General features: G+C 43.8%; 2 protein-coding genes across 12 annotated transcripts; one reads left to right on the top strand and one right to left on the bottom strand.

Annotated features, from left to right (window-relative positions):
• Positions 1-20,223: 20,223 nt before the first annotated feature.
• On the top strand, positions 20,224-153,688 carry LOC124134449 (F-BAR and double SH3 domains protein 2-like). 11 transcript variants are annotated; one of them, XR_007217967.1, is made up of 24 exons: positions 20,224-20,337; positions 20,438-20,535; positions 57,432-57,477; positions 104,488-104,573; positions 104,922-104,936; positions 112,771-112,915; positions 114,151-114,287; positions 114,983-115,046; positions 115,387-115,515; positions 117,550-117,558; positions 121,717-121,839; positions 122,283-122,378; positions 126,637-126,783; positions 128,604-128,708; positions 128,823-128,874; positions 130,486-130,598; positions 134,109-134,345; positions 135,314-135,602; positions 136,002-136,195; positions 137,999-138,104; positions 140,559-140,626; positions 142,970-143,013; positions 143,987-144,006; positions 145,387-145,457. XR_007217967.1 is itself a non-coding variant. In XM_048381075.1 (24 exons), exons 1-23 carry the CDS (start codon positions 20,317-20,319, stop codon positions 143,996-143,998), a joined length of 2,292 nt encoding a protein of 763 aa, XP_048237032.1. In that variant the 5' UTR covers positions 20,224-20,316; the 3' UTR covers positions 143,999-144,006; positions 145,387-145,524. The 11 variants fall into 11 exon arrangements, 10 of the variants coding, with proteins under 10 accessions (XP_048237032.1, XP_048237028.1, XP_048237035.1 ...); XM_048381075.1 differs by lacking the exon at positions 140,559-140,626 and adding an exon at positions 138,806-138,829 and having other exon boundaries at positions 145,387-145,524; XM_048381071.1 differs by lacking the exons at positions 140,559-140,626; positions 143,987-144,006 and adding an exon at positions 138,806-138,829 and having other exon boundaries at positions 145,387-153,688.
• Positions 153,689-154,383: 695 nt separating this feature from the next.
• Positions 154,384-225,082, bottom strand: LOC124134448 (transforming growth factor-beta-induced protein ig-h3-like). The gene is made up of 14 exons (XM_046499265.2): positions 224,577-225,082; positions 189,063-189,173; positions 185,907-186,008; positions 183,971-184,035; positions 177,775-177,940; positions 177,215-177,371; positions 175,838-175,915; positions 170,473-170,692; positions 169,383-169,592; positions 165,984-166,121; positions 164,517-164,689; positions 161,899-162,035; positions 160,755-160,908; positions 154,384-155,551 (listed from the first exon to the last, which is right to left on the bottom strand). The coding sequence occupies exons 2-14, from the start codon at positions 189,155-189,157 to the stop codon at positions 155,312-155,314; spliced, it is 1,935 nt and encodes a 644-aa protein (XP_046355221.1). The 5' UTR covers positions 189,158-189,173; positions 224,577-225,082; the 3' UTR covers positions 154,384-155,311.
• Positions 225,083-251,997: the final 26,915 nt, after the last annotated feature.

The following is a 251,997-nucleotide window of genomic DNA, read 5'->3' as shown; positions in this document are numbered from 1 at the left end:
TTGTGGTTCACCGCGGCACTCAGCAATATTCCAGCTATATAACGTGGTCTGTAAATAATCGAGTCTGGACCAGACAATCCAGCGACTGACCCCATGAGCAGCAATATACGCATTTTGGATACGATCACATATATCAACCAAGTCAGCGAGCCTGATCACGTGATCCCGTCAATTACCTCTTACCACAACCATGAGTTACTGAAGACCACTTCTAACCCCGATCTTCACGAGGGTGTACAGTGTATGTAGTTTAAAATGTATAAACTATATGTATCTAGTTTTACACAAGCTACAGTTCGTTGGCGAGGTTTGGAGATCACGCTCCGGATATAACAATCTCAAATGAACCAGTAGTTCGGTTTATCCGAAGTTGTAATGATGCGCAATTCCTGACCATTACACGTCAGTTGGTCACATCCGACGTTTCCCCGCACTGACTAGCGGAACAGAACCACATTAAATCATCCTTATATATATCGACATTCCTCCCGGGAGCTAGGCAATAGTGTAGCCCCCGCTGACTGGACTGAAGCCATCCCAAGACTACATTATTTCAATGCAAACTCATAACTCTCGGCTAGGCATAAAGCATGTCTAAATATCATGTATTGCGCCACATGAGAAAAAGAGTTTAGCGCCTTGTAGTTCCATCCTGGGTGCTCGTTGTCTCTGAATGTATGAGTGAGTGGTGTTTAACGCTGCCTTGAACATTGTTTCAGTTATTTCACGCTGTGACAGCTTGATGTAAGTGGAAAGCCAGAAGTGATGCAGGCATGAGACGTTGCCACTTTATACCACGAGCACGGATATGGTGCTGAAGATAAAAACATGGCGAATCTGGGATTCGAACCCATGATCATAGGTGTCTGATACAGCCAACTGCGGCACAACAGAGCTTAACATATTGTACCCATAAGGGGAATCGATCCCGGGCCTTCGGTGTGCGCAGGAGCAAACGCTTTAACCACTCGGCTACCTCACCGACCTCAATTCTGCAAACCCATCTTAGGGCCACGGCTGTGGTGAGTCTTATTCTTAATAAACATGTCATTGTATCCCAATTCGGTAGATTATTTACAGACCGCCGCCGTAAAGCGGGAATAGTGACCGGTGCGGCGTTAAACAAGAACCAATAAGCATTAACGCGGGGATATACACTGGCATACAGCCACCAGAAGTATTACCAGTGTTTCAGATGATAGGAATTTAGAAATTAGTGGCACCATGATTCAAAAATTGCCCTGGAAGTTGGCGAATACGAATAATAATGGCTGTTTGAAATCTTGCAGTCATTGGGAGTATCTGGTGAGCATACGCAGGTCACTATGTACCAATAAGGGACCGGCAACGACCAAATCAATACAACCACACTGTGCAGAATGAGTGATGTTTAATGCCCCTGTCAGCAATGGTCCATGGATATCACATCAACCTGCATATAATTGGGTCTGGGACAGACCATCAGGGTACGATGACTCGCAATAACAGCGTCTCACCAACCGATTCCCCTTTTAGCCAATTCCTGCCACCTGCGTGAGGCACTGGGGACTTGCTTTGGCCATCTAGAAAGACAAAGCCAATGCATTAAGAAGCTGTCGACAGAAAACTAAAACACCTGGATCATTGCAATGAGGCTGTATGATGCATGTCTAAGTAATAACTGTTTGTTTCGCTCACTCACCTCCACATGGTTCAGAACATCGGGAGGAGCTATTGTTGTTCGCCTGGCTGTTGGTTTGCCTGCTATCTTGACTTTCCCGGTGGCCGTAACTTTCTGTTGATTCTTTTGGAAGCTTCACTGAGTGAGTTGGGTTTAACGCCTCTTTAACAGTATTCCAGTTATATCACGGCGTCTCAGCTTAATGTGGGAGGAAAGCTCGAAGTGATGCAGGTCTTAGACGTTTACCACTTCGGTGAAACCCACGAGCACGGGTATGCCGCTGACAAACCAAGAAACGTAATCGGGGCGAACCGGGATTCGAACCCAAAATCATAGGTTTCTGGCGTGCCCAAGGGACGCAACTCTGCACAGCGAATCGCGGCGCCTTAGACGACTGGGCCACCCGTGCCCCCTTGGAAGCTTCAGTCTTCACTTACAATGAGTATGAGAATGTGAATGTATGTGGCAGAGACGCCAAGAGGCGGTGGTCCGGGTAACACATTGGGAAACATAAACTTGGTAGTATGAAAACTAAGGAAATGAGGGACATAAGGCTTTAATTATAATCACACCAAAGGATCCGTGTTGCATCGTAGAATACAACGCTACCTCAAGTGCCACATGATGCAGCCGACGATGTGGGAGAGAGTTTTGAATGTGTTCTACCCCCAAGAATTCTTGGCGGGACAAACTTCATGAACCAGAGACTATCTTGTATGTCAATCTGTTGTCGGTGTTCAAACTTCAGGAGCAAGAATACCTGGTGTGACAATCTGTTATCGGTGTTCAACCTTCAGAAACCGGAATACCTTATTTGACAATCTGTTATCGGTGTTCAATCTTCAAAAGCCAGAATACCTTGTTTGACAATGTAATATTGGTGTTCAACCTTCAGATAAACGAGAAACATGACATTTCACGGGACACACGGACTATTCTATGTATTATAAACATTGTGTGTAGTCTTCAAAAGTAACAACAAATATTTGAGGTCAATAAAAATCTTTCTATCATACTTTTGGATATGATTGTATACATAAACAAATATAAAAAATTGTTGTTTTTTAAATCTACGAGACCGCTGTTGGAAGCGAAAGAATACAGGCAGGTCAAGTTACAAAAAAGCGCTTTGCGAAACTAACAGTTTCGATTGACGAGTTTTAAAGAATTTTAAAGTTTTTAACAAAACATTTTCAAGAGAATAACACACGGCAAGACGAGAAATTAAGTCAATAAATGACTTGTCATTATTGTGCCTTGTCAATGTGGAATTAACGTAAAAAGGAAATTAACAGTTTGAATAGAGACTAGACAGTGACGATTCAGGGGAGCTAATTTGTGGGGAGGTAACTCTTGTACGACAATAGTTCCGTCAATGTTTTATGTTCACTGCAGTGCAGCTTCAAAAATCTCAGTCTTTCACACTGAAGTATATAAAAATGAAAATACCCTGTGTGGTAGTCTCTTGTCCTTGTGTCAGTGTCACTGTCTGTTACTTGTGTTTGCGTCCCTTGGGCACGCCAGAAACCTATGATTGTGGGTTCGAATCCCGGTTCACCCCGATTATGTTTCTAGGTTTGTCAGCACCATACCCGTGCTCGTGGGTTTCACGGAAGTGGTAAACGTCTAAGACCTGCATCAGTTCGAGCTTTCCTCCCACATTAAGCTGACACGCCGCGATATAACTGAAACTCACTCACCCACTCACTACTTGTGTTTGCCCTTCAAGAACCAGAATACCCAGAGTACTCCCGACCCTGAGACTGATCGTAAACTCAAGCGCAACCCGCTAATGGCACGTAAACCGGTTGAAACCTGGACGTACAACTGTAGATAGTGCATGGGAACTCAAGTGGCCACAATTATCTCAAACATGTTCCAGGCAGGAACATAAAAAACGATATTTATTACTTCAAAATTGTATGCAGGAACCACATGAACGGCCTGGGTTGTCGCGCTATCGAAAGATGCATATCTAAATGAGCCCATTCCAAGGCAGGAAGTGAAACTTTTCTGAACATATGATATACACACACTTACTACCTATACAACTCGTTTATTAAGAACACGGCTTTAAGAGATCTAAGTCACGGCAACGTGCTGTGCAGAGTTGCGCCCCTTAACAATGACAGGACCCGGAGATAATGTTTTCGAATTCAAGATTCACAGGGAATATGATTCTAGGTCTGTCAGCACAATACTATGGTGGCCGAGTGGGGACATCGCTTTCTCGCTTTCTATTACGGCCGATAGAGCGATAAAGCGATAACACGAGGCGAGAAAGCGATATTCATATCGCTTTCTCGTCTCGTACTATCGCTTTCTCGTCTCGTACTATCGCTTTCTCGTCTCGTGCGATCGCTTTCTCGTCTCGTGTTATCGCTTTCTCGTCTCGTACTATCGATTTCTCGTCTCGTACAATCGCTTTCTCGTCTCGTACTATCGCTTTCTCGTCTCGTACTATCGCTTTCTCGTCTCGTACTATCGGTTTCTCGTCTCGTGCTATTGCTTTTTCGTCTCGTGTTATCGCTTTCTCGTCTCGTGCTATCGCTTTATCGCTTAATCGCAGCCATAATTAAAGCGAGAAAGCGATGTCCCTCTCGGTCACCATACAATACCCGTGCTCGTGGGTTTCACCAAAGTGGCACACTTGTACAACCTGCGTCACTTTTGGCTAACCTCCAAATAAAACTATAACGTCATTAAATAACCGAAATACTAGTGTAAGCGGCGTACGCGTTAAACCAAACTCACTCACACACTGAAATACTGAGATTTGTTTATAGTTCCGCCAGCGCTGCAGCAGGACCTAATTTAACGAAACATGTTTTCCTCAATGCGCCTGTTATTTCTGCGATCGCGCATTAAGTAAGGGGAACCAATTCAAACCTGAAGTGCCGGGTATTTTAGTCAGGGAGTCATACCTGACATAACTAGGCCTGCATGTTTGAGAGGCATGTAACTTGTGCGCGGGGCTGGGTGTGGTGGGGAGCGGAAATGTAATGAGCGTGTTTTGATGTGAGTGATTAGTGAGTGAAACTTGGCTCCGTCTGCCAGGGAGACTGGTGCCAGATGGATTACGCCGACATGCACAAAAACTACCAAAGAGTTTTTTCAGCTGAAATCGTCACCTTGGTAACGTGAGAAGCCGCAACTGCGCATTTCCTCCTAACGCATTACACATATGCAACACCTTCAACCGGTGTCGAAAAGATAAAGTATTTCTCCAGTTAATAATCTAAATATTTCATCTCGAAAACAGATAACGAGTTTCTGTTGAGATATGTGATAACAAGCAGAAGCGTTAATTATGGCGTTCCCATTGATGGATGTAAATAACGATGATACATTGTGTATATAGAAATATCAGATATATGCCAATTCAATGTATGTCAATATGTAAACTCACACTTCAAAAGGGATCTTGTATATTTACGGGAGCCTAATAATACGAAGTCTATTTCGAAATCCTAATAGAATTTCACGCTCTAGAACTGCTATCAGCGGTAATGACATAACGTAACGCTATACTCGTCGTGGGGGAGGGCGGATGAGTTTTCAGGGGGAAGGAGGATCTTGGTGCATATAGAGGGCAATACTATAGACGCAGCATTAACTGTCTGACTGACAGTCGGTAGCATGTGGATACTACACCGTGTACGGGAACGACTACTACCACGACCTCTAGATGGTTAAACTACTATGCTACAAAGGAGATTGTTCCGAGGTAAGATGTACATGTTTTTATTATACAAGCATATTGGTACTGGCCGACCAGGTAGACCACACACCTGGAGGCAATTAGAAGGTCAAAGACCTGCGCCCTCACCTGTGTAGGTGAAGATCATACAACGGTTCAATTTGGTTGTTTTGATGTTTTAAAGCTGTTTTGAAAATGTGCTTATAATATGATAACAATGTATGTCATTGAAGTCAATGTTCTTACCACATTGGTACTTTACTAGTTATCCAGATGGCTGATTGATCTGGGATGTTGTGTTGGTGGTATTGAAATATCAGGCTTAATGGATTCCAGTTATCAATGCGAAGTGGTGTCATAAGAAATTCACCTTTTAGGAAAAAAAGCGTTTACGTTAGAAAAACCCCATTCAAATTGGTATGATTTATTGGTTCGGCAGACAAGCCGTGAGGTGTTGACGTGCAGGGGAAAACATACAAATATAAATCTTGAAAAGTTTAACATGTTAAACTGATTGAACTTCTGGTTTGTTTTTCTACTTTATTCGCCAGTGCATGGTGTATGCGTGTAATGGGTATTAGCTGTACTGACTCAAGACCAAACGGAGTATTGGAAACGCTGAATTAATATTTACAGCAAGAATGCGTCTGGAACCGTTGGTTCCGCGGATAAACCAGTTTCAGCACTCGCTGGGAGACAGAGGGAGTGTTTACGTAGGGGGTTATTTACTAGTAGATACAAAAGCTGTTTTATTTCTGTAACTTAATCAAACAAAGCTTCAACACATGCGGCGTCTTACATGACCGTTATTGACACAAACTCCTCAACACGGCTTGGCTCCCTGTAGCATTAGCTTCTTCAAACTTCCTAATACCTTATGTAATTATCTGACATTACCTGTAATTATTTTGCATTACCTGTAATTATATTGCATTACCTGCGTTTGTTACCTATAAGCCCCATCCCTACCCCATGTAACTAAGACCCTGGCCCCCCGTCTCCCTTTCCGCACGTGGCTGGTGGCGGGTGGAAGTGGTTCATGGAACAGACAGATGTGCGCGTGACGTTCTCTGCAACAGCGCGTGCTGCTTTCACTCTTCCTAAGGCATAACCTGACAATGTTCATTTACGTTTCGGTGTGGGTTTGATTGCCTCGAAAATAAATGGGAGAAACTTTACGGGAATTAGAGAATTATCTTTGAACTGCAGGAAACAACATTCCCTAAGAATGCTATACATGATGTAGTGTTGATAAACTTTCAAGGATATGGCTGTATCGTAGTTTCACGGACTTGTGTAATACGTACTTTCGTCCGTGCTGGTATATACACTACAGCGAAGTATACATGAAGACACGCACTGTGAAACCTCGTTAATCCGGCTGACCTGTCAATCCAGTCACCCCGTCAGGCGGACAAACACTTACAAGTACAGGGCATTACTCCATACAAGTGATTCGTTTAACCGGACGATATCATGCTTCTACCGTCCGGATTAACGGGTTCCTACGGGGTGAAGTTCGAGCAAAATACCAATGGACTCGTGTTTGCAAATTCGTGCAATTAATATTGTTTTCTTGTATATGTTTCTGTTAGTTTTGGGGAAATACATGCGTGTTTATCAACAGTATATTGCGTAGACGAAGAGGGTTACAAATGTTTATGCCATGTGTTTATCTGTACAGCGTAATTAGACGGGCGCCATAGTTAGTGGCCGTTTCAAAACGTTAATGTTCTGGAGTTTGTGAAAGTGTGTTATGGGCAACTCACTGGTTGAACGAAGATTGTCAAGTCAATATTTCTATATAATAATATCTTGAGGTATAACCCGTTCTTATTCTATAATAGAGCACCATTTCTACACAATTTGAGTCAGAAATATTATACAGTAATACATGATAAATGTATTAAAGGCTATGGCCGATGTCTAGAGATGGGGTCAGTGTTATAAACTTATCATAAGGCTCGAGGCCGATTATAGATCCATTTTAACATCTCGTTACAATCTTGTTTGAGTATATCTTAAAGCTAAAACGTTGAACGTATTCAAACAAATGTATGAATATCTTTCAGCAACAGTTTCCACGTGTGTCTCGTTAATCCTTTGAAAAATGGCCAAACGTTTCGTCAGAAATGAAAATGAATCACGCTTCTGGTTACTGAATTATTTTTCATATATATGGTACTAGCAAGGATCACGAGGGTAGCGTCATTCCTTCACATTGTATTATATTCTGTCTTATTCGGGTTCTGGTTTTGGCTGTTTTTTCTCAAATCTTTATTAGACACTTTAGCTATCGTTCCTGGTCAGAAGATATATCATTAAGTTATTGTCACAACTTATACACTCGGCGCTTTGGTGAAAGGAAATGAAAGTTAATATTGTATGACGTAATTAACGTAGGTGGACGATATAAATACGCATTACGTGTGCGTATTGTGATCATTAGGTAGTTTGAGCTCAACTGTTTGCGCTCCTAAACTTCACGAAGACTCCTCAAACGTATGTCAATTTTATCTTTCGAAAAAACTTGTAGTTTTGTTTAGGTCCATAACATGATTTATTCAACAACAAAAAAGCTACCAGCAGAGTTAGAATAAAAAACACTAACAAGTTAATAAGCATAACGACGCTTGTTGAATAAATGAGTTTTTGGTAATTAAGCTTGTAATTGGCTTATTGAATGTGAGACATGTTTGGAATGTTTGAGATGCTGGCGCGAGACAGACGCCGTGATCTGCTCTCATCAACAGCTGGGGCACGCGCTACGAGACACAGCGCACCTGTCAGCGAAGACGAGTCTTATCATGAAAAAATGTTGATCATTAAATATATGAGATATACAGCTTGTCGGCGGACTTCTCTCTGTCCCTAGTTTACGTTGATGTATTGACAAGTTGATAAAAATATAATATAGCTTGCACCCACACTCAATTACGCTCTTAACAGAATTAGGCCAACGTGAGAAGCGTGCTTCCGCCTCCAGAGAACTGACGTCGACAAACTGTACTGTCCTTGTGTGTTGAGGACGACATGATCAGCAACCATCTTCATCCGCTCGCCCTGCGACGAATATGCTGTCATATGTGGATCTGATTTTTATGGAACTCGGATATCATGAAATTTGAGTTTGCTATATTTTTTATTAATTACGCCATTTTCTTTTCAGTGAAGATAGAGAAAAGTTTCATATTTGCGGTTTGGACCTATTTTCAGTTCTAGCAGAAATAGTGTTACTTTTAGGCTTCACGGTCATGTTGATGTATGGCACGTATATTGAGCCTTGAGTGAGTGAGTGAGTTGGGTTCAACACCGTTTTTAACACCTGGTATACCAGTTTTATCACAGCGTGCCAGCTTAATGTAGGAGGAAAGCCCGAAGTGATGCAGGTCTCAGACGTTTTCCACTTTGGTGAAACCCACGAACACGGGTATGGTGCTGACAAACCTAGAAACATAATCGGGCGAACCGCGACTCTAACCCACAATCATAGGTTCCTGGCCTGCCCAAGGGACGCAACTCTGCACAGCGTATTGCGGCGCCGTAGAAATTTGGCCACCCGTGTCCCCTCTTGAAACTTGAATCAACACGAGAGAGATTCCCTTTGACGGGCATTTCACTAATGTTAAATGAAATCCTCACATAACTTGAAAATCACCACCGCACACCAACCACCATACTCTCATTACTTGGTGAACTCTGTTACCATGGAGTTAGCCTGTCTACCAGACCCTAGTGAATGAATTAAGAAACGAATCCAACTCAAGTCTAGAATGATTAGGCAAGTCTAGATTGCATCAGCTCTGGAATTAACCATTATTCTGTTCTCCATTTTGATCTTACTTTTTATTTTGTAGATATGTATTTTTAAATAAGATAATATTTCTGGGACGTAAACAGCTAGTTTACTCGATTCTATTCTAGCATCTAGCATTCATTGTTATGAACTAAACAAACAAAACTATTTAAGTCTTTCTTTCCGCCAGAGAACAATAAATAATGACATACATTTAGATAAGACATTCAACACGTTAGGAGTTTATTTACAGCGCGGTGCCGCCCACTTTCTTCCTTCCTACCACCACGTGTTTACGCCACGTGTTTACGCCATGTGTTTACTCTTCACTCATACCATCCTGTCTCCTATCTCGGTCACTGGTGCCTGAGACTGATATGGACCAAACAAAGTGTCCCGGAAATAATGCGATGACATCATCGCCGATCCTTCCTGTTCTAGTGTCTCTGATTTCACTGTGGGCGTGGCACTATTTACAGACACGTGTTTTCCATGCTGGCCATATTACCTTCTGGCTCTGCCATTCCGCTCCAACAACAGGTAGTCTACATTCCTATTCACTTCAAAGGCCATGAGCAATCTGTTATCAGAGTCAAAACCTCGAATATCGCCTTCCGAATAATTCCGGGGTAGAATTGCGCGGAGGTGGCATGAGAATAGGACGCTGTAATCGGGTAGTCATTATATTCCTTATCTCCGTGGTAAAGAGGCTGGGAGAACGTGCAGCGGCGGTGGATGGGTGGGTTTGCCGTGGTTCGAGTGGGTATTGGGAACATGTGTTTGGCCGAGGGTGTAACTGACAAGGCGTCAGTGTTAAATATATATACAGACCCAGACTGGCAAGAATGTAAGGAAAGGTGGAAATGGTGTAGGGGATTGAATGGGGAGATATATCTGGCGATGCCCAGAAGCTTGACACATCACACTCGTCATCTAGCTACCAGCAAATAAGGGTCTATCTGCTGCCTAATTTACAACATACATGTATGGATTCACAATGTCATTTAGAAAGTGGTCAAATGTAACAAATGTTATATACTGAACCGCAAAAGAAACGTCACCCCAAGTAACATTGCATGAAAAGTTGTCATTTAAATATCTGGTTAATTTTTGTCAAAGTTTCTAAAATTTAACATTACCTTGTCCGGAAAAATGAAATTTGATGATAAAAAAACAAAGCAGATGACAGTAAAACCGATCGCCCAAACGCATCACGGCAACGACCATGATAACCCGATGCACGTGAGTTCCGTGCAAATTGAAATGCACATGCGTTTCCCCATTTCTTGCCCCATAAAAATCCACACAGATCGGATAACATTCATTCGTTATTGAATGGATACCACATACCAAGATTGGCAAGAAATCAGCGACACTAAGCTCTTGGACGATTGCAAGCTGGACAAACCGTCCGGCAAGTAGCCAATGCATTTCAAGTCCACATAAGGACCATATACAGGCTCCAGCAACGGTGCCAGACCACCAACACTACAGATGATCGACCATGTAGTGGAAGACCAAGGGTCACCGCCCGACGTCAGGATCGTCAGATTGTGGGACAGCATCTTCAAGATCGCTTTGTTGCTGCTGCCGAAACTGTTGGACAGACCATGGGGACACACCAGCGACACATTAGTGCGGTCACCGTGCGTCGACGATTAACGAGCAGACACCTCCACTGTCACAGGCCACACCGAGGACCCATTCTGACGTCACGTCATCGCCGGGACCGTCTTCAGTGGGCAACACAGCACCAGCATTGGTGCCACCAGCACTGGAGAAGAGTCCTCTTCGCAGACGAGAGCCGTAACTGTATCTCAACAGCAGAGGGCAGAGAGAGAGAGAGAGAGAGAGAGAGAGAGAGAGAGAGAGAGAGAGCCTGGCGACGCCATGTGGAACGTTATTCGGATGCTTGTGTTGTTGAGAGAGACTCGTGGGGTGGTCCGAACATCATGGTGTGGGGTGAAATTGGTCTTGCACAGAGGGTCGGCCCTGTGGTCTTCCAGAACACCGGTCCAGGGAGAGGCAATGGTGTCACAGCAGCTAGGTACATTGAACTAGTCTTGAGACCACACACCATACCTCATTTTGAACGTCGCCGCAACCACCTGTTTCAGCGATGATGATAACGCCCGTGCCCCCCCCCCCCTATCCCCCCCCCCCCCCCCCCCCTGCGAGAGCAACAAGAGACTTCCTCCAGCAGAATGGCATCAGAACCATGCAGTGGCCTGCCCTCAGTCCCGATTTAAATCCCATTGAGCACCAGTGGGACGAGATTCAAAGACGTTTGAATGACGTCCGACCAAGAGTCAGGCGTTCTTCAGAGTATGGGCTCAAGTGCCTATGGTCTTCACCAACCGCTTCACCCATTCCATGTATCGACATTGTGCGGCAGTCACCAATGCACATGGCGGACACACGAGATAGAGTCTAGTGTTGTGTTTCACTTTAAGAACATTTGACACTTTAACTTCAACCTTGATGATCAGTTTTCCCAAGTTCCATCTTTTTAATATGTCTCAAAGTTTACAGTGTTTGGACAAATAAGGTTTCTCATATATCTATCCATGGTGACGTTTCTTTTGCGGTTCAGCATATATACCAATTATGATGCTGATGATAACCCTTATAAAACAGATACAAGTTATAATTAAAAAGGTCACGAAATGGCAGATTTTCAGTGGCATTACTCAGTGACGTATGGGGATGTTGGCTACTTCACGATCTTGTTGCAGCTACACCGACATTTGTCTGTGTTGAGATAACAGCCCAGGGTGTGTTCTTTCCGCCGATACCAATCTGTGACATTGGTCTTGAAGTATAAGGGGAGAATTTTTTTACAAAACTTCAAATGTCCATTAAGTCCTTATTTTGTTGGTTTTGATTTATTATAGTGACCACATAGAATACAGCTTTCCATATACATCACACATGGTTTCCAAAAGGGGTCTCGTGACCAGCCCCAAATGCATAATGGTCGGAAATTGAGTTTGAACCCAGTTTTCACCATACTTGTAGTGAGTGAGTGAGTGAGTGAGTGAGTGATTTTGGTTTTACGCCGCTTGTAGCAATATTCCAGAAATATCACAGCGGGGGACACCAGAAATGGGCTTCACACATTGTACCCATGTCGAGAATCGAACCCGGGTCCTCGGCGTAACGAGCAAACGCTTTAACCACTAGGCTACCCGACCGCCCCACCATACTTGTAACATTAACGATAGGCACCACACTTAATGTTCCCACAGCAAGCTGGTATACCGTGATATAACTGAAAATATTGTTCAAAATGGTGTTAAACCCAGCTCACTCACTCACCTACTGACTCCGGTCTCTGCTATGAAGCAGAGAAGTGTCCATGTTGACACTAGAACCGTTTCACACCCAGCATTCTCCTGGCCGTACATAGACAACGCTGAAACATCCACAGCAGCTGCTCAATATATACTGACCGCTTAAAGAAACGCGAACCATAGAAACCTTTATATGTAAGTTAAGAAGAGATGTTTCCAATGTGTACCACTTAATGACAAAACTAACAATCAGTCAAGTGTTACCACAGTGTCCTTTTTCTTATCACGATATGCTGCACGAGATTTCCAAACTTTACACGTTAATCCTGCACGAGACAAATGGCGCATCTGGAGTCATGGATCGGTGACGTCACATGTGATACGTTCATGAGCGTCGGTTGACACAACATACCAATATGTTCGTTTGTGCATCGAAATAATTAATATCTTGAATATGAGTAGTTCTTCATAGTATTAACCACCATGTATGGTATTCGCGTTTCTTTTGGGGGTGAGTATATTTGCATTATCCCAGGTACATAACGGCGGTCTTGATCATACAAACCAGTGATTGATCTTGCCGCCGTCGGGGTATGTTGGCGTATCATCACTGAGCCTGACGACTCCATCCATTTAGTCACCTCATACCAGAAGCATAGATTGCTTGGGACTTTGACATGAGGACATTTATCAAGAAAGTAAACTTTCATCTCTTTTTATAACTCTCCAACTGGACGGCTTGGCATTCAGACCATAAACCTTCCATGTGTGAAATTCTTAATTTGTTAACCTGAAACGAGGCGGGTTATTTGTAGGTTACAAGTGATGGACCTGGGAGTTCTTGAGTAGACACAGCTTCAGATGGAGAGATCACCCAGGGCAGCATCATGTATCGGCCATATGTTGCACACAGGAAAAACCCAAACACGTTTACGTGTAGAATAACATAAGTAAATATATCATGAATAGAAATATCACATGGTGTGTCACGGGAGTTTCCTGACATAGATCAGACTGTCGGGGCCGAGTATTTAGAGGGATATAGGACATGGGAGTTTCTTTCTACACGTACATTATTTAGTCGTACCGTCGCTCTCTACCATTCTTAGTTTCAGGAAGTGAACTCGACCAGAATCGATTTGTTTCAGACAGTTCCATATGATATTCAGCCAAGTTATTTTAGGGCGGACAATTTTATTTTAAGAGGTCTGTATGTGTGTGTGTGTGTGTGTGTGTGTGTGTGTGTGTGTGTATTATTGTGTGTGTGTGTGTGTGTGTGTGTGTGTGTGTGTGTGTGTGTGTGTGTGTGTGTGTGTGTGTGTGTGTGTGTGTGTGTGTGTGTGTGTGTGTGACCATATGGAACGAATGTTAAAGTTTTCTCACTGTTCACTAAAACAGTTCAGATTAGGTGGTTTTAAGACGGAACATTGAAAATAGCAGCATGATAAGACCCTTTTTACAACCCAGCTTGTGGTATAGCCCAGTGTGCAGTATGGCGGACATGTTTGTACTTACAGGTGCACGAGGAATGTACTTTTCAATTACTAACATTTTGGATGATGACATGAATAGCATAATGTTTTATGTAAACTGACGAAGAAACGTTACCAAACTCAAATTTGGACACGCTAGGTCCACACCCCGAATAGTGTCATAAAGTGGTTGAGAATCAATCGCCCAAACGCAACCAAAACAGTTTGCTGAGTAATGAACGTGCTACCGTACCCAGATCAAGGGAACTTGAGTTTGAAGTGAAACGTGTACTGCACTTAAAAGCATGTCAACCTACAAAGATATGGGTATAGAAACAGGATGTACTGTTCATGCATACCCAAACGGTTGGACAGCAGCATGCTCAAATTTACGCCACAACAGAAAGATGTGTTTGTTTGTTGTTTAACGCCGCACTCGGCAATATTCCAGTTATATGACCGCGATCTGTAAATAATCGAGTCTGGACCAGACACTCCAGAGATTGACATCATGAGCATCGATCCACGTAACTGGGATACAATTACATGCAACAACCAAGTCAGCGATCCTGACCACCCGACCCCGTTAGTCGCCTTTTACGACAAGCATAGACCTATTCTCCTACAAAGCAACGCTGGTAGAACAGAAACTGGCAAAGAGTCATGTTCACATGGGAGCACATTCAAGCTTTTCCTGGCAAATGTTAGAATTTGTGTTAACCTCCGACAAGGAGAACATTGTTGCATTCAAGATGTCGAACCGTTTGGAGGCGGCAGTATCTAGCCCTGTCAATGCGGCATAATCAGTCCTGTCAATTCAGCATATGTTGCCATGGTGATTTGGGAAGGAAACATATCTGGACAGTGTGACACTGACCAGTATCTCTACCCTGTTGTCCTACCTGGCGACAGAACAGGATAGACCCTGCTTCGACAAGACAACAGAACAGGATAGACCCTGTCTCGACAAGACAACACAAGGCCCTCATATAAACATAAGTTCAAAATTCTCATTCATGGCATAACTTGTAAAAATGTTGATTAATAATTCATTTCATTTGACAATACAAGTATATTTATGTTTTTCCAAGTAAGTGTAAATGATGCTTAATGGGCACTTCACATCAGACAACAACTGTTTCAGTCATATCACAGCTGGGCAAGCGGAGTGAATAACCTTGTCAAAGGATACGACACAGTGACTTGCATGATATGGCGTCTTGAAATGGAAGATTTGAAGTGATTTTTAATAGATAAGTGTTACAGACATACTTTCTATCATGTTCATGTCTCGGTGCCAAAGATTATGGCTTTGCTCACGAAATATTCTGTATTTGTGAGGATGGCCATATTGCGGTCGAGACTTGTTTTTGAGGATGAGACATATTTTCAAGAATAAGGTCCCCCTGTGGAGGTCCCCAGTAACTCATGCTAGTCTCCCCGTGGAGGTCCCCTGTACCTGATGCTAGTCTCCCTGTGGTGGTCCCCTGTACCTGATGCTAGTCTCCCTGTGGAGGTCCCCAGTAACTCATGCTAGTCTCCCTGTGGAGGTCCCCAGTACCTGATGCTAGTCTCCCTGTGGAGGTCCCCAGTACCTGATGCTAGTCTCCCTGTGGAGGTCCCCTGTACCTGATGCTAGTCTCCCTGTGGAGGTCCCCAGTACCTGATGCTAGTCTCCCTGTGGAGGTCCCCTGTACCTGATGCTAGTCTCCCTGTGGAGGTCCCCTGTACCTGATGCTAGTCTCCCTGTGAAGGTCCCCTGTATCTGATGCTAGTCTCCCTGTGGAGGTCCCCAGTACCTGATGCTAGTCTCCCTGTGGAGGTCCCCAGTACCTGATGCTAGTCTCCCTGTGGAGGTCCCCTGTACCTGATGCTAGTCTCCCTGTGGAGGTCCCCAGTACCTGATGCTAGTCTCCCTGTGGAGGTCCCCTGTACCTGATGCTAGTCTCCCTGTGGAGGTCCCCAGTACCTGATGCAAGTCTCCCTGTGGTCCCCAGGACCTGATGCAAGTCTCCCTGTGGGAATCCCCAGTACCTTTATGCTAGTCTCCCTGTGGAGGTCCGCAGTACCTGATGCTAGTCTCCCTGTGGAGGTCCCCTGTACCTGATGCTAGTCTCCCTGTGGAGGTACCCAGTACCTGATGCTAGTCTCCCTCTGGTGGTCCCCTATACCTGATGCTAGTCTCCCTTTGGAGGTCCCCTGTACCTGATGCTAGTCTCCCTGTGGAGGTCCCCTGTACCTGATGCTAGTCTCCCTGTGGTCCCCAGTACCTTTATGCTAGTCTCCCTGTGGAGGTCCCCAGTACCTGATGCTAGTCTCCCTCTGGAGGTCCCCTGTACCTGATGCTAGTCTCCCTGTGAAGGTCCCCTGTACCTGATGCTAGTCTCCCTTTGGAGGTCCCCAGTACCTGATGCTAGTCTCCCTGTGAAGGTCCCCAGTACCTGATGCTAGTCTCCCTGTGGAGGTCCCCAGTACCTTTATGCTAGTCTCCCTGTGGAGGTCCCCAGTACCTTTATGCTAGTCTCCCTGTGAAGGTCCCCTGTACCTGATGCTAGTCTCCCTGTGGAGGTCCCCAGTACCTGATGCTAGTCTCCCTGTGGAGGTCCCCTGTACCTGAGGCTAGTCTCCCTGTGGAGGTCCCCAGTACCTTTATGCTAGTCTCCCTGTGGAGGTCCCCAGTACCTTTATGCTAGTCTCCCTGTGAAGGTCCCCTGTACCTGATGCTAGTCTCCCTGTGGGGGTCCCCAGTATCTGATGCTAGTCTCCCTGTGGTCCCCAGTACCTGATGCTAGTCTCCCTGTGAAGGTCCCCAGTACCTGATGCTAGTCTCCCTGTGGGGGTCCCCAGTACCTGATGCTAGTCTCCCTGTGGGGGTCCCCTGTACCTGATGCTAGTCTCCTTGTGGAGGTCCCCAGTACCTGATGCTAGTCTCCCTGTGGGGATCCCCAGTATCTGATGCTAGTCTCCCTGTGGTCCCCAGTACCTGATGCTAGTCTCCCTGTGAAGGTCCCCAGTACCTGATGCTAGTCTCCCTGTGGGGGTCCCCAGTACCTGATGCTAGTCTCCCTGTGGGGGTCCCCTGTACCTGATGCTAGTCTCCTTGTGGGGGTCCCCAGTACCTGATGCTAGTCTCCCTGTGGGGGTCCCCTGTACCTGATGCTAGTCTCCTTGTGGAGGTCCCCTGTACCTGATGCTAGTCTCCCTGTGGGGGTCCCCAGTACCTGATGCTAGTCTCCCTGTGGGGGTCCCTAGTACCTGATGCTAGTCTCCTTGTGGAGGTCCCCAGTACCTGATGCTAGTCTCCCTGTGGAGGTCCCCAGTACCTGATGCTAGTCTCCCTGTGGGGGTCCCCAGTACCTGATGCTAGTCTCCCTGTGGGGATCCCCAGTACCTGATACTAGTCTCCCTCTGTTGGTCCCCTGTACCTGATGCTAGTCTCCCTGTGGGGATCCCCAGTACCTGATGCTAGTCTCCCTGTGGGGGTCCCCTGTACCTGATGCTAGTCTCCCTGTGGAGGTACCCAGTACCTGATGCTAGTCTCCCTCTGGTGGTCCCCTATACCTGATGCTAGTCTCCCTTTGGAGGTCCCCTGTACCTGATGCTAGTCTCCCTGTGGGGATCCCCTGTACCTGATGCTAGTCTCCCTGTGGTCCCCAGTACCTGATGCTAGTCTCCCTGTGGAGGTCCCCAGTACCTGATGCTAGTCTCCCTGTGGGGGTCCCCAGTACCTGATGCTAGTCTCCCTGTGGTCCCCAGTACCTGATGCTAGTCTCCCTGTGGAGGTCCCCAGTAACTCATGCTAGTCTCCCTGTGGGTGGTCCCCTGTACCTGATGCTAGTCTCCCTGTGGAGGTCCCCTGTATCTGATGCTAGTCTCCCTGTGGTCCCCAGTACCTGATGCTAGTCTCCCTGTGGGGGTCCCCAGTACCTGATGCTAGTCTCCCTGTGGGGGTCCCCAGTACCTGATGCTAGTCTCCCTGTGGGGGTCCCCTGTATCTGATGCTAGTCTCCCTGTGGTCCCCAGTACCTGATGCTAGTCTCCCTGTGGGGGTCCCCAGTACCTGATGCTAGTCTCCCTGTGGGGGTCCCCAGTATCTGATGCTAGTCTCCTTGTGGTCCCCAGTACCTTATGCTAGTCTCCCTGTGAAGGTCCCCTGTACCTGATGCTGGTCTCCCTGTGGGGGTCCCCAGTACCTGATGCTAGTCTCCCTGTGGGGATCCCCAGTACCTGATGCTAGTCTCCCTGTGGTCCCCAGTACCCAATGTTTGTCTCCCTGTGGAGGTCGCTGGTCAGAATAGAACTTCCGCGTAAACATCTATTCATTCTTGAAGACGGTGTCCGAATCATAACTTTGACAAATATAGATTGAAAAGAACCATAATCTGACTTGTGCACTGACGGTGCGTGAAGATAATTTAACACTAACAGCCAGTCAAATTGGACATTACCAAGGGGTCCAGTCACGTGACAGTCCGACCGCTGAACTAATGGTCTGGCTTCATCACGTGACTGTGTTTCCAGTTACGGTTCTTGAAAAGGTCAGGTGATCCATCCACCAGTCAGACTAACATCTAGTCTGTGAAATCTTATATTACCTATGCTGATTTCATGTGGAATAAAGCTAGCTAGAGCTGGCTAGACTTGCTTTTGTATACGTTTCTAGATTGCTTTTTTTAAAATAAAATAAATATAATTCACAGTCATGGTGCAGGACTACACCAGTCTGTGTTTGCTATATCAGGATCAGTGGCTGGACAGTAAGCTGTATATTCATTCTGCAATGACAGGGGAAATATACACCCGGACCGCCCCTTCCTCTCTGACACCACCGCCACGACATAACCATAACCCGTATCGTGGGCGGATCCAGAAAGGGGTGGGGGTGGGTGGGGTGGGGGTCCAGGGGATCCAGACACCCCACCACCGCCACCCCCTGCCATTTTGAAAACCGAATGTAGTATATTGTAGGCAATTAAATTGACTTAGATAAGATTTTTATATTTTGGACCCCTCCCTTTTAAAAACTCTGGATCTGCCCTTGCGTGTGGTGCTGCAGTGGCCCCGGTAAAGAACGGGAATGTCTGGGGATGTAAATTATAATTTTAGCTGCGAAAAATCAAAATTGGTTATTTATTCCCGCGTGTGTTTTATCGCTAAGTAAGGGCATCATTTATTGAAATGACATAAATAGTTTCCTAATACCGACGAACATGTTTACAAAAAGATGCAGAGATTCGAATAATCGAACAGTAATGTGTTGTGGCCTAACGTGTTTCAGCGCGAATGGAGGTTTAAAAGTATACGAAGGCTGCGTGCTCATTGTACTTGGACCGCCTCCGTGGTTTAGTGGTAGAGGGTCCGCCCGGTGAGCGGAATGTCCGGGGTTCGATCCCCGGCCGCGTCATACCAAAAGACGTTTAAAGATGGTACTTGTTGTTACCCTGTCTGGCGTTATAAGGGGGTTAAACAAGGACTGGTCGGCTCGGAGTCAGTATACTGTGTCTGAGTGGGGTATTCATGTAAAACTGCGGCACGGTTTCTCAATGTGCAAGCACTATAAATCGGCATCAGTCCGGACTAGTACAAGCAGCCACACACACATGTGCATGCACGTCGCTATATAAGTGCAATAATCTTGGACGCGACGTTAAACCCCATTTCACCTCACCTACAAGTGAAACAATGCTGACGTTAATTCTAATAAATTTTTAACTCGACCCGTGAAGATCCCGGTTAGAACAGGTCTTCAGCAAAAGGCGACCATGCTTGTCGTAAAGGGCGATTAACGGGACAGGGTGGTCAGGCTCGCTGACTTGGTTGATGCATGTCATCGTATCCCCATTGCGTGGATCAGTGCTCATGTCAATCACTGGATTGTCTGATCCAGATTAAATTATTTTACAGACCGCCGTCATATAGCTGGAATATTGCTGAGTGCGACGTTAAACAACAAACAAATAAACAAAGCATGTTGAACTCCATTATGAACTCTTTTCTACGGATTTCGAAATTCATCAAAATAGTTCGTTGGCTACATTTACACACGTTTAGCAAATCCCATGTATATTTAACGGCTTCTTTGCTGAAGAAGTGATACGTTGACACATACGTGTGTTAGGGGTGCGAGTATTTATTGTAGAATATATGATATCAACGAATTATTTGTATTAAATTCCCTTGAACCGCCGAAGGTAGCTCCAATGAAAGACATTATACGGACGCTTCACGTAATGCCTTTCAGATTGTACACATGTACAGGAAGTAGGTACTAATTACCTCCCTCGGCAATGCTGTATTCTTACCGGGGGAGGAGAACAGAATAGCCCTCAGTGAATGGCGGATACCGCAACGATATGTCTTGAGTGATCGGCTTTACGTTATGAGTGAAAACGAAAATGCTACCTCCACCGCGAAAGGTCAGACTTGTCATTGGAAGCTTTATTTTTCCTATCAATGACACATCTCGTCGAACTTTCTAAAGAGAATTTTAATGCGTTTGCTCTAATTTTATTTCAGGTCAAACCAACCGTTGCCTTGAAACACATTCACTCTGAACAAGTGGCCAAACTCCAAGCTAAACACCAACAAGAATGTGATCTACTGGAAGATATAAGGTAAGTTATGCTTGCTAGTACGTACAGTGTCTGTGATTACAGAGATAGCAACTTGTCATACAGGACGGACCTTATCAACAAGAGATGAAGAGGGGCTCAACCCGTCTCACGCCCCCTATATGACAGTCGGGGCGCGAACGAGAGACAGTACCCTGTATCGGACAGTCCGACAAGATCATATCGGATCTTTAAAAGCTTGAGTAGTTCACCTATCCCAAATAAACGCCACAGTCGTTACTCCCAGGGCAGTTTGAGGCTTAAATACTGTTTGTTTAAGAGCGAGAACAAGCACTTTGATCTTCGCCCGAGTTTGTGAATTGGTACTGTAAACACTGCCACGCGACAAGCTGAGAATTAACCAACAGAGTGGTACGTCTATGCGTTACCTCACGCTTGTAGTCAACTTTGTAACCCATTTAGACCACTTGACCTGGCCTTACTGTGAAGAGGAATACCATTGAAATGGTGCTTCTTTATTCAAGCGAGGCGTGACAGATGCGATCGCAATCCTTGGAAGCAATGTGATTGAGTTGTCTATGGTCCTTAATTGCATTGTGTTTATTGGGAGTGTGATTTGACAGTTGACAGCTACCTTGTAACAGGAGGTGACATATTGCTGTCCCTATGACACAGTATACAATGTTGCTGTTTCTGTAAAGAAACATGATTTATTTCCCTTGTGAATAACTGAAACATGATATTTTTACCAGATGTATGTTGTGTTGCCAGATTATATCCACATATATTTTAACAGTGCGTTGAGCACACTATGGGTGGAAGATGTGGTATACAAGTGCAAATATTATTATTAATTAGTTCTTATTTGATTTAGCTTTGTCTTTTTGTTGTTTGTTGTTTAACGTCACACTCGCCAATATTCCATCCTACCTATGTAACCACCATGTTAAATTTGTTCTCAGTATTAACCATTAATATATTTCTATTGATCTAATTGTTATGATAAAATATGTTGGATAATTTTGTTTGAAATATAACTTTGTATTCATGACTCAATGGTATATTTATCAACTGGTGCTGATGCAACGTTAAATTTTAAAACACTCGCCATTTATTGTGATTCCCTCTATAAGGCTAAGCCAGCCAATAGCTATTTGACAAACACTACTTCAAGCAAGACACTAGAAGGAATACGGAATAGAAGACTATTAAAATCTTTTGACATGTAAAGATTTTAAACCTTAAAACATGCACCACATGACAGTATTGTTATCTGCATCAGGTGACGACAGCTGCAGGCTGTGTTGCGCCTGTGTTGCCCCTGTTTATTTTTATGTGGAGGAAAATTATTTTGAAAAGATCACAATGCTAGGAATAGTGGTGATCAAGGATAAACCAGCTGCACCTTTAGTTCCTCGGGCGGTGCCTCAATATCCCTGGCAGTGCTGCTAGTTCCTTGTAGGTCAATGTGGCTCATGTATAATCAATGTATCCTAGGAAGATATTTGTAACTTATTGATAAAGTGTTGGGCAATAGTCGAGAACGTAGATTCACAGTAAGGCTCATCTCAACCAGAAACCATTGATTCTCTAATGAGATGCACTGTTTTCCAGTTTGGTAGTGTAATGGGATGTTGTGCTTGTTTCCTACGGAGGCTGCACTAGATGTATGACATGTTTGGGTATCTATTGATATATTTCTTCCAGTGTTTATCTTACATGTCTTATGTTAATATAAATTTTGTGAAAATACTTGAGGAAAAGGTTTGTGCATAATCATGAAAAGCTGATGTGCAGTCATTTGAATTGAGCCAATTATCAATTACTTCGCTAGCTAGTGACAGCTATTGATAAGGAAGCATATTGATTTTGATGTATATGTAGTGGAACGACTGTATGAATGTTCAAAAAGCAGTTTGAATGAAAGCACAAATTGCTTAGAAATGAAATTCCCTTTAGCTGTACAATCTAAAATTAGATCCTCAGCTATTTGCAAACACTCTTGAACTTTGTTTGACTCATATTACAAAACCCGGAAATAGACAAAAAGGAGTACCTGGATTTATGAGTTTGGCCTCATTTACTGATGAAGTAAAGCAGGTGCCCCCTTCCGTACCAACTGAGAGTACACTGATGTATACAATGCTTGTTGGGGAGATTGGAATGATACTAGAATATATACACTGCTTGTTTGGGAGATTGGAATGATACTAGAATATATACACTGTTGGGGAGATTGGAGTGATACTAGACTATACACACTGCTTGTTGGGGAGATTGGAGTATTACCAGAATATATACACTGCTTGTTGGGGAGATTGGAATGATACTAGAATATATACACTGCTTGTTGGGGAGATTGGAGTGATACTAGACTATATACACTGCTTGTTGGGGAGATTTGAGGGCGACTAGAATAAGTACACTGCTTGTTGGGGAGATTGGAGTGATACTAGAATATATACACTGCTTGTTGGGGAGATTGGAGTGATACTAGAATATATACACTGCTTGTTGGGGAGATTGGAGTGATACTAGACTATAAACACTGCTTGTTGGGGAGATTGGAGTAATACTAGAATATATACACTGCTTGTTGGGGAGATTTGAATGATACTAGAATATATACACTGATTGTTGGGGAGATTGGAGTAATACTAGAATATATACACTGCTTGTTGGGGAGATTGGAATGATACTAGAATATATACACTGCTTGTTGGGGAGATTGGAGTGATACTAGAATATATACACTGCTTGTTGGGTAGATTGGAGGGCGACTAGAATAAGTACACTGCTTGTTGGGGAGATTTGAGTGATACTCGAATATATACACTGCTTGTTGGGGAGATTGGAGTGATACTAGAATATATACACTGCTTGTTGGGGAGATTGGAGTGATACTAGAATAAGTACACTGCTTGTTGGGGAGATTGGATTGATACTAGAATATATACACTGCTTGTTGGGGAGATTGGAGTGATACTAGAATATATACACTGCTTGTTGGGGAGATTGGAATGATACTAGAATATATACACTGATTGTTGGGGAGATTGGAGTGATACTAGACTATAAACACTGCTTGTTGGGGAGATTGGAGTAATACTAGACTATGTACACTGCTTGTTGGGGAGATTGGAGTGATACTAGAATATATACACTGCTTGTTGGGGAGATTGGAGTGATACTAGACTATATACACTGCTTGTTGGGGAGATTGGAGTAATACTAGAATATATACACTGCTTGTTGGGGAGATTGGAATGATACTAGAATATATACACTGCTTGTTGGGGAGATTGGAGTGATACTAGAATATATACACTGCTTGTTGGGGAGATTGGAGGGCGACTAGAATAAGTACACTGCTTGTTGGGGAGATTTGAGTGATACTAGAATATATACACTGCTTGTTGGGGAGATTGTAGGCCGACTAGAATATATACACTGCTTGTTGGGGAGATTGGAGTGATACTAGAATATATACACTGATTGTTGGGGAGATTGGAGTGATACAAGAATATATACACTGATTGTTGGGGAGATTGGAGTAATACTAGAATATATACACTGCTCTTTGGGATATACACTGTTGGGGAGATTGGAATGATACTAGAAAATATACACTGTTGGGAGATTGGAGTGATATGAGAAAATATACACTGTTGGGGAGATTGGAGTGATATGAGAGTATATACACTGTTTGTTGGGGAGATTGGAGTGATATGATAATATATATTCTGTTTGTTGGAGAGATTGGAGTGGTATGAGAATATATACACTGTTGGGGATATTGGAGTGATATGAGAACATATACACTGTTTGTTTGGGAGATTGGAGTGATACTAGAATATATACACTGACTATAAGTGTTGGACAAGTGTACGAATAACCCATACTCCCTGAAATAAAACTGTATATAAATTTAGATAAACATAATTCTTGAGGGAAGCCTTGAGTATTAAGGACCCCTCAAGTCCCTTGTTTTGAGGCCAAGAGCTGAAACAGGCATGGATATCAAGGTTGCTAGAGCTGTGAAGGACAGGGGGTGAATGTTCTGTTTAATGTATGCTCTGGTTTCAGTGATGCACAAAGATATACACTGGCTACACTTAATGTTACACATGTTTCAATTATTTAAGGATATGCAAAGTCTATATGTGTGAATGTCTCTGTGACTGACTTCCACCTACTCTGTACCTACTTAAGGTAGCTATCGGAGGGAGTGAGTCATGCTGGCGGAATGGACAGGCTCATCTCTAGTTATGTTTCCTAACGTGTACACAAGATTAATCCAGGTGTTCGGTGGGGGGTCTTAAGGTATACATAGACAAAGCTATTGTAGGACATACAGGCTGTAACTGTGCCCGGTATAACACAGGTAGAACACCACAGCAGGAGGGGGAGGAGGGCCAGTACTGATGGATGTTCGTCTTGTTATAGATAAGCTTGTGGATGGTACTAGTAGGCACAGCCCAATAATGACCTAGTGGATGCCTTGCAACTTGGTGGATAGAGTGGGACCCAGTGGTAGCCCAGTTTGGACCCAGTGATGGCCCTGGAAAGCCCAGTTTGGACTCCAGCAATGATCCAGTGATTGCTTAATGACCCAATTTTGGCCCAGTGATGGCCATGTGATGGCCCAGTTTAGGCCCAGTTCTAACCAAATGTGGCCTCATCATGTTATTTATTTGTTCTCGAGTCAACACGATTCAAGCTCTATATCACAGCAGCAATCACACAACCCATATCAACCAGTGGTTGATGGCTTGAACAAAGGTCTGTGTCTGGAATCAGCTGATGGGGTTAGGGTGTATTCAAACAGCTGATGGGGTTAGGGTGTATTCAAACAGCTGATGGGGTTAGGGTGTATTCAAACAGCTGATGAGGTAAGGGTGTTTTCAAACAGCTGATGGGGTAAGGATGTATTGAAACAGCTGATGGGGTTTGGGGATATTCATTCAACTGATGAGGTTAGGGTGTATTCAACACCTGATGAGGTTTCGGGTGCATTAAAACTGCTGATGGGGTTAGGGTGTATTGAAACAGCTGATGGGGTTTAGGGATATTCATTCAGCTGATGTGGTTAGGGTCTATTCAAACAGCTGATGGGGTTTGGGGATATTCATTCAGCTGATGAGGTTAGGGATTATTTGAACTGCTGATGGGGTTAGTATGTATTCAAACTGCTGATGAGGTTAGGGTGTATTGAAACAGCTGATGGGGTTAGGGTGTATTGAAACAGCTGCTGGGGTTTGGGGATATTCATTCAGCTGATGAGGTAAGGGTGTATTCAAACAGCTGATGAGGTTAGGGTGTATTGAAACTGCTGATGGGTTTAGGGTGTATTGAAACAGCTGATGAGGTTAGGGTGTATTCAAACAGCTGATGGGGTTAGGGTGTATTCAAACAGCTGATGAGGTAAGGGTGTTTTCAAACAGCTGATGGGGTAAGGATGTATTGAAACAGCTGATGGGGTTTGGGGATATTCATTCAACTGATGAGGTTAGGGTGTATTCAACACCTGATGAGGTTTCGGGTGCATTAAAACTGCTGATGGGGTTAGGGTGTATTGAAACAGCTGATGGGGTTTAGGGATATTCATTCAGCTGATGAGGTTAGGGTCTATTCAAACAGCTGATGGGGTTTGGGGATATTCATTCAGCTGATGAGGTTAGGGATTATTTGAACTGCTGATGGGGTTAGTATGTATTCAAACTGCTGATGAGGTTAGGGTGTATTGAAACAGCTGATGGGGTTAGGGTGTATTGAAACAGCTGCTGGGGTTTGGGGATATTCATTCAGCTGATGAGGTAAGGGTGTATTCAAACAGCTGATGAGGTTAGGGTGTATTGAAACTGCTGATGGGTTTAGGGTGTATTGAAACAGCTGATGAGGTTAGGGTGTATTCAGACAGCTGATGGGGTTAGGGTGTATTGAAACTGCTGATGGGGGTTAGGGTGTATTGAAACTGCTGATGGGGTTAGGGTGTATTCAGACAGCTGATGGGGTTAGGGTGTATTCATACAGCTGATGGGGTTAGGGTGTATTCAAACTGCTGATGAGGTTGGGGTGTATTGAAACAGCTGATGGGGTTTGGGGATATTCATTCAGCTAATGAGGTTAGGATGTATTCAAACAGCTGATGAGGTTAGGGTGTATTGAAACTGCTGATGGGGTTAGGATGTATTGAAACAGCTGATGGGGATGGGGGATATTCATTCAGCTGATGAGGTTAGGGTGTATTCAAACAGCTGATGAGGTTAGGGTGTATTGAAACTGCTGATGGGTTTAGGGTGTATTGAAACAGCTGATGGGGTTACGGTGTATTCAGACAGCTGATGGGGTTAGGGTGTATTCAGACAGCTGATGGGGTTAGGGTGTATTCAAACTGCTGATGGGTTTAGGGTGTATTGAAACAGCTGATGGGGTTACGGTGTATTCAGACAGCTGATGGGGTTAGGGTGTATTCAGACAGCTGATGGGGTTAGGGTGTATTGCAACTGAGAATGGTTAAAGGTGTTTTGGTGAAGACAGCAGGAACTGTGTTGCATGTGCCTACCTCCTGACATTTAGTAAAGTTGGTTTCTTTCATAGGACCTAATCATTTGGTAGGCTTGCCTGAAGGTAATGTCTATAGGAGCCCAGGGTTTGGGTCTGCAACACGACCAGGAACAGTACCTACATCTGGAACACGACCAGGAACAGTGCCTATATCTGGAACACGACCAGGAACAGTGCCTATATCTGGAACACGACCAGGAACAGTACCTATGTCTGCAACACGACCAGGAACAGTACCTATGTCTGGAACACGACCAGGAACAGTACCTATGTCTGCAACACGACCAGGAACAGTACCTATGTCTGCAACACGACCAGGAACAGTACCAGGAACAGTACCTATGTCTGGAACACATCCAAGAACACGACCAGGAACAGTACCAGGAACAGTACCTATGCGTGGTTTACCCAGCTGCAGAGGTGGAGTGGCACGGGCTGATTGGCTGTGTTAGGCAACACGGGACAGTGGAAGCTGCTGTTGCTGGGAATGTCCACCAGTAATTGACTTGACCCAGATTAGTGCAACTCAGGCTAGCTGATTGATTTTGGCTTACACCTAAGATTGTGGCTGTATTCCTGGAACATCAAACATAGTGGCGCTGGTTGTGTGCCAGGCATCGCGATCCTGTACAGGGATGTGGGGCTGCTGGGGTGGGGAGTGAAAGAGTGAGTTGGGTTTGACACTGCATCAAATAGTAGTGTTGCTGGGGTGTGGAGTGAGTGAGTTAGTTGGGTTTGACACTGCATCAAACAGTAGTAGTGTTGCTGGGGTGTGGAGTGAGTGAGTTGGGTTTGACACTGCATCAAACAGTAGTAGTGTTGTTGGGGTGTGGAGTGAGTGAGTGAGTTGGGTTTGACACTGCATCAAACAGTGGTAGTGTTGCTGGGGTGTGGAGTGAGTGAGTGAGTTGGGTTTGACACTGCATCAAACAGTAGTAGTGTTGCTGGGGTGTGGAGTGAGTGAGTGAGTTGGGTTTGACACTGCATCAAACAGTAGTAGTGTTGCTGGGGTGTGGAGTGAGTGAGTTAGTTGGGTTTGACACTGCATCAAACAGTAGAAGTGTTGCTGGGGTGTGGAGTGAGTGAGTGAGTTGGGTTTGACACTGCATCAAACAGTGGTAGTGTTGTTGGGGTGTGGAGTGAGTGAGTGAGTTGGGTTTGACACTGCATCAAACAGTGGTAGTGTTGCTGGGGTGTGGAGTGAGTGAGTGAGTTGGGTTTGACACTGCATCAAACAGTAGTAGTGTTGCTGGGGTGTGGAGTGAGTGAGTGAGTTGGGTTTGACACTGCATCAAACAGTAGTAGTGTTGCTGGGGTGTGGAGTGAGTGAGTGAGTTGGGTTTGACACTGCATCAAACAGTGGTAGTGTTGTTGGGGTGTGGAGTGAGTGAGTGAGTTGGGTTTGACACTGCATCAAACAGTGGTAGTGTTGCTGGGGTGTGGAGTGAGTGAGTGAGTTGGGTTTGACACTGCATCAAACAGTGGTAGTGTTGCTGGGGTGTTGAGTGAGTGAGTGAGTTGGGTTTGACACTGCATCAAACAGTGGTAGTGTTGCTGGGGTGTGGAGTGAGTGAGTGAGTTGGGTTTGACACTGCATCAAACAGTGGTAGTGTTGCTGGGGTGTGGAGTGAGTGAGTGAGTTGGGTTTGACACTGCATCAAACAGTGGTAGTGTTGCTGGGGTGTGGAGTGAGTGAGTGAGTTGGGTTTGACACTGCATCAAACAGTAGTAGTGTTGCTGGGGTGTTGAGTGAGTGAGTGAGTGAGTGAGTTGGGTTTGACACTGCATCAAACAGTAGTAGTGTTGTTGGGGTGTGGAGTGAGTGAGTGAGTTGGGTTTGACACTGCACCAAACAGTAGTAGTGTTGTTGGGGTGTGGAGTGAGTGAGTGAGGTAGGTTTGACACTGCATCAAACAGTAGTAGTGTTGTTGGGGTTCCACGTATCACTAATCTGTATTTGGATGTGGGATTTCAGTATTTGTTGTATTGTAATGGGAGGACGTACGTTGAAAGTCTCCAGCACTGGCAAGATGCTCACAGACAAATTATTACCAGGTCGAATCTGGATTGGGAGACCATGGCGAACAGATCCCTGCACGGCTACGACAGTCCACACTGCACAGCGAGTTGTGGCGGGCTACGACAGTCAACACTGCACAGCGAGTTGTGGCGGGCTACGACAGTCAACACTGCACAGCGAGTTGTGGCGGGCTACGACAGTCAACACTGCACAGCGAGTTGTGGCGGGCTACGACAGTCCACACTGCACAGCGAGTTGTGGCGGGCTACGACAGTCCACACTGCACAGCGAGTTGTGGCGGGCTACGACAGTCAACACTGCACAGCGAGTTGTGGCAGGCTACGACAGTCAACACTGCACAGCGAGTTGTGGCAGGCTACGACAGTCAACACTGCACAGCGAGTTGTGGCAGGCTACGACAGTCAACACTGCACAGCGAGTTGTGGCGGGCTACGACAGTCAACACTGCACAGCGAGTTGTGTTGCTGTATGTGGTGCCGTAAAGCGCTTGCCTTTGGTTGTCATGGAAACTTTCATAAATGTTAAGGAATGAGGGAATAAAAACTGGAAAAGCTTCTATATTACAGATGTAAAATAAACTTTTATTTAACATTAAAAAACAGCAGCCTCTACTATTTCAGGCAGAATTATTCAAGTTGCTTGTGTCTTATGTCAAGTAATGTATTTCTGCGTCAGTATTCCAGACACTAGAGAATCATGACATTTCTTCCCAGATTAATGGTATTACTTCATTATTTCTAATTTGGTGTACGTGATGAGTGTAGACCTTGATCTGTCATCTGATGATCGTAGTCTGGCGGTATTTCCACCGGGATTGTACAGTTGAGCAGTGTTTGGTCAATCTGTCTAGTTCCAGATTTGTCTTGTTTCCTTCACTACAGGTCTATCTGATACACTGTGCGCCCAACACAATTGCTGCAAAGGCTTCTAAAAGCTTTTGTTGTTATATATGTTATCTCAGCCTGGCAGAAATATGTTTATTGTGATTATTCACGGATAAAAATGCTGTTATCATTTAGTTGACCCATCGGAAGGCAATCTGCTGGAATATTCCTGTCGGCAGTGGTAGATGTTTGCGTTGCTGATGATGCTGTTCTCCTTGTTATCTGCCTCACACTGCAGGTTGTTGTGGTAGATGAAGCTAGCGACACAGAGATCTACCCACACCTGTAGACTAACATCTAGTCTAGGAAATGAACATATTTTACAAAAAAAACAGTTGTTGAATTAGTTATAAAATCTAATAAAGGAGCCCATTTTTTCTCATTTTCAGATACTGATACTGCAGTAATCTAGACTTGCCAAACATTATAGACTTGCATGGGCTGTATTGGAAATATTTGTTTCAGGGTCTGTATGACCGACTACCACACCTGCTCAGAGGCTGATATTCCGTCCCAAGTCTGAAGCATATGTCAGTCAAAATTCCCCAATGGGAAATGAAAAGTTCCTATTCATGTAAATATAATTATAATGAATGTGATGGCGTGGTCGAGGTGACTTGTATTCCTCTGATGACAGCCCCCAAAAGGGAAGAAGTTTAATTGTACATCATTGCAGTGAATGCAGTGTTAAAATGCAGTGCTGAGATGTGAACTCCTTAACCTCTCAAAATAATAGCTATAAAAAATCCCATTTGGAACAAAGTTACCATTTACCCCAAATTTGCCTGGCAGTCGTAGATAAATCCCTGGGACATTCATAACGCTGGCTGCCGGGGGATGCAACACTGGGGCCCAAGTGGGACATGTTCCTTTGCAAGCTCCTCACAGCAATAGTCTGAGCTCTCTATTATACTTTCACTGCCACCAGTCAAAGCTCCCCACTGTGCTACGTGGCCTACAGCCATGCAAGGAGTTGAACTCACAATGTCATGTTTAGAAACAAGTGATGACACTATTGACGCCAGCTAAATTATTGACTGTGGATGTCAATTTAAATTTATATTTCATTTCAACCATCGTGTGCATTCCTTGTTTGAAAGCAACCCTGTGCATCCCTTGTTCCAAAGCCACTCTGTGAATCCCTTGTTCCAAAGCCATTCTGTGAATCCCTGGTTCCAAAGCCACTCTGTGAATCCCTGGTTCCTAAGACACTCTGTGAATCCCTGGTTCCAAAGCCACTCTGTGAGTCCCTTGTTCCAAAGCCGATCTGTGCATCCCTGGTTCCAAAGCCAATCCGTGGATCCCTGGTTCCAAAGCCACTCTGTGAATCCCTTGTTCCAAAGCCACCCTGTGAATCCCTGGTTCCAAAGCAACTCTGTAAAACCCTGGTTCCAAAGCCATTCTGTGAATCCTTTGTTCCAAAGCCACTCTGTCAATCCCTGGTTCCAAAGCCACCCTGTGAATCCCTGGTTCCAAAGCCACTCTGTAAAACCCTGGTTCCAAAGCCACTCTGTGCATCCCTGGTTCCAAAAACGCTCTGTGCATCCCTAGTTCCAAAGCCACTCTGTGAATCCCTTTTTCCAAGACAACTCTGTAAAACCCTGGTTCCAAAGCCACTCTGTGCATCCCTGGTTCCAAAGCCACTCTGTGAATCCCTGGTTCCAAAGCCACAATGTCAATCCCTGGCTCCAAAGCCACAATGTCAATCCCTGGCTCCAAAGCCACAATGTCAATCCCTGGCTCCAAAGCCACAATGTCAATCCCTGGCTCCAAAGCCACAATGTCAATCCCTGGCTCCAAAGCCACAATGTCAATCCCTGGCTCCAAAGCCACAATGTCAATCCCTGGCTCCAAAGCCCCAATGTCAATCCCTGGCTCCAAAGCCACAATGTCAATCCCTGGCTCCAAAGCCACAATGTCAATCCCTGGCTCCAAAGCCCCAATGTCAATCCCTTGTTTCAAAGTGACTGGCTCCTTCAGAGCTCAGTGATATCAATCTCAAATAAATTATGCTGTAAGAAGCTACTCTGATAGGGGCAGGGGGGGGGGGGAGGAGGTGATAAGGGGGAGCCCAAGGCATCGACTGTCATCTTGAACACTGACATCAATGTAGGATCAAAGTTTATGTGAGTGCAGATCCTGCCCCGGGCCCTGAACTCGGATGTGTGTCAGCTGTTGCGAGGGATATGTGACACTGCTGTTGAGAAAAATATGTTTTGTTGCACTTAACAAGATAAATGAATAATGGTGCAATGTTTACCAGACCATGGTATTGCAGGTCTAAATTCAGTTGTAAATATTCTATACTGACATATCGGGGGAGAGTAAAAGTAGGTATGGTGTAGGTATTTGAGCAACAATAATTGCACTGAAGACTATGTACAGAATGCTGTGTGTTACGGTTCATATAACCCTATTCAGCATACAGGGCTGTGAGAGTGTGGGTGTCAGTGTAGTACTACAGTGTATGTACAGAATGTACAGTGTATGTATGTGTTACAGCTGATATACTCTATGTGCTACAGTGTATGTATGTGTTACAGCTGATATACTCTATGTGCTACAGTGTATGTATGTGTTACAGCTGATATTCTCTATGTGCTACAGCTGATATACTGTGCTACAGCTGATATACTCTATGTGCTACAGTGAATGTATGTGTTACAGCTGATATACTCTATGTGCTACAGTGTATGTATGTGTTACAGCTGATATACTCTATGTACTAAGTGTATGTATGTGTTACAGCTGATATACTCTATGTGCTACAGTGTATGTATGTGTTACAGCTGATATACTCTATGTACTAAGTAAATGTATGTGTTACAGCTGATATACACTATGTGCTACAGTGTATGTATGTGTTACAGCTGATATACTCTATGTGCTACAGTGTATGTATGTGTTACAGCTGATATACTCTATGTGCTACAGTGTATGTATGTGTTACAGCTGATATACTCTATGTGCTACAGTGAATGTATGTGTTACAGCTGATATACTCTATGTGCTACAGTGAATGTATGTGTTACAGCTGATATACTCTATGTGCTACAGTGTATGTATGTGTTACAGCTGATATACTCTATGTACTAAGTGAATGTATGTGTTACAGCTGATATACTCTATGTGCTACAGTGTATGTATGTGTTACAGCTGATATACTCTATGTGCTACAGTGAATGTATGTGTTACAGCTGATATACTCTATGTGCTACAGTGTATGTATGTGTTACAGCTGATATACTCTATGTGCTACAGTGAATGTATGTGTTACAGCTGATATACTCTATGTGCTACAGTGTATGTGTGTGTTACAGCTGATATACTCTATGTGCTACAGTGTATGTATGTGTTACAGCTGATATACTCTATGTACTAAGTGAATGTATGTGTTACAGCTGATATACACTATGTGCTACAGTGTATGTATGTGTTACAGCTGATATACACTATGTGCTACAGTGTATGTATGTGTTACAGCTGATATACTCTATGTACTAAGTGAATGTATGTGTTACAGCTGATATACACTATGTGCTACAGTGTATGTATGTGTTACAGCTGATATACTCTATGTGCTACAGTGTATGTGTTACAGCTGATATACTCTATGTGCAACAGTGAATGTATGTGTTACAGCTGATATACCCCAGCTAGTACAACAGTTTTACTGCTGCTTAATAAAAAAGGCAGTAAGACAGTAGTTTTTGCTGCTAATTGAGACCCGTAAAGATCCAGGGTAGAATAGGCCTTCAGCAACCCATGCTTGCTGTAAGAGGCGACTATGCTTGTCGTAAGAGGTGACTATCGGGATCGGGTGGTCAGGCTCGCTGACTTGGATTATGCATGTCATCGTATCCCAGTTGCGTAGACCGATGCTCATGATGTCAATCACTGGATTGTCTGGTCCAGATTCAATTTTTTACATTATTTGCTGAGTGCGGCGTTAAACAACAAAGAAAAGAAAGAAAAAGACAGCTAATTGAAAGTTTGGCAACATTTGTTATAAACCTGCACTCTGCCATGTTATGTATACAGGTCACAAATGACCCACATACCTGGCTCTACTTACTTCTAATGATTTGTTTTGACACCTGATTACCTACATGGAAACTGTGTGACTGGGATGTAGGCTGGGGGCTGGATGAGTGGGATAGTGATATGTTTACATTGTGATACAGAATGTAGATGTGTTGTCAAGAAGGAATTAGAGGAGATAGAGGTAGGGCTTATTTAGCGTATCGGTATGTCTCGCTATTGTTTTACTGCAATATCAGCATGCCCCACTCTCATGTTGCCTACTTTGTATCACAGTATATTTCACAGTGATGGACATGAATATTTACATATGTATCAGCTTTCTTTAGTCTGGCAAAGGGTGTGTTCTTGGTGTTATCCATTGTTTAGATGAGTCGGTGTTGCTGAAATAGTTGTTTGTGTTGCAACATAGTGCTCTACAGGAGTGGAAAGGGTATTGCATCATCATCATCATCATCATCATCATCATCAGCAGCAGCAGCAGCATCAGGACTGTAGTCTTGTCATCTGTGGCATGTTGGTTTACTTGTGAAACCAACCAACTTGTGATTGATTGTGAGGTTCAACCAGTGCTGTTGGTGTATCTGTCTACTTTATGGTGTAACAGGAGTGAGAGATGTTGGTGTATCTGTCTACTTTATGCTGTAACAGGAGTGAGAGATGTTGGTGTATCTGTCTACTTTATGCTGTAACAGGAGTGAGAGATGTTGAATGGTGTTTTTGGCTGAAGTCAGAAATATTTCCAGGTGTTGTTTTACGCGACTGGCAAAAATATTTCAGTAATATCACTGTGGCCTATGAATCAAAATCTGGGAGAGAGGGATGGTCAATGCTTAGTGTTGTAACCTGGTATAGCAATATATATTATACTGTAACCTGGTTCTGTTACTGTGAGTTGCCATGGTAACTGTTGATGCCAGGTTTGGCCCAAAAATGGTTTTGTTTCCATGACACAATTTACCATCATGTCCTTGCAGAGAAACTGAAAATCAAAACAATATAATTATTTAAGAATCCAAAAAATATTTTATGTAGGGATACATTGGAACTTATATGATATTTCTTTACCTTCCCATATCCGTCCTTGTCAGGCTGTTTGAAGCACAAGTACTTTGTTTTGAATTGTACTGGCAATGCGGGTTACCTGGTCCGAGCTGTGATCTACGCTGGCGTAGTATGATAAGTGTAAGGTGGTGAGACTGACTGACAGGTGGCTATTAATAGACGTTATACAGAGCAGTGATCAGCTGCTGGGTCTGAATGGTGTATCGGGCTGATCAACCAGACACTATTGAAGTGATACAATGTTTTGTCTGGGTGTACAAACACCTAACTACCATTTCGGACCACCCAGACATAATCTGGTAGTACTGGGATCTCCCAGCTAAAAGCCCACAGTTAGCAATATTCAGAAGCATTAGAACTTCATTGTTGAACAATTCCAGAAACTGGAAATGGACTTATTTACAATCAAAGAATAGAGTGAGTGAGTGAATGAGTTTGATTTTATGCCACATGCCTGTTCCCACCAATGAAGCTCGACATGGACCCATATGGACCCACTAGAGCCATATTTAAAAAGCTTTTTATAGCCATTTTTGTTAAATATATATGAAATTTGGTACAGTTGTAGTTAGTGGGGATTAACTTACATGTTCCAATTTTTGCGATTGTTTTAGATTTGACCTTGTTTTGACCACACGCTTCAAGTTTCACAACTGTAGTTTTCCTGGTGTAGGGTTTGAATGCTGTCAACTTGACCCTTGACCCTGACTCAACGGGAAGAGAGTGAGTGAGCGTCTCTTGCTGCAGACAGCAATGTTATGGTTGTAGCCTTCTGTCTAAGCATCATAAGTCATGAAGTGTTTAACACATGGTGTTTTGATTACATTTTATTTCAACACAGAGTAAATTATTTTTCAACCAATCAAAAGAAAGTTTGGATTGGCACCCTACATTAGGCATTAATGGGTTATATATCAGAACATCCCTCTAGTTTTAGGTCAAAGTAACAGGTGTAGACTACAGTAGTAGGCAGCATGTGAAACAATAGATGTTTGTTTGTTGTTTAACACCGCACTCAGCAATATTCCAGCTACATGACGTCGGTCTGTAAATAATCGAGTCTGTACCTACCAACCCAGTGATTGACATCATGAGCATCGATCTAAGCAACTGGGATACGATGACATGCATCAACCATGTCAACTAAATCTGACCAGCCGAACCCGCTAGTTGCCCCTCATGACAAGCATAGTCGCCTTTTACGTGAAGCATGGGTTGCTGAAGACCTATTCAACCCAGGATCTTCATGGGTCCAACGAGATGTGAATATGTTGTAGGTGCCGGCCTAAGATGTGTGAGATCTGGAGAATGCTGACAACTGAATGTACAGCATTATGTCAATAACGTCTCAGTTTGAAATTTTCTGTTGACTTGAGGCTGTGTAATGATTTTGCTCAAAATATCTCTTGATGTCATAGTTAAAAGGGGTTTGAATATATCATTATTGAACACAATATTGTTTTGTTTCATTTTTCAAAATTGTGGACGTCATCTGTGAAATAAATCAATGGAATGACTGACCTAATTATTGACATCCTGGATGCAGGAGACCGATTACATGTCTTATGGGCCATCAGCAATGCCACGATTGATCAGAGATAAAAATCTAACGCTCAATAGAAAACTAGCAGTGACAGTGACAATTAAGCTGATTTACTGGAATTGATTTATCAAAAGCTTGCTTATCGCTAATCAGGCAAAGAATATGAATAATATATAGGCAATGTTGGGATGATGTGGACCACAGCGCTGTGGTGGTGCAGTGTTGACAGATGTGCGTCACAGCGAGCGTATATATACGTTCCGCCACCTGTCACCTGTAGACACACCTACATCTCATTGACTGCCGCTGTGGACAAAGCATGTCTACACTGTTCAAACCTTCATGGTGGGAATAGCTGAGTTTATATCTTACTTTCAAGTGCATATTTACACCTCACAGGAACAGTTTGAGCAAGCACCTGTTTGGGAATTGGCCATGCAGTTTACCACGCATCCCTCTTACAGTCAGTCATTTAATATAAATGCATTGGCATCAATATTATATTAATCATACTGGCCCTGGATGAGCATATGCAATGTTATGGAGCAGCAGTGTGACATTGTGACTGTTAATATCACTTGCTGTCAGTGGTTATATATATGTATATATATAATTGTATATCTTCTTTGTAACAAATGAACACTATCTGTGAAATAATGTAGACATCAATGACAGGTATAAACGATGTAGACGTACGTTTCAGTACCAAATGGCCCTCGCGGACCAGGAGTATACACCTCAATGTTACAATAATCTTTGCCACTTAAAGTTTGGCCCAAGCGCTAGGTAACAGGGTGCCAGACAACTTCATGGATCAGGACTGTTCCTTTGATCCTTTCTCAAATTCTCTGAAGTGGTGATTTAGTCTGTGAATGTTGACATTATCTGGTCTGATTGACAGTACATACATGCCTCGTATAGACCAATGTACTGATCTGTATATACACCCCCTCTCTCTCTCTCTCTCTCGCTCTCTCTCTCTCTCTCTCTCTCTCTCTCTCTCTCTCTCTCTCTCTCTGTGTGTCTAACTTTCTCTCTCCGTTTCTCTTTCCTCTCTTTCTCTCTCCATTTCTTTCATTTACTGTTTCTCTGTGTTTGTGTCTCTCCGTTTCTCTCTCTCTCCGTTTCTTTCTCTGTTCCTTTCTCTGTGCGTGTGTGCCTCTTTCTCCTACTTTCTCTCTCCATTTCTTTCTATGTGTGTGTATGTCTTTCTCTTTTTCTCTCTCTCCGCGTCTTTTCTCTCTCTCTCCCCGTTTCTTCTTACCATGGTTACTTGATTTAACAACAAAACGACATGTATTTACATTAATATGTACATAAACACTTATAAATACTTGTTTGATAGATTGAATGTTTATTGCAGAACTCAGCATTGCCATGTTTAAATTTCAGCACTAAAAGAAACATTCCAGAAGTTTGGTATATGGTGTCTGATACAAAAGAACGCCAACAGTTTTGTCATATTTCTCACAGCATCACAGACATATGAGACTGTATGAGTGTTGCACGCTCTAACTCACTCGTCATGCAGATGAGGAAATACTGGGTTTTCTAATGATAATAAAATTTCAATTTTTGGAAACTTTTGTGTGGGTTCACAACAAGTTGTTGATCTCCTTTTGAAGAATTTGTTATTCCATGAATATTCAAGTACCTGAGTGTATATTACAGCAATTTTGCGGCTATTCACAGCAATCTATAAATATTCAAGATAACATTTACTTCCTGAAGGCCAAATAAAGCTGTTTGTTTAAACAAGAATTAACCAGGAATAATCGAGAGACATTCTGATGTTTTCAATAAAGTTTGTTCAGTTATATTCATGAATGTTCTTGGTTGATATGCACAAATTAGAATTTAATTGTGCAAGTGGGTATGCAAATCTGTGAATTAATTCAACTTCACCATATCTTGAATAATCATGCTTAGATCTCAAAGGATAACAATGAACTAGGAAGAATATTCAAGTAATTAACATACCGGTAGCGATGAATTGTACTGGATTCGACTTTGCTGCATGCTTTTCTATGACATATTTTGGTTATTTGCATATGTGCAGCATGAACTGTGCAGCATGAACTGTGCTTCATGAAGCAGTCCAATTTTACCTGTTTACTGGCCCGAAAATCAGTGTCATAAAGTGCATGTATAACCTAATATAATTGAGAGGGTAGTCGAGCATTTACTTGCATAAACTTCATGTAATTTTATTGTTTTCAATTCCTTTTTTACTTAAATATAGGACAGTTATTTTCTTCAATAGAAAAATGCATTTTGTTATGTTTTTGTAAGAAATTTTACACCATTTTGCATGTATTATGTAACATAACCTTTTGGACAAACTGATATAAATAAATAGAGGTAATCACGCGAGTGTGTTTGGGGATGGTAAATATCCTGCATTAGGAATAAACATCGTATTTAGCAAGCCTTGGCGAGCTAAATACATAGTGTTTATTCCTTATGCAGGATATTTACCATCCTCAAACACACAAGGGTGATAACCTCTTTATCATATAATGTCATTCTATAATTCTGTGCTTGAAAATCGCTTTCCCTCTCTCACAATTATTACCTAAACATTGCATGTTTTCCTGGAATGCGCACATTAATATTTATTACGTCACAGGGTAAGTGATGTGTCAGTCGGACAGTGACAGTAGCCAATATAGTTCCAACAGAAATCTGTTTCTTATACAATGGCGAAGCAACATATACGCAAAACAACAATTGTTTTTACTTGCATTTCGCGGCAATCCATCGGTCTGTCCGCTAGAGTAACTGCCCTTTGTCAAAGGGAAGCTACTCTTACCCTAGTCGGCCACGTTCAGACGTTGTTCACAGTGGGTCTGTCCTGTCATAACGTTAAGAAGTGCAATCGGATGTACACACAGCGACAAAACGAAACAAGGTAACAATTCAAACATATTTCGGCCAAATCCAACTATTTTAATTTGTGGAAAAGGTTTCAAGCCGCAAAGGTCTACAAGCACAGATATGGCTACTGATCCTGCTTGGCTAGGCCTAGTGCTCTCGCAAAATTGTTTCGAAATTTATATCTCCAAAGTTGCCAAAACTTATAAAATGCCTTAGCTACGTCACAGTTAGAGACTGATTTTCAGTATATTAGACTGTTCTTTTGATACTGATAGCAATTATCTCTGTAGTTTATCCAGATTGCCGATGGTTAATTCTGACTCGATTGCTGAATGACAAGGGCGACGCCATGTTTGTTTATAAACACTGAAAGTAGTCCCTACTTGACCTTTGATACATGCATCTCTATCCGCATATGACCCCAACAGATATAGTTTTTATCCGTAGGCTTTATCCTGCTGAGAAACCTACCTATTATATGATAAATAAATTTTATTGATTTAGTTATTTGAATATTTTTTCTGTACTGGAAATGTAGAATACAGTGATGGGGGTGCCTGACAAGTCCTCTTTAAAGGTGCTGCCGAAGTGCTTTTAGTGCCAGTGACTGTATAGTAAAGTGATGTGGTGCCTGACCAGTCCTCTTTAAAGGTGCTGGCAAAGTGCTTTTAGTGCCAGTGACTGTATAGTAAAGTGATGGGGTGCCTGACCAGTCCTCTTTAAAGGTGCTGCCGAAGTGCTTTTAGTGCCAGTGACTGTATAGTAAAGTGATGGGGTGCCTGACCAGTCCTCTTTAAAGGTGCTGGCAAAGTGCTTTTAGTGCCAGTGACTGTATAGTAAAGTGATGGGGTGCCTGACCAGTCCTCTTTAAAGGTGCTGGCAAAGTGCTTTTAGTGCTAGTGACTGTATAGTAAAGTGATGGGGTGCCTGACCAGTCCTCTTTAAAGGTGCTGGCAAAGTGCTTTTAGTGCCAGTGACTGTATAGTAAAGTGATGGGGTGCCTGACCAGTCCTCTTTCAAGGTGCTGCCGAAGTGCTCTTAGTGCCAGTGACTGTATAGTAAAGTGATGGAGTGCCTGACCAGTCCTCTTTAAAGGTGCTGCTGAAGTGCTTTTATTGCTATGTATAGTAAAGTGATGGGGTGCCTGACCAGTCCTCTTTCAAGGTGCTGCCGAAGTGCTTTTAGTGCCAGTGACTGTATAGTAAAGTGATGGGTTGCCTGACCAGTCCTCTTAAAAGGTGCTGCCGAAGTGCTTTAAGTGCCAGTGACTGTATAGTAAAGTGAGTGGGTGCCTGACCAGTCCTCTTTAAAGGTGCTGCCGAAGTGCTTTTATTGCTATGTATAGTAAAGTGATGGGGTGCCTGACCAGTCCTCTTTAAAGGTGTTGGCAAAGTGCTTTTATTGCTATGTATAGTAAAGTGATGGGGTGCCTGACCAGTCCTCTTTCAAGGTGCTGCCGAAGTGCTTTTAGTGCCAGTGACTGTATAGTAAAGTGATAGGGTGCCTGACCAGTCCTCTTTAAAGGTGCTGCCGAAGTGCTTTTAGTGCCAGTGACTGTATAGTAAAGTGATGGGGTGCCTGACCAGTCCTCTTTCAAGGTGCTGCCGAAGTGCTTTTAGTGCCAGTGACTGTATAGGAAAGTGATGGGGTGCCTGACCAGTCCCCTTTCAAGGTGCTGGCAAAGTGCTTTTAGTACTAGCGACTGTATAGTGAAGTGAGTGGGTGCCTGACCAGTCCTCTTTCAAGGTGCTGGCAAAGTGCTTTTATTGCTATGTATAGTAAAGTGAGTGGGTGCCTGACCAGTCCTCTTTAAAGGTGCTGCCGAAGTGCTTTTAGTGCCAGTGACTGTATAGGAAAGTGATGGGGTGCCTGACCAGTCCTCTTTCAAGGTGCTGCCGAAGTGCTTTTAGTGCTAGTGACTGTATAGTAAAGTGATGGGGTGCCTGACCAGTCCTCTTTAAAGGTGTTGGCAAAGTGCTTTTATTGCTATGTATAGTAAAGTGATGGGGTGCCTGACCAGTCCTCTTTCAAGGTGCTGCCGAAGTGCTTTTAGTGCCAGTGACTATATAGTAAAGTGATGGGGTGCCTGACCAGTCCTCTTTAAAGGTGCTGCCAAAGTGCTTTTAGTGCCAGTGACTGTATAGTAAAGTGATGGGGTGCCTGACCAGTCCTCTTTCAAGGTGCTGCCGAAGTGCTTTTAGTGCCAGTGACTGTATAGTAAAGTGATGGGGTGCCTGACCAGTCCTCTTTCAAGGTGCTGCCGAGGTGCTAGTGACTGTATAGTAAAGTGATGGGGTGCCTGACCAGTCCTCTTTAAAGGTGCTGGCAAAGTGCTTTTATTGCTATTTATAGTAAAGTGATGACCAGTGCTCATGACATTCCTGGAAGACTGCAGCTATAATTAGAACCAGTTATTTGAATGCTGCTGACAACCAAGGAGGCAGACTCTGCTGCCATGGTGACACAACACACATTTGCCCACTGTCACCGTGGAGATATTACTTGTGACCAGTTGCAGGGGTTATGCAAGAATTAACTACATCCCTATTCTAGTTTGAATTAAATGTTATTGGAACCACAGAACTGATTTTCTGGGGCCTAAAATAATACACCTGGTAATATAGTTGCGTATTTTTTCTGACATATTGGGTTGCAATAAATCATTTTAATTATGAATAATGTACATATATGTACCATCAATAATTACTTAATATTTGATAGGCAAGTTTAATAGATGTATATTCCTTGATTGATGAAAGGAATAGATGGTAGAATCAAAACATGAGGATTGGATGGCAGAAGGATTAGATTACAGAAGGATAAATGTAGGATTGGATGGTATAGGTATAGATTGGGAATACATCATGATTGGATGGTATAGGTATAGATTGGGAATACATCATGATTGGATGGTATAGGTATAGATTGGGAATACATCATGATTGGATGGTATAGGTATAGATTGGGAATACATCATGATTGGATGGTATAGGTATAGATTGGGAATACATTGAATGAACATGAAACAAGTGCTTGAATTCAGACCAAATATCAGTGGCACCAAACTACCTACCAGAATGACGTGCCCGACCTCCACACATTTTTTTAGACCTTTTCAAGAAAACAAAGTGAGCATCCCACAGATGGAGGGGACATTGTTGTAATATTATCCATGAGTCCATGCCAACAGGGAAGTGAGGGGACGCTACTAGAGACGCAAGTAGACACTTGGCACCTACTTACAACTAAGTGATTGCTTTGAGGGTTACACCAGGTTCTGACTGAGTCACCAATTAATTTCTACACGGGAAACCTACATGTCAGTCGTTCCAAATTTGTTTTTTATTTTAATATTACGGCATGACTATAAGATGTGCCTCCATGGACAAAATTGCCAGTACATGATTGTATGTAAAGTGTGTGTTGTTTTTTAAATGTTCCCCACGATACACTTCTACGAATGCAGGAGAACATGTCCTGGACATGTCTGACTCTGAGTTGACACCAGTGCATCCTCCATCATAACTGGTCAGGTTTTGTTTCCGATGCGGACCCGTGAATGTTTGTGATTTATTGAATGACTGGTTTGTTTATGCCAGACCTGAACTCAGGACATCCCGTGATAAAACTGGAATACTGTTCAAAGCGGCATTAAACCCAACTCATTCACTCATTGTGCAATTCCTAACATTGGCAGAATAGAATGAACCCTGGCTACTGCTGTCTCGTGTATGAAGAAGGGGCGGTCGGGTAGCCTACTGGTTAAAGCATTTGCTTGTCACGCCGAAAAGCTGGGTTCGATTCACGACATGGGTACAATGTGTGAAGCTAATTTCTGGTGTCCCCAATGTGATATTGCTGGGATATTGCTAAAAGCTGCGTAAAACCAAACTAACTAACTCACTCACTCACTCACTCACTCACTCACTCACTCACTCACTCACTCACTCACTCACTCACTCACTCACTGTGGAAGAGTATGAACGCCTTGCAACATCAATTAAAGGTCAAAGATTGTGCCATGTTTTATTCTGCCCAGGAGAAAAAAATGGATCCTTGCAACAATGAACTGTGTCATCTGTGGCCATATCAAAATATTTATGACTCCTTTGTGAACTGGGTTCACCGTTTTCTCTGAATCAAATTTACACCTCCTAACAAGAAGTTAGGGTTGATATTGAAAGTAAACAGTCTTAGGGGATAAGCCTTGTCCACTGGCGGGAATAATCAATAACCAGGCTTCGGAAAGTCTCCGTCTTCTCGCTTCAGTGTCGGCTTCAATTGACCAAAGGCTGGTTTTTCCGCTCACCCCCCTAACACTGTACTTCTTACAACTAACAGCAATCTGCGTTGTCTCAGAATAGAAGCACTCGAGCGCAGAATGGAGGGCCGCCTCCCTGACCACTTTCAATCTATCAACTATCTCCTCACTTGTGGCCGCTGTTCTTCCTCTGCATCCCCGTAGTGCCGTGATGGTTTACTTTGAAAAGCTGCACTCCATTCCAATGTTGGCGCTGTTCACACAAGCTAGGCAGCCGAGCTTCTCGTGATCTGCTGTAAAAGGGTTTTGGTTAGTTGAGCGTATATTTGAGCCAGTAAAGGATTTTGTAAATTGATGGTTTAATCAGTCATGATGAATTTAAGTTTGGAATGAAATGGGATATTCTGAATTATTTTTTTGTTGTAATTATTATCGTAGAAGTCTGCTGGAGCGTGTAGTGTTATGTGGAGATTGTTGCTAACTGCTAAGTGAAAACTTGATCTGGTTGATGTTTCACACACTGAACTGTTAATCATCAGTTATTAACTTTGTGATTTGTGTTTATATGAAATTAATTAAATCAGAAATGTTCATTATGACGTGATGCAGGCAGAATGGAAATATATACAGTCTAGTGACACTGAAGAATGATAAACGCAAGACCCCATTGGTATGAGCAGCATAGTAGGTTGAGGGGTGAATCTTGTTGTCTCCCCTTGCTGCAAGGATCCGCTAGTCATGGGTTCAAATCCTAGTTAACCCAGTTTATGGTCTTTGGTCAGTACCATATCCATGCTGGTTGGTGGGAGGTAACAATGAGGTCGGTATCTGTACCACCTATGTATCACTCACACCTCCAGGAGGATTGGTGGGGTGGGGGGAGTGGTCGGGTAGCCTAGTGGTTAAAGCGTTCGCTTGTCACGCCGAAGATCCGGGTTCGATTCCTGACATGGGTACAATGTGTGAAGCCCATTTCTGGTGTCCCCCACCATGATATTACTGGAATATTGCTAAAAGTGGCGTAAAACCAAACTCACTCACTCACTCCAGGTAGATGGTGTATTGCCCAGTTGATAGGACGGACGACTATTATACAGACAATATGAGTGGACTTTGAGGCCCGGTTGATGGTGTCCAAATCCTAATGTCGCTACAAGATTGATTTCAATGGATTGGGTGCTAAAATCTTGTGTTGCAATCAATAGAAACATGGAAGAGGATCTTGTGTTTCGTTAATGGATACACCAAATAGGGTTTAGGATATTGCATTGCAATAAACGTTTTCAACAAATAGGGTGTTAGGATCTTGTGTTGAATGACCAACTACATACAATAGGGTGTTAGGATATTGTGTTGCATCAATCTGGAAACAAGCACGTATGCCACCTTCCTAGACTTGCAGCTGTGGATCAAATGTCGATGCGGAAGACATTTGCTTCCCTCAACTGCACATAAGACTAGGAGACATGGACAGGAAGAGGTGTGGGACCAATCGGCCACTCCTTTGTCATGTATATGTGACATTTGGAGTCGGAGCCGCTTAGCGGGAAGGCGAGCTGCGTGTCCCAACAGGCCATCAACTCTGTATGTGCCAAACCACTGCCGCAAGTAATTCCATGCTTAAACCAATTAGAGGAAATTGCAGGGATTTAATTGGGCAACCATTAATACCCTCGGAAAAAGTTTGATGCTATCACGCTGTTGAGAGGGGTCTGGCCAGGCCATTTAACAGGCTTTGAGGATAGCCTGTTGGAGAACGGCCAAACTACTTGTCATTTTTACAAACTGATTTGTTGACTGTAAGGTGATGTATGCATGAAGGGCTTTGTTTGTTTCTTTTAAATGGGTGATTTAAATTGGTCAAACTGTTGACGGATGAATAGAGGTCAGCTGGGTGGGTATCGGTGATAGAAGCGATGGATAGAAGTTAGATGAGGGAAAGGATGGATTGGGATTCAAGTGTCAGATATTGAAACATGGGATCAAAATGTAGCGATGCTATTACGTTTTGATAAAAAAATTCAGAAATATTTTGTAGATGGATGATGAAGTTCAGGCCATTTCGTTCTTTATATGAATTGATGATATTTAGGTCATATTCATGGAATAGTTTGAAAATGAGTTAAATGGTTTGATGGTTGGACACATTCAGGGGTTTGATGGGTAGCTCAGTGGTCAGTGTGTGTGCGTGTTTGTCAATTCCCAATGTGGTAACAAACTGACAAAGTAGACACAATTTTTGGATAACAACTTCTTTATTTTACTCCAATGGCGACATTTCAGTATAGATCCATGAATTGTGTCCACTTTATTATCTGTCAGCTTCTAAAAAATGCCCTTTAAACGATTCATGGTAACAAACTGCAGCTGATTCCCTGACTGAATTACCAACTCACTCACTCACTCACTCACTCATTCGGCAAATGTCTCCAGCGATTCTGCAGGATGGGGTGGCTTGGTGGAACTTGTGGCTTGGAGAGTCCGGAGCATGTTTGTTGTTTGGTGTAGTTCCAAAGAAGGGCTTCCTGTACTACAATCATTGTTGTCATATTTATCAAATTATGTCAATTTGAAGCAATTCTCACTGACAATACAAGCCCACGTTTAGCACTGTGTGACCCCTCCTGAACACAACACAGCTACTGCCCACAGGGACAGGGCTGCAGGGGCAGGGGGGAAACACTTCAAGTGAAGGAATTAGATTCATCATGTCCAGTTTGTCTGTATTACCATATTAACTACTTCAGGCATTGAGGTTCCCAGAAAGGTCATCGGACTTCAGCTTCCAGATCGCCTCTCCCCGGTCAAGGTCGCATCGACCTGGGACTTAGCCCAATTGTGCCAATGAAGTAACTCCTTACTCCCCGTCATATTGATAAGGCGGGGATGGGGGGGAGCTTATCTGTCAATATAAGCCTAAAGTAATCATTAAGTTATGATGTATAACGGCATGGCTGTCCTTGAACCGTAGGTGGCGCTGGGGACTCAGGGGTGCATTGTGTGATATGGCTGACTGGTTATTCAACAGGAGTCTGATGTGTTGCATCTGATTTTTGAAGGCTGGCTTTGAAATGGATATGTTGGGAAAATGTATTTGGATTTTATTTAGTTTTCAGAGCTATTCCTTCTTCCAGAGCTGTTTACTTTTAGTATCACATTCTGATTTTTCAGTTATATGTCAGTCAATGTTTTTTCGTAGTTTATGGTCAATATGCTGTTTGATATTGTGTCTGATATATTTTGTTTATGTGTGTTGAAGGGTGATTGGGTTCAGAGACTGTCTGGTTCCAGGCTAACATAGGTCCAGATGAGATTGGTGCCTTGTGGGAAATTGAGATATTGTCTCTGTGTATTAAAGGTAGTCTTTGAGCTGATTGACAGCAACTAGAAGACCCGTGCAATGTATGGAGACAGAGATGTTTCAAATACTATTTCCCTAACATAACACAACTAGAAGACTTGTGCAATGTATGGAGACAGTGATGTTTCTAATACTATTTCCCTAACATAACATAACACAACTAGAAGACTCCTGCAATGTATGGAGACAGTGATGTTTCTAGTACTATTTCCCTAACATAACAGCAACTACTGTTGAATTTGACATGTAAACTGTCACCTTGTCAAAGTATGGCATTATGGGCTGAGGAATTACCACTGCAGCGGAAACATGTAATTGTATGCCAGGTTTCACCCGACGTATATATAACATTATTACTGTCATAATTTGACTTAATACATCATGGTATACAGACGCCAGATATCAACAGACTTGGGGAGCATAGACAGGGGAGTGTGTATTTCAAACTCACGCCAGACCAATTAGATTTGTTAGAATTACAATTGACTGAGAACAATAATAATGTCTGAATGGACAAGTTGGTTCACACTGAAAATAATTTGTGGCTGTGCTGGTGATAAGCCAGTGTGAAATGACTAATATTGTTGCCCACAGACCCATGCAATGTGGCCGTGGTATTGTTGACTATAGGTGCTGTGATATAACTGTAATATTGTTGACTATAGCCTGCCGTGATATAACTAACATTGCTGACTGTAGCCTACCGTGATATAACTGTAACATTGCTGTCTATAGGCTACAGGTGATATACCTGTAAAATTGCTGACTATAGGCTGCCGTGATATAACTGTAACATTGCTGACTATAGGCTGCTTTGATATAAGTAACATTGGTGACTATAGCCTGCCGTGATATAACTAATATTGCTGACTATAGGCTACAGGTGATATACCTGTAAAATTGCTGACTATAGGCTGCCGTGATATAACTGTAATATTGCTGACTATAGGCTGCTGTAATATAACTGTAACATTGCTGACTATAGGCTGCTGTAATATAACTGTAACATTGCTGACTATAGGCTGCGGTAATATAACTGTAACATTGCTGACTATAGGCCGGGTAATATAACTGTAACATTGCTGACTATAGGCTACAGGTGATATACCTGTAAAATTGCTAACTATAGGCTGCCGTGATATAACTGTAATATTGCTGACTATAGGCTGCTGTAATATAACTGTAACATTGCTGACTATAGGCTGCCGTGATATAACTGTAACATTGCTGACTATAGGCTGCCGTGATATAACTGTAATATTGCTGACTATAGGCTGCCGTAATATAACTGTAACATTGCTGACTATAGGCTGCTGTAATATAACTGTAACATTGCTGACTATAGGCTGCTGTAATATAACTGTAACATTGCTGACTATAGGCTGCTGTAATATAACTGTAACATTGCTGACTATAGGCTGCTGTAATATAACTGTAACATTGCTGACTATAGGCTGCTGTAATATAACTGTAAAATTGCTAACTATAGGCTGCCATGATATAACTGTAACATTGCTGACTATAGGCTGCTGTAATATAACTGTAACATTGCTGACTATAGGCTGCTTTGATATAACTGTAACATTGCTGACTATAGGCTGCTGTAATATAACTGTAACATTGCTGACTATAGGCTGCTTTGATATAACTGTAACATTGCTGACTATAGACTGCTGATCTGCTCACAGGGAACCACAATGCATCTCCCGGAAATCATCCTAATACTCAATACAATTCCAACATAGATTTCACGGACAATGATGTTTTGTCTGCTTGTTCAATTCCCTGATGGAGGCTGGTGAAACAGTAGGAGAGTGTGGCTGTGGAGACATGACTGAATGCCTGGGAAGAAGATCCCAGAGATGACGGCAGACGTCTGAGTGGAGAGAAAGACGACCCAGATGAAGTAATCCTACCTAATCCAGTTGTTAGCATGTTAATATTTCTTGTTCTAGTAGGGCTGAAATTAGGTGTCATGGCCAACTGCTGGAGCTGAGGAAGATGCTACCTCCTGAGACAGGAGAGTTTTCAGAGATGTAGATGGCTTTCTGATTGGAGTGAGAACAGGGAACAATAATAACTGATTGATGCAATTCAGACTAGGATCACCAGAGTGAGTGAGGGGATTTAGGAGGCAGGCGGTAATATTCCAGCAATGTGAGTGAGTGAGTGAGTGAGCTGCTTTATGAGGAAGTCAGCATATTTCTGCAATGTGAGTGAGTGAGTGAGTGAGTGAGTGAGTGGGCTGCTTTATGAGGCAGTCAGCATATTCCAGTTATATCACATCCGCTGTTGACCGTGAAGTTGCGGGTAAGAATAGTCCTTCAGCAACCCATGCTTGTCGTAAGAGACGACTATGCTTGTTGTTTGACGCGACAGTGCTTGTCGTAAGAGGCGACTATGCTTGTTGTTTGAGGCGGCAGTGCTTGTCGTAAGAGGCGACTAACGGGATCGGGTGGTCATGCTTGGTGACATGATTGAGGCATGTCATCCCCATCACCAACCCCTGATTAAACTGAGAAATAGTGTTGATTGACAGCATACAATAAATTAAGTTCATATGAAGAATGACAGACTTACTTAGCTTCAGAAGAGTAAACAATTGATTCAAAATTTAGTGATTGTAAGAAACTTCTTGAATCATTAACAAGTTACATTATGCAAATACTATTTTAGTAATAAGAGTTCAGCTAATTGGTTACAACTGTCCTTTAGGTGCTGCAATAATTGGTCCGTTGGTCAGAGTGAGTGAGTATGGTTTTACGCCGCTTTTAGCAATATTCCAGCAATATCACGGCGGGGGACACGAGAAATGGGCTTCACGCATTGTACCCATGTCGGGAATCGAACCCGGGTCTTCGGCGTGACGAGCGAACGCTTTAACCACTAGGCTACCCGACCGCCCTCCGTTGGCCAGAATTGAACTGTAGTATTATCTAGCTACTGTGATGAAAGGCTGTGTGTCTGTTACTGTCGTAACTCTCTGCCACTCTCACTCATGATTGATGACCCAATGCATATATTATTACTTCTGATACCTTTGTTAGACTGAGCCAAGGTCAAGGACAAACTCTTGACCTCTGTATGCTGACCTTTATGAGGTAATGGTTTTATTCGCCATGTTTACAAACAGGACTTCATGTTATCCTGGTTGGTAAACACAACAACAATTCAACACTCGTTAAGGATTATTCTCATGAGTAAATTATATTGACCTTGTCAGGACATTAATTCATTCAGATTCCCGGTATGTGTCCCTGTGATATAACAGAACTAGAGTCTACTGTGTACCCCAGTGTTGTGGAGAAAGGGCGGGGGTAATCGGGGTAATCGAGGGTGTTCGAACTGCCGGTGTCGTTGTAGTGCATTAACTGACACCAGGTGCATGAAGCTCCTACTGGACAAGAAACATGTCATGTCACTCTAGTCTGATGCTCGAGAAGGCAGTCGGGGAACCTAGTGGCTAAGGCGTTCACTCATTATGCCGAAGACCCGGGGTCAATTCCTGACATGGGTACAATATGTGAAGCCCATTTCTGGTGTCCCCCGCCATGATATTGCTGGAATATTGCTAAAGGCGGCGTAAAGCCATACTCACTCACTGATACTCCTGATCTAAAAAACAATGCATTCTATTATATTGACTGTTGCCTTGCTCCAAGGTTGTACTGAAAGAAAAGTCCATGGATGTGTAGTAATTCTATCCTCCTAATAGGCAAGTCTAGATATGTGGACAGTATCTAAGGACTCCAGCCTCTTATAGGGACAACTTGTTCTTATTATTTACATAATCTAGAAAATATTTTTTAAATTATAATTATTGCCTTAGAGACTTGTGCAAGTCTACACTGACTGATGTAGTCTTATATTGAGTTGATACAGTAGTCTACATGACGCCCTCTAAGAATGGTGCTCCATATATCCTGTATACACCGGTCAATATGGCCATCTACAAGAGATGGAGATCATCCCTGACAGTGATGTCTAGCCTAATGATACCATCACAGCAGATGAAAGAAGGGTTATGAATTAGTTTTTGATAAGCCAAGTCCACCTCCTTGAGTGTTGATGTCTGCAGGTGTGGTTAAAATCAATCACATGTTGACAGTTGATTTTCACCCGTGGAGCCCTGACTGAGTGTTTTCTATGGAATGGGAGGGTGATAAAGTTGCGTATGCCCCAGTTAATGGTTTTACTGCTAGAGCTGCATGTGGCCTGTGCCCCACCCCCCTTGCCCAGCCGATGTCCTCCCCCTGCTAATACATTGTATATACACTGTCTCGATATACCTGGCAGCCTATATAAAAAGTTGATTAGAAACTAGGTCCTAAGTGGCACATTGTTGGCAGAGGATGTCTAGAGCTGCATGAGGTGGCAGCAACTGACTGAGACAATGTACTTCACCGTAAGGCCACTTATTTATTTTTTGGGGTTCACAGATTTTTTTCATTATTCTTTTTTCATGGTTGGTCTAAAAGAATTGATAAAACATCAACCTCTTTCTTATTTCTGTTATCATAGATTGCTTTTTTTTCATATATATTTACATTGTCCAAAATAAAAACAAGGTTCAAAATACCCATGGTGGGATGATGGAACCTGGGCCAAATCCTAACCACCCAACCCAAACCCCCATGGTCCCAAAAGTCTTCATGTCCAGGTATTTTCAGAATTCTTTTAGGGGTCAGTTAATAAAGAAATGACCCCAAACCATCAACATTTCTGTGTATTGTTTTTGTACAACCTCGTGTTATATATCCCACCCGGTGTATAACTATGACCTGGCCTTCCCCTCCTGACTGTTGTCTGTGTATTACATCAGCAGTTGGGTGAGGTGGCTGTCAAGTGCCAGTGAAATATGGTCATGGTGTGCACCCTATAGTTATTCCCCACTCCTAGTGTATGCTAATGGAACAGTGTTTGACAGTAATTATCACAAGATTGCTTATCATGCGGTTTGTTTCAATCATTCATAAATGTCTGGCATAATAGGGTATAAAGGTTGGCATCTTAACTTACACATTCCCGTAGAAGGTGATGCCGTTTTTTAATATGTGTGTGCTCAAACACTAAGTTGCTGCTGTCAGTAAATATTATATTGTGTCTATGCTTGTCAGTCATTGATTGTGAGAGAGTGCGATGTGATGCTGTGTGTTATTGCTTGCTGTCTAGCCTTGCTCAAGGGATGTACTGAAGGACCACCGTGTCATTCCGGTTGGTGCATCTTGATAATAAGCAAGTCTAGATACACCAATAGTATTGAGGATGTCAGTGTGTTTTTTCAAAACAAAATAAATTGGTAATTTTAAACACATATTAGCTTTTAATACAACCAGAAATGCATCTGTTAATTTTACATTATTTCCCCACAGTGCAAATCTTCAATCTCCGTCCAAACTGTTATCACATGCTGTATGAGCTGTAATCCTTCTCTCTATGCTATAAGCTGTATACTACTACCTTGATACTCTCTCACCTGCCTATTGACTGTTATCACATGCTGTATGACGCTGTAATCCTTCTCTCTATGCTATAAGCTGTATACTACTACCTTGATACGCTCTCACCTGCCTAGATAAGATAATAAGATAAGATAATATTTATTGCAGAAACGTTCCATTACGGGACAGATGCAATTTTAAAAGACAAGACATTATGATTTATATATACATATATACAGACAAACATAATTTACATTCCTGTAGACACATACAAAAACAAAATAATCAATATTACATATTTTTATACATAAAATGTCAACGGTTGATTATGAGGGGGTATTTATTGTTTGAAATTATAGATGTGGAAACAAATGCAGTTGATATTGACTGCTTCATTATTTGACAGGATGTATTGAAATAATTTTTCTTCATGACTGTGGACATTTACATTTACATTTTGTCTGGATAGTTTTAGTGCCTATTGACTGTTATCACATGCTGTATGACGCTGTTATCCTTCTTTCTATGCTATAAGCTGTATACTACTACCTTGATACGCTCTCACCTGCCTATTGACTGTTATCACATGCTGTATGAGCTGTAATCCTTCTCTCTATGCTATAAGCTGTATACTACTACCTTGATACGCTCTCACCTGCCTATTTCTCCCATCTGGTTTTTGCCTCACACATTCTTGGGTTTCTAATTTGATCTCTCTGGCAGGTAGTGACGACCTTTCAACTTGCGTAACTGTTCTACTTCCACACTATTCTTGGCTCTGCGTAGAATCATACAGCACTTGGATTGAAACCTGACATGTTGTCGGCCATTGTGATCTGCTTTATCTCAGGGGAACATGTTTCTGGTGTTTGTTTTATTTACACAGTTTTGATGTTTTTGAGAAAATTGATTTGTATGATTGCACCCAACCCCTAAACTCACAAAGATGGAAAACAATCAAAGAGCCGACATTATCTCGCAAAGTAGACTACAAAAAGGAAAGTTCATCTTTGTTTATTATTCAAAGAAATATCTCTTTGAAAAGATGTATTTTTGTAATTCTATTTTCATATTTTGCAACTAATCTCAATGAAGCCAAGATTGACCTTTGGATTTCAACTTCATGTTTATTGATTTACTGTGGCGTTTAGGTTTTGGAACTTGATGAAGGACATTTACTTAAGAATTTGCTTCAATAGTTTTTTTCATTTACAGAAGTATAAACATGTGCATTGTGCATCCATGTAGCCAAAACATATTGGTCAGTTCTTACAAATAAATAAAATGAACAATTATTAACTCACAGCATTTATTCATAAACAAAATAAAAAACTGAAGTCAACAGTATGAAATCAGTGTCATCATTCAGAGCAATAATGCAACGCAAGCCCCAGTAATTTGATTATCAGCCAATCAGGAAACAGTAGTCTGCTAGTGGGCGGAGCCTCCTCCTTGTCTGGCTACTGCTAACATAAACACACAAACATTTCTTGGTTAGCCAATTAAATGTCGTGGAATTTCTTACAATTTATTTACTGAAATGACACTGATACTGGCCATGTTGACCTAATATTTGAAAAAAATGCAAATTCCAAAATGAAGTGCCAATCAAAAGCCTTCATGTACAAACAGACGGAACCAGGAACATGTGATAAGCACTATACAGGACGTACGCAGACAGTCTAGTACCCGGAAGTGTGATCACCTGGGCTCCCCCTGGGCTCCTGGGTAAACACAGCCTCCTTAAACCTCAAAAACTGGAAACATTGTAACAGAAGTGATATTGCACCATATACATGACAAACACTACGCTGTTCAGTATTCCCAACAGTAGTCTCATTCTGATCCAGTGTTTGAAAACCCCTACAAGACAGTCGGGCAGGTGACCCATAAGTGTTGCCTGCCAGTCTTCAAAGTTACCTGCCGCCATTCAGACATTACCAATATTGAAAAAACACAAAAAAATAAGAGACAAAGCGTGTCTTGATTCAGCTGAAAAAAATGCAAAAAATTGCTTTGAATCTACAAGGAGTTATAATAACACTGAATATGTAAGTAGTCAAATATAATCTACCACAAAGTCAAGCAGGGGAGGAAACATTTCATTCAGCCCAACAGAAAAGTTACCCGACCATGGGGAGGCGGGGAGGCAGTTATTTTGGACACTGTTCTGACATGATTTGTTCACCAGGTAAATACACTTACCGCAGGGCTATCCTCATCCCGAGAGTGTGTGGTCGGGTAGCCTAGTGGTTAAAGCTGTCGCTCCTCACACCGTAGACCCGGATTCGATTCCCACATGGGTACAATGTGTGAAACCCATTTCTGGTGTTCCCTGCCGCAATATTGCTGGACTATTGCTGGCTAAAAGCCGTGTGAAACCATACTCCCTCACTCACTCATCCTGAGAGGATCAACTTCCACATGATGTGGCTCTGTTTTAACACTGAAATGTATAGAGTATTTACAGACCATACCAAACCAGCTCCGTATTTAGAACGTCCACGATCAGTAAGGCCTAAGTAGTTGATCCTATTAACTCATATTGACATATAATCTGCCAGGAAATATCGGAGGAAATAGAGTGCACATGTTCAGCTGGGAGGGACGGTGACGGGCTCACATTCTAAAGTGTGGCTACAATTACTATTTAGAGAATAAAAAAGGGAGCCACTTTCTGTAGTGTTGCCTGAAATGACTGTTGTATTAGGTTACATAATTCTATAAGTGGTGTGAGAATGTGGAGCAAAGGCCCTGGCACTCTGTCGTTGGTGCATACAGGGAGACAGCCAGTGTGTTGTCCTTTGTACAGGGAGACAGCCTGTGTGTTGTCCTTTGTACAGGGAGACCATCAGTGTGTTGTCCTTTGTACAGGGAGACATGCTGTGTGTTGTCCTTTGTACAGGGAGACAGCCAGTGTGTTGTCCTTTGTACAGGGAGACAGCCTGTGTGTTGTCCTTTGTACAGGGAGACAGCCTGTGTGTTGTCCTTTGTACAGGGAGACAGCCAGTGTGTTGTCCTTTGTACAGGGAGACAGCCTGTGTGTTGTCCTTTGTACAGGGAGACAGCCAGTGTGTTGTCCTTTGTACAGGGAGACAGCCTGTGTGTTGTCCTTTGTACAGGGAGACAGCCTGTGTGTTGTCCTTTGTACAGGGAGACAGTCAGTGAGTTGTCCTTTGTACAGGGAGACAGCCTGTGTGTTGTCCTTTGTACAGGGAGACAGCCAGTGTGTTGTCCTTTGTACAGGGAGACAGTCTGTGTGTTGTCCTTTGTACAGGGAGACAGCCAGTGTGTTGTCCTTTGTACAGGGAGACAGCCAGTGTGTTGTCCTTTGTACAAGGAGACAGCCTGTGTGTTGTCCTTTGTACAGGGAGACAGCCAGTGTGTTGTCCTTTGTACAGGGAGACAGCCTGTGAGTTGTCCTTTGTACAGGGAGACAGCCAGTGTGTTGTCCTTTGTACAGGGAGACAGCCAGTGTGTTGTCCTTTGTACAAGGAGACAGCCTGTGTGTTGTCCTTTGTACAGGGAGTAAGGTTGTCTGTTGATTCCTAGTTAGTTCACGATATGAACCACATGTTTGTCTGGTCCAGACTTGATTATATACCAGCTACAATGACAAAACTAATGTTGCCGTCAAGTTAATCAGCCAAGAAACATTATTCATGCTCTGATTAGACAGATTTGATTTTTTGATAATGATGATCCACACTGAAAATATTGTTGGTAGTGGCGAGGCTGTCAATCAAAGATGCGGCACAGCAGATCGTCATGTTGTGTGATCCGACATTAAATTATCATGAGAAGATTAATTGACATTTCACAGCATGGCACTAAATTTTCATGAATTTCATTGCTGAGGCTCCAATTAGCAAATTTTGTTAAGGAAAATCACGTTTTTGCAGTAAAAAACAATTTTGTGAAAAAAATCTTTCCAAATTCAATTTTCTGCAAAGACATTGGAGAATTACAGCAGGCTGTGCTGGGAGTTGTGTTACTGGTCTGACATTTCAAGGAAAGCCTGTGAATCTGCGCCGTTCCCTTGTTCCATTAGCAGGGAGCCCAGTGCAGGAGAAGGGGACTATTGGATTATATAATCCTCCTCAGGTCCCCATCTCATCACTAGAACAAACACAAAGTCAGCAGTGATATTGCCAGGCAGTCTTTGACATTGATCCAGGCTTGGGGAGAGACTGAGTGAGTTGGCAATACCTCCAAAGTGAGGGGATACCACAGAGGGGAAGGCAATACCTCCAAAGTGAGGGGATACCTCAAGGGGAAGGCAATACCTCTAAAGTGAGGGGATTCTTCAGAGGGGAAGGAAGTACCTCCAAAGTGAGGGGATGCTTCAAAGGGGAAAGCAATACCTTATTGAAATATAAGATGGACACATGACTGCGGCTGATAAAGGGGAGATAACTCAGGAAAGGGTAAATGGAAAGGGACATTACTCAGTAAGAGACCCAGTCACTCTGAGAATCACCTTATGTTGACATGTGTAAAGGAACAAGTTAATACAACTTAATGAAAATCAGTATATGCATGTTGAAAAAGGTTGACATGAGAGGTCAAATATGTCGTATGATCCAGACTCATCCATGGATCTGCAGCCATGCTGCATGACAGCAGTATAAGACTCCCACCACTTTGAAGAACCTTTGAGTGTCAGCGTGATATGGTATTCAGATAAGTAGGGCATTAATGGAAGTGATGACATTAGCCACTAATTACCAGGAGAAAGTGTGTCAAACATTAACTGGCTCAGCTAATCTGTAAGTTCATTCACAACTTCTTGCAGCCATCTCATCATCTGCTCATTAGTTCCAACATAATTCAATTCTTTGTTTTTGTCTTTTCCAGGTCGTTCAGTCTACAGCGGTCCAAATTGGAGAAAGAATATGCTCAGGTAAGTCGGATGTTTCATGATTCCACGTGCGATTACGCTGTGTGTGTTTCCTGCTATCCTCGTGGCTGGCAGTTTCAGCCACTTCCCCAACATGTAAACACGGCCACACTTTACTGACATGTAAACACGGCAACACTTCAACAACTTGTTAACATAGCCAGACTTCACTTGTAACTGTGTACAAATCTTCCAGCTACAACATTGTTGATAGTACGACCATCGTAACTCTGTGTACAAATCTACCAGCTACAACATTGTTGATAGTACGACCATCGTAACTCTGTGTACAAATCTATCATCTACAACATTGTTGAATACGACCATCGTAACTCTGTGTACAAATCTACCAGCTACAACATTGTTGATAGTACGACCATCATAACTCTGTGTACAAATCTATCATCTACAACATTGTTGATAGTTCAACCATCGTAACTCTGTGTACAAATCTACCAGCTACAACATTGTTGATAGTACGACCATCATAACTCTGTGTACAAATCTATCATCTACAACATTGTTGATAGTTCAACCATCGTAACTCTGTGTACAAATCTACCAGCTACAACATTGTTGATAGTACGACCATCGTAACTCTGTGTACAAATCTATCATCTACAACATTGTTGATAGTTCAACCATCGTAACTCTGTGTACAAATCTATCATCTACAACATTGTTGATAGTTCAACCATCGTAACTCTGTGTACAAATCTACCAGCTACAACATTGTTGATAGTACGACCATCGTAACTCTGTGTACAAATCTACCAGCTACAACATTGTTGATAGTACGACCATCATAACTCTGTGTACAAATCTATCATCTACAACATTGTTGAATACCGACCATCGTAACTCTGTGTACAAATCTACCAGCTACAACATTGTTGATAGTACGACCATCATAACTCTGTGTACAAATCTATCATCTACAACATTGTTGATAGTTCAACCATCGTAACTCTGTGTACAAATCTACCAGCTACAACATTGTTGATAGTACGACCATCGTAACTCTGTGTACAAATCTACCAGCTACAACATTGTTGATAGTACGACCATCATAACTCTGTGTACAAATCTATCATCTACAACATTGTTGATAGTTCAACCATCGTAACTCTGTGTACAAATCTACCAGCTACAACATTGTTGATAGTTCAACCATCGTAACTCTGTGTACAAATCTACCAGCTACAACATTGTTGATAGTACGACCATCGTAACTCTGTGTACAAATCTACCAGCTACAACATTGTTGATAGTACGACCATCGTAACTCTGTGTACAAATCTACCAGCTACAACATTGTTAATAGTTCAACCATCGTAACTCTGTGTACAAATCTACCAGCTACAACATTGTTGATAGTACGACCATCATAACTCTGTGTACAAATCTATCATCTACAACATTGTTGATAGTTCAACCATCGTAACTCTGTGTACAAATCTACCAGCTACAACATTGTTGATAGTACGACCATCGTAACTCTGTGTACAAATCTACCAGCTACAACATTGTTGATAGTACGACCATCATAACTCTGTGTACAAATCTATCATCTACAACATTGTTGATAGTTCAACCATCGTAACTCTGTGTACAAATCTACCAGCTACAACATTGTTGATAGTACGACCATCGTAACTCTGTGTACAAATCTACCAGCTACAACATTGTTGATAGTACGACCATCGTAACTCTGTGTACAAATCTACCAGCTACAACATTGTTGATAGTACGACCATCGTAACTCTGTGTACAAATCTACCAGCTACAACATTGTTAATAGTTCAACCATCGTAACTCTGTGTACAAATCTACCAGCTACAACATTGTTGATAGTACGACCATCGTAACTCTGTGTACAAATCTACCAGCTACAACATTGTTAATAGTTCAACCATCGTAACTCTGTGTACAAATCTACCAGCTACAACAGTCAGTGCAGACAGACATCTCTACTTTTCAATTTAGAAAATAGCATCACATTAAGGGTTATATTGCAGTTTATTGTTCCCACGGCAACAAGTTCCTATGGAAGGATCATCATTGTCAACAGGATGCAGCCACTTCCCTGGCGGTCAATAACAATTTATAAGACCCATCAATAGAACAGAATAGGATTCAGTTAGTTTCATTAAATAACGTTGTTCAAATAACATGTTTGTTGGCTGTTTTTCCCTATCTGGTATTGATTAGTGCACATATCCATTAATCAAGTTGGCGCTGATGGTGTATTGTGTATATGTCCTGTCTCCTATTGTTATACCATGGGTGATTGTGGCCTGGTGGTCAGTACGTGTTTTGGACACAGCCACGATGCGGCCTCCTATCCCAGTGATCTTGTCGTCTCTCCAATGGATTATTTGTCCGTTAAACATACAAAACACTTCTGAGATAACGTGTGATTTGTATAGGTTGTTCAATATGCTGTTTTCTCTGAATATGTGTTATGGGTTGTAAAACTGTTTTGTGAGATTTGATTGTTGTTCTGAGAATCTGTTTTGTAAGTTGTACAGTTGATATTTATGTGTCTTTTTAGCTCACCTGACTAAGCTACAGTGAGGGCATTATATCAGTAAATGCAATGTGTGAAATTTTCAAATGTAAATCTTTAAAAAAAATTTAAAGATTGTTAATGATTGTGCGTCATCATACCCTATCAGCCAGCACCGGTTTGTGATGTTCAGATTATTAAAATGTTGTTGGCCATTTTGAAGTTGGAATATGGGACCTTCACTCACCAGCTGCTCACTGAGTTTATCTGTTCTGGGGCTTGTGATGTTGTGCTTGGTTGGTGCTCCTGCTTCATGGGTTCAAGCCCCAGGTTCAGGCCCCTAGTTGGAAACCCATTCTTGTAGAATTTGATACTAGGAGCATCTTCACACTCAGCTTGTTCAGGTCAAGAAGCTGCTGAAGAATTGTAGAAAGGTTCCTGTTGACCGTGAAGCATGATCTGTCTGCACCAGGTTCAAACCTGAGAGTTCCTCAGTTGGGTGATCTTGATGTTATGTAAGGTGTTCTGTAAGAGATGACATTAAAGGTGGACGAAGCTCGACATTCAGGAACATATCACCAGTGTGGGTCTAGACATTGACGAAGCTCAACATTTAGGAACACATTACCAGTGTGGATCTGGAAATTGACGAAGGTCGACATTCAGGAACATGACACCAGTGTGGGTCGACATTCAGGAACACATCCCCAGTGCAGGTTGACATTCAGGAACACATCACCAGTGTGGGTTGACATTCAGGAACACGACACCAGTGTGGGTTGACATTCAGGAACACATCACCAGTGTGGGTCTAGACATTCAGGAACACGACACCAGTGTGGGTCGACATTCAGGAACACATCACCAGTGTGGGTCGACATTCAGGAACACACCACCAGTGTGGGTAGACATTCAGGAGCACGACACCAGTGTGGGTGGACATTCAGGAACACACCACCAGTGTGGGTCGACATTTAGGAACACATCACCAGTGTGGGTTGACATTTAGGAACACATCACCAGTGTGGGTCGACATTCAGGAACACATCACCAGTGTGGGTCGACATTCAGGAACACACCACCAGTGTGGGTCTAGACATTCAGGAACAGGACACCAGTGTGGGTCGACATTCAGGAACACATCACCAGTGTGGGTCGACATTCAGGAACACATCACCAGTGTGGGTCGACATTCAGGAACACATCACCAGTGTGGGTCGACATTCAGGAACACACCACCAGTGTGGGTCGACATTCAGGAACACACCACCAGTGTGGGTTGACATTTAGGAACACATCACCAGTGTGGGTCAACATTCAGGAACACATCACCAGTGTGGGTCTAGACATTCAGGAACACATCAGCAGTGTGGGTTGACATTTAGGAACACATCACCAGTGTGGGTCGACATTCAGGAACACATCACCAGTGTGGGTCTAGACATTCAGGAACACATCAGCAGTGTGGGTTGACATTTAGGAACACATCACCAGTGTGGGTCGACATTCAGGAACACGACACCAGTGTGGGTTGACATTCAGGAACACGACACCAGTGTGGGTCGACATTCAGGAACACGACACCAGTGTGGGTTGACATTCAGGAACACGACACCAGTGTGGGTGGACATTCAGGAACACGACACCAGTGTGGGTTGACATTCAGGAACAGGACACCAGTGTGGGTCGACATTCAGGAACACAACACCAGTATGGGTCGACATTCAGGAACACACCACCAGTGTGGGTCTAGACATTCAGGAACAGGACACCAGTGTGGGTAGACATTCAGGAACACGACACCGGTGTGGGTCCACATTCAGGAACACGACACCAGTGTGGGTAGACATTCAGGAACACGACACCAGTGTGGGTCTAGACATTCAGGAACACGACACCAGTGTGGGTAGACATTCAGGAACACGACACCAGTGTGGGTCGACATTCAGGAACAGGACACCAGTGTGGGTCGACATTCAGGAACACAACACCAGTATGGGTCGACATTCAGGAACACACCACCAGTGTGGGTCTAGACATTCAGGAACAGGACACCAGTGTGGGTAGACATTCAGGAACACGACACCGGTGTGGGTCCACATTCAGGAACACGACACCAGTGTGGGTAGACATTCAGGAACACGACACCAGTGTGGGTCTAGACATTCAGGAACACGACACCAGTGTGGGTAGACATTCAGGAGCACGACACCAATGTGGGTCGACATTCAGGAACACGACACCAGTGTGGGTCGACATTCAGGAACACGACACCAGTGTGGGTAGACATTCAGGAACACGACACCAGTGTGGGTCGACATTCAGGAACAGGACACCAGTGTGGGTCGACATTCAGGAACACATCACCAGTGTGGGTCGACATTCAGGAACACATCACCAGTGTGGGTTGACATTCAGGAACAGGACACCAGTGTGGGTGGACATTCAGGAACACGACACCAGTATGGGTCGACATTCAGGAACAAGACACCAGTGTGGGTCGACATTCAGGAACACGACACCAGTGTGGGTTGACATTCAGGAACACGGCACCAGTGTGGGTCTAGACATTGTGATGTGTCCCCGGGGTGAAGCTGAGACACTTCTCTGTCTGTTTAATTAGGCTTGTAGTTATTGGTGGATGTAAGTTGACAGGAAAGTCTCAGTTAGGCAGTGAGTAATGCTATTGTTTGAAAGAGGCTCTGGCTGGGGCTGTGTTTATGGCTGATGGCTCCACTAGCTCCACTAGATCCTCTCATATGACTGGTCATCATACAGCCCAGCTGAACTTTGGAGCATCACTGTCATTAGAGGTTTCTGGAAGAGATGGACTTGCTGGAAAGATCTTGTGTGGATGAGGGATCTGGGTAGGACCCAAGCCCCTGATATCTGTAAGACTGACTGACGGATGTGGGACATTGTGATCGCAGTGACCTGACTGCATGTGTTTAACCATACTGCCATGTTTGCTGTAAAAGGCGACTATGCTTGTCGTAAGAGGTGACAAACAGGATTGGGTGGTCAGGCTCGCTGACTTGGTTGATGCATGTCATCGTATCCCAATTGTGTAGATCGATGCTCATGATGTCAATCACTGGATTGTCTGGTCCAGACTTGATTATTTACAGACCGCTGTCATATGGCTGGAATATTGCACAGTGCAACAACAAACAAACAAACAAACAAACGAATAACCATACCCGGACTATTTTAACACTTGCTCATGCTATCAACCCTGAGTTTTAATTTGCTGGACATGATTGCCAGAACTACAGCAATGAACAACATTCACTCACTCACCTAAATGACATTTTCTAGACTCAGACTTCAGACTGTTGTACTGCAGCACCAGTTGCCAGACCTCAGTTGACATTCTTCTGTCTTGTTTCCAACCCATGATGCACCTCAGGGACTCTGTATTGCTTGTTGTCTGTCTCCATGAATTATTTGAACTTCCTGCTGCATCAGCCATTTCTCCCACGAGAACATGTTAACCCCTGTAGCTGATCTCATTGCCAGGCTGTGTTATGTCAAGATTGGATGTGTTATGGGTTGTCCAGTAGTTACTGACTGAAGAGGCAATTGGGCCGTAGGGGGACGCTGGTCTATGTGTTCAATGCACCCAGGTCATTGTGAGGGCCTTGTTTGCTCCTGTTGGTGAAACCCACTCAGTCCTGTACTCAGGTCATTGTGAGGGCCTTGTTTGCTCCTGTTGGTGAAATCCACTCAGTCCTGCACTCAGGTCATTGCGAGGGCCTTGTTTGCTCCTGTTGGTGAAACCCACTCAGTCCCGTACTCAGGTCTCATACAAAAGTCAGATTCTTCTGATGGTTACAGTGTCAAGATGAAACAACATTCTCTTGCTGCATATTTTGACATGAACATGATGACGGGCAAATTAATAATTGTGAAACCCACTCAGTGCTGCACCCAGGTCAGTGAGGCCTTGTTTGCATCTGTAGGTGAAACCCACTCAGTCCTGCACCAAGTAGTGGGAGGGCCCCGTGTGATACTGATGGTGAAAACCACTCAGTCCTGCACCCAGGTCAGTGAGGCCCTGTTGATACTGATGGTGAAACCCACTCAGTCCTGCACCAGGTCAGTGAGAGGGCCCCGTGTGATACTGATGGTGAAACCCACTCAGTCCTGGACTCAGGTCAGTGAGAGGGCCCCGTGTGATACTGATGGTGAAACCCACTCAGTCCTGCACCCAGGTCAGTGAGAGGGCCCCGTGTGATACTGATGGTGAAACCCACTCAGTCCTGCACCCAGGTCAGTGAGGCCCTGTTGATACTGATGGTGAAACCCACTCAGTCCTGCACCAGGTCAGTGAGAGGGCCCCGTGTGATACTGATGGTGAAACCCACTCAGTCCTGCACCCAGGTCAGTGAGGCCCTGTTGATACTGATGGTGAAACCCACTCAGTCCTGGACTCAGGTCAGTGAGAGGGCCCCGTGTGATACTGATGGTGAAACCCACTCATTCCTGCACCAGGTCAGTGAGAGGGCCCCGTGTGATACTGATGGTGAAACCCACTCAGTCCTGCACCAGGTCAGTGAGAGGGCCCCGTGTGATACTGATGGTGAAACCCACTCAGTCCTGCACCCAGGTCAGTGAGGCCCTGTTGATCCTGATGGTGAAACCCACTCAGTCCTGCACCAGGTCAGTGAGAGGGCCCCGTGTGATACTGATGGTGAAACCCTCTCAGTCCTGCACCAGGTCAGTGAGAGGACCCCGTGTGATACTGATGGTGAAACCCACTCAGTCCTGCACCAGGTCAGTGAGAGGGCCCCCCCCCCCCCGTATGATATTGATGGCGATACACTGTTGGAAGACCAGCAGGACCCTGGACTGACCTACTGGCGCTGGCCTCTTGATTTCCCCACCAACCTGTATAATGGAATCCTGGCCAATTCCATCTACAAACTCAATGTTTTAATCAATAAGAGCAGGGCTGAATAGTAGCTGTCTCCCTCCACTGAAGGGTAGGCCATACCATAGGTTTCCTTGTTTTATGCCTTTGCCTTATCAACATTAAAGGACAGAAAAGATTGATCAAAAATGGTTTGAAATTCTGAATGTCGTTTTCCTTGTGTTATTGTTATGACTTAAGTGTCCTTAAAAAGCTAAACTTTAAACAATGTTGCACCCTGCAGGTTTGGCATATCAATAAAAAAAAGATGCGTTAAACAGATTGGTCGAAAACCGTACATTTACTTGGTAAGTTTCTTGTACAGTTTGAGAGACTTTGAGGGAATAAATAACATGTTAGGAATCAAATATTCAATTACTGAAATGATCCTGTATTCATTTTCAGTATACAGGAATATTAAGGAGGGTTTCTGTGAACGATATCTAATGTAGTGTAATAGCAGCACCAGAAGCCAAGCGCCAGTGCTTGCTCCTCCACTTCTGGACTCACAGTAAATACTTCAGGTTGGTATGTAATAGATCTGTATTCATAAACAGATCTATTTGTGTCTATGATTTACGAGCAATTTCTCTGTCCATATCGAACAGGACTTGCGATTCTATGGCTGTGGATTTGCACGATTTCCATGGAAACCTTCAATTGCCAGGATTTGCAGATTTGACTGAAATGCTGAACTAACCCAATGAGATTACTTGTGGGATATGAAAGGTATAAACGTTAGGATCTGTGAGTGGGGCTGTTCTGAATATCATGTCGTGTTAAGGACGGATGCTTCACACATCAATGGTTCCATTCAGCAGAGATCAGGCAAGTTTGACTCCAGCTTGGATAACATGCCAATCAATAAACAAATATCGCTCTGATGGGGTCGGGGTCACTCTGTAAGCACCCTTGTTATGAACAACAATGTATGTATATGCTTGGAAGTCCTCTGTGATCTGGGACGGTCGGGTAGCCTAGTGGTTAAAAAGTTCGCTCATCACGTAATGTTCAGTGAATGATGCAAAAGCTGACTGATGCTTATCCATCTGTAGAAGAAAGTTTGCTTAACTTCCTCCAGTATGTTCATGTTGATGATATCTGTGTGTGTGACTGAATGGTGTCTAGTGCCGCAGTCAGTACTATTCCAGCTATTTCACCGATGGAAATTAACTAAAAAAACAAACAATCCCACAGGGCAAGTGGGACTTTTTTCTGCTAGCCCTGCAAATACCTCGTAGCTACCCAGAAATGTGAATGATATTCATTGTGAGAAAAACTTAGAACTTTGTGCTGAATGTCCCAGGTTTACATTCCAATATGATTGTTGATGATTGGGTGAACTTGGAAGTTGTGTGCACTATTCGTTACGAGAAAGACTCTTAAGGTTGTTCTAAATGTCTGACCACTGTACGAACGGGGGTCCCAGAGTGGCCACTGTATCAACAGGGATCCTAGAGTGGCCACTGTCCCAAGAGAGGTCCCAGAGTGGCCACTGTACCAAGGGGGGTCCCATTGTGGCCACTGTACCAACAGGGGTCCTAGAGTGGCCACTGTATCAACAGGGGTCCTAGAGTGGCCACTGTACCAACAGGGGTCCCAGAGTGGCCACTGTACCAAGGGGGGTCCCAGAGTGGCCACTGTACCAACAGGGGTCCCAGAGTGGCCACTGTACCAAGGGGGGTCCCAGAGTGGCCACTGTACCAACAGGGGTCCCAGAGTGGCCACTGTACCAAGGGGGGTCCCAGAGTGGCCACTGTACCAACAGGGGTCCTAGAGTGGCCACTGTACCAACAGGGGTCCCAGTGTGACCCATGTACCAACAGGGGTCCCATTGTGGCCACTGTACCAACAGGGGTCCTAGAGTGGCCACTGTACCAACAGGGGTCCCAGAGTGGCCACTGTACCAACAGGGGTCCTAGAGTGGCCACTGTACCAACAGGGGTCCCAGAGTGGCCACTGTACCAACAGGGGTCCCATTGTGGCCTCTGTACCAACAGGGGTCCCAGAGTGGCCACTGTACCAACGGCGTCCAATAGTGACCACCGTACCAATGGGGTTCCCACAGTGACCACCGTACCAGCCACTGTACCAGCGGTGGTCCCAGAGTGGCCACTGTACCAGCGGTGGTCCCGGAGTGACCACTTTACAAATAGCAAATAGAAAGTCATATTAGAGAATATCGTCTGTGTTTTGTACACCCAAAATATTCCATTGTTTGCTTTTTAAGACAAAACATAAGCAAACTCAAACATGTCTTTTGTCATGACCAAAGTATGAGAGGAAGTTCTAGTCTAGCCTCCACCTGTTCAGCTGGAAGGCTGTGTAGAAGGGGATGGGTGGAAGGCCCTGTAGAAGTGGTTGGGTGGAAGGCCATGTAGAAGGGGATGGGTGGAAGGCCGTGTAGAAGTGGTTGGGTGGAAGGCCCTGTAGAAGGGGATGGCTGGAAGGCCCTGTAGAAGGGGATGGCTGGAAGGTCATGTAGAAGGGGATGGTTGGAAGGCCCTGTAGAAGGGGATGGCTGGAAGGCCCTGTAGAAGGGGATGGCTGGAAGGCCGTGTAGAAGGGGATGGCTGGAAGGTCATGTAGAAGGGGATGGCTGGAAGGCCCTGTAGAAGGGGATGGCTGGAAGGTCATGTAGAAGGGGATGGCTGGAAGGCCCTGTAGAAGGGGATGGCTGGAAGGCCGTGTAGAAGGGGATGGCTGGAAGGCCGTGTAGAAGGGGATGGCTGGAAGGCCCTGTAGAAGGGGATGGCTGGAAGGCCGTGTAGAAGGGGATGGCTGGAAGGCCCTGTAGAAGGGGATGGCTGGAAGGCCCTGTAGAAGGGGATGGCTGGAAGGCCCTGTAGAAGGGGATGGCTGGAAGGTCATGTAGAAGGGGATGGCTGGAAGGCCCTGTAGAAGGGGATGGGTGGAAGGCCGTGTAGAAGGGGATGGCTGGAAGGGCCTGTAGAAGGGGATGGCTGGAAGGCCCTGTAGAAGGGGATGGCTGGAAGGCCCTGTAGAAGGGGATGCCTGGAAGGCCCAGTAGAAGGGGATGGCTGGAAGGCCGTGTAGAAGGGGATTGGTGGAAGGCCCTGTAGAAGGGGATGGCTGGAAGGCCGTGTAGAAGGGGATTGGTGAAAGGCCCTGTAGAAGGGGATGGCTGGAAGGCCGTGTAGAAGGGGATTGGTGGAAGGCTCTGTAGAAGGGGATGGGTGGAAGGTCATGTAGAAGGGGATGCCTGGAAGGCCGTGTAGAAGGGGATGCCTGGAAGGCCCTGTAGAAGGGGATGGGTGGAAGGCCCTGTAGAAGTGGATGGGTGGAAGGCCCTGTAGAAGGGGATGGGTGGAAGGCCCTGTAGAAGGGGATGGCTGTTTGTGTTTCGAAGTGCAACAATTAGTTCACAGGAACAAACCCGTTAAGGCGGCATACTGAAGCTTATCTGTAATTGGTAATAGGTGTTTCCATTCTCACAGCTCCATCTGGTGGTAAGAATGGTTTGTTGTGTTCAGTCAGCAGCGCTTGTTTGTGACCACAGTCAATATTGTGTATTGATTGATCCCTGTACTCTATCCCTGGGTCTACGTTGCGATGGATGGTGCTGCAGCACACACGGAACCTACACTCTTAACGTCCCTCAGCTGCTTTAAACATGGAAATCAATGAAGTTCTTCCAATCTAACGGTATTGCCAGGGGCACATTTCCCCTAGCAGTGGCTATAAGATTGGACAAAGATAGTAGAATCTGTGAAAATGACCTTTAATTTGAGAAGATGAAGATTGGGTTTTATCTATAAATTGGCTCTTGCCTGCAGGTTGTTTCCTCTGTCAGAAATCAGAGTTTTTGTGGCAGGAGTCGGATGTTTTGTGTTCATGTGGATTGCCAGTTCAACTACCACGGAACAGGCTAACACTCAGTCTTGTTTCTTAGACGTTTGTATATTTTTAAAATGTAACTTTGTTTTGTGAATCTCAAGATGAATGACAGTAGAAGGTGTACACGATGATAAGCCATAAGAGATAGGATAAATGAGGAGAAATGTTTTGTGTTCATTACCTTAGGAGAACTCAAATACATACATGAATATACAGTCTCAATGTTTGGCCTCCCTGCCTTCAACAGACACACTCGTCTGGTTGAGCATTACATTATTTGAGGTAGCTATGACTTCATTCAGTTGGTGCAACAATGAAAGCATCTCAAATAATGTAGTACTCAACCAGACGAGTGTGTCTGATGAAGGCCAAGAGGTCAAAGCTTGAGAATATGTGTATTTTTACAACAGTATTGTTCTAGTAATAGCTTCTCCAAGGAAGTGAGGGAGACTGGCTGGAAAGTTCATTTATCTAAATGAGTTTAACATACTTTCTGTCTGTATGTACAGTGGCATTGAGTAAAAATAACACCCTTTTGTGGTTTATCCTCAGATATGATAGGTGTATATGTATGTATACAGGTAGGAAATAAATAGTACTAAAGATATAGGAAGGTGTATTGGATATTAAACACACTTCCTTATGAAACTCAGTGGTGTATCTGAGTAATACATTGACATGACTGTCAGCCTGGACTCTTATCTGGTGACAGACTGATCCACAGAACAGGTACCACGTTGTAGCAGGATACACAGTGCAGGGCTGGAACCACACTCAAGTGCCATTGTTAGGAGGCATCGGTTAGCCCAGTGGGTGGTGTGTTGGTCAGTAAGAACAGGGTTTGACTCTCCCTACATAGGCATCAACAGTCATGGTGTCCTTGGCTTTCCCTGGCTGTTATTAAACTCACTCATTCTTAAGAAGCTAATACACACTTTGAAATAGATATAACAGTATGTGGGCCTTATACCCACAAATCAGAAATAGTTTTAGTAAATTTCATGTTTTTAGCAGTAGGTTTCACAGATAAGACAACGGTCAGTTCTCTAGATACTTCCTTCTCTGAAGGAAAATAAACTTTCCTTGCAAACAATAGTATGGTATATATTTGTGAACAAAAATGCAATATTGAAAGGCATGTTGGAACCCTGGGTATGGGGAGACTGACAACCAACACCACAGGGCATGATGGTGCATGACAACCTACACAGGGCATGATGGTGCATGACAACCTACACAGGGCATGATGGTGCATGACAACCAACACAGGGCATGATGGTGCATGACAACCAACACAGGGCATGATGGTGCCTGACAACCTACACAGGGCATGATGGTGCCTGACAACCAACACAGGGCATGATGGTGCCTGACAACCAACACAGGGCATGATGGTGCCTGACAACCAACACAGGGCATGATGGTGCCTGACAACCAACACAGGGCATGATGGTGCCTGACAACCTACACAGGGCATGATGGTGCCTGACAACCAACACAGGGCATGATGGTGCCTGACAACCAACACAGGGCATGATGGTGCCTGACAACCTACACAGGGCATGATGGTGCCTGACAACCAACACAGGGCATGATGGTGCCTGACAACCAACACAGGGCATGATGGTGCCTGACAACCAACATTGGGCATGATGGTGCCTGACAACCTTCACAGGGCATGATGGTGCCTGACAACCTACGCAGGGCATGATGGTGCCTGACAACCTACACACGGCATGATGGTGCCTGACAACCAACACAGGGCATGATGGTGCCTGACAACCAACACAGGGCATGATGGTGCCTGACAACCAACACAGGGCATGATGGTGCCTGACAACCAACACAGGGCATGATGGTGCCTGACAACCTACGCAGGGCATGATGGTGCCTGACAACCTACACACGGCATGATGGTGCCTGACAACCAACACAGGGCATGATGGTGCCTGACAACCAACACAGGGCATGATGGTGCCTGACAACCAACACAGGGTATGATGGTGCCTGACAACCAACACAGGGCATGGTAGTGCCTGACAACAAGCAGCCTTGTCCAAGAGCACTTTTGATTCACACCTTGTGGGATATGAACTGATATATCCCAAGAATACTGGTGTATATTTGTTGTATTACATCCTGGTATATTTTTATTCATGTCTAACACCATGTGGGATATGAAACCGATATTCCTAGGGAACACAATTGTGTACATGTTACATATTATATTACGTTGTTCCAATTTGATGAAATATTCACCGATGTTGAATACTAAACTGATATAGCCTGAATTCCCAGGGTAAAGTAGGGTATTATTCCCCAAAGACATTTTATGTCTATGTAGCACATAATACGTAATGTGATATTCAACTGACACTGTCCTCACATTGTCAGGAGACTGAGATGAATCCCAGTCAAACCCATCCCCAGTGAGGACATGAAGCTCTTCACGGATAACAACTTCTTTATTGCTTCCTATGAAGTTTAATGGCGACTGTTTGCCCATTATCAGGGTGTCTTCATGTCCTGCCAACTTCAAGATGCCAATCAGAATCTCCATGCAGTTTATTTTATAGTCAACCTGTGATCTGATCAACAGAAAGTGGTATATAAAGATCTCTGTAAGCAGTTGAGTTCGATGAAGTTCGCAGCCTCCTATTGAGCAGAGACCAGCGAGTGTCCAGAGACTCCTTTCTTCTCGGAGTTCTTTCATCAGATACATATTTCCTTCAGCTGTATACATGTTGGATGTAGAAAATCAATTCCTAGACTTCCAGTGGCCAACAAAACCCTGAGATGAAAATCAGCTAAGGAGTTCATTCAAGCTCAGATCCTCCTGGTCCACATTTTTTCTAAAGTGTTGATTTTCTGGCTTTAGAAGTTTATAATGCATCATAGCCATTGAGTCCTATAGCTTTGATGGGAATTTTTCATAATCAAATCCTCTGTGGTCTTTCTGGTGCTGAGTCACTCAGTCCCCAGTATGTCATGACCGTGGTTCATCCTGAGAGAATCACTAGGTCCCCAGTACATCATGACTCTGACAGAATCACTAGGTCCCCAGCACATCATGACTCTGACACAATCACTTGGTCCCCAGTACATCATGACTCTGACAGAATCACTAGGTCCCCAGCACATCATGACTCTGACACAATCACTTGGTCCCCAGTACATCATGACTCTGACAGAATCACTTGGTCCCCAGTACATCATGACTCTGACATAATCACTAGGTCCCCAGTACATCATGACTCTGACACAATCACTAGGTCCCCAGTACATCATGACTCTGACAGAATCACTTGGTTCCCAGTACACAATGACTCTGACAGAATCTCTAGGTTCCCAGTACATCATGACTCTGACATAATCACTTGGTTCCCAGTACACCATGACTCTGACAGAATCACTAGGTTCCCAGTACATCATGACTCTGACAGATTCACTAGGTTCCCAGTACATCATGACTCTTACAGAATCAATAGGTTCCCAGTACAAAATGACTCTGACAGAATCACTTGGTCCCCAGCACATCATGACTCTGACACAATCACTAGGTCCCCAGTTCATCATGACTCTGACAGAATCACTAGGTCCCCAGTACATCATGACTCTGACAGAATCACTTGGTTCCCAGTACACCATGACTCTGACAGAATCACTTGGTTCCCAGTACATCATGACTCTGGCAGAATCACTAGGTCCCCAGTACATCATGACTCTGACAGAATCACTAGGTCCCCAGTACATCACCACTCTTACAGAATCAATAGGTTCCCAGTACATCATGACTCTGACAGAATCACTAGGTCCCCAGTACATCATGACTCTGACAGAATCACTTGGTTCCCAGTACATCATGACTCTTACAGAATCACTAGGTTCCAAGTACATCATGACTCTTACAGAATCAATAGGTTCCCAGTACATCATGACTCTGACAGAATCACTTGGTCCCCAGTACATCATGACTCTGACACAATCACTAGGTCCCCAGTTCATCATGACTCTGACAGAATCACTAGGTCCCCAGAACATCATGACTCTGACAGAATCACTTGGTTCCCAGTACACCATGACTCTGACAGAATCACTAGGTTCCCAGTACATCATGACTCTGGCAGAATCACTAGGTCCCCAGTACATCATGACTCTGACAGAATCACTAGGTCCCCAGTACATCACCACTCTTACAGAATCAATAGGTTCCCAGTACATCATGACTCTGACAGAATCACTAGGTCCCCAGTACATCATGACTCTGACAGAATCACTTGGTTCCCAGTACATCATGACTCTGACAGAATCACTAGGTCCCCAGTACATCACCACTCTTACAGAATCAATAGGTTCCCAGTACATCATGACTCTGACAGAATCACTAGGTCCCCAGTACATCATGACTCTGACAGAATCACTTGGTTCCCAGTACATCATGACTCTGACAGAATCACTAGGTTCCAAGTACATCATGACTCTTACAGAATCACTAGGTTCCCAGTACATCATCAGTCTGACAGAATCACTTGGTCCCCAGCACATCATGACTCTGACAGAATCACTAGGTCCCCAGTACATCATGACTCTTACAGAATCAATAGGTTCCCAGTACAAAATGACTCTGACAGAATCACTAGGTCCCCAGTACATCATGACTCTGACAGAATCACTTGGTCCCCAGTTCATCATGACTCTGACAGAATCACTTGGTCCCCAGTACATCATGACTCTGACAGAATCACTAGGTCCCCAGTACATCATGACTCTGACACAATCACTAGGTCCCCAGTACACCATGACTCTGACAGAATCCCTTGGTTCCCAGTACATCATGACTGTGGTTCACTCTGACAGAATCACTAGGTCCCCAATACATCATGACTCTGACAGAATCACTTGGTTCCCAAAACATCATGATTCTGACAGAATCACTTGGTTCCCAGTACATCATGACTCTGACAGAATCATGTGGTTCCCAGTACATCATGACTCTGACAGAATCACTTGGTTCCCAGTACATCATGACTCTGACAGAATCACTAGGTCCCCAGTACATCACCACTCTGACAGAATCACTAGGTTCCCAGTACATCATGACTCTGACAGAATCACTTGGTTCCCAGTACATCATGACTCTGACAGAAACTTTAGGTTCAGACCCAGTACATCATGACTGACAGAATCACTAGGTTCAGACCCAGTACATCAGACTCTGACAGAATCACTGGGTCCCCAGTACATCATGACTCTGACAGAATCACTAGGTCCCCAGTACATCATGACTCTGACAGAATCCCTTGGTTCCCAGTACATCATGACTGTGGTTCACTCTGACAGAATCACTAGGTCCCCAGTACATCATGACTGTGGTTCACTCTGACAGAATCACTAGGTCCCCAGTACATCATGACTGACAGAATCACTAGGTTCAGACCCAGTACATCACCATGGTTAAACCTGAGAGATTCCAGTTTAGTGAAGCTATGAACATAGGTACATGTAAATACTTAGAGGTCAAGTAATCCATCACCTTTCAAAATGTTGGGACCGGAATCAGAAGGAGAGCCATGTGATCCATATTTCTCAGAAAAGAAGTGTCATTCTTATATTGTTTGAGTGACCTAGATCTCTCTGCAGTGGAAGCACTGTGAGTTCTCAGCATGACAAACACAGACAGCTGCTCATGGTGTGCTGGGCTTCTTTCTGTGTGCCAGCTTATGAAACACCACTACCATTAGCATCCTGTTCTTTGGTGATCAGTTTGCCATACACTGTATAGAATAACAAGTGCTCTTTGAGCTGGATACTGAAATAACCGGCCGATCCATCTCCCTCCCTGACTGGCTTGTTTGGATTCATATCATTTAGAACAAGATGGATGTTTTTTGTGAAGACACAGTTACCAAAGAGGTGGGGAGGGATCGATGATATTGAGCTTACTACCTGTGTTGTATTGCACCTCAATGATTACCTGAACTTACCTGGCAGAGTTAACGAGCCAGGGAGCCAGATGCAACAGTATTGTTCTGGTAATAGCATCTCCAAGGATGTAGGGGAGAGCTGGAGAGTGCACTAAATATGTTTTACCATAAACCCAGCTGGCGTAAAACTAAAAATAAAAAATAATTTGTTACATATTGAATTTTGTGTTGGAGGTTTGACATGCCTGTCTGAGGGAGTCACTGTGACTTTTCTACAGAAACTAAAGTTGAGTGAGTGTGTGAGTTTGACACCACTTGGTATTTCAGTTAGATCCCCTAATGCACTGACAATAAGTGTGGTTTGTATTTAGTACAGTTTACATATTTTTTGACATTTTTGATCACATATGGTGAGAGATCGTTACAACTTCGTATGAACATGTCTGAAAATGTTTTGATGGCGGCCTCAAGATGACATTTTCCCATCGGATTCGAGGAAATGATACGAGCAGTTTGTCATATAGGCTTGTGTCATGCTCCTGTCACTCGTGTCTTGCATATCACAGGCCACCTGTATCTTGCTGTCATCAAGACTGTGTCCATTCCCTATGTCTGGCATTGTATTTCATATCCAAAGCGGCTGGTCGGGTAGCCTAGTGGTTAAAGTGTTTGCTCGTCACGTCAAAGACCCGGGTTCGATTCCCCTCATGGGTTCAATGTGTGAAGCCCATTTCTGGTGTCCCCTGCCGTGATATTGCTGGAATATTGCTAAAAGCGGCGTAAAACTGTGACACTCACTCACTCACTTATATCCAAAGAAGATTTGTCAGTGTAGTCAGTGTAGCAGGCCAAGCTGATAGGTGCAATGGAACTATTCTTTGTTTGAACAGAGGGTAACAAAATAATTCTTTCAGCAGGACAAGTTTTAAAAGAATGTAACAAATTAATCCGTTGTCAAAGCCATTAAGTGCTAACAAATGTGGACTTACAAAAAGAGCTTTTGTGTCGTTTAAGAAAGTGAAAACCTTTGTGTAATTTGTACTTCTCAGACAAGCAATGATGCAGATGCTGACTAAGCCAGAAGCATTTGTGTGCAAAGATCAATATCAGAGTAATTACTATTTCTGAGTGTTAAATTTAGAAGTTTTACTGCCTTGTTGTCTGGCTGTAGATGGTTGAAGTGAGTCTACTTGAGGGGCAGGGAAGCAGTGCCATAGTACTTCCTTTAGAAGGCGTATCAGGGATGAAGGGGGAGCTTGCCGGAAGTCATCCAAATACAAACTTTCAATGTGCTTTTTAAAGACATGGTTCATCCATCTGGAGTTGTAGATCTGTTTTACGTCTTTACTTGAATAGTCATTTCGGATTACAGAAAGGATGTTGTATATTAACTTGAGAATGTATCCCAATTTGACATTTCATTAACTGTCCTTGCCATGCAATGAATATAGACTCGATATATAATTTGCTTTATCATGTATTACAAAAAGCTGTAATTATGTCTCATATCTGCTTGTTGTAAACATGTAAATTTGTTAATATGAACAATTCTAAAGGGTTTACATTTTTTATCTTCCATCTGTGTACATGCTATTAGGAATGACCTGGGCAATTAATGCCAGGCGGGGTGCTATCTTGAGATGCTGGGATGTGATACACTGACACAGCACAGGAGGAGATGGAGAAACCTGACAGTGATATAGTACACATCAGACACAGCAGTCAGCTTGTCACTGATTGGACATCTCCTCTGACCAATGAGAGCAGAGGATGACAGCTTGTTGAGCAGTAAGGGAGCAAATGACAGCATATTGTCCAATCAGAAAGTGGGTTGCCATCTTTTCTGTTAAGTGGTATGGTGATGGGAGTTAAGTGCCGTAACATCCAAGTGGTGGGGAAATATTGACAGTGTATCAACTGGAGTGCAGTGATACTGATGTGTTAAACAATGTGCCGAGTTAAGGAACCTGTTCTGTTTAGTGTCGCTTGAGAGGTTTCCATAACAGAGAAGCGCTTCCTTCACTGTTTGCTTCAGACATTAGTCCTGTGCTTATCAAATGTGCTGTAGTTCACATGACAACTGAACATGTTTTGGTAACTTTGCTCTGTAGTATCCAGTGTTGCTATTGGTAACCATGTGGTTGAAAGTCTGAACATAGACCCATCACTGCAGTCATGATAGTGGCACCTCACTCATCCATTATGTGAATGAATGTTGTTTTATGCCGCTGTTAGCAATACCCCTGCTAAAGTGGTCTGTAAACAATGGAGACTAGGCCACAATTACCATAGGTTGACAGCAATACTTTGGTTTTTGTTTGTTTGCATGTTTGTTGTTTAACGATGCACCCAGCAATATTCCAGCTCTATGTAAATAATCAAATCTGGACCAGGCAATCCAGTGATTGACATCATGACCATCGATCTACGCGATTGGGATACGATCACATGTATTAACCAAATCAGTGAGTGTGACCACCCGATCCCATTAATCCCCACTTATGACAAGCATAGTCACCTTTTATGGAAAGCATGAGTTGCTGAAGACCTATTCTACCCCGGATCTTCACGGGGCCATACTTTTGGTGTATGATTTCACACTCAGCACACTGTAACCACCTGATCCTCATTGAGACATGTCATGTGTGAGTGAGGGAGTGAGTGAATGTGGGTTCCTGCTGAAGTCAGCAATGTTCCAGCTGGATGAAGACAGCCTGTAAATAGTCTGAGTTTGGGCCTGGCAAATCAGTGGTTGATATCATGATTACCGCTTTCAGAGTGATGGTAAATGTTCAGTCAAGTCTCTCTGCAAAACAATCTGATCCTGACAGCTTTAGACGGACAACGTCATCGGAACATTTCTCATGTCCTGTAGTCCCCACAGGCTTAATCCACAAACACCTGGCGTCCATTGTGTCCACATAGTCCCCTTTCTAGTTATCCCTTGACACAGGTGTGATACGTGTCCTGATTCCCCAGCTGTGTGTTTGAGAGTCCCAGTGTATGGTAAGTGCACTCTTGAAGGTCGGCCATGATCACAGCTGTGCCCTGTTACAGCATCGTCTCGCTCCTCGGCTGAGTGTGCAGGAACTGGCTGAAAGGTACATCAGTTATTGAAAAGAACCAGAAGCCATCTGTTATCAGTACGTGATAGCCCTTACTTCAGTTTCTGATGTAAGCCATGTTGGACTCGCACATAGTCAGAGCCATGGCTGCCAAGTCTGTTTTGTGAGATGGCTTAAGGAATGTGATTATATACAATCTCAGAGATTGATATATTGTTCATGTTCATAGGGGGAGCCACCTGTGGGATAAACATAGACCCTGTATGAAATTACCATGGATTATCGATAATTGGAAGGGTAATATCAATACTATTCCGCAGCCAGACAGGTAGCCTCCTGATCAACAGCTTGTCCCATGGGGGCGGACTCATCAATAAACTCGTAATTCCTAAAGTGGTCGGCGGAAGAACTGTAAGTCTTCGCCAATAATCAGCATTGAGGATTTATCTGTGGTGTTGATAATGCAATAACTCGAGATTAAAATTAAGTTTTTTTGTGACTTTGTTCAACATTTAATGTGAGTGTGGAATAATGTTGTGTTATCGCTGCCTGACTCGGACTTCGAGTCTCTCCCCCGAGGCCTGAAGGTTTGGACTAGGGGCTGTGCTAGTGGACTGATTACTGTATAATTAAATTGATTAATATTAGTACTGCAGAACCAATAGAAGCACAAATACTACGCTTGTCAATACAATCATGGCGCTGGTGATGGAAGAGAGATTCTGGTCATGTTGCTGTAGACTGCTATGTTTTGGTGTGAATGTAAACATTTTAAAGTTCTGGCAGGCTTTGAAAACCACATCTGTGCAACCACGTGTCAGGGATCTCATGTTTGTGTTTGTTGTGTCCCGAGGGAATTGTTTGGATATATTCATATATCATGTCAAGCGTCAAGGTCATTGTCAAGGTCATAGCCTGAAGAAAGTATCAAGCATTTGTAGGTTACCGTATATGACCGCGGATAAGCCGACCCCATAGATAAGCCGAGGTGTTAACTTGACCATTGAAATACGAAAGAAAATGATATGACCCGCAGATAAGCTTGTTCACTATCAATTTATGAACTTTGCAAAATGTACGTAATAGCTATTGGCGATTTCATCTAGGGATTATATATTATAGCTGTGAATTACATATATTGTTACATGTAAAGATTGTGGAGTTTATGAAGAACGAAAAACTTTGAACATTCAATTGAAAACTTATTATCGGAAGTAGTAACATGCATCACATTTTTTTAATAATGACAACATTGGTGTATAATAATAACTTTCTTGATAATTTATAACAATAATGGCTCTAGTCGTGGCAACTTCCAAACTTTCGGGAAGTTGTAATCTATCGGACAGTCATTCAGGCGATGTTTCTGACAGATCACGATCTGAAAAATACTATCATGAAAGTGTATCCCGTGGATAAGCCGACCCCTTTCTACAGAATCTTTTTTCTGGTCCTCAAAATTCGGCTTATACTCGGTCATATACGGTACTGAGACTTAGTACAGGTCATCCGCTCTTCATGGCTTAAGTGTTATTCTGTCAGCTTTCCCTTGGATACTTTTTTAAAAAAAACAACACAACTGTTCTAAGATTTTTAAGTTAATTTTTGTTAATTGTTTGGTTAACAGAACTGTGGTCATAATTTTTTGTTAGCTACAGTGTGTCCTGAAGATGATGTGATAGAATTTGTCCTGTACATCTGGGCCCAACTCTGATGTCACAGAACATGTCTGATACATCTAGGCCCAACTCTGATGTCACAGAACATGTCTGATACATCTAGGCCCAACCCTGATGTCACGGAACATGTCTGATACATCTCGGCCCAACTCTGATGTCACAGAACATGTCCGATACATCTAGGCCCAACCCTGATGTCACAGAACATGTCCGATACATCTCGGCCTAACCCTGATGTCACAGAACATGTCCGATACATCTAGGCCCAACTCTGATGTCACAGAACATGTCCAATACATCTAGGCCTAACCCTGATGTCACAGAACATGTCCGATACATCTAGGCCCAACCCTGATGTCACAGAACATGTCTGATACATCTCGGCCCAACTCTGATGTCACAGAACATGTCCGATACATCTAGGCCCAACCCTGATGTCACAGAACATGTCTGATACATCTAGGCCCAACACTGATGCGACCGACCATGGTTTATTCCTGTCCTGGCTAATGACGCCCTGGAGTTCTCCTCCCTCTGTGGTGGCCGTCTGTTCACCTATTTCCACCATTCCTGCCTCCATCCCACTGTTAGATCTCCAGCCTCTGTACAGTGTTTCCAATTACTTTCACTGGCTTTGCCTGACAACTGCCTTTCTTTCCTTGAGCAAAATGAGCCTATTTAGAATGAACTTCAAACGACTTTGGTTTAGCAAAACACAGATTGTAGTGTTGTTCGAATGGTCGAACCAAAATGCCAGTTTGACTGAAGAATTTTGTTGTGATCCAAACTAGTTTGAAGAATATCTATCAAGGGAAAGGGCCCATTCTGGTCCGAGGTTTGAGCATCATTATTGAAAACATGGACACCACAGGGATGATTTGTTAAGATTTATGACAGGTGATGTTTTTGTGGCCAGAGCTGTGTCAGAGTGACATTATCAGCTGTTTCCACGACAGGACCATCAATAACATGGGCTTGAAGAAATGCTCAATCACGGCCAACTGTGTAAGCACGATTAGTATTGTTTCTAACGAAAGCATGGTAAAGCTGCCTTTGAGCTGTTTAACATCAAAATATTGCAATCACAAATACTATATTTCAAAATCCTGATTGAATTCTGTTTAAGAACTTTTCTATATATTTGTTAGATCTCAGTCAGCTCAAATCAGTGAGGACTGACATGCAATTTTCTCCCATCGGTCTCGGCAGTGAAGTCAGTCCTGTTTGCCTAGTGCAGCCGGAACGCTGTGATGGAGGAAAACTATGTTTTGCCTCTGAATCAGTCTTGATTTATGAACAAAATGACTTTTCCTTCAGTGGTGTTTAATGGGATAAACAAGTCGGAGTCAAGAGGCCGGTAATATACTTGCATTGGGCAACAGGAACTCGGGGAGGCAGTAGTGGGATAGACACATACTGGCTAGAATAAAGTCTGAGACTGATGGTAGCTGTAGTGGGATAGATAGACACATACTGGCTAGAATAAAGTCTGAGACTGATGGTAGCTGTAGTGGGATAGATGGACACATACTGGCTAGAATACAGCCTGAGACTGATGGTAGCTGTAGTGGGATAGACACATACTGGCTAGAATACAGTCTGAGACTGATGGTAGCTGTAGTGGGATAGATGGACACATACTGGCTAGAATACAGCCTGAGACTGATGGTAGCTGTAGTGAGATAGATAGACACATACTGGCTAGAATACAGCCTGAGACTGATGGTAGCTGTAGTGGGATAGATGGACACATACTGGCTAGAATAAAGTCTGAGACTGATGGTAGCTGTAGTGGGATAGATAGACACATACTGGCTAGAATAAAGTCTGAGACTGATGGTAGCTGTAGTGGGATAGATAGACACATACTGGCTAGAATACAGCCTGAGACTGATGGTAGCTGTAGTGGGATAGATGGACACATACTGGCTAGAATACAGTCTGAGACTGATGGTAGCTGTAGTGGGATAGATAGACACATACTGGCTAGAATACAGTCTGAGACTGATGGTAGCTGTAGTGGGATAGGTAGACACATACTGGCTAGAATAAAGTCAGAGACTGATGGTAGCTGTAGTGGGATAGGTAGACACATACTGGCTAGAATAAAGTCAGAGACTGATGGTAGCTGTAGTGGGATAGACACATACTGGCTAGAATACAGCCTGAGACTGATGGTAGCTGTAGTGGGATAGGTAGACACATACTGGCTAGAATAAAGTCAGAGACTGATGGTAGCTGTAGTGGGATAGACACATACTGGCTAGAATACAGTCAGAGACTGATGGTAGCTGTAGTGGGATAGATAGACACATACTGGCTAGAATACAGTCTGAGACTGATGGTAGCTGTAGTGGGATAGATGGACACATACTGGCTAGAATACAGTCTGAGACTGATGGTAGCTGTAGTGGGATAGATAGACACATACTGGCTAGAATACAGTCTGAGACTGATGGTAGCTGTAGTGGGATAGATAGACACATACTGGCTAGAATACAGCCTGAGACTGATGGTAGCTGTAGTGGGATAGGTAGACACATACTGGCTAGAATACAGTCAGAGACTGATGGTAGCTGTAGTGGGATAGACACATACTGGCTAGAATACAGCCTGAGACTGATGGTAGCTGTAGTGGGATAGATAGACACATACTGGCTAGAATACAGCCTGAGACTGATGGTAGCTGTAGTGGGATAGGTAGACACATACTGGCTAGAATACAGTCTGAGACTGATGGTAGCTGTAGTGGGATAGACACATACTGGCTAGAATACAGTCAGAGACTGATGGTAGCTGTAGTGGGATAGATAGACACATACTGGCTAGAATACAGCCTGAGACTGATGGTAGCTGTAGTGAGATAGATGGACACATACTGGCTAGAATACAGCCTGAGACTGATGGTAGCTGTAGTGGGATAGATAGACACATACTGGCTAGAATACAGCCTGAGACTGATGGTAGCTGTAGTGAGATAGATAGACACATACTGGCTAGAATACAGCCTGAGACTGATGGTAGCTGTAGTGGGATAGGTAGACACATACTGGCTAGAATAAAGTCTGAGACTGATGGTAGCTGTAGTGGGATAGACACATACTGGCTAGAATAAAGTCTGAGACTGATGGTAGCTGTAGTGAGATAGATAGACACATACTGGCTAGAATACAGCCTGAGACTGATGGTAGCTGTAGTGGGATAGGTAGACACATACTGGCTAGAATAAAGTCTGAGACTGATGGTAGCTGTAGTGGGATAGACACATACTGGCTAGAATAAAGTCTGAGACTGATGGTAGCTGTAGTGAGATAGATAGACACATACTGGCTAGAATACAGCCTGAGACTGATGGTAGCTGTAGTGGGATAGATAGACACATACTGGCTAGAATACAGCCTGAGACTGATGGTAGCTGTAGTGGGATAGGTAGACACATACTGGCTAGAATAAAGTCTGAGACTGATGGTAGCTGTAGTGGGATAGGTAGACACATACTGGCTAGAATAAAGTCTGAGACTGATGGTAGCTGTAGTGGGATAGATAGACACATACTGGCTAGAATACAGTCTGAGACTGATGGTAGCTGTAGTGGGATAGGTAGACACATACTGGCTAGAATAAAGTCTGAGACTGATGGTAGCTGTAGTGGGATAGACACATACTGGCTAGAATAAAGTCAGAGACTGATGGTAGCTGTAGTGGGAAAGATAGACACATACTGGCTAGAATAAAGTCTGAGACTGATGGTAGCTGTAGTGGGATAGGTAGACACATACTGGCTAGAATAAAGTCTGAGACTGATGGTAGCTGTAGTGGGATAGATAGACACATACTGGCTAGAATACAGCCTGAGACTGATGGTAGCTGTAGTGGGATAGGTAGACACATTGTCTTGAGACTGATGGTAGCTGTAGTGGGATAGGTAGACACATTGTCTTGAGACTGATGGTAGCTGTAGTGGGATAGGTAGAGCGTAATTGCGTGGATCGATGCTCATGAAGTCAATCACTGGATTGTCTGGCCCAGACATATATAGCTGGAACATTGCTGAGTGCGGCGTTAAACAAGAAATAAACAAGCAAACAAGCAAAACATATTTTGCCAGGATAAAACAGAAACTGAGAATACTCAGAGATTGATCAAGATTATTTCATGTCCACAATGTAACAATTATGGAGGATAGGAAGGAGATAGAGTGGTTCCTCCTGTGTGGATTAATGCTTGGTGTTCAAGGAACAGTAGGATTTGCATTTGAAAAATAACATAGTTGAGAGACTTGGAAGGATCTGGCATACTGGTGCTCAGCATCAAAGCTTGCCTCGTAACGTGCCTTGCATAAATCTGGAATTAAAACTCCTCTACAGGATGGGTCTGGCCATTGCCAAACTGTGAGGTGGGAATGTCTGATAACGTGAACTCTGATTCCCTCAACACATCTGAACAGAGCTTTGGAGTGAGAAGTAATTCCAGCCCTGTCAAATGATCTTTAGCAGTGCAGTAACTTGACATTGATCAACTGCATATGTCCTCTGATTTGTAACCACACACATCAGAAATAAGGTATGGGTGTATGGACTGTGTTGTGTTCCTGGAGGTCCCTTGTGTATGTATGGTTATTGATAAGCCTTTAGTGTCTGACAGCTGTATGCACAGCATCCTCTGTTCTGATGGACTTCTCTACAAATGCCCATTATTAGGTTGATCTGTCACAGAGAAATCCTCCACAAAGACCAAATTGTCCTCGACACCCATATGTCTTGTCTCCTGATCTGTCTCTGAGGATATCAAGTCATAAGTCATGTCACATTTAATATGGCATGATGGCTTCCGTGTCTTGTAGGGTTACAGCTGTAAGGTGATATTACTATTGATGTCCCCAGTGAATATGTGCAGTACATCTCAGTGTATACGGACAGTTTCTCATGGTGAATTTGGGCAATACATCTCAGTGTATACAGACAGCATAACCTGGTGTATATGGGCAGTTATAACATATCAGTGTATACGGTTGGTTGGTTGGTTTGTTGTTTAACACCGCACTCAGCAATATTACAGCTATATGACGGCCGTCTGTAAATAATCGAGTCTGGACCAGACAATCCAGTGATTAATATCATGAGCATCGATCCACGCAATTGGGATCAATGACATGCATCAACCAAGTCAGTGAGCCTGACCACCCGATCCCGTTAGTTGCCTTTTACGACAACCATAGTCGCCTTTTACGGCAAGCATGGGTTGCTGAACACCTATTCTACCCCGGAATCTTCACGGGTCTAGTGACAGTTTCTCATGGTGAATATGGGCAATACATCTTAGTGTATACAGACAATATCTCATGGTGTATATGGGCAGTACATCTCAGTGTATATGGACAGTATCTCCTGGTGTATATGGGCGATACATCTTAGTGTATATATACAATATCTCCTGGTGTATATGGGCAGTACATCTCAGTGTATATGGACAGTAACTCCTGGTGTATATGGGCAGTACATCTCAGTGTATACGGACGGTATCTCCTGGTGTATATGGGCAGTACATCTCAGTGTATACAGACAGTATCTCCTGGTGTATATGGGCAGTACATCTCAGTGTATACGGACAATATCTCCTGGTGTATATGGGCAGTACATCTCAGTGTATACGGACAGTATCTCCTGGTGTATATGGGCAGTACATCTCAGTGTATACGGACGGTAACTCCTGGTGTATATGGGCAGTACATCTCAGTGTATATGGACAGTAACTCCTGGTGTATATGGGCAGTACATCTTAGTGTATACAGACAATATCTCCTGGTGTATATGGGCAGTACATCTCAGTGTATACGGACAGTATCTCCTGGTGTATATGGGCAGTACATCTCAGTGTATACGGACAGTATCTCCTGGTGTATATGGGCAGTACATCTCAGTGTATACGGACAGTATCTCCTGGTGTATATGGGCAGTACATCTCAGTGTATACGGAGGGTATCTCCTGGTGTATATGGGCAGTACATCTCAGTGTATACGGACAATATCTCCTGGTGTATATGGGCAGTACATCTCAGTGTATACGGACGGTATCTCGTGGTGTATATGGGCAGTACATCTCAGTGTATACGGACAGTATCTCCTGGTGTATATGGGCAGTACATCTCAGTGTATACAGACAGTATGTCATGGTGAATTATGGTCAGTACCTTGTGTATACAGTGAATATGTCAGTACCTTGTGTATACAGTGAATATGTCAATACCTTGTGTATACAGTGAATATGTCAGTACCTTGTGTATACAGTGAATATGTCAGTACCTTGTGTATACAGTGAATATGTCAGTACCTTGTGTATACAGTGAATATGTCAGTACCTTGTGTATACAGTGAATAAGTCAATACCTTGTGTATACAGTGAATATGTCATTACCTTGTGTATACAGTGAATACGTCAGTACCTTGTGTATACAGTGAATATGTCAGTACCTTGTGTATACAGTGAATATGTCAGTACCTTGTGTATACAGTGAATAAGTCAATACCTTGTGTATACAGTGAATATGTCATTACCTTGTGTATACAGTGAATATGTCATTACCTTGTGTATACAGTGAATATGTCAGTACCTTGTGTATACAGTGAATATGTCAGTACCTTGTGTATACAGTGAATATGTCAGTACCTTGTGTATACAGTGAATATGTCAGTACCTTGTGTATTTGTGTATACAGTGAATATGTCAGTACCTTGTGTATTTGTGTATACAGTGAATATGGTCAGTACCTTGTGTATTTGTGTATACAGTGAATATGGTCAGTACCTTGTGTATTTGTGTATACAGTGAATATGGTCGGTACCTAGTAGCTGATGCTGCATCTCTCTGCTGTATGCAGTCTGCAGTACGCTGGACGGTGAAGCTGCCAGTTAATAGTTGTAATTAGTGTTGACTTGTGCTATTGATCAGATAACATACAGATGGCCTAGATCTGTTGCAACTAGGGAAGACCGTTTTTCAGTGTGTTTACAAACAGGATAAACGAAAACAAGTTGGAATCTTACGAGGAATTCATGGGATATTAGGATTTTTACATGGATATTTATAGATTTCGGTAGATATTAATAAAAACAACTGTGTGAACTTTATGTTTCAAGAACAAACACTGGACAAAGAGAGTTGACCAGAATTTGTTCAGCCAGCTGTTTGGAATGCTGATTTGGTTGGCCATGAATGATTTCAATGTTTGCCACAGTAGGGAAGGTTGCAGAGACGGAGGTAGAGTAGAGTGACGTCATAGGAGCAACAGCTTTTTTGGCCTAAATTGATTTGTAATGAACCCGTAGTCACTGTGGTAATTTGAAACACTCTGAATTCAGCTGTATGTGAGGGATGTTGACGAGTAAGTGTGAGCACTCCCTCATTTCACCAGTAAGCATTTGAACACACGTGCATGTTGTGGAGTACTTGCCTCTGTGTCAGTCGCCAACATTAGGAATCGGCACGGTGGAATCAGCACTGACATACCCTGGCCTGGAAGCGCCCCTTGCTCCACCATTCCACTACTTTTAGTCTCTGAAATATTTTAAGATTTACGTTTTTCTTTTCATGTTTTGCGAAAGGATCCCAGAGATCTCTTCAACTGAAACTTCCTGAAGAATTGTTGACTTACTCAGGAAATTTCTGATCTATTTGTTTCAGTCTCTATCAGAGGCAGCAGTATTTATAACATGATTTGATTATTTGAAATACATGAAACAAGTTAGACTAACACTTAGTCAATGAAAACATGTCTTTGAAAATAATTTTAAAAAATTTCAAAAGAACCTTTCCTCTTCTGCTGTTTTCAGAATCAAGCAAACTAGACTTGGTTAGAATTGCCTGGGCTTTTAGTAAAAAAAATACCTAAAAAATATAAATTCCACAGTCATGGTGCAGGACTAGAAACAAGTATGTGTGAAATAATCGTTTTTGGTTGTTGTAAATGGAGATGAATTCAAATTCCAAAGTGCTGAATAGTATGGGGGCATTCTTCATGTTGTGTTTTGTTTTGTTTTGTTTTGTTTTGTTTTTGTAACATGAGTTCATCAGAGTTGGGATATATTTAGCTGCACTGAAAGCGACTGTATTGTACAAGAAACGGTCTGTGTTATCGCATGTGACAGTCTGAGAACCCATCGCCCTGTAAGACAACACGGAAACGAGATGCAACCAATGACCTCTGACTTTCAAATCGCTTTCCCATTTTATTGAAGAGCAGGAAATAGTTTTTATTGGATGACTATCAAGAGGAATAAAATTCAAAGATTGGGTTGGGAATCGTTTGGCAGCAGTAACCCTCCGAGGAGCCAGATTTGCTCAATTTACAAGCAGATAAAAGTGTTTGAGAAATAAATATAGATTTTCATGTTGTAAACATTTGTGAGGAGTTGGAGTGTCGGTAGAAGTGCAGTGAAAGGCAGGACGTAACTCTACATCTTGTTAAGGATCATCTTAATAAGGACACAGTGTGAGGGGGATGTGGTAAGGAGGTGCCCTGGTTCCAGGTTGGGAGGCCTTGGTTTCTGGCTTATCTGGGAGGGGCAGTCAAGTGATTAAATTAGGCAAGGCTAAGACACAGTTGTTGGTTGCACCCTGCAGTGTTAAAATTTTAATTCAATTTGTTTGATGAATGTCGACATGTATTGTGGGAGGCAGGACATGTTGGCTGGGTTCTCTCCACACCTTCAAGGAGCAGACAACCAGCTGCCAGTTCAGGTTGGGAGGGTTGCCGGGGTACTGATACAGACCATATGATGATTTATCCTTTGTCATTTCTAAAGCAAAGCTGGTTCCTGAAAACACCACAGCATGACCCCCTTAATGTTGGCCTGGGTAGGTCATACCTAATTGTTGGCCTGGGTAGGTCATACCTAATTGTTGGCCTGGGTAGGTCATATCTAATTGTTGGCCTCGGTAGGTCATATCTAATAGTTGGCCTGGTGAGGTCATACCTAATTGTTGGCCTGGGTAGGTCATACCTAATTGTTGGCCTGGGTTGGTCATACCTAGTTGTTGGCCTGGGTAGGTCATATCTAATTGTTGGCCTGGGTAGGTCATACCTAATTGTTGGCCTGGGTAGGTCATACCTAATTGTTGGCCTGGGTAGGTCATACCTAATTGTTGGCCTGGGTAGGTCATATCTAATTGTTGGCCTCGGTAGGTCATATCTAATTGTTGGCCTCGGTAGGTCATATCTAATTGTTGGCCTGGTGAGGTCATACCTAATTGCTGGCCTCGGTAGGTCATACCTAATTGTTGGCCTGGGTAGGTCATACCTAGTTGTTGGCCTGGGTAGGTCATATCTAATTGTTGGCCTGGGTAGGTCATATCTAATTGTTGGCCTCGGTAGGTCATATCTAATTGTTGGCCTGGGTAGGTCATACCTAATTGTTGGCCTGAGTAGGTCATACCTAATTGTTGGCCTGGGTAGGTCATACCTAGTTGTTGGCCTGGGTAGGTCATATCTAAACACAATCATCACCAGGTAGTGGACCATCAGGATTGTGTGGGAGAAAACCTCAGGATCACATAGTTGGAAAGAGAATGAGAATGTTGTTGTGTTATGATTGCTGGGGCTGCAGTGACTTATTGCCCAGACACAGGATATGACAAGAACTATGTGAAATACTGGGTGTAACAAGTCCAGTGCTAGTTCCAGAAATGTGGTCGTTAGTTTGATTGTGTTCAAGAATAGAAGCTTTAGGGTGTAGCAGACTGCTGTCTCTGGGTGTTATGGAATAGGCTGTACAGGGACCTCCATCATTCGTCTCTACTTGGGCCACCACATGTATCATCAGCTCATGGAAGTCAGGACAGAGTAGATCCCCCTTATCCCATGCTGTAGGCACCCCTCCCCAATATCCCATGAAATATCCGTTATCATTTCTAAAGTAAAACTTGGTTCCTGAAAACACCCATGGATGACCCAGCTAATGTTGACAATGCTCATTCTTTCAGTCACTGGCTTGTCTAGACTTGATTATTTACAGGCCATGGGCAACAATGCTCATTCTTTCAGCCACTGGCTGGTCTAGACTGGATTATTTACAGGCCATGGACAACAATGCTCATTCTTTCAGCCACTGGCTGGTCTAGACTTGATGATTTACAGGCCATGGACAACAATGCTCATTCTTTCAGCCACTGGCTGGTCTAGACTTGATGATTTACAGGCCATGGACAACAATGCTCATTCTTTCAGCCACTGGCTGGTCTAGACTTGATTATTTACAGGCCATGGACAACAATGCTCATTCTTTCAGCCACTGGCTGGTCTAGACTTGATTATTTACAGGCCATGGCCAACAATGCTCATTCTTTCAGTCACTGGCTGGTCGAGACTTGATTATTTACAGGCCATGGACAACAATGCTCATTCTTTCAGTCACTGGCTGGTCTAGACTTGATTATTTACAGGCCATGGACAACAATGCTCATTCTTTCAGCCACTGGCTGGTCTAGACTGGATTATTTACAGGCCATGGCCAACAATGCTCATTCTTTCAGTCACTGGCTGGTCTAGACTGGATTATTTACAGGCCATGGACAACAATGCTCATTCTTTCAGCCACTGGCTTGTCTAGACTTGATTATTTACAGGCCATGGACAATAATGCTCATTCTTTCAGCCACTGGCTGGTCTAGGCTGGATTATTTACATGCCATGGACAACAATGCTCATTCTTTCAGCCACTGGCTGGTCTAGACTTGATTATTTACAGGCCATGGACAACAATGCTCATTCTTTCAGCCACTGGCTGGTCTAGACTTGATTATTTACAGGCCATGGACAACAATGCTCATTCTTTCAGCCACTGGCTGGTCTAGACTTGATTATTTACAGGCCATGGCCAACAATGCTCATTCTTTCAGTCACTGGCTGGTCGAGACTTGATTATTTACAGGCCATGGACAACAATGCTCATTCTTTCAGTCACTGGCTGGTCTAGACTTGATTATTTACAGGCCATGGACAACAATGCTCATTCTTTCAGCCACTGGCTGGTCTAGACTGGATTATTTACAGGCCATGGCCAACAATGCTCATTCTTTCAGTCACTGGCTGGTCTAGACTGGATTATTTACAGGCCATGGACAACAATGCTCATTCTTTCAGCCACTGGCTTGTCTAGACTTGATTATTTACAGGCCATGGACAATAATGCTCATTCTTTCAGCCACTGGCTGGTCTAGGCTGGATTATTTACATGCCATGGACAACAATGCTCATTCTTTCAGCCACTGGCTGGTCTAGACTTGATTATTTACATGCCATGGACACCAATGCTCATTCTTTCAGCCACTGGCTGGTCTAGACTGGATTATTTAGAGGCCATGGACAACAATGCTCATTCTTTCAGCCACTGGCTGGTCTAGTTTACAGGCCATGGACAACAATGCTCATTCTTTCAGCCACTGGCTGGTCTAGACTTGATGATTTACATGCCATGGACAACAATGCTCATTCTTTCAGCCACTGGCTGGTCTAGACTTGATGATTTACAGGCCATGGACAACAATGCTCATTCTTTCAGCCACTGGCTGGTCTAGACTTGATTATTTACAGGCCATGGACAACAATGCTCATTCTTTCAGCCACTGGCTGGTCTAGACTTGATTATTTACAGGCCATGGCCAACAATGCTCATTCTTTCAGTCACTGGCTGGTCTAGACTGGATTATTTACAGGCCATGGACAACAATGCTCATTCTTTCAGCCACTGGCTGGTCTAGACTTGATTATTTACAGGCCATGGACAATAATGCTCATTCTTTCAGCCACTGGCTGGTCTAGGCTGGATTATTTACAGGCCATGGACAACAATGCTCATTCTTTCAGCCACTGGCTGGTCTAGACTTGATTATTTACAGGCCATGGACACCAATGCTCATTCTTTCAGCCACTGGCTGGCCTAGACTGGATTATTTACAGGCCATGGACAACAATGCTCATTCTTTCAGTCACTGGCTGGTCTAGACTTGATGATTTACAGGCCATGGACACCAATGCTCATTCTTTCAGCCACTGGCTGGTCTAGACTTGATTATTTACAGGCCATGGACAACAATGCTCATTCTTTCAGTCACTGGCTGGTCTAGACTTGATTATTTACAGGCCATGGCCAACAATGCTCATTCTTTCAGTCACTGGCTTGTCTAGACTTGATTATTTACAGGCCATGGACAACAATGCTCATTCTTTCAGCCACTGGCTGGTCTAGACTTGATTATTTACAGGCCATGGACAACAATGCTCATTCTTTCAGTCACTGGCTGGTCTAGACTTGATTATTTACAGGCCATGAACAACAATGCTCATTCTTTCAGCCACTGGCTTGTCTAGACTTGATTATTTACAGGCCATGGACAACAATGCTCATTCTTTCAGCCACTGGCTTGTCTAGACTGGATTATTTACAGGCCATGGACAACAATGCTCATTCTTTCAGCCACTGGCTGGTCTAGACTGGATGGTTTACAGGCCATGAACAACAATGCTCATTCTTTCAGTCACTGGCTGGTCTAGTTTACAGGCCATGGACAACAATGCTCATTCTTTCAGCCACTGGCTGGTCTAGACTTGATGATTTACAGGCCATTGACAACAATGCTCATTCTTTCAGCCACTGGCTGGTCTAGACTTGATTATTTACAGGCCATGGCCAACAATGCTCATTCTTTCAGCCACTGGCTGGTCTAGACTGGATTATTTACAGGCCATGGCCAACAATGCTCATTCTTTCAGTCACTGGCTGGTCTAGACTGGATTATTTACAGGCCATGGACAACAATGCTCATTCTTTCAGCCACTGGCTTGTCTAGACTTGATTATTTACAGGCCATGGACAATAATGCTCATTCTTTCAGCCACTGGCTGGTCTAGGCTGGATTATTTACATGCCATGGACAACAATGCTCATTCTTTCAGCCACTGGCTGGTCTAGACTTGATTATTTACAGGCCATGGACACCAATGCTCATTCTTTCAGCCACTGGCTGGTCTAGACTGGATTATTTAGAGGCCATGGACAACAATGCTCATTCTTTCAGTCACTGGCTGGTCTAGACTTGATTATTTACAGGCCATGGACAACAATGCTCATTCTTTCAGTCACTGGCTTGTCTAGACTTGATTATTTAGAGGCCATGGACAACAATGCTCATTCTTTCAGCCACTGGCTGGGCTAGACTTGATTATTTACAGGCCATGGACAACAATGCTCATTCTTTCAGTCACTGGCTTGTCTAGACTTGATTATTTACAGGCCATGGACAACAATGCTCATTCTTTCAGCCACTGGCTTGTCTAGACTTGATTATTTACAGGCCATGGACAACAATGCTCATTCTTTCAGCCACTGGCTGGTCTAGACTGGATTATTTACAGGCCATGGACAACAATGCTCATTCTTTCAGCCACTGGCTGGTCTAGACTGGATGATTTACAGGCCATGAACAACAATGCTCATTCTTTCAGTCACTGGCTGGTCTAGTTTACAGGCCATGGACAACAATGCTCATTCTTTCAGTCACTTGCTTGTCTAGACTGGATTATTTACAGGCCATGGACAACAATGCTCATTCTTTCAGTCACTGGCTGGTCTAGTTTACAGGCCATGAACAACAATGCTCATTCTTTCAGTCACTTGCTTGTCTAGACTGGATTATTTACAGGCCATGGACAACAATGCTCATTCTTTCAGTCACTGGCTGGTCTAGACTGGATGATTTACAGGCCATGAACAACAATGCTCCCTTCAGTCACTGGCTGGTCTAGACTGGATGATTTACAGGCCATGGAGCAACAATGCTCATTCTTTCAGTCACTGGCTTGTCTAGACTTGATTATTTACAGGCCATGGACAACAATGCTCATTCTTTCAGTCACTTGCTGGTCTAGACTGGATTATTTAGAGGCCATGGACAACAATGCTCATTCTTTCAGTCACTGGCTTGTCTAGACTGGATTATTTACAGGCCATGGACAACAATGCTCATTCTTTCAGTCACTTGCTGGTCTAGACTGGATGATTTACAGGCCATGAACAACAATGCTCATTCTTTCAGCCACTGGCTTGTCTAGACTTGATTATTTAGAGGCCATGGACAACAATGCTCATTCTTTCAGTCACTGGCTGGTCTTGTTTACAGGCCATGGACAACAATGCTCATTCTTTCAGTCACTGGCTGGTCTTGTTTACAGGCCATGGACAACAATGCTCATTCTTTCAGTCACTGGCTGGTCTAGACTTGATTATTTACAGGCCATGGACAACAATGCTCATTCTTTCAGCCACTGGCTGGTCTAGACTGGATTATTTACAGGCCATGGCCAACAATGCTCATTCTTTCAGTCACTGGCTGGTCTAGACTGGATTATTTACAGGCCATGGACAACAATGCTCATTCTTTCAGCCACTGGCTTGTCTAGACTTGATTATTTACAGGCCATGGACAATAATGCTCATTCTTTCAGCCACTGGCTGGTCTAGGCTGGATTATTTACATGCCATGGACAACAATGCTCATTCTTTCAGCCACTGGCTGGTCTAGACTTGATTATTTACAGGCCATGGACACCAATGCTCATTCTTTCAGCCACTGGCTGGTCTAGACTGGATTATTTAGAGGCCATGGACAACAATGCTCATTCTTTCAGCCACTGGCTGGTCTAGTTTACAGGCCATGGACAACAATGCTCATTCTTTCAGCCACTGGCTGGTCTAGACTTGATGATTTACAGGCCATGGACAACAATGCTCATTCTTTCAGCCACTGGCTGGTCTAGACTTGATGATTTACAGGCCATGGACAACAATGCTCATTCTTTCAGCCACTGGCTGGTCTAGACTTGATTATTTACAGGCCATGGACAACAATGCTCATTCTTTCAGCCACTGGCTGGTCTAGACTTGATTATTTACAGGCCATGGCCAACAATGCTCATTCTTTCAGTCACTGGCTGGTCTAGACTTGATTATTTACAGGCCATGGACAACAATGCTCATTCTTTCAGCCACTGGCTGGTCTAGACTTGATTATTTACAGGCCATGGACAATAATGCTCATTCTTTCAGCCACTGGCTGGTCTAGGCTGGATTATTTACAGGCCATGGACAACAATGCTCATTCTTTCAGCCACTGGCTGGTCTAGACTTGATTATTTACAGGCCATGGACACCAATGCTCATTCTTTCAGCCACTGGCTGGCCTAGACTGGATTATTTACAGGCCATGGACAACAATGCTCATTCTTTCAGTCACTGGCTGGTCTAGACTTGATGATTTACAGGCCATGGACACCAATGCTCATTCTTTCAGCCACTGGCTGGTCTAGACTTGATTATTTACAGGCCATGGACAACAATGCTCATTCTTTCAGTCACTGGCTGGTCTAGACTTGATTATTTACAGGCCATGGCCAACAATGCTCATTCTTTCAGTCACTGGCTTGTCTAGACTTGATTATTTACAGGCCATGGACAACAATGCTCATTCTTTCAGCCACTGGCTGGTCTAGACTTGATTATTTACAGGCCATGGACAACAATGCTCATTCTTTCAGTCACTGGCTGGTCTAGACTTGATTATTTACAGGCCATGAACAACAATGCTCATTCTTTCAGCCACTGGCTTGTCTAGACTTGATTATTTACAGGCCATGGACAACAATGCTCATTCTTTCAGCCACTGGCTTGTCTAGACTGGATTATTTACAGGCCATGGACAACAATGCTCATTCTTTCAGCCACTGGCTGGTCTAGACTGGATGGTTTACAGGCCATGAACAACAATGCTCATTCTTTCAGTCACTGGCTGGTCTAGTTTACAGGCCATGGACAACAATGCTCATTCTTTCAGCCACTGGCTGGTCTAGACTTGATGATTTACAGGCCATGGACAACAATGCTCATTCTTTCAGCCACTGGCTGGTCTAGACTTGATTATTTACAGGCCATGGACAACAATGCTCATTCTTTCAGCCACTGGCTGGTCTAGACTGGATTATTTACAGGCCATGGCCAACAATGCTCATTCTTTCAGTCACTGGCTGGTCTAGACTGGATTATTTACAGGCCATGGACAACAATGCTCATTCTTTCAGCCACTGGCTTGTCTAGACTTGATTATTTACAGGCCATGGACAATAATGCTCATTCTTTCAGCCACTGGCTGGTCTAGACTTGATTATTTACAGGCCATGGACAACAATGCTCATTCTTTCAGCCACTGGCTGGTCTAGACTTGATTATTTACAGGCCATGGACACCAATGCTCATTCTTTCAGCCACTGGCTGGTCTAGACTGGATTATTTAGAGGCCATGGACAACAATGCTCATTCTTTCAGTCACTGGCTGGTCTAGACTTGATTATTTACAGGCCATGGACAACAATGCTCATTCTTTCAGTCACTGGCTTGTCTAGACTTGATTATTTAGAGGCCATGGACAACAATGCTCATTCTTTCAGCCACTGGCTGGGCTAGACTTGATTATTTACAGGCCATGGACAACAATGCTCATTCTTTCAGTCACTGGCTTGTCTAGACTTGATTATTTACAGGCCATGGACAACAATGCTCATTCTTTCAGCCACTGGCTTGTCTAGACTTGATTATTAACAGGCCATGGACAACAATGCTCATTCTTTCAGCCACTGGCTGGTCTAGACTGGATTATTTACAGGCCATGGCCAACAATGCTCATTCTTTCAGCCACTGGCTGGTCTAGACTGGATGATTTACAGGCCATGAACAACAATGCTCATTCTTTCAGTCACTGGCTGGTCTAGTTTACAGGCCATGGACAACAATGCTCATTCTTTCAGTCACTTGCTTGTCTAGACTGGATTATTTACAGGCCATGGACAACAATGCTCATTCTTTCAGTCACTGGCTGGTCTAGTTTACAGGCCATGAACAACAATGCTCATTCTTTCAGTCACTTGCTTGTCTAGACTGGATTATTTACAGGCCATGGACAACAATGCTCATTCTTTCAGTCACTGGCTGGTCTAGACTGGATGATTTACAGGCCATGAACAACAATGCTCCCTTCAGTCACTGGCTGGTCTAGACTGGATGATTTACAGGCCATGGAGCAACAATGCTCATTCTTTCAGTCACTGGCTTGTCTAGACTTGATTATTTACAGGCCATGGACAACAATGCTCATTCTTTCAGTCACTTGCTGGTCTAGACTGGATTATTTAGAGGCCATGGACAACAATGCTCATTCTTTCAGTCACTGGCTTGTCTAGACTGGATTATTTACAGGCCATGGACAACAATGCTCATTCTTTCAGTCACTTGCTGGTCTAGACTGGATGATTTACAGGCCATGAACAACAATGCTCATTCTTTCAGCCACTGGCTTGTCTAGACTTGATTATTTAGAGGCCATGGACAACAATGCTCATTCTTTCAGTCACTGGCTGGTCTTGTTTACAGGCCATGGACAACAATGCTCATTCTTTCAGTCACTGGCTGGTCTTGTTTACAGGCCATGGACAACAATGCTCATTCTTTCAGTCACTGGCTGGTCTTGTTTACAGGCCATCATTGTGTGCATGAAATATTGACGGAGACATACAATAACATACAGTCAACTTGTGTTATCTACAGGCCAGTCACTGACTCTACTTGATTTCACACTGTTCCAAGGTATGTGCTTACGTAATACAAACCAAATGTAAATCAAATTCAATAGCCAGACTGTTTCCATGGAAACCAGGAATGAGTAATATGGTTCAATACCACCTGCTTTAACCACATAGAACAGGTGTGTATATATTCTGTACCTGCAGTAATTACCTGTATTAACGACTTGGTATCAGCTCTTAAAGTATTCAGAACATATCTTATGAATATTCATCTTCATGGGTTAGGGTTAGGCTCTGGTTAGTTGTACTTGTTGTTTAAGTAACCCAATCTTACAGTTGTTCAAGTTGACCACTCACTCACTCACTCACTCACTCACTCACTCACTCACTCACTCACTCACTCACTCACTCACTCACTCACTCACTCACTCACTCACTCACTCACTCACTCACTCACTAAAGCAACTTCAGAAACTTTTCAACGATGTAAAGATATTTCCTGAAATGATCATTAACTGCAGTGGTGGTTTGTTTTCCAAATGTAATGATTGATGGAACAATCAATACACTGCATTTGTGCACGGTCTGTCTGGACCATTGATAGGTATAATAGACGTAATACAAATGATAGCTATGATTAGAGATATGTTTACTAAAGGCAGCAAATCTATATTGTGAGATCGAAGTAAGGGGTACCCGGCACATATTACAGTGCTTTTGAATAGTGGTTTTGATAATCACAATACTATTCAATAGTGTTTTTAACCACCCCAATGCTGTTTAATAGTGTTTTTACCTTCACAATACTACTGCCATGGGTGAAATGCCCGAATAGTTGCCCCAAGCATTTGATGTGTCTGGTGAAAAGAGGACATGATGACTCATGTGTACCATGATGCTGATGTGGGGAGTGACAATTTGTGATGACGGTGATGTTGTGATGATGATGATGATGATGATGGGGATGATGATGATGATGATGATGATGATGGGGATGATGATGATGATGGGGATGATGATGATGGGGATGATGATGATGGGGATGATGATGATGATGATGATGATGGGGATGATGATGATGATGATGATGATGATGGGGATGATGATGATGATGGGGATGATGATGATGGGGATGATGATGATGATGATGATGATGATGATGATGGGGATGATGATGATGATGATGGGGATGATGATGATGATGGGGATGATGATGATGGGGATGATGATGATGGGGATGATGATGATGATGATGATGATGGGGATGATGATGATGATGATGATGATGATGGGGATGATGATGATGATGGGGATGATGATGATGGGGATGATGATGATGATGATGATGATGATGATGATGGGGATGATGATGATGATGATGGGGATGATGATGATGATGGGGATGATGATGATGATGATGGGGATGATGATGATGATGATGGGGATGATGATGGGGATGATGATGATGATGGGGATGATGATGATGATGATGGGGATGATGATGGGGATGATGATGATGATGGGGATGATGATGGGGATGATGATGATGATGATGATGATGATGATGATGGGGATGATGATGGGGATGATGATGGGGATGATGATGATGGGGATGATGATGGGGATGATGATGATGATGGGGATGGGGATGATGATGACGATGGGGATGATGGGGATGATGATGATAATGGGGATGATGATGGGGATGATGATGATGATGGGGATGATGATGATGATGGGGATGATGATGATAATGATGATGGGGATGGGGATGGGGATGATGATGACGATGGGGATGATGGGGATGATGATGATGATGATGATGGGGATGATGATGGGGATGATGATGATGATGGGGATGATGATGGGGATGATGATGGGGATGATGATGATGATGGGGATGATGATGATGATGATGATGATGATGATGGGGATGATGATGATGGGGATGATGGGGATGATGATGGGGATGATGGGGATGATGATGGGGATGATGGGGATGATGATGGGGATGATGATGATGATGATGATGATGATGATGGGGATGATGATGATGGGGATGATGATGGGGATGATGATGATGATGGGGATGATGATGATGATGGGGATGATGATGATGGGGATGATGATGATGGGGATGATGATGATGATGGGGATGATGATGATGATGGGGATGATGATGATGGGGATGATGATGATGGGGATGATGATGATGATGGGGATGATGATGATGATGATGATGGGGATGATGATGATGATGATGATGGGGATGATGATGATGATGGGGATGATGATGATAATGATGATGATGATGATGATGGGGATGGGGATGGGGATGATGATGACGATGGGGATGATGATGATAATGATGATGGTGATGGTGATGATGATGGGGATGATGATGATGGGGATGGTGATGATGATGCTGATGGGGATGATGATGATAATGATGATAATGATGATGGTGATGGTGATGATGATGGGGATGATGATGATGACGATGGGGATGATGGGGATGATGTGGTTGTGTTGGTTGAGTGTACCATGATGCTGATGTGGGGAGTGACAATTTGTGATGACGGTGGTGGTGATGATGATGATGATGGTGATGAAGTGAATTGTGATGGTGATTAAGCAGTTCTTGGCCTATTGTGTGGTCGAATGCTGTGTCAGTGATTGCATTGAGTCTCACTGGTTAAGTGTATTTGTAGATTTAAGTCTTGGTGTTAAGTGGAGACGGTCCTTCTCAGACATGCACCGGGGTGATGAGTGTTGTTTAATAGGGACACATAGGGACACATGACACCTGTATCGTTTACAGGTAAGGTCAGAAGTCGATGTTTGAAGACGAAGGATGAGGTCATTTATCACCCGCTGGTGGTGAAGAAGGTCATGTCTTGATGAGACGGCTCCAGGCTTTGCTTGACCTTTCCTTCGTCACTGAAAATGCACTGTTGACGAGGATGGGGATATTGTCAGTTATTAAGAGGATGCCTGGCATACTGTCATGTTCCTTCTGCTGGATGTAATGCCTCGATGATTGTCGTGTTCTTCAGTAATACATAACAAGTCACTACGTCTTGATACACGTCTCCATGTAATACATAACAAGTCACTACGTCTTCAGTGTGTTAATGTGAGGCCAGTCACTGTAGTGCGACCACATGTTTGTATGATAGAGCATATCCTGACTGCGGGATGTGATGTGCTAATGACACTAGTGCAGTCTTGATGTTACACCTTTACAGTTGAATGTATACTAAAACAGTCACTGACAGACACAAAATGACACCATATGATACAGTATGACAGAACGATGGGAGGAATATTCACTGACAGACATTATGACACAATATGACACAATATGACTTAGAACAGTGGGAGGAATATTCACTGACAAAGACAAAATGACACAATATGACACAGTATGACAGAACGATGGGAGGAATATTCACTGACAAAGACAAAATGACACAATATGACATAGAACAATGGGAGGAACATTCACTGACAGACACAAAATGACACAATATGACACACAGACACAATGGTAGGAACATGTGACTACTGTGAACATCATGTCACAGGAACAGAAGTCAGTAGCTGTAAACGCCTCCATCCCCCTCTCCACCCCCCCCCTGTGTGTGTCACTGCCTGGTGGTGACAGGACTATCTCTGTCCACCATCTATATGGGGTGGTCGTCAGCTTGTGTTGGAATGTAAAACCTTCGAAGCATTCTAGAATACTTTAATTTTCCACCTGAACAAATTTACGACATTCATGCATTGATTGAAAGATAAATAAGTTGGGAGGAAAACCTCTGAATATGGAGGGTGAGAGTGTAAGAAGGAACCGACGGACATAACAAGTCACTACGTCTCGATACACGTCTCCCTATAATACATAACAGTAGGGAGTAGGGCCTTATTCCTTTGTTTTCGGGAGATTAGTTTAATAAACTGGAGAAGCCTGTGAGTAAATGATGGTCATTCAATGTGTTCATAGTTTATTTAATTCAATAATGGCGGCAATGTTTGATGTTGAATTGAAGCAAATTGGTGAGAAGCCATTTTCCCAGGCGTTCATAATTCTATATACACCGATACACAAAATGGCGTCTCGTGGGTGATGGCAACATAATGATCATTATGAGGTTAACAAAGACAACAGAAACAGCTTCCCACATTAGGGGAGTGGATATATACCTGTTATGTTAAATCTTTATTAGAAATTATAATGACTTTGTTAATATAATTACAACATTTTTGCTGTTATATTATTGAATATCTGCAAGTACCGGTACAGTCTTGCAGTCCGACTTCGCGGTGTGTCGTTGCCTTTCACTGGCTTATCTACGGGTCATATCATATTCTTTCATATTTCAATGGTCAAGTTAATACCTCGGCTTATCTACGGGGTCGACTTATCTGCGGCCATACACGGTATTCATTTATGTAACGTAACTGTTACAGATACACACATTGCTCAATATTGCTAGTTATGTGTTCTCATCGAGAGGCTGTGCTAGATCGTGATAAGAAGGTCGTGATGTGACAACTCGTGAATACTGAAGGAGGTCATATATGACCATGCCGTGACGAGCAACACGACATTGACCACGCCGTGACAAGCAACATGACATTGACCACGCCATGACGAGCAACACGACATTGACCACGCCATGACGAGCAACACGACATTGACCACGCCATGACGAGCAACACGACATTGACCACGCCATGACAAGCAACACGACATTGACCACGCCATGACAAGCAACATGACATTGACCACGCCATGACAAGCAACATGACATTGACCACGCCATGACGAGCAACACGACATTGACCACGCCATGACGAGCAACACGACATTGACCACGCCATGACAAGCAACACGACATTGACCACGCCATGACGAGCAACATGACATTGACCACGCCATGACAAGCAACACGACATTGACCATGCCATGACAAGCAACATGACATTGACCACGCCATGACAAGCAACATGACATTGACCACGCCATGACGAGCAACACGACATTGACCACGCCATGACGAGCAACACGACATTGACCACGCCATGACAAGCAACACGACATTGACCACGCCATGACAAGCAACATGACATTGACCACGCCATGACGAGCAACATGACATTGACCACGCCATGACGAGCAACACGACATTGACCACGCCATGACAAGCAACACGACATTGACCACGCCATGACAAGCAACATGACATTGACCACGCCATGACAAGCAACATGACATTGACCACGCCATGACGAGCAACACGACATTGACCATGCCGTGACACGACATTGACCACGCCGTGACAAGCAACATGACATTGACCACGCCGTGACAAGCAACATGACATTGACCACGCCGTGACAAGCAACATGACATTGACCACGCCGTGACACAACATTGACCACGCTGTGACAAGCAACATGACATTGACCACGCCGTGACAAGCAACATGACATTGACCACGCCATGACAAGCAACATGACATTGACCACGCCATGACGAGCAACACGACATTGACCATGCCGTGACACGACATTGACCACGCCGTGACAAGCAACATGACATTGACCACGCCGTGACAAGCAACATGACATTGACCACGCCGTGACAAGCAACATGACATTGACCACGCCGTGACACAACATTGACCACGCTGTGACAAGCAACATGACATTGACCACGCCGTGACAAGCAACATGACATTGACCACGCCGTGACAAGCAACATGACATTGACCACGCCGTGACAAGCAACATGACATTGACCACGCCGTGACAAGCAACATGACATTGACCACGCCGTGACAAGCAACATGACATTGACCACGCCGTGACACAACATTGACCACGCTGTGACAAGCAACATGACATTGACCACGCCGTGACAAGCAACATGACATTGACCACGCCGTGACAAGCAACATGACATTGACCACGCCGTGACAAGCAACATGACATTGACCACGCCGTAACGAGCAACACGACATTGACCACGCCGTGACAAGCAACACGACATTGACCACGCCGTGACGAGCAACACGCCATTGACCACGCCGTGACGAGCAACACGACATTGACCACGCCGTAACGAGCAACACGACATTGACCACGCCGTGACGAGCAACACGACATTGACCACGCCGTGACAAGCAACACGACATTGACCACGCCGTGACAAGCAACGCGACATTGACCACGCCGTGACAAGCAACACGACATTGTGTACATGTTGTAAACTGGAGTCAGTTAGACAGAGCCATGGAGGACAGGTGACTCGATGTCTCATGGATATACATAATCTTACCTTTATGTGCTAATACTGTACCGACATCAGTACTCTATCCTACAGTGTTTACTTAATGAAAGGGCAGCAAGTGGCCCTGAAATGTTGCACAAACAATAAAGAAGATGTTATCCATAAATAATTCATGTCTTCATACTCTATGCTACTTATAGTATAGATTAATATCACGTTTAATGCTCGGCAGTACACAAAACTTAAGTGTGTCAACAGCGGAGTGGTAATACACTCCATGTGATCAAATGGCAGTATCTCATTGGGCACCAGCCAGGACAGCTTTTGACCTTTTGTATCTAGCAACAGAAAATAGTATTTTGAATTCATGGTCTAATAATAATAATAAGTGCATTTATGATGCACAAGATTCCATTCACCAAGAGGATGCTCATAGCACTACACTATTATTACCCCGGTCAATGGATCAGCAGGCACTCGATTTTCATTCTCATCTCCCTGGGGAGTATACAACCCATGCTGCCTAAGTATATTTGTTCTCCTTCTACTCCTATCATGGGTGTGATACTTATCAATCTCATAGTTTCAGTCTCTTCATCTGTTGTTATTAACTGTGGTTGGATAGCCCAGTGGATCTGTGTCCACTCAATCTGAATACAGTTGGAGTTTGACTCCTGACATGATACCTATATTGATGGTTGACCCTGTCTGCTTTGTCAAATGTTCACAGTAAACAGTGTGTAATGAACTAACTCGTCTCTGGGGATGATTGGGTGTCTGCTGCCACCTGGTGTCCTGTGAAGCCATGTATTGCTACAGCCGTAACTACAGCCGTTACTACAGCCGTAACTACAGCCGTAACTCCCGACACTAGATGGTTCTGCACCTGTGAAGACCCGGGTTAGAATTGGTCTTCAGCAACCCATGCTTGCCATAAGTGGCCACTAACGGGATCGTGTGGTCAGGCTTGCTGACTTGGTTGATGCATGTCATCATATCCCAATTGCGTAGGTTGATGCTCATGATGTCAATCACTGGATTGTCTAGTCCAGACTCGATTATTTACAGATTGCCATCATATAGGTAGAATATTACTGAGTGCATTAAACAAACAAACAAACTGACAGATGGTTCTGTTGTTCCAGGGATTGTTGAAGCTGTCGAGTCAACTGCTCAAGAGGGAATTCCCGTCACAGCCTGACATCATCAGTGAAGATGGACTGGAACACAAGTAAGTTGTCTCCCTTTGTCGCAGATGGCGGTTTCACCAGCACAGTGTTGCTCCTTGTTTTAACTACTAATGCCTGTACTGAGAACCTTTCACATTAACTTCCTCTCATGCTGTAAACAAAAAATCACTGAAAGTCATTCAAGAATGTGCTTTGTAAATTAACAAAAACATGTATCATTGAAAGAAAATCCAAGTATATATATATTTTTGTTATAAGAAAAGTCAATTTTGTTTGTTTGAATTGAGGATTAATATGCAAAATAACCTTTGTAACTGTATTTCTGTTTTTGTGATGTGACATGTGAGATAACATTAACGTTTGAGGCTGTGTTCCCTTAATGCTCTCAGCTACTCGGACGGAAGGTAGGTGTCCTCATCGTTGCCGATCATCTTGTCACTAGCTCGTTCTGGTCAAGCACCTGCTGGCCATGTTGGCCACACCACTGTTTCACACCACTGCTTTTTATCCTGAGTTTTCCGTTTGTTCAGAAATTAAACACGAATCAGGAAATGATCTCGTAACTTCATTTGCTTCCAGTCTCTTTTGCCTCTGAGTCATTGATGTATTAGTTCGTTTATGTGCTGGCTAAATGTTGTTTTTTTGTTTGGCATGTTTTTCTCTCTATTCCATTTTTAAAAATACCCACCGAGAATGGTAGGTGAAGTGCATCATGTTGTTTCCGGGGCACACCTGCCATAACATCAGTAAACATCTTGAAAACATCTTGAAAACAATGTGTTCCTATGTATAGTAGTCAGTAGAAGAAGTCAAGTCGATGTCCCTTCCTTGATAATGAGAACGGATGACGTACGCCACAGTAGGACACTGGAAGTATGACGAGCAGTGTGTACCAGATTTCACATAATTGGTGCGCCACCTGATAACAGGTGAAAAGCACAACCCATAAGTTAGAGAAGCACAAAACAATGTAAGCTATCCTGTTTTTGTTCATCTACCTGACATTTTGGAATCAAAGATATATTGATGCATACAAGGATGACAGCTCTTCTTTTTCCCAGTAGTATGATATGAGAGGCTGAGTTGGTTATGTGACAGGACAATGCATACTGGTTAAAGACCTGCAAGATGCTGACTCGCGGAACTATCGACAAACTGATGCGGTCTCTGAGATGAAGCACCTGCCAGGGGGAATTGATTTCATGTTAAGCCTGGGATAAAGTACATGTCGGCAACCACCATTACTGGAACAGGCAAGAACAAGAATAAGAACAAGCAGAACATTGGCTGTCATGGAACAGATACAGGCAGGATATATAGAGATTGTTGTACAAGCATGTGTAGCATAACAATTATGCGATACGAGTGTCAGAATTCTTGTATTTCCGAGTGAGAGCAAGGGTAATACATGCATTCTTACACAAGTTTTGTAAAATCAGTGTGACACAAATGCTATTATGATAATTTCCTAAATTGCCCATTATAAATGCACTGATCACAATCACTGTCTTAGGAAAACCACAACTATTGAACTACCTAAAGAATCTTCATTTATTGAGTCATTTGTAGTCACCCTCGACTGTAGTGTGACTTCATTCCCACCCTACGTCACAAAAAGATTCGGATGACCTAAACAATGAACTGGTGAGCATGAAGTGATATTTGCATGAGTAAACGTACGATTTTTATGAACTCAGTTATTTCTAACGCTGTGGGTAAGACATGTGAAATATTCAACCAGCAGATGGGATATCAGATCTATATAACCAGCAGATGGAGGTGGGATATCAGATCTATATAACCTGCAGATGGAGGTGGGATATCAGATCTATATAACCTGCAGATGGAGGTGGGATATCAGATCTATATAACCTGCAGATGGAGATGGGATATCAGATCTATACAACCCGCAGATGGAGGTGGGATATCAGATCTATATAACCAGCAGATGGAGATGGGATATCAGATCTATATAACCAGCAGATGGAGGTGGGATATCAGATCTATATAACCTGCAGATGGAGATGGGATATCAGATCTATATAACCTGCAGATGGAGATGGGATATCAGATCTATATAACCTGCAGATGGAGATGGGATATCAGATCTATATAACCAGCAGATGAAGATGGGATATCAGATCTATATAACCTGCAGATGGAGATGGGATATCAGATCTATATAACCTGCAGATGGAGGTGGGATATCAGATCTATATAACCAGCAGATGGAGGTGGGATATCAGATCTATATAACCTGCAGATGGAGATGGGATATCAGATCTATATAACCTGCAGATGGAGATGGGATATCAGATCTATATAACCTGCAGATGGAGATGGGATATCAGATCTATATAACCTGCAGATGGAGATGGGATATCAGATCTATATAACCTGCAGACAGAGACGGGATATCAGACGTATATATCAGCAGATAGACAATGGATGATGTACATCTAGGAGATGTATTGGAGGATGAAAAGTTCCATTAATGCTGCTCCCGACATCGTTACGTACCCCGATAATGTCGGATGTTGTTGACTGGTTGCCTGGCCTATGACTCAGTTAAATCGAGGGTTCTGTGATACAGCTGGAATACTGATCAGACATTAAACAACATTCACTCACTGCTCTGACTCAGGCCTGTCAGCAGGAGATGTGGTATCAAGGGAGCTGCTGAACATCCATACCTTCCGTGTCAAACATGCCCCGTGGGGTTGTCACCGCCATGGTCATATTCCACAATAGCCTTCATCCCAAACAGCAAGTCTCTGACGATTAGTGGCCGTCTTTTTCTGAAGAGAATTCTGAAAATAAACGGACTCCCATCATCCTACAGTGTGTTCTTGATGTTTGTGTCCTGTGACGGAACTTGCAGACAGGAGTTCAGCTTATCAGACCCCACTATCAATAGTTAAAATTTCATTTAAATCCAAAAAGGTTCTGGATTGATTACTAGTCCTTTGATGCCTCAGAGCTTAGACTGGAAAAACAAAAAACATTCAGGTCTTATTAAGATTTTATTAACTGCTGGTGAGCCTTCTCTCTGTGTTAGAAAATTCAAACCATCATTTTAAATATTGATGAAATTACTAAAAAATAAACCGCATGAATTTAATTAGATTAATATATGTCAGGCGATGTAATAGTTTGAGGACGAGCTAAATGGGACGTGGCATGTTAGGGATTGCACAGGGAAATTGAGTTTTCATGAACACAAACTTCATTGTGTGTAGGGTGGTGATGCATGTTGAGGACAGTGGCTAAAGACAACTTTCCCCAAAGCATCCCTTGGTTTTCATGATGCAGTGTGTGGTGACAGGGCTTGTATTTCCTGTGGGGAAGGATCTGATGGTTTATCATGTATCTGTGCATGTCCTGAATGGTTGTGTGGAAAGTGCTTTTAGGAACAGCCAAAAGATACATCAAATTTGTGACTGAATTAATGTGTCATCCTTCAGTGTGGGGTTGATACACATAGTGTCAACCACTTCCTGGTCTGATCATTGTTCACTCACTCACTCACTCACTCACATGCAGCCAGACCCGTGAAGATCCGGGGTAGAATAGGTCTTCAGCAACCCATGCTTGCCATAAAAGTGATTATGCTTGTCGTAAAAGGCGACTAAAGGGATTGGGTGGTCAGGCTCGCTGACTTGGTTGATGCATGTCATCGATCCCAATTGCGTGGATCGATGCTCATGATGTCAATCACTGGATTGTCTGGTCCAGACTCGATTATTTACAGACGGCCGTCATATAGCTGTAATATTGCTGAGTGCAGCGTAAACAACCAACCAACCAGCAGCCAGACAATCACACCATGTCTGCAAACATCTGTGGATGACTAATGGTTTTATGCCTGGACCTCTAAATTTGTTTTTCTTGTGTGGTTCTCTGAGAGTAGTTGTAGGAAAGTAGCAACTATCAATTGCAATAACATTTGCCATGCACAGTTTCGATTTTTGCTCTATTTTTTTTATGTAATGTTCACCTTCCATTGATCTAGTAAACCGTTTTTCTTATGCAGTTGTTAGAAAAGAGTTGATGGAATATAGTATCTGTCAATTGCAATAACATCCTGCTTTGCACAATTTCTATTTTTGCTCCATTTTTTAAATAGTTTCTACTTTTTCAATCAGTTGTCATGATCCTTGTCAGTTTTCGAGGGAGTAATAGGGTCTTTGTTTCCATGATATGAGGCCAAAAAGCATTTACAAGCCACCATCATATTGCTGGGATATTGATAAGTACAAGAAAATACTGGCCATGAAGCTACAAAAACCTTTTTGCTCTGTGAAATGAAACCCATGTGGTGGTTTCGTGGGGACTGCCATCTTGTGGCCTCAAATCTCCAGCAGTTTTTGTTTTTGATCTGGAAAGTATATGTTTTGGATGTAAGTAGTTAATGAAAAGATTCATTTATAGGTTTGGGTTTTATGGTTTGTAGCCAATGAATGTTGTAGAATAATTCAATTAATTCTACAGTGCATGTTGGTCATCTGCCTGTAGAATTCTGGTGTAGTAAAATATATACTACTCAAAAGAAGTTAAGGATCACCTGATTCTTTCATATTACTATAGCTAATCTCTCATGTCATGACAGATTAACTTTACCATTATGAAAGAATCGGGTGATCCTTAACTTCTTTTGAGTAGTATAGGGGCTCCTCTATCCCTCTACCCAATGTATCAGAAGCCACACCCACTGCACCAGCCAGAGAGTTTCCAGTGAGTGAAAAACACTTCAACCACTAGACTACCCAACCCCACTTAGTTAATAGTAGCCCCTCCCGTTACGACCACCATGTACATGTATGCTATCACAATCCACTACGGCTGTGTTACTGCAGCCGTTACAGTGGTGTTGATCCAGGATGTATTGATGCTGTTGGGTACCACTCGATATGTAGATAACCCTGGCAATGTTAGCTTGACACTGGGACTGCAAGCAAACAAAATCATTCGGGGGCCATCATAATTGTGATTAATCATAATGAATGAATAAGTTTGTTTATCTTGTGTTATATCTGGAAGCAGTGGTGATATATTTTCACAGTTGTCAGCAAAGCCTCATCACAAAGTTCAGACAGGTCGGAGTACATTCCCTGATGCATGTACTCCATGTTTGAAGCTTTCAGATGATTCTCAGAGATGTATATTTGTTTGGTTTTGAAAAAAGTTATTGAATGTCCTGTTCGGTCGATATCTTTTTATTGCTGCATCCACTTGATTAGAAATATCGATGGACAGTTAGATAAATAAGCAAATTAATGCTGGCCGAGTGCCCCCGCTGTGACCGAGGGTGTTCTCGGTGAGAGGCAGGTTGTCAATAGTGTCGCAGGACGTGATGAAATCAGTCACTGGCGTCTATAGACCCATCAAGCTGTGTGTTCAGCCCCACAGCTGATCCAATTGGTGTGCACTGCTTGTATTGCCTTCATAAATACCATGGAAACCCATGTCATCCCGCACAATCCAGCAACAGCATCTCAAGAAATTCATCACATCTTGTACTGAAGCCGTAGAGGTGTAGTCGATCATGTTAGCTGCCACATTAGTGGGTATAGGGAAGCCTTTGTCTCCAGTTGAATGGGTTTTATCTACTGGACATTAATTTTGTATCTGTGATTGTACAAATGGAATTGTCTGTGTTTCTATGTTAAGAAAGCTTTTATCTTAAGGTCGGAGGAGGTATATTTGTCTACGTTGTCTACTCAAGAAAACTGTTAGATTCTTAACTGCCTGGGTGTAATGTGAGCAGTGCTGGTAGTGCAGAATCTGCTCAATAACTTTCCTCAGACAAGGTAGAAATATCAATGTTCTGTACCGAACACTCCTCATTTAAATATGATGGTGGTGTGGCTGAGTGGTTAAAGCGTTCCTTATGCTGGGCTCCCTGGTTTGACTCCCCACATGAAATATGTGAAGCCCTCCTGATATTGCCTGAATTTTCCAAAAAGCAGCATGGATGGATGGATGGATGGATGGATGGATGGCTGGCTGGCTGGCTGGATGGATGGATGAGTGGGTGGGTGGATAGGTGGGTGGTTGGCAGGATGGATGGATAGGTGAGTGAGTGGGTGGGTGGATGGATGGATAGGTGAGTGAGTGGGTGGATGGATGGATGGATAGGTGAGTGAGTGGGTGGGTGGATGGATGGATAGGTGAGTGAGTGGGTGGATGGATGGATGGATAGGTGAGTGAGTGGGTGGGTGGATGGATGGATAGGTGGGTGGTTGGCTGGATGGATGGATCTATGGATGGATGGATGGGTGGGTGGGTGGATAGGTGGGTGGTTGGCAGGATGGATGGATGATGGATGGATGGATGAGTGGGTGGGTGAGTGGATGGATTGGTGGGTGGGTGGATGGATGGATCTATGGGTGGTTGGCTGGATGGATGGATCTAGGGATGGATGGATGGATGAGTGAGTGGGTGGATGGATGGATGGATGAGTGAGTGGGTGGATGGATGGATGGGTGGATGAGTGAGTGGGTGGATGGATAGATGGGTGAGTGAGTGGTTGGATGGATGGATAGGTGGATGATGGATGGATGGGTTGGTGGGTGAGTTATAGATGGGTGGTTGGCTGGATGGATTGATCTATGGATAGATGGATGGATGGGTGGGTGGGTTGGTGGGTGGGTGGCTGGCTGGCTGGATCGGTGGATGGATATGTGGGTGGGTGGATGGATGGATGGGTGGATGTGTATCATGCATTATGTAAACACTTTATGTTCAGTTTGGTGTCATAAGATATGTTTGGTTTTGAAACCATTGTATACATCAGTATTTTTGTGTATATACACTCGTATATGTCGTCCAGCAGAACTTGGCATTATAACCAGGGAGGTGAAAACCCGACCTTACTGACATGATATCTGAAGATTAAATAAGAACCACGGCACATTCTACATCAGATACTTGCCAATCCACGGGTCAAAGTGGACAAATATAAGTTTAATAAGTAGAAGTCTTTGACATTAATCTGCCTTGAACCAGCTGATAATTGTGTGAGTGTGTCAGTCAAGTTTGAGCACTACTCGAAAGGCCTCGCTCCTCATCACCTCCATGTTGTAGTGTTTGCGTGGAGACATTGATGGTGTGAGTCTTCACATCAACTCTATGTGGGGATTAGCTGTGAAAACATCTGAGATCAATGCAATTAGTTTACATATTTAGAAGGTGGAGTTATCTCAATTGCCAATTTGTTGTCAAAATGAAAAAAAAATGACATTATAACCAGGAAATTGGAACATTTGGTCTGAAAAACATTGGCATTGGCATTATAACCAGGGAATCTTACCCTGAGGAAATAGGCTCTGAGTAAAACATGGCACTATAACACGGGGCATTATAACCAGGGACATTATGACCAGGGGCATTATGACTAGGGGCACTATAACCAAGGGCACTATAACCAGGGGCATTATGACCAGGGGCACTATAACCAAGGGCACTATAACCAGGGGCATTATGACCAGGGGCACTATAACCAGGGGCACTATGACCAGGGGCATTATATTCAGGGGCACTATAACCAGGGGCACTATAACCAGGGGCACTATAACCGGGGCACTATAACCAAGGGCACTATAACCAGGGACATTATAACCAGGGGCACTATAACCGGGGCACTATAACCAGGGGCACTATAACCAGGGGCACTATAACCAGGGGCACTATGACCAGGGGCATTATGACCAGGGGCATTATATTCAGGGGCATTATGACCAGGGGCATTATGACCAGGGGCATTAGAACCAGGGGCACTATAACCAGGGGCATTAGAACCAGGGGCACTATAACCAGGGGTATTATAACCAGGGGCACTATAACCAGGGGCATTATAACCAGGGGCACTATAACCAGGGGCATTAGAACCAGGGGCACTTTAACCAGGGACACTATAACTAGGGGCATTATAACCAGGGGCATTATAACCAGGGACATTATAACCAGGGACATTATAACCAGGGGCACTATAACCAGGGGCATTAGAACCAGGGGCACTATAACCAGGGGTATTATAACCAGGGTGGCATTATAACCAGGGGCATTATAACCAGGGGCATTAGAACCAGGGGCACTATAACCAGGGGTATTATAACCAGGGTGGCATTATAACCAGGGGCACTATAACCAGGGGCACTATAACCAGGGGGACTGTATTGTGATATATTGTTTGAAGACTTCCCCTACTGTGCTGTGAAGACTGTTGTGGTGTTGCAGGACTGCCTGTACCGTGTGGCACCAGATCCTGGAGGAGACAGAGAAGGTGGCCAAGGCCCGACTCCAGGCGGCAGAGATCTTCATGGAGAAGATAGCAGAGTCGGCCAAGCCTCTCAAAGTGGCCAAAGTCCATAGCATGAAGAAGGTAATTATTGACTGGACTTTGTTCAAAGTGGCAAAAGTCCATAGCATGAAGAAGGTAATTATTGACTGGACTTTGTTCAAAGTGGCCAAAGTCCATAGCATGAAGAAGGTAATTATTGACCGGACTGTGTTTAAAGTGGCCAAAGTCCATAGTATGAAAAAGGTAATTATTGACTGGACTTTGTTCAAATTGGCAAAAGTCCATAGTATGAAGAAGGTAATTATTGACTGGACTTTGTTCAAAGTGGCCAAAGTCCATAGTATGAAGAAGGTAATTATTGACTGGACTTTGTTCAAAGTGGCCAAAGTCCATAGCATGAAGAAGGTAGTTATTGACTGGACTGTGTTCAAAGTGGCCAAAGTCCATAGCATGAAGAAGGTAATTATTGACTGGACTTTGTTCAAAGTGGCCAAAGTCCATAGTATGAAGAAGGTAATTATTGACTGGACTTTGTTCAAAGTGGCAAAAGTCCATAGCATGAAGAAGGTAATTATTGACTGGACTGTGTTCAAAGTGGCCAAAGTCCATAGCATGAAGAAGGTAATTATTGACTGGACTTTGTTCAAAGTGGCTAAAGTCCATAGTATGAAGAAGGTAATTATTGACTGGACTTTGTTCAAAGTGGCCAAAGACCATAGTATGAAGAAGGTAATTATTGACTGGACTTTGTTCAAAGTGTCTAAAGCCCATAGCATGAAGAAGGTAATTATTGACTGGACTTTGTTCAAAGTGGCCAAAGCCCATAGCATGAAGAAGGTAATTATTGACTGGACTGTGTTCAAAGTGGCCAAAGCCCATAGTTTGAAGAAGGTAATTATTGACTGGACTTTGTTCAAAGTGGCCAAAGTCCATAGAATGAAGAAGGTAATTATTGAATCAGACAGATGTGTGTGGACCGTCAGCTTTTGTCTGATGTGTGAGGACTGTCAGCTGTTGTCTGATGTGTGTGGACCGTCAGCTTTTGTCTGATGTGTGTGGACTGTCAGCTGTTGTCTGATGTGTGTGGACTGTCAGCTGTTGTCTGATGTGTGAGGACTGTCAGCTGTTGTCTGATGTGTGTGGACTGTCAGCTGTTGTCTGATGTGTGTGGACTGTCAGCTGTTGTCTGATGTGTGTGGACTGTCAGCTGTTGTCTGATGTGTGAGGACTGTCAGCTGTTGTCTGATGTGTGTGGACTGTCAGCTGTTGTCTGATGTGTGTGGACTTTCGTTGATGTGTTGTCTGTGCTGTTGCAGGTGGCGCCGCAGTTGTCGACAATACAGACGGAGCTGGGGCAGACGGTGTTGGAAATGACCAAGTGTCAGAAGGCGTACAACGTGGATGAGACCTACTCACATGAGGCCCGGCAGAAGGCTGGGGATGCAGAAGACAAGTGAGGAGTCTGAATGTTCAACTTGTGTGATTTCATATCTCATCTGTAACCAAGTTCAGTGAGGCAGGACTTTGTCTTTATCATATAAATAATTTCATCACAGAATCACCTGTGATAGTATGTGAGGTGACGTCACATTCAAGATTATTGCACTTACATAGCGATGCATGTGCATGATCATCTGTCTGTCTCTCTGTCTGTATGTCTGCCAGGCAGTGTCAGACATCTTTTGGTATGTCACTTCCAGGGATTGAACTACTGTGTGAAAGTATGTACCATTGTGTAATTTGATAGATCATTGTCTATCAGAGGACACTTTTTGTGTCACTAAATCTTTACACAGTTTTGACCTTGCCTTGCTGCTGCCATACTAAGTGTCCGAGAGACCCTTGAAGATCCGGGGTAGAATAGGTCTTCAGTAACCCATGTTTGCCGTGAAAGGAGACTTTGCTTGTCATAATAGGCGACTAACAGAATCGGGTGGTCGGCTCGCTGACTTGGTTGGTGTATGTCTTTGTATCCCAATTGCGTGGATCGATGCTCATGATGTCAATCACTGGATTGTCTGGTCCAGATTTGATTATTTACAGACCACTGTCATATAGCTGGAATATTGCTGAGTGTGGCGTTAAACAACAAACATACAAACAACAGAGTCCAAGATGAGTTTAATGGCAGTGTGCTTCCTTCCCCAGATTGAAAAGGAAATCAACGGGTTTGTTCCAGTCCCTTGCTAGTCTGCAGAAGCAGTGTTCGAAGGTGAGAGAAAGGTAGCCCAGTGGTTAAGGTAATCACTATGGCAAAAACCTGGGTTTGATTCTTCACAGGCGTAAAGTGTCAAAAAGGAATGTCACTCTCCATGATACTGCTACACTATTGCTAAAGGCAGTGCTACGTCCTTTTGAGTCTTTAGGTCAGAAGGCCAGTGGCTGCTTATTTCAGAATGATACCTGCACTAATGATGAGAAAATTATGAAGAAAACATCATCAGCTGTCTTGTCTCCAGGATCACTTTGTGTGAAGACAGATTTGCAGTCTTCTGTTTCAGGAAAGTTGTGATTCCCAGATTGATGTCTTTACACTGAATTGAATGTTGCAGTTAAAAAGTCGGTACGATGCGTGCGAGGTGAAGTCCACGGCGTCACGGAATGACTACATCCTGGCGCTGTCAGCGGCCAACGCCCACCAAATCCGCTACTACAGCACCGACATGCCGGATCTCACCAAGGTGAGGACAAGACACAATTACATACATTATAACCAGGAATTAACAAACAGTGTTTCCCTCAGACACTCCCTCATGTCAAGTGTCGAGTTAGTTGTCTTAGTACCTAAGGATGATTGTTGTCTACATTTAGTGCAGTAGATGTCAGTGATGGCTGATGGCAAACTGTCATCATAGTCCATGTAATAACAGCTTGCAAATACTTTCTAGAAGGCTGTACAACCAATCAGAAGCTGTGATGCCTAAGATCCAATCACTTCAAACATGGTTTACGTCTCGTGTAAAACACTTGCCCTGGATTTCATGGTAGTAACATAATATTAAATGTCCATAACTGCTTGGTTGGTTCGTATGTAATAATCGGAAAACGTGATAAAAAGACTTATGATGTCAAAAATAGTCTTCGCTTCTGTGCATAACTGTTACAAATAGACGTCGTCATAGTGATATGACATCATAGTTGTATGTCAGTGTATGACCAGGAATGATGCTTGAAGTACAAATTACTGTGCAAGTATGTATACAAGAAGTGTTCATGTCCTCGGTATGTTGTTGTACTGTGTGATGAGAGCCCATTGGTCCCTGTCGTCACAGGCCTGGGTTCAACTCCAGGTCAGTGAAAACGGTTTGTGTGTTGCCATCCTGATAGTGCTGCACAGTGGAAAAATAGCAGAAAGCCTTGATGTGTTTAAGAAAGAACATTGTGTTAGGGTATATGTATTTAAGAATCTTTTGGTTTGTTTATTGTTTAACACACACTCAGCAATATTCCTGCTATATGATAGCAGTCTGTAAATAATCTAGTCAGGACCAGACAGTCCAGTGGTTGAGAATCAATCTACGCAATATGGATACGATGACATGTATCAGCCAAGTCAGCGAGCCTGACCACCCGATCCCGTTAGTCGCCTGTTACGACAAGCATGGCTTGTTGAAGACATATTCCAACCAGATCTACACGGTTCATTTAAGAGAGTAGTATTCTGTGTTGGTGTATACATGTGTGTTTAAGAAACTAGTAGGTATGTTGTGCTTGAGAGTGCTAGGTATGCTTACCGATGCATCAGAGGGGTGTTCCGACAAGGAGCATCCTGACACCAAGGGTGTATGCAAGAAATGGGGTGTCAGTAAAGCCAGTTGCTAGGATTATTTGTGCCTGGAAACAATCTGGTTTTGTTTATTTTGTATTGCATGCTGATGTTGTATTATTTGGTTGTCCAGTGACGTGAAACTGTGAGTCCTCGATCTGTCCTGTTACACATCTACCACAGCTGGCTGAGACGTATGTGGAAATACATAAGGAGCTCAATAGTCATCTCCCAAAGATGACCTTTCAGCTACTTACGTTTCTCTTCTTGTGGTTAACAAGATATGGTTTTAAGAATCTACACAATCAGGAAAACAGAATTCATTTCATATATTTAACTAGAATGTGTGAGTGAGTGAGTGAGTATGGTTTTACGCCCCTTTTTGCAGTTTTCCTGCAATATCACAATGGGAACACCAAAATGTATAAGACAAGGGGAGGTAAGCTAGATTTGTCCAGTTTCCACAGGAGTAGCTTCTTCACCTCAGATAAAGGAACCAGATTGCATAAAAAGTACACAGAATCGGTTCAAGATACAACATTTGCATTTCGATACAACTATTGCTAGAAAAGATCAACCATTCTGATTTGACCGGTACAAATTTCTCTGAGAAGTTATTTAACTTGGTGATATGAAATTTAAGGTCTGGTTCAGGAATGAGGGTTTAAGGCTATTTAGGGTTGAAATTGCATTGATAATTGTATGCAGGTGAGGCCATTGCGTACTAGGGATCTCAGGAGTTGGGGTGTTACACAGGATGAAAGTTCCGTATTGATCTCACTCTCGGGTAACCTGTAAATGTCCACCAGTAATACCGGTATAAACCAGATTATAACAGTAACCACTGACTAACTACGTCCTGGTGTAAGACAATGGAACAGTTTCACGTCACTGTTGCTACATCCTCATGATTCTTTCTGCTAACTTCTCATTAACCTGTTTTGTTCAGGGTCAGGACGTAAGTATGCTGAAGTGTTGTGTGTCGTACGTGTGGGGACCGCAGCGCTATTTACCTTCTCTTCTATCAGTATCATCATCCCATATAAGACTCATTACCTTTAAAGAGCCCAAGGCCAAGTGTTTTAACTGTTTGGTTTACAGATTTCTTTGCTTGAGTAGGTCAGTCTCAAAATAAGGACAAAAAGTCAATATTATTTTTGTTTCACATTTGTATAACACAATATTTTTGTTTCAATTTTCAAAACGTAGCTTATATGTGTTTACTTACATCTGTGGCGGCTTTGTTCAAAGGGTTTGTCTAGATAGAAACTTTATGGTTGATTTGTGTAGTTTTCTCTTTCTAGTCTATTAAAAACTGGTACCATGAATAGACAACTTATAATAAATCAAAATTCACTTAGACTATATTGTTTTTCTATTGTTTTATTTTACTCTGGTTGGTCGAATCTGTAAACAATAAAAACAATGTCAAAGCTTTAAATAAAAACCTTGACATAAAAAATTACTATTTTCAACTAAATTTTATTTTTATAATTTTGATATAAATATATCTTTAAAATGAAATTTGTTTGAAAGAATACTGACACTCCGACTCCGCTTGGCTGGAGATGCTGGTCAAAGTTTTATGATGTTATCACCAAGGAGTTAATGAGGGGATCTTAAAGGTAATGATCACCAGTTCCTGTTTCAGTCCGAGATTCCAACATACCATGCAGTTAAAGCAAGCCCTATACCTTTGTTATTCAACTCTAATTCCTATTTTCATGTGACGTCACAAGACCCAGTGTAACACATTCCCCAATATACGTACACCCTCCATAACATTCAACAGGCACTGTCTGGGTACAGAGTATATTTACTCAAACTGCTAGATAGATTGGAACATCAGACATATACTACAACCATCAAGTTGTAAATTCTAGAAATGCCAAGACATATTAAAATACGGCAGAAACATGTCACATGCTACTGTCTGGGGCTTTGTGTTGAAGTCAAAGAGATTCTTGTTCTTCTTTCAACATAATTTTCTTGTCATGGTGGAAGATTTTGTTTTTGTCATAATTGAACATCTTTTTCCCATTTCAATGATTTTCTTTTTCTTAACCGAAATTATCATTATGTTATTTTTTATTTTCATCAGACTTTTTAGAAAATCTGGTATTTGGGATGTTTGTAAAATCTTTTCCTCTTTGTCTGCCTATTGTGTGTCCAGCAGCTTTTCCATATAGATATTTATTCACATATATGTATATCTATGTATATTGTGTGTGAAGTATAGTCTTATTGTGCATATACTCACAATATGTATGCAATTTATTTTTTAATTTGTTTATTTTTCTTTATTCTGTATCCAACAGACAGGTTGTGATGGGTACATGTTGACAGCAGTCCATGTTGGTTTAATGATTGTGAGATTGGTGTAAGGCATACATCCAAACTCCTCCCCACTGACCCCCCTCCTCTGCACTGAAATATACCCCAACCCATTTATCTACACTGTCACTGATGATATCACGTCCCACTGGGATATAAAGTATATTGTCTTTTGTATTACCCTGCACAATGAAAGATTTGTTTGAGAGTTTGAATTATGTATAAATGAAATCAAATTCAGTTAATGTTTATTTGTAGTTTCCTTACAAAAGAATTGAGTAATCACATTTTTGCTAGATTTAGTCCTGTGAGATATTTCATTTTAATGTAAAGTTCTGTATGTCCGACCACAATGTTGTTACTTGCAGCTTAGATCCAACAATCAACTATAGTTAATGATATTGCAGTATATTCCCTCTATTTGATATGATGTATAATGTTATATTGTCCTTGTCTCCCTAGACTGTGGATAGGGAGGTGTATATAATGTTATAATGTCCTTGTCTCCCTAGACTGTGGATGGGGAGGTGTATATAATGTTATATTATATTGTCCTTGTCTCCCTAGACTGTGGACGGGGAGGTGTATATAATGTTATAATGTCCTTGTCTCCCTAGACTGTGGACGGGGAGGTGTATATAATGTTATATTGTCCTTGTCTCCCTAGACTGTGGATGGGGAGGTGTATATAATGTTATATTGTCCTTGTCTCCCTAGACTGTGGACGGGGAGGTGTATATAATGTTATATTGTCCTTGTCTCCCTAGACTGTGGATGGGGAGGTGTATATAATGTTATATTGTCCTTGTCTCCCTAGACTGTGGATGGGGAGGTGTATATAATGTTATATTGTCCTTGTCTCCCTAGACTGTGGATGGGGAGGTGTATATAATGTTATATTGTCCTTGTCTCCCTAGACTGTGGACGGGGAGGTGTATATAATGTTATATTGTCCTTGTCTCCCTAGACTGTGGATGGGGAGGTGTATATAATGTTATATTGTCCTTGTCTCCCTAGACTGTGGACGGGGAGGTGTATATAATGTTATATTGTCCTTGTCTCCCTAGACTGTGGATGGGGAGGTGTATATAATGTTATATTGTCCTTGTCTCCCTAGACTGTGGATGGGGAGGTGTATATAATGTGATAATGTCCTTGTCTCCCTAGACTGTGGATGGGGAGGTGTATATAATGTTATATTATATTGTCCTTGTCTCCCTTGACTGTGGATGGGGAGGTGTATATAATGTTATATTGTCCTTGTCTCCCTAGACTGTGGATGGGGAGGTGTATATAATGTTATATTGTCCTTGTCTCCCTAGACTGTGGACGGGGAGGTGTATATAATGTTATATTGTCCTTGTCTCCCTAGACTGTGGATGGGGAGGTGTATATAATGTTATATTGTCCTTGTCTCCCTAGACTGTGGATGGGGAGGTGTATATAATGTTATATTATATTGTCCTTGTCTCCCTTGACTGTGGATGGGGAGGTGTATATAATGTTATATTGTCCTTGTCTCCCTAGACTGTGGATGGGGAGGTGTATATAATGTTATATTGTCCTTGTCTCCCTAGACTGTGGACGGGGAGGTGTATATAATGTTATATTGTCCTTGTCTCCCTAGACTGTGGATGGGGAGGTGTATATAATGTTATATTGTCCTTGTCTCCCTAGACTGTGGACGGGGAGGTGTATATAATGTTATATTGTCCTTGTCTCCCTAGACTGTGGATGGGGAGGTGTATATAATGTTATATTGTCCTTGTCTCCCTAGACTGTGGATGGGGAGGTGTATATAATGTGATAATGTCCTTGTCTCCCTAGACTGTGGATGGGGAGGTGTATATAATGTTATATTATATTGTCCTTGTCTCCCTAGACTGTGGATGGGGAGGTGTATATAATGTGATAATGTCCTTGTCTCCCTAGACTGTGGACGGGGAGGTGTATATAATGTTATATTGTCCTTGTCTCCCTAGACTGTGGATGGGGAGGTGTATATAATGTGATAATGTCCTTGTCTCCCTAGACTGTGGATGGGGAGGTGTATATAATGTTATATTGTCCTTGTCTCCCTAGACTGTGGATGGGGAGGTGTATATAATGTTATATTGTCCTTGTCTCCCTAGACTGTGGATGGGGAGGTGTATATAATGTTATAATGTCCTTGTCTCCCTAGACTGTGGATGGGGAGGTGTATATAATGTTATAATGTCCTTGTCTCCCTAGACTGTGGATGGGGAGGTGTATATAATGTTATAATGTCCTTGTCTCCCTAGACTGTGGATGGGGAGGTGTATATAATGTTATAATGTCCTTGTCTCCCTAGACTGTGGATGGGGAGGTGTATGTAATGTTATATTGTCCTTGTCTCCCTAGACTGTGGATAGGGAGGTGTATATAATGTTATAATGTCCTTGTCTCCCTAGACTGTGGATGGGGAGGTGTATATAATGTTATATTGTCCTTGTCTCCCTTGACTGTGGATGGAGAGGTGTATATAATGTTATAATGTCCTTGTCTCCCTAGACTGTGGATGGGGAGGTGTATATAATGTTATATTGTCCTTGTCTCCCTAGACTGTGGATGGGGAGGTGTATATAATGTTATATTGTCCTTGTCTCCCTAGACTGTGGATGGGGAGGTGTATATAATGTTAAAATGTCCTTGTCTCCCTAGACTGTGGATGGGGAGGTGTATATAATGTTATATTGTCCTTGTCTCCCTAGACTGTGGATAGGGAGGTGTATATAATGTTGTATTGTCCTTGTCTCCCTAGACTGTGGATGGGGAGGTGTATGAGAAGATACAGGAGTACTTCAGCCTGCTGGGGAGCACCGTCGTTGAGATCAGCCAAGCCGAGGCCAACAGCTTTGAAAATGTCGTCAATGAATCTGCAAAGGTACATAGAACTATCAGTCCTCTACTAAAGGAGAGCAGGGAGGTCGGTTAGCCTAGTGGTTAAAGCATTCGCTCGTCACACTTAAGACTCAGGTTCGATTCCTGACATGGGTTCAATGTGTGAAGCCCATTTCTGGTGTCCCCCGCCGTGATGTTGCTGGAATATTGCTAAGAGCGGCATAAAACCATACTCACTCACTTACTCACTCACTCACTCACTCACTCACTCACTCACTCACTCACTCACCCACTCACTCACTCACACACACACACACACACACACACACACACACACACACACACACACACACACACACACACACACACACACACACTGTTGAACAACAATGTAGTATAGGTACATCAACAGTGGTCATCGGACATTTTGATTATTTCTTGTGGAGATTTGTAGTTAGTTATGGGCGTGACATTGTGTGTTTTCAGATCAGCCGAGCGTTCAGCCTGCAGTGCTTCCTGTTCTGCAACCCAGTGTTCACGGATCTGGTGCAGTATCAGTTTGAACCCTGCCATAATGACCAGGTGAGTACACATGCACTTGCTTACGAGCTGACTTCTATATTTTTACCTTTTTGGAGGTATAACCAATAAAAAAACAATGTGCCTAGCAGATTTACGCAAAGTTTGCTCAGCGTTTTTTATGTTTCTACTTCCACAAACGCAAATAAAATGCTGTCATTTCTTATAACTAGATATGTGCACAATGATAACACTAACACACAAAAACACGAAATCAGTGACATCCTTCAGGGCAATAGTACAACACAAGACTCACCCCTTCTGTTAGCAGCCAATCAGGAAACAATATTTTATCAGTGGGCGTGGCCTATTTTTGTTAGTTTATGTAAACCAATCAAATGCCACAGATTTATTTATTTATGTGTACATACATGTGCTGACACATTCTGTCAAGTGCTGCGGGGAACTTGGAGGGAAAATGTCCCCTCTAACATCTTTTTACATGTTTAATAAAAGTAGTTTTGTTTTTGAACATGCATGCCTAAAGCATATCTGGAGGGGTAAAAAATACTAAGAGAAATATGACTGCAAGTGGCACAATGTTGACATCGTACATGCATGTGACTTCACAAGCTCAGACCTGCTGATGTGGATTATCAGAGGTCATAATTATAATAACTATTTGTATTAAATTGGACTGTTTTGTTAATTCAAGTAAGTTGTGTAACTTGTAGTAATTTAGCCACTTATCAAGTAGTCTCTGACTGCTCCTGACAACAAATACAGATGGATTTATTCGATGGTCCATATCACCGATATGAAACAATCATCTCCAAGGACAGGAGAATTGGTTGTATAGATTTTTTGATAATATTTGCATTTCTGCCTAAAATGTATTGTGAAATCCTTCATCTAGAAACCACATAACATGTCTTCCTTGAACAGATGCATCCTTGAACAGGCCAGGCCATATCATAAAGCAATCAAGCTCCGAGGCAAACCTGGTCAGCAGTTTATGGCTGTGATCAATAGACACATATTGATTTCCAACTTTGATGCGTTCACCGATATTGACAATGTCAGCTCAACTAGTCTGCAAACTTCTCATTTGTTTAACTTAAATATAATTTATAATGATTCATAGCTTGTAACTTGTCTTGGCATTAGGGCAATTGCTATTTACAAATAGCCAAATAATCATCGTTTCTTGTATCTTATAGGCTAGCTCAGACATTTCATCTTGAATAAAAGGAAAGTAACATCCATGATTTTAGAAGAATAAAATGTAATAAGTGTGTTTGTGTTTGGAGTTCGCGAATGAATCTGTTTAAGATTACGGCATATTGATTTAGAACTCCTCAACTTCGTAATCAAGTTGGAGCCTTCATTTAAAGCAGAACAGATCTGGATTACAGGAATTGATGTCTGCATCTCTCCAGTGTGTAGGGTAGAGATGTGAGCTCAGTGGCTGACAAGGTACATACATCCTGGCCAGCACAGCTAATTCGTAAGATACCGTATTCACAGTATTAAGCGCCCCACACCATTCAGTGCACCCTGACCAGCGTCTAGAGGAATCTGTAAGTAATGTTTGTAGGCGCCCCTACTAAGACCACACATTTACATGACACATCATATTTTCTTGTCTATAGTACTCTGTATGGTTTTAATAAGTGACCCCTCCACAAATTACTAAGCATCTGGAGTGATAGTATGGCGAATACAGCAATTACATCTTTGTTTATAATAAAGTTACTATGTATGAACCAGAAACTGTGTCTTTGATTAGAGCTACCAGATCGTGAAAGGTTTTGTCGACTATGAAGATTCAGGTGCATCCTACAACTAAAGCTAAGCCACGTGCTTGTGCTTGTATCAGGGCTCGAAAAATGTCTTAAACCCAACTTGTCCTTCAGGGCAAGTAGATATTATTACTCATCCTGCAATATTTTCACTTGCCTTATTAAATTTAATAGAGTTTTATTTTCTCCTTTATTTTTAACCTTTGAGTTGAGGATATTTACGACAAACGGTAACTACTATCATCCCTGCCAATTCAAAGTCACTCATCCATAAACATTTTGTTTTCGCTTTTTACAGTCATACTGTTTTTTCAATAATAAAATCATTATTGGCCTGTTTTGTAATCAAATCATTTTTTTTCTCGTCAACCTCACCATTCCTGATTAAAAAACAGCCATTATTACCCTTGGCAAAATCACTCACTTTTGCTTTGACATTTGAGAATCAGTAGCATGTCGCCTACAACAAAAATAATTATTGACCTTTCATTAGGGCAGTATCATGTTTTATAGACCCAAGAAACTGATATTCACTGAGGCCACCGGCCGAGGACAATATCAGTTTCTACTGTCCATAAAATATGAAATTGTGGTCAATTATTGTTTTCATACATAATTTAAAAAACAAGAATATTTCAAATTCAACAATGATTGAATCAGACGTTACAGGAAGTCACTGGAGATGATGCACAACAAGCCTCGCGTTACGCTCTCTCTGATGGGCTGAACATATTTTTCTCCTTTGAGTCCAAGCAGGGCAATATCACTCTTGATCCTTGCCTGGCAGGGTTGGTCGCAGCGCAATATCACTCTTGATTGTTGCCTGGAAGGGTGGGTCTCAGGGCAATATCACTCTTGATTGTTGCCTGGAAGGGTGGGTCTCAGGGCAATATCACTCTTGATTGTTGCCTGGAAGGGTGGGTCTCAGGGCAATATCACTCTTGATTGTTGCCTGGCAGGGTGGGTCTCAGGGTAATATCACTCTTGATTGTTGCCTGGAAGGGTGGGTCTCAGGGCAGTATCACTCTTGATTGTTGCCTGGCAGGATGGGTCTCAGGGCAATATCACTCTTGATCGTTGCCTGGCAGGGTGGGTCTCAGGGCAGTATCACTCTTGATAGTTGCCTGGCAGGGTGGGTCGCAGGGCAATATCACTCTTGATTGTTGCCTGGCAGGGTGGGTCTCAGGGTAATATCACTCTTGATCGTTGCCTGGCAGGGTGGGTCTCAGGGCAATATCACTCTTGATCGTTGCCTGGCAGGGTTGGTCTCAGGGCAATATCACTCTTGATCGTTGCCTGGCAGGGTTGGTCTCAGGGCAATATCACTCTTGATCGTTGCCTGGCAGGGTTGGTCGCAGCGCAATATCACTCTTGATTGTTGCCTGGAAGGGTGGGTCTCAGGGCAATATCACTCTTGATTGTTGCCTGGCAGGGTGGGTCTTAGGGCAGTATCACTCTTGATTGTTGCCTGGCAGGGTGGGTCTCAGGGCAATATCACTCTTGATTGTTGCCTGGCAGGGTGGGTCGCAGGGCAATATCACTCTTGATCGTTGCCTGGCAGGGGGGGTCTCAGGGTAATATCACTCTTCATCGTTGCCTGGCAGGGTGGGTCGCAGGGCAATATCACTCTTGATTGTTGCCTGGCAGGGTGGGTCTCAGGGCAATATCACTATTGATCGTTGCCTGGCAGGGTTGGTCTCAGGGCAATATCACTCTTGATCGTTGCCTGGCAGGGTGGGTCTCAGGGCAGTATCACTCTTGATCGTTGCCTGGCAGGGTGGGTCTCAGGGCAATATCACTCTTCATCGTTGCCTGGCAGGGTGGGTCGCAGCGCAATATCACTTTTGATTGTTGCCTGGCAGGGTGGGTCTCAGGGCAATATCACTCTTGATCGTTGCCTGGCAGGGTGGGTCTCAGGGCAATATCACTCTTGATCGTTGCATGGCAGGGTGGGTCGCAGGGCATTATCACTCTTGATCGTTGCATGGCAGGGTGGGTCTCGGGGCAATGTCACTCTTGATCGTTGCATGGCAGGGTGGGTCTCAGGGTAATACCGTGTTTTAAGAATTGTATGTGACCCTTTCTCATTCGATGAAAATACTGATATTATTTGAAAATATGATAATAAATATTATTGCCTCCCTTTAAAAAACAGTTTAGAGACCTGCTGTGCAAACACACTTTTTGTTTATTTCTTCAATAGACAGTTGCCAAGTTTGTCATCTATTAATGATGTAAGCGACATGTAGTTCGTTAATATTACTACGAACATATGAGAAATGAAAACGTATTTTAGGATCGAATTATCCTGCATATTTTATTGAAAACGATTAGAGATTGATACGATTGATATATATGTACTCGCCCGGTAGGACAAGTATTTCTTCACTTCCATCTCGCCCTACACATGCTGCCACTAGTCAGTACGAGGGGACGAGTGGATTTTGTGCGTAACTAAACGTCAAATGTCCTGTCATCTGAAGTAGTTGTGATTTGATGTTTGATGTATCTTGTTACAGTGCAGCAAGGCCAGCGGAGACCACAATGCCATGCCAGACTTGGAGAAGGAAGCCAAAAAATGGGCAGCAAAAGTTGCTAAGGAAACCAAATCAATTCGAGAATACCACAGGATCCTAAAATGTTTACAGACACAGGGGTCAGACAGGGTGAGTGTCTTAACGGAGTTATCTCACATGTACACTGATTACTGATGGTGATGAAGGGGCCACAGGTGGCCCAGTCGTCTCAGGTGCCACTCACTCACTGATGGTGATGATGGGGCCACAGATGGCCAAGTCGTCTAAGGTGCCACTCACTCACTCACTGATGGTGATGACGAGCTAAAGATTCCCCATTCTCTACATCACAAGGGAGGCATTGGTGGCCCAGTGGTCCAAGTTGTCTGGCACCACATTTGACTGAGAAGAGTTATTGCCCTTAGTGGGTTCAAATTCCAGACTTGCCCTGATTATGAATTGTTTAATAGGTATACTTAGTAGTTGACGGATGAAAAGTAGACACAATTTATGGATAACAACTTCTTTATTTACTGTAAAGGTGACGTTTCAGTAAAGATCCTTATACCGTTGTCAAGCAAGGTTTGCTTACAGAAAATAAGGACGTTGTTTTCCATAAATTGTGTCTGCTTTGCCCTGATTATGTTCTTGGTTTGTCAGCTCCAGGCTTAAAAGTTTCATTTCAAGAAAGTGATTAGTGTCTATGATCAGCATCCGTCCCACATTGAGCTCACATGCTGTAACATCCTGTAACATCCTGTAACATCCTGTAACATCCTGTAACATGCTGAGATACTGGTCAGACACTCAGTGACTGGGCCAGCACTCTGGCTGTTATTGTCATAGTTGCCCCTGAGCTATGGAATAGACTGCCATTGGATATCAGAACATTGACAGTCCTACTTTGTTCCGATCAAGACTCAAAACCTTTCTTTTCACCAAATCGTTCTTGGAGTATTGAGGCTTTGTGTTTTCCTAGCTTTGTAATGTCTCTTTTTTGTGTAGACTCAAATGAAGCGCTTTTGAGCAGTTCTTCGAACTGGATACCAGCGCTATATAAATCTGTAGTTATTATTATTATCATATCTGTGTTGATGGTGTGTGCTTAACTTGGTGAACGTCTTCATTGGTTGTTCAGATTCTGCCAATGATACATGAGTGAGTGAGTGAGTTGGGTTTTAACATTATTCCAGTTATATCACGGCGTGTCAGCTTAATGTGGGAGGAAAGCCAGAAGTGATGCAGGTCTTAGACGTTTACCACTTCGATGAAACCCACGAGCACGGGTATGGTGCTGACAAACCTAGAAACATAATCGGGTTGAACCGGGATTCGAACCCACAATCATAGGTTTCTGGCGTGTCCAGGGGATGCAACTCTGCACAGCGAATCGCGGCGCCTTAGACGACTGGGCCACCTGTGCCCCCCAATGATACATGAACAGAAGGAAACAGTTGTTCTGGGTTTGTCTTGGGATAGCTTGTCCAAATACACCCATCTCTTAACTTGGAACTGCTCGCCCAAACTATACCACTTGCACATGTTTTTGTAAATCTTGTGCATTTCATGCTCTGTGTGTGACAGACTACGTTGAACAGCGTAACATTAAGAATTGACATTTTATCATTATGGGACGAAGACGTCCATAGGACTCCGGTCAGGAGATTGCTTTGATAACACTAGAGAGAACTTCCATTATCGGGAACTTAATACCATTTTATGAAGCAAAGTGGTTAAATATTCACAATTTGGGGGAATATATAGAAAAAGTGTCACTGTGGAGATTTATTCATTGATGTAAAGAAGGTTCTGTGTTTCTGTTTGTTTATCTTATTAAGTTTCAGACAATATCTTTTTGATTTGTTGTTTATTTAATGGGAAATACAACTGCCTCATGCCCAATACAAGAATACCCGATTGTGCAGGAATCTTGATATCCTGTATGAGTTCACTACCATTTTGTATTCCAGGTGTCGGACTCAGGGATCGAGTCAAACTCCACGACGGCCAGCAGTTCTACCCAGGATCCCGAGGTCAAGATGGAGGAGATGCGCCAGAACATTCGTAAAGCGGAGGTAACGAACACATTATCACATGGTCAGTGATCAATGGAAGACAGTTGTGTTTGTTGAACACAGATGCTGCATGGTTTTCTTGTTCCAACAACATTGTGACATTGTATGTTTCAGACAGGCAAGATGAAGGCTGAAGCTCGGCTAGAGGCTCTGCGAAGTGCAGGAAGTAAGTTTATCAGTAATCGTCATGAAATATAGCCAGCCATCTGATTGGCTAGCCTTGTAAAACCATGTGTTGATGTTCTGTTTGAGGTAGCATCTCTTGCGTGTCATGTCACAAATAAATATATTTGAAACATGTAACTCATAATAATTGGATAATGGTTGAGCTTTTTTCTCGGCAACTATGTGAAGATATAAGAGAATAAGAACAAGAACACTGAAACTGGTTTTGGTTAGTATTTGTTTAGGGTATTGACATAATGTTAACGTTGGAGAAGTCCACAGTTTGCGTGGTGATAGGTACTGGGGCACTGCTGAACTGTCAAGCATTTCCAGCATTGAAAGTACTAAAATCATTATGCCCTTTGAATATATTTATCTTTTAGTAAAATACTTAAAAACATGAAAGAAATTATATTAAGTCTGCTTTTCTGTTTTTAAATATTAAAATTCTGCCTCAGTGTAGAATTGTTAGGCACATGTCATCTTGGTAATCGTTTTCATTTTCTCTTGTAAAATACTGTTTTAGTCTGTTGATTGAAAAATTGAATATATTTTTTAAGAGAAATGGGGAAAGACAAAGAGTTTTAAAATGCCCTGCTAATTCCATCCTAAGATGTGACAGTCTCCAAACAAGGCCCTGTAAGCCGGGACGGTTAGATCCCTTCTGTGTGTAGGGCCTTTGTTAGGGGGATATGATTCATGGCAAGATGAGAAGAAAGAAAAGCAGGTCGCATGTCTCCGTCTATGTACACAGACATTATGCAAGCACATGGCGACTACCTTGTATAGCATGCACGTGAGGCCCCCACTCCACCCCTCCACCCCTCCACCCCCCTATGGCCTGCTGCTGCTGCTACTGTGAGGGAGGCACACAATGGCTGCTTTGTTCCAGGGGGATGACGAGGGACAATCAAGGCTGATGTAATTATGGGATGCAGGGGGTTATTACTGTAGCAATTATATGGAGATGGCGCCAGTAGAGTTGGAAATTATGAAATTTTTTTATGTACTTTCTTGACAAAACGAGACCTGTAATTATGTATTGTGTTTTATCAGCATTTTAGAATTATTTATATCAGGGTGTTAGATGTCGGTTCAGAGTTGATTGAAATCTTGTTTTAATTGTACAATCAAAAGAAATAGTGCAGATTTGATTTCCATTAGTTGTTACAGCAGAAATAGTCTCAGTCAACATATTAATATTCCCAAGGTTTATGACTCATGGGGACAGAGTGAAGAGCTTGGCCAGTGTCATGCTGTAGACTCAGGTTCAATTCCACATAGTGGTACCAGGTGGACACGCATATTTTGGCCTGTGGCAGAATATTCCGAAATAGTGCATAAAACCCTTGTCACTTGTGGGAGAAAATGGAAAAATGGAATAGTGGAAAATATAAAAAATATTCTGTCAGTAAAAACAAATTTGAAAAAAAACATAAAGTATGTGATGTAAGTTATTGAGCAAAATAAGTTACCTGATTAGTGGCAACAAATATCGTTGAATTAACTAAAGTGTGTCTCTGTTGCCGTTTTCCATACTGTTGAACTGATGTGGTTGTGTTCCCTGTATTACAGAAGATGAGTTGAGATCTGACTTTGTGTCATGTTTCAGTCAACGTGGATGAGTATTTGAGCAATGCCCAGAGTGAGAGTCTGGGGACCGATGACATCTGCATGGCCCGCACACCCAGTCAGATGTCACTGCGGACAGAGAGCTCCGGCGGGGTGAGTCAGCTCCCTTCTTACTATATATAGAAACACATAAGGGTGTTACTTCTCGTACTTTGAGCTATGCATTAGGTTTGGCTGAGTGTTTTTCCTGCTAATTAATTTTATGTCTGGGAGTTAGAGTATTCTTCGGGCTTTAATTTCCTCTGGGAATGTGTGTAATATGATTATACATACAAGTAAGTAATTACTACAAAAACAGCCACGCACAGAGTCAGAGCTGACGAGCTGTCAGATGTTATGAATATTTCAGAGAATTAATATGCAGCATTGAACATAGGTAGGAAGGCAATATGTGTAGGGCCTTTCATCTGCAGTGGTCAGGGGATCCGTTTAATGATTATTTGTAAATCACTTAAAAGTTTTCAATTTATAGTTTTTAAGTTTTCTTAAGGTAGGCTTTTCCTTTACTGGAATGAGAAGGTTTGTTGTTTTAAGGGGTTGTCAATCAGAATGGAGAAAAGGTTTTCGTTTGTCATCAGTTTTGAGTGAATGTCATGTCGTGCAGCAGACGGTGTGATATAACTGTGATGTTGAAATTAACGCATGTGTCATTTGGATGAAGTGTTGATTATTGCGCCCCCCCCCCTCCCCTCTCCTGGAGATTGTATCACGACATCATATCAATTACAGACCAAGATTTAAGATCATTGTGGACGCGAGACCATTAGGATAAAGGTCAAGGATGTTGAGATGATTATGTCTTCCATTACATGATGATTTCTTGAAAACAAGTATTGGGTGTCAGAGAGTGTGTTAGAAAAATATGTAAATCAGCATGTTGCGTGATGACAAGGGATGCTGTAATGAGCTGCTGTCAGGGAGATGTACCGCGGTAACACTGCACGGCAGACAGTCGAAGGGGGAACACAGGCCTTATATGGTCAAATGTGTTTTTTTTGTTTTTTTAGCAGAATTGTTCATTTCGGTTTGGAGAAGGATGTCAGGAGATTTGATGCATAGAACAGCGGAGTATTGATCTGTCATTCAGAAGCAGTCTCTTGGTGTTTGTTGTTTGACATGGAATAAGTTGGAGAAAATCGGCTATTTTGATGGAATTAGGTCTTATCAATTAAATTGTGAAAAGATGTTATTTATTGGATGTTGCGGAATAAAGCCAAACGCAAGGACGTTGTTTTTTGGAAGTGGATGATCTGGGAAGTTTATTTAATGTGTTGCATCAGCTGTGTTTGATATCAGCATTAGGGGTTGGCTGTTCAAGGCTGGACTAGTGAATTGTAAAGTTGTAAAGTCTTCGTTTACTGGGGTGAAAGTGCTTTTATCTATCTGAGACTTTACAAGAATATATATTGCAAATAATTTGGGCTTTGATAAAAAGATTATGAAACATTGTGAAAAGGAATAGAAAATATAAATGCAATAAATATATGTTGCGGCCAGCAGTGAGCTTATTGGAACCAAGACAGGGCAGTCATTTGGTCCCTATGTCTCTGTATGGCAGGAATATAACTAACCTGCTCAGAGAATACTCAACCCATAATATACAGCAAATGGCAGTAAAACTTCCCCAACTGAAATACAATTTCCCAATTCAGGATAATAATAATACAGCTATTATGGCTTACAGAGGTGACTTGTATTTTACTGGTAACAGGGCCGATGTAGAGGAAGAGGCTTGGATGCTTAGTTTAACATTATTATATTGAATTTAATGTTAAAATTCAGTGTTACAAAATACCTCTGAATTTCAGAAAATAACGCTTGCACAAGAATAGGCAATTTCTATTGCACTCTGTTTCCACACCACACAGGGCATGTGGAAAGGCTAAAGTATTATTATGATAACTGAATGCATAATCATTGAGTGAGTGAGTGTGTGAGTATACTTACCTCTGCTTTTAGCAGTAGTCCATCAATATCCAGGTGGGGAACCCTAGGCTTCACACACAGTACCCATGTTGTGAATGAAGGTTGGAGATCTGTGGGAGCCATAGTTCCTGGCTGAATAACCCAACTCTGCCCATACAGACATATATCTAGGATTCCAACCTAAGGCCCTTGGCGGCCAGATTGAGAAATAGCGTTCAGATCACCCGCCAGGAAGTGGGGCAGGGGATATAAGAACCGAGTTCGTCCATTCATCTGTCCGTTTGTTCGACCCTCTGTCCATCCTTTCATCTGTCTGTCCATCCTTCACTATTTCTATCTGTCCATCCTTCCGCTTCTCAAAGGGGACAAATTTTCTCAAGAAGTATTTAAGTTAGAGAGATGAAATTTTACACACTAGTATATATTGGTCATGATTTGAAATGAGTTCGATAATTGGTGTCTTGAATTCATTTTTTACAGAGTTATGGCCCTTTCTCTGTTCCTTTCAACTTTGTGCATACTGTGTGAAATGGGGACAAGTTTTCTCAGGAACTACTGGTTAGATTGTCTAAGAGATACTTATCAAGACTGAGTTCGAAAATTGGTGCCATAAATTATTTTCTCCAGAGAAGGGGCCTTTTGTGTGTATTAATTTCACATTAATAATTTTATTCTGATGACATTAAGCGACCCGAGTGCTTATCTCTTCTTGAGGCTTTATAGGACTCTTTTTGTAAATAAGAGTGAATGACAATATATTCCATGATATGGTCGAGATATATTCAGAAGGATAGGATTGACTGCAAAATTAAATAAAACAACAATGTATATAGCAGTCAATTAATGCAAAAATCATTCTAAACAACACAAATTTGCTTTTCAATTAATAATCTATCAAAAATATTACATTTTACCAAAAATACAATTCTAAATGTTAGATATCATAATAATAACAATGTTCACTAAATTGTTTACACAAATAAAGTTTACATACCATTTTATACGCCCCGCATTTCAACAAACAACCACAGACACAAGCATGCCTCTCACTCAGCCATGTAACAAAATACGAGAGTTATCGTTCTTGGCCCGCTCTTCTCGTACGTTCATACAACAAGTCTATAAATACGAACTTTAAACATAAACCTTACACTTTTTTTATAGTTATTCACTGCTATATGAGCAAACAATGTCTAATGTCCCCCATGGCGGGGGACAGTGATAAAACTGTCTTCTTGTTGTTATTATTATTATCATAATTAATTTCTACTCCTTATTATATGCCCCGAACTCCCAAGAACCCTGATGAGTTTGTTGAGTCTCTTGGACATCTGGGGGGTACGGGTGGCCCAGTCGTTTAAGGCGCCGCGATTCGCTGTGCAGAGTTGCATCCCTTGGGCACACCAGAAACCTATGATTTTGGGTTCGAATCCCGGTTTGCCCCAATTATGTTTCTAGGTTTGTCAGCACCATACCCATGCTCGTGGGTTTCACCGAAGTGGTAAAGGTCCGAGACCTGCATAACTTCTGGCTTTCCTCCCACATTAAGCTGACATGCTGTGATATAACTGGAATACTGTTAAAAGCGGCGTTAAACCCAACTCGCTCAGTCAGTTGGACATCTTAGTCCTTTACAGAGTAAGTTACATGTAACAAGTTGTTAGGAATCTGTTACAGCACAGTGCCGATGACCACGAACCCACATACACACATTACGATGATGATGACGACTTCATCGATGATGCCTTCAACACGACGACGGGGCAGAGTACGACTCAGGATCCCACCAGGAAATATCCACTCAAGTGCAATGCCCTCTACGAGTTCCAAGCCAGTAATTATGACGAGCTGACAATTGCAGCCAATGAGGAGTTAGAGCTGGTTGCCGACGGTGATGGGGAAGGATGGGTAAAGGTAGGTAACTCCGTTCTGTTAATGGAATGCATCTTCTTAGCAAGTGTCAGCGTTTCATGAACAGCCTGGTATTTAGATGAGTATCAAACCGTGACTTCCCTCCCTCAGTTGGTTTCCTGTGATGAGTGAGTGAGTGAGTGAGTGAGAGTGAGTATCCCTAACTGGAACTATATGGGTTGACAAATACATGGGTTTTTTTATCAGTTATGGTGGCCTGAAGTACTTACAAATCTCTGTGGTTGCTTCATGGTCCTGTCTGTGTCACATTGAGCTCGTGGCAGAGAGTAGGTGGATGGGGGACCATGCTTGACATACTTGACTCCTGAGACTTTTGAGGGCTTAGGCCCTGCCCCACACTGAAACAGGTTATTGTGGTGAAGTCCTCTGTTCACACAGTGGTGAATGGACACAGTAGGTTCAAATGGTAATGTGAATTCAAACCTTTGGGCCTTGTATGAAGCTTGGGTTGGATACTCCCCAGGGAGCTGAGAATACAATGGAATTCACTTTGATCTGTTGCCCTGGGTAACAGTGCCATGCACTTTGTTGAGTCTATGTTAATGGCCTATTAATATGATTATTTGTCTGAATACAATTGGCTGACTTTATTGTCTCACACCCTCAGTCTTCTTCATCCTCCCGTGACAAGCGAGTGAATGAAGGTTCAAATCCCCTCCTGTTCATTAGCTTGCAGTATTTGTAGTTCCCTTGGAGATCTGGGTTACAACTGGTCTTCAGCAACCCAAGCTTGTCATAAGAGGCGACTAACGGGATCAGGTGGTCAAAGTTCCTGACGTCCCATGTCATTGTATCCCATTTGCATAGATCAATGCTCATGATGTCAGTCACTGGATTTTCAGGTCCAGATTCGACTACTTACAGACCACCGTCATATAGTTAGAATATTTCTGACTGCAGCATTAAACTAGCCAAGCTTCCTGCCAACTGACGTGTGTTGTCTTCTCTAGGCCAGAAGCTCATCAGGAAAGACAGGCTACATTCCAGAGAATTACGTTACTTTTGACGGAGAGGGACAGCCGAATGGGTCGGTGGCACAGGGCGACGCCCCTTCACTGCCAGTTTCTGCAGGAAGTGCCCCGCCCCCTCCCCCGCCCCCAGCCTCCTCCGAGCCTATGTCGCCGACATCGATCAATGACAACCAGCATGACACGACGTCCTCGTACTCATCAGGTGACCTTGAGGTTCAGCAGACAACCGAGGAAATGGCGGTGGACAATGTCCAACCAGGGCTCGGAGGTAAGAATTACCGGACATTTTAAAGAATATCTCAGCCTTTAACAGGAAATTACATATTGTAATAGTCTTTGGATTTGTATTGATGATCATAATACACATAATTTTTATGAATTCAAATTTCATTTGACAGTAAGATATATGTTGATCAGTAAAATGAATTTTCAAAGGCGGATCCAACATTTCTAAAAGGGAGGGATCCAATAATAATACTGCCAGCAAGGTACTACATTTGGTTTTCTAAAGGGGGTGGGCCCACCACCCACCTCGGGATACGCCTGTGATATTAGACTTGATGGACCCATCATGAAACCATCGATTACAAACGCAAAACACAGATATTTGATAATGTTGGCCTTAAAGCGACACTAGTAGCACCAAGAGTTACTTCCCCTGCTTCAGATGCCATGTGGGCACGCGCGCTGTATGACTACGTGGCCCAGGACAGCGAGGAAATCAGCTTCGCAGAGGGGTCACTGATCAAGGTCATCCGCAAGGACAACGATGGAGTGGACGACGGCTACTGGGAGGGGGAGTTCAACGGCAACTCCGGTCTCTTCCCGTCGATGGTGGTCGAGGAACTCACAGCAGATCAGGTAGGGAGGATATGTGTACCGTCGATGGTGGTCAAAGGAACTCACAGCAGATCAGGTAGGGAGGATATGTGTACCGTCGATGGTGGTCGAGGAACTCACAGCAGATCAGGTAGGGAGGATATGTGTACCGTTGATGGTGGTCGAGGAACTCACAGCAGATCAGGTAGGGAGGATATGTGCAGAGCAGGGGAGTGTGTTGGTGGTTGAGGAACTCACAGCAGATCAGGTAGGGAGGATATGTGTACCGTCGATGGTGGTCGAGGAACTCACAGCAGATCAGGTAGGGAGGATATGTGTACCGTCGATGGTGGTCGAGGAACTCACAGCAGATCAGGTAGGGAGGATATGTGTACCATCGATGGTGGTCGAGGAACTCACAGCAGATCAGGTAGGGAGGATATGTGTACCGTCGATGGTGGTCGAGGAACTCACAGCAGATCAGGTAGGGAGGATATGTGTACCGTCGATGGTGGTCGAGGAACTCACAGCAGATCAGGTAGGGAGGATATGTGTACCGTCGATGGTGGTCGAGGAACTCACAGCAGATCAGGTAGGGAGGATATGTGCAGAGCAGGGGAGTGTTTGGGCATGACAACCATGTTACATCAATGTTACATCAATGGTGCATCAATGTTACATCAATGTTATATCAATGTTACATCAATGTTACATCAATGGTGCATCAATGTTACATCAATGTTACATCAATGGTGCATCAATGTTACATCAATGTAATATCAATGGTGCATTAATGTTACATCAGTGGTGCATTAATGTTACATCAATGTTACATGTGCTGGAGGAATGCTAAGACTGAGATGGATCGTTTGAGCTACCCTGTGTACAGCATGAGGATTTGAACCTTAACACTCAGTGACACCAGTGAACACACGTACCACTGAACTACCTTACACTCCGACAGGGGAAATAACATGCAGTGCCACAGATAATGTTACAACCTGCAGAGTATGTACCGGGTACTCCTAAAGTTTTCAGTTGAAGAGCACTGGGATAGTTTTAAACACTAAACCTGTTTTCACTCCATTAATATTTTGTAACTTTAGCAACTTAGTTGTATCAGTGGATGTTTCTTCTCTTCCCGCAAAGTAGACAGTTCGAAATACAACCTTCTCAACTTGATTAATGTCAAGTTTGTATGTGAATGGTCGTATGAATCTGTACTTCTAGCCTAAAAGTGCGTCATTGTATCTGCAGCCTTGTGCTCCTGGTGCTCATTGTGTTACTTGAATGTAGAAATCATACCCCCCAGGAACTGACAGTATTCATTGTGTTCTGCGTATTTTCGGACCTATAACTGGAAGAAAACTTTGTGTGAAGCAGACATTTGAACAAGGTGTTTCGAGCCCTGGATACTGTAACAGCCACTATTTGTCTGTGTGTTCTTGTAATTTTGTCACGACATGACACAGTCTGCTGGGAGTAAAGTGAACGAGTTCATGAATAATTCCAACAATACTTTCCCTAAAAGGAAACCTTGAACCTGTACTTGAATAGTCTTTGTCAAAGAGTTTAGTTATTATCAATATATTTAGTTTTACCATTACTGTGAGATGAACATTTGCCAGTCAAATTTAAGATAATCTGTTTTCTGCTTACCTAATGCCTAATAACCAGAATTCTCCTGTGTTAATTTGAAATTCGCCATGCTTTGTTCTTCATTGTTCTTTGTGATATATCACATAGCTATGTTATATGTGAGATAGGACCTCCCTGTATGACCAGCAAATTCTGTAGGTCCTGTGGATCTTGTCATGTCCGCTGTATTCAACATTTCACTTACAGGAAGTGATGTCACCCGGTGTTGACTATGTACCACCACCCCCGGTTACCGTTACCATGCCAACGCCTGATGCAGAGCTTCCACCACCCCCTGTTACCAATGGCGATGGTATGTATAAACCAGTGTAGTGGTTCCAATCGATGTGTAATGTCGCCGCTGTCCGATGTTGTCAAAAATGGTGGCTATAGCTCTACGTGTTGTCTATACAGATTGTTACTAAAACAGAATTATTTTAATTTTGAAGGTTTTCCTCATGTATAATATCTAAGGAATAAGACTCCCAAGTAAATTGTAAGTCAAATGAAATTTTGATATAACAGGCTGCATTTATTGCTATGTTGTGTACAGAATTAGAACTGAGTAGTGACTAGGCATCAATGAATAAGACATTTATTCAAAATATTACGAGCAAAATGTATTTGCATCCTATGTAAGCTGGATCTCGGGAGACATGACAATGTCATTTTGTCTTCTGTCCAGGGACATGCTATTTCTCCCTGAAATATGTTGACAGTGATTATAGTTTATTTACTACCATGAATAACTTTACCCTGGTCTGCATCATGTGCATAGAAATGTTGCCTTGTTACCATGGAAGTACATTGACATAACCTATAACCTTAGTACCATGGAAGTACATAAATATTAGCTTGTTTCCTTTGAAGTACATAAATGTTACCATGGAAGTACATAAATATTAGCTTGTTTCCTTTGAAGTACATAAATGTTACCATGGAAGTACATAAATGGTACCTGGTTACCGTGGAAGTATCGGCATGCAGGTAGTTGTAAAATGATTGTCTTTATAGGGCGCATGGTGTTTTGGAATATGTGTAAGTTTAGCCCGTGTTTGTGTCAGCATATATCATAGACTGAGTTTGTTTGACTTTCTTCTGTACCTTCTGGCTCTGTGTGTAACCTCCTGCTTCGGATGGGGGATAGTTTCATATACACTGGGGAGGGGGATACATTTTCATATACACTGGGGATGGGGGGAAGTTTCATATACACTGGGGATGGGGGATAGTTTCATATACACTGGGGAGGGGGATACAGTTTCATATACACTGGGGAGGGGGATACAGTTTCATATACACTGGGGATGGGGGGTAGTTTCATATACACTGGGGATGGGGGATACAGTTTCATTTACACTGCGGATGGGAATAGTTTCATATACACTGGGGATGGGAGATACAGTTTCATAACACTGGGGATGGGGATACAGTTTCATAACACTGGGGATGGGGGATACAGTTTCATAACACTGGGGATGGGGGATACAGTTTCATAACACTGGGGATGGGGGATACAGTTTCATAACACTGGGGATGGGGGATACAGTTTCATAACACTGGGGATGGGGGATACAGTTTCATAACACTGGGGATGGGGGATACAGTTTCATAACACTGGAGATGGGGGATACTGTAAGTTGTAGCAGGATCACTCGGGGAACATGGGACGGATACAACACCATGTAACCTGAGTGATCCTGCTACAACGAATTTATTGCACCGACATGTTTTAATATGACATTGTAAAGAATTCAAACAATTTCAAAATTGATAGATAACAGCTGTTCACTTGAACTGAGGTTAGCTCCTGCTTTGTTACGTCAGCGTGCGGAGTTTTGCTTTGAAGCAGGTTAAATGAGATTTATTTCCCCGCTGAGTAATGTATTCCCCTCCAAGGCTGGTTTACTTAATATTTTATTGAGGTCACGTGGACCAATCAGATCTCATTTCTGACATGGAGGTATGATAAAGTCTCCTATACACTGGTGGAAATGGGTACAGTAGACACAGTTACCCGACCTCCGTGCTGCCCCCTACTGTGTGAACAGGAGCCCTTGTGGCTGCCGGACATGGCCAGGTTCCGCACAGAGCCAGATTATCTGTGTACTTTCATGTGGAAATCTGCTTTGTTTCCAAACAAAGCCTGAGACCTCTGTTTCATGTATTCTTTTAAATTATTATTATTAATTAATTTTATTAATTCAATTATTAGATTTTATACTTGATTTTCCTAAAATCACGAGTGTCATGAATGATTTACATATGTAATAAGATCTTAATGACACTCAGTTTCATGATGGTTTCTACATGAAAGATTAACTTGATTTTATACTCATATTTATAATCTACCCGTTTTTCTCCCCAATAATATCTCACATCTCACCTCCACACTCTCCATCCTCACCTTCTCTGTCCTATAATCTTTGTATCGCTTCTCTTTCTCTTTTTGTCTAACTCTGTACCCTGTATCTCTATTATCCCCCTTTCTGCCCAGCTGTCTCCTTCACTTGTAAATCTCATCTTCTTTCCACCCTCTTCCCCCTTCTATCACTTCTTCTCTTTCTCGTTTCCTCTTCCTCTCATTTGTTCTGTCTCTTCTCTCGTTGACTCTTCCTTTCACGCCACTGTCTGCCCTTTCTCTCCCATTTGAGGAAACTTTTCACTTCACTCCATCTCTCCTCCTCCTGACTGTTGTGCCTGTCACTGGATGTGTTGGTCCGTACGGCCCTGAATGCTGCAAATTGCAACTGTGTTGATATTTCAGTTCCCCTCCACCCACAGAGTCACCGATTGGGATCCGTAAACCCCCACTCGTTTGAGTCCACCGTTTAGGTACCCGGCATGGCCTCTTGTCTGTAGCCACTCACACATATAGTTTCATACTAATTGTTTTTTAAATCTTTTTTTCAAACTAATATCATCTAACTTGATTCAGAATCACTTGGCTTGTAAGGGCTTATGACCTACGCCTATGTGAGATAAACCAACGTTGTTTGTTATCCATCCTGTGTTTGGGGAGCTGGGTGGTTGAAGCACTGGGTTATCAGGTTGAGAACCCAGGTTATAAACCCATGGCTGGAAGATATCTTATAGTGGCAAGAAACTCACTCATGGTAGTTCTACAGCCTTCTACATGGTTAAGGTAGTCGGAACAGGATGTGGACCAGCTTCCAGCCATGTCATTGGTTGACTGGTATCCAGGATCTGATTGGTTGATGGCGTCCAGTTGGTTGACTAGCCTCATATGATTGGGTGAAACAGCTCTGATTGTTGAAGTTGTTGGGGGCTGTCTTGATGCTCTCTCATACTCATAGTTTTGTAATGTTCCTGTACATCTTTAATATCTTTTGGCAGATCCTCTGTCTGAATGATGTCAGTATATTTTCTGTGTGTCAAGTCCTGTGTCATATCTTTTGGCTGATCCTCTGTCTGAATGACCTGAGTATATTTTCTGTGTGTCAAGTCCTGTGTCATATCTTTTGGCAGATCCTCTGTCTGAATGACGTCAGTATATTTTCTGTGTCAAGTCCTGTGTCATATCTTTTGTCAGATCCTCTGTCTGAATGACATGCAGTATATTTTCTGTTACAAAGTCCTGTAACGCTCATACCTTTTGTCAAATCTTCTGTCTGAATCACACTCATTATATTTTCTGTGCATCAAGTCCTGTAACGCTAATATCTTTTGTCAGATCCTCTGTCTGAATGATGTAGTATATGTTCTGTGTGTCAAGGTTTTGAGTGTGAAGATCATCCCCCACCCCTACTCCCTGGCCTGTGTTACTGGCCGTCACGTGATCCGCTCATGATGAACAATGTTCCCAAGGCCCACCAGATTGCACCAGATTGCACCAGACTGCACCAGACTGCACCAGACTGCACCAGTCTGTTCCCGTGTCCCGACATTACCTAGAATACCCAGGGTAGCTCCATCACTCTTGACTGAAGTCTGATCTAGCTGTGTATCGCTCGTATACCACCCCTGACCTTGACCTCTTCACGTTGGCAGCTGTGTGTGCGAGTGAGTGAGTGAGTGACAATACGTAATTGTGAAACTTTGCCTCACTAACTGTCCAGTAGATTTAATCCTCTAGATGTAGATATATGTATTTTATGCTGTATATTAGCATGTGAAATAGCCATATACTGTAAATCTTCAAATTAATGTGTCTCCAAATTCCTATTCTTTAAATGACATTGTCATGTACTTGTTACAACTGCTGATGAATAATCAGTGTTCGTGTATGTAGTCAAGTTGATATTTCCGCTATTCAAAGTGTGCAGTAAGGCCGTCTTATTGTTGATAGTCATTTTGGAGACATAAATACAAAGGTTCATTAATGCGAACAAAGACCACTCGCATTTTTCGCATTTAATTTGTGCTCGTGTTTATTTCAAGATTTACAGTCCTGGCATGAGATAACTACTTGTATTCGTGCATGTGTCATCTGCTATTCCTGTACTTGAGCCGGACGATGGCTGTAGTACTGACACTGTGGTATTCTCCAGTAACATATACTCATGTGGAACTGATTCGGAACAGATTTAGATTTACAGTTTGCTGCCATATTTGGTCAGTCGATATGTTCTATCTGAATATAAGTCATCCCATCCTCAGTCTCCATCAGGATCTGGGGATTCAGATCAAGTAAATGCCTTAAAAAGACATTTCTCATATATAGCTTGATGAATAGCGTGTGTGACTCAACAATTCACTCAATGATTGATGTTCCTTGTAATGTGACTTATTTTATTGGTTTGGACATATCTTATCCGACCTTCCTCTTCGACTCTATGGACAATTGGATAGCCATTCACTCATCATGCTGAAGATCCAGGTTCAATTCGCGACATGGGTATAATGTGTGAAGCCTATTTCTGGTGTCCCCCGCCGTGATATTGCTGGAATATTGCTAAAAGCGGCGTAAAACCATACTCACTCACTCACTCACTCTTTGACTGAAGTATTGCCTGTCCCGAGTGTTGACCGGTTTAGTATTACAGTATTTTGGTCGTACAGTATTTCGTGAAGCTATTTCAGTACTTGTCAGCTATAGCATGAGAGTGGTATAGCAGGTCAGTTTATACAATATGAGTTAAACAAGAAATCCACAGATTCTGTTGTCCAGGGAAAGTTGTCCTGTTCGGATATCACAATCATGATTCTATTTTGCAGATTCAGCAACTGAGCCAATTTCTGACAACAGCACACCTGAACAGGTAAGATGGTTACCATGGCAGCAAATAATGCATCTTGATTATGGTAGTTGTCAGAATCTGTTCTTGGCGCTTGCTGTGTAATATAACTGAATTATTAACACGTCATGTTCTGTAGGGTGGTGGGAAGGTGAAGCAGGGTGGCGGAGGATGAAGTAGTAACTGTGTAGGGGGCGGTGGGGTAGCCTAGTGGTTAAAAAGTGTTGGCTCATCACGCTGTATACCCAGGTTCGATTCCCCATATGAGTACAATGTGTGAAGCCAATTTTTGGTGTTTTCTGCTGTGACTTTGCTGGAATATTGTTAAAGGTGGCATAAAACAATACTCACTCACTCACTCATACATGTACCTGACCCTGAGTCTCTCAACTCAAAGTATGAACTCGAACAAAAATATCGTTTATCAAGGGGGGTGGGGGTGGGAAAAGGTGGTCACAGTGGTAAATTGACACATGCAAATAAAATATTATCACTGGAGATTTATCTTCTTAATAAAAGACATGTTGATGAGTATGAGAGACTGGGGCATGTGAGGAAGTGTACACTGTAGCCACCGATGACCCTAATGCGGTGTTGCCAGTGTTCACTATCAGACACTAGAATATGTATTGTTAGTGTTACAGTATTACAGTTTTAGACGTGTAGATGCACTATGAGTGTAAATGTTTTCAATGCATTGTGAAAAATGAGGAGGAACTTCCTTCAATTGTTACTCCAGTTTTTATTCATGGTAGCAACAGTTTCGCTATTGTAGACAAGGTCAGTAGTGTCGGAATGCTTCTGACCTGATGACTAGTAGCATGTTCGTGTGATGTAGTAAGTCTGTTAGCCTGTTTGTTTGTTAGCCTCTTAATTTGTTAGCCTGTTAGTCAGTTAACCTGTTGTTTGTTAGTCTGTTAACCTGTTAACCTGTTAGCTTTGTAGTCAACTTGTACCTATGCTGATATGATGTATATTCTCTGTTACTGCTTCCCAGTCTGTGGTATAGAGAGGAGGGTAAGTATCTCCCTGTTATACCACCAGCCATCACCAGGCACCCTGGTCTGCACCTCTGTCATGGTATAGACTCTAGCCCATGCAGTTTTCACTTTCTCAAGGAAATATTTTCATTGTCTATCAAATTTCCCCCAACCGTCTGCGTGACTACTGTTGAGTGCTGAGATGACCCTATGCATGAAGCAGTTGTCTCCCCTTCATCTCCATGTGATACACCCTCTCGGACTCGTAGTTCCATAGTAAATCTTTGAATAAGTAACAGACAACGTAGGACTTGTTAGCTCCGTAAACATTTATAGTTCTTAAGGCCTTTTTTCAATTTTGGGTTGTATTTTTAATACCCCAAAATTCAGGTCGGTTCTTCAGTAACAATATATAAAAGAAAACTTCCAATTTCCAATATATATTATATTTCCTCAAATTATTGTGTGCGTGTGTTGGGGGTTGATTAAGATAAATTTTCCACACATTTTATTTCTAGTCTTTTGAATAATTTATTTGTATTGATAGCATATATGGTAAATGGGAATTTTAACATTTGACTTATTTCTGCTTGACATTTTTCATTGGAATTTTTTTTCATTGTTCAGTTATATGGAGTTAGCAGTGCTTTAGAGTTTACATTATCAAGTAGTTGTGCACACTGAAATACATGTAGAGAACTTCTAGTTGATAGACAAAAGCACTTGATTTTATGTTGACAAGGACATTGTTGCACTGTGACACATTCGTCTGCTTCCTTATCATGGAATATCACACCATATCATCCACTGGGACAAGCACATTGTCTGCTTTGCACCTTTATATCTGCATCAGATTGCAAAAGGATTGAGTCATATTGTGTTAGTTGGAAATATAATATCTACCATTATCAGCAGCAGCAGCAGCATCACTGATCTCGTGCCAAGCGAAGGCATCAACAAGGACTTATCTACGATTACGTTAAACAATTGCTCTGGAGGGAATCATGGTTCAGAGAAACATTTATCAATTATTGACCACAGTTCGGGCAATCTTATATTTATGGACCCAAGAAACTGATATTGACCAAGGCTGCTGACCTCAGTGAATATTGTTTTATAACATAATTTAAAAAAACATGAATATTTCAAATTCATTAATAATTGAATAAGTGTTACGGTAAGCCGCAGGAGCTTTGTGTTAAGCTCTCTCTGATTGGCTGAAAATATTTTATTACTTTGAATCCACTGAGTTTGGATTGCTGTACGGCAGGGTGGGTCTCAGGGCAATACCGTGTGTTTACGAATATCATGTGACCCTTTCTCAACCAATGAAAATACAGATGTAATATGTAAATGTAATAAGTCTTAGTCTTTTTTACTTCATTACTGTGTAGCTAAAAAGGTTGTTTATTTTCAGAATTATAAGAAAGTTCGGTTCAGCAACAACCACATGGTACCGACGGACGTCCTGCAGCCACACTACCCCCTACACACGCAGTGGGAGGACTCCGAAGAGGAGGGGGAGGAGTCTGTTGTCTGACACCAGTTGTCATAGCAACAGGATTGTTACCTTGCCATCCTTTCAGGAAGTCCACACTGGTTGCCTTGACAACCAATCTGTTACCACACAGTGACTATGAACTCGATGAGCAGTTGCAGGGCAACTGTGAAGGATCATTTCAAAATATTCGCTGATTGTCATAGCAACAGATGGTTACCATAGCAACATGTGTTGAGGGAGGAATTGATCTGTTTCATTACACTGGCTTGGGGAAGAAGGTATTGTAGGTGGTTGATGAACTGACATTATCACCATGGAAACCGATCTGGCTGTGTAATGCAGGTTTTCTTCACCATGGAGTATATTGTAGTCATAGCAACCAGTAGCACACCTAGGCATTATATATACGATAGACATCTGACCTGTCATCATGTCATCTGTAGTGAAAACCAATGAGGGAGTATGATAGAGTTGATCACACTGTTGCTAGGCAACTGAGATGGTATATGCAGTTAGCCTACATTTGGTAGCTGGACTACTGTGGACAAAGTGTGCCAGGGGAGGCGTAGACGTTGCGTAGACGTTGCGTAGATGTTGCGTAGACATTGCTTAGGTACAGAGCAGCCATGACAAGGCTACATTTCAGTTGATGTACCGTTTTGTTTCACAAGCGTTGACATGATATACTTCGGCACAAGTCTTCACCAGCCCTAGCCTCACACGTGCTGCCCCAGGACAGCACACGCCAGGAAGCACACATCTCCACACGAGTCACGTGACAGTACTCAGTGGTCAGGATGCATGTATGGACAGGAAGTAGTACTCTGCACATGCTCACAAGCGGAGGAGCTGAAGGGGATGGACGTCTGTTGACCAGCTAGAGCCGTCTGTAGAAGATCGCCATACAAGGGCATTGACACGCAGCAGGGAATATGATTTAGTCAGGAAGGATGACACTATTGTACACACATAGCAATTTGTTGAAATGTTACTCTACCCACAAACAGTGCATTACGATTGATACCGCATAGAGTGGTTGTTATGCCAAGGTTTGTGTTAAGTGATGGGGTGTAACAATACAATGTTACAATGCACTGTGTTACAGGACACTGTTACAGAATATATTGATAGAAATTAGTTAAAATACGTAGCACGATAAAATTTTCAATTGGTAGAAACATAATGAACAAGTCCTATGACAATGTGTTCATGTTAAATTGTAAGAAGTATGAAATAATAAGACGGTTAATACACTACATTTTGCTGAATGTATTTAATGTTATTCCTGGATCAATCGTCCCTTCATTCAAGTAGCTCGATACAGGGGGGTGTATCAGATTTCATTCAGGGACTGGTGTCATGCATTCATCTAGGATGTTGCACCCCTGACAAATCAGCTGTTACATTTACATACCGGTAACTTGTATATATTATGTATTGGTATTATATGTCATACATCCTGTCTTGTAAAAATACCAACATGGAATTCTGTTTGAAAGGACCAGGGCCATTTCCACAAAGCAAACTTAGCGCTAAGTCGATCATAACTCCCAAACTTTAACATAGACCTACGACAGTTGTAGCACTAAGATTATCGTAACTCCCAAACTTTAACATAAACTTACAACAGTTGTAGCACTAAGATTATCATAACTCCCAAAGTTTAACATAAACTTTCAACAGTTGTAGCACTGAGATGATCATTACTCCCAAACTTTAACATAGACTTACGACAGTCGTAGCACTAAGGCAATCGTAACTCCCAAACTTTAACAAAGACTTACGACAGTTGTAGCGCTAGTATTGCTTTGTGCAATGGGCCCCAGACTTATAAAGATGTATTTTTCCCGTTCCTTTGAAATGTGGAGGTACAGGGTCACAGTGCTGGGGATGAAGGGAGAGAGATGTCTGTAAACCGGGTTGCTGCAAGCTCCACGATGCTGGCATGATGTACAGCAATTTGCGTCAGAACTTGAAATTTCTGCAGCATAATAAATTTTTAATTCCATTTTATCACATCCAGATTTTACAAATTTCTATGAAATTTGTTATTTTAGGTCGTCACAATCCTCAGTCCATCAGTCCTAGTTTCCCGGACTGCTACAGGTGTGGGGTACAGGGGAGGGGGAGGGGGAGGGAAGTCCTCGTGCTCTGAAGCAGCCAGAAGGGGGGCACGTTACACATGATGTTAACAATTTTGTGACATTCAAACAGAAAAGGGATCACTTTGTTCCTACCTCATTTGTTTCCAAATCTAAACTTGACTTACGTTGGACTTCACCACAGGTTAGCTGCTTGCACTGGAAGGATGTACATGTTTGTTCAGCGGGACGTGTTGTTTGAAGCAGACATAAAATCTGTGTGTATTCCCCAGTGTTGAGGAGGGCCATGTGGGCCTCCCACCTGCGTGTGACCCTTGTATAGAAGTAGAGCTCTGTATATAGATGTATACTGTGTATATGCATAATAACTACACAGGTAGACTGCAGATTAAGGTCGTACATGGGGGTTCTACCTGGATCTACCTGGCCGTTATTGTGGATATGCTCCAACAGGTAACTAACTTGCTATTGTTTATCAAATATCAAAAGACAAAAATATTTTTAATTTGTTCCGTCTGAAGATTAATTGTTGAAAATAGTTTTAATTAATAATTTGTTCTTAGTGAGGAGACATGAAGCCTTAATGAATTTGACCACAGATTTGTTACATTTAACGCATCTTGAACTGTGTGTGAAATGTTTTTGGAATCATTAAGTAGAAACAAGTGAGAGATGATGTGAAGGGCAGGATATGGTGGTGTAACCCTGTGTGGAGTTTGAGAGGCAGGCCATGTGTGGAGCCCCTGTGTATGATGGCCTTGACCTTGGCAGGTATTGTGATATGACTATTGTATTGGGTGTTGGTAAAAGTGGAATCCAGAAGTCTGTGATTTGAAGTTGGAGGAAAGGACTGAGTACTCTTGGAGAATGTAATACCATGATTTGTTTGTCTATAATATCGACTTGCTTCCTAAATTATTCCATTTATCTTATTTGGTGTCTTTGGGTGAACTTAATTCATGTATCCAGTTTCTTTTTCACCTGAATCTTCCCGTGCACACTGACAGTGTCTTTTGTGGTCTATGGTCCTGGAATGTGTACCTTATCATGAAAATCTCAGAATGCCAAATGCGACTTTTATCCCATTTTGCCAGGAAATATACAATCAATGAAACCTCCTCATCTTATGTTTGAGATGATGTGTAGGTGTAGCCTAGGAGTCGGGTACACTCAACTCCACATATGTCAACTCAAAGGGGCCGACAATAGCTGTTTGTTATTCGCCCCATTAATTTTTTTTTTATAGACTAGAATAAATAGCCAATAACTAGGGCGTTGTTCAAACTTTCACAAGTTGTCCGATGGCCTGGCTATGTTGCTTGTTACAATGGAGGAAACAGAAGCTGATGTGCGGGGATGGATTCTATACCTCCAGGTTACCCTTACAGGGGACTACATGACTACACCAATTCTAGGTAGTTATGAATCAAGTCTGGAAATGTACATCTTCCCGAGGCAAGAGAGTTAACTGACTTTAAAAGTCCAGTTTCCACCCTTGCCGAACTAGGCTGGAATTACTGGGCTCGATCGTAGTGCCACCAGTGGCTATTACCAATTATGTCCCTTCTTAGCCTCTCCTAAGGACCAATCGGATTCCACCTCTCGTATCACTTGCGTTTGCTACACAAAATGGTTGCGCCCGGTCAGGACGATCTGATCGATAATCAATATCTATATTGTGATAAAACGTGTCTTACATGGCGAAATGCATCAAATCACGTGAGCACCTTGATTAAAAACATGAGAAGATTTTGAAAATATCTGCTGACAACGAGTTGGTGGTGCATATGCTTTGCAAATCCTGCAATCGACCGAAATCTGCACGACAGTTTACGAACCGGATTTCAATTTTGGTGCGCAAATTTGATTGGACTATGCATAGACTCGTTAGTCCAGCCAAAATGTAACTCCATAATACCAGCCTAGTTCGGCAAGGGTGGAAACTGGACTTTTATAGTCAGTTAACTCACTTGCCTCGGGAAAATGGGAAATGTTCTGATACTAAATGTCTACCCAAATAAGTCACCTCTGGGGGGTGTGAGATGAGAAGCCACAGGGATCTTTCTGAAAGTGTATCTCAAGTTTACCGTTCATGGAGTTACTGAAGTCAGCCATTGTTAGCGATATGGATCCTTGTAAATGTTTGCGATGTCCAACCTCATGTATCCAGTGTCATCCTGATTTCTGCAGAGGTTAGAGTCCGTCAAGGCCCTGTGTTGGGTTCATGTCCCGCGGCCGACATTGCAGATGGTGTGTATATAGTGACTTGTACAGACTGTATAGACTGCTGTCGTTGGACTAGTGTTGTGCTTCTGTGTTGTGCTAGATGATGTTTACGACTGTACTAGCTTGCCACAGTGCTAGTTGCTCAGAGTAGCTGGTCTAGCTAGCTTGTCGTAGGTAGTCTTCAAGAAAGCATGTTTACAGTTTTAGGTAGTTGTTGAGAAAGTAGGTTTCTGGACATGGACGCAGTCATCAGGAAAGTAGGTTTATTGACACTGATACAGTCATCAGGTAAGTAGTATTATGGACATGGATGCAGTGGTCAGGAATGTAGTATTATGGACATTGACACAGTCATTAGGAAAGTAGTATTATGGACTTGGATGCAGTCGTCAGGAAATTAGGATTATGGACATTGACACAGTCATCGGGAAAGTAGGATTATGGACATGGACGCGGTCATCGGGAAAGTAAGATTATGGACATTGACAGTCATCAGGAAAGTAGGATTATGGACATTGACAGTCATCAGGAAAGTAGGATTATGGACATTGACAGTCATCTTGAAAGTAGGATTATGGACATTGACAGTCATCTGGAAAGTAGGATTGTGGACATGGATGCAGTCATCTGAAAAGTAGGATTATTGACATTGACAGTCATCAGGAAAGTAGGATTATGGACATTGACAGTCATCGGGAAAGTAGGATTGTGGACATGGACGCGGTCATCTGGAAAGTAGGATTTTGGACATGGACGCAGTCATCAGGAAAGTAGGATTATGGACATTGACAGTCATCAGGAAAGTAGGATTATGGACATTGACAGTCATCAGGAAAGTAGGATTATGGACATTGATAGTCATCAGGAAAGTAGGATTATGGACATTGACAGTCATCGGGAAAGTAGGATTGTGGACATTGACAGTCATCTGGAAAGTAGGATTATGGACATGGACGCAGTCATCAGGAAAGTAGGATTATTGACATTGATGAACCAGACTGTTCGACAATAATTCTGATGGCTCATGGAGTTGGTTGAGTGGGTAGCCTAATTGAAAGAGTGTTAGCTTGGCACCAGAATACCAGTTTTATTACCAAACATGGGTACACATTGTGAATCTGGTTCCTCTCTCCCTGCTTGGCAGTTGTGTTGCTCACTCTACTCACTCACTCACTGCATCAGCTGATCGCCCATGGAGGATGACTCTGTGAGGTTTCAGGTTGGAGTTATTCCGAAGGTGATGATGATATAGCATGGAATCTGTAGTAAAACACATGTTGGATTAGATGTTACAGAGTCACAATGGTAGCTCCTCGTATGACCTTTCATGAACGTTTCTCACATTCTCACTTCACCATTGTATTTCAAACTATTTGTTCATCTGTGAGCATGTATTGAAACAGTCTTAACAGGAACTACATACCTGCTTAAGAACCAATCATTTGATCTTGAGGGCAAGTTTACCAGGAATTGAGGGTAGGGCTACGAAGACTTTACCCAGGAACAAGGTTCAAAGAAATTTGACCTTGACAAACTCTTTTTACGTGTAATTGATGCAGAAAGAATTCTCATTTGACTGGTAAAACATTTTGTTGACAGAATAATTAAAAAAAGCAATTTTGAACAATGATCTGAGCTCATCTTGAAGAAATTGATGGTTTTCCCTTGCAGAGCAAACAGTGGCTGTGTTGATCTCAGGTCTGGTGGGAGATGTCTACTATTTCCATCATTTACCCTTGCATCAAACAAATGCATTTATCAATCTGTGCAATATTTTTCATAATGTTGATTTTCTACATCTCTTTTTAATTTGAAAAATGATATTTTCAGATTTAGAATCTTGTCTCCTAGTGAGCCTCATTGCCTCCTTTGTATAAGTACCCTTTAGTCCTCCCGAGTATAAGGCCACCCAGGTTCCATAGATACATATACCGACTGGGCTTATTCCCAAGACAAAATGCTATGCTGTGAACAAAGGTTAAGAGAATCTTGTCCAGAGTGGTCTTCTGAGTGCCCTGTGGACACTACAAGGCCATGCTGGCCCAACCCACTTTGATATATACATCTACCGGGCTTACTCCAACCAACCGGGCTTACTCCCCAGAGAAATGTCCTTGTCTTTATTCTCGATATTGAAAGGCCACAAGCAGGTAGTACAAGGAGAATGTCCATGGGAACACTTCCAAGACAAGAACTAGTCTAAACTGCATGGCCACACCTAGTTACCAGAAACAGGCTCTTACAACATGGTTTAATGTGAAACTACCATCACTGATGGTTGAGCGAGATGTGTTAACTAGGACATAATCTGGTGTATTGTATTCTGATTCGTGTTATATGTCACTCAACGTTTGATAGGAATACTGAATAAATGAATAATAGAATATCCTTATCAAAAGTTGAGTAGTATGTTATTTACTGATAATTCAGTCTTTAAAATGTGCTTGTTTTTCTTTATTTTGTTTTGTTGATTGTTTTGAATTTTGCCAACAATATGTTGGTAAATAGTTGGTACTTGCATTTTAGGTTTTAATATATTTGTGGTGAGTGGAAGAAGGTTATCACACATGATACATCTGAAGCCAGGGAATGGAGACGGGCCTATTTGTTATGTTGACATTCTGTTGCTCAAGTCTTGTTCTGTTTGAACCAAATCCATATGTGTATTTTACTTGTTACACAATATTTAGCAGTTTGGATTTGCGACATTTTCATTTTCAATCAACTAGAAACTTGATACATGCGGGATTCATTTTAATATATGTTTATGGTCTGAGTATGTTATAAGCACAAGGCTCATGCTGCTGCTTTAGCCTCATTCAGGGCCAGTATCTCATCTGTTCCCTCCCTGATTATGGATCTCAGCTAATGTATAACACATGTTATCCCCTTGAGTTGTCTTCAAGGAAGTGCAAATGCCAGTGTTTCTTCATTCTGCTCCTTTGACCATATTTGGCAGCATCAGTTGACCTGCATTTCCCCAGCTTCAGTAAACAAGTTTAGGGCTAGGCTACACTGAGCTACTGTACAACCAGCCCTGCTGTGAAGACATTAAACACTATCCACCTGCATGGTGCATTTTCAGAATTCATTTTTCTTATTTATATAATCTTATGGACAATACTGAGTCCGCCTTGTCTCTTGTGAGTTATTTACACATATGCCATGATATACCTTACTCTCACCCTTCGTGCCATCCTCCCCAATCAGGGGAAACAACCTCTCACTGCTGTCCTAAGTACCCTGGCAGATATATGTTAAGACTGGAAGCTCATACTGAGCTGTATCTGTGGCCATTTTTCATCCATATTTGAAGCATATCAAAATAGCTTGTGTCAATCTATTTGCAGAATTTCATTTGAAATGACAGTTTGAATTATATTATGTGTTGTTGATATTTTGGATTTATTGAAACCATTTGGATATTGTTCATGTTCTATAATAATTTAGACTCCAATGCCACAGATTTCTCATGTTTACAATCTCATTTAAATCGGATCATAGTTCTCACTACAGCTAGCGAGAACTAAAATCTGATTTGAATGAGATTGTCATATTTATTAAATCTGAATACATGGTTGAGGCTGTGCCAGCGAGAGTTGTTTCCCTTGGCGGTGGATATGGCGTCATATACCAGTGATGTCTTGTATCCAATGTGTACGTTCTATCCGCGGCCAGCAGCCCACTATAGCAATACACTACAATGTACAACAATGTTCCAGCATTGTCTATGCACCACAATCGTTAACCATGTAACTATGCATGTGTGGTTCCTATACATATTTCAATATTCTATATAGTAGGATTACCTCGGTGTTGTGGCGGTGCATTCGTTATTTGTCAATTTGTCAATTTGTCATGTGCTATAAATAAAAGAAATACACAAATTAGATGGTTTTGTAGGATCATCTGTTGTTCCGGGGATAAAAAACCAAAGGGCTGACGACAGATAAGGTCATGGCAAGATGAGGAGTGTTTCTATTGTTTCTTGACGCACCCCTGTGACCTTTATTGTGTATGTTGCGTCCTCTGCATGGTATGGATGCAATACGGACTAAACCACATGTGCATTAAATACTATCTTGATACTTTAATAAACTGGCGGGAAGACTAGGGTAAATATGCGGTGTAATGTGTTTAGTGTAAGAAATATAGTGGCACCCCATTACATCTTACTGCTGTGCAGCTCGAAAGAGGATTGAAATTGCAAAACATTTCACCACAACTTGTAAAGAGTTAGTGACTTTCGTTGAACATCGCACTGTGAACAGTATTTTAGTTATGCCATAGCATGTCAGCTTAATGTGGGAGGAAGGCCCGAAGTGATGCAGGTCTTAGACGTTTACCACGAGCCACAAAACCCACGAGCACGGGTATGGGGCTGACGAACCTAGAAACATAATCAGGGCGGACGAGGATTCGAACCTACTATAAGAACACAATTCAAATTCTTGAAATTTTGAAGTTTTCTAGAAATCCTATGGGGCCCATCAAACTCTCAGACACAGGTATCTTTGTCTACGAGTATATGCAATCCTGCCTGGTTGGAATAAGGATTCCCTTCAACACATAACATACCCCACGATAGTTGGACTAAACTTTATTTATAGAACAAAATGCCCTAAATACAAACCTACTATCAAATGAAACAGATTTTGTTGATCATTCACGCATCAACAAAGATTGATAAGGTATCACAGATTTCTTTCAGTAAACTGAACAAATTTAGTCAGAAACATGACGTCATAATGCATCTAGACATCCGTCGGGGCATCCCGGAAACTGTCGATGTCACACGGTTCGCCCGTCGCAGGCAGTGAATGCTGTTTATACATAAGGCGAAATATGTCGCCAGCAGAGACCACGATTGGTCTGCTTGGTTGCATCACTCCTACAGAGAGTTGATGTAGCAGCTTCTGTTCTGAAATTCGCCGATAGGTGCCCTTCACTGAGCAGGTGACTAAATGTTTCAGAGAGAAGTAGTCTGAGTGACCAGGTATGTTAAACGTTTGAGTACATATATATATACATACCAATATCACCAGATTCCCGTCAACCCTTCTACTGGCGGTATGATAACAGGTATAACACGTTGCATAGAAACAAATTGTAAACATCCGCGAAACGACATCAATGAAAAAATAAACAAAATATAAAGCTATATATTACAATTTCTACATTTCAATCCCATACCATTATGTGCATATATTAGACATTACAAAAATAATGCATGGATAATTCTAAAGGAATTCACTGCTTAGCCCTACATACACTTCTCTTAATATTAACACCAACAGTCATCATTAAAACGTCCTCACATCGTCTCTTCAGTAGGTTGTCGTCAGCACGTGCCGTCCGCCATTTTGTTACTGCTGACCTGTCAAGATTGGAATGCCTCGGTCCATGCGGGACACATCAGCACACACTGTTACCGTATACCATGTTGCTAGCCAATGTAGCCTGGGGAGGCGCTGATGTTGCGGCTAGTTTGAGATTGTTCCATTTGGAAACCTTTATCTTATTCTAGGTTCGCACGAGCACTTCAGTACATCGTCAATTTTGTACATGACGCCATTGGTCGCCATTTGCTCAACAGGCTTCACTCTCTTCCTCTTATTGACCATGATGTCATTCCGATAATCTCGCGAGAAGTCGATCTTGTCTCCTTGCCGTGACTTGATGGTGTAGACTGAGTGTTTCTTGGGAATGGCGCACTTGACGACCATTCGGTTCACAATGTGTCGCTCCAGGAACTGGGAACAAAAACGTTTATATAATTATATCATAGAGTCATACAACGCAGTCAGATAATCTAACCAATGATATAAATGTTATATCATACAGTTATACATTGCAGTCAGTTACATATAACAAACGATCTGAATATCAAGTCTGAAAACTACACCTTGATTTGATGAAACAAGTCGATGTGATCCTATTGTCAGTGAAGCATGGTTGATACCGACATCAGGCGCTACCAGCTTCTACCCTTTCTCTGACAAAGTCGCTCCTGACGCAAGGTAACTGCACGGTGAGGTTAACATTGAGTCACTGGGGTGACAATATTTGAAGATTCTATTCATTACATTGTTTTGTAATATACACTAGAAAGGAGCCCAAAGAATCCATTCATACTGACACAATTTAGACCTGCCAAACTATAACAGACTTGCATGGGATGGCTCGGATGTTGTTGTCTCAGGATGGGTATGAGACTGTGTGCCTTCATCTAGCCCATCACTAGAGGAGCCATTGTCCAGCTGTTTAATGCGTTATATTCGCTGTGCAAGTTTATTCCCTTGCACGTGCCAGGATCCGTGACCGTTGGTTCGTATTTCGATGTTCCCCGATAACATGTACGCATGCGCATGGGTTTAAAAAAAGTGGTGACATATCTCTGATCTGGCTGTTAGACCGGCAGCCCAGAGCACTTTGGTCAAACGAACAAGGTACCAATATCCGAACACAGGAACATTTACTGTGTAACCCAACATATTCATATATGGATGTCTGCCGGGGAGCCCCTGCTGCGTGTGGCCCCTGGCCCCCCAAAAGAAGGGGCCATTCAAGGGCTGGATCAAACATTGGAGGTACCACGTGAAAGTAAGTGTAAATGAACTGTTACATCTCACAGAGTACAGAATGGGCCACGCCAGACAAATCTTCCTCTGCAAAAGGCCTGCCAGACACCCCCAAAGAGGGTCCCAAAATTTGGGCTGGGTTAACCATTGGAGGTACCACATGAAATCAACATAAAATGAACTATTTCACTCTACTAAGAATAAAAAACCCATTGCCAGACAAATCGTCTGCTGCATAAGGCCCGCCAGACACCCCCAAATGTTGACCCTTAATGCACTCAGTGGACACTCTGGTAAAATTTGACCAGAGTATACATTCAAAGTACCAGATGAAAGTAAGTTTAGATCAACAGGTACATGTTACTGAGTACAACACGGCCCATACCTGACAAATTGTCCTCTGCATAAGGTCCGCCAGACCCCCCAGAGAGGGTCCAAAAATTTGGGCTGGGTTAAACATTGGAGGTACCACACTGGGGGGTCGCGCCTTCAGATTATAACAATTGCAATACAAACCAGGGGGGCCCAAGAAACAGGTTCTCATGATCTGCAAGTATAATCATATTAATTCTAGTTCAAGTGGGAAATCACGCCATTAAGATAATTACAATGCCAAGACAAAACAGGGTGTGTCAAAGGAAGGTTTCTCACGACCTTCATGTATGATCATGTTTATTCAGTTCAAAGTGTTTTATGACTTGATAAATGCTTCAAGTTATATTGTGATTATTACGTCAGTAGCACTATTATTAAGATTTCATATTTGCATTCAGAGGTTGGCAGAAAAGAAAAGGCTAGGTGTGGTTTGGAAACGGCTTTTCTTTCAACAAAAGAATTCACATTTGCTTGAAAACACAGCTCTATGGTAACAATTATATGGGAATTTATACAAAATTCAGTCAATCGTGACAGATCAACAATTGCTTGTTTAGAATTTTGTGTTGTGGAAAACACCCTGAATGGATCAGGTTAATGCAACCTTTCTTGGCATTTTACCGGGAGGTAAGAAAAGTTTTCCCGGGAAGCTTGATGTCGATTTCTCGAGAGAAGTGACGTGCTCGTCACACACCTCAGAAAAAAAGAAGTTAAATTTATTGTGTATGGCTTTCCCTTCTTTATTGAGGGTATTCAAAAACAGATATATATATATATATATATATATATATATATATATATATATATATATATATATATATATATATATATATATATACATATGTACACTAGGTCATCCTGGGATAGAAGTCTAAACTAAACACATTTAACCGTGGCACAGCTCACGCGCCAATATCATGACTCTCTGTCTAGTGTAAGACGTTTATTCAAACAGATAGATGGCAAATCTGAGACGTAAGGCCTTGTGAACATTTAGATATATAGTGGAGGTTTCATAACAGATATTTGAGTATTGAAATCAAAACCATGTCACATTATGAACATACATTTACATTTAACAACAAGAACAAAATCATAAAACATGATGGGTAATTACATTTCACATTTGGTGGTGCGATAGTTTTGACGAGGTGAATATCAGAAACGGCCCTTCTCTTTTGAACAGAAAAATATTTTTGTATCCAACCGTGACACTCCGAGAAAAGTTGTGAAGATCAGGACGAAAATACATCAAGAATAGAACATTCATCTTTTCGTGTCACCAAACCCTGTTCATCTCTTTCCGTGACCTGACAAACTTGATATTTTCACACAGGTCTGTGCCACAATTTTGTTAGGTTTCTCGATACGATAAACTTTTCGGGACCGACCATAAATATGGAAATATTTGGCCGGAATTCAGCTTTTTAGATGATAAAACTTGCTAAATAAACGGAGATCATAGGTTTTTAAACACAATTATCACCAAAAGATTTCCAAATGGTATTAGGGACTGTCATTTACCATTCTTATAGCAGGCTTTGAGGACTACCTAAGCATGTTTGGGTTTGTAGGAATCCATAGCCAAGCTATCAGGCTATAGCAGGCTTTGAGGACTTCACAGCTGATCAGATATATATTCACAAGAATCAGATTCATGCCTTTTTTTATTACATTTCAACGATAGGCCTAATCTATGATATCAATACTAGTATTCAGAGACCTGATTTTATAAATACGTGATTTTAATCTCAATAAAATCCTCCCATCTTTAAGAACAAAACATAAATTTGACCATCTGTTGACTCTCAGAGCTGATGTCCAATGTTTCATTATGCACACTGGGATTACAGAGGGTCAACTGTGTGGGGTGGGGTGAGGGTGTGTCTAGCGGGCCTTATGCAGAAGAGGATTTGTCAGGCAATGGGTATTTTGTAATAAGTAGAGTGTAATAGTTCATTTTATGTTGGTTCCATGTGATACCTCCAATGTTTAAGCCTTATGCAGAGGAAGATTTATCTGGTGTGGCCCATTCTGTACGCTGTGATATGAACCTGTTCATTCAAATGTACCTTAATATGGTACAATCGATATATATTCCAGACCAATTTTACCCGTGTATACCTGAAGGGTCAACTTTTTGTGGGTGTCTGGCGGGCCTTATGCAGAAGATGATTTGTCTGGCAATGGGTATTGTGCAATAAGTAGAGTGCAATTGTTCATTTTATGTTGGTTTCATGTGGTACCTCCAATGTTTAACCCAGCCCAAATTTTGGGACTCTCTCTGGGGGGTCTGGCGGACCTTATGCAGATGACAATTTGTCAGGTATGGGCCGTGTTGTACTCAGTAACATGTACCTGTTGATCTAAACTTACTTTCATCTGGTACTTTGAATGTATACTCTGGTCAAATTTTACCAGAGTGTCCACTGAGTGCATTAAGGGTCAACATTTGGGGGTGTCTGATGGGCCTTATGCAGCAGACGATTTGTCTGGCAATGGGTTTTTTATTCTTAGTAGAGTGAAATAGTTCATTTTATGTTGATTTCATGTGGTACCTCCAATGGTTAACCCAGCCCAAATTTTGGGACCCTCTTTGGGGGTGTCTGGCAGGCCTTTTGCAGAGGAAGATTTGTCTGGCGTGGCCCATTCTGTACTCTGTGAGATGTACCAGTTCATTTACACTTACTTTCACGTGGTACCTCCAATGTTTGATCCAGCCCTTGAATGGCCCCTTCTTTTGGGGGGCCAGGGGCCACACGCAGCAGGGGCTCCCCGGCAGACATCTATATATGAATATGTTGGGTTACACAGTAAATGTTCCTGTGTTCGGATATTGGTACCTTGTTCGTTTGACCAAAGTGCTCTGGGCTGCCGCTCTATGTCCCTGTACGGCATGACCAAGGGAAGCAACTCTGCACGGCACGTTAAGGAGTTAACCCCATTACCACCATGGTGGTCGTAGAGGTGAGGGCGCAATATTACTGCTGGTCCACCACTGAACGGTCAAGACCCAGGGCCAAGACACGACACTCCTGAGTCGACATAGGGGGGTGCCAACCGCTCCCCCGCCCCCCGCCCCCCGCCCCCCATCTAAGTCTTCACTCGGAGGCTCGTTGCTCACCCCTGAGTCCCGAACACTACTTTGCACAAATGTCATTAAATCACTGAACTTATATCTACAAATTAAATTTACAAAGGACATGGTTGACTCATTGTACCAAATACGATTTTATTACCGTCCCTCTCACAACACTGCTGAGTCCCGAATATCCTCTATAGCCCCCGAATCCCGCGAACCAAAAGGGGGTTTGTAGCCTCGCATAGAGGTGTTCCGTGAAACCCCCTCTCTTCCCGGATTGTGTTCAACCTGATACCACACCAAACCGGAGTGGGAGATTTTAGACTGATGTCTGCCTCGTCATACAATTAATTTGAGAGGCGACACGTTGACATATGAGAGAATGACAAGAGTGAGTGAGGTTTTACGCCGCTTTGAGCAATATTCCAGCAATATCACGGCGGGGGACACCACAAATGGGCTTCACAAAGTGTACCCATGTCGGGACTCGAACCCGGGTCTTCGGAGTGACGAGCGAATGCTTTAACCACTACCCGGGCGCCCCGAATGACAAGAGAGAAGGATCTGCTTTCCAGTCTCCAGTCTCCAGTCTCCATAGCAACTGTGACAGCAGCAGCCATATCGTCTACGATATGTAAGGAAATCAGTCTCTTTGACCTGACGAATCCCATACATGTATACACGCAGATATAAAACTGTTTGTTTTGTATCTCTCACCAAAAATATAAGATTTAAAACCACTCAGAATGCTCAACGAATCACCCTTTGATATTTACAAGTTTATTCCACAGCAGCGTTGTTTACAGGTAGTTTGTGTATATTAGTTAAACACGAGGAAGCCTTCTTCCACACACAGACAGGGGTTGTATACAGATCCAGTTTACAGTCTGAATGTGGAGTTCATGATGAGTCACTCACCTTCTTTAAACGGTCGGGGTTGGTGAGGAGTTGGTCCAGGTTCCGTTGACTCATGGAGTCGAACGCTCTGTTCGTGGGGGCCAGGAGGGTCAGCTGGACCGGCGTGGACAACAGCTGACTCAGCCCCGCCGTCTCCACAGCCTGCCGCAGGGTGCTGGCGATACACAAGAAGTGAGTGAGTGAGGGAGGGAGTTTAACCCCGCTATAACAAATTGACGTCCTGACGTGACGCTTGTCGTAGACGTTATGTTTGTTTTGCCGTTAACGTCGCTCTAAGCAATATTCCAGCTACATGATGGCGGTCTGTAAATAATCGAGTCTGGACCAGACAATCAAGTGATTGATATCATGAGCATCGATCCACGCAATTGGGATACGATGACATGCATCAACCAAGTCAGCGAGCCTGACTACCCGATCCCGTTAGTCGCCTGTTACGACAAGCATAGTTGCCTTTTACGGCAAGTTGACTCGCATGAGCACGTGATCTATTGTTTGTTTGTTTCTGTGTTTAACGCCGCACTCAGCAATATTCCAGCTATATGACGACGGACTATAAGTAATCGAGTTTGGACCAGACAAGCTTTGTCGTAGACGTATATACCACTTCGGTGAACGCACCCAGGCCTAGTGTGCATACAGAGGATCACAATCACTTTACACGACGTGTAAGGGAGGAAGGATTACACAAACACTTTCAGTTTTCATCTGAAGATCCACCCGCTTCCAAACTGAGACTTCGTCAACAAAACCCGTGTTGACATAATATATCCCACCGAGGCACGCAAAAACGGGTTTTCGAGCGAACTCTTTAACCACTAGGCTTTACCATTGCCAAGTCCCAGCAAGTGATGTTTGTTTGTTTGTTGTTTAACGCCGCACTCAGCAATATTCCAGCTATATAACGGCGGTCTGTAATCGAGTCTTGACCAGACAATCCAGTGATTGACATCATAAGAATCGATATACGCAATTGGGATACGAAGACATGCATAGCAAGTGATATGACGACGGGGGAGTGGATCAAAATGATCATCGGAACAGGGTTGTCTCCCCTTGCATGTTCAGAAACAAGTGAGGCTTCTGGTTGTTATGGTGACTGCATGTAGAATTATTACTATCATTATTATTGTGATTAGTATACCTGAGTTCGGGGTCCGCCATCACCTGGCCCATGAGGGTGTCCTCTGGGGGCATGAGTACCGTGTCTATCTTGTGTATCACTCCGTTCCCACACACCTTGTCCTTGTCCAGGACCTTCGCATTGTTGATGGCCACACCCTGAAAGTAGTCCCCGCATGGAGAAACACTCACAACGTCACTCGTCGGCGCAGCGTGGGGCCTAGCCCAGAAAAGCAGTCCCCACATGTAAAACAACGTCAATCGTCGGAGCAGCGTTGGGCCCAGTCCAGACAAGTAGTCCCCACATGTAAAACAACGTCAATCGTTGGAGCAGATTTGGGCCAAGCCCAGACAAATAGTCCCCACATGTAAAACAACGTCAATCGTCGGAGCAGCGTTGGGCCCAGTCCAGACAAGTAGTCCCCACATGTAAAACAACGTCAATCGTCGGAGCAGCGTTGGGCCCAGTCCAGACAAGTAGTCCCCACATGTAAAACAACGTCAATCGTCGGAGCAGCGTTGGGCCCAGTCCAGACAAGTAGTCCCCACATGTAAAACAACGTCAATCGTCGGAGCAGATTTGGGCCAAGCCCAGACAATTAGTCCCCACATGTAAAACAACGTCAATCGTCGGAGCAGCGTTGGGCCCAGCCCAGAAAAGTAGTCCCCACATGTAAAACAAAGTCAATCGTTGGAGCAGATTTGGGCCAAGCCCAGACAAGTAGTCCCCACATGTAAAACAAAGTCAATCGTTGGAGCAGATTTGGGCCCAGCCCAGAAAAGTAGTCCCCACATGTAAAACAAAGTCAATCGTTGGAGCAGATTTGGGCCAAGCCCAGACAAGTAGTCCCCACATGTAAAACAAAGTCAATCGTTGGAGCAGATTTGGGCCCAGCCCAGAAAAGTAGTCCCCACATGTAAAACAAAGTCAATCGTTGGAGCAGATTTGGGCCAAGCCCAGACAAGTAGTCCCCACATGTAAAACAAAGTCAATCGTTGGAGCAGATTTGGGCCCAGTCCAGACAAGTAGTCCCCACATGTAAAACAAAGTCAATCGTTGGAGCAGATTTGGGCCAAGCCCAGACAAGTAGTCCCCACATGTAAAACAAAGTCAATCGTTGGAGCAGATTTGGGCCCAGCCCAGAAAAGTAGTCCCCACATGTAAAACAAAGTCAATCGTTGGAGCAGATTTGGGCCAAGCCCAGACAAGTAGTCCCCACATGTAAAACAAAGTCAATCGTTGGAGCAGATTTGGGCCCAGCCCAGAAAAGTAGTCCCCACATGTAAAACAAAGTCAATCGTTGGAGCAGATTTGGGCCAAGCCCAGACAAGTAGTCCCCACATGTAAAACAACGTCAATCGTCGGAGCAGCGTTGGGCCCAGTCCAGACAAGTAGTCCCCACATGTAAAACAACGTCAATCGTCGGAGCAGCGTTGGGCCCAGTCCAGACAAGTAGTCCCCACATGTAAAACAACGTCAATCGTCGGAGCAGCGTTGGGCCCAGTCCAGACAAGTAGTCCCCACATGTAAAACAACGTCAATCGTCGGAGCAGATTTGGGCCAAGCCCAGACAATTAGTCCCCACATGTAAAACAACGTCAATCGTCGGAGCAGCGTTGGGCCCAGTCCAGACAAGTAGTCCCCACATGTAAAACAACGTCAATCGTCGGAGCAGCGTTGGGCCCAGTCCAGACAAGTAGTCCCCACATGTAAAACAACGTCAATCGTCGGAGCAGCGTTGGGCCCAGTCCAGACAAGTAGTCCCCACATGTAAAACAACGTCAATCGTCGGAGCAGATTTGGGCCAAGCCCAGACAATTAGTCCCCACATGTAAAACAACGTCAATCGTCGGAGCAGCGTTGGGCCCGGCCCAGAAAAGTAGTCCCCACATGTAAAACAAAGTCAATCGTTGGAGCAGATTTGGGCCAAGCCCAGACAAGTAGTCCCCACATGTAAAACAAAGTCAATCGTTGGAGCAGATTTGGGCCCAGCCCAGAAAAGTAGTCCCCACATGTAAAACAAAGTCAATCGTTGGAGCAGATTTGGGCCAAGCCCAGACAAGTAGTCCCCACATGTAAAACAAAGTCAATCGTTGGAGCAGATTTGGGCCCAGCCCAGAAAAGTAGTCCCCACATGTAAAACAAAGTCAATCGTTGGAGCAGATTTGGGCCAAGCCCAGACAAGTAGTCCCCACATGTAAAACAAAGTCAATCGTTGGAGCAGATTTGGGCCCAGTCCAGACAAGTAGTCCCCACATGTAAAACAAAGTCAATCGTTGGAGCAGATTTGGGCCAAGCCCAGACAAGTAGTCCCCACATGTAAAACAAAGTCAATCGTTGGAGCAGATTTGGGCCCAGCCCAGAAAAGTAGTCCCCACATGTAAAACAAAGTCAATCGTCGGAGCAGCGTTGGGCCCAGTCCAGACAAGTAGTCCCCACATGTAAAACAACAACATCTTTTCATTCGTGTAGCGTGCGTGATAAGGCCACTCATACGACTATAATTATATAGTGTATATACCCCATACAGGACCTTATGTACAGCATCTTATGTACAGAGTTGTACAAATGTATCTACCACTTGTACACACGTGTACAAATGTACCTATCTTATTACAGGAATGTACAAATGTACCTACCCCCCTGTAGATGCTGATTTTGATCTTGGCTGACAGACCGAGGTTGGTGTTGATGTCTTGGTCCCCCACCAGTTTGTCGGAGGTGATCTTCCCCTTCATGGTGTGGTAGTCCATCAACTTCTCCATGGCTAGAGGCTGCGTCCGCAACGCCGCCAGATACTCCGACGGCAGCTCTACCACACCGACAGTGAATATCATGATTAAATTGGACTCAAAGCCCTAATCAAATTTTGTTAGTTTGCTGTTTCACGATGCACTCAGAATATTCCAGTTATGTGACGGCAGTCTGTAAATAATCGAATCTGGACCAGAAAATTCAGTGATTGACGCCATGAGCATCGATTTACGCAACTGGGATACGATGACATGCATCAATCAAGTCGGCAAGCCTGACCACTCGATCCCGTTAGTCGCCTCTTAGGACAAGCATGGGTTGCAGAAGACCAATTCTAAAGCACACTGACATTGAATACGATGATTAAATTGGACTCGAATCAGCTAATCGGGAAAGCGGATCAAATAATTTATTTTATGTAATTGATGTTTATACTTCATGTAGGAAGAGTACAAGTGAGTGAGTGAATGGTGTTTGCGCCACATTCGGAAGCAACCAGATTTATCATTGTGGGCATTAGATAACAGCGTTCTGGTCAGGTGAACGAGTGGTTGATAACAAGAGCGCTTATCTACGCTAGTTTGACAGACAATCAGCATGGTCACACATCGTAACCACTTGATCCTTGACCCGTGAAGATTCCGGGGTAGAATAGGTCTTCAGCAACCCTTGCTTGCCGTAAAAGGCGACTATGCTTGTCGTAAAAGGCGATTAACGGGATCGGGTGGTCAGGCTCGCTGACTTGGTTGATACATGTCATCGATCCAAATTGCGTGGATCGATGCTCATGATGTCAATCACTGGATTGTCTGGTCCAGACTCGATTATTTACAGACCGCCGTCATATAGCTTGAATATTGCTGAGTGCGGCGTTAAACAACAAACAACAAACACACTCGATCCTCATTTTGTGCGGGTCTTACGTCCAACAAGGGGTACTGGGGATATATTGAAGTATAACAGTTGAAGCAAGTATCATAATAATTTTAATAATGATAATAATAATAAAAAAATTTAATAAAATAGACTAAAATAGAAAATAGAATTGACGTAAATGCACTGAAATAAAATGTCGATGACCACCCCAACCCTCCACCCCCCTTCCCAATAATAAAAATTAAATGTCAAAAGGGGTCAATTCCAATCGCATTAAAGTCAGGTCTTAGTTCTTGCTGCCGTTAAACAAAGATCTGAGGATATCCCACGTCGTTCTGGCGTGACCCGTAATGGGATGTCTTCAGATCTTTGTTTAGAGGTAGCGAGAACTAATATCTGATTTTATTTAGATTGGATCAGTTCACGCCCTCAGGCGTGCCCTTGAATGTAATATGTGTTCCGGTCCAGTGCCTCACTCTTAAAGGCGCTGTCCGTGGGCGCCAGCAGGGTCACCTCCTTCTTGCCCGTCAGTCGGTCCGTGACCTTGGCCTGATTCGCCAGGTCCATCAGCGTGTTCAGCTTCAACTCCCTCGCAACCTCAGCCACCTCCTTCACTGCAACATCGACAACGGAGACAATGATGTATACATCACAGGAAGAGAATCATAGAGAAGTTGTCAGGAGTAAATTGTAGTTTCCCGACTCCAAGGAGAGATTAATTTAAAGAAGCTTCCCTATTCCTGGCAAAGATTTAAGAAGTTTCCCGATTCCTGGCAAAGATTTAAGAAGTTTCCCGATTCCTGGCAAAGATTTAAGAAGTTTCCCTATATCTGGCAAAGATTAAAGAAATTTCCCAATTCCTGGCAAAGATTTAAGAAGTTTCCCGACTCCTGGCAAAGATTTAAGAAGTTTCCCGATTCCTAACAAAGATTTAAGAAGTTTCCCGATTCCTGGCAAAGATTTAAGAAGTTTCCCAATTCCTGGCAAAGATTTAAGAAGTTTCCCGATTTTTTGCAAAGATTTAAGAAGTTTCCCGACTCCTGGCAAAGATTTAAGAAGTTTCCCGATTCCTGGCAAAGATTTAAGAAGTTTCCCGATTCCTGGCAAAGATTTAAGAAGTTTCCCAATTCCTGGCAAAGATTTAAGAAGTTTCCCGATTTTTTGCAAAGATTTCAGAAGTTTCCCGATTCCTGGCAAAGATTTAAGAAGTTTCCCGATTCCAAGCAAAGATTTAAGAAGTTTCCCGATTCCTGGCAAAGATTTAAGAAGTTTCCCGATTCCTGGCAAAGATTTAAGAGAAACTTGATTGTAACGTGCAGTTCCTTAAGTTTTAGTGTGTGGTTTTTACCACTGAAACCCGTTTTAGTAGGCTAGTATTTTCTCGCGTGCTTTATTTTGTTTCACCTTACACCTATTCATAAATGCCATTTAATTTCATTTTGGAAAATGATTTCATTACGAGTATTTATTGTTTTCAACATATTTTGTCACTACACTGTGTCCACAGACGGATCGTATCCAATGTGTACGGACAAGGCATGTTGGTTAACGCGCCATCACGTGGTTGGTGTTGCTATGGAAACCTCGGAAAGTCCTTTGCTACATGACATGGGGATAACAAGCCAGTATTTGTAGATGTGATATACCCTCATAAACAGCCCCTTGTTCGGTTCAGCGTAACCCATGATACAGGCGATCCGTTTGGGGAATATTTGTTCCGTTTCTTGAAGAGAACTTGATAAACTCGGCATTTTATTTTTAAAACATTATCAAACAGCAGTAAAGTTTCCATGCTTCTTAAACTCAAGGCCTCGGCATTTTAAGGGAGTTGGCATGTTTTGATAGTGGTCTCTACCCAAGTCGCCGTCCAACCCAGCCTGGTGTAGGTTATAGAGGATTGGAGATGGAGTGCCGATAAGCTTCTCTTAAATGGAAACAGCTTTCTTATTGTTGACGTAAAGCGTTGAATTAATTTTTTATTTTATTTCAGCTTTGATATGACCCTTGGGATTAATTACTGTCAAATTATGTGGTGTTTAATAATTGGATTGCAAGTATCTTCAAAGTTACGCACGCCTATGTTGATTGAGTCTTGATTATGGGATTGTGTGGGGACATATTTAATTCGTTCGCTATATGAGATCAAATGGGTTTATCAGCTAATTCGAACGCTGTACCGCCCATACTGAGGCCACGTGGCATTGCAGGAAGTAGTCCGCCGTGCTGCCCACGGGGATGTATTGTCATAGAGGGTGTTGGTGGCATTGCGCCACGTGTGACGAACAGGAGCCAGTTCATTCACTCCCAGGCAGGGATATGCTCTATATACTGCCCCAAGCATGATGACATGGAGTACGAGCCTTGTCTGCATTTAGAGAGTGAGTGAGTGAGTTGGGTTTAACGCCGCTTTTAACAGTATTCCAATTATATCGCGGCGTGTCAGCTTGATGTGGGAGGAAAGCCCGAAGTGAAGCAGGCTCAGACGTTTACCACTTCGGTGAAACCCACGAGCACGGGCATGGTGCTGACAAACCTAGAAACATAATCGGGGCGAACCGGGATTCGAACCCACAATCATAGGTTCCTGGCGTGCCTAAGGGACGCAACTCTGAACAGCGAATCGCGGCGCTTTGGAGAACTGGGCCACCCGTGCCCCCGTCTGCAATTAGGGGCAAACACGGTGCAGAGGCACAGAATTAAAACAAATTGAATTTAGAAGCACAGCAGGAGAAGAGGTTGAGCAGAGCAGATGTAAAGCAAACACGAAGCAGAGAAAATACAGAGGTGAAAATGAGGAAGAGTGAAGCGACAAGGGCGCAAAGCAGAGCCAGTGACCATAAAATAGAGGGTCTGGGTGATGGTATCTGGCCGAGCCATCACACAAGCAAAGGAAAGGTACGGGTAAAGCAAAACAGAGTAACAGTATAGATAAGCAGCGCAAAGAAATGCTGACGTACATCAAGGCCATTCGAAAGTTAAGCACACAGAGGTGGGCCAGGGGCAGAACAGACAGAAAGAAAGTAAAGCAATTCAGAGCATAGCAATGAAGATACAAAGCAGAGGTAGAGAAGATATCAATGCAAGGCCAGTAAATCTATAACGCAGAAGCAAGGAAGAGGCAACGCAAACGTAAGTGTAAGCAATACAGAGGGAAAGCAGAGCTATGGAGAAGCAGAGCAGAGCAAAGAAAAGCAAGGCAGGGCAGGGCAGGGCAGGGCAGGGCAAAGCAGGGCAGGGCAAAGCAGGGCAGGGCAGGGCAGGGCAGGGCAGGGCAGGGCAAAGCAGGGCAGGGCAAAGCAGGGCAGGGCAGGGCAGAGCAGGGCAGGGCAGGGCAGGGCAGAGCAGGGCAGGGCAAAGCAGGGCAGGGCAGGGCAGAGCAGGGCAGGGCAAAGCAGGGCAGGGCAGAGCAGGGCAGGGCAGGGCAGGGCAGGGCAGGCTAGGGCAGGGCAAGGCAGGGCAGGGCAGGGCAGGGCAAAGCAGGGCAGGGCAGGGCAGAGGAAAGCAAAGCAGGGCAGGGCAAAGAAGAGCAGGGCAGGGCAGGGCAGGGCAGGGCAGGGCAGGGCAGAGCAGAGCAGAGCAGAGCAGAGAGGAGCAAAGCAAAGCAAAGCAAAGACGCAGCAGAGGCAGCATCACATTGACACAAGCACAAAATAAAAAACACAACACAAAATAATGTTCCGCAATAAATTGTGGTGATCACAAAAGAGAACACTGATTCGCAAATCGGACAAGACAATATCAGCACACAAAACAAAGTACACAGAGCGCTAAGTGCAATGATTCATGGAAAGCTAAAAATGCGAATTGAAAGTTAAAAGTGACGTGAACCTGCCACCTCGCCTTCCGACGGTTTCTCCCCTACTGGTTTCACCCACCTGACTGTGGTATGATGACCTTGTCCACGCCGTGCAGTACGCCGTTGCTGGCTGAGATGTCACCGTCCACGACTTTAGCACCGCCGAAGTAGACGCCATCCCGCTTGCACTTCATCATCATCATGGAGCCGTCGAGTGACTTGACGCCCATAGCGATGACCACGGCGTCCTTGCAGTTGACGCCCTTAATGACGTGTTTCTCCAACACCTCTGGCAACAAGGGGGAGAAGGGGGGTCATTGTTAATATTGAGTGCGTATGGTGTTATGCCGCTTTTACCAATATTCTAGCAATATCACATCAGGTGACACCATAACTGGGCTTCACACGTAATGCCCATGTCGGGAATCGAACCCTAGCATTCGGGTTACCGCGCGAACACTTTAACCACTAGTCTACCCCATGGTTCTTGTTATTGATGGAAATCTCCATGAAACGAGGAAACATATTCACAAATTCGTTAATTTCGTATATTATGTACTTTGTGACGAAACACCAAATATCTTAATGTTAAGATTTACTGTTCATTGATACCATACCTACCACAGTCCAGACAGATAAAAAACCCACAGGAGATCAAATCAGAGGAACTTCCTCATCAACAAATCAAGGGGGGGGGGGGGGGGGGGGGGGGGGCTTTTTAATTCATAGTATACAATTTCTCGAAAACGAATGTAAACGGGTAGTTCTCAATGGGTGTAATAAAAGCCGCGCTTTTACGCGGATACTTACAATCCTGTGGTTTCTTAGCACCCTGGCATCTTCTTTCAGAAGTGTGTACTTTCGGGAAGTGGTATTTGTTTCATGAAGGTTTTCTTTTGTTCAGACCGGAATGTACGAAACAGGGAAATTTACAACCCTTCGGCTGACAACGGGTCTTGTTGCCACCATTACGAATGAAGTGAGGCTGATTCGTTTCAGAAAGCCGACATATAATATGTTTAAATCAAGAAATACTTCAATTTGATTGAGCGAGCTAAAATATCTGATTTTGATGAAATTGAAATGATCCCAAAGACATTGATGCCCGACTGAGTCCAGATCTACGTCCCACCAACCTATCCACCACCCCTGTACGCTTCGTGACCTACTTCTAGCCGTGTCGGTGTCGGTGAGGATGGAGTCCAGCAGTTCGCTGGGGAGCCTGGCGAAGGCCTTGTTGTTGGGGGCCAGGACGGTGTACTCGACGTCCTGACGACGCAGGTCGTTCGCCATCTCCGACGTGAACAACGCAAGCTGGAACTGGGAGTAGTCATCGTCGCTGAAGATCTTCTCGGCCAGGGTACCCTCCGTCTCCAGCGGCTTGAGGACCTGGCGGGGGATCAGTGAGTGAGTGAGTGAGTGAGTGAGTGAGTGAGTGAGTGAGCGAGTGAGTGAGACGCAAGTCGGTATACTAGTATATTAATTGCAGCACCTCGGGCCGCCGTACCAAGAGGAACATATACTCGTACCCTACTATTAACTGTGACCCGTGAAGATTCCGGGGTAGAATAGGTCTTCAGTAACCCATGCTTGCCGTAAAAGGCGACTATGCTTGTCGTTAAAGGCGACTAACGATTCGGGTGGTCAGGCACGCTGACTTGGTTGATACATGTCATCGATCCTAATTGCGTGGATCGATGCTCATGATATTAATCACTGGATTGTCTGGTCCAGACTCGATTATTTACAGACCGCCGTCATATAGCCGGAATATTGCTGAGTGCGGTGTTAAACAACAAACAAACAAACAAACAAAACTATTAACTGTCCACATGCGCTCTCAAACAACATGTCTTCATGCTGACAAGGAATGTGAGAATCTACCCCGACAGGTGGCGCTTTACATGCCTGTACACGTAAGTTAGAACCGCGATCCGATAAGTAGAAGGGGTGGGGGGGGTGTATTCGTTTCACTTCTTATTCAGCAATATTCCGGCCACATAATGACGGTCTGTGTATGTTATCGTATCGTATCTGGACCAGACAAACCAGTGATTGATAGTATGAACAACGTCCCACCCCGATTGGTACGATGACAAGCATAATAAAATGAAAGGGTGTGTGCTGAAATCTGATTGCTTGAAAAACGTTCAGCTCATTCTAAAAAACAAACGTGGTGGTGTCAGGGAAGAACAAGACGTCAGCCATTGTTTGTGATTATCAATAACAGTGAGAAGCCTCACATGATTCTCAAGGAGCACTGAGGTCTTGCTACAGTTGGAGGATGCTGGAATGTATTCATGTGATCCAGTGTCAGTTGCAGCACGTCGGTACACAATCAGTCCATACAATATTAACCGTCGGCGGCTTTGATATCACCACGAGCCATATTGGTATATCCCTTACACCAGCAAGCAAGCATGATAAGACGAATCGTTTATGTCCTAAATAAAGATGGTGAAATCAATATAAACCTCGTGGTGTCTTATCTACGTATCCTGACTTTTTTATACCAGGGTATTCTTGTTTTCTCATAAAAACACAAACAATATGGTTGTTCTCGACGATTTCTACTCAGAAAGGGAGGTAACTCTCGGTGTTATGCCCTGGCACTGGATTATCGAAACGATCTCCTGAAGGCCTACGATTATCGTAAAGCTATCATGCATTGTCGTAACCAATTTTAGAAACTTTCGTTGCCTTAAGATGTCGTAAGAATGTCGTTAGAATGACATAAATCTTAAGATAGCTTCATACCTGTCTCAGGTTTCTACCTCATCTTCATCCAAGATGGCGGCTTATTTAGGCTTTCCATATGTTTGATGATCAAGTGTTAAGAAACCCAAGAAAACATTTATTAATTTCCCAGACAGAACTCGTTGTCTCGATACGCTGGACGAAATGAAGCTTTTCTCACGCTATGGAAAGCACAACCGGGCTAAATTTTATTTACTGAACTGTCATCATTTTTCACTTATCGATAATTATGTACAAATCAGTTGGGTGACAACAATATCTCCCTGTGATATGATCTTTTTTGTTTGTTTGTTTGTTGTTAAGGCCATATTCAGCAATATTCCAGCTATATGACGGCGGTCTGTAAATAATCGAGTCTAGACCAGACAACCCAGTGACTGACATCATGAGCATCGATCCACGTAATTGGAATACGATGACATGTACAACCAAGTCTGACCACCCGATCCCTATAGACGCATCTTACGACAAGCATAGTCGCCTTTTTTACGGGAAGCAGGGGTTAGTAAAGACATATTCTAACAAGGATCTTCGCGGGTCTTTGATATCAACTACCCTGTACAGACTTATCAATAACGTCATCCATCGTGGCTCTCGAGACCCGCCTTCTGTGTAGGTCAAAGTAGACAGACATTCAGACAACGCTGTACATAATAAAAACATACATCCAATAGACGTTCATATATAAAAATCACAATACACACCACTCATATAAGTACCAGGCACGCCAACAGCCGTTTCAGGTCTGCTAAAAGTTTGATCAAAACTAAATCACTATGAAACTAACGTTGCCAATGTCAGATAAATAACACTGTTTCACTAGTCATTCAAACCCTGAAACAAATTAATATATCAAATACAGCCCAAACAAGTCTATAATATTTAGCAAATCTAGATAACTCAAAATAAAGAGTCTCGGGGCTCCTTTTTTTATATTTCATAATTGTTATTCAACAACTGTTTTTATCCGTAAAATATGTTCATATCAGAGGCTACATGTTAGTTCGCTGTTTCACACAAAAAAGTTGATTTGGCTCAGTGTGTGCAAGAGGCCGGGTTTTGATCATCATCCAAGATGAAAATTCGCAAATGTATACAATGTAGTTCCGTACATCTCTGAAGAAAATAATCTGGTCAAGCTGTCTTCCTCGTGTTTAAAATATTTTAAGAACTACTCCCTGAGAACTTATAACATGGAATGTTTCAGACATTTAGACTTGAAAATGTAACACATGTACGCCCAATGTTTATCCGGGCCGCCTAAGTACGCCTGCTAGACAGGACACCCCGCCTCTCGGACAGATACAGTTTGGAAAGTCTGTGTAGGGAACATACCATGATCGTTTATCCAGACATGCATGTCAATCCGGACGATTTCACAGGAACGGATTAACGAGGTGTATATGCTGTACACACGTCCCTTAGACCAAGCCGTTGTTTACTCACGAGTATACGCATGCAGCAATCAGCTTTGTGTAAATCCTTTCAGGACCCGTGAAGATCCGGGGTACAATAGGTCTTCAGCAACCCATGCTTGCCGTAAAAAGCGAATGCTTGTCGTAAGAGGCGACTAACGGGATCGGGTGGTCAGGCTCGCTGACAGGGATGATGCATGTCATCGATATCAACTGCGTGGATTGATGCTCATGAATGATATCAATGACTGGATTGTCTGGTCCAGGCTCGATTATTTACAGACCGTCGTCATATAGCTGGAATATTGCTGAGTGCGGCGTTAAACATCAAACAAACCAAACCAAACCTTTCAAGACTGATTCTCCGATATATCATGTAACCGTCTCTAGAAGTATAAGACCGCCTCCGTGGTCTAGTGGCAGAACGTCCCCCAGGAGAGCGGAAGGCCCGGGGTTCGATTCCCGACCGCGTCGTACAAAAGACGTTTAAAGATGGTACTTGTTACCCTGTCTTGCTCCCTGTATTAAGGGGCTACATAAAGGACTACTCGGCTCGGAGTATACTGTGTCAGAGTGGGGTATTTATGTTAAACTGCGGCATGGTAGCTCAGTGGGCTAGCACTATTAAATCGGCCTTAGTCCGGACAAGTACAAGCAGCCACACACACACCTGCATGTAAGTCGCTATACCTCACCTTGAAGTACGAAGCTACATGTGAGAGGGCTTCGCCGTATGATCAGAAATGCATTATGGCGCCAAATCAACTATTTAAAACAACGTCATTGTTTCGTCTGGGCTTCTGGCAAACATATCAAAGTTGGTCACGATTGTATATGAGATCCAACCTCAGAATAGAAAATAAATAATCCGTGATACATGCATGTGTAACGATGTGATCCCGTTCTATAAACTATCTCCAACTATGTTTGTGTTTAACATTCTTGTGCTTATGATAATGAGGAACGGGATACCAGTGTCGTCACCGAGACGGCGTTGTACATGCAGAGGGTCAGGTATGTGGTAGAGTGTTCATTGTAGCGCGATATGACGCATTTCTATTCCACGGTAAAAAAGAAAAACATCACATTATATTTTTGTTGCATTTTGTTTTTTGCTGAAGGGCTATGGTAATTAGACATTCTTGTTGAAACGTTAGTAGCATAATGCTGAGGTCGTCCGAGTGCAATGGCCGCCATAGTGGACGTGCACGGATTCAATTTTTTCAGTTGTTTTAGTTGGGGATTATTTTTATCTCATCATCATCGGTGGCCTTTGCGTGTGCGTGTTCTCAGCGTCATTGGTTGATTATGTTTTGGTTATTATCTCCCTATACATCATAGAGCACGTGTTTCACGCTGTAGTCGTGTTCCGGTGACTGGCGATGTTGACGGATGTCCATATGCCTCTCAGTGTAACATGTAAGATATAACATGGATGTGAAGTGCTACTATGCTACTCTCATTTACAGCGCAGATATTGACAGCCGCCAAGTTTGGTAGACGGGATGAAAACGTAAATTATATTTATAAACAATAACGTCAGTGGCTTTTGGAACTTCTTTAACGTTTCGTTTCTACCCATGTAACGCAAGTGCTGAGTAGTTTGAATTTCAGTAAATGCAACTCAGCATATCAACAAACTGTGTCCCTCTAAAACCAACTTTCACAATTGCATTCACAACAGTTAAACTTAAGCGGGAAAAGATGCGTCGCTAAACTTGAAAGTACTTTTACCATTCTGACTGACTCATCGCGTGCCTTGATTGCCATCATGTTAGAAGACCATTTCTGGATTACCACTCGTGTATAACGTCTCCCGGTGTTCCAGGAGTATATGTCTTGACCTGCGCCATGTTTCATTGTCTCCGGCGGCCACAGACGTAAAGCCTGGCACCAGCCATGATCTTAAAGCACTTACACACAGTGTTGTTGTTTTCTTTCACCTTCAAAGATGTCTTCATTAAGCACAACTACGGACCGAACATGTCGGTCAAGATATAAATTTGTCGGAGATGATTTTAGCCCTGCTACAGTGTAGGTCCCGCACATCAATATATAGCCCTGTGGGGGCCCGGGAGAGAATGTGTCCCAAAAGGCGACTACATTGGAACCGGTGGAGATTCCGCGTTAGAACTGGTCTCCCGCAACCTAGGTTGGTCAAAAGAGGCGACTAAATGGATCGGGTGGTCCGGCTCGGCGTGGAACATTGCTCATAATAACAATCAATGGATTGTCTGGTCCAGAATCAAATATTACATGCAGCCGTCATATAGCCGGACAATTGCTAAGTGCGGCGCTAAACAACATACACACACTCTTGATATATGAGACCTTTGATCGGCGTGCTCCTGCCCTGACTTACCCCATCGATGACATGGACTATCCCATTGGTGGCAAGTTCATCTGGTCTCTCTATACGGGCGCAGTTCACTGTTGTCACCTGGGGTAAGATAGGTACTTGTAGTATATTACTCCACTGAATACACATGTCAGCAGCTAACGAAACCCATTATAAAAAGGTCTTGCTATGCATGAATCTATATAGACGTAATGGCGTAGTTGTCCCCCGCCGTGATATTGCTGGAATATTGCTAAAAGCGGCGTAAAACCATACTCACTTACTCACTCTTAGATTAACTTACTGTGAGGAGAATACATCATATAACGTGGAACTGGTCAGTTGCAATCAATTACAGGCTGATAGAGCTGAGAAGGGGTGGGTATAGGCTGGTAGAGTGGAGAAGGGGTGGGTATAGGCTGATAGAGCTGAGAAGGGGTGGGTATAGGCTGATAGAGCTGAGAAGGGGTGGGTTTAGGCTGATAGAGCTGAGAAGGGGTGGGTATAGGCTGATAGAGCTGAGAAGGGGTGGGTATAGGCTGGTCGAGAGGAGAAGGGGTGGGTATAGGCTGGTCGAGAGGAGAAGGGGCGGGTATAGGCTGGTAGAGTGGAGAAGGGGCGGGTATAGGCTGGTAGAGTGGAGAAGGGGCGGGTATAGGCTGGTCGAGAGGAGAAGGGGCGGGTATAGGCTGGTAGAGCTGAGAAGGGGTGGGTATAGGCTGGTAGAGTGGAGAAGGGGTGGGTATAGGCTGGTAGAGTGGAGAAGGGGTGGGTATAGGCTGGTAGAGTGGAGAAGGGGTGGGTATAGGCTGGTAGAGCTGAGAAGGGGTGGGTATAGGCTGGTCGAGAGGAGAAGGGGTGGGTATAGGCTGATAGAGATGAGAAGGAGTGGGTATAGGCTGATAGAGATGAGAAGGGGTGGGTATAGGCTGATAGAGCTGAGAAGGGGTGGGTATAGGCTGATAGAGCTGAGAAGGGGCGGGTATAGGCTGGTAGAGCTGAGAAGGGGTGGGTGTAGGCTGATAGAGCTGAGAAGGGGTGGGTATAGGCTGATAGAGCTGAGAAAGGGTGCGTTTAGGCTGGTAGAGCTGAGAAGGGGTGGGTATAGGCTGGTAGAGCTGAGAAGGGGTGGGTATAGGCTGGTAGAGCTGAGAAAGGGTGCGTTTAGGCTGGTGGAGCTGAGAAATGAATGCGTATAGGCTGGTGGAGCTGAGAAGGGAATGGAAGATGGAATCGAATAGGGTGATTTTATCAAATATGTGCTCTGGGGTCTGTAAGAGAGTCTACAGAGAGATCGGTATGGTGCTGACAACCCAAGGATCATAATCTGGCAGAACATGGACCAAAGACAGGATGTTGTGCGACTATCAGATTTCGGCCACCAGCATTGGAAAGTCTTACCCCAAAAGCATATTTGTTGATTCTGATTTTTTCATCTTTGTACAGAGTGCTGTGTTCATAGTCCCCGCGACGCATGTCGCCGATGTTGATGCGGCCGGGCACGACGTGGTACAACAGCGTCGACTCGTCGGCAGAGTTCTTCGGCACCAGACTTTGTCTGTGAATGATACAACACAACTCAACAACCTAACAGACCGTTTTAGACGTCAACAGACGTCGATGACGGCCATTTAAAAAACCCCCGCAAAGTCTTCATACAATATCCAAACATGAACTGCACCCGCTGAGAAACCTGGTATAGGGTACATGACATTGCCTCATCAATTGAGCGAATGTACTTTTACGCCGTTTTCCGCAACATTCCATATATCGCGATGGGGACGTCAACCACTGGAACAGCCCTTACCCCTCAGAATCAAAGGCTGTTGTGATCTATGCTGTGTTTAAAGAACTATTTTATACATTATTCCCCAGACTACCGATGATGATCACAGTTACGGAATCATGTATCCAAGGTACATACTGGAACCATTTGATCACTGAGACCTGTTGAGACTCACTTGGCATCCTGCGGTGCCTCCCTGAACGCCCTGTTGTTGGGGACGAACACGGTATAAGCACCCCCAGTAGACAGCTGGTCGAGCATGTTCGCCTGCCGCGCGTAGTTGTTGAATTCCCTCTGGCCCAGACTGTGGACCGTTTTGACTATATCCTGGACTGGACTCACTGAAAACAGTATACAATCACCGCTACACAACGAGAACAATTAAAACTACACAATGAGAATAATCACAGCTACACAACGAAAATAACCACAGCTACACAACGAGAATAATCACAGCTACACAATGAGAACAATCAAAGCTACACATCGAGAACAATCACAGCTTTACAACGACAACAATCACAGCTACACAATGAGAATAATCACAGCTACACGAGAACAATCACAGCTACACAACGACAACAGTCACAGCTACACAATGAGGACAATCACACCTTCACAACAATCAAAGTTACACGTCCGAAATTACAATCACAGCTACACGCAGAGGACAATCACAGCTACATAGTAATCACAGCTACACACAGAGGACAATCACAGCTACACACAGAGGACAATCACAGCTACACACAGAGGACAATCACAGCTACACGCAGAGGACAGTCACAGCTACATAGCAATCACAGCTACAACTAGAACTACTATGCTGATCGTCAGGACTATCCGGCACACAGATCCATAGAACTTGAGCTAACTCTACAGCTAGGAATAGATTAAAATTGATTCAGTTACACATTATCTACCATATAAACCTAACGTCACAAACTGTTTGCGTGACGTTCTGTTGTGAAAGAGACGAAGAGGACGAGGGTTATCTTCAAAGTATATTCATCTTCTTGAGTTACATACGCAAGTATACACAGTTTAATCATTTAGATAAAACAGCCAAGCTCGCAGTAACCTTGCAGTCTCAGACACGTGAAGATCCGGGGTAGAATAGGTCTTCAGCAACACATGCTTGCCGTAAAGGGCGACTATGCTTGTCGTAAGAGGCGACTAACGGGATCGGGTGGTCAGGCTCGCTGACTTGGTTGATGCATGTCATCGTATCCCAACTGCGTGGACTGATGCTCATGGTGTCAATCACTGGATTGTCTGGTCCACCAGAGTCAGAGGCAGGGACTAGACGGAAAGTGAGTGAGTGAGTGGGTGAGTTTGGTTTAACGCCGCTTTTAACAGTATTCCAGTTAAATCACGGCGTGTCAGCTTAATGTGGGAGGAAAGCCCGAAGTGATGCAGGTCTCAAACGTTTACCACCTTGAAACATAAGGGGCCAATCGGGAATCGAACTCACAATCAAAGGTTTCTGGTGTGCACAAGGGACGCAACTCTTCACAGCTAATTGCTGCGCCTTAGGCGACTGGGCCCCTGACCCGCCTTGGAGGAAAGAGCACATGTTAGTGCATTACGAAAAACACTCCCTCCTAGAGGGGGCGGTCGGGTAGCCTGGTGGTTAAAGCGAACCCGGGTTCGATTCCCAACATGGGCACAATGTGTGAAGCCCATTTCTGGTGTCCCCCGATGTGGTTTTGCTGGAATATTGCTAAAAGCGGTATAAAACCATACTCATTAACTCACCCTCAAAGAGGAAACGCATATGCAGTTTTCAAGAGCTTCATTCTACAACTTTTACAAGGCTTTAAAAGCGATACGTTGAACACGTGAGTTTGGAAGACTACAAAGTGAAAAATAGTTCATTGAACGTTAACGGGGAAGCCTTTGCTTGTAACGTCACTGTCTCAAGCGTGGCGGTTGTAAATCCTAGTACCACCATTGAACCATATCGTGTCTCTCTGCCTGAATCTCACATCACACCTCCTGCCCATGGAACCAAGAAGCCCGTGGATGACACCGTTTGGAATGGCAGCCCATTCTTCCTGAAACGTTTGGCGTATTTGCTGCAAATTCTGTGACCCGGTGTTGTTGAGGTAAACGTCTGACGAGCTCATCCCGTAGGTGCTCAGTTAGGTTGAGATGACGTTGGGGTATAATAACGCCAACGGAGGGCCTTCTTGCTCGGATCCCGGCATCTGGTAAACGGTTACGGACAATCTGAGCAGATATGAGATGTAAACCAGTGTACGTTGCCGTGTCTTGTGTCGAAGGTGAAGGACCCGGATGTTGCCATCCTGGCCTGCTTTGGTGTTGCGGGTTCTCCCTGATCTCTTGTGGTGCCGAGTTGCCGATATCGTGGTGCCGAGTTACCGATATCGTCCTCGGAGTCGGGACAGTATGCTCTGGGCAACGTTGAACTATTTTGCTACTGATGTTTGCGATTCACCAGCTTTATGTCTACCAATGCCTCCACTTCTCGCATTGACACGTGAAGATCCTTGCTAGAATATGTCTTCAGCAACCCATGCTTGCCGTAAGAGGAGACTAACGGGATCGGGTGGTCAGGCTCGCTGATGGATGCTCATGTTGTCAATCACTCGATTGTCTGGTCCAGACTCAATTATTTCCAAGTAACTGGAATATTGCTGAGTGCGGCGTTAAACAACAAACAAACAAACAAAACTTCTCGCATTATTGTTGAGATGATGATTTTCAAAATGAACTTCGTTAACTGAATGATTTGTGCAAACGACATGTGCCGATGAAACCCGAGACAAATTCCATGAGTTGTTCTCAGTTTCCAAAGAAAAAGAATCATGCAAATGTCAAAGGTCAATAATATTAACTCTAAGACAAAGACACTTTATCAGTAAAAAGAACATATAGACTTTATTTTCGCGTAACAGTTCAACAGTTAACATACTGTCACCAGTTACACCCATAGGCGTTTCAATTTTAGACAGACAGTGTATTTTTAAAGGCCATCAGACCCATTGTACAAAATGGTTTACACATACTTTTTCAGAGAGTTATTTCTTAAGGGAAGATACACATGGGATTTATCTTACTGTGATGATATAATTCAGGAACCTGGCAAAGATTAACATGATATTACCATTTGTTGACTGACATAATCTTTGTAATGATATTATAATTATCATTTAGGGTTTGGGAAATTTTCGCTCACTTTCGCACAAATGGTATATAACATGTGTTCAGTTACATTACATTGTTTGTAGTTTGATCATTACAATTTACTAAACCTCTATGAACCAACAGGAGACCAAGGTGCCGCTGTACAAAAACAACCTAACACTACGACTGTCGTAAATCTGTGTTAAGGTATGGGAGTTACGATCACCTTGGCGCTAAGATCGCTTTGTACAACGGCACCCAAGGGTGTTATGAAGGTGTGAGCAGTCGTTTATAATCACAAATGTTTATACTTAAAAGATAATGTTCACAAGTTAAATTAAATTTATGAGACTTATTAAATGTAAGTGATGTGGTATCTTGCGATTCATGCCAATCTTGAAATGCGCAATCATAAACTCTTTCACAAAATTTATAAATAAATAGGGTATCATCCACGTGTGCAAACCAGACGAGGCCGAAGCCATAAAGATATAAATGTTTCAAGTTACATAAAGTTGCCCAATGAGGGCGTTTTCTATCGGCCGTTAACAATAACATTTTGTAACATTTACATATCATATGCGTTAATAGTTTCTATAATTTCACCATTATAAAACCATTTTTCATATTTTGATAATGGACCTCCAATTTTTGAAGACAATAATTTTCCTTTTTTTAAAATATTAATTCCTATACCCCCCAATAGCTGTAGTTCAGCGACACTGTCAAGGACCAAGTCATCAGCGAACAACACTGCTGTAATATTTAACATTTCCCCAGCCATGATATTACCGTCATCAAACTTATTTTCTAATGATATGACAAGTTCATTCATAAATAAAGAAAACAATACAGGACTCAGGATGCAGCCTTGTCTGCCTCCACAGCGGTCAAAATATTCAGTCAACCGATGACCATAATGATCAGTTACTGTTGCTTTACATACTTTTCATAATGTTGAAACAAATTCCACGGATACATTTTGTCAAAAGAATATACATCAACTTGCACACTGAGTGAGTGAGTGAGGTTTTACGCTGCTTTTGGCAATATTCAAGCAATATCACGGCGGGCTTCACCCATAGTACCCATGTGGGGAATCGAACCCGGGTCTTCGGCGTGACGAGCGAATGCTTTAACCACTAGGCTCCAAAACTTGTAATGAAAAAACGTTTCTTTTTCGGAGTGTTTATATCGTAGATGTTTGCGTGTACACATAAAATATTGAACGACAGAGTCATCCAAGACCAGATGTTATCCAATAACCATCAACAGTCTCCAAGAAGGTATGACGTCATCTCCCGCATGTGCCTGACCGATGTTCACGTCTTTGAAATGTAAACCGATATAAGTAAAACACATAAATACCTCACCACAAGCCAAGTACCGACCACATAGGTTACAATGTACATCCGTATATGTATACAGCATCAGGGCAGGCCGACCTTCCCACTAGTATACACGTGATCGACTTCAAATAACTGGTGTGTAATTTATGCTATTATTACATAGGTTCAATGTCCTGTTATCAGAACTCTTGGCAGTTGTCGACCAAACATCAAGACGATTCCGTTACCTGAGAGTCACCGCCCCCCGCGGAGTGTTTACATGTATGTCAGCTGAGTATGTATTTATTATATACTTCAGTTTTCTGAAGTTGAGAAAAGTTATACTTTCACTGCAGTGATCATAACACTTTGACGGAACTATTGTCATACAAGAGTTACTTCCCCTTTAATTGTCTCCCTTGTCGTAAGTGACTAGCCCGTACACAAACTGTTGACGTTCTTTTTACGTTAGTTCCACATTGACAAGGCAAAATAATGACGGATGGTCATTTATGGAGTTAATATCACTTCCGGCCGTTTATTCTTCTCTCGAAAATATTTCGTCATAAACTGTAAATCTCTCATTTGACTCTTAAATCGAGACTGTTTCGTAAAGCGCCATGTTTGTTACTTGACCAGCGTGTATTTCCAGCTTCTCTCAGCGGTCTCCTAGTATACAAGAATATTTTTAGTTGAAGTTGATTTTATATAAAATCATGTCGAAATGTATGATAAAGAATTATCGTGATCCTCAATATTTTTTGATATTTTTATTTATAATTTTTAAGATTTTGCAAACACGAAACTACTTTTTAAGTCGCAAATACAAGGGGTGGTGAACTGCCTCTGTGTGTCAGGTAGGGAGAATTTACGTTTCAAGGTTTTACATTTGTAATGAACCAGTTCAATTTTCCGGTAGACAACGGAACAAAAAGTATATAACAAATAGGATATTCTATGTGTCTCGTGAAATATCATGTTTCTCTCATCTCATGACAGAGGAAAAGGTGATATTTTCACTCGTGGCTGTTTCACGAGACACATGAAATATCGTCTATATATCACCTCTACCGTGATGGCACAGATATGTGGACATTGTCTATATCTGCCTTGTGGACAATATATACATTAACTCATATATTGCAGAAAGTCAAGATAAGACATATTGTCATTTTATTCGATTCACTGAGAAAATGAGTGAACGGGTCGCTTTACAGAAACCAAATAATACATGTGTACCGTATAATGTCCCATCAATCCCTTTTATCAGGTCAAGTTTACAATGTCTGAAGTCTTCATCGACGCAACCCCTGCAAACTCACCCCTCCCTTTTGAAGCGCTTCCCCAACTGTGCATAACCCCTTAGTCTGTCATACAGACCCTGAAACAAATACATGATCCAATACAGCCCACGGAGGTCTGTACTGTTTGGCAAGTCTAGATTACTGCAGTATCTGAAAATGAAGAAAGTCTCTGGCCTCCTTCATATCATATTTTATAACTATAATTCAACAACTGTTTTTTCTGTAAAATATGTTCATTTCAGAGACTAGATGTTAGTTAAACAACCCCTCTGACTAGCTTTCCCAAGGCGCTTTCCATCTTTTACCCCTCAGAAGACATTCCCCTGCTGTACTCACCCCTCTGAAGACATTCCCCTGCTGTACTCACCCTCTGAAGCTATTCCTCCCGCTGTACTCACCCCTTTGAAGCAATTCTCTCCCGATGTAGATTTTTACACTTTTACTAAGCTGGATAGCAGAGTAAGAATCTACATCGAAGCCTTGCTAAATGCAATAAACCAGAAGTTGCTATCTATAAAGATATATGTATTCTTGTTTACTCACCAACTTCTAGAATGCCAATCAATCAGCATCCCCTCGATGTACTTACCCCCCGTGCAGCCTTTCTCCCCCCTGATCTTGTGGTATCCGGAACAGCAATGGAAATTAACAAACCTGAAACAGTAACGTGAACTACGTGAGTTTAAATAACCCAGGTTTGGAGAGTATTTCATTTTCTATGTGTGAGTGAAGGTTGTTTTAAGTCAGCTTTATCACGTATGTCTGTCAATGGTTGAGTCTGGGCCAGGGAAACCATTGGTTGTTAGCATGGACACCGTCAGGGGTCGGTGACACCCACTCAGATAGGACTAGATGACCACCTAAGCCTCGTCAATCGCTGCTAATGACAAGTGTAGTGCATGGAGGACCAGGACCGCCCGGGAATCCCCATAGGAGGTTTACAGGGCTTGTTGTTGGTGGGGTCGATTCTGAGACTCGAACCAATACTTTTATCGGATCTTAACAACTAAGGGACGTAACTCTGCACAGCAATGCACCGTCATCATACGGATATAGATTTCTTGGCAACTGTTTAAAATAAAACCTTTAAGGTAAATTGTTATGTTTATATTTTACGGCTTTTAGAATGTTTAAAGACTGGCTGTGGGTCGGTACACTTTGGGTGGAAGCTGTTGACAGCACGTTGAGCGTGTGCAGTGCTGATTGTGAAGGGCATGCACGGGTCTGCGCGGAGGAGATTAGTGGAGGGACACCGTGACATATTGTCAATGATTTCCTTGTCGTCTTATTTACCCATAACATAAACCTATGTTTTTTTGTCAGACAATAAATGTTTAGAAATATAAATTCACCCAAAAAATGTTTCTTCCCAAATAGCTGTCACTGGCCGAAAATAACGATTACCTATCTATAGTGATAAATCCTCTGCATTTGACTAACACGTGGGAAATATCAACGTATCTAAGACAAATTCACCCGTGAACTGAAAGAACGAGTAAATTCACCCGTCAATGATTGTAAAGGCAATAAAACAATATGTTGATGCTTGAAACAGTCTTACAAGAAAGGCGCAGGTTGAGTTTCCCTTTGGGATGACGGCTAGTTAGAATCTATCAACACAGTAGGGTACTGTAGAAGTCATTAGCCGGTTGCAGTAACGTAATCACAGTTTAATCTCAACCTTTGCCTACCAGAAGTATATCAGTCTCTCGGTCTAAGCGTGCGCGAGAGAAAACAATTGGCAGGGCACTTGCAATCACTGAACGGAGGCACGTGACAGACTAGGCTCCCGTCTGTGATCCATCGTGTGCGTTGCATATCAGCTGGAGAGCCAGTTTAAGCACGTGTGCCATTGCACAACGTGAGATATGGCCGCTGTTCATGATTCGGGGCCAGGCTATAGGCAGGTGTCAGAACAGTGAGAGGATTCCTCAGTAAGACCAAGTCAACACAAAGGGCGGATGCAGAATGGGTGTTATTCTATTCTCATAGTCGTTAAACAGGAGCAAATAATATCTCTACTCCAGCCGCCAGTCTAGGAATGGCCGGCTCGGTGGTTCACGTGCGGAGTATTCCAGTGTGAGAGGCGGCATTTCACATATTTGGTTAACTTGTGCAGTATTTCACACATATTTGCAAGAAGAAAGAATATTTTGGCAATTCAATTATGTTAGCTGCATTTGCCATAAATAGATCATACGTCGGCTGAAATGTAACCTAACATGTGGCCATGTACTTTTAAGGTTCAATATCCCCCGCCTCGAAGTGGAAGGGAGGTATAGAAATGGGTGCTTAGACTGAAAATGGTGGTAGAGCTCCTTTCCGGAGCAGATCTTGAAAACCTTACAATATTTCTTCACCAAACTTGGCACATAGATAGGTCTAGTGGTAAACTGGTAGTTTTGGAGTTTCCATAGCAACCGGACATGTCATTGGCGGGGAAAAGAGTATTACATGCTTGTTGCGATTTAAAGTGTAGTTTAACACATATGAGTGCCTTTCCCTCTGTATCACTGTGTACGTACGTGGGACGCTCGCATATCATCCTCATGGCCTTGCCTCCGAAACAGCTGGTGAAGTACTTGTTCCCGGTCCCATAGGCCTGCTGGACTACACACACGTTGGGCCTGCGGGGAAAACATGCGTTAATACAACAGTCGCGTATTGAATATAGTATACATTTGTACAACGCCGTAGAGAGTGTTTGTTTGTTTATTTGTTTGTGTTTAACGCCGCACTCGGCAATATTCCAGCTATATATCTGTCAATAATCGAGTCTGGACCAGACAATCCAGTGATTGATCTCATGAGCCAGACCACCCGATCCCGTGAGTCGCCTCTTAAGACAAGCATGGGTTGCTGGAGACCGAGTCTAACCCGGATGTTCTCGGATCCTGTAGAGGGTGTAACTTATGTGGAAGCCAGTACTAAAGTGAAGCAGGCTGTCGACCTTAACCACTTGAGCCTATGGTGCTGAATAACCAGGGATCATAATCAGGGTGAAACTGGGATTCAAAGCCAAGATCAGCGGATCCTGACACCATATCATGACGTAACGATTTGCAGCGCATTGGACGACGGGGCCACCCGTTAAGCTGTATGACATAACTAAAGAGCCTCGAACGCCACGACATATTGGCTTGGTGGTATCTCCAACCACTGGGGGCGGTCGGGTAGCCTAGTGGTTAAAGCGTTCGCTCGTCACGCCGAAGACCCGGGTTCGATTCCCGAGATGGGCACAATGTGTGAAGCCCATTTCTGTCCCCCGCCGTGATATTGCTGGAATATTGCTAAAAGCGGCATAAAACCATATTCACTCACTCCAACCACTGTCTCCCTGCCACACTCAGATTAATGCATTAATGGTTACACGACATGATGTTACGGTAAATAGTTCGCTGTAGTGTCGGTTTCATGTTGTACTGCCGTGAAATGTATCGGCTCTAATTAACCACACAAAACAAAGCAGCGGGTACGAGATTCCAGCGTAGCCACCTGTGAACAAACTCCAGGCAGTTGGCGGTGATGACGGTCAGGTTTATTTACACATGTATCTAACTGATAGAAAACATGTGCTACCGACGGAAACAATAAACCCTAACACAACAGCGGAGGGGAGGGACGGGAGGATACCGCCTCCCCCTCTAACCTGACGCTACAGAGGCTGGATGGGCACCAGGCCGTGGGATGTAGCGGAGAGGGGATGCTAGCTAGAGGAAGAGGCTCTTGATGAATGAGGAAGGTTTTATATCAGAATTAAGTCCTGTTCAGGTAATTTGTTAGCAGTGCTGGAAAAGCCGATGCACTGTGAGAACTGTCATGCAGAGGGGGGTGCTTTCCCTCATTTGAAGATAATGGCTGTAACATTTCCCCCAAACGCAGCGTAATGTGGAAAGGTTACATCTTATTGTGAGTGCAGGGTAGATTTAAAGTATCTCCTCACTTGAGTGAGCGTTGTTATACGCCGTTTCTATCAATATTCCAGCACTATCACAGTGGGGGAAACCAGAAATGGGCTTGACACGCTTCATTTGAGTGAGTGAGTGAGTTTGGGTTAGCCATATTCCAGCAATATCACGGAGGGGGACACCCCAAAAACGGGCGGGGAGGTCAGGCGAGTGGGAGAAAGAATGTCTCATACTGCAGCATTAGCAGCCAATTTTGATTTTAACATTCAAACAATGTTTGGTTGTTCACCTTTAAATTAAACTGTTTGGTAAACACGTAAAGACCGCCTGCATGTCAATTTCTACAAATTGCTTCGCCAAATGTCTGGGGTTACGTAATTTGCAGGTAATTGGTCTTTGTGTGGGTATGTTGGTATGTTAGCCTGTTCTCCCTCCGCCAGGGCCTAAATGTCAACGCTCTCATCACACATCGACGATACGTGAGAATGTCACGCTACCCCCATCTCCCTCCCTCACGCCACCACCCCGGGGATGGCACACACAGACGGGTTGTCTCGAGTCGAATATCTCAATAATGTCAGTCGGAAAACCTCGACAGGATGCGGAAGTACTACACCTGTGCATCCTCCGATAATACAATTTGCCATTTAACTCCAGAAACTGCTGACTGTGCAAATATGCGCTTTGATATTCGAGATCTCAGTTAGAACCTCTATGATCCAAACCGAGCAGTGGTTGCCTTTAGCGCTAATGTATTTCTAGGAACAATACTATATTATTTGTTTGTTGTTTAACGCCGCACTCTACTCAGCAATATTGTCCAGCTATATGACGGCGGTCTGTAAATAATCGAGCCTGGACCAGACAATCAAGTGATTGACATCATGAGCATCGATCTACGCAATTAAGATACGATGACATGCATCAAACAAGTCAGAGAGCCTGACCACCTGATCCTCTTACGACAAGCATGGTCGCTTTTTACGGCAAGCATGGGTTGCTGAAGACCTATTCTATCCCAGACCTTCACGGGTGATATCTCTGAAACCGTGTTCTTGTTCGTTTAATGTTCATATACATGACCTGATGTACAAAAGCGTGTCACGGTATCTGTAGCTCGACTCGAGGGTACCCGGTATCTTTGGATCGACCCGTGAGTACCCGACATTAATAGAGGTACCCGGTATCTTTGCATCGACCGGTGAATATCTCTGGAGGGGTACATGGTACCTGGTATCTATGGAGGGATACATGGTACCTGGTATCTATGGAGGGATACATGGTACCGAATATGTATGGCGAGGTACAGGGTACCTGGTATCTATGGAGGGTACATGGTATGTGTTATCTATGGAGGATACATGGTACCTGGCATCTATAGCGAGGTACATAGTACCTGATATATAGTGAGGGTACAGAGTACCTAATATGTATGGCGAGGTACAGGATACCTGGTATCTATGGAGGGACCCAGGATGCACCTACCCTTCAGCGTATTTCTTGAGGTATGCCGGTACAGGGTACCCGGTAGTATGGAGGGACCCAGGATGCACCTACCCTTCAGCGTATCTCTTGAGGTATGCCGGTACAGGGTACCCGGTAGTATGGAGGGACCCAGGACGCACCTACCCTTCAGCGTATCTCTTGAGGTATGCCGGTACAGGGTACCCGGTAGTATGGAGGGACCCAGGATGCACCTACCCTTCAGCCTATCTCTTGAGGTATGCCGGTACAGGGTACCCGGTAGTATGGAGGGACCTAGGATGCACCTACCCTTCAGCGTATCTCTTGAGGTATGCCGGCAGTCGATGTCTTGCTCCGTTCACCAAACTCAGCACCCCAAGGATGACGTATACCAGGTGCTTCATCCTCTCGAAAACAGCCCTGAAACAACAACCGTGGTCACTGTCACCCAGGTAATGAACACGTTGACACCGACTGATTCTTTTCTGCATGGCTTGTGTGATCACATGACGGGCAGAACCATGTCGTGGGCCCCATCAATGCCTGTAGATTGGGTTCGTCGCAAGATTTCAATTGTTTTGTTTGGTGTGGTTTGCTAGTCGGCGGTGGGAAGCCTATTGTTTTAAGTATTCGCTTGTCATGGAGAAGATTTTTATTCCCGACAATGGTACATTGTGTCGGGGGCATTATTTGCGTTCCCTATCGTGATATTGCGAGACTGGAGTTATTTAAAAAACGGCTTTTATCACACTTACTCACAATCGCAAAAAAAAATCAGCAAACGGCATGACTCGCAGCAGGGCAACTGATGGGCTGCCACGGAACCAGTGCTACAGGCGTACATACCTGATCAACAAACACGTCACTAAATACCCACCTCACCTGGTTCAGACCCTGCACAATAGACACAGCATTACCCACTGGGACGCCATGCCCTTCTTCATCGTTTCAAGGTCAGATGACGTCTTTGCCCTCGGGCAAGATGGGGCCCCAAAATGGGGATTTAATAAGTCGGATACCTTGATAAATAAAACAGTGATGTGCGTGTCTCTGGCCCTCCATTGATAAAGTGACGCAGTTTTATCTGGAAACACTGGACATGGTTGTCACGTCAGGTTCACTGAGAACATGATTGGTTGTGTCGTTTGTATTCATCCACCAGTGTGTTTTGATCGTTACAAAGGTTGGGCCCCTGGCGCATGTTAAGCTCGGTGTCTGTACTGGCCGGTGACGCATTAATTTCGTGAATTACAGAATATACACACCGATTGTAACCGTATTGGTTATGGTGGATGCGTGAGTGAGAGATTTTCGCTGTGATTTTCGCCATGACAGAGATGAACATTGCTGGAAATCAGCGCCCAACTCTCTGCTCCTTGTGAACACCTGACACCTGCATCACTTGGGGCTTTCCTCCCACACCACGATGACACGCCGTGATATAACTGGAATATTGCTCACAGCGGCGTTACACTCACTTGCTAACCCGCTCGCTCACTCACTCACTCAACTAGAAATATACCAATAATGTTTAAACTACCGAGAAAAGTAAACATTAAATAAAAGTTTGCGGCGTTTCAGCGACTGTTTACAGCCTAGTAACGATTTGATAAGTTTGTATTGTTTGTGTCACACCCAATGACACACAGGCGGTACAGCAGTATCAGGTGAGGTGAAATGGGGTTTATCCACTGGACCACACAGGGATACAGGAGTATCAGATGAGGTGCGGTGGGATGAAATGGGGTTTATCCACTAGATCACACAGGCGCTACAGCAGTATCAGCAATGGATAGCACATCATCGGCGTATAATAATTTTATGCTGTTTAATAATTTATGGTTCACAGAGTTTCTGTTTGCCATTAGGTTTGGGAAAGTCGAAATAAGAATGAGAATAATTTAAGATAAATTTTCTTTATTTTCACATAAAGTTGATCGGGTCGATGGGTTTCGTGCTCTAAAACCACGTGTAACACCAAGTCACGGTACACATTCATGATATGTTAATTAAAGACGACAATGCCTTAGAAGTATTCGTTCGTATCTTTGTCATAAGAAAGAGAACTCGCCCTTGGATAATATAACCAACAAGAACCTACACCGACAAATCACTGTTAGATCAGGTCTTGATCATCATCTCAACCTCGTTGTTTTTAATCATGTCTCCATACGAACAAAGAATACACGTGTTGATTTACTCAAGTAGGGATGGTTTATTGTTCTAATCAGCAGGATAAGATTCGCAGCATTCCTGAGGTTGGAAGAAAACCGCCCGTTCTTGGGTCACCCTCCTCATCAGAGCCCCCGCGAACATCAAGATCACTACACCGCTACTGAAATCCAAATAAACCTTGCGGCAGAGATATATTGGGTCTCTAAACCCTGGCAGGGATCAACGCCGATTTCAGGTTCTGGCGCATGCCGAGGTGTCTGATTTTGGCGGGAACAGGTATGACACCATTTCCCGCAATTATTATCCATCATGGGTGCAAGGCTGACGAGTGATGCGGCAGAAGCTCCTGGATGTACAGGGACGCTGTTGACGCATGGGAAACAGGAACCCCGTGTTATGCATTGGAAGGCACAGAGATGAAGGGACTCAAGGGAAGATGCAAGTCACGGGGTGGGGGTAATGAGAAACGCACCATCTCGGACTGAAGGACCAGCACATGATAGTCTGTGATTGGCTTGGCAGTCGGAGGTTGACGTGCTCTTTCAGCGTCTTCATCAGTCAGGTTATATCTGTAAACTAATGACGTATTATGAAGTCTCTTCCTCTCACTGATCGTCACTTCGTTCAGTGGCACATGTTTTAAGTTACTTTTACCGGTTTCACGGACCTATACACAAGTCCATGAGGGTTTCTCTATCCCAGTACAGTAAGGGCAAGGTACAGGCTCAGACACAGGGACCAGGAACAGACCCGTCTAGGTCACTGGAAGTCGGAGTCAGGAATAGACCTATCTAGGTCACTGAATTACCCCCAGAGTCACAAATACCCCATCTCGGTTTTCTGAAAGCGTAATCAGGAATACCCCCGTCACGATCGATTTCCGCTCTCGGTGACATCTCCATGAATCAACTTTTTCTGATACTGACGAACAACTATTTTTTGTTTCCGGTGGATCTGATTACAGTTTGAGTTATTGCCTACATAAGATGAAGAAGTGGGATGACTAGTTGGTATCGGCGGAGAGAAGTGGCCTGGGCTCCGTGACAAACACGCTGATATCCTCAGGAATGAAGTTCCAGATCGCTGAGTGGCTGATACCACTACTCTTTTTCGGGATCACAGATAGTTTCTCCAATTCCTTTTCGCCAATGCAGACATGGTCTCTGGCCAATGCGAGCGTCACATATCTCTAACTCTTATAAGAACGGATGCTCGTATTGTCTTCTGGGCTTTTTCACCTACTCAACAAACAACCATCACTGTGTCGAGTAGACGCGAGAGTCCGACAAGGGGAGACTACTCTGTCAATGGTATATGGTGATCCAAGGAAGGGGAAGACTCGTTGTTTCAACTGCTTTCTCTCTCAGTTATTCTTTGCAGGGAAATTAGGAATAGGTCCACAGCAACCTATTCCTGTCCTACGAAGGGGTAAGAGGCGACTATCGAGATCGGGTGGTCAGGCTCGCTGATGCATGTCATCGTATCCCAATTGCGTTGATCGATGCTCATGATATCAATCACTGGACTGTCTAAAAGCCTCAGTTATTTACACACCGCCGTCGTATAGCTGGAATATTGATGAGTGCGGCGTTTAACAACAAACAAAGCCACCTACGACTTGTTGGATGGGTGGTCAGGTCCGGTGACGTGCGTTCGTTTGGGTTGTCTTTGGGCGTTGCTCATAATATCAATCACTGGTATGTCTGGTGCAACTCGATTATTTACAGGCCGTTGTCATATGGTTTGAATTTTATTGAGTGTGGAGCCCTCAAAGATATACATATTCTCTTAGACGAACCCTCTCCAACATATTCACAACACAAGTCAGGTATTTCCCTTACACAATGAAACAAATGTGGTCTGCACCTACCAGCCTCACAAAATTATAGATAAATACAATTATTAAAAATAAAATTAAAAAATTGTCTTTGAAGCACGTTCGTGTTTCTGTAGCAGTCTAACCTGTCTGCATTATTCTGTGGGTCTCTCGTTACAAAGGAGGGGTGTTCATGTTTGACATTAGCAGGAGCGTGACGTCACCCGCAGCTTGTTCGCGTGATGAAGAGGGTGTTACTCCATCAGACGCTTCCCCCGAACCTCCCACTTGACATTCTAGTCCGTGTCTGATAAAAGTACGGAATACACGTTTTTTCACACAATTTGAGGAAATCAAGGTCGCCTGTCGACTCCCAGTTCGCGCACAGATTTCAAATTTCAGCCACAAAAGAAAAAAAGACAAAGTGTGAATCACTGTGTAGCCTTGCGAGCCAATTATGTGGCGCTGAAACACAATATTGTGGCCACTTACCCATGTACATGACAGCGGAGTGATTGCAGGATAAGTTGAGGAAATGATTGTGGGCATTTTCTATGGGCGAGGTCAGTGCGGGGCGAGTTGAGCATATTAGAGGAAGTTGAAATTGTAGTAACGATGGTGGGAACATTTTAAAAAAGAAAAAAGTTTCAGAATAGTTTAGTAATTAACATATATACTGATTTGTTGTATGTTGAAATAATGCCAAACAAATATACTACTTTTTTAATGCATACTACTTTTTAAATAATACATACTACAGTAAAAGTCAAAGTGTTTTATTGTATGTCGGGCCTTCGGCACATATACAACGTTTAAGTTCATTTACTGGAATACACATTTTTAATATCCCCTGTTCCTAAACGACATATTATATAGGAGAGTTGAGTAGTGACACATGCGTTTGCGGTAACATCTAGTCTCTTAAATGAACATATTTGACAGAAAAATAGTTGTTAAATTATCTTAATAAAAGATAATAAAAAGGAGCCCAAAGACTCTCTTTATACTGCAGTAATGTAGACTTGCCCACTATTATAGACTTGCATGGGCTATATTGGACATATTTGTTTCAGGGTCTGTATGACAGTCTATAACACGGCTCCAACAGATGCTGGTACCTCTATCAAGGAAGTGTCACATGCTTGATGAAGAGACCAGCATCTTTACCCAAACGTTACATTGAAAGGACAAAGAAGTTGAAATCCGTGTCAACTCTTCGGCGAACTGTCGTGTTAATTATGTTTGTTAAATATCTTCCGGTTTCTGGTAAAGATCTATTGACTCCATACGTATCACATCTTGGACAACTGTCTACAACGTTACTCCATTCTTGACTTCATAACTCAATTAGCCTTTCTCGGAATTCAGTTACAAAATTATTTGCAAACACCTTGACATAACCAAATCTATCTAAATCCATTAAGAGGCGACTAAAACAGGATCGGATGGACAGACTCGCTGACTTGGTTCATGTTATCGTATCTCTATTGCGTCGATCGATGCTCATGATATCAATCATTGGATTGTCTGGCCCAGACTTGATTATTGACAGACCGTCGACTATTACTGAGTGCGGCGTTAAATAACAACCAACCAACAAACAAACAAACATTACAAAAAGTAAATACCGTACATGGGATTCCCATGGGGTGTGTCTACATTCTCCAGATGGACACACAGATTGTACGCCCTTATTAAACAGTCGCTGATCCGATATTTTCAGCTAGTATTTACACCTCTAATGTATGAGTTGACATATATCAGCCATCCCCACCACTCACTGTGTTGTTATACAATACAGCTTGGTGTTTGAACACGTACCTTAAAATCATTTTACAGTCATTAGGTGAATCATTTTCATTGTATCAAACCTTAAAGAACTTCCATATATCAGACCCGTGCACTACTAAGTGTGAGGAAGCCCGAAGTGATGCAGGTCTCAGACGTTTACCACTTTGGTGAAACCCACGAGCACGGGTATGGTGCTAACAAACCTAGAAACATAATCGGGACGAACAGGGATTCGAGCCCACAATCAAAAGTTTCTGGCGTGTCCAAGGGAAGTAACTCTGCACGGAGAATTGTTGCGCCTTAAACGACTAGGCCACCGTATTGTAAGATAATCTTCATTGTGAATAAAGACCTTAAAAAGGATTTACGTATTTTTAAAAACCACTAATTTGGACATTACAGATAAGGCGCAAGCATGGTCCAAGGTAATCTTTCTTACATTATATTACTTACTTAGCGTATGAGTAAATAACATTCGCCACCTCAACACGTCTGCCTTTGTAATACCACTTCTATATAGTGACACTTCAAGACAACCTTTTCCGAGGTGAGGTGAGGTGAGGTGAGGTGAGGTGAGGTGAGGTGAAATTGGGTTTAACGTCGCGTCCAAGATTATTGCACTTATATAGCGACGTGCATGCACGTGTGTGTCTGTGGCTGCTTGTACTAGTCCGGACTGATGCCGATTTATAGTGCTAGCTCACTGAGATACCATGCCGCAGTTTAACATGAATACCTCACTCAGACACAGTATACTGACTCCGAGCCGACCAGTCCTTGTTTTAGCCCCTTAATGTCGAGCGCCAGACAGGGTAACAACAAGTACCATCTTTTAACGTCTTTTGGTATGACGCGGCCGGGGATCGAACCCCGGACCTTCCGCTCTCCGTGCGGACGCTCTACCACAAGACCACGGAGGCGGCACAACCTTTTCCGAAGATAATACAAGTCGAAGAGTTCAGTTTCAGTAGGAACCTGGAATTGTAGAAACGTTATACAAGTATTCGGAACGGTTGCCTTCATATTCTGTTAGTTTGATGTCTCAGTCAAGTGAGTGAGTGAGTGAGTATGGTTTAACGCCGCTTTTAGCAATATTCCAGCAATATCACGCCGGGGGACACCAGAAATGGGCTTCACACATTGTACCCATGTCGGCTCAGTCAAGTTTTCATACCTGTTGTACAACACAATTGTGATATAAGTTTTTTTTATAGGTAAATGTTTATGATAGGGGCTTGTGTTCATTTTCATATAGTAAAACGAATCATGTTGGTATATCGTGTACAAGGTATTAACCTTGGACAAAATTATATTTTGTATTTTATAAATTGTCTGGTATTCTTTAGGACCACCTATGACCAATTTGCATTTTCAGAAATCCAAGATGTCCGCCAGATGTCTCAATGATTGAAAATGATTGGAATGACCACTGAAAATCAGCGATGACACCAGGTGTTCGCGAAAAGACAAAACATTTGCAATATTGTTACAATACCATTCATGCCTGCTGGTAGAGGTTCAGTCTACCTAATCAAGTTCATCACAGTCACCTTCAGGTAATATCGAGGCAATTCCACACAATTCGCCTGCTATGCAAACTTGTTTATCTTGCACTGACCCAGGTCACTCCTGTTGCATACTGATATCTGACATTTGCCTGATGTGCGTTCGCAATATCTACTGATATAGTTAGTTCATCCTGTTCTTCAAGTCGTGCCATGTATCTGTAACTAGGGGAAGACTTTAACACGTCCGGAGACTTTCTTTTGCCTTCTCCACAGAATGCGTAATTGCAAGGAATCCTCCAAGGTAAGAACCTTACACCTAGACTATCAGCAACGTAATGTTATGGTCAATAGTGCAGATGGTGTGTGAATGCACCCAAGCAAGCGTCACTTCAAACGCAGCTCAAGATCCCCGCACGGTTCTCCCGTTTCAGTGTCTGTCATACCATCCTGCTGAGGTAAGGGAGTTAACTGACTGTAAAGTCCAGTTTCCTCGTGGACAATACAAAGGGAGTTAACTAGCTTGCCTCGGGAAGATGCTGTCATATAGATCCACAAGGATTTCAGTGACGACGTAAATGCATCCTGGTATGTCTCATAATGTGTAAGCATTACCCCTTTGATCATTTGCAGAGTTACCATTCCATCCATTAAGCAAGGTGTAGTTTACCCCGGGCATGGTGGCACGGGTGGCACAGTCGTCTAAGGCGCCGCGATTCGCTGTGAAGAGTTGCGTTCCTTGGGCATGCCAGAAATTTTTGATTGTGGGTTCGAATCCCTGTTCGCTCCGATTATGTTTCTAGGTTTGTCAGCACCATACCCGTGCTCGTGGGTTTCACCGGAGTGGTAAACGTCATCACCTGCTCCCACATTAAGCTGACACGCAGTAATATAAGTGGAATACTGTTCAAAGCGGCGTTAAACCTAACTCACTCACTCACTAACCCGGACAGTCTAACAAACGCAGGATCTTCCTATGTCTACAGTGAGAAAACACCCTGAGTGTTCTTTCTAATGACTCCACGTGAATGTGCCAAAGGGAACAGTTGTCAGTACTTTTAGATCCACATTTCTTGACTTAGATATACGGTCAAGCAACAAACAAACCATTGCTCGATGTGTGTTACTGAAAATAGTATCAGATGCTAAGATTACGTTATCGGCAAAGCAAAGCACAAGAACTTCAAGTAAAAGTGTGCACCATGTCTATCGCGTATACATGTATATTTAAAATTCATTAAAAATGAAAACAAGATTGGACTTAGTATACATCCGTGCTTTACACCAATAGGACAGTTATTATAATAAGTACCCCTTAACATTGCACACGTCTTTTAGATCGTGATTTCTTCGGGAGTTCTTGGTGGTAAGAGAGTCAAAAGCTTAAAAGTCTACAAAGTCAAAATAAATTGTTAAATATGTTCCAAATTATATTTTATCTCTCCTCGGGTTGACCCCAAAACAATACATTGTTCGCTGGACATGCCGAATGTCGGCTTCTCCTGCCATTCACTGACAAGATTCCTGTCTGTAACAACAAACTCCTTTCTAGTATTATGTTAGAGTGAGTGAGTGAGTGAGTTGAGTTTAACGCCGCTTTTAACAGTATTACAGTTCTATCGCGGCGTGTCAGCTTAATGTGGGAAGAAAGCCCGAAGTGATGCAGGTATCAGACGTTTACCACTTCGGTGAAACCCACGAGCACGGGTATGGTGCTGACAAACCTACAAACATAATCGGGGCGAACCGGGATTCGAACCCACAATCATAGGTTTCTGGCGTGCCCAAGGGACGCAACTCTGCACAGCGAATCGCGGTGCCTCAGACGACTGTGCCACCCGTGCCCCCTATTATGTTAGGACATGTATATGCATGACGGACACATAATACTAGCAGAACATGCAAGCATTTTCTCCAACAGATGGCCCGGGCCCGCTGATGTCCCTGTCCAAAGTATGTCATATTACATCACGTGACACAGCATCATCTAGAAACGAAGTATCAATATCGTCACAATTTACGTCAACATATATACCACTAAAATATGTTAAGGACCATCTGATGGGAGTCAGTAGTATACGTGGGATGCTGCAGATGCAGCTGCTGCAGTCTTAATATCATAAAGTTATAAATATATTGTTTAAAGGTAGACACCACTGGACACTGGAGTGACCAGCTAACCTGCCGACATATCGTATATAGGCCTCTGCTTTCCTCATAAGAAGGGGGGGGGGGGGGGGGGGGGGCGGTCGGGTAGCCTAGTGGTTAAAGCGTTAGCTCGTCACGCCGAAGACCCGGGTTCGATTCCCGACATGGGTACAATGTGTGAAGCCCATTTCTGGTGTCCCCCGCCGTGATATTGCTGGAATATTGTTAAAAGCGGCGTAAAACCTCACTCACTCACTCATAAGAAGGGAGATCAATTCTAAACTGTGTAGAATATAAAAGTCATGACAGTGAGCTACCGTAAAGGACACAACAAAACACAGAGACTTCAAAGTCAGTGTAGCGGCCAAGCACTGGTATATTTACGCCAGGGGAGTTGATGGAATGTTGTTTGTGTCAACTGCAGACATTGAGACTGTAACACGTTTGCTCGTCACGCCCCGGGTTCGATTCCCGACATGGCTACAGTGTGTGAAGCCCATCTCTGGGGTCCCCCGCCGTGATATTGCTGGAATGTTGATAAAAGTTGCGTAAAACCAAACTCACTCGCTCACTTTACGTGCATCACGCGACGGACATCAGTTCCAAATACATCATCGCTGAAGTTTTCTCAATAATTCCCTCACAGCAATATCGCCAACACGATGTACGTTGTTACGCGCAATGACATATGTTGTGTTTGTTTATTTGACGCAGCACTGAGCAGTATTCCTAATACAGGATGGCGGCCCGTAAATAATCGAGTCTGAACCAGAAAACCCAGTGATTGACATTGTGAGCAACCATCCGCGCCGTCGTGGTACGGGTGGGTGGGCTTCGCCTTATACAAGGACAAGTACTCGGGTAGCTGGGCATCGCGTTATACAAGGACAAGTACTCGGGTAGCTGGGCTTCGCGTTATACAAGGACAAGTACTCGGGTTGGTGGGCTTCGCGTTATACAAGGACAAGTACTCGGGTTGGTGGGCTTCGCGTTATACAAGGACAAGTACTCGGGTAGCTGGGCTTCGCGTTATACAAGGACAAGTACTCGGGTTGGTGGGCTTCGCGTTATACAAGGACAAGTACTCGGGTAGCTGGGCATCGCGTTATACAAGGACAAGCACTCGGGTAGGTGGGCATCGCGGTATACAAGGACAAGTACTCGGGTAGGTGGGCATCGCGTTATACAAGGACAAGTACTCGGGTAGCTGGGCATCGCGTTATACAAGGACAAGTACTCGGGTAGCTGGGCATCGCGTTATACAAGGGCAAGTACTAGGGTAGGTGGGCATCGCGTTATACAAGGGAAAGTACTCGGGTAGGTGGGCATCGCGTTATAAAAGGGCAAGTACTCGGGTAGGTGGGCATCACGTTATACAAGGGCAAGTACTTGGGTAGCTGGGCATCGCGTTATGCAAGGACAAGTACTCGGGTAGGTGGGCATCGCGTTATACAAGGGCAAGTACTCGGGTAGGTGGGCATCGCGTTATACAAGGGCAAGTACTCGGGTTGGTGGGCATCGCGTTATATAAGGACAAGTACTTGGGTAGCTGGGCATCGCGTTATACAAGGACAAGTACTCGGGTAGGTGGGCATCGCGTTATATAAGGACAAGTACTCGGGTAGCTGGGCATCGCGTTATACAAGGACAAGTACTCGTGTAGGTGGGCATCACGTTATAACAGGACAAGTACTCGGGTTGGTGGGCATCACGTTATACAAGGGCAAGTACTAGGGTAGGTGGGCATCACGTTATACAAGGGCAAGTACTCGGGTTGGTGGGCATCGCGTTATATAAGGACAAGTACTCGGGTTGGTGGTCATCACGTTATATAAGGACAAGTACTCGGGTTGGTGGGCATCGCGTTATATAAGGACAAGTACTTGGGTAGGTGGGCATCGCGTTATATAAGGACAAGTACTCGGGTAGGTGGGCATCGCGTTATATAAGGACAAGTACTCGGGTAGGTGGGCATCGCGTTATACAAGGGCAAGTACTCGGGTTGGTGGGCATCGCGTTATATAAGGACAAGTACTCGGGTAGGTGGGCATCGCGTTATATAAGGACAAGTACTTGGGTAGGTGGGCATCGCGTTATATAAGGACAAGTACTCGGGTAGGTGGGCATCGCGTTATATAAGGACAAGTACTCGGGTAGGTGGGCATCGCGTTATATAAGGACAAGTACTTGGGTAGGTGGGCATCGCGTTATATAAGGACAAGTACTAGGGTAGGTGGGCATCGCGTTATATAAGGACAAGTACTCGGGTTGGTGGGCATCGCGTTATACAAGGGCAAGTACTCGGGTTGGTGGGCATCGCGTTATACAAGGGCAAGTACTCGGGTTGGTGGGCATCGCGTTATATAAGGACAAGTACTCGGGTAGGTGGGCATCGCGTTATATAAGGACAAGTACTTGGGTAGGTGGGCATCGCGTTATATAAGGACAAGTACTCGGGTAGGTGGGCATCGCGTTATATAAGGACAAGTACTCGGGTAGGTGGGCATCGCGTTATACAAGGGCAAGTACTCGGGTAGGTGGGCATCGCGTTATACAAGGACAAGTACTCGTGTAGGTGGGCATCACGTTATAACAGGACAAGTACTCGGGTTGGTGGGCATCACGTTATACAAGGGCAAGTACTAGGGTAGGTGGGCATCACGTTATACAAGGGCAAGTTCTCGGGTTGGTGGGCATCGCGTTATATAAGGACAAGTACTCGGGTTGGTGGTCATCACGTTATATAAGGACAAGTACTCGGGTTGGTGGGCATCGCGTTATATAAGGACAAGTACTCGGGTAGGTGGGCATCGCGTTATATAAGGACAAGTACTCGGGTAGGTGGGCATCGCGTTATATAAGGACAAGTACTCGGGTAGGTGGGCATCGCGTTATACAAGGGCAAGTACTCGGGTTGGTGGGCATCGCGTTATATAAGGACAAGTACTCGGGTAGGTGGGCATCGCGTTATATAAGGACAAGTACTTGGGTAGGTGGGCATCGCGTTATATAAGGACAAGTACTCGGGTAGGTGGGCATCGCGTTATATAAGGACAAGTACTCGGGTAGGTGGGCATCGCGTTATATAAGGACAAGTACTTGGGTAGGTGGGCATCGCGTTATATAAGGACAAGTACTCGGGTAGGTGGGCATCGCGTTATATAAGGACAAGTACTCGGGTAGGTGGGCATCGCGTTATACAAGGGCAAGTACTCGGGTTGGTGGGCATCGCGTTATACAAGGGCAAGTACTCGGGTTGGTGGGCATCGCGTTATATAAGGACAAGTACTCGGGTAGGTGGGCATCGCGTTATATAAGGACAAGTACTTGGGTAGGTGGGCATCGCGTTATATAAGGACAAGTACTCGGGTAGGTGGGCATCGCGTTATATAAGGACAAGTACTCGGGTAGGTGGGCATCGCGTTATACAAGGGCAAGTACTCGGGTAGGTGGGCATCGCGTTTTACAAGGACAAGTACTCGGGTAGGTGGGCATCGCGTTATATAAGGACAAGTACTCGGGTAGGTGGGCATCACGTTATACAAGGGCAAGTACTCGGGTAGGTGGGCATCGCGTTATACAAGGACAAGTACTAGGGTTGGTGGGCATCGCGTTATATAAGGACAAGTACTCGGGTAGGTGGGCATCGCGTTATACAAGGGCAAGTACTCGGGTTGGTGGGCATCGCGTTATATAAGGACAAGTACTCAGGTAGGTGGGCATCTCGTTATACAAGGGCAAGTACTTCGGTTGGTCACGTCACGTTATACAAGGGGGAGTACTCGGGTTGGTGGTCATCGCGTTATATAAGGACAAGTCTTCTGGTAGGAGGGCATCACGTTACAACAGGACAAGAACTAGGTTTGGTGAGCATCACGTTATACAAGAACAAGTTTTCGGGTAGGTGGGCATCACGTTATACAAGGACAAGTATTCGGGTAGGTGGGCATCGCGTTATACAAGGACAAGTACTCGGGTAGGAGGTCATCGCGTTATAACAGGACAAGTACTCGGGTTGGTGGTCATCGCGTTATAACAGGACAAGTACTCGGGTTGGTCGGGCATCGACCTCATAAAGCTAGCATCAAGGAGATGTTGTCAGTTCTCTGCGAGTGGAGGCGATCTGCTAGGGGAGTAGGGAAGGGTGGAGGGGAGAAGAGGGGAGGGGCAGACAATGCAAGGAACCTAACACGTGCATGTGGCTCTCTGCTGCACAATGCACCGAATGAGCGCTAAGTGCACTCCACATTTCCACTTGCATGAGGTCTTGGGAAAGTCGAAAAGTCGGATTAAAAGATACGAAATGTGCATTCAGCAGTAATTGCCATGTTTCTGATATATCTGTCAGTCACGTGTTGTAAAAAGTGACACCTTGTAGCGAGATGGGCTACAATCGTCTCTGGAGTGTAAACGTGTACAGAAAAATGAAATATAATGCAAAAAGTGATTTATTTCATATGTCGTTGATACCTTGCTGTAGAGTGGCCCTCATTCAACAGTTAAGGTCAGGTCGAGTTGACCTGGAGTGCCCGGAGTCAGGCCTGTACTCGGTGGTGTAGGCAGAGACCACCACATACTCCCTGAAATAACGTTATGTGTACAGTTTAATAACACTCATCCAAAATGGGGACCCAAGAGTGAGTGAATGAGTTGGGTATAACGCTGCTTTAAACAGTATTCCAGTTATGTCACTACGTGTCAGCTTAATGTGGGAGGAAAGCCCGAAGTGATGGTATGAGTACAGGCTGATAGACGTGAGAATGGGATGGGTACAGGCTGATAGAGGTGAGAATGGGATGAGTACAGGCTGATAGAGGTGAGAATGGGATGAGTATAGGCTGATAGAGGTGAGAATGGGATGGGTATAGGCTGATAGAGGTGAGAAAGGGATGAGTATAGGCTGATAGAGGTGAGAATGGGATGAGTATAGGCTGATAGAGGTGAGAATGGGATGGGTATAGGCTGATAGAGGTGAGAATGGGATGAGTACAGGCTGATAGAGGTGAGAATGGGATGAGTATAGGCTGATAGAGGTGAGAATGGGATGGGTACAGGCTGATAGAGCTGAGAATGGGATGAGTACAGGCTGACAGAGTTGAGAATGGGATGGGTACAGGCTGATAGAGTTGGGAAAGGGATGGGTACAGGCTGATAGAGGTGAGAAAGGGATGGGTATAGGCTGATAGAGGTGAGAATGGGATGAGTACAGGCTGATAGAGCTGAGAAAGGGATGGGTTTAGGCTGATAGAGTTGAGAATCGGATGAGTATAGGCTGATAGAGCTGAGAAAGGGATGGGTTTAGGCTGATAGAGGTGAGAATGGGATGAGTATAGGCTGATAGAGCTGAGAAAGGGATGAGTATAGGCTGATAGAGGTAAGAAAGGGATCAGTACAGACTGATAGAGTTGAGAATGGGATGAGTACAGACTGATAGAGGTGAGAATGGGATGAGTATAGGCTGATAGAGCTGAGAAAGGGATGAGTATAGGCTGATAGAGCTGAGAATGGGATGAGTATAGGCTGATAGAGCTAAGAAAGGGATGAGTATAGGCTGATAGAGGTGAGAAAGGGATGAGTATAGGCTGATAAAGGTGAGAAAGGGATGAGTATAGGCTGCTAGAGGTGAGAAAAGGATAAGTATAGGCTGATAGAGGTGAGAAAGGGATGAGTATAGGATGATAGAGGTGAGAAGGGGATGAGTATAGGATGATAGAGCTGAGAATGGGATGAGTATAGGCTGCTAGAGGTGAGAAAAGGATGAGTATAGGCTGATAGAGGTGAGAAAGGGATGAGTATAGGCTGATAGAGCTGAGAAAGGGATGAGTATAGGCTGATAGAGCTGAGAATGGGGTGAGTATAGGCTGTTAGAGGTGAGAATGGGATGAGTATAGGCTGATAGAGGTGAGAAAGGGATGAGTATAGGCTGATAGAGCTGAGAATGGGGTGAGTATAGGCTGTTAGAGGTGAGAATGGGATGAGTATAGGCTGATAGAGATGAGAATTGGATTAGTATAGACTGTTAGAGCTGAGAATGGGATGAGTATAGGCTGTTAGAACTGAGAAAGGGATGAGTACAGGCTGATAGAGATGAGAATGGGATGAGTATAGGCTCCTAGAGTTGAGAATGGGATGAGTATAGGCTGATAGAGGTGAGAATGGGATGAGTATAGGCTGTTAGAGCTGAGAAAGGGATGAGTATAGGCTGATAGAGGTGAGAAAAGGATAAGTATAGGCTGCTAGAGGTGAGAAAGGGATGAGTATAGGCTGATAGAGGTGAGAAAGGGATGAGTATAGGCTGCTAGAGGTGAGAAAAGGATGAGTATAGGCTGCTAGAGGTGAGAAAGGGATGAGTATAGGCTGATAGAGGTGAGAAAAGGATAAGTATAGGCTGCTAGAGGTGAGAAAAGGATAAGTATAGGCTGATAGAGGTGAGAATGGGATGAGTATAGGCTGCTAGAGGCGAGAAAAGGATAAGTATAGGCTGATAGAGCTGAGAATGGGATGAGTATAGGCTGATAGAGGTGAGAATGGGATGAGTATAGGCTGCTAGAGGTGAGAAAAGGATAAGTATAGGCTGATAGAGTTGAGAAAGGGATGAGTATAGGCTGTTAGAGCTGAGAATGGGATGAGTATAGGCTGATAGAGGTGAGAATGGGATGAGTATAGGCTGATAGAGGTGAGAATGGGATGAGTATAGGCTGATAGAGGTGAGAAAGGGATGAGTATAGGCTGCTAGAGGTGAGAAAAGGATAAGTATAGGCTGATAGAGGTGAGAATGGGATGAGTATAGGCTGATAGAGGTGAGAATGGGATGAGTATAGGCTGATAGAGGTGAGAATTGGATAAGTATAGGCTGATAGAGGTGAGAATGGGATGAGTATAGGCTGATAGAGGTGAGAATGGGATGAGTATAGGCTGCTAGAGGTGAGAATTGGATTAGTATAGGCTGATAGAGGTGAGAATGGGATGAGTATAGGCTGTTAGAGCTGAGAATGGGATAAGTATAGACTGAAAGAGTTGAGAATGGGATGGGTATAGGCTGATAGAGTTGAGAAAGGGATGGGTATAGGCTGTTAGAGCTGAGAATGGGATAAGTATAGGCTGTTAGAGCTGAGAATGGGATAAGTATAGACTGAAAGAGTTGAGAATGGGATGAGTATAGGCTGCTAGAGTTGAGAAAGGGATGAGTATAGGCTGATAGAAGTGAGAATGGGATGAGTATAGGCTGTTAGAGGTGAGAAAGGGATGAGTATAGGCTGTTAGAGCTGAGAATGGGATGAGTATAGGCTGATAGATTTGAGAATTGGATTAGTATAGACTGAAAGAGTTGAGAATTGGATTAGTATAGACTGTTAGAGCTGAGAATGGGATGAGTATAGGCTGATAGAGCTGAGAATTGGATTAGTATAGACTGAAAGAGTTGAGAATTGGATGAGTATAGGCTGATAGAGCTGAGAATGGGATGAGTATAGGCTGATAGAGCTGAGAAAGGGATGAGTATAGGCTGATAGAGGTGAGAATGGGATGAGTATAGGCTGATAGAGGTGAGAATTGGATTAGTATAGGCTGATAGAGGTGAGAATGGGATGAGTATAGGCTGTTAGAGCTGAGAATGGGATGAGTATAGGCTGATAGAGCTGAGAATGGGATGTGTATAGGCTGTTAGAGCTGAGAAAGGGATGAGTATAGGCTGATAGAGCTGAGAATGGGATGAGTATAGGCTGATAGAGCTGAGAAAGGGATGAGTATAGGCTGATAGAGCTGAGAAAGGGATGAGTATAGGCTGTTAGAGCTGAGAAAGGGATGAGTATAGGCTGATAGAGCTGAGAATGGGATGAGTATAGGCTGATAGAGGTGAGAATTGGATTAGTATAGGCTGATAGAGGTGAGAATGGGATGAGTATAGGCTGTTAGAGCTGAGAATGGGATGAGTATAGGCTGATAGAGCTGAGAATGGGATGAGTATAGGCTGATAGAGTTGAGAATTGTATTAGTATAGACTGAAAGAGTTGAGAATTGGATTAGTATAGACTGTTAGAGCTGAGAATGGGATGAGTATAGGCTGATAGAGCTGAGAATTGGATTAGTATAGACTGAAAGAGTTGAGAATTGGATGAGTATAGGCTGATAGAGCTGAGAATGGGATGAGTATAGGCTGATAGAGCTGAGAAAGGGATGAGTATAGGCTGATAGAGCTGAGAAAGGGATGAGTATAGGCTGTTAGAGCTGAGAATGGGATGAGTATAGGCTGATAGAGCTGAGAATGGGATGAGAATAGGCTGATAGAGTTGAGAATTGGATTAGTATAGACTGAAAGAGTTGAGAATTGGATTAGTATAGACTGTTAGAGCTGAGAATGGGATGAGTATAGGCTGATAGAGCTGAGAATTGGATTAGTATAGACTGAAAGAGTTGAGAATTGGATGAGTATAGGCTGATAGAGCTGAGAATGGGATGAGTATAGGCTGATAGAGCTGAGAATGGGATGAGTATAGGCTGAAAGAGTTGAGAATTGGATTAGTATAGACTGTTAGAGCTGAGAATGGGATGAGTATAGGCTGTTAGAGCTGAGAATGGGATGAGTATAGGCTGATAGAGGTGAGAAGGGGATGAGTATAGGCTGTTAGAGCTGAGAATGGGATGAGTATAGGCTGATAGAGCTGAGAATTGGATGAGTATAGGCTGTTAGAGCTGAGAATGGGATGAGTATAGGCTGATAGAGCTGAGAATGGGATGAGTATAGGCTGAAAGAGTTGAGAATTGGATGAGTATAGACTGTTAGAGCTGAGAATGGGATGAGTATAGGCTGTTAGAGCTGAGAATGGGATGAGTATAGGCTTATAGAGGTGAGAAGGGGATGAGTATAGGCTGATAGAGGTGAGAATGGGATGAGTATAGGCTGCTAGAGCTGGGAAGGGGATAAGTATAGGCTGGTAGAGCTGAGAAGGGGATGTGTATAGGCTGGTAGGGATGTGAAGGGGATGAGTATAGGCTGTTAGAGCTGAGAATGGGATGAGTATAGGCTGATAGAGGTGAGAAAGGGATGGGTATAGGCTGTTAGAGGTGAGAAAGGGATGAGTACAGACTGATAGAGGTGAGAAAGGGATGAGTATAGGCTGAAAGAGTTTAGAATGGGACGAGTATAGGCTGATAGAGTTGAGAAAGGGATGAGTATAGGCTGATAGAGGTGAGAAAGGGATGAGTATAGGCTGATAGAGGTGAGAAAGGGATGAGTATAGGCTGATAGAGTTGAGAAAGGGATGAGTACAGACTGATAGAGGTGAGAATGGGATGAGTATAGGCTGATAGAGGTGAGAATGGGATGAGTATAGGCTGATAGAGGTGAGAAAGGGATGAGTATAGGCTGATAGAGGCGAGAATGGGATGAGTATAGGCTGATAGAGGTGAGAATGGGGTGAGTATAGGCTGATAGAGGTGAGAAAGGGATGAGTATAGGCTGATAGAGGTGAGAATGGGATGAGTATAGGCTGTTAGAGGTGAGAATGGGATGAGTATAGACTGATAGAGGTGAGAAAGGGATGAGTACAGACTGATAGAGGTGAGAAAGGGATGAGTATAGGCTGATAGAGGTGAGAATGGGATGAGTATAGGCTGCTAGAGGTGAGAATGGGATGAGTATAGGCTGATAGAGGTGAGAATGGGATGAGTATAGGCTGATAGAGGTGAGAAAGGGATGAGTATAGGCTGATAGAGGTGAGAATGGGATGAGTATAGGCTGATAGAGGTGAGAATGGGATGAGTATAGGCTGATAGAGGTGAGAAAGGGATGAGTATAGGCTGATAGAGGTGAGAATGGGATGAGTATAGGCTGTTAGAGGTGAGAATGGGATGAGTATAGACTGATAGAGGTGAGAAAGGGATGAGTACAGACTGATAGAGGTGAGAAAGGGATGAGTATAGGCTGATAGAGGTGAGAAAGGGATGAGTACAGACTGGTAGAGGTGAGAATGGGATGAGTATAGGCTGTTAGAGCTGAGAAAGGGATGAGTACAGACTGATAGAGGTGAGAAAGGGATGAGTATAGGCTGAAAGAGTTGAGAATGGGATGAGTATAGGCTGATAGAGTTGAGAATGGGATGAGTATAGGCTGATAGAGTTGAGAAAGGGATGAGTATAGGCTGATAGAGGTGAGAAAGGGATGAGTATAGGCTGATAGAGGTGAGAATGGGATGAGTATAGGCTGATAGAGGTGAGAAAGGGATGGGTATAGGCTGTTAGAGGTGAGAAAGGGATGAGTACAGGCTGAAAGAGTTGAGAATGGGATGAGTATAGGCTGATAGAGGTGAGAAAGGGATGAGTATAGGCTGATAGAGGTGAGAATGGGATGAGTATAGGCTGATAGAGCTGAGAAAGGGATGAGTACAGACTGATAGAGGTGAGAATGGGATGAGTATAGGCTGATAGAGGTGAGAAAGGGATGAGTACAGACTGATAGAGGTGAGAATGGGATGAGTATAGGCTGATAGAGGTGAGAAAGGGATGGGTATAGGCTGATGGAGCTGAGAATGGGATGAGTATAGGCTGATAGAGTTGAGAATGGGATGGGTATAGGCTGTTAGAGGTGAGAAAGGGATGAGAACAGACTGATAGAGGTGAGAAAGGGATGGGTACAGGCTGCTAGAGGTGAGAAAGGGATGGGTACAGGCTGCTAGAGGTGAGAATGGGATGAGTACAGACTGATAGAGGTGAGAAAGGGATGGGTACAGGCTGCTAGAGGTGAGAATGGGATGAGTACAGACTGATAGAGCTGAGAATGGGATGAGTATAGGCTGCTAGAACTGAGAACGGGATGAGTATAGGCTGATAGAGCTGAGAACGGGATGAGTACAGACTGATAGAGCTGAGAATGGGATGAGTATAGGCTGTTAGAGCTGAGAACGGGATGAGTATAGGCTGTTATAGCTGAGAACGGGATGGGTATAGACTGTTAGAGCTGAGAACGGGATGAGTATAGGCTGTTAGAGCTGAGAACGGGATGAGTATAGGCTGATAGAGCTGAGAACGGGATGAGTACAGACTGATAGAGCTGAGAATGGGATGAGTATAGGCTGTTAGAGCTGAGAACGGGATGAGTATAGGCTGTTAGAGCTGAGAACGGGATGGGTATAGACTGTTAGAGCTGAGAACGGGATGGGTATAGACTGTTAGGGCTGAGAACGGGATGAGTATAGGCTGATAGAGCTGAGAATGGGATGGGTATAGACTGATAGTCAGTTGAACGTCCGGTGATTGCACGAATAATGAGGGCCCTCCGCACGATCTGATCAAATGAAGCTTGTCACGTGATCCACATCACGTCACGTTTGTTTCATGTTGTTTTACGTCGCACTTAGCAATATATAAGCTGTCACGTCACATGTGTTCATATCGTATGAACCTACCACTTGGACAAGTTTTGTGAGGTTTTAAAGTTATTTTGTGCCACATCAATTTCTGCTAGCAGCAATCAGTTGCATTTAAGCGTCAGAAACAGCATGGTGTTTAAAGATTACTCTCGTTATTGTATACATGACATAACGTTCCCTATCATCCAAGTGTCTGTACAGTCTTCATGCTGCAGGCGAGGCAAGACGCCATCCCAAGCCTCTGCTGTAGTACTACATGCGGCGAGATAAGCTGTGTAGGCTATTGGGGGACTATTTGTAAACACGATAACACCGTCCACCGTGGGCTAGTGTACTCCGGGCCCCAAACACAGAATATTATCTAATAGACTCATGTCGATTCTCAAAATACCTTGACCGTGGACTCACGTGACCTGAAAAGTGCACCATGTGATCAAGATTTCACACTTGGAGACGTTGTGATACGTATTATTCACTCAGAAACACTCATGTCCCGAAATCTCTAAAATAATCACTTATCCAAATATCCTTCTACTGAGTGAGTGAGTTGGGTTTAACGCCGCTTTTAACAGTATTCCAGTTATATCGCGGCGTGTCAGCTTAATGTGGGAAGAAAGCCCGAAGTGGTGCAGGTCTCAGACGTTTACCACTTCGGTGAAACCCACGAGCACGGGTATGGTGCTGACAAACCTTGAAACATAATCGGAGCGAACTCCTTCTACTGACTAGTATGTTTTGCTGTGTGGCTAGCAGTTTGTTTGTGTTTTATCACCGCACTCAACAATAATCCAGCTATATGACGGCGGTCTAAAAAATCAAGTCTGGACCTTACAATCTAGTGATTGACATCATGAGCATTGATCCACGCAATTGGGATACGAAGGACATGTATCAACCAAGTCAGCGAGCCTGACCACCCGGTCCCGTTAGTCGCCTTTTACAACAAACATAGTCGTCTTTTACTGCAAGCATGGGCTGCTGAAGACCTCTTCTAACCCGAATCTTCACGGGGACTAGCTAGCAGTAAATGGATCCTACAGGTATAACGTTTTATCTGCTACTGTCAGTGTTTCAATTACTTCAGATGCTTTGATAAGAGTAAATGTCAAGGCTAGATCATGACAAGACCAGTTTATGGCATGCCGCGAAATGCTAGCGTCACTTTCCGGTATCGTAAAATACGTTCGTTTCGAGTTACGTCCCTTTAAGAGCTACGCGCTGGCACTGTTGCCGGAAACTGCTTATTAAACCCACAACGAGCTGAAATCGACAAGATCTCAAGAAGGAAATCTTCTGGTCAGATTGCCTCATTAGTTTCCCGTTTTTTTAATTTTACTGGAAACAAATTACATCCAGTATTGCTCTGTGTGGAGCTGTCACCGGCGGTAAAAGGATTCCATTTGATATGCATTTAATAAAGAGATAAATAATCACAAAAACAGGAACATGTGCAGGGATAGCAGCTAATTCTCCACGTGTAACCACTTCAATGTCAACAAACAGACAGGAATGTGTTTAGGAATCTTTGCTTGCCCTCCATCCCCGCACGCCCTGTTGAGAGTTAAACCCCAGTTTGATGTGGCTTTATATTTATTGTGCTGCATATCCTCAAGCTCTCGACACCGCTCGAGTTTCTTCATCACAGACCCACCTTGTTCCCGGGGTGAAGCAGATCAGGCCAGAAGCAGCTTGGAGATAGAAATAGGCTTGAGAAACGCTAGGTTTCCAACTGTGGTGAGCGCGTGGTGGTTGGAGGTCAGAGAGGGTTGTATACCTCCGCGATACATGTCCCCTAATGTCGGGCGCATGCATGATTGGAGTGGCAAAGAGCCGTGGTTGCCCGCTGCGGGTCAGCGCGATCTTCAGTTGTTGGGGTTGTTCTGGAGTCAAACTCCAGACACGGGGTTCCTGCTCCCGTCGAGTCACGTGTACAACTCGAGGAGCTCCGACAGCCACACGGCCCCGGGGTATTGTGCTACTGGAAATGTGATGCTCACAAACATGTCAAACACGGGCAGCTGGAGGAGCGAGACGTGCTCAGACTAAATACTTTTCTGGAGAATGAATAGAAATAAATAGTGCTTCACAAATACCTCCATGTTATCTGAATGCGCAGGAAAACTTTCCGAGTGAGGTCTTCCCATCCTCTCTACTGGAAGATACTGAATGAGGTCTTCCCATCCTCTATACTGGAAGATACTGAATGAGGTTTTTCCCATCCTCTGTACTGGAAGATACTGAATGAGGTTTTCCCATCCTCTATACTGGAAGATACTGAATGAGGTCTTCCCATCCTCTGTACTGGAAGATACTGAATGAGGTCTTCCCATCCTCTGTACTGGGAGATACTGAATGAGGTCTTCCCATCCTCTGTACTGGAAGATACTGAATGAGGTCTTCCCATCCTCTGTACTGGGAGATACTGAATGAGGTTTTCCCATCCTCTATACTGGAAGATACTGAATGAGGTCTTCCCATCCTCTGTACTGGAAGATACTGAATGAGGTCTTCCCATCCTCTGTACTGGAAGATACTGAATGAGGACTTCCCATCCTTTGTACTGGGAGATACTGAATGAGGTCTTCCCATCCTCTGTACTGGAAGATACTGAATGAGGTCTTCCCATCCTCTGTACTGGGAGATACTGAATGAGGTCTTCCCATCCTCTGTACTGGAAGATACTGAATGAGGTCTTCCCATCCTCTGTACTGGAAGATACTGAATGAGGTCTTCCCATCCTCTGTACTGGGAGATACTGATTGAGGTCTTCCCATCCTCTGTACTGGAAGATACTGAATGAGGTCTTCCCATCCTCTGTACTGGGAGATACTGAATGAGGTCTTCCCATCCTCTGTACTGGAAGATACTGAATGAGGTCTTCCCATCCTCTGTACTGGGAGATACTGAATGAGGTCTTCCCATCCTCTGTACTGGAAGATACTGAATGAGGTCTTCCCATGCTCTGTACTGGGAGATACTGAATGAGGTCTTCCCATCCTCTGTACTGGGAGATCCTGAATGAGGTCTTCCCATCCTCTGTACTGGGAGATCCTGAATGAGGTCTTCCCATCCTCTATACTGGAAGATACTGAATGAGGTTTTCCCATCTTCTGTCCTGGAAGATACTGAATGAGGTCTTCCCATCCTCTGTACTGGGAGATACTGAATGAGGTCTTCCGATCTTCTGTACTGGAAGATACTGAATGAGGTCTTCCCATCTTCTGTACTGGAAGATACTGAATGAGGTCTTCCCATCCTCTGTACTGGGAGATCCTGAATGAGGTCTTCCCATCCTCTATACTGGAAGATACTGAATGAGGTTTTCCCATCCTCTATACTGGAAGATACTGAATGAGGTTTTCCCATCTTCTGTACTGGAAGATACTGAATGAGGTCTTCCCATCCTCTGTACTGGGAGATACTGAATGAGGTCTTCCCATCTTCTGTACTGGAAGATACTGAATGAGGTCTTCCCATTTTCTGTACTGGAAGATACTGAATGAGGTCTTCCCATCCTCTGTACTGGAAGATACTGAATGAGGTCTTCCCATCCTCTGTACTGGGAGATCCTGAATGAGGTCTTCCCATCCTCTGTACTGGGAGATCCTGAATGAGGTCTTCCCATCCTCTGTACTGGAAGATACTGAATGAGGTCTTCCCATCCTCTGTACTGGAAGATACTGAATGAGGTCTTCCCATCCTCTGTACTGGAAGATACTGAATGAAGTCTACCTACCCTCTGTACTGGAAGATACTGAATGAGGTCTTCCCATCCTCTGTACTGGGAGATACTGAATGAAGTCTATCTGCCCTCTGTCCTTGAAGATGCCGAATAATGCTATGACACTTAATGTGTACCATGTCACGTTATGACACCAATTCCACATATATTCGACCCTCTGCCAACCTTCACCGTTGCCTTGTATATTGCAGGTCCCCTTTCTCTACAGAATCCTGACTGTTGGGTTATTACGTAGCTTTGGAAGATTAATGCTAATTATGGATATCATTACACTGGCATGATTTAATAATGGCGACCAATTGGTTTTATAGGTTTGCAGAATTGAACAAAATAATGAAACTTGAAAAATAATTACCACAAACCTGAAAATGTGTCATCCTGTACTATAGTCGCCTCTTACGTCCAGCATAGGTTGCTAGGCAACAACTCTAACAAGGGTTCCCATACAAGCATTCAGGGTGTGTCGGGGAAATATTCGCCCCGCGGCAAAAGGGTAGGCCGGATGGGTGTGGAGGGTGCGTGTATAGGTAGGATGGGTAGGCCGGTTGAAAGTGGGAACTCGGACAGAGGGTTGTCATACCTGCATCTCCCAGGACACTGCCTCGCGTTCTGCCAAGAAACGCTACAACAAACTGCTGTTTGAACAGTCCCAATGAATATTGATCTTTGTGTTTTAAAGAAAATCCCGGAGGTTAATGTGTAAGTTGTTAGAGTGTCGCAACTCGGGGCTGTCTGGCTGACCTGCCCAAGGCCTGCGCAGTGATGGAGCACGAGGAATGTGCAGATCCGGGGTGTGCTTACATGTGCAAATAACTGGAGAAAACACTCACGTTAGAGAGGAGGGTTACTTAAGCAGAACGTCCTGTAATTTTTTTCAAGACACTTGTATATTTCCCACTCTTTGAAAATCAGCTCATGTGAAAATCCATTTAAGCCTATGATAATAATAAATAATTTAGAAATCCCTGTAGTATGGTTAGATAATTGTGAGCCAAATTGACAGTTGTTACTATTATAAAGATATGTGGGAGGACAAGTTGCTCTATGTGGTTACTGAAAATGTATAAAGTCCAAGGAGAGAAAAATGTTCGAAGGGTGGTTGAAATGTTCTGAGCCTAACAATGAAGGGCTGCTTTGATGGAGTTGGTTGCTGATTCCTTTTCAATATAATCCCCTCCGAGGTCCACACACTTCGGTCAACGATGCTGGAGTGTGTTTTGACGGTGCCAAATATGGTGACTAGGGAGGAAGTTGAATGAGTTCAAAGCCACAGTCATGAAGCAAATCGTCAACGTCTCGATGATCCGACGTAATAGTTTCCACTGGGCGTTAAAGAGGAAATAGACTTTAGTGAGTTTTCATCGACCTTTAGCCTTGATATTCTCACGCACTTTCCATAGCAGATTAGCATAATATTGGTCATTAATGGTCCGACCCTTCGGAAGGCAATCCACAGTAGGATTCCTTTGGAATCCCCAAACCGAAGCCATCTCCTTGCCAACTGATGGAACAAACTTTGCCTTCTTCGAAGGAACAGACGTTAGAGGTTTCCGCTGTTTTGACTGTTTTTTAGTCTCTGGCTGATAGTGGTGACCCCAAGACTCATCCATGGTTACATATCTCTCAACAAGATCAGCTGGGTCAGCTTAAACACGACGTCAATTCTCACGAGATATGATGAACCGTTTGTGACCAGGGGTCAGCAGCCTTGGAACACATAAAAGTGCTGAATGAAAACTTTGTCATGTGAGGTTCACATCTCTGAATGTTCTCACCTCTCTCATGAGATGCCTACTGTATTGGCTATGTGACGGGTAGTGAGTGGTCGTTCTCACCTCTCTCATGAGATGCCCACAGTATTGGGTATGTGACGGGTAGTGTGTCTTCGTTCTCACCTCTCTCATGAGATGCCCACAGTATTGGCTATGTGACGGGTAGTGAGTGGTCGTTGTCACTTCTCTCATGAGATGCCTACAGTATTGGGTATGTGACGGGTAGTGAGTCGTCGTTCTCACCTCTCTCATGAGATGCCCACAGTATTGGCTATGTGACGGGTAGTGGGTCTTCGTTCTCACCTCTCTCATGAGATGCCCACAGTATTGGCTATGTGACGGGTAGTGAGTGGTCGTTCTCACTTCTCTCATGAGATGCCCACAGTATTGGCTTTGTGACGGGTAGTGGGTCGTCGTTCTCACCTCTCTCATGAGATGCCCACAGTATTGGCTATGTGACGGGTAGGGAGTGGTCGTTGTCACTTCTCTCATGAGATGCCTACAGTATTGGGTATGTGACGGGTAGTGAGTGGTCGTTCTCACCTCTCTCATGAGATGCCTACTGTATTGGCTATGTGACGGGTAGTCGGTCGTCGTTCTCACTTCTCTCATGAGATGCCTACTGTATTGGGTATGTGACGGGTAGTGAGTCGTCCTTCGTCCATAATCATATCATGTATTTGATCAAGATTGTCCTTTGTGGCGACAGTTGAATCTCTTTCTGATCATTGATCATTTTCGAGGCTCTCGCTTACCCTCCTGAACTCCGCTTCACGCCTGATAACAGTGGCACCATCCCCTAAAGCTGACACCATGTCCGCATGGATGGCTTCTATTGTTGGTATGACGCTTTCCTGTATCAAACATTCGCCGTGTTCCCTTATTTGTTTTTGTCAGTATATACCAATGGCAGGTTCATGCAGTGGTCTGTCTTACAGATACGAGACAGCGTGTAATGAACCCAGTTGATGTGTCCACGTCTACGTCTACTATGTATGCAATGTACTGTGAAACCTGGTTAGTGCGGCCACCGTTAATCCGGAAACCCCGTTAATCCAGAAACCCCGCTTTCCGTACGATACTTGTAGGTCTAAATGCATACAAGAAGCACAATTCACAAGTCAGGATTTGTTAACGATTTCAGCTATGAACGTCCACCCGCATTACTCCTTAACCATAGTCATTATTCCTGACATCCGGCAAACCGACCGATTTCACTGGGAACGGATTGACGGGGTTCGCTGAACACTTGTCGGCTTCATCAAACTAAACAGAACTTCTCTTTAAGTATTTTACTTTTTTTTATAGCAACAGAGATAAAGAAATATTAATAACACTTAAACAAAGATTGACTTTGGCAGCCATGACGTCACTCGGCCATAAATCACAAACTATGAAACAAAGTGCCGCCCGGAGTTTCCCCCCGACGTAAGCAATATGGAGTGAAGTCGTAACTCTGTCCACCTACTCCATCATATATCTCTGCGCGTCTCAATGTGGGTCTGCCTTCAACACACACACTCGTCCTTCACCTCCCACTCCAAATTCCTACCCCTACAACACCCTCACAACACCACCACCACAACATCATCACAACACCACCACAACACCCAACAGAACACCCCCACAACACCCCCACAACACCACCACAACACCCCTCACAACACCCGACAACACCCCACACAACACCACCACAACACCCTACACAACACCAAGCACAACACCACCACAACACTCCCACAGCACCCCTACAACACCCCCACAACACCACTAAACACCCCACACAACACCACCACAACATCATCACAACACCCAACACAACACCACCACAACACCCCCACAACACCCAACAACACAACCACAACACCACCACAACACCCCCACAACACCACTACAAACACCACCACAACATCATCACAACATCATCACAACACCACCACAACATCATCACAACACCACCACAACATCATCACAACACCACCACAACACCATCACAACACCATCACAACACCATCACAACACCACCACAACATCTTCACAACACCACCACAACACCCCCACAACACCCCACACAACACCCCCACAACACCCCCACAACACCCCACACAACACCATCACAACAACACCACAACTTATTAGTTAAGTATAGTGGCAAGTTGGGTGTATACGAATTTACTTATATCTGTGATTTACTATGCTTTAATCCTTGTCAAGTGACCTTGGCTAGATGCTCCACGGCACCAAGACAACAACGACTACCACTGTGTGCTGACCTGGCATATAGTGCTACTTGTGTGTATGTATCTCCATGACGTCCGTGAAGATCCGGAGTAGAATAGGTCTTCAGCAACCCATGCTTGCCGTAAGAGGCGACTAACGGGATCGGGTGGTCAGGCTCGCTGACTTGGTTGATGCATGTCATCGATCATAATTGCGTGGATCGATGCTCATGTTGTCAATCACTGGATTGTCTGGTCCAGACTCGATTACTCACAGATCGCCGTCATATAGCTGGAATATTGCTGAGTGCGGCGTTAAACAACAAGCAAACAAAATATATCCCCTGTATAACGTAAACTTGTATATACCACTAGCTATCGGCTACATGTTGTCACTTCATGCACACTTCAACCATACGCCGTCCCCTTGCATATAGGAAATGCAAAAACAATTAATCAACGTCACGCCAACGCGTCGTTAGTTTGTTTACAAATGTAAAAGTCTATTTCAGACTATATTCTTGATTGATTGATTAAAATAAGGCCATGTTTTCAACTACACAGAGACGTCTTCACAGAAAACTACACCGTCCCTGTTTCAAGATTCAATGTTGATGACCCGTGAAGATCCGGGTTAGTATTGATCTTCAGCAACCCATGCTTGTGGTAAGACGACAGACGGGGTCGGGTTGTCAAGCTTGCTGACTTGGTTGATGCATGGCATCATATCCCTATTGTATGAATCGATGCTCAGGATATTAATCACTGGATTGTCTGGTCCAATTATTTACAGACCACGGTCATACAGCTGGAATATTGCTGAGTGCGGCGTTAAGCAAAACGCCTTTATAAAAAAAATTTGATCACTAGCAAGATTTATTTTATCTCATATATGTCCCTCCACTACCTCATGCCCACCCGCATCCCCGAACTGGACGCGATATTGACCCCTCCCTGCGTACGTGCATAACTAGCCGACCTGTGCTGACCGTGCCAGGCAAGTAGCGACGCCTGCAGCAGAGGGATGTAGACACAGTGTCCAAGCACAGCAGGCACCCGCCTTCACGTCCAATGCTATACACCTGTGGGCCTTTCATCTTGTATAAATAGCGGTCATATTTTTTACAATATCCCTTCTACTTAACCGTTGAGTGTCTGCTTTGCCCTTTCTCTGTAAACGTACAGGCATCTCCACAGAATGATGGAGCTACAGGTGCGTGGACAGGGGGAGCAGGATGAAGCGACACCGACATTCCAGTTAGACATCCCTTCATCACGTGCGATGAAGTAGAAACATGCTCACTTCACATCACATAGAATAGAGAGTTAGTGTAAGTAAGTAGGTGTCATTTAATCAGATGATTGTTTACATTTGTTAGAATCAAGCTATAGGCTGACAGTGTTTGTTTTGTTTGTTGTTTAACGCCGCACTCAGCAATATTCCAGCTATATGACGGATTTATGTAAATAATCGAGTCTGGACCAGACAATCTAGTGATTGATATAATGAGTATCGATCCCCGCAATGGGGATACGATGACATGCATCAACCAAGACAGCGAGCCTGACCACCTGATCCTGTTAGTCGCCTCTTACAAGTATAGTCGCCTTTTACAGCAAGCATGGGTTGCTGAAGATCTATTCTACCCCGGATCTTCACGGGTCAGGCTTGCAGTCGTCGTGTTGATGTGGCTGGGGATGAAGGTGATACCGTTGTGGAGAGCACGCTGCAAATGTTAGAGCATGCAGGTTATTCATGGGAGCTCTTTGATTCCTGCAAACTACCAACACATATAACATGTGTATGTCGGATCAGGCTATAGCATACGCCGCTTAATCTCCAGGTGAGGGAAACGAGGATCTCGAAAGGAAGAATACATATATCGTCACTTTTTTGTTTAATATCTCACTGGGAACCGAAATTATGTTTCACATATTAACACGGCAGGAATTTCTTTTGCTTTCTGGTTAATGTTAGCGTAGCTGTCAGCATTTCTCACTGCTGGTTATCTTAAAATCCTATCCACTGTCAAAGTCTCTCGCCGCCGGTACTATCACCAGACTATTCACTGTCGGCATCTATCACAGCCTCTACAATCACTAGACTATTCACTGTCGGCATCTATCACCGCCGGTACAATCACCAGACTATTCACTGTCGGCATCTCTCACCGCCGGTACAATCGCCAGACTATTCACTGTCGGCATCTATCACCGCCGGTACAATCGCCAGACTATTCACTGTCGGCATCTATCACCGCCGGTACAATCACCAGACTATTCACTGTCGGCATCTATCACCGCCGGTACAATCACCAGACTATTCACTGTCGGCACCTCTCACCGCCGGTACAATCGCCAGACTATTCACTGTCGGGGTCTATCACCGTCGGTACTATCACGAGACTATTCACTGTCGGCATCTCTCACCGCCGGTACTATCACCAGACTATTCACGGTCGGGGTCTATCACCGCCGGTACTATCACCAGACTATTAACGGTCGGCATCTCTCACCGCCGGTACTATCACCAGACTATTCACTGTCGGCATCTCTCACAGCCGGTACTATCACCAGACCATTCACGGTCGAGGTCTATCACCGCCGGTACTATCACCAGACTATTCACTGTCGGCATCTCTCACAGCCGGAACTATCACCAGACTCTTCACGGTCGGGGTCTATCACCGCCGGTTCTATCACCAGACTATTCACTGTCGGCATCTCTCAACGCCGGTACTATCACCAGACTATTCACGGTCGGGGTCTATCACCGCCGGTACTATCACCAGACTATTAACGGTCGGCATCTCTCGCCGCCGGTACTATCACCAGACTATTCACTGTCGGTATCTCTCACAGCCGGTACTATCACCAGACTATTCACTGTCGGTATCTCTCACAGCCGGTACTATCACCAGACTATTCACTGTCGGTATCTCTCACAGCCAGTACTATCACCAGACTATGCACTGTCGGCATCTATCACCGCCGGTACAATCACCAGATTATTCACTGTGGGTATCTCTCACAGCCGGTACTATCACCAGACTATTCACTGTGGGCATCTATCACCGCCGGTACTATCACCAGACTATTCACCGTCGGCTTCTATCACCGCCGGTACAATCACCAGACTATTCACTGTCGGCATCTCTCATCACCGGTACAATCACCAGACTATTCACTGTCGGCACCTATCACCGCCGGTACAATCACCAGACTATTCACTGTCGGCATCTCTCACAGCCGGTACAATCACCAGACTATGCACTGTCGGCATCTCTCATCACCGGTACAATCGCCAGACTATTCACTGTCGGCATCTCTCATCACCGGTACCATCACCAGACTATGCACTGTCGGCATCTCTTATCACCGGTACCATCGCCAGACTATTCACTGTCGGGATGTCTCATCGCCGGTACTATCACCAGACTATTCACTGTCGGCATCTCTCATCGCTGGCACTATCACCAGACTATTCACTGTCGGCATGTCTAACCAGACTATTCACTGACGCATCTCTCACTGCCGGTACAATCACTAGACTATTCACTGTCGGCATGTCTAACCAGACTATTCACTGACGCATCTCTCACCGCCGGTACTATCACCAGATAACACTGGTAACACCCGAGTTATGTTAATGGGCCGACTGTCTCAGTGGGAACATACTCAACACAGCGTCTCTCCCATGCCTCTCGCCGCCATATCAGAGATATATTCTGTATTTTACATGTATTTACGTTCGCCAGCAGCGCCTTGTTACACACACGATAAACACAAGTGCTAACAACAGATCCATGTCACGCCATTCGTCTCAGAAATTTAATTAGCTGAAGAATTCAGAAAAAAACACACAAAAGCTGACGCAGGTTACAGGTAGGAGTGAAGAAACGTGGAAGTCATGACATTGTATCGAGAGCCATACTGTTGATTCAAGGCCACTGGTCCAAAATACAATCATTCAAAAGTTACCTGCATGATCATTATTACAAGAGACACGTGGAGATCCGGGGTAGAATAGGTCTTCAGCAACCCATGCTTGCTGTAAAAGGCGACTATACTTGTCGTAAGTGGCGACTAACGGGATCGGGTGGTCAGGCTCACTGACTTGGTTGATGCATGTCTCGTATCCCCATTGCGGGGATCGATGCTCATGATATCAATCACTAGATTGTCTGATCCAGATTTACATAAATCCGTCATACAGCTGTAATATTTCTCAGTGCGGCGTTAAACAACAAACAAAACAAACACTGTCAGCCTATAGCTCGATTCTAACAAATGTCAACAATGATCTGATTCATTGACACCTACTTACTTACACTAACTCTCTATTCTATGTGATGTGAAGTGAGCATGTTTCTACTTCATCGCACGTGATGAAGGGATGTCTAACTGGATTGTCGGTGTCGCTTCATCCTGCTCCCCCTGTCCACGCACCTGTAGCTCCATCATTCTGTGGAGATGCCTGTACGTTTACAGAGAAAGGGCAAAGCAGACACTCAACGGTTAAGTAGAAGGGATATTGTAAAAAATATGACCGCTATCTATACAAGATGAAATGCCCACGTGACTACAGGTCTATGGCAGTGGACGTTAAACAACAAACAAAGAATTACAATATACACCCCTGAAACTATATGTTTTACGTTGTTTAGGTATAAACTTATATTGTAAATATTACCAATGAAATTTCGATTTTGTAACATACGGTAAGGACGTAGTCTATAAGGAAATGGTGCATTTTATATCCGCAGATTTCAGTCCTGTGCTCGTTGTATATCGACAGATCATTACGAAAGTGATCCGCCGGACTAGTGCTGAACGTCCTGTCCAATCTCCGACCATATCACATGCAGCATTATACACACAGCCCCCGACATATTTATGGCTGTTAACGAACTTGCGCTTACTCCAGCGTGTGTTCCACTTACTTATCAAGTGTACTGAATGTGCGCAGGTTTTCCTTTCAAGTGGTGTTTGAACGGTAACGAGTACATGTGGCATGTTATCCCACCTTGTTAAATAGGGCTTACACATGTCAATAGTCTCCATTTGAATTTAAATCTATTTAGCTAAATAAATATGTAAAATTTACCATACCCCGTGAGAAAATACCTTTACGTGTTACGTATTGCAAGAACATTTATGCAGTTATAACTGTATTAGATTTGAGAACTATAACGAACTTATTTAAAGAGCGAGCTGTTGCCCCTGGACAATGTAGGGAGTAAACAAATTAACTTTGGAAACTTTGGAAAAAGTCAGAGAAATATCTGACTTGTCACGTTTTTCGGGGTTCGATTACAAGATAAACCTGTTTATGATGTTTATTCACCAACATACTCGTGCTCGGATGTTTCTTAAAACTGGCAAAGGTTATGACCCGTGTCACTGTGGCCTCCTATCAAGCTGACACGCAGTGATGTAGCTGAACTAGTGGTCACTCAGCTCACTCACTCACCCTGCACCACGTGACACCTAGTAGTGTAAGACCAGGCGGCTACACTTTGTAGTGTCACTTTACACAATCTCCTAAACATGATGTTATTCTATAGTGACTCGTTAATGCGAACAGGTGATTTCAGTGGAGGAAAAAACCCGTCCGGATTAACGAGGTTTTGCTGTATTCAGTGTACAGATGAATGTAATCTTCTACCTACAGATTAGAGAATGGTTGTGGTGAAGGATATTCGATGTCGAGAATATGGTATATCGTTGAGAGTACAACTGAGTCATCCGAAAAGTAGCACAGCTTTGGCCGTCGAGATAGAAGATACATTCGACTAATGGTCGTCGAGATAGAAGGTACATTCGACCAATGGTCGTCGAGATAGAGGGTACATTCGACCAATAGTCGTCGAGATAGCAGGTACATTCTACCAATGGTCGTCAAGATAGCAGGTACATTACATCAATCGTCGTCGAGATATCAAGTACATTTGACCAATGGTCGTCGAGATATCAAGTACATTCGACCAGAGGTCGTCGAGATGATCACACTACAACAGCGATTTAGGTCTCAATGTAAAGAACACATAATATACACAGCAGTGGTGTTACTTGTCACAGAAACAACCATCGTAATGTATGTGCCACTGTCGAGATATGGTACGCCGAGATACGTCGAGATAACTCTTTGACAGGCCACTGTCGAGATATGGCACGCCGAGATACGTCGAGATAACTCTTTGACATACCACTGTCGAGATATGGCACGCCGAGATACGTTGAGATAACTCCTTGACATGCCACTGTCGAGATATACACATACTCCAGAGTATATGTCAGTATGTTCGACATACGTGGTCATGTCGAGTTACAGGCCAGTAGAAGCCTTGTCGAGCTACACTCTGGTCGTCCACCACGTCGACTTAGTGATTTGGTTGTCATATTTTGACGATAAGTAATAAAAAATATCAGAAGTATGACAGACGCCGACCGTTCCGTATTCACGTGGGGTGTTGATTGTGTTAGCTACCTGTAGATTTGGACAGGTAATCAGCGTTAAGGCAGAAACAAGGGGAGCGGATCAGTTCACAAAGACTGTTGGAGACATACAAGGGGCAACTGTCACCAACACCGACAGATGGCGCGCCACACACTAGAAACACAATCAGCGGATGTTCATAGGAACACATTTAGAACAGCCAGCGGGGATTTTTTTGTAATGATTTGAACCGTAATCAAATTCATCAGTATGCATTGTTTCCCACACTGGGCTGTATACTCCCCAGGGAGCTGAAAATGAAAATCGAGTGCACACTGATCCATTGACCAGGGTAATAATAGAGTAGCACTATGAGCATCCACTTGGTGGATGGAATTTGACGCATTATAAATTCACATATAATTATTAATATTAATATTAATATTAATATTGCTTCAATTTGCCCGGGAAGCGACAACCAACAATGGGTGTATTAAGACACATGATATCCAGCTTACTCGTGTTTACAGACAGGTTTCTCCATGCTATTCCGTACATATATCAGAATAGGTTATCAACCAGCTGCACGCTCTATGCCCAGACAACCATGGTTCCCTTAAGACACGGGCAAAACATGCATAGATAATCTTCAAAAGCTTGTTTGCTAATTGTGCAATTCATTCTAATGTAAACACACTATTTACTTAATAAAAAATATTGTTTAGCCGCAGTTTGAGTTGATCGACAGTCGGAGGGCAGGCGATACACAGCACATGCTAAAGCAGTACGCGGGCGGGGTGGATTAAACTCACCAACAGATAGAGGCAGTGTTATAGGCGTCAAGACTTACGTTTGTCAACTTCGTCACAGAACCGCGCGACGTTGGGGACGTCTCCTCGCTGGCGTATAGTCCGACTGGGGCTACGAATCCGATGAACACTGCACACACACACGCACACTGCCGTAACGGTAAAACACACCTTCTTCGCGACGGTTATGTCATCTGGTAAACTCCCTAATTGCCACCCACTTAAACCCCTGTGTAGTGGACTGTTCCGGCCATGCGACTGAGCTCATCTCTTTTTGAGATTCTCATGTGAACCGCTGGATGAATCCATTGTAGTAATAGGGGTATCAGATTTTGTTGTGTCGGTGTTCCAACCAGGTGTGTTGCATAGAACGCTACAGGCACCCCTTTACTTGGGCTCGACGACTTTAGAGGTACTGGTTTTCGGGATCTACCTTATAAAACGTCATCAATATTTATCTCCGTCTAAACTGAGCCAGCGACGATAAATAACATGTTTTCTAACGCCCAGCGTGTTTAACATGAGAACAAAAGCTTGCGTTGATGACATAATCTAGGAGAGGAACAGGATTGGGCCCTGAACATTCCGCCTGGTTCAAGCATATCAACATGTTTTCCCCGGTAACAAATGCGTTCCCATGGTAATACGAAAACAAACTCTCACACATGTCCGGCCTTTATCTGACCGGTAGATGCCTCAGATTCGTCAGATGCTAGCCATTTAGCATCACACCTACACACAGACCCGCCCTCAGCCAACGGGAGACAGCCGTAGATAACACGCCCAGAGACTCAGGGGTCAGGATTGGAGGCAGGGTGGGGTGGGGGAGGGGGTATTGAGGGTCGGGGGAGAGCAGGATCGTAGGAAGAAAGGGACAAGATCTTAATTTACGGTTTGAAGCTAGTCACATGCTAACGGTGTCATATTATGTTTTGAGTTGAAACAGAAGGCTCTAATAAGAGTTATGGCATATTTACGTGGTATGGAATAACAGACTGGATATTTGGTAATCTGGCGTGTGGGGTTGTCAGGAACTGTGGAATGGCAAACATATTTTGTGAGTTGCATTACGGATATGGGGAAAGGGGACACATCTTATTTGTCAAGTCTTGAATGCGCAGTAAGGGTTATCTTTGTAGTTGATTGTATCTCGGAGATGTTGTATATCGCCTGCACCAAATCCACGTGACAGTAATGAACTCGAATGTAAACGAGCTGTCTCTTTGCAGCGAGGCTTCTAATATATTAGATCTCAAGAATCAAAGCGAGTGTTGTTGGCGCGATGGGGCAGGAGGACTTCCGGGACATCCCGGAACCAGAAGTACAATCCAGTGTAAATCTCAGTTTACTGTGGTGAAGGTGGTGAAGTTTACTGTGGTGAAATTGTTGAAGCATCATATCGGCTTTTGTAATAGACTGTGTTTGGTGTACTTTTACAAAATGCCTCAATTCAAATGTATTCGTGAATGGACCTTTACAGCGTTCACCAAGCTTTTCCAGCCTTTCAGCAACGCCCCTGACATGGCGTCGACAACAACGTGTACTGCAGTGACAGGATCTGATACCCAACAGTGATGGAATGATCACCCCAATCTTCTACAAGCGCACACTAGCGTGACCAGACTCCGACTGAAACGAAAATTAAACAAATATCCAAGGACAGATCCACTAACAGGCGGTGGTGACCCAGGTAGTCGTCACTGGGGAAAGACGAGAAGTACGTCAATGAATACCAGGCGACTAGTGTGAGGCAACCACTAAAGACCACCATGGTACCCACTCTATGAATAGCCCAGTCGCCGATATCGCTATATGCACTGTGCAGAGTTGCGTCCCTTGGGTGTGCCAGAAACCTATGGCCGTGGGTTCGAATCCCAGATTCGCCATCATTATGTTTCTAGATTTATCACCTCCATCCCCATGTTCTGCATATCTTCAGTCACTCACTAAATGAATGAGGTTCTATGATTACAAACGCCTGGAACTTATCCATTGATCACTGCTTCCTGTACCGGGCCTGTGGTAACTGTAGTTCCAAACTCTCGTCGCCTCGTTACTTAAGTTTTGTATCAAGAATACGTACTCGGTCGTTCGCTCACGATTAACACGTTTTGGAAGATTGAGTGAGTCATTTGTCAGCAGCCTCCCAGATCGACTTCACTGTAACATCATCTTGTCCTGGACCAAACCATGGACGATATTGCGATTTAACAACACCCTGCTCCATATGAGCCCCAGTGCCACTCCCTTGTTGTAATATCCATACAGAATCGGTTGATTCATCCCATAGCTCCTGAACGATGTGGTTAGTTGCTCATATTATCAACCACTAGTTTACTTGATCTAGACTCGAAACTTTACAGGCAGCGTAAAACAACACCCACTCACTGACGCCACTCTAGCTAGGGGGTCATAGTAAGACCTGAACCCTGACCTGCTTGATGACCATGAGTGAGTGAGTTAGTGAGTGAGTGAGTTAACGTATCTTCGTATCGGAATAATTTCCAATCTCATTAAAATCAGATCTTAGTTTCTCGCTACTGCTATACAAAGAACCTAGGGCATTCACGTCAGAATGACCTTTCGCGAATTTGACCGATCAGTGAAATGACTAATAATGAGTGAGTGAATTGTGTTTAACGCCGCTTTTAACAGTATTCTAGTTATATCACGACGTGTCAGCTAAATTTTGGAGGAAAACCCGAAGTGCTGCAGGTCTTAAACGTTTACCAGTTCGGTGAAACCCACGAGCACGGGTATGGTGCTGACAAACCTAGAAACATATTCGGGGCGAACAGGGATTCGAACCCACAGTCATAGTTTTCTGGCGTATCCAAGGGACGCAACTCTACCTTAGATGACTGGGCCCCCCGTGCCCCCCGAAATGACTAATAGTAAATTGACATTATCCAATCAGAAAGCACCTTTCTCGAACCTACGGGACTAGTTTCAAAATCGTGACTTCCATTCCAGACTAGCTTTGAAAAAACAAACTGTTTATTGATGGTCGACATTGTATGGCAATACTTTTGCAAGGGCTTGGGAAAGTCTCTTCATTTTCAAAGTTTATCCTATTGCAGATAGCGACAGACGGTGTCTAACCTTTGGAATCAGTCGTACAGGCTAAACCGTCGTTCGAAATGCCCCGTGTTAACCTTTCCGAGGTTGCATGATTAGAAAACATTCTGACTTTCACTTTCGCGATCTCGCTAGCGACGCACTGATCCGTGGGATGAAAGGTCGATCTGACATGACTTGTAATGGGATCTTTGTGTAGCTGTAGCGAGAACTAAGATATGATTTTGATGAGATTTTATATTTTAATGCTACAAACCCGTTCGTGACGTCATGGAGACAAGGGATGGTAGTTGGCCTGGACTGGGTTAAACATGAGCCGTGTATTAATATTAAATCTGACTAAAACTCGACAACTGCAAGCAGTGTTGTCACCATGTTTAGTAGCCTCATCTCTTCCCACTGAAGTCCTGCACCATGACTGTGGAATTTATAATTTTTAGGTATTCTTTTTAACTAAAAGCCTAGGCAAGTTTAGATCAAACTAACCAAATCTAGTTTGTTTGATTCCACAAAAACAAAAACAGCGGAAGAGGAAAGGTTCTTTCAAAGAACAGTAACATAGTAGTTTCATTAAACCAGTGGGGTTCTTCCTGTTGCCTGATTGAGTGAGTGAGTAACGCCGCTTTTAACATTATTCCAGTTATATCACGGCGTGTCAGCTTAATGTGGGAGGAAAGCCCGAAGTGATGCAGGTCTCAGAGGTTTACCACTTCAGTGAAACCCACGAGCACGGGTATGGTGCTGACAAACCTAGAAACATAATCGGGGCGAACCGGGATTCGAACCCACAATCATAGGTTTCTGGCGTGCCCAAGGGACGCAACTCTGCACAGCGAATCGCGGCGCCTTAGACGACTGGGCCACCCGTGCCCCCGTCGCCTGATTGATAATGAATGTGGATGTAAAACGTATACCCCATACACACGACCCCTAGACACAAGTACATCTCCATACACTGGGGACTTTAAGACAACGCGAGATCTCGGCTGGAAAACGTGAACGTTGTAGAGATAAAGGGCAGACAGTTACTGAGTTCATCGCTGGAACATGACTTGACATCTGATGTCCAGACATCTGGGGAACTATATACAGGCGTAGTGATATGTATTACATGTGGTACTATTTTGTTTCACGTGTTGGACAACACTGGCAACTGCGGTGAAAGATGGGCTCAACGTCGGAGGATAACACGTGTGTTGTGGGTAAAGTGGTTTCAAGAGGAACTATCGTGTAACAAACGATGTCTGTAGCCGATGTCCGTTCTCCAGTGAGACAAACCACCTTTCACCACCAGGCCTACGCACTGTGCAACTTTAGCACTTGTTAGACAATTGTTGGGATCGCGTTGATAAATGATAAAGACGAATACTTTCAGATCAGATTCACACAAGCAGACGAAAAACTAATATAAAAAGGGGCGGGGATTTCGTGATATTGGTAGCGACGTGTGTATTTCACCGTCTCCCTTATCTCACGTCCACGAAGCAAGAATGGCGGAGAAGTAGCGACCCTTTGAAACATCACCTCAAGTCTCATTGAGTGTATTTGTACAATGACGTTGAATACGAAGGCAAACAGTGGGATTACTCCGCCACAAAAAGAGTCCGGTAACTCACGTTACAATATTCGCCGTGTCAATATTGACAGTCATCTGATTGATGGCGACGATGAAAGGATCCCAGTATTCGCGATCATAGATCACGAGGGATGTTAGATATATCTCCTCACCACCGGGAGAAGTAAGCACGAAGCCACCTGTAGAGACGTATAGCGTTAGTGTAGTCCCCTTTTTAATTACCATCAAAAATAATTGTGTACGTAGATAGAAAATCAAGAATGCATCGTCTCCATCATCTCACCTTTAATATGTGTCAATATAGCGGCATGTTTGGTATGGTAATTCAGTTGAGATGAAAAGTGTTCCATTCCAGCGATGGGAATGTGCAGGTATGTGACATGCATAAGGGGATGAGAGAGAGAGCGACAAAGAGAGAGAGAGGGGAGGGGGGAAGACAGATAGAGAGAGGGAAGAGAGAGTGACAGAGAGAGGTGAGAGAGCGACAGACAGAGAGAGCTGGGAGAGAGAGACAGACACAGAGAGAGGGGAGAGACAGACAGACGGAGAGAGGGGGGAGAGAGAGACAGACAGACAGAGAGGGGAGAGGGAGACAGACAGAGAGAGAGGGGAGAGACAGACAGACGGAGAGAGAGGGGAGAGAGAGAGACAGACAGAGAGAGGGGAGAGGGAGACAGACAGAGTGAGAGAGGAGAGAGAAAGGGAAGAGAGAGAGACAGACAGACATAGAGAGAGGGGGAGAGAGAGACAGACAGACAGAGAGTGACATAGAGAGAGGAGAGAGACAGATAGACAGAGCGAGAGGGGAGAGAGAGACAGACAGACAGAGAGTGACATAGAGAGAGAGGGGAGAGAGAGAGACAGACAGAGAGAGGGGAGAGGGAGACAGACAGAGTGAGAGGGGAGAGAGAGGAGAGAGAAAGGGAAGAGAGAGAGACAGACGCTCAGACATAGAGAGAGGGGGTGAGAGAGACAGACAGACAGACAGAGAGTGACATAGAGAGAGGAGAGAGACAGATAGACAGAGCGAGAGGGGAGAGAGAGAGAGAGACAGACAGATAGAGGTGAGGGAGAGTGACAGAGTGAGAGGGGAGAGAGAGGAGAGAGAAAGGGAGGAGAGAGAGACAGACAGACATAGAGAGAGGGGGAGAGAGAGACAGACAGACAGAGAGTGACATAGAGAGAGGAGGGAGACAGATAGACAGAGCGAGAGGGGAGAGAGAGACAGACAGACAGATAGAGGTGAGAGAGAGTGACAGAGTGAGAGGGGAGAGAGAGACAGACAGACACAGAACCAGACAGAGAGGGGGAGAGAGAGACAGACAGACAGATAGAGGTGAGAGAGAGTGACAGAGTGAGAGGGGAGAGAGAGACAGACAGACACAGAACCAGACAGAGAGGGGGAGAGACAGACAGAGTGAGAAGGGAGAGAAAGGGAAGAGAGAGACAGGAGACAAACAGACAGAGAGTGACATAGAGAGAGGTGAGAGAGAGTGACAGAGTGAGAGGGGAGAGAGAGACAGACAGACACACAGAGAGACAGACAGAGAGGGGGAGAGAGAGACAGACAGAGAGAGCTGGGAGAGAGAGACAGACACAGAGAGAGGGAAGAGACAGACAGACGGAGAGAGAGGGGAGAGAGAGAGACAGACAGACAGAGAGGGGAGAGGGAGACAGACAGAGAGGGAAGAGACAGACAGACGGAGAGAGAGGGGAGAGAGAGAGACAGACAGAGAGAGGGGAGAGGGAGACAGACAGAGTGAGAGAGGAGAGAGAGGAGAGAGAAAGGGAGGAGAGAGAGACAGACAGACATAGAGAGAGGGAGAGAGAGACAGACAGACAGAGAGTGACATAGAGAGAGGAGAGAGAGAGTGACAGAGTGAGAGGGGAGAGAGAGACAGACAGACACACAGAGAGACAGACAGAGAAAGGGAAGAGAGAGACAGGAGACAAACAGACAGAGAGTGACATAGAGAGAGGAGAGAGAGAGTGACAGAGTGAGAGGGGAGAGAGAGACAGACAGACACACAGAGAGACAGACAGAGAAAGGGAAGAGAGAGACAGGAGACAAACAGACAGAGAGTGACATAGAGAGAGGTGAGAGAGAGTGACAGAGTGAGAGGGGAGAGAGAGACAGACAGACACACAGAGAGACAGACAGAGAGGGGGAGAGAGAGACAGACAGAGAGAGCTGGGAGAGAGAGACAGACACAGAGAGAGGGAAGAGACAGACAGACGGAGAGAGAGGGGAGAGAGAGAGACAGACAGACAGAGAGGGGAGAGGGAGACAGACAGAGAGGGAAGAGACAGACAGACGGAGAGAGAGGGGAGAGAGAGAGACAGACAGAGAGAGGGGAGAGGGAGACAGACAGAGTGAGAGAGGAGAGAGAGGAGAGAGAAAGGGAGGAGAGAGAGACAGACAGACATAGAGAGAGGGAGAGAGAGAGACAGACAGACAGAGAGGGGAGAGGGAGACAGACAGAGTGAGAGGGGAGAGAGAGGAGAGAGAAAGGGAGGAGAGAGAGACAGACAGACATAGAGAGAGGGAGAGAGAGACAGACAGACAGAGAGTGACATAGAGAGAGGAGAGAGACAGATAGACAGAGCGAGAGGGGAGAGAGAGACAGACAGACAGATAGAGGTGAGAGAGAGTGACAGAGTGAGAGGGGGAGAGAGACAGACAGACACACACAGAGAGACAGACAGAGAGGGGGAGAGAGAGACAGACAGAGTGAGAAGGGAGAGAAAGGGAAGAGAGAGACAGGAGACAAACAGACAGAGAGTGACATAGAGAGAGGGGAGAGAGAGACAGACACAGAGAGAGGGGAGAGAGAGACAGACAGAGAGAGAGGGGGGTCGTGTCACCTGAAATAGACTGTAGTTCAAATTTAATTGTCACAAAACGTTAAACAGTTCTGTTTTCAAATGATTCTTTCCCTGTTTGTGAAATTCCATTTATCAATAACCATAAGATCCGAACAGTCGACATGTGCACTGAAGGGTCTCACTCACGAAGCCTGCGTCCAGAGGGGGAAGCAACCTAAGCGTTAATCCGAGTTTACATTTAGGTATTGTATGTAAGACATCTTTATATTGATAAGAATTATTAACTCAAGGCAAATAGTGAAAACGAAATACTCAAATCATGCAGCAAGTACATATACACAGGCATCAACTGGTCATTAACTGGTCGCACGTACATAGTTCAGCTGTAAAGACTGATTCCCTGTATGTCCTCAGTTCAGCAGTAACGGCTGAGTCCCCGTATGTCCTCAGTTCAGCTGTAAAGGCTGAGTCCCCGTATGTCCTCAGTTCAGCAGTAAAGGCCGGGGTCCCCGTATGTCGTCAGTTCAGCAGTAAAGGCTGAGTCCCCGTATATCCTCAGTTCAGCAGTAAAGGCCGGGGTCCCCGTATGTCGTCAGATCAGCAGTAAAGGCCGGGGTCCCCGTATGTCGTCAGTTCAGCAGTAAAGGCTGAGTCCCCGTATATCCTCAGTTCAGCAGTAAAGGCCGGGGTCCCCGTATGTCGTCAGTTCAGCAGTAAAGGCTGAGTCCCCGTATGTCCTCAGTTCAGCAGTAAAGGCCGGGGTCCCCGTATGTCGTCAGTTCAACAGTAAAGGCCGGGGTCCCCGTATGTCCTCAGTTCAGCAGTAAAGGCCGGGGTCCCCGTATGTCGTCAGTTCAGCTGTAAAGGCTGAGTCCCCGTATGTCCTCAGTTCAGCAGTAAAGGCCGGGGTCCCCGTATGTCCTCAGTTCAGCAGTAAAGGCCAGGGTCCCGTATGTCCTCAGTTCAGCTGTAAAGGCCGGGGTCCCCGTATGTCCTCAGTTCAGCTGTAAAGGCCGGGGTCCCCGTATGTCGTCAGTTCAGCAGTAAAGGCCGGGGTCCCCGTATGTCGTCAGTTCAGCAGTAAAGGCCGGGGTCCCCGTATGTCCTCAGTTCAGCAGTAAAGGCTGAGTCCCCGTATGTCCTCAGTTCAGCAGTAAAGGCCGGGGTCCCCGTATGTCCTCAGTTCAGCTGTAAAGGCTGAGTCCCCGTATGTCCTCAGTTCAGCAGTAAAGGCCGGGGTCCCGTATGTCCTCAGTTCAGCTGTAAAGGCCGGGGTCCCCGTATGTCCTCAGTTCAGCAGTAAAGGCCAGGGTCCCCGTATGTCCTCAGTTCAGCTGTAAAGGCCGGGGTCCCGTATGTCCTCAGTTCAGCAGTAAAGGCCAGTGTGCCACGATCTCATGTGACCCCAAGTTAAGCATTATGGCAGTACCCGTGTGCAATCGTGTGACCTCAGGTCAGTACCTCATGTATGGCCACAGTTTATGACCTCACTGTGAAAAAAACAATTTTCAAATTATTTTATCCAAAGTTTCACTTTGTTCCATGATGAAGCCGTGAAGTTTAAGTGATACATGACGTCACGTGTATCCTTGGTGCCAGATCGGACAGAAACTACATTTCCCCATGCTGAGTCAGCGTAATCTCCAGAATGGGATGCTACACACTTTATAACATGATTCAGTACACGTGTCTGACATCCTACGCAAATTGGTCCTTAACATATTCAAATAATGACAAATACGTGGTTGTCTTCTCTGCGGCATAAAACTGTTTATGCATTAGTCATGAACACTACTAGATGTTTCCGTTTTACATCAACACACTCCAAATTTAATTCTCCGCCGTATGTGGTACGGATCACATTTGTCTCGAGAGCAACCTGCAAGCGTCATCAGACTTGAAGGGCGGCGTCCCTCCAACTCATCCTCTCCTGGCTGGTACGTTAGCTGCATTCAGAGCGCCAAGACAGAGTTGCACTCCCCCCCCCCCCCCCCCCCCCCCCCCCCCCCACACACACACACCCAAGCCTTTCCTGCTGTCCCTAGCAGTGACCCCCCAGCTTGCTGCACCCCACCACCCCCACCCCCACCCCCACCCCGCCGTGTCTGGCCTCAGCGTGCAGCAGGATATCGTATGTATTAAACAGGGAAATGACACTCTCTTGATGGGAACAATATGTCGGAGTGGGTCTTAAAAGCTTACTTTTTTCTTGAACAATGTTATTTTGTTACTGGAATATTCCATGTCAATTTCATTTTGTTGTAGGGTAAAGGGGCGGGGCCACATCCGGGTAACGGCGGGGAGTCCTCATACGGATGCTATTAGGGAATGCCCCGCAGGATTGCACTGATTGAAACCCCTGCTAGCAGCACTGGGGCCTCGGGCCATAATTGGTTAGCCAGGCAATACTGGGGCCCCGGCCCTACTTGGTTAGCCTTGTAGTACTGGGATCCCCGGCCCCTGGCAGTACTGAGGCCCCCGGCCCTACTTGGTTAGCCTTGTAGTACTGGGGCCCCCGGCCCTACTTGGTCAGCCTTGTAGTACTGGGGCCCTGGCAGTACTGGGGCCCCCGGCCCTTCTTGGTTAGCCTTGTAGTACTGGGGCCCCTGGCAGTACTGGGGCCCCCGGCCCTACTTGGTCAGCCTTGCAGTAGTGGGGCCCCCGGCCCTTCTTGGTCAGCCTTGCAGTACTGGGGCCCCCGGCCCTACTTGTCAAGCCTGGTAGTACTGGGGCCCCCGGCCATGATTGCCTGGCAGCACTGGGGCCCCCGGCCATACTTGATTAGCCTTACAGTACTGGGGTCTCGGGCCATACTTGGTCAGCCTTGCGGTAGTGCGCCTCGGACCATGGTTGATAAGCCTTGGGGTAGTGTGTCTCGGACCATGCTAGATTAGCCTTGGAGCACTAGCAGCCTCGGCCTCCAAACAGTCTTCTTTGGACATAATAGTGAGTGAGTTTGGTTTAACGCCGCTTTTAACAGTATTCCAGTTATATCTCGGCGTGTCAGCTTAATGTGGGAGGAAAGCCCGAAGTGATGCAGGTCTCGGACGTTTACCACTTCGGTGAAACCCACGAGCACGGGTATGGTGCTGACAAACCTAGAAAACATAATCCAGGCGAACCGGGATTCGAACACTCAATCGTTTCTGGCGTGCCTAAGGGACTAACTCTGCACAGCGAATCGCGGCGCCTTGGGCGACTGGGCCACCGTGCCTCCTTTGGACATAATACTCAACACATAAACACACTGTGCTAAACACAATCAGACATGGCGTCACTAGGACCCTGAACCATCCGGCGCTGATAGCTACCATCACAAGGTCATCAAACGTCTGTACTGTGAAACGGAAGCTCTTCACACCCGTGACAGTGTTGTCACTGCAGAGATGTGTCCCTTAGTGGCCTCGTGCAAGTGATGACATTCTGTCTGCGTCATTTTCCTCACAATAAGCAGACCCGCCCTGATATGACGGAATATTGTTTAAAGCAGCGTTAAACCCACTCACAAAGCACCATGCAATGTCTCAAGGGTGAATGTATACTCATCACCAAAAGAAACGCGAACCAAAGAAAGATACAGAGAAGTATTTACTTTAAGAAGAGATGTTTCCAAGTGTACTACTTAATGACAAAACTAACAATCAGTCAAGTGTTACCACAGTGTCTTTATTATGCTATATGCTGCACGTGATTCCCAAACTTTACACACTAATCCTGCGCGAGACAAATGGTGCATCTGGAGTCATGGATCTGTGACGTCACGGTTTACAGAACATACCAATATGTTCGTTTGTGAGTCAAGCCAATCTTATATCTCTTGGCTATGAGTAATTCTTCATATTATTAACCAACATATATGGTATTCGCATTACATTTGTCGGTGAGTATACAACTATGCGGAGCCAGACTGAAGAAAGTTGCTTAGATACGTACGTGTATGTTGGCAAACAAGAAGACGTTGTACAGTTTAAAATGTTTGATTCTATCTCACCATCGCCATTTAAATACGTAATGATAGCTATATCAGTTGACATGAAATGGTCTCACCCCAGGGAATTGCTGAGTCCGACTGTAGAAATACATATATTATAATGTCTGTCATCGGAATCCACAGCAATCTCCGTGTTTACTGCAGAAGGAACGTCGATCTTTGGCTGCCCAACACACAGTGGGGACACAGCAATCTCAAGCCGTCCTTGGCATCGCCTTCACCCAAACGTGTTGATAGCATGATGGTTTCAAAGATTATGACATTAGCGACAACAGGAAAACATTTTTAATAACACATATTCACATTTATATTTACGTCGTGTGTTTGTCTAATAATTGAGCGATAATTTCTTTCTTATTACAGCTGAAAAGACCGCGTCAGATCCCAGCCAGACAGCATGGGAGACACATTGTTGTTTAAACCAGTCTGGGTGAGTAACAAGAGACAGATGCCACGCCCATAGGTTGTTTAAACCAGTACGGGTGATTAACAGGAGGCAGGTGCCCGCGAGTAAACAGTTTCTTTAAATGAGACGATTAAATCCAGATTACTTTGAAATCTTGATATAACAATTTAATGGGTGAATTGCATGAAGAGTAAAGAATGCATGGCCTATTACTATCTCATTACGTGAAACCACCTCTCTCGTTATAATAGGATGAAGTGCTTGTGATGAGGGCACGTCAAGTGTACTGACACAGCCATGTTAAGCAGCACTCAAACACTGTGTGTGACTGGGGATCAACCCAATTGAAGGATTGTTAGACCCGTTCAACGTGAGGGACTGTCCTAACGTTGTGGAGTGTCCACCCAAAGGTTGTGGAGGGTGGGTGGAGTGGATGGGGTGGGTGGGTTTGTCCCAATGTAGTGGAGTGTCCACCCAAGGTTGTGGAGGGTGGGTGGTGTGGTAGGGGTTGTGGGTGGGTCTGTCCTAATGAAGTGGAGTGTCCACCCAAGGTTGTGGAGGGTGGGTGGCGTGATAGGGGTTGTGGGTTGGGCTGTCCTAATGTAGTGAAGTGTCCACCCAAGGTTGTGGAGGGTGGCTGGGGTTGTGGGTGGGACTCTGGGTTGGACTGTCCTAATGTTGTGGAGTGTCCATCCAAGGTTGTGGAGGGTGGCTGGGGTTGTGGATGGGTCTGTCCTAATGTTATGGAGTGTCCACCCATGGATGTGGAGGTTGGGTGGAGTGGGAGTTTTTTTGTGGGTGGGTCTGTCCTAATGTAGTGGTGGGTGCTTGGTCTGATTTAAATATTTTGGCTGCAGTTTCCATAAGGGGCTTAATTCTATATTGTTTATGTGAATAATACCATAAAGGGAATAGACACAGGTACGTAGTACTTGACATGGGTATTGGAGGTTTGAATGATTACATTATTAAGGCAAAACAAACTATCAACTTGGGCCTATATGAAAACAGTGCCTAATCGATAACCTTAACGATAGCCTTGTCAATGAGATCAGGCAATGACCTCAACTATAGACCTGTCAATGACCACCAGCAATGACCTCTACGGAAGCCTTGCCGGTGAGATCCAGCAATGACCTCCACTGTAGCTTTGTCAATGACCTCCAACAATGACCTCTACGAAAGCCTTGTCAATGACCTCCAACAATGACCTCTACGAAAGCCTTGTCGATGACCTCCAACAATGACCTCTACGAAAGCCTTGTCGATGACCTCCAACAATTCCCTCCGCTGTAGCTTTGTCAATGACCTCCAACAATGACCTCTACGAAAGCCTTGTCGATGACCTCCAACAATTCCCTCCACTGTAGCTTTGTCAATGACCTCCAACAATGACCTCTACGAAAGCCTTGTCGATGACCTCCAACAATTCCCTCCACTGTAGCTTTGTCGATGACCTCCAACAATGACCTCTACGAAAGCCTTGTCGATGACCTCCAACAATTCCCTCCGCTGTAGCTTTGTCAATGACCTCCAACAATGACCTCTACGAAAGCCTTGTCGATGACCTCCAACAATTCCCTCCACTGTAGCTTTGTCGATGACCTCCAACAATGACCTCTACGAAAGCCTTGTCTGTGAGATCCAGCAATGACCTCCACTGTAGCTTTGTCAATGACCTCCAACAATGACCTCTACGAAAGCCTTGTCGATGACCTCCAACAATTCCCTCCACTGTAGCTTTGTCAATGACCTCCAACAATGACCTCTACGAAAGCCTTGTCGATGACCTCCAACAATTCCCTCCACTGTAGCTTTGTCGATGACCTCCAACAATGACCTCTACGAAAGCCTTGTCGATAACCTCCAACAATGACCTCCACTGTAGCTTTGTCAATGACCTCCAACAATGACCTCTACGAAAGCCTTGTCGATGACCTCCAACAATTCCCTCCACTGTAGCTTTGTCGATGACCTCCAACAATGACCTCTACGGAAGCCTTGTCGATGACCTCCAACAATGACCTCTACGGAAGCCTTGTCGATGACCTCCAACAATGACCTCTACGGAAGCCTTGTCGGTGAGATTCAGCAATGACCTCCACTGTAGCTTTGTCAATGACCTCCAACAATGACCTCTACGAAAGCCTTGTCGATGACCTCCAACAATTCCCTCCACTGTAGCTTTGTCGATGACCTCCAACAATGACCTCTACGAAAGCTTTGTCGATGACCTCCAACAATGACCTCCACTGTAGCTTTGTCAATGACCTCCAACAATGACCTCTACGAAAGCCTTGTCGATGACCTCCAACAATTCCCTCCACTGTAGCTTTGTCAATGACCTCCAACAATGACCTCTACGAAAGCCTTGTCGATGACCTCCAACAATTCCCTCCACTGTAGCTTTGTCGATGACCTCCAACAATGACCTCTACGAAAGCCTTGTCGATGACCTCCAACAATTCCCTCCGCTGTAGCTTTGTCAATGACCTCCAACAATGACCTCTACGAAAGCCTTGTCGATGACCTCCAACAATTCCCTCCACTGTAGCTTTGTCGATGACCTCCAACAATGACCTCTACGGAAGCCTTGTCGATGACCTCCAACAATGACCTCTACGGAAGCCTTGTCCATGACCTCCAACAATGACCTCTACGGAAGCCTTGTCGGTGAGATTCAGCAATGACCTCCACTGTAGCTTTGTCAATGACCTCCAACAATGACCTCTACGAAAGCCTTGTCGATGACCTCCAACAATTCCCTCCACTGTAGCTTTGTCGATGACCTCCAACAATGACCTCTACCAAAGCCTTGTCTGTGACATCCTGCAATGACCCTGTCGGTGACCTCCAACAATGACCTCTACAGTGGTTCAATGACCTCTATGTAATCGACAGTATCTACAGAAATGATTTCTGCGGTGAAAACACCAATAAGTTCCCACAATGACCTCCTCGATAGTCTTGTAATGATTTCCAGTGCGTGTACAACTACCGCTGTATCACAGCCTGTACGCGAGTGGCACTGTGCAGGTCTCTAACCTACTGCTGGTGTATTTAATACTATCAGAAGTAATACATCTCAGCAGACTCACAGATTACTTTATGTGTGCTGTAGGTCCCCGGCCTCGCCCTTGATATCTGCACATGATAAATGGCAGCCACAAATAGTCTCACAGCACCACACAGCAAAAATCAAAATATTGCTAGAAACCCGATCATTTTGTTGTGATGTCGGCCATCTAGTAACACCTGCTTTCTTCGCCAACACCACCTGTGTCAGAGAATGTCGGTACAGGTTTGACGGGGTGGGATCATTTGTTAGGAGTACATTATCTGAGCTGCAGCCCTACTCAAGTGTACCCAAGGGTCCGTTAACCTGTGAGTGAGTGTTGTTTAGCGCCGCAAATCAGCGCTATTCATGCTATATCTCAGCAGCAGTAAAACATCTATTCCGGACCATGTACACCAGTGGCTGAAAGTGTTCGCAACGGTCCGTCCCATTGGGTCATGATGACATGCAACATATATAATTTGTGTTTTAAATGGCGCCTTTTAAGTCTTTTTAATGTAGATTAATAGATTTAAAAAACAACTTATTGAACCTGACCACCTGATCCCTATTTGAGTCGGCTCTTAACCACAACCCTGATGTACTAAACCGATCCAGAGTCCCAACATCCTTTACCTTGGACTTAGGGAGAGATGTGGTTGTATTCTGTCACATAAGCAGTTGGATATCGCAAATCTCACGTTCGGCTATTTCCGTCAAGCCTAAACAAACTATATCAGCACCCTCTGTTGGAAGATTGCGGAATGTCTTTAAGAGAAGTCCACTAAAAGACGTGTGACTACTGTTTGCGCTTAAAGCACCTTTCTGGGGGCTCGACTAGGAACATGGAGACTGTAGCGTCTTCGGGAGTAATTCTGTAATCCGAAATTCATGCTCCTTTCATTTTCATACTTTAAGAGAATTATTTTCTGGAATAATTATTGTAATAATGATAACAAGGAGCTTGTTTATGACAGTTATAATACCAGTATTCACATGGAACGATACACTGGGTAGTTGGACCCGTGAAGATCCGGGGTAGAATAGGTCTTCAGCGACCCATACTTGCCGTAAGAGGCGACTATGCTTGTCGTAAGAAGCGACTAACGGGACTAACTTGGTTGATACATGTCATCACATCCCAATTGCATGGATCGATGCTCATGATGTTAATCACTGGATTGTCTGGTCCAGACTCTATTATTTACAGACCATCGTCATATAGCTGGAATATTCCTGAGTGCGGCGTTATATAACAAACAGACAAACACACAAATAAATATACAGTTGGTAGTTGGAACTGGTATGGAGTTATTATGTTCGGTTTTATGACAAGTTGAATTGTGTTTATGTTGTCTTGTTCCTGATGGAGGAGGGGACCAGAAGACCTAGCCATCTGAGGCGCCGGAAGGATGCTCGTACAGTTGCGTCCCTTGCGAGACCCAGGAACCTATGGTCGTGGGTTGGACTTCTGGTTCGAGCTGATCATGTTTCCAGGTTTGTCAGCACCATAACAATGCTTGTGCTGTTCATCAAAGTGGTAAACGTCTACGACCTGCATCATTCCGGCTTTCCTCCCACATCAAGTGTACACGCCGTGATGTAAATGAAATAAAATTCAATTGGCGATAAATCCCAACCCCTTACTCACTCACGCTTGAGCAGTCCTGGTATTCTGAAGCCTGTTTATAATGGTTTGTGTTATTCCCATGGTTAGCGGTGCTGCTGAGGTTAGCCACACGTGCATTCTTTACGTCGACACAGTCACCCTGTCCTTTAACCAATCTGTACGTGAAGGAATGAACATATTTGTGTTTGGTAAAAAATCGGCTTTGTTATTTACCATCCAGCAGCAGATCACGATTACGTCACCCAAGTTATCTGTTGTGAATTGAAGGTATTGCGACGGCAGGGCGATGGCTGCACGTGGTATTTGATGTGAAGCAGGTGCGCGTCCCGACCCCTGCAGCAAGGGGGAGGTGAGTGGGTGGCAGGGTCACAGAAGGGGTTCTGATTGTGTGAATATCAAAACAACAAGTAGTCACGAAAAGAAATCACTGCGCTCATATTTCTCTCCGCAAAACCTCGACTATCAGTGCCAGATTTTAGAGGGGCGTGTAGAGATGACGAACATTAGACCAGTAAAGGTGAAACTCATCATAATCATAATCAACATCATCATCGTCGTCGTTGTCGTCGTCATCATCATCACCACCACCACCACCACCACCACCACCACCACAGTCATCATCATCAGCAGCCCCACCACAATCATTAATATCATCCTACTGAAAATGAGAGGGGCAGTTGGATAGCCTAGTGGTTAATTCATGCAGGGTTGTCGCGTCATGCCGTAGGTCCGGATTTGAATCTCCTATTGAGTACAATGTGTGAAGCCCATTCTTGTGTCCCCCGTCGTGATATGTCTTCAATAATGCCATCACCGGCGAGAAACCCAACGCTCTCACTCACTACAATAGGAAATCCCCGCCTAACACACATCACTATGGGGTCCACCTTTGTCTGAGCGTGGTATAGCGCAGTGGTTGGTTGGTCTGGTGTCCTCTATCGTGACGGTTGCTGGAACTCACTCACTCATTCTTTCTTCGAGTAATCATATCTCTGTATGTACTACTCGTATTTAGTTTGTTATCTTGTTTGTGATGCCAAATAAGTGTTTATTAGTGACTTGATCTGATTTTATTTGGAAGTGGATTAACCCGCAACATTATTGTGTTGGTACAGATGCAGGTTAACGGTATTTTATGGCGCTTCAATAAATCATGCAATCACAGCTACACTTGTTAATTTGTAACATTACTTTTTTTGCATTGCTTTTTCACAACCTGGAGATAAAAGAAACGCCTTTACGCCGTAGAGATAACGGAAACGTCCAGACGCAAGATCTCCATCGAGAAGACGCCTGCCAGATGACCAAAGAGTGTGTCAGTCGGCGATGGGTTCCTTCCTGGGCCCCGTTCCACAAAGCGATCTTAGCACTAAGGTGGTCGTGACTCCCATACTTTAACACTGGCTTACGATAGCCGTTGCGCTAAGACCGCTTTGTGGAACGGGGCCCTGGTCACAAGAAAGGACGATGGTCAAGTGACACCATTCATTTGGAAGATGTTTTTGCCTCTCCGTAAGGCGCCATTGGGACCTCACAAAGTAAGAACAAGACTATACGCTGTGTGATTGGAAGAATCAAACGAATCAAGCAACGTTTGTTGATGGCGGGTCTACAAACAGTAAGAGCCCACAGAGGGAATAGTTCTTGATATTGCTTTGAAACGTTTGGCCAGATGAGAAACAACCTCCACTGAATTAGACAAAAGCATCATGTTCTTGAATTTAAAATATGCAAACAAGGGACTTGATGCCTTTAATTCAAGTTACATTCACAGACGAAAATCAGTTCCCCATGAATATCATACGTGACGACAAATGAGGGCCTAGTGGGTGCAGCGTTTGTTTGTTTGCCGCACTCAGCAATATTCCAGCTACATGACGGCGGTCTGGAACAGACATACCAGTGATTGACATCATGAGCATCGATCCACGCCTTTGGGATACGATGACATGCATCAACCAATTCAGCGAACCTAATTACCCGATCCCGTTAGTTGCCTCTTAAGATAAGCATATTCGCCTGTTACGGCAAGCATGGGTTCCTGAAGACCTATTCCGACCCAGATCTTCACGGGCTGGGTACAAAGTGTGACCTAGCTGACTATGTGTCATCGTGCCCCGGTGGCCTGGATCAATGCTCATGTTATCAACCACTTGCCTGGTACATATGTGATTATCTAGCGCTGTCCACACCAAACTGGAACTTGGTAGGAAGCTTCCATTTTCTCGCTTGACGATAAACCTTGAGATTCCTACCGAGCCTTATATAACCTCTGCCCGAGCACTTGGAGCAATGGTAAGATAAGTTTTAAAACCTTTTAGTCACTATTTGAACTAAATGTAGCTTAGTGATCACCTGATGAAGGAGTAAGCATAGACTCCAAAACGTGGTGTTCCAGATCATAAAGACGTTGACATCCATAAATTCTCTTCCTAATGTGTATCACTTCTAAATGCCTTTCAGAAACTTAAATGTAGCTTCCGGACAGTGTTTATATGCGACACTCAATACAAAGTTAAATCTTTGCTTTACATTATTATTTCATACTTGCGCACTGTTGTGTCAATTGTAGCTTTTAATTGTTAGGCTATTTTAGGGTTTGTGCCCAAACTAAACCTTCGTGTGACGTATATATTCCTAGATACTTACACAACAGAAGCGGTACGCGAGACATAGACCAAAGGATGTAAGACCTATATATTCCTGGATACTTACACAACAGAAGCGGTACGCGAGACATCGAACCAAAGGATGTAAGACGTATATATTCCTAGATACTTACACAACAGAAGCGGTACGCGAGACATAGCCCAAAGGATGTAAGACGTATATATTCCTGGATACTTACACAACAGAAGCGGTACGCGAGACATAGCCCAAAGGATGTAAGACGTATATATTCCTAGATACTTACACAACAGAAGCGGTACGCGAGATATAGAAAAAAGGATGTAAGACGTATATATTCCTGGATACTTACACAACAGAAGCGGTACGCGAGACATAGCCCAAAGGATGTAAGACGTATATATTCCTAGATACTTACACAACAGAAGCGGTACGCGAGACATAGCCCAAAGGATGTAAGACGTATATATTCCTGGATACTTACACAACAGAAGCGGTACGCGAGACATAGCCCAAAGGATGTAAGACGTATATATTCCTGGATACTTACACAACAGAAGCGGTACGCGAGACATAGACCAAAGGATGTAAGACGTATATATTCCTGGATACTTACACAACAGAAGCGGTACGCGAGACATAGCCCAAAGGATGTAAGACGTATATATTCCTAGATACTTACACAACAGAAGCGGTACGCGAGACATAGCCCAAAGGATGTAAGTCGTATATATTCCTGGATACTTACACAATAGAAGCGGTACGCGAGACATAGCCCAAAGGATGTAAGACGTATATATTCCTGGATACTTACACAACAGAAGCGGTACGCGAGACATAGCCCAAAGGATGTAAGACGTATATATTCCTAGATACTTACACAAAAGAAGCGGTACGCGAGACATAGACCATAGGATGTAAGACGTATATATTCCTGGATACTTACACAACAGAAGCGGTACGCGAGACATAGCCCAAAGGATGTAAGACGTATATATTCCTGGATACTTACACAACAGAAGCGGTACGCGAGACATAGCCCAAAGGATGTAAGACGTATATATTCCTAGATACTTACACAACAGAAGCGGTACGCGAGACATAGACCAAAGGATGTAAGACGTATATATTCCTAGATACTTACACAACAGAAGCGGTACGCGAGACATAGCCCAAAGGATGTAAGACGTATATATTCCTAGATACTTACACAACAGAAGCGGTACGCGAGACATAGCCCAAAGGATGTAAGACGTATATATTCCTGGATACTTACACAACAGAAACGGTACGCGAGACATAGCCCAAAGGATGTAAGACGTATATATTCCTGAATACTTACACAACAGAAGCGGTACGCGAGACATAGCCCAAAGGATGTAAGACGTATATATTCCTAGATACTTACACAACAGAAACGGTACGCGAGACATAGCCCAAAGGATGTAAGACGTATATATTCCTAGATACTTACACAACAGAAGCGGTACGCGAGACATAGCCCAAAGGATGTAAGACATATATATTCCTGGATACTTACACAACAGAAACGGTACGCGAGACATAGACCAAAGGATGTAAGACGTATATATTCCTAGATACTTACACAACAGAAGCGGTACACGAGACATAGCCCAAAGGATGTAAGACATATATATTCCTAGATACTTACACAACAGAAGCGGTACGCGAGACATAGACCAAAGGATGTAAGACGTATATATTCCTAGATACTTACACAACAGAAGCGGTACGCGAGACATAGCCCAAAGGATGTAAGACGTATATATTCCTGGATACTTACACAACAGAAGCGGTACGCGAGACATAGACCAAAGGATGTAAGACGTATATATTCCTAGATACTTACACAACAGAAGCGGTACGCGAGACATAGCCCAAAGGATGTAAGACGTATATATTCCTGGATACTTACACAACAGAAGCGGTACGCGAGACATAGCCCAAAGGATGTAAGACGTATATATTCCTGGATACTTACACAACAGAAGCGGTACGCGAGACATAGCCCAAAGGATGTAAGACGTATATATTCCTAGATACTTACACAACAGAAGCGGTACGCGAGACATAGCCCAAAGGATGTAAGACGTATATATTCCTAGATACTTACACAACAGAAGCGGTACGCGAGACATAGCCCAAAGGATGTAAGACGTATATATTCCTAGATACTTACACAAAAGAAGCGGTACGCGAGACATAGACCATAGGATGTAAGACGTATATATTCCTGGATACTTACACAACAGAAGCGGTACGCGAGACATAGCCCAAAGGATGTAAGACGTATATATTCCTAGATACTTACACAACAGAAGCGGTACGCGAGACATAGCCCAAAGGATGTAAGACGTATATATTCCTAGATACTTACACAACAGAAGCGGTACGCGAGACATAGCCCAAAGGATGTAAGACGTATATATTCCTGAATACTTACACAACAGAAGCGGTACGCGAGACATAGCCCAAAGGATGTAAGACGTATATATTCCTAGATACTTACACAACAGAAACGGTACGCGAGACATAGCCCAAAGGATGTAAGACGTATATATTCCTAGATACTTACACAACAGAAGCGGTACGCGAGACATAGCCCAAAGGATGTAAGACATATATATTCCTGGATACTTACACAACAGAAACGGTACGCGAGACATAGACCAAAGGATGTAAGACGTATATATTCCTAGATACTTACACAACAGAAGCGGTACACGAGACATAGCCCAAAGGATGTAAGACATATATATTCCTAGATACTTACACAACAGAAGCGGTACGCGAGACATAGACCAAAGGATGTAAGACGTATATATTCCTAGATACTTACACAACAGAAGCGGTACGCGAGACATAGCCCAAAGGATGTAAGACGTATATATTCCTGGATACTTACACAACAGAAGCGGTACGCGAGACATAGACCAAAGGATGTAAGACGTATATATTCCTAGATACTTACACAACAGAAGCGGTACGCGAGACATAGCCCAAAGGATGTAAGACGTATATATTCCTGGATACTTACACAACAGAAGCGGTACGCGAGACATAGCCCAAAGGATGTAAGACGTATATATTCCTGGATACTTACACAACAGAAGCGGTACGCGAGACATAGCCCAAAGGATGTAAGACGTATATATTCCTAGATACTTACACAACAGAAGCGGTACGCGAGACATAGCCCAAAGGATGTAAGACGTATATATTCCTAGATACTTACACAACAGAAGCGGTACGCGAGACATAGCCCAAAGGATGTAAGACGTATATATTCCTAGATACTTACACAAAAGAAGCGGTACGCGAGACATAGACCATAGGATGTAAGACGTATATATTCCTGGATACTTACACAACAGAAGCGGTACGCGAGACATAGCCCAAAGGATGTAAGACGTATATATTCCTAGATACTTACACAACAGAAGCGGTACGCGAGACATAGCCCAAAGGATGTAAGACGTATATATTCCTAGATACTTACACAACAGAAGCGGTACGCGAGACATAGCCCAAAGGATGTAAGACGTATATATTCCTAGATACTTACACAAAAGAAGCGGTACGCGAGACATAGACCAAAGGATGTAAGACGTATATATTCCTAGATACTTACACAACAGAAGCGGTACGCGAGACATAGCCCAAAGGATGTAAGACGTATATATTCCTGGATACTTACACAACAGAAGCGGTACGCGAGACATAGCCCAAAGGATGTAAGACGTATATATTCCTAGATACTTACACAACAGAAGCGGTACGCGAGACATAGCCCAAAGGATGTAAGACGTATATATTCCTAGATACTTACACAACAGAAGCGGTACGCGAGACATAGACCAAAGGATGTAAGACGTATATATTCCTAGATACTTACACAACAGAAGCGGTACGCGAGACATAGCCCAAAGGATGTAAGACGTATATATTCCTAGATACTTACACAACAGAAGCGGTACGCGAGACATAGACCAAAGGATGTAAGACGTATATATTCCTAGATACTTACACAACAGAAGCGGTACGCGAGACATAGCCCAAAGGATGTAAGACATATATATTCCTGGATACTTACACAACAGAAGCGGTACGCGAGACATAGCCCAAAGGATGTAAGACGTATATATTCCTAGATACTTACACAACAGAAGCGGTACGCGAGACATAGCCCAAAGGATGTAAGACGTATATATTCCTGGATACTTACACAACAGAAGCGGTACGCGAGACATAGCCCAAAGGATGTAAGACGTATATATTCCTAGATACTTACACAACAGAAGCGGTACGCGAGACATAGTCCAAAGGATGTAAGACGTATATATTCCTAGATACTTACACAACAGAAGCGGTACGCGAGACATAGACCAAAGGATGTAAGACGTATATATTCCTAGATACTTACACAACAGAAGCGGTACGCGAGACATAGCCCAAAGGATGTAAGACGTATATATTCCTGGATACTTACACAACAGAAGCGGTACGCGAGACATAGCCCAAAGGATGTAAGACGTATATATTCCTAGATACTTACACAACAGAAGCGGTACGCGAGACATAGCCCAAAGGATGTAAGACGTATATATTCCTGGATACTTACACAACAGAAGCGGTACGCGAGACATAGCCCAAAGGATGTAAGACGTATATATTCCTGGATACTTACACAACAGAAGCGGTACGCGAGACATAGCCCAAAGGATGTAAGACGTATATATTCCTGGATACTTACACAACAGAAGCGGTACGCGAGACATAGCCCAAAGGATGTAAGACGTATATATTCCTGGATACTTACACAACAGAAGCGGTACGCGAGACATAGACCAAAGGATGTAAGACGTATATATTCCTAGATACTTACACAACAGAAGCGGTACGCGAGACATAGCCCAAAGGATGTAAGACGTATATATTCCTGGATACTTACACAACAGAAGCGGTACGCGAGACATAGCCCAAAGGATGTAAGACGTATATATTCCTGGATACTTACACAACAGAAGCGGTACGCGAGACATAGCCCAAAGGATGTAAGACGTATATATTCCTAGATACTTACACAACAGAAGCGGTTCGCGAGACATAGCCCAAAGGATGTAAGACGTATATATTCCTAGATACTTACACAACAGAAGCGGTACGCGAGACATAGCCCAAAGGATGTAAGACGTATATATTCCTGGATACTTACACAACAGAAGCGGTACGCGAGACATAGCCCAAAGGATGTAAGACGTATATATTCCTAGATACTTACACAACAGAAGCGGTACGCGAGACATAGCCCAAAGGATGTAAGACGTATATGTTCCTAGATACTTACACAACAGAAGCGGTACACGAGACATAGCCCAAAGGATGTAAGACGTATATATTCCTAGATACTTACACAACAGAAGCGGTACGCGAGACATAGCCCAAAGGATGTAAGACCTATATATTCCTGGATACTTACACAACAGAAGCGGTACGCGAGACATAGCCCAAAGGATGTAAGACGTATATATTCCTGGATACTTACACAACAGAAGCGGTACGCGAGACATCGAACCAAAGGATGTAAGACGTATATATTCCTGGATACTTACACAACAGAAGCGGTACGCGAGACATAGCCCAAAGGATGTAAGACGTATATATTCCTAGATACTTACACAACAGAAGCGGTACGCGAGATATAGCCCAAAGGATGTAAGACGTATATATTCCTGGATACTTACACAACAGAAGCGGTACGCGAGACATAGCCCAAAGGATGTAAGACGTATATATTCCTGGATACTTACACAACAGAAGCGGTACGCGAGACATAGCCCAAAGGATGTAAGACGTATATATTCCTAGATACTTACACAACAGAAGCGGTACGCGAGACATAGCCCAAAGGATGTAAGACGTATATATTCCTAGATACTTACACAACAGAAACGGTACGCGAGACAGAGACCAAAGGATGTAAGACGTATATATTCCTGGATACTTACACAACAGAAGCGGTACGCGAGACATAGCCCAAAGGATGTAAGACGTATATGCTCTTTATAGATACTGACACCCAGTAGCACACTGTAAAAATGTGTTTAGATCCTAAATCCTAACCCAAACACGTTTGTCATTCAAGTGTCTCTGAATCAGATTTGCAATTTCAATAGACATTATACATTTTAATCATATTTGACTTTTGATTTCAAATTCTAAACATGTTAAAATTCTAAATTCTAGATTATGGGGATGTTGTGTTTAGGTGGTGTTTTAGGCTGTGAGACGATTGATAATTTCATGTGTTTAGACACCGAATGTATGTTCCGTTTTGGATAATAAAAAATATTCCTAAACCTATTTAGATCTAAACATATCTTGTATGTGTTTACATTCTAAACGCATTTTTATAAATGCATGTAGTGTGTCGGCACGATTGAATCAAAACCCCTCGATGTCGTGTATAGCCTGTGGCTGATCTTACTAGTTAGTTTGTATTTCAATTTGGATGTAACAAGTAAGATAGGATCTAAAGCTGTCCGTTGTGTTTATGAATCACTATGAAGTAGTGGTGACACCAGTGACAACACCATCGTAGCGCTAAGATGATCGTAACCCCCATACTTTAACATAGGCTTACAATAGTCTTAGCGCTAAGATCGCTTTGTGCAAGTGGGCCCAGGTGTTCGCAGGTGAGGCTTGCTCCAGCATCTAGCGTTAGGTAGTCATGCATTGAACACTATAGATTAGACAACAGCACAAACGACCGCATTTAGTTATTTGTTTCATATTGGCTGGTGATTGTTGTCCAGGAAAGGGTTTTGAGAGAGGTTAATTGCGTCTTAATAAAGACTGCCACTGGCAATGATGAAGTTGACAGCATTAGCGTGTAGAATGTTTCAGTCACTCCTCACCTTCGCGAATACGGGTCAACATAGGTGCCCAGGATTCCAAGCTTGTCATTACATATACAATGTGGATCTGGTGGTCAGGCTATGTGACTTAGCAGATTGCATGGGTTGATGTGAGTGAGTGAGCCGGGTTTAACATTATTCCAGTTATATCACGGCGTGTCAGCTTAATGTGGGAGGAAAGCCCGAAGTGATGCAGGTCTCGGGCTGTTTACCACTTCGGTGAAACCCACGAGCATGGGTTTGGTGCCGACAAACCTTGAAACATAATCGGGGCGAATCGGGATTCGAACCCTCAATCATAGTTTTCTGGTGTGCCCAAGGGACGCAACTCTGCACAGCGAACCGCGGCGCCTTAGACGACCGGGCTACCCGGGCCCCCGTGGATTGATGTGTAACTCCAGCTATGCCAGCTTTATGACGACGGTCACAGGTCGTCGCCTCTTACCACAAGCTGGAGTTGCTGAAGAACAATTGGAACCCGGATGTTCAAGGGGCGTTCTCATGTGCGGCACAGCTGGACTATTGCCGACTACGACTTTAAACAACATTCACTCACTCATGATTATAGGACAGCGTTATGATTGACGTCTCATTTTTGGCGCGATTATTTAGACCGTCGTGATACAACTGCACTATGGCGTAAACAACATTCCCTGTAATCCATATCCTTCATCACCTTGAAAAACAAAATGTTTATACAATTATATTTTAGACAAAAAATGTCCTTTCGTCTCCAGTACAGCCATGAAATGATAAATATGTGAAAACGTTTGGAAACAGCCGTATATATCCCAATGGGATGGGATTGATAGAGCTTGGCGAAGAGAGGTATCGTTTCTATCTTATAGAGCTCGATACCTGCTCATCATAGCCTGGATCGGTGAAGTGATCTAGGAATAAGTTAAGACCCTGTCTGTTACAAAAAAAATGTAAGAAAGACATCCTTGACGCAGACCTCAGAAATACGTCCCACATCACAGTGACTAGACTTACACGAGTGTAATCGGTGAGAACAGAATCGTTGCTTAATCACGTCCGTAAGTACAGTTGCCGTCACAGCTCAATGAGTGAGTGAGTGAGTTAAGATTTAACGTCACATCGGCGGTATTTCAGCCATATCGTGACGACACAGCTCAATGACACATCACACGAATAAGGCCCTCAACGCCAATTTACGAGCGCTTCAAAACATGTTTCCCGTAACGGTGGCGACACTGTTTGTTTGTTTGTTGTTTAACGCCGCACTCAGCAATATTCCAGCTATATGACGGCGGTCTGTAAATAATCGAGTTTGGACCAGAGAATCCAGTGATTGATATCATGAGCATCGATCC

This window comes from Haliotis rufescens, unplaced genomic scaffold, assembly GCF_023055435.1.
Source record: "Haliotis rufescens isolate VD_foot unplaced genomic scaffold, xgHalRufe1.0.p SCAF_35, whole genome shotgun sequence".
NCBI classification, from domain to species: domain Eukaryota; kingdom Metazoa; phylum Mollusca; class Gastropoda; order Lepetellida; family Haliotidae; genus Haliotis; species Haliotis rufescens.
This window is presented reverse-complemented; position numbering and strand designations above follow the sequence as displayed.

Excerpts from the sequence above, each read along its gene's own strand:
- LOC124134449 (XM_048381071.1), top strand. The coding sequence starts at position 20,317 with ATGCTACCTCCACCGCGAAAG. Across the intron at positions 114,288-114,982 it reads GCTGGGGATGCAGAAGACAA|ATTGAAAAGGAAATCAACGG; the intron begins GTGAGGAGTCTG and ends TTCCTTCCCCAG. Across the intron at positions 134,346-135,313 it reads ATGGGGAAGGATGGGTAAAG|GCCAGAAGCTCATCAGGAAA; the intron begins GTAGGTAACTCC and ends TGTCTTCTCTAG.
- LOC124134448 (XM_046499265.2), bottom strand. The coding sequence starts at position 189,157 with ATGAAGCACCTGGTATACGTCATCCTTGGGGTGCTGAGTTTGGTGAAC. Across the intron at positions 186,009-189,062 it reads CTCAAGAGATACGCTGAAGG|GCCCAACGTGTGTGTAGTCC; the intron begins GTAGGTGCATCC and ends TTTTCCCCGCAG. Across the intron at positions 177,372-177,774 it reads GAGGCACCGCAGGATGCCAA|ACAAAGTCTGGTGCCGAAGA; the intron begins GTGAGTCTCAAC and ends TATCATTCACAG.